The sequence below is a fragment of the Python bivittatus genome, unplaced genomic scaffold (genome assembly GCF_059951505.1).
Source record: "Python bivittatus isolate LINGU-HERP-01145 unplaced genomic scaffold, Pbiv_v1 ctg000310_np1212, whole genome shotgun sequence".
NCBI lineage: Eukaryota > Metazoa > Chordata > Lepidosauria > Squamata > Pythonidae > Python > Python bivittatus.
Genome location: NW_028277054.1, coordinates 9,504,930 through 9,793,287, shown reverse-complemented (window position 1 = coordinate 9,793,287; position 288,358 = coordinate 9,504,930). Strand labels below are relative to the sequence as shown.

The window sequence follows — 288,358 nt, the reverse complement described above, 5'->3', positions numbered from 1 at the left end:
TTGATCAAGTGGTCCGCATCTTGACTTTTTTGAGCCATCCCTTCCCCCATGGACATCTCTATTCCAGATGCAAAACAGTTCCCCTCCCTTCCATTGCTGTAGACCTACATTTCTCAGCCTTGGCAGCTGAGCCAAGCATGGCTGGCTGGGAATTCTGGGAGTTGAAGTCCACACATCTACAAGTTGCCAAGGCTGAGAAACACTGCTGTAGACAATACTGGAATAAATAGATTTGGTCTACGGCAGCTCCTAAATAAGGAGCAAGTGTAACGTACAAGAATGCTTTCAAAGTCTCAGCCCTTCCCCACTTATATCTAGCCATATTTGCAGGTATGGAAAGTTGGCTCACCAGCAAAGGAGTAGGAGAGAAATCCTTGCCCAGGGCTGTCAGTGATATTGGCATCCCTTGCCATTTCAAAAACATTATTCAAGCTATCAAGTGTATTAACAGTCTCCTATTTATCTTTTCAATAATGCTGTGAGGTGGGAAAAGTTGACTGATAATAATTTTCCTCGGGCTATAAAGTTGGGGAGGAACTCTTTCCAATCTATGCCAGTTTTGCATGTATTGCGTCATAAATCTGTGCTGTCTCAACCTGTGCCTTAGGAAAAAAAAACTGCATAAAAATTTTCACTTCCTCTAAGTATGTGGATTTTTATACCCTGCATGTCAACCAAGGACCACTTCACAATATTCAGAGCAGCAAACCACCTAAAGCCACATGTTCATCTAGGAGGCATGCATTCAATCCCTTCACTTAGAAAATCAAACTCTCCAACGTCTCCTGCAGAACATTTTGGGAAACAGAAATGAAGTTGCCGCTGGTGCATTTTTCTTTAAGGCAAATGCAGAGGTTGGGAACAATTGCAGAGGAGAATCAAGCAGTGGCTACTTCACTTTTCCCACTCACTGTTTCACCATCTAGGACAGTGTTTTTCGAACCTGGCAACTTTAAGATGGATGGACTTCAACTCCCAGAACTCCCCAGCTAGCATGGGGAATTCTGGGAGTTGAGGTCCACCCATCTTACAGTTGCCGAGGCTGAAAAACACTGATCTAGGAGCTGAAAGTGAATGTAAATGATAGAAACACCAGCCTAAGGGAAGAGCCATTTTCTTGCAGGAGAAGGGAGGCATTGAAAGGACTATGCTTGTTTCTCTCTTATAAAATACTCCCTATAAAATTTCCCCTTGACTCCCATTCATGACCCCTCAGATGGCATAAATTTCTAACACTGCACCTATGGTGTAGCATTGGAAATACTGGACCTTCCACCAAAGAGACCCAGCTTTAAATCCCCATCTGATCATGGAATTCACTAGGTGACTTTGGAGTTAGTCGCTCTTTCTCAGCCCAATTTACCATTCAAGATAATTGTTACGGGGATAACATTTTGCACTGTGTGTGGATGAAACTGTTTGGATTTTTAACAGCATCCCGGGAAAGAAGCTGTGAGTGTGTTTTTTTGTGCACTGTAGAGAGTCTCTTGCGCTGATGTGCTTCTCAGCTGAGGTGTAAAAAAAAAAATCATTTTTCGTGGCTTTGAAATGATATATGCTCCCTTCTTTGACTCTCTTTATTCCCTAGCAAGGCTGCTCTCAAGGGTGACATATTTTCCTTTTGCCTTCCTGCTCCCCTTATGCTAAAGAGCCAATCAGGGGAGGCTGGGTTATCCAAGATTGGATATTGATTAATCAGGGGAAATGTCTAAGCAAATATTAATTACAAAATGCAAGATTTCCATCAAGGAAAGTGCAATTAACAGACGTCTATAGGTATCAGTAATTATTCCCAAATATCTTGGAAAGATCAAAACATGACATGTAAGCAAAGAGGCAGAGTTGATAAGTTGCAGATTTGCGAACAACCTGCCATCCCCATATGACTTGGCTTCGTTGCTGAGGTTTGCTCTTTTGAACAAGAAGCTTTCTATTTGTGTTTATGTTCATACAACCTGCACAACCAGGCCAGGTTAAAACTAGCAGATTCATTGACACCCAAGTTTAATACTAACCTTGGTTTGGTTGTTTGCCTATGTGAATCAAACCTAATTGGTTAGTTTATGGTTCAGTATAAATCAAGAAAGTTAATTGATAATCAAACATGCGTGAATACTGCCATTGAGTGTATGTGTGAGAGAGACAGAAACTATACAGTTCACATCTTCCAAACCAGCATACATCTACTTGCTTGAATCTGCCCTTAGCAGAATTGCATTCTGTAATTTGCAGCTCGTGGTCTGTATTCTCATAATACAAGGCCAAACTAGACTAGGCTAAAACCTGGTTAAGTAATAGGGGGTTTAATATGTTGCAGTAAATCCAGCCTTTGTGTTAACCTGTCTTCCATATAAGGGCATCACTTTACACCATATTCTGGTTTAACTGTTTCAGGGTGACACATTTTCTGAACACAGCAACTACGTTATAGTTAAGCCTGTTGCCCAAACGCTGCCTCAAACTATGCATGAAAATAAGAAAAGAGAGCCCTGGAAAGAGTGTGCATCCACATTCAACTTCACAACAACCCTACGAGTTTGGTTCTCGACGGGGTGTGAGCGTGTCTCCTCCTAGTTTGAGTCCAGTGCGCTGACAGCAGATATTCTGTGCAATTTTGAAGACACTTGTAAAGCTGCCTCTGAACAGCTCTGACCCCCATGTATCACGCAGGCTTATTCACCCAGGGAAGGCAAAGCATTATTCCATTCCAAGTGCTTCTAAGGAAGTGACTTAGCAATTATTAGTAAATTATAATTCATTCAGATCTATTTCCAAGTGGATGCGTTTCCATCTGTTACTGTTGCAGTATCAGCATCCATTTTCCTCCCCTGTTTCTGCCTCATATAACTTTATTTAAAAAAAAAAAAACATGCACGCATGCGTGGCACACACACACACTTTCTGGCAGTCTTGAATCAAACTTTGGTGGCAAGGAAAAAAAAAACCCTTGCATATGTAGTGTTTTTGCATACACAATTACTTTCCAATGAAATCTTGAATCTCAACTCCATTATTACACACCAGAGTTGAATAATCTGAGGACCCACCTCCATACAAAAAGTGTGGGATTTCCCCCCCCCCCCAAAAGCTGAAGTTCTCCAAAAATTTTAATGTGGCCAAAGAGGGGAATCATTAAATGCATAACGAGAGAGTAATATTCTAATACTGTGGCATGGCAGCTAAGGCTCTGAATTAGAAGCCCACCACAGCCATGAACTCCTACGGAGCCTTAGGCAAGCCACTCTCTCTCAGTGTCAGCTAGGAATTTTTTAAAAATGTCACTCAATTTGCATGCAGTAAGAACTTTATGAACCTCACACTTCCAAATCAACCTAGAATCCCTTCTGGGTTGCTGCTTGGAAGATTCCCCCACCTGCCTTTTTCACAAGGCTTTGCCTTATGGGACAGGCATGGTAGAAACATTGACTCATATAATGGTCTATTGCTTATTTTATAGGAATTGGGGGGCTCTGCTGATTTATGGCATCCTCCAGGGAATGCCGACAGGGAGCCTGGCTAGTATCTGTATTATCTATTAGCTGATCTCTTTGCCGATATTACCTGTAGTGCTGCTAAATTTTGTGGCTTGGTATGTATCATTCGCTGTTCTCTGGGCTGCGAAATTTGTCTCCTGAGCTTTATTATATACTCTTGTATTGTACTTTAGCTCCATTTTGGTTGTAAGCTGCTTGTTGTCTGTAATAAAAATTATCTAACTAGAATACAATTATCCTTTAGCTGTGACACTTTGCAGAATTTTGCAACAGAGTTCTTCAAACAAGCAAACAAACAAAAAAAATTGGGCAAAAATGTGTGTACCGGGAAAGAATGGTGGAAATGTTTAAGGCAGTGTTACATTTAGAAAAACTACTTGGAAAAAAGGCACATTGAAGGTAAAACTGCATACAAAATCACCCAAATTAGTGTACCCAGGAGATCATAGAAATGTTCATGTAGAAAACAAAGCAAAACAAACTGAAGCAAGAACAGAACAGGTTTAAGATGGGGAAAATAACATCAGCTTGACAGGCTTATTGATATTTAGACTTGTGTGGTTGGAAGACCAGAGACCAGAATCAAACAACACATTTAACCAGATTTCTTGAAACATGGGCTGGGTTAAAGTCACAAATAATCTATCCAGGATTACACTAACTAAATTTAGGAAGTGGTATGAATCCATATGGTAGAGCTTTAATGGATCTGATTTAAACATGACCTGTGACCATAATCCATGAGAACTGATAGCTTTGTGGGACATCCAATAAAGTGGAATCAAAGCTGGTAAAGGAGCTATCAGGACCATGGAGAGTGTCTGTAGGAAAGCTGGCTGAAGCGTCCTCCCTTGAAGAGAGCTGTTGTCACCTCAAAGGGGTGGAATCAACAGCAATCTTAGGGAGGTCAACAGAACCTGAACTTATCCTGTTGCCTTCACCCATGCTGAGTAATGAGTGACGTTCTTAAAAGGCCTTATTCATATTTCTGCAGTCTCATGGCTTGAAGATCAAGAAAAACTGCACAGAAGTTAAATTGCTTTTGCATTACAGGTAGTCCTTGACTTACAACCACAGTAGGACCAGAAAATTCATCACTGAGCAGGGCAGTTGTTAAGTGAGGCATCACATGACTGCACCCAATTTTATAACATTTTTTGTGGTGTTCATTAAGCAAATCACATGGCTCCCCATTGATTTTGCTTGTTGGAAGTCCGCTGGGAAGGTTGCAAATGGTGATCACGGGACCCCAGGATGCTGTGACTGTTGTAAGTACATGCCAGTTGCCAAGCACCCAAATTTTGATCATTTGACTGCGAGGATGCTGCAATTGTCATAAGTGCGAGGACTGGTCATAAGTCACTTTTTTCAGCACCATCATAACTTCGAAAGGTTGTTAAATGAATGGTTGTAAGTCAAAAACTACCTGTATTGTTGAACAAGTTATAACATGTATGATTCTAACTTCTCTCAAAATGAAATGCAAAGCAACAGAAGCAAAGGCAGTCCCGTGTTCATGGACCTGCTTATTACGAAGTGGATTCTCATATAAAACACCTGCTCCAACCCTCTTCCCTGGACTGAAAAAACAACCAGCTGATATAAGAGAATGACAAACAACCATCTTTAAGCAACATGAAACAGATTGGAGAATTCCTGGAGCTCTGGATTCAGTCTTCTTAGCAGATTGGGAAGTTTTTGCAGCCCTTTGGAGGTGAATATCATCTAGGCTGAAAGTGGCTTACAAAACTTTGGTTTGAGGTTCCAACAATGCCATTTCTTAGGAAAGATTTGTCTGGCCAGTTACACATGGTTTACTGCTTTCAAACAAAGGATAGTCAAGAGGCAGGTTTTGTATACTTGTGTGGAGTAATACAGAATCCAAATCAAAAAGGATTTCTTTACATTTCACAGTTCTCTAAGTTTGGGGTACATTTCTCAGCTCAAAGAAGGGTGTTTAATATGTGAATTTAAGGATGATGCCTTTAGAATGGCATATTATATTTTCTGCAACACCACCCAGCTAAGCCATTGGATAGGTTGAAAGTCCTTTTCTGCCTACTTGTGGGTAGAGAAATTAGTGAGAGTATTCCACAGACTTTCTCCAGAAAGGACAAAATTTTCTAAGAGTTTCTCCCTGGGGATACATTCTATTTGGGACGTCAGTAATATAACATTTAGGGCAGTCTACGGCTTCAAAGGAACCTCTGCGTTCGACAAAGCTGCAATCAAAGGACCATTTTGAAACAAAGTGTCAAATCAAAGTGTTCCCTTAGATCAAAGTAGCCGTGCCCCTTCAATTCAGACAATAGTAAGGGCTTTTGTGTAGGAGCAAGAAGGCTAAATTGAATTGGCTTGCTTCAAACTGCAATTAGAGGCATCAAACCAGAAGGACTTGTTTATCCAATGCAAACCACCACATTGAATCACTTTAAGGCTTCGACTTGAGCAGCCAGTCCATACACCCTTTACAAACATTAAGGTTCAGAGTGATGTGTGATGAATTTGGCTTTTGTTTTGTATGTGAATATATTTGAAAGGGAAAAGCTGTATATATACAGTGTATCTATTTGTATATGTATGTATAGTATTTATTTGAAAGGGAAATATATTTGAAAAGGAAAAACAGCAGCAGTTCCAAATTCATTCTCATTTTGGGTTCTGCATCCCTGAGTCTAGAAGCCTTTTGGATATTTGGTGGTGGAGTGTTGGCTGCTACCAAAAAATATTAAATTGTGCAGAATAGTTGGTGAAATGGTGGAGAATATTTAGAAAAATGGGTGAGACTGAGAATAGTTGGGGGGGGAGTCTGTCATGTGGCCTTCCTTTTCCAGGAGCAAGGGAAACAAAATAAAGGGGCGGGGGGGAGAATGTAAAAAAAATTCGAACAAACAAGAAAAGGTCTTGCTGGAAGTGTCGATTTAGCTTTTGGAAGTATTCCTGTTTCCAAGTAGGGCATCCAGTGATATTTCCTGCCTATGGTGCCTGCTTTTCATGGTGCAAAAAGAGAACGAGCAAGCGAGAGGTCTGTCCTACTCTTCACCTTGCCTATATAAACCATCTGTCTGTCTGTCTCGTGTTTTGCCATCTGCGTAGTCTGGATTTTCTCTCTTGCTCTCTTAATGGAGGAACAGGATGCATTGTATAGATCTATCTGTATGGGGCTCCCCTCCCACCCTCTGAATGTTCTGTGGGCTGTACTCTATGGGCTTCATTAACATGCAAATTAGCACAAGCTGACTGGCTCGTTTAGCTGCAACTTCTTTCAGACAGTCACGCAACAATGGAAATGCTAATCGGGTTCTAGAAATGGATGGGGCTTCACTATCTTTGAACAGAAGTGCAGACAAGGCAGGGTTTGGAGTGCTGAAATCTCACTTCAACCTTGGGGCTGGAGGGTAAGGACTTCTCCCTCGCTAGTGCCTGCATCTAAATAAGGCTCCAGAGTGTGAAAAGTGGTGGTGATCTACCCAGCAGTCAACCTTCCTAAGGTTGCATGAAAGATCTGGGAGATCATGATGCTAGTTTCGGAGAGTATTTCTCTAGTTCTCTGTTCTTTCTATCTGTTTTCTAGGATCCCTAAATGACATCTCAATGAGCCACATTCATCTCCAAACAGCTTTTATGATTTTATTTAAAAATTTACTTCACATACTTTAAGGGCTGGATGGACTCCCCTCTTTTTAAAATCACTCCAAATTGTCTCAATTGAATAAATTAAACTAAATGAAATGAAATTAAATCTCATGAGATTGTCAAATCCGATGTGATCTTACATGATATTTTGGCATTCTCACCCAAAACCTTGCAACGTCACCTGAAAGAATGCTGAAATCTTACATACGACAAGTTCTTGCAAGATCTGGGCCGTGTAAAAAAATAATAATAATATTAATACAAATAATAGCAATAATGCAATTAATATTGTATTTCATTTTAAAGGTGGCATCATGAGAGTGAGTGTGTGGGTCAGTATAGGAGAAGAATACGCATCCAATTTATCTATCCCTTTCCATTCTTCTCAAGAGTTGCTAGTGTCTCTCATTCCTTATACTACACAGTTATTTTTCTGGCCCTTTATCTCTCCCCTTTTTTCAGCATCCTTTGCTGCTTATCTAATTGAACTCCTCTTCTGCTGCTTCCTACTCTTCTTTCTCTCTCTTTCTTACCATCTACCCTGAATCCCTGAAACTAGCTATTATCCTTCAATCCTACAGATTCAATCACCAATCCAGTTAGCTTCTGTCTATGAAATGTATAGAACTTATTGAACATTTTGAATACAGGACTTGGGCCAATCCTGGTTGTATTGTTATCTCATGAAAGTTCTCTTCAGCTTGAGTTTCAAGTTACCATCTTCTAGAGGCAGTCACATTTAAAAGGACCATCCTTTTAACTTTGGGTTGGGATTGGAATTGCCATGGGAGAACTTGCACAATTTGCAGCTCTTTCACCTCTTGTCACAATAATTCAAGCACATGCCTCCTTATAAAACATCAAATGTAATCAAAGACCACCCACCTAGATGAAGGCAACTTGCCTCTCAAATACCCCTTCCTTATTCCTTTTCATCTAGATGATTAAATTAAATATGGTACTATTTGGGGCATCAGCTGTTCCTGGGCCACCTTTTCTTCCCCCCCCCCCCCCCATGTTCTCCTTTTAGTATATATCTTGATGCTCATTGACAGGCATGAAATTCCATCATTCACTATTAAATTTTTCACAAGCATTTTTTTTAAATATCTAAATCACATCCTTTCACCAAATAAAGGAAGTAGGAGCAATCAAAAGCAATGGCATCGTATGTGAAAATCAAATTCCTTCTTCTTTACATCCTTCCTTCTGAAAAACTGCTTCCTTCTATTTTTCCCACAACAACCCTATAGGTAGGCTGGACTGAGAGACTATGATGGGCCCAAAGCCACTTAGTGGGTTTCCATGGCTGAAGGTAGTCTTGAACCTGGGTCTCCCAAGTCCTAGTCCAACATCTTAACCTCTACATCATCCAGGCATTCTGTTGTTCTCTCTTTTAACCCAACTTTTCCATCTCAGAAGAGGAGAAAGCCACATGATTCCTTTTCAGCATTTGCGCCACTTAAATTTGACACTGTGTGAGATAGGGAGATTGCACTTTGGATAGTACAAAAACAGGACTTGGGAGTAACATGCAGCTTTACAACTACATATCTACTCTACCGATTTGTTCATCTTCTACCCCATTTTTTAAAACATAGGATTTTAGTAAAACATTTGAATATACCCTGTAGTCTTTACAGTGTTAGGTTTTGTTTAGTTTTGTTTTTAAGACTGTAGAGATGAAGTAGGCCAGCTGAGAGCATTGTATTATAGGAACTGTTGACGTTGGTATTACTGGCATCATATATTGTATTTTAATGAATTTTTATCTCTGCTGTAAACCGCCCAGAGTCGTTTCAATGAGATGGGCGGTGACAAATTTGATAGATAGATAGATAGATAGATAGATAGATAGATAGATAGATAGATAGATAGATGTCATCCCCATAAGAAGATTGTTGCTCCTAAGGTGGTTTAAAAATTGTTCAGATTATAAATAGATAGATAAATAAATAAACACACACACAATGGTGCTTTTCTTTCCTTTGAGGCAGGATGGCATTAAAAATCCAATTAATAACAAAACATGATAATGGGCTTCATTATCCCAGACTTTGCTTTGATGGCTTTCAACGTTACATGAATTTTTGAAGGGGAGAAGTTATACATCAACAGCTCTTGCTTACTGGAGCTTGGCAGAACCTCCTTTTTTACAACCCAGTGTGGAAGGAGCCCAAGGAAAAGAAACCTGACTCTATGCATATGTGGTTAGAACATATGTTCCTCCCAGCTGGTCCGTTCCTTTCCTTTCCAATTCTATCCCTTCTCATTCCCAGTCCCTTTCAGGGTGCACAAAGAGGTGGGGCTCTGATTGTGGGGTTAAGGTTGGATCTTGACTTTTATGACTCTACCCCCCCCTTTGTTATCATTTCAACATTCATTTCTGTTTGTCACTGGTTCTTATGGGGACAACACAAGATGAACACATTCTGCACTGTTTCAGGATGAAGGACCCACATCTGGCCTTTGAAGGGACTGTTGGAGGACTTGATTGAAAAAGTAGAGGAGGCCAAAACAAAAATTGGATACAGTTGATTTTCATCTCACAGAAATTCAGTTGAATTAATCATATGTAGTATGATTGCTCTCTGTGTATTAATCTGCCTCATCTGTACTGAAAAGTACAATGGTGTGTGTGTGTACATGTGTGTGTGCATGTGTTTGTGTGACGTAGGGATTGTATCAGATTCTAAGTTCTATTTATTTCCCTCCACTTTGCCACAAGATGGTTTCCTGGGTCCAGGCACCCTATCATTTAGGTTTGTACACTCTGGTTTATGTATCAGTACTTTACATGAAACTAACCTTTGTGGTTTATTCCAAAGCCATGGCTAAAGAAACTATGGCTTAGCATGATATGTAAATATAGTCACTGTCCTTTGAGGCTTACAGTTCTGGAGTTTTCCATCAAACTTAAGCTAGTTCCAGGTGTCTGTATCATCTGGCCGCCTTTTTCATTTTTCATTAACTAGTAAAGCTCCAGGTCACACCTCTCTGGAGTGAACCTCAACTCCTCCTAGTACCTCCACAGACATAATAATCACATTGCTTTCTTGCCAACAGTAGGGAAGAATTTTGTCCATATTTGCTACGGAATTATCGTTTTCTACCTTCCCAATCTAGTCTACAACCCTGGCATTTCCCTGGTGAGAAGATAGGAGACCTCCTATCCAAGGACTAATCAGATCCAACAGGTGAAGCTAGCTAGGTGCTGTCAGCCACTGTGTCCACCCATTAGCTCATGCCACCACAATCCTATGCCACTGGCTTTGCTGGAAGTTGACATGCAAAATATTTGCCTAGGGCCACGTTGCCTCCTGGCAACCAAGGCATAAGATCAGGCTGAGAACTACATACACTTAACCACTTTTGCCCATATTATTTGCAAGAACAAAATAGACACCAAATTACAGTTGGGGAGGTAGAACTGCAGTCATTCGGTGCTAACACGTTTTCTTTTAAAATTGCAGCCTTCAAACTAAGTGGAAATTGGAGTCATTCTTTAGAAAATATCAATTCCTGCAAAGCATTAGAGCTGAAAAATGTAGAGAATTGGGAAAGGGGATGTTTTGTTTTGATTTTTGTTTTGCTTTTTGTTTTTTGTTTTTTTTAAGCAAACCCTCTCTCCCCAAAAACTACCCCATACATCTGATTTCTGGCTCATGTCCTAGCATTATATTCTATTTTTATTTTGGAATGTTATTGTATTGGCTTTCTTTACTGCTGGATACCTTTAGTGGTATATAAGCAAGTACCTACTGGTGCACCACTATAAATTTTTAAATGAATAAAATGTTTTTAAAAGACTCTTCTGGATGCCAGCACAGCATACTTTCCCCCTTTAAAGAACTAAATGTTCTTTAGCACATTTATATTCATTTGTTCTCTCCAAGAAACTCAAGCTACCATCCATGGATCTCTACCTTAATATAATTTTATAATTCTCAACAACACTCTTATGTGTGAATCAGACCATTACAGCTTTCTCAACAAGCTATGGTTAAAGCCAGGGATTAGCACAATTTGTGAAATTAGTTGGATTCACACATTGTACTCAGCTAAAAAGTAGCTTGCTTAATTTTAACTTGAGTAAACCCTATCACTTTAGTTCAAAAGTCATGGCTTATGGCTTAGTACACTGCATAAACTCATCCCAATCTGGTTTGCTCAATAAACCATGGCTAAGCAAACCATAGCTCGTGCAATGATTAACCCAGCCTAAATCAGATTGGTCCATCTAGCTTTAATATGATCTGCTAAGCCATAATGTTGTTTGTCCGCAGTGTGGTATTCAACTGTGACTCTTTCAGGCTTCAAACACAAGTCTTTCCCAGCTATGTCAGACAACCAACGCAGGATCTTTTGCTTGCAAAGGAAAAACTCTGTACCAGTGCCCATATGTGGGCATCTCACCAACATATTATGGTTACATTTGTAGAAGACACTTCACCAGCTCAACTGAAGACTTAGTGACTACATGCACACATGCTAAACCTGTTTACTTTAAGCCTTAGTGGTGGTGGTGGTGGTAATGAATGGTTTTCTGTTTGTTTTGTGACTTCCTATGGGAGCCCAGCCTGCTTAGTTAATCTATAATTCAATGTACTGCGTGAAGCCCAAAAAACATGTTCCTCTAGTAACTAAGTTAAGCACCTCATGAAAACCCTGTCAGTGCCTTCCTTCTGGATTCTGCCACCAGGATGGTCAAGTCCTCCTTCACTCCATTTCTAGACTTGCCAGAACTATCCTGTTCTCTCTCCTCTTTGGATTCCTGGAGCTCTGTCCTCCTCCAGGTTGTTTTTAGTTTCATACCAAGCCATAATTATAAGAGCACAGGACCAATAAAACTAGAGTCCTGGAGTAGAATACTGGGGGCAAAATCTAGCCTAGAGATATCCCTGAAGTGAGAGAGGAGAGAGGCCAAATGGGTGCTTTTAAAGCTCCCTGCCACTTGTGGCTGGCATTTCCTGTAAGTCCAGGGCCAGCTGGAGAGAAGCAGCTGCTGATGTCAGCCCAGCATCTCTCCCAGGCGAAGTTAATGGCTTCTCTGCTGTGAAGGTCACCTCATTAAGAGAAGCAAGATTTCAGTCACCCACTCCAGGGGTACAAGGTGACACCCTCCCAGTGAAACCTGACCTTTTCAGCCTGCAAGGGAGATGGGCAGCAGCCCACGTAAACCTCACCGCCACCCAAACAGCACTTTGTTTCTTAGACACTTAACATCTCCCGAGCAGCAGTTTTGAACTTTTCATTCTTGCCACTTGTCAGCTCCTGAAGGCTGGAAGAGGGAGGAAAATAGAGGGGAAAAAGCTGTCCTAGTTGGCTATTTATTGGTATTCAATTTTTGAAGATTCTTTTTTTCCCCCAGAAGGAACTCAACTTCAGAGATGTTTTTCACTGATATAAACAACATGGTCCATCTCTGTCTTATTGGGAAGACTCTTCCATGAGCATCTCACTGAGGAGCCAATGACTGGAAGCACACATGGAAAGTAAGCAATGGTTTGTTTTTACCAAACTGGTACACCCCTCCAACTGAGCTAAGTGCTTGGTCTCTGCCTGAAAGGCACAAAGGAAGGAGCAGAAGGCCTCCTACTTTGCCTTGATCAACACTACAGGGAGAGGCAAAATCATAAGTCAGTTGAAGGCAACATTGGCTACCTGGTTGCATTGTGGGGTGAGGGAAAAAGTGACGCATGCATTTGTGCCCCTACTCACAAGCTCATATGCCACCATCAGCTACAGCTTTCTTGGTGGTGGGGAGGGAGGAGGAGGCTCCTGGTGATCCTGTTTCTTCTGCCAATCAACTACTCAGGAGGGAGAAATCAGGCATTCCTACTGCTAATGGATGTCACTGCATGTGGCCTGGGGAGTGGGGTTTCCCTACCGATGTACAGAGGGAAAACGAACATCTTCTAGACTCCAGGACTCCCTTTTGAGGGTCCCTTTTCTTTAAGATTGTTATGGACCAGGCAGCCCTTCAAATAAAGCAGTGGTTTTCCAAGTGTGGTCTGGGGACTCCTGAGGTTCCCTGAGACCCTTTCAGGGGGTCCACAAAGTCAAAAAAATCTTTTAAAATTTCTTAGTTTTCATTTCTAGTACAGTAAATATTGGTAGATATAACCCACATAAACCAATGCTCTTTGGAGTCTTCAGTCGTTTTTAAGAATATAAAGGGGTCCTGTTACCAAAATGTTTGAGAACTGCTGAAATAAAGAAAGCCTTCCTATAGAGGAGAATTCTAGGCAAAATCTAAGACCCTGCAAGAATTATTGGATCCTGGGTGGGAAAAGGAGATCCATGGGCAGGGCAGGTCCTGCTCCTTCTCTTTCTTCTTCAGTGAAGGCAAGGCTGAGTCTCGCACTGGCATTTATTATGTACTCCAGTCAACTGTGCTGATTTCCCAAAGATTATGCTTGCAACAGGCTTCTGCTGCTGCTGCTGCTGCTGCTGCTGCTGCTGCTGCTGCTGCTGCTGCTGTGCTGCTGGTTATTCTACAGCTGGAGAATTAATCCTCTGCGAGTGCAAGGAGTCTACCTAATTGCTCCCTTCCTGTGCTTAGCGTCTGATTTTAATGGCTGCTTGTGCACCGAGGGCAGTGGCAATTGGACTGCTGAGCCTCTCACACTTGCCTTCCTTCTTGCAAATGAGAAAAAGCTCACAGTGAGCACTACTATGCCAGGGAACGGATTTCTGCTGTAGCACCTGGTCTATAGGCTCATCCACCTGCAGAGATGAACACAGCATCTCTCATCTTGGTTTCAGACCAAGTGGAAAAGGAGGCAGAAAGAGAGGGGAAAAGGAGAGAGCCGAGCAAGAAAGAACATCTATGGCAGACGCTGGTGCGCATGCCTTCTTAACAGACAAGCTTAGATGGCACTGGCATTTGCTTCCAAGAAATGCCACCAAATCTCCTGGGTGTTAATGGCTGCAGCTTCAGCTGCCCTCGGATCAAATTGTGAGTGTTCTTAGCTAGCACCAGGGCAAGGGTTCAGGCCTCTCCTGGCCTCCAAATTGTCAATCCCTACAGCATTTTCTGGTCATTGCTGAATGGCATTTCCTGGCCTCTAGTTTTAATGTACTGTACAATTATTAAGCATTCCACTGGTCTTGTTTCGTAGTCCCCTGCACAATTGGGGTCTTCATATAGGAAAATGGCTTCATGGTTAGTTTATAAATAGAAGAGAAGGAAGTTGACCCTTTCAGCCATGGTTTTCAGAAAACAGGTGCTCTGGCTAAAATGGCTTTGTGGATGATCTTCTTTGCCATATTTCAACCATCCTATGGTAGAAGGCAGGTCCTGCATGCAGCTCCATGCCTGGCATGTTTACTTTGAAAGAGGAGATTAGTGGATTGTAGGAAAATCCTCTGCTTGAAACTCTGCAAAGATGTGCTAGTCAGAGTCAACTAAGGTAGTAACATTGGGGTCCTCCTAATGTTGGAATTTTTTATGCTCACAATCCCTTACCAATGGCCTTGCAGGTCAAAGCTATTAGGATTTAGTGTCCGAAACCTCTGGACATCACTGGGATGTCTAATCATGAAGTTGAATGGAGAAAGAAGTCAACCTAGTAAATAAAGCATCTTCCTATCATCCTACAGCCCTTCCATTTTGTTTCAGCCAATTTGCTGCATCGTGTCCCTTGCAGGCTATTAACTTAATGCTTCAGTGCTTTCGTACCTTGGCCTTAACCCAACAAGCATCACACCATGGGTGAGTGCTGTGAAAGCAAAAAAGGGGAGGAAAGTCCCCATACCCAGCAGAGAAACATCTCCACCAACAATTTACAGATTGAAAAATGAGACATATCTCTGTTCCTACATCAAGTATCACAGTCAGGGATCTGTTCCTCATTGTCGTGCATCCTGAAGATACCTTACAGGACGCTGTGTGCATTCACTCTGACTGTTGTTCTCCAACTCCTGACTTACATTTACTGTTAAGCTAACTCTACAGCAATTGGGATCAGTATCTTACTTTTCATAGTAGCAAACCAGATGCCTCCCAGGGGATCAAAAAGATCCTGAAGACAATGGTCTTCTCTTGCTATTGTCCCCCAACCAATTAATATTTTGTTAGTAGTCTCCTGGCTCTGAACACAAAACTCCATAGATTTTATATGCACAGACACACACACCACCCAACCACATATGCACCAGATCAGCTACAGACCTAGTAGCTTTATTTGTATAACATGGTAAGTGTAACCTTAATTGGGCTTTCTGTGCTTAGTGTACTGGGTAAACTTATGCTTTTTGTTAGTTTATATTTCAGGGTATTATGCAGATCCAGAAAGCTGGTTAATTTAGTAATCTGTGGTATAAACACAGCTCCATCATCTTTACAATTGGATTCCCACACTGTGGTAAGCTACAAAAAATGTACGACCTGTTGTCTGAACTTTGGTGCAGGAACTGGATAGCTTCAAGCCAAAGAGAGGGAAACACAACTGTTAGATTTCATGCAGCCCTATTTCTGGGTCTCTGGTCCCATCTCCTGAACTTCTTTGCTCTGCCATCTTCCTTGGAGCTGACACAAATTTCATTTAATGCTGCCTTAGCAGGAAATGATTGTCTACACCCAGCTCTCATAATTAAAATGGAGCAATGAGTGCTAATGGGTATTTATTTGACTGTTACCTTGTCATGTATTTATTGATGCAAATAAATTCAGAATCATTAAATGCTTTACCCAGCCCAACAGTTCACAGTCTCTGCGGGAATCTCAGCTCCTGCCACTATGGTGGCCATGGCATTGAAACAACAGAGTGATTTCATCTTTGCTCTCTGAAGCTCCACTTCTCCCAGCACCATTTTTCTGCTTGAGGAAAAAGTCCCCCCATGGTGTGCCCTGAAATACTTCCTGCAAATCCCAGGTTCTGTTTATCTAAAATGCATGAACTAAGAACAACCTTCCCCCAATCTAGGGTTCTTCAGATATGCCTGGAGGATCAAATTCTAGAACCTTTAGCCAGCCACCTGATCAGGAGAACACCAGGTTGAAAAAGGCTGATCTATGAAGTACCTTTAGTTATACCTGGCAGGCTTTATGATTTATATCAAGCAAGAATATTGACATGTCGGATTTCTGTTTATTGGCTTTACTGAGCAAGCTCAATAATTATGAAATACTGATGAAAAATGGGGATAAAGTGGATGGAGTGGAATATTATGGAAAAGGGCACAGCTATTTGGCTAAACCCCTGAACTTAAACACTATCCCCTTAATTGCAGCCATTTAGTAATGTTCACTTCAAATTTATGCCAGATCTCTTTTATTTGATTTTACAAGCACTATGGGGAAATGTAAGAATTAATGCTCAAATAATTATACACACTTATTTTTAGGTTTACATTTATGTCTAATGACTCATATGGAGTAAGAATAATTCTTAAGGACTGAAGCTGGGATGAGATAAGAATAGCAAACTCTTCAGTAGGACAACTTTGCTTCGTACTTGGAGGCACCTTAAGAAGACACATTATAAATGGTTTTTATTCTAGATCTCCAGCAACCAGGTCTCTTGGAGTGGAAGTTCACTATAGTTAAAAACAAAGTCTACAAAAGAAAGTATCCTCATTTTCTCAAGTTATCAATGAGATCTCCATCACTGTCAATCAGTTGGTTGCAGATGATTATCCTTCTTCAAGGAGTTATTTCAAGATTCTCCTCCAACTGACCTGCATTCCAGAGATGTCTCTACTTTTTTCTGACTTAGATGGGAGACAAGAAAATTCTGTTGATTTGCTTTATGCCCATTCCTCCAGTGACCGAAAAAAATTATGTGCCACATCAACCACAATTAATTGTGTTGTAGGGACAGAAGAGTTCTTAATATACAGTCTTCAGGAAGGACCACTCTCCTAATGGAAGCACCGTCAACTGTGTTGGTTAGCAATTTACTCTTTCAACTAATCCACAATACTCCCAGATATAGCATAACTCTATAAGCAGCAAAGTAGGCCTCTTTCTTTCAGGGGAGGGGAGAAGTGGAAAAGGAACACCTCAGAAACCTTTTTAAAAAATCCCACACTGAAATTGTGGCTTGCCTTTATAGCCTAGACCCATTCTTCTATTAGTACTTCTGGCACTTGATTTTCTGATGTGCAAAGCTCACTTATCACTCCTTGACTGTGATGGTCTTCCACTTCTACAATTCCTCACCTTACAGGGAGTATCACAAGAAACTGGGGCTGGTAAAAACATACAATGTGACAATCTCCTCCATTGCTGAGTCCCATGCTAGGGTAGAATCATAGAAAGTGATGGAATTGCCTCCTTTACTTTTTCAGCAAGCTCTTGAATCCAGCAGGAGGTATCCTGGTCTAAGAGATCCCGAAATGTCCTTCACCATCATACTTTTGGATTTCACTTTTAATACCATGAACCCCAAAGCAGTCAGAAAACGAAACTCAGACCTCCTTAAAGGATGTTGTGGGGAGCAGGAATGTAGAACTCTTTCATTCTCCTTATTGTGAAATTCAAATCCCACAATCTTCAGCATGCAACATTTCTTGGGTAGCTAATGGCAAAAGATTTTTTTTTTTTATGCAAGGCACCAATTTGTGAATTGCAAGCAGCAAAAAAATAAAAAAATAAAAAATAAAAAAATCAACAAACCCACACTGGGGCAAGAGAAGCACTAAGATTTTCATAACAGTTGAAAAGCCTGGAAGAACAGAAGCATAATCCTGCATCAATTTACTTTAGAATAAACTCTAGTGAATACTCTAAGACTGAGAAAACATGCAAACAATTGCACAATAAAGGGATATTTGCTTGATTCTGCATAGTGTATGACCCAGGTGATACTCGGTGGCAAAGGGTTCCAAAGACAGGGATACCACACGTAAAAACTTTGAAGATTGCCTTATATACATTCAATTCACTGCTCCAACTAGCTGAAGAAATGTCTACATTATGGGTTGACAAAGGGAGAATTGTGGGGTAGTAGACCATGAGCAACAATTTACACCATGTCTGTAGATTACCTCCCAAATAATTTTGTTATTAACATTTAAACATGGCCAAGCTCTTGCAAGTTTGCCACATCTCATGAAATGATGGTGTCACCCTGGACTTCTCATGCATTCTCAGCTGAAATCTTACGGAGATCTCATTGAGATGCTGACTTTACATTGCCTACAAAATATTCCAACCTAAATTATACACTACCTGAAAAGAGCTTTCTGGGGTTTGGACAGACAGATGTTTCCCCACTGCACTGCAACCTTTCTCTCTTCTTGATCAATATTACTCATCATACTTCAAAAGAGAGAGCCTCAGAAAATTATCTCAGACTAGTAGAAGAGATCCAGTGGCCTGTGGTGCCAAGCACCCAGTGTGTATCAAGGGCATTGAGATGCCACATTTCTTTGCCCATTGCAAAAATGCTAAGCATTGCCCCCCCCAAAAAATCTTGGCTGGTTTGTGTGACAATGATTACCCAGCGCCTCCAGGCATGAAATGCAATTAACCTCCTCAGCACAAGAATAACCAGTAGTGTTAACATCAGTTACCTCCTAACAACAGCTAGGCCCTTTCCAAATCTGAAAAGGAAGACAGAAAAACAGAAAAAGACTTAAGAGCGAGCAGCAAAGCTCTAGAGCCCCAAGCTCTGACAGCATCAAAGCTTTTTGCCCATTGCTAATAGGTAAGTGGTTATTTTTTGATCCTGAACCACATGAGAAATTGATGCTGTGGCATACTCACATTTAAAAATAGCAGGGAAGATGTTTTATTGGAACACTTGGGCTAAACAAGGGATTAACACTTTAAATCAGTTGATTTCTAATGTTGTTTTAAAGCTTTTGACAGGTTGTGTGTTGAGCAAGACTTCCATACAGGTAGTCCTTGACTTACGACCAGAATAGGGACTGGAAAATTAGTTGTTAAGTGGTGTAGTCATTAAGTGAGGCATCATGTGACTGCATCTGATTTTACGACCTTTTTCACCACAGTCATTAAGCAAATCACTGTGGTATTTAAGCGAGGCATCACATGACTACGACTTGCAACCTTCCCTGCCAGCTTTCCCATTGACTTTGTTTGTCGGAAGCTGTCTGGAAAGGTCACAAATAATGATCACGTGACCACAGGATGCTGCAACCATTGTAAATGTGCTATGGTTGCCAAGTGCCCAAATCACAATCACATGGCCACAAGGACTTTGCGACTGTCGTAAGTGCAAGGATCAGTTATAAGTCACTTTTTTCAGTGCTGTCATAGCTTTGAATGGTCACTAAGCGAATGGTATAAGTTGAGGGCTACCTGTATAATATTCATTTGACTATATATACAATAGAAACATGCATTAATTAAACAGTATGGCACAGATGCTCTAGCAGCCTCCAACATACATCCAGTTTTAGGATTTTACATGCAGTTTGAAGAGATGCAGCACTTGAATGGAAACCAACAATTCAATTTTATAAAGAATTTAAAGGTCAAATGAAAGTTAGTTATAAATCTGAATTGTGGTATGAGGAATTGGAATGTCCAATTTTGGAGAATCAATGGATCCAGGTGTTAAGAAAAATGAACCATACTAATGATTTAAAAATAAAATTAATTTTTCAGAAAATGTCATTTTGTGTTTATTGGACCTCTCAAAAATGTTTAAAAAGGGATGGTTAGTTTTACACTGGCATTTTAAGAACTCTGAAGGTTCTTTAACTCATATAATTTGGCCTTGTCCAGTTATAGCCTTGTTTTGGTTTCAGATCACTACATAAGTCAATACAATTCTGGGAAGAAATATTATAGTGAAGGACATTAATGTGATATTGAACTATATTTCCTAAAACATGGAATTTGTCATTTCATCAACATCTTTGGCTCTGGTGAGCCACAGCCATGGCAAAGAGGATCATTTTATATAACTAGAAAAAAACTTACTCTCCTGATTTTAAGGAATGGAGCAGGGATGTGAGTTTGCTATCTACTTTTAAAATGTGTCTCTGTTTTAAAAATGAGATAACGATGCATGTGTAGATTTAACAAGTCCAAGGATTAACCTTATATTGTTGTTGTAGTTTTGATATGCACCTTTTTTCCTGTTAATTTTTTTTTCTTTTGCCACCTTAGCTTATTTTATCATGGAGAAAAACCTATCTATGGGGTCACTAAGAGTCAACAACAAATTCATCAATCAAATGAATTACAATGAAATGTAATCAATCAAAACTTTATTTTAATTGCTATAATACGTATGGGTTTTCTTTCTTCCCTTTATAATCCCTGGTTTTCCCTTCTGTTGGTGTTGTCATTTGTCTTTTGTAAAACATTAAAAACTAAGCTTCTTGCCCTGCTATGCAGTATGGGTCACACTCCGCTCTTTGTTTGGGGAGAAATAGCTCCTGAAACTTTTTCAATACCAATCTTGGCATTAAATAAATGGGCAGCGGAGCAGGGAATAGTGTTATCCTTTATCACAGAGAACTGTTGCATTCCCAAGCTTCCATTGCCTGTCCTCACTATTGCTTTAAATGAAATTTCAGGCTGTAAGTTTATCCAAACTCATTTGGCTTATAAGGTTTACCTTCTCAGAGTTACAAAACGGGCACCTCCTGCATAGCTTTTGAAGGCTCAGATCTTGCAACAGAATCTGGAATGAGGGATAATGCAAAAAGAAGGGGAATTGTTCATAAAAATTATCACCTAACCTTTGGGTTTCAGGATTTGCTATGAATAACACAAAACATTCACTCACTTAGAATGAAGAAAATGCTGGCTGATAAAGCAGTGCTCTCACTCTGCATTGGCTTGATGGTGTTGGCTGTTTACCAGTGTTTCTCAGCCTTGGCAACTTTAAGATGTGTGGATTTCATCTCCCAGAATTCCCATGCCAGCCAAGTCCACACAACTTACAGCTGCCAAGGTTGAGAAACACTGCTATATACTGTCAAAACATGAACCTGCTTTTTAATATAATTCCTGATTGGTTAGAATGTTTTAGTGTGTTGGAAGGAGGGGGCAGAATGATATGTGGGCCAACTGACAATGAATAGCCAGGGAATAAAGTTAGACATAAGGAGCACTTTATCTAATTAAGAGCATGCCTTTTCCCCACATCAAAATTGGGTAGACATACTGTGTAGCTTTCACTAGCTTTCTTTCCTGGCTGAAAGCAACTTTTCACAAAGACTTTCCCTTCAATATTTCACGCCAAGCCCTCTTTGTGAGGCACTACGGCGTCTCCGCTTCTCCCCAGCAGAACAGCTGCATCCTTTCTTTCCAGAAGTGGGTTTCTGAGGAAGCGCAGAAGCCCATTCTCAGCTAAGCAGAGCACCAGTTCTCATTACGTGAAGCACCTCAACACAGAGAAGTTTCAAATCAAGTTGTACATTAGGTGAAGCCCTCAAGACACTGCCTGTGTGCCACGAAAAGCAGACCCAACCTTCATCACACACAACCCGAAGTGCTAAGTTTGAGGGGGGGGGTGTCTTTCTGCTGCCTTCCAATAGGCTGTAGACTCCCTCCCACAACCAAGAATTTTGGCTGGGGTTAAAAATCAGTTTGTCACTTTCTAATGTACAAACAAAATGCCTGTCCTGGTTGCCCTCCCACGAAGCTGGCTGGGCCCAGCCAGGCTCTAGTCAATGAACAGATTGCAACCTTTTCAAGGAACAAACTTTGGTGACCTGACCGTCCTTTGCTTCGGCCCCAGCACGTCCACTTTTCAAAAGCCCCCCAGGGGCCATGCCAGCCCTGGTGTAGCTGACAAGCATGTCAAAGTCACGTTTTCCATGCAGAAGGGTTAATTGCTAACATCTCATTGCTTGGGCTTTGCAGGTGGCTTCACACCGCTTGAAAGAGTTTGACCGTGTCTATGGTTGCCAGGCCTGCCGAGACAACAATCAATCATAAATAGTTCAGGAAAGAAACTTGGCAGGAAGGAAGCAAGGCAGACCCAGCTGACCTCTCTCAGGTCACAATCTCACTGCTCCTTGTCAGAGGCGGACAGGTGAGCTTTCATCCTGCTTGAGCCACCGCAGGTGAGAGCACAGTCAGACATGTCCCATTATCCCAATCGCCACGGGAACTGTCCCATGGAAATACGGTGGTTATTCTGCTTCAGTGGACAAGGTTATAATCATGTCATCTGCCTACAATTAGCTGAGTTGGAGGCACACAAATGACATTTCTCAGCCCCACTTCAATATTTTTGTTCTATAGGAAGGTGAAGAGGGACATTACTAAACACATGAATCTTCTTTGCCTAATGACTTCAGGATTCAGAGGTTCCTTTAACTATCCTTCTAAAGCTTAATTCATAAACACATGAATCTTCTTTGCCTAATGACCATAGGATTCAGAGCTTCTTTTAACTATCCTTTTAAAGCTTAATTCAAGTGGGAAGTTTGATATAGCCCAGAAAGTAGAATGCCAGCGCATGAAAGTTTAATCAAGAAGGAGGCTCCAAACACTGAGTGGTTGGGTTTACAGAACACACTGAACCTCACTTTAGCTTAGCATCCTATGCAAAGCCAGGCCCCATGGTTACATTTCAATGAATCCAGAAAACTGGCTTAATAGAGCAAACTCTGGTTTAATTAAGCATGGGTAAGCATGTCACACAGCAAAAGAATAACTGCTCGAATCAAAATCAGAACTCAGGCATTTTGCAGCGTAGAGCAGGTCTTTCAGATTAAGGATTGTAGCTTCTTGGCTGATTTAGTTTGTAGGTTATTTTGTCCAACAGATATAGAAGGCATACATAGTTCCCCCAATATTTTACAACAACTCAGTTTTAGTTGACTCACTGGCCAAGTCCACATTTTACCTTAAGCCAGTGTTTCTCAGCCTTGGCAAATTTAAGATGTGTGGACTTCAACTCCCAGAATCCCCCAGCCAGCAAGGCTGGCTGGGGAATTCTGGGAGTTGAAGTCCACACATCTTAAAGTTACCAAGATTGAGAAACACTGCCCAAAGCTGTAATGTTGTTTATTTGTTTTCAGTTAATGATCCCAGCCATAAAGTGTGTGAAATCATGGCCGGTGACTTAGCACTATACGTGAGCTATCGTACATGCAATAAACCTGGATTGCAACACACTGTGGCTTAGCATGAGATACGAAACCAAATGTTTCAGAGCCAAACAGAGATCTGAAATTAGGACCTCCCCCCTCCCCCGCATGGCCTCAGATGCCAATTGCTATAGCATATAGTGTTACCCCAAATTGTTTTTAAAAATAATCAGAGCTAATTATAGTAATAGAATATAGAATAATGATCGCTCGTCCCATTTTCACCAAGCATGGTGAAGTCCTCCTCTTGTTTTCCAAGGAGCCCAGGTTTAGCTACAAACTCTGCTCACTCAGCCACCAAACGCTGCTGTTGGAGGATGTCAGAAGGGCTCGTCACAAGCCATCAGTGACTTAAGCCATCAGGAACAGCAGCTCTCCAAGACAGGTGAGCTCCCTCTGCCCTGTCCTGCTTCCTGAGCCCACGCTGTCTTTCTCAGCCCAGTTTCTCAAACAAGGAGGAGGAGGAGGAGGAGGAGCAGAAAAAGTGCTGTAGAATCTAGGATTTATCGTGAGTCGTCCTGCTGACTCACGGCTGGTGGGTGTCGTGCAATCCCACGGAGCTGCCGGATGTTGAGACGTGTCGTGAGCAAGCAGGAGAAACTCTGTCAGCTGCTCACAGAATGATGCAAACTTCTCTGCTGGCATCCTTGGGCACTGTGCCAGGGAAATAAACAGGAACCACGCCATCACAAGACAGCCAAAGTGCACTTGAGAGGAGAACTTCAGAGGACGGTGGCAGCTTTTAAGTGCAAAGGTAATGCATTTTTAGACACTGTGAATTTTAAGAAGGGTCGGTTACAAAAGGGTAGCAAAAGGAGGGCACAAGTCCCGAGGTAGGGTCTAGATCCAAGAGAAGTTTGCAGTTCCATGTCTTTTTCTCTACCCCACCTTCAGACCTTGCACTAGACAAAAAACAAACCACGGCACCATGTCTAGATCAGCCTTCCTCATCGTGGAGACTGGCAGGTAAGTTGAGACTTCCACTCCAAAGTTCCCCATAAAGGTGCTTATCGAATGTTCTCAACAACTTAAACGTGTCCACTGGCTTCCAAAGGTTGGGGATCCTTGCACTGAGCTGGGTTGAACACCTCATCAAGAGATTCTTTTATGATCCTTCAAGGATCATAAATCCTTCCAGGAATCTATAGAGATTTTAAGATGGTATCCAGCAATAGGGAATATTGCAAATATACTGGGTAATAAAAATATCCAGTGTTTTTGGATTGGATCAAGATCCACCAAGGAGTCAGTCATGTTCCTTTGAAAGGCAGTAGGAGAAAGCAATGTAGAAATAAACAGAACAACACCAGTTGGGACAAGTGTTCTTACTTTGTGATAGCAAAGCAAGCATGAAGGTAACGCCTCTAAAAAAAACCCCAACAGAATGAAAGGGAATGATAAAACTGGCTTAAAAAATGAGAAGTGGATGTTTTGGAGTAGTGCTGAGCAGAAAAACCCTTTTGCATTCTCCTCCCCATCAATCCTCATTCAATTTGAATTTGCTTTAAACATTCTTTCAAAGGAGATAGGGGATTGGTGTTCTTGCACTTGTTTGTCTACAAAGGGGCAAGGGATGCATCAATTATCATTCTGATGGTCCACAGCCTCCCTGGCTTCCCCAGAGAAGATAAATCTCCATCTGAACTTGTTGAGAAAATTCAAGTTAGGAAAATTGATTGAACACTCTCCCTAAAAATACTCAGAAATTCATTTCAGCTGTATAATAATACTCCTAAAAATCTATGACTTAGGTCATTATGAAAGAATAACATTACATGAGAAAACTCATGAGAAAAAGAAGATATGTAAGAGGGGAATTTGAATTGCATGGCTGATAAGAAAGAGATATCTTAAGGTAAGATATGCAACCTGGTGCCTTCCAGATGTTTTTAGCCTCTTTGGTCCCACTGATTAAGGCTGATTGAAGTGTAATCCAAACATCTGGAGGGTACCAAGTGGTTTTCCTCTCCAACACCATCTCTTTTCAGTGCTGAAACTCAACCAAGGTAGACAAATCAGTCTATTTCCCGGCCAGACCACTTTGATTTGCATTTATTCATAAAGCTGTTCCATCCTATGTGCACATTAATTGCAGGTAATAAAACCTGAATGGAAAATTGCCTTTAGATATTATTTTCAATGTTTTTGAGCAGCACTCCTTTTTTAAAAAAAGTATATTTTTAAATGTATTTGGATGCATAACTTGGAATTGGCCAAAACCTCCACCACCAGAATTTGGGAAAGAGTGACCTCCAGAACAGTCATCCAGGTGGGGCAAATTGCTTCCTATTGAAAAGCACTATGATCAGACTTCCCAGGCATCCTGATGCTCAAACACAAAGGCTTCTGGATCCCCAATCAGCCATGTTGCATTCAGAGAGCGAGAGATTGCTTTAACCTCCCTGCTTAACGTAGAGTTAAGTAACAGAAGAACTTCACTTAATAGTTGTTAAAGGAAGAGATACACAGCGGCTCCCCAAGGCAGTCAAAATAACGGCTTCTGTTCCCCAAACTGGGTTAACTCTAATGCATTTTTAATAAAGCCAGGGAGGATATTTTGCACAGCCTCCATTTATGGGTCTGAGGACCTGCTGGTGATGTGTTAATAGCTCTGGAGGAAGCGTAAAGGGATGGGGGGAAAGGACTCAACGGCTGTTGCAGAGGGATTACGGAGCAAAGGAGAAAGGAGCGTTTTGCAAAGCAACGGCCCTTTCTTTGGAAAGAGCTACACCGAGCTCCTTTGATAAGAGAGAAAAGGAAGCAGAGCCAAGAAAATCCTGGGAAAAGAAAACAGAAGGAGAGAAAAAGTAAAGGCAGACAGACTAGTGCAGGTGCCAGTAAAAAGGGGGAACCCACAGGCCCCAGTATGCCTCCAGGCTAGTGTTGCTCAACCCTGGCAGCTTGAAGAGGTGTGGACTTCAACTCCCAGAATCCCCCAGCCAGCAAGGCTGGCTGGGGAATTCTGGGAGTTGAAGTCCACACCTCTTCAAGCTGCCAAGGTTGAGCAACACTGCTCCAGACACTGCCCATGATGCCTTCTCCCACTTTAAGGTTCTTTCAGTTAAAAAAATCAAGCAAACAGAAAGCCAGCACTCTGCTACCTCCCGGGGTCATGCTTGATCTCTGATAGCCACACAGACACATCTATGGAGTTAATTTTCACAGCAGCCATATGGAAGTCTGGAGAGTCAACAGGACTAGAGGTCAAAAAAGTCAAGATGGTAGCACAGCCATGCAGCTGAAGCCCTGAGGCACGTAAAAAAAGGGGGCAGGGCTTTAAGCACATGGTGGTGGATGCCATCTTGCCTTTTTTGACCCCCATGCCTGACAGAAGTAGTTTGCCCCTGCTTTCTTCCAAGATGTTGGGGTTTTTTTTCAATTTCCCAGTCTAGTCTTCAGTTTTGGGGATCGTTTCCCCGCAGCTTCCCATCCATGTCCCTCCAGATCTGGCCTTGCTTGGGTTTTTTGGCATCAACCAGGATTGGCGGCAGGCTGTCACCTAGCACTGTATGTGTGACGGGTTGTGAAAATGACCTTGGGAGACAGGAGGAAACGCATCAGCCTAGACAACAGCCTGATTAAAGAAATCTGAGCCCAAGGGAGGGATGGGTGTAGAGAAAACATCTCAGAAGGGACCCTCCCTCGTTCTCTAGAAAGTAAAGGCAAGGGAGGGAGAAGGTGCTTTCAGGCTTGCAAGATGCTGTTACTTCTGTTTATTGTCACCTTACAATAAAGGTAGTATTAGTACTCATGGTGTTGGTTTCCTGGTCTGGACTACCTCGAAGGGTTGGCAGGATCCAGCAGTGTGCCCCTTTTTTCCAATAAATGCATGGGTTTGCAGAATGCTTTGAGGCGCTGTTGAAATAGGGAGCCAAAGGAATATGTTGTGACTGGCCAGGCTTAACCTGGCTGATGTTCTGGGAATAGCCAAGTCTCCCACGGCTGCCATTTTGTGAGGATGCCAATGACACCCTCTCAGGACTCTCAGACTGCCCTTGGTGGAAAAGGGGGCCTCTCCCTGACCAAGCAGAAGGCACCTTGTTCTGTTCAGTCCCCCACCCCATCCTGTGCTCACCATTGGTTGGGCCCACTCATATAGGTTTGTTTATAGACGCTTGCTTTTATTTCAGTCGTAGACCAGCATCGAAAAAAATCACTTATCATTCCAGAATAAAAGTAGGAGGAGTAAAATATCATGTTAACCATATAAAGTAAAAAAAACATTAGCATGGAATTACAAAATATATCAAGTGTTATTTGTTTATTAGCTTTGTGCAATTTGAAGAACCTTCTATTTTCCCTAGGAGAAGACAACTTCGTGAGTTGGGTTGGGTTGGGTTGAGAGGGAGGGACTGGCCCAAAGTCGCCCAGCCAGCATCTGGGTCTACGAGAGGACTAGAGCTCACAGTCTCTTGGTCTCTAGTCCAGCATTTCCAGCATGGCACCAAACTGGCTGTTCTCCAGGTGTTCTGCATTTAGGCCTCATGTCAGCTCCCCAAGGAGCCCGGAGCATCCCGTCCCGTCCCATCCCGTCCCGCTGCTTGTCCCTTGGCTGGAACCCCAAGAGAAGCTTTTGATGCAGCGTGCCGTGGGCCTTAGTAGAATGGCTTAATAAGGCTCTTTTTCTCTCCAACTAAATTGTGCCCTTGTAACAATAAAATGAAATTGGGGGGGGGGGAGAATTGGGCTGTAGCTGCAGCAGCCAGCCTCAGATGCTCCTCTGGGCCTTGGGGCTTTTGCACTCTCCCGTCGCAGGCGCCGAGCAGTGGCGGAGGGGCCAAGGGGGGGTCCAAGGCAATTGCTCTCTGACTGCGGCTGGAGGAGCAATTCCGGCAATCACGGCTCGCTTTGAGGGAGGGAGCAGAGGAAAAAGCTCTCTTGGCTGGGAGTCGAGCCGGCCTTCGGACGTGGCTTTTAAAGGCAGCTCTGCTCTTTCCCACATTTTTTAAACATCCTGTCTCCTTCCATCAGGGATGCTCAAGCGGGGCTAGCGGAATGAATGGTATCACCCAGGAGCATCATGGGAAATCTCAGTGGCAGATTTATTTATTTGTTTGTTTGTTTGTTTGTCAAATTTATATCAGATGGACTTGCACTGCTTGTATCCCTCCTCAGGCGGAGGGCTCCTGCTAACTTTGCCCAAGTTCTTAGACCTTAAAACAGCCCAGTCCCTTTCCATCAAATCCCTCTTCAGGAAAATGTCTGTGGTCTGCAGTAGTGTTTCTCAACCTTGGCAGCCTGAAGATGTGTGGATTTCAGCTCCCGGAATTCCCCAGCCAGCATGCATGTGTCTTTTCTCCCCTCCCTCATTTTAAATGGCCAGTGTGTACATGAGCACTGATCAAATGCTTCTAGAAAAGCAATCGTGCTTTGATTTTACATGGAGATGCATCAAGATTCTTTGCATGTCATGTTTCTCTGGAACATTCACATTCATCAGGCAAACACCATACAAAACTGGACGTGGTGCAATCATACATACCTTTCAATTAGGATTGCTTTTTTATTTATTTATTTTTTTTAAGATTTTTTTTTATCCCGCCTTTATTATTTGTATCAATAACTCAAGGTGGCGAACATACTAATACTCCTTCCTCCTCCTATTTTCCCCACAACAACAACCCTGTGAGGTGAGTTGGGCTGGGAGAGAGCGACTGGCCCAAAGTCCTCCAGCCGGCTTCCATGCCTAAGGCGGGACTGGAACTCACCGTCTCCCGCTTTCTAGCCTGGGGCCTTCACCACTCGACCACCCAGAGCTTACTGTCAATCCAATTATATGCTGGTTCTGTGGGAAGGGAGAAAAGGGGTAAATGGGCTATAATGTGAGCAAATCCCATCTCCACAATAACAGTTTTTTAAATGAAATTGACTACATCAATTTGCATTTGGGCACAATCAACTCATGGAATAATCAAGACATTGGAAAGAAATGCAACCCACCCATCCTTAACACAGAAATTGTCTATTGTAGACCAGGAATGGTGCTTTTTTTGCATGTCTCTAATTAGTTTTGGCAAGCAATTAATGTCTTCCCTTGGGAAAGCTCTAGTTCTGGGGGATTGAATGGGAATGTGGGAAGCCAAGGAGGCTGCACCCGCCCTGAAAGGTGGTTGTACGTTGAAAGACAGGCCGGTCATACACAGACATTGCCTTGGAAACAGAACTGAGGGCAAGAACATCATTCTCCACTCTTAAGCATTTCTTCAAAATTCTCCGCTCCTTTGAATGAAATTTCAGGAGCAAACTCTCTTTCATCCAAGTAAATAAAAACTGTTTGCAAGGGGAAAAAAAGGGGTGGGGTGGGGGGGAATCAGCCGGATACTATATTAGCTAAATAGATTATTTCTAAGTACACAGAGGGCTCCAGCATCTGCCTGTCACTTGTAATCTTTTTACGGAACATGATTTATTTTATTTTTTTTAATTACATGCCCCCCAATCCCTTAACAGCTCTGGGAAGCTTTCAGTATGATGCACAATAATTGGGCACATTCAACTCTCACTGACTTCACTCTTCAGGAGCCAAAATATCTCTGAATTTACTCCCGCCATTGACTAAGCCGTTGTTTCCTTGCTGCTAAAAATCTGTGCCCAGCAACTGATCTGTACAATTAGAGAATGACTAAACGAACCACTCTAGGGGCGTTTGGAGCCAGCCACAAGAAGTCACGTAACTGGACAGCCGTTCTCATTCATTATAGAAGAGCATTATTATTTGAATACGAGGATTCATTCCATACTTTGGGCTCAAACTCAGTCAAGGCCTGTCCTGCTGCAGCTGAGAGAAAGAAAATCTTGACAGAAGATTGACTGCTCTGTAGAATAAATTGCTCCAGGTAAATATTCAGCTGCCACATGGTCTCTGGACTACTGCAGCTATCGATCAGGGGCCAATAAAGAAACGAAATTGTGGTAATTTCCCTGTTTTGTTCATTTCCCAACTTCACAGGGAGAGGACTGCATCTCAGAAGATACCTTGGGATGGAGAGAGATCCTGAAAGAATCCCAGGAGGATCTCAGAACAGGAATTTGGTGCCATCTTATGCTTGTCTACTCTGAAGGACATTCTACTGAACTCAGTTCAACCAATACCAGTGTCTCTTCCCCACCATCCATGGTCTGTTTTGTTCAGTGTTTAAAATATCTGAACATTTTCAAAGAGGGTTAACTACAAACTTGTCAAACCACCATATTACCAAGGCACCATTTTGGTGCTCAGTTTATTAAAACAGCAGAAATAATTGGCGCAGCTAACCAACATAGATGTTGTCAAATGATCACACAGGCTTAGAGCTAATCCAGGAGCATCTCAAATTTAGTGTATAAAGCAGCCCTAAGTCAGTTTCAGATAATGTAGGAGTCAGCGATGTATGGAAGGTCATAAGGAGTTCCCAGCTGTGCTACAACAGACTGAAAGACGTTAGAAAGAGACCAGTTCCCTCCATACCACTTTTACTCCCCAAAGCTATGGTTGTCCTCACCATTATCAACCTCAACATCTTGCTAGCACTCCTCTCATCTATGTTCTACTTCATGTTATGAACATTTGTCTGGTCACATTAAAACTAACAAACTTGAGTGGTTGAGCTGCAGAGCTGTCAGGTTACCATTCCCGATGAAGGACTTGCTGGGAAGTGGGGGTGAGGTAGGAGCTCCCTCCAATAATGTTATAGACATTATCCTCCCCAAAATCCAAGGATTTGCATCATTTCAAAGTGTTGCAAAAGAAAATCCTGGCTTCACTGTGGTTTCAACTACATGACAGCTGAGCTGGAGATAAATCAGCCCAACTAGCCAAGACTGTCCTAGGATCAGAGAGACTTGGAGCTGCTTTCAGACTGGCACAAAATTGTCATATGGGGTTGGTAACAGAGGCAGAGGCAAATTGCCTTAAACATTCTGAGAACAAAGGCAGAGTTTTCCCTGGGAGGATTTTAAAACCTTCCCCCTCCAGTATGGGGAAGGCAGTTATGTCTTGCAAAGAGGGAGTTTGCCAGAAATGGACTGAGAGAAGGAAATCGTCTTCCACCCAGCTAGGGCTCTTTCCCAGCTTTTCCAAATATTTCAGGAGAAGAGACATACCATGCCTAGAGGGCAGTGGAGCAATTTTGATTTTAAAAAGAGGGAGAGAGAGAGAGATGACTTGGGAGAAGTGAGCTTTAACAACTCCTGATCCAGTCTCTGGGCATTCATTAATGTTTCATGGTGCTTTCAATTATTGCCTCCTCTGCCACTGCCGTCATCTGTCTCTTCAAATCGACAGTATAATAACCACTCAAGCAGAAATCCACTCTTCTGTCTGCCTGTCCCCTCCCCAACCTATCACCACTCTCCCCAAGATCCCTGCCAGCAACTCTCAGGGGCTCATCCACCACCCAGCCCTGCCCTTACCTGGCCCAGGAGGAGGGGAAAGGAGAAAAGCTGGTGGGGTACCAGCCATCTGCTGCAGGAGAAGGCGGGAGATTTTACTCCTCCACCTTCCAGCTTTACTTCAACCCTCTTCCCTTCCATGCTCCAAAATCTGTACATACCGCTCACTTTGACAACTTGCAGCCTAGAGGCATCAGATGCTGGGATGAAATGGGACCCCCTCCCAGGCTCCTTTTTGAGCAGATACACAGGCTACCAATTTATGTCCATAAAATACTATTCTGCCATGGAATCACTGAGCGAGGAGGAGGGGTGACTTAGACCACCAAGTCTACTCCTTTGCTCAGAGCAGAAATCCCCTGACAGATGGATCTCCAGTGTCTGCCTGAACACCTCCAGCAATGAAGAACCTACGACCTACTCCAGTAATTAGTTCTGCTGTCACGCTACTCTTCCATTGGAAGCTTTTCCTAACATTCACACAAAATCTGCCTCAACTTCACTCTACGTTTTAATATCCTGCACCTCGGATGATGCAGGATAAGCCCTGGTTTTCTTTTCTGTGCCACTGATTCATATATTTTAGATGTGTTTGTATCATTGTGAAATGGAGGGACCCTATTCATACATGAAATATAGATGGAAGATCTGTTCCTAGACAATGTGATAGAACAACTCCTGTACATCCAAAGCTTCTTCCTCCAAAAATGGAGTCTGTGCATATGGAACCACAAACAACTTGCTTCATCCCAGAATGTACAGTACTCAGTGCATTTGCCCCACAACCTGCCTTTCACTCACCTGTTCCCAGAGAGTAGTCAGGAGCATTCAATGAAGCCAGAAAAAGAAACAGACATAATTATTTTCACATCTAAGCACTCAATAGAAAGACTTCTCAGAAAAATCAACATTTATCCCATCTCCAGCCCTATGTATCAAGCGTTAGATAAACCTAGGATAACTTTCTGGTAGCCAAGTTCTCCAGAAGACTGAGAACCATATAATTGGTGAGACTATATCACATTTGTGGTCAGAGTCAGTTTGGGGCCCAGTTTGAAGATTTCTCAGTTAGCTTTTTGTATGATTTGGGGTCTACATTTATAATTTTCAACCTTTTCTCATCTCACAGTTGTAGAAAACAATTCCTTCAGTTACAAACAATCATAATCAAGATGGCCATAGTGGGCTGTCAAAAGAAGCCTTGAGGACTAGAGGTTGCCTACCTCCTTGTCCCCCATCCACTAAAGAATGAAAATGGAAACATTAACCAGGAAAACAAGAGAGCCAGACTTCCACCCATTTGGATAAGTTTCCAAAATAGCTACTGTCCTTTGTTTTAATGTCCTTTAATTTTTTACACTGTATAATGCATGTTTGAATCTGGAAAATCTGATTCAAGTAGCTGATCATATTTAGATTTCCAGATCCATTAGGAAAATCAGTTCAGCTCAGTTTGTACCTCTGAGCTGAATAGCCAGATCAAGTCAATTTGACTCAGACTTCTACATCATCTTTTTTTTGTGCACACACCAAAGTTGTCCAAATCAATTTGGAGGCCTCCAGTTCAGTTCAAGTTAACAATTTGAAGCAATTTTCCAGTTTAGTTCAGAAACCCCATTGAGTTCAGAGATTCAGCTGAATCACTTTCAGATCAAATCTTTGACTTGATTCATACACTCCTACTACAGAACATTAGGCAATGTTGTGGCAACATGTTGGCTGAGTCCTCAGTTCCCCTCTCCATTCAGAGTGGCAGGATCTCCGTTTGTTCCTGACTACCCAGGCCTTTTCCTTTGCTTTTTTCTCCTTCTAAATGTTCCATTTTTGATACATTCCAGCTTTGAGAAAAAGGGCCCACAGCAATAATGGTGGACAGCCATCTTTCAAAAAGGAAAAGAAAGAAGAAAGAGGCTAAGAAAATAATTCTCAGTGCTTCAGTGAGAATAAATGTCTTGCTTTCAGAAAGGGGTTATATGTCTCATGACACCATCTCAGATACATGTTTCCAGATGTCTCTACTTGGTAAAGCTCTTCTGCGCATCTTTCTCCTTTTCCAGTCGTGCATTCCAGTATGCCTGTGGGAGCATTCCTTTCCTCTCTTCCCACCCCAGACTGGAATGGTGTGGTTTAGGAAGACTGCTTGCATCCACACGATACCCTCAACGTGCTGTGTGAATCAGCCAATGCGGCCAATATATGGTTGGGTTCTCAGACAAATAGGTTCGTTCAGCAAACCCATTCCCTGTGCTGTTTGAAGGCATCTATGTAAACTCCTTCAGTTGTTGTGGAGTTAACCTATTAAGTTTCGTTCCAATGGCTGGAGCAATGTTTACAGAAGGTCACAAATATTGAATAAATTATATAGTTTTTAAAACTGAATCCTCACTCAAACATAGGTCTGTATTAAATTGCCCTGATATTTCAGGTGGGGAAACTGAGGCAGAGAAGGAGACACACAGATTTTCTGGAAACTATCTAAGTGATCTTACAGCAGAGGTAACTTTTGAATCTGCCAATTTCCTAATCCAGAACTTAAGAGAGTGTTCATTCTGTCTAGATGTCCCAAAAGCAGCATCACCATGGAGTAAGCACAGTTAGGGATAAGGTAGAAAGAAGCTAGGATGCTCGTACTCATAATGTCCTCCATCCTAACATTGCTCTAATTTAAAACAGAAGTATAACAAATCTCATTCTAATGGAGAAAAATGTAACTAGATAATCAGTATGTCTTCTGATAGTTGAGGGATAACTTCAGTTCTTTGTTCTCACTTCACCTGGTTTTTTCTCTCTGTGCAGGACTCAGATTAGACAGGTCTTCAAACAGGGACCTTCCTATATAAAGAAGATCCCACGGTCACCCTACTGGAAATCTGTCCACTCAGCTGATGCCTGTAGAAAAGCCTAGCCATCCGAGTAAGCTAATAGTACTCATGCAAGCTAATTAAGCACAGGAGATGGAACTGTAGATGTGGTTATTGACCTGATGCATAGATCTGATGGTCACTTTGCCAGAAACTCATTAAGTAGATTTAGGCCACCCTAGGTCTAGTAGCAAGAAATCGGTGAAGACTTTCAATGCGGTCTATCCATTCTTAAACCAGCTGTTAAGAGAAAGAGAAGGAAGGGGACATCCGATGGGGCCGCAGTATCTGCCCTGCAATATTCCAGGCACCTACTAGATGGCAGCGAAATTTATTTGTTTGTTTGTTTGTTTGTTTATTTATTCTCTCACTTGCATCTATTTGCTGCCGTCGAGTGGTCATACAGAATTTTACATCCAGGCCTGGTAGCTGTAGCATATCAAAGACAGAGAGAAAAAAGGGGTTGTCCCAAAAGAGCAAAAAGGATGCTAGCGACATGAAGACTGCCCCCTCCGCTTTGAATTCGCACCCCACCCGGTGCCCGCCTTAGCCTGACTGCCTCTGCTTCAGCCGTTCATCTGCAACACTACAGGGCTGCGGGGAACATTTCAAGAAGTGTTTTGAACACTCAGAAATGCTTTATCTCTATGCTAAGCCTTGAGCCTGCATCCAAATATGTTGCCGTTCGAGCATGTTTTGCCAAAAGAATAAAGGGGAGGGGGGAGAGAAGCTGAACCCTGCATATGGAGATGAATATATGAGATTGGCTCCCCACGAGCAGGGATCCAACATGGGCAGACTTTTCCGGCAGTTACCAGATGGTTGCATGAGTTGGCCCTCAGTCATCCATGGGTAGATTCCAGTTTTCCATTGGCACGGGCGGGTTTCGTTCCTCTGCTTCCCTCACCCCTCCACCAACAACATTTTCTTTTTCATAAATCCTCTGGGCTCATGTCAGATAGCTGAGAGCCTTGCACAAGTTCTGCCCAGAAGCTCCCAAGCCTAGAGTAAATGGTTGTCATGTTGATCTGGACAAGGGTGAAAACGAAATCTCTGGGAGGGTGGAGATGTATCAGAGAACCTAGATTGGCAGCCAAGCCCTTGCTTTGCAGGAAGAAAGTCCTGGTTCAAACGCTGCGTGACGTTTCCAGTTTAAAAGATCAGGGAGCCATTCGAAATAAGGCTGAGTGGCCTAGAGAGGCTGTGGGCAGCCCTCCCCCCCCCCCCGACCCCTTCAAGTGCAGAATTTGGAGGGTATAATAGAAGACGGGCAGCATGGCTCCCCATCCTTTTCAGGCAGGAGACCCTCAGCAACCCTTCTGCAAGTGAACAAACAGACTAAAAACAGAGGGCCCCTCCAAAGCAAACCCCTTCCCCAGGCGTGTGGTGCTGTGTTCCCTGTTTTTCATACTGACCTCGCCTCCTGCCCCCTCCACTGTAGCTCTCGATGACCTCCCTCACATGTAGAATGCAGCCTGCCACCCAGCTGGTACTATATGAATCCCACAGCATCAGCAGTACATCAGTGGTGGGTAGATGGGCAGATATGAAAGTAAAAGGCAGCTGACCGCAGACACGGCAGGACAATTTTCATGCATAACTGTTTTCAAACACAAGGACCTTCCTATTCCTGTACAGAGATGGGTTTCATCACTGCCTGATGGCTCGAATAGCATAGGAGGAGAATCAGCTCTGAGAGGTCAGATTGTGGAACACTCTTCACCTGGCATAGTGACCTGGAACAAGCCATGATGGTGTCCCATGCATCATGACATCACCATGTAGCTTATGTGAATTATGTAACTTGGGTTAGTGATGTCACAGACATGGCTCACATTCCTTCATTTGTGTTATCTGATGTCATCACAATGCACATGATGTCACTTGTCTCCCTTGACAGTGCCGTAGGTGGCCCTGAAGTCACTTAAAGTCTTGCAGCTGCATTTATGCATCAAGCTAAGCTATGTTAATTTTAACAGTAATTTGTTTCTCTGGGGCTTGACATATTGTGCAAACACAACCCTTTGGTTAGTTTGTGGCACAAGGCACTGTGCAAATCCATTCAGTAGCCAAGTTAGGCAAGTGGTCCCAATCCAGCACCTCCAAAAACCATCTAGCCATGTCAGTGTAACTAACTTCTTCAGGCCAATCATATATATAATTGAACACATCACCAGATTAGGACAGAACGGTGCTGTTACACCAGCTGTCACTGGGAGATTAAGAGTTAAATAATGGAAAATGCATATGAATATATTAATTTGACTTTGCATTCCATCCAGTTCCCTATGTCATTTTTCTTCTGCCAAGATGACTTTGATTACACACTGCCAAATATTTTGGGTTGCACTTTGCCATTGTGTCAGTCTGACAAATTCCTACATGTCAGCATTCCCAACTTGGTACATTCCATATGTGCTAGGACTGCAATTCTAAGAAGTCTCAGCCAGGTTCAACATACCCAGACCATCTCAGGCCTGGGACAATTGCTATAAAAAAGAACTAGTCTCTAAACAGAGTAATAGGAGAGGCCATCTCAATCCCCCCCACCAGAATTCCACATCATGGCACACTCAGATTGCCACACAGTGTTTTGGGTTTTTTTTTTTACAGAAATGCTTCTTCTTGCTGTTCCACACACCATTTTTGTTTTACAAAAGAAAAAACCTTGGATCAAGTCTTGGACAACAGCTTAGAAGATTGTTTTACTCTCGTGGAAAGACGCTAGTGCTCCTGTTTCAAAATCTTGGATGATCTACACTAGCTACATATGAATTAGTCTTCTACCAACACTGGGGAATTTGATCCATATTATTCCACATGGTCAAGGCTTAGTTTGTTGTTGAAGACTTCTCTCATATACTCATATGTATTCATCTATTGTTTTTAATTTCTTTTAATTTCTCATTTTTTTATTTTCTGGTTTGCTTATTTTATTTTCTTTACTGTTATTGATTATTGGACTTGGTGATTGTTTTCTTTTTATCTTATTATTGATTACAAAGCAATAAAAATAATTTTTAAAAGACTAGGCATTAAGGGAAAAGGCATTCAATGAAAAGATTTTAGGATTAGGGTTCATTTCATCCCCTTTCCCTTGAAAGACTAAATAAATCTTTCAGAGGTGGCTTTGCCATAACACCGTGAAGTGTAAACATGAACAAAATGGGCTATATAATTTTGCACCGAATTCATCTAGACACCTAGGAGAGTGACATTTTTTTCTGACTGCCATGTTACATGGTGATTAACATATATCTTTTAAAAATTGAAATGATCTAATATATCAGTGCAGAAATGGAAAATTTGAGCAACAGATCATCAATCTTTTAACTTGGACTTTGGGGATATTCCCAGGTCATCCTGTCCCAGCACAGGCCATATTCCAAATTATTAATTATTTTTTTCTAATTTGTTCTCTGAAAAAACTTGATAGAAGGGATTTTTGTAAAACCTGCAATAGAAGAATGCTAGAAAGGAAATGCTTGTTCTTGCACATCAAACCAAAAGTCATTCCTTTATTCCTCCATTTTTAGTTTTGGTTGCAACCACAGTGTCTCATTCGCTAAACAGAGCATTGATACATTATCATGGTGACTAGGTTACTGTTAGAGACATAAATACCTAAAATGGGTTTTCTTCACTTTTAGTCATTAAATTGTTCAAGATTTAAATTAAATTTAAAGATTAAAATTGTTATTAAATTGTTCAGTTTTTCTCATCTATTGGAATTGTCAAATAATGCTGTTTTACATAGTAGTCAATAAATGATAGTTATCAGAGAAGCTGAAAATTATTCTTTGGTGTGCTATTTAAAAGATATCATGTCCCCTGTAGATTTAAAGCTTTCATTAATATTATAAATAGCTGCAAAAACACTTATAGCAAACACTGGAAAACAGATGCAAAAGATTTTAATGGAGATAAAGGTGGAAGAGGAAGAATTAATTTTACAGCAAATTAAACTGAAAGATGGACAGTCGGAAGGACAGATGGACAGATGGACGGAGGGACAGACGGATGGAGGGACAGACAGATGGATGGACGGACAGATGGACAGACGGACGGACAGATGGACAGGCGGACGGACAGACGGACGGACTGGACGGAGGGACGGACGGATGGACGGAGGGACAGACGGACAGACGGACAGACAGATGGATGGACGGATGGCCAGATGGCCGGACGGACGGATAGACGGATGGATGGACAGACGGATGGATGGATGGATAGATGAACTTATGCACGTACGGACCTACGTACTATGCATAGCAGTATAGGTATAGGGACGGACATACCAATGGACATAGTATAGCCATAGAAGGAGACATCATTACATACTGACATTGATATTACGACTACTATTTTCTGATTCCATTCTTCAGAAGTCTCCTTCAGTATTTTTATTGTTATAATGGTTTGCATCATTCTACAGGCCTGTATATCTTTCTTTTACTTAAAATCTTTAGTCCAGGTTTTGAAATCATGAAATTGCTTAACTTTGTTATGTCTTGTAAAAATCAAATCAGGATCTATCTCCCATGAGAAACTTTTTGTTCTTTATAATTAATTCCAAAATCTTATTGTAAACATTTCAATATTCAAATTTTATGTGGACCCTTAGTCCAGTCTTAAATTTCTAAGATCAAAACCTAATTTAGCTTTTTGCTGTTTATGTGCCAAAGGTCTCTAATACCCTAGAAGTAGTTAATGAGCAATTTCGGAAAGTGATTAGAAAGTGAGGTTTGCAGACTCAGTGTCCTTTAAAAGTCTTTGCTGTGGTTGCAAGCAAGATGGCTAATCCCATTGTCTCCCAGCACTCAAGCCCCTGTCCGCTCCTTATCCGGAGAGGTTGCAAGGAACTGTGGTCATCAGCTCCACTTTCACAGAGCCATACCTCCCCCAGAAGTCCGATCCTTGTGTTCCTTCATGGTCACATGAGATGGTTCACTTGAGCATCCTTGGTTCCTCTTCTGCGAAGTGATTGGATGGACCCTGACATATGTAGCTTATGACCCTCTGCTGCCTTCAGACTGGCAATGCATCTCTGGCAGCAGAGGAAAGGAATGAGCATCCCGAGGGTTGCTGGTTGATAAAAAGCCTTTTACCACGGTAGACCTTTTGTGCAAGATGCTTATTAGGTTCCAAACGCATCCAAGGCCCCCATATAGTTAACCATAGAGCAGTGTTTCTCAATCTTAACAGCTTTAACGTGTGTGGACTTCAATTCTGGGAGCTGAAGTCCATACATCTTAAAAGTTGCCAAGGCTGAGGAACATAGCCATAGGGCTATGCAGTCCTTCAGATTTGGAGAGGAAAAAAGGATGTTTCACATACTTTGAAGCATGCCTTTTCTGCAGTGCAGCTGCACGGTTCTGGGAAAAGAGGCAGTTGCTTTAAAGAGCTGCCAATAATTGATATGTAAGCAGCCCCCATGTTCTCTGAAGCACTTTTCCCCTTCAAATCCAAATCACAGCACAACTTAGTTTACTACTTCTGAATAAAAAAGACTTCTTCCTGGATGCAGCTTGATTCCCACTGTTTTCCCAGACTGAAGTTCCTGCTCAATGCATCTCTTAAAAGATGGGGGGAGACCATCCTCCTCATGCAAGACTGGGCACTTTTGTTCTCTACAGACATATACCCAGGGACTGGAAAAGAAGTTCCCCTCTCTCTCCCTCCCCCAGCCAGACTCTTTACATCCACTAATCCTTAGAAATGCTAAGATATTTAAATGTGGTATTTTCAAGTCTAATCAACGTAATAAAGCTGCTTGGCTGCCTGGTCCAATTTCACTCGCTCCCTCTGTCGGATTGGTGGGGATTGTATCCAAAGGGAGGGTGCAATTAAACTAATGTCAGGGATCACTCAGAAGGCCGGCCCACCATTCAGATAGGACTTAAGCAGACCCCTCCAAGAGCAAAGGTGGGGGTCCAGTTGACTCCCAGAAGAAAAACTGGCCATTCCGTATGGAATGGCTATTGGTTCTCCTCCATAATGAAAAAGAACAAGCCTTCCAAAATGAAAACAGTGGAAAATCAAACCCACCCTTGAGAACTATAGGCCAGGGCACCACTTTTATCCCCCTTGATTGTCATGAACTGAAATGGGATAAACGTTGGGTGTGTCTACACGTGTGCAAAAAAAAAAAAATGCTCATTATGCTCACCGAGTTTCACTGGGGAAAAATGGAGTTCAGAATTCCAGAAGATATCATTGGGGAGGGGGTAAAGAAATGGCAGTGGGGAGCCACCCGCTCTTGGATCCCCCAGTCCCTCTCTTGCACACCAATACACTTCGTTGATGGTCTTCACACTGCCCAGTGAACCTGGTTACCATGCTGGCTGGGGAATTCTGGGAGCTGAAGTCCACACATCTTAAAGTTGATGAGGTTGAGAAACACTGGCTTAGGAGATGGGTTTGCTACTGAGAAATCTTTTAATCATGTGTACCAGTCCCATTCCTCCTTTTCTGCACCCCTAGAACTTTTCAACTTCGTACCAGGAAGTAATAGGGCAATTTTCCATATATGTTGTCAAACTCAGCAGCAAAATTTGTATGCTAAACTTCCAATATGCTAATAGTGCATCTATTTTTTTAAAAGTCCAATAAAATGGAGAGAGATGGCTTGAGATTTCTGCCTCTGCCTCCTCCTGTTAAATTATCACTTCCCTCCCAAGGCCTTGCAACCTTTGACCACTTGGGAAAAAATAATTTTCAAAAAGGACAATCCCATTGCAAAAAGGTTATCCCTCCTTGGTATGCAGGATGACATATTAATGCCATTGCCATTTGGATGGAGAAGTCCCCGATGGTTAACATTTCAGCTTTCCTCTCTTGTCTGCCTCTTACTCCTGAAATGAATATTGAAAAACTTCACACCTGTTTTATAGAGGTCCTTTCTAAACTACTTTCTGCCTCTCTGCCAAACATCTGGGCTAATATCCCAAGAGAGTTGGAGAATTGTGTTAATAAGATTTCAGCTGGTCATGCCCGCATATTAATTAGTTTATTGTTAACTCAGAAAACTTCAAAAAGGAAATCAAGTTCACCCAGAGGACATCTTTCCTGACTATGAAAAGCAGCTTTATCTACAGCGGTTTGGCCAGGTCTTGGTTTGCCAACTTGGGTTTCCATTGGTGCAATGCCAAGTCCTATACAAAGTATTTGGCTCTCAAACATGGATGAAGCCACCTATTCACCCCACCTTGCATTTCCAGGTTTGTCAAACTACCCCTCCAATTATCCTAGGCCATGCTGGCTGTGAGCAATGGGCTTTCTAAGCTCCAGAGCTCAGGGAGGCACCAGATTGAAAAGCAAGGCAAGACAAGATGGCCATCCTCAAATCTTAAATGATGGATTAAAGTCCATAAGAACCAAAAACTAAACCATGATGGTTAGTTTTAATTTCAGAGTAGAAATCTGTTGTCCAAAACTTAATTTTCTGTACTGGTGTTTTCACTCCAAACTTGTTGCCCAACATCAAAACTCAGATTAAGAAAGGGAAACCGAAAAGGATCTATTTGATGTCAGGGACATGGCTTGATGGAGAGGAAGCTCAATTTCCTCTCAACCCAACATTCTCAGATGCCCTCCAGTAATCTACCCTCTGCCCAGGAGTATTCAGCTTCACTGAGATTTAATCCACCCATTTCATTTCTTAGGATGTGAGAAGCACACTCCCCCCCCCCAAAAAAAAATCAGCAGCATTATCTAAAGATGATCTAGGGGCTGCAAAAACGGGCGTAAGGGTCTGCATACAGTCTGCCCACCCAAACCTTAAAGGGAGAACTGGACTCCCCACACACACACACAAAAGATCTGTCCAACTTGCAGCAGACCCAAGACAAACTTCATATTGATTTACAACAATGAGAGAGGAAGACAAAAACCTTCATCCAGGCCCTGGGAGATGTCCTGGGAAGCAGTCCAAGGATTCCAGCAGAAGCCTTTGACATCATCTGCTACCAGATCCTTTCCAGCCAAAGTTTATATTTTTAGAGCACGTTAGGAATATTTTGATATATTAAGTAACTGGAGATGCCAGAATTTGGACCCTGGACTGTTGCGTGCTTCGTGTGTGCTCAGCCACTGAGCTCTGGGTTTTTTTTCCTGCCTTGAGTTCCAGCACCAAAGGAAATGATGAATAAAGAACTGAGCACCTCTCTGGGTGAGCTGCTCTTGGCAGGAGCTGCCTCAGTTCTAGGCGCTCTGATCCAAAGCCGATTATTCAGAGCATCCCCCGGTTTCAAACTCTACCCCTACTTTGCTGAACCCCTTCCCCTCTGGGCCTGCAGGATGACGTGAGTTGGAGCCGAGAAGCAATGGTGGTTATGAAAGCAATGAAGGGAAGCCAACCCGTTTTGGGCCAGCAGGAGAAACAGCTGCCGCACGTGGGAAGGGAAAGGAAGGAGGGGGTGGGTGGGAAAGGGAATAAACAATTTTTAATAGATCGAGGGGGAGGGGGGACCACAATTCAGGCCGCTATATTAATTCAAAGAGACAGGAAGTATCTGTGTGGGAGATTTCCAAGCAGGAGCCAAAAGGAGAACAACAAATTGATCTGGTTTCCCAGGCTATGTCCACGTTTGAGGTCCAATAAAGTTGCCATGTGTGGCCATTGAAGGCTAAGCCCTGAACGTTCAACCACGAGGATGGCCTTCTTTCTTGTTCACAGCCTGCATCCAAAAGGTCATCAGGATAAATGTATAAATGCACATATCAATCTGTACGCTTCACTCTAAATATATTCCCAAATGTTTCCTTGATTGGCATGCATGCTTCAGCACGCTTTCTCTCCCTTTCTCCTTCTTCCACTTTCAGCTAGCAAAAACAGGTGAGGTTTAAACTGTCTGGCTTTCACTGAAAGCCGCATTGCCATCGGCAAACTATAGCAAAGGTGGAACAACATCCACAAAGGAGTTTTCAACAGCCCAGATAGAACTTGGGGACGCAAACTACTGTTTTCATTCCCCAGTTGCCCCCAGAATGGTGCAGGGTCAAAGCAGGAAAAGCAGAAGATTAAAACAGTGATGGCTCTTTCTCCATTATGTTGTATTATTGCAGAAACTGTTTGGGGAACAACATTCCCTCCACTTTGTTGGCTGTTTAGTATTCTCCTAACTATCTTGTATAGGAGTTGGGAGAGACAATCTGGACAAATCTGGAGACCCACCACTGCTCAAAGGAGAGATGGACCTAGGAGACGGTCAATGCCAAGGGCTCCCTTAATCCTAATTTGACATATGAGCAAATCAAGAAGCAGCACCAGCTGATGAGAGTCTATGTTTTTAAGCCAAATGTTTTTCTCCAGCATCTTCTCCCCAGGCTTGAATAAACGTTGGTGGGCTTTCTTCCCCCACCCCTGCCACCACCAACTTTTCTTTGATTATATCTGTCGGTACACTGCACCAAAGCAATGCTGGATTTGGGAGGGGAATAAAGGAAAATGTTCCACAATCAATACCCAATCTGATTCTACCTTGTCTTGGTGAGCCCCTTTTGAATCCGTACTCCAGAGAATGGGGCAAAGAACACAATGCTAGGAATGTATTCTGCACTAAGAATGCTGGGGTTATCAACATATAGCAGCAGTAAATAAAGATGCAGCAGAGCTGTCTTTGAATTTGATCTACAGATGATAGCTTTTTTTCCCTTGCCTGTGCATTTGAGTTCTCCCCCACCCCTGCATCTCCTTCTCCATTATGCTGCATTATTACAAAAATTGTTTGGGGAGCAACATCCCCTCCCTTTTGTTGCCTGTTTAGTATTCTCCTAACTGCCTCATATAGAAGTTGGGAGAGACCGTCGGGACCAATTTGGAGACCCAGTGAAGATCCGATCATTGATGGGGACAAGGTCTGTGAGTGCTACCTCCCTCCCACCCAACCCCAATAAAAAATCCCATTCATAGATTTAAAAAGGACTGTAATGGTGACATTATTCTCCTTCCAAGGATCACTGAGCCTCAAGCCCCCACCCGGTTTCTCGTTCCTGGAGTCTTCACATGGAATGCTGCATTTATTGACTGCACCAGCCCTGTCATTGCCAATTCATTTATTACACCTATATGATTTCCCAACAGCCAAATCTGAAAATGGTGCTGGTCCTTCATCCGTAACAGGGGAAAATAATAATTATCCTACAATGTCTAAGCCACCTTACCAGCTGTTGAATGTGAATGAGCAGGTTGTTCACTGCACAGGAGGCAAGCGTTCCTGTACATGCATGCACTCACAAGGCGAGATGCAACTGCTCCCCTCCTGATTAAAACCCACGGGTGCTACACCCAGCTGAAGGGCCCAGCTTACAGCTAAGACTCTTTCAACAAAGCAGTCCAGTTGCAAGGAGGGAAGGGCAACCAAGCAGGCCCTGCAATAAAATAATCTAAGGGAGAGAATTGTACTAATAGAAGAGAATATCTGTAGCTCAGGGTTGAACTGTGGAGTCCTTGAGGTTCTCTGAGCTTGGTTGTTTTCTTGCACATGTTTCATTACCAAGAAGAAAAAACAGGAGTCATCTACAACATACAGTGTCTGTAACAACCACTATATAGGACAGACAGGCAGAAGGCTAGCAGAGCGCATCCATGAACACCAACTAGCAGTCAGAAGACCCAGTGAAAACTCCTTAATCTCCCAACACATTGACAGACTCAACCATAGTTTCAACTGGGAAATTGTCAGTGTCTTAGACCAAGCTAAATCCAAAAATGAGAGGGACTTCCTGGAAGCTTGGTATTCACACAAGGCAGCCATCAACAGGCACATAGAGACAAACAACATCTACACACTATTCAAAAGAGACAGTAATCTTGCATGCAAAGGTAGGAAAATTCCCATTGACTGTAACCAGTATTAACAGCTGTCTCTAAGCAAGTGCGTTCAGATTATTAAGAGAATGCCCACCCTGCCAATATCCTGCCTATGGTATCTAACTGCTTGTGGTTCTTGCATTGGGGTGGGGGGGGGAAAGCAGAGCTACAGCTGAGTGAAAACACAGAAAAAACACTCTCAAACCCCAAGCTGTGGCTGACAAAGCTTGGGTTCAAAGATTCACTCTCTCATAATGCTTGCAGGCTCATTAGCACTCTGGCTAGCCTACCTCCCAGAGCTGTTCCACCTAGAGGTATAGAAGATCCCAGATCTGCTTTAAATCCTTTGAAAGAAAGTCAGGGTAAAAATACAAGTGGGGGGAACAAATAAAAGCTGATGCCTATTTTTCTTTTTCTTTTCCCCCTGGGCTTTGACAAATGCCCAACCTAGTGATGGGGGGGATCTTGAGGGAAGAAAACAGGTTGGGGAGAGAGGAAAGGACCTGCATACATTCTTGTAAGTAAGATGGAGAATCTTCATAGCCACGACACCACACCTTCAAGTTGGAGGTTTTTACACCTCCTTCAGAGGCAGGGATATTTTGCTCTAGGACAGAAGATCTTCAATAAAAACCATTGTCCCTCAGCATCTTGATGTCCAGATTGCTTCTGCCTCATACATTCACTACTCTTCTAGCATAGAAGCACACAAACATACAGCATTTAAAATAATTAACGTTTCAGATCAAGTGGGTGTAGTTCCAAAGTACCCCCCCCCCCCCAAATGAACTTGGAAAAAATATCAGAGGTGGGGAAGGCAAACCTTATGGACAAAGTACAGAAGGCAACTTGGCTCCTAATGACTTGCATCTATGCAGTTTTCTTGGCAGCATTATTCCCAGGATTTATTTTTATTTTTTACTTCCCTGGCTGGCCAACAGCTCTGGCATTTTCAGGTAGTCCCCATCCAAGGAATAACTAGGATCAACTTTGGTTAATTATCAAGACCAGCAAAGGTTGGGTAAGTACGTCCATGCATTGAACCCCACTTTTCACACACCTTTGATGCTATGCCCAAATCCCATTTTGAAATTCCCCAAAAGTTTCCTTCCACCCCCAAACAAAGGAATTTGTTTTGTAATTCTCATTTTTGATACGGTCAGCATTTTAAGCTACCTTTATCATTACATGTTTTACACAGTATACTTACTGAAGTATGGAAAGTTGCAGACTTCAGAAGAGATTATAGGGCAATGAAAGACAGGACAAGAAAGGCTTGTACACAGCCCTCAGCATGACGAAAAAATTAAACTTTGCACCTCACCTATTAGGGTTTCATAGCTTTTTTTTTTCCCCCTCCCTTAAAAAATTGAGAGCAGGATCTTTCTAATCAAACTGAGAAAAGCTAATACTAGTTAGGACTGGAACCACAGTGATTCCAGTTAACGTCAATGTTTTGTTGGGAGGATAACATTTTAGGCTGGGCTAATATATGTGTCACCTTGAGCTCCTAAAGAGAAAAAAAAACGAAGGAATGAAAGTATTTTTAAAAAAACATCTCTTTTTTTCCTTGGCACAAGCATGAACAAGCTTCATTAAAAAAGCATTGCACAATAAAATTATGCATGGAATCGAACAAATGGAGAGAGAGCTTGGGGTTATCTGATGAAATTGCTCAGCAGGGGATCAGGGTGGACAAAGAAACAACTTCTTTATAAAATGCTTAATTAAGTGATGGAATTGGCTGACAGAGATGTGTTGATGGCTACCAGTTTAGGGGGTTTTAAAGGGGAGGGATTAGAGCAGCCTACAGAAAAGAGGTCTGCTGAAGACTATCAGACATGACGGAAAGTGGAAACACAATGATGGGGGGGGCAGGGGGATGGAAAGGGAGATTTTATCTTGCTTTCTCAGAACCCTAGAATCTGGAGTCATCTAATGAAGCTGAACAATGATTTTTTTTTTTTTTAATCCTTCATACAATATATCAAATATAGAATCTGCTGCTCTGAGATGGTGTGATGGCCACCAGCTTGAATGACTTGTACAGGGAATTGATGAATTAACAGAGAATGCAACTTTTGGTGGCCAGCAGTCATGACAGCTATGTATTACCTCCAGAATGAGAGGCAGCATGCTTCCAAAGACCAAATGTTAAGGAGACTGTACAGGATTGGGTTACTACACTCATGTTAGTTTGTGGGTTTCACTCCTTGGTTGGCGCAGGCAGGGACAGCTTAAGAAATCTAAGTGTTTGACACAGGAAGAGGATTCACCATTCCCACTAGAACTCTTCCATAATACTTTCCCCAACAATGGCACCACCATCACTCCCATGCTCTCTCCAGCTGTCCTATCAACACTGTTCAGAGGGCGACTTCAGAGAGACACATTGCCACAACCTCCTCTCAATGTGCCACTTTAAGGACCCTCTCAGAACAAAGCCTATTTGATTGGCTGGTGAGACATCAAGATGCCACAGAGCTTAGACACAACAAAGAAGTCAGCCTGAACAGATAAGGAGGACAATGAATGGTGACTTGCCCCCAGTTTGTCTCCTATTCCAGTCGACCAGCATTAGACTGCTTCAATCTGCTTAATGATAAGGTTGCTTCAGTTGGTCGCTCCATTCCACTTCAGCTATTCTTCAGCTCTAATAGAAACTCACCAACTTGCTTAGATGCAGCACCACAGTCAAAGGGCCTTAAGTGCTGGACTGAGAAATTCTTACTGCCTTGATACGAAATGAGAAATCCTGCCTTACCTCCTGCATCTAGAACTCAAGTCTGTTGCTCCCTCTCTCCATGCATCTTTGCAAAGAAGCCCATCTGCCTCCCACATGCTCACATGGATTGGTTTGGCTCCCACCTTTTCTTCATACTGTTGTTAATACTTATATGTTACAGTATATTATATTATATTATATTATATTATATTATATTATATTATATTATATTATGTGTGTGTGTAAAATCTGCTTTCTTTCCCAAAGAACAGAGCAAATGTAGTATATCCTCTTCTCCCCGAAATATATGTGTGTGTGTATATGTGTGTGTGTGTGTGAGAGAGAGAGAGAGAGAGAGAGAGAGAGAGAGAATAGGATGTGTGAATGGCAGCCTTATTCAAGGTGTGCCACAGCAATCGAATCTGAGGTGCTGCCTTAACTCCAAAAATCAAGCCCCTTCACCGCACACCTTGAAATAGTTTCCAAGTGGATCTGCTGTGTTAGAAAAGGACCTCTGCCTATATGCCAAGGAGCCTTTTAGAGTTCAGCTCAGAATGGCCTGGTCACTCATCTAGGCTCTGAAGGCAAAAGGCCGTTTGCATCTCTAGTGTTGCTCACCCTCCATTGTAGAAAAGCCCCACTTGCATGCTCTGCACCACCTTAATAGACACCTGCGTTTCTAGCAACTACTCCAGAAAGTCACACTCAAGAAGCAAGTCACATTTTTAAAAAATTCCGAAGTTTGGGTTAAGCTTCTCTCCTCCCCCCTCCCCGCCCCCTCCCCACTCTCCATTTGCTTGCAAGGAGTTAACGCTCTGATCTGTTGCGTGCTTTGTGATGAGGCGAGACTTGACACGCTGCGCCAGAATAATGAAATGCAATACACATTAATAGGACCTCCCACTGCTTGATCGCTTCTGCTCCACTAGCCCCATTGAAGATTTCACTTTTCTTTTAACAGTCACAATAACAGAATGTGACATTAAGCCTTTTACATGTGGCAATTTATTTTAAAATATTGGGGCACTCAAAACAGGATCCAGAATGTTAAATAAGATATGCATGAGATGGAAATCAGAGCAACACGGCTTGGAGGAGACAGGCCTCAGACGGAGGAAAAGCAGCCACGCTTTTATTCTTAATTGCTGTTTAAGGCACAAAGACAAAGCTGAGCGGCGAGAGGGGAAAGGAAGAAGAGGAAAATATTCTCCGCTTCTGTTGGATGCGGAATTGCTGTGAGTTACCTAAGAGGGGAGGAAACTCAGTCATGCCCAGAAGCTGCAGGCACGGAAAGTTGCATCCTGTGCAGGGAGCTGGTAGGACAGAGCCATTCAGGCAAGCGGGTGACTCTGGAGCACCACATAAGATGCCCTGGGGCAACTTGGAATAGGTTGCAAAAGACAGACACACAACAAATTGCATCACCCAAACTGAATGCCACTATGGCTGATGGGAGGGACTATCAACTTGAAGGCTCAGCTCCAGCATTTTCCCTACCCAGGACATGCAACTGGGTTGGATTTGAATTGCATGCTGACATTCGTTTCAACTTTAAGCAGAAGGAATTCGGTCTTCCTGGAACCATTTCTCTCTGCAGGCTTTAGGAGAGATGAGCAATCAAACTCTAGGTGTAGGCAGATCTGCAACATGCAACCTTTGGAGGATCCATTAGAACATCTGTGTGATTGCCATACAGGTCCAAGTTCTTAGATGTTCCTCTTCCTAGAAGAAATGTTGCTGGTCTAGAAACCAGGAGATGGGGAGTTCCAGGCCTGCCTTAGGCATAAAAGCTGCTCGGGGACTTTGGACCAGTCCCTCTCTCTCAGCCCTACCCACCTGAGAGATTTGTTGTGGTGGGGAAAATAGAAGGAGTATTACGTATGTTCACCACCTTCAGTTAAATAAATAAAAAGATAAATAAATGGTGGGATTAAAAAAAATCTAATAATAATCATCATAATAAATAGAATGGCAAGTTTGGGGAGAAGGTATCCAGGGTCTTGTCCAGCAGAAAGGGGAGGAGTTCTTGCCCCATAATGCAGAAGGGTTGGTTTGTCAAATCTGGAACTAAGGCAAATTACCATCTAGAAAGGAGAATCCTCCAAATAATATTAAGTCCTGAATTGAGGAAAAAAAAAGGTGGACAATCTTTTTATGGTCAGGGGATACTCTAAAATACTTTATTTTATTTTTTTTCAGCCCCAGGAGCCCCAAGGGATGTGGCGGAGACATGGCAACCCTGCCTAAGTGAAGAAGTGAACAATCTTGGCTCTCTTTTTTCCATGTCTGAGGTACAAAAGTCAGCTATTTTGCCACTGAATTTCATGAGTATGATCTGGAAACAATCTAAGGACCGAGAATTAGGGCTGGAAGAATCACATGTAGCCAAAGGCCATCTTCTCCTGCTTTACAGTCACCTAATTCCATCATTGGCTACTATTACCTTGCATTTTCCATTGCAAAGGGAAAAAAAATGGGGTTTTGAGCAGCTAAATGATTAACAATAAGGCAAGTTAAGTGGTTCCTCTTCCCTAACCCCTATCAACTGTCTCCACAGCCTGAAGCTCCCCGCTACAGAAAGAGTAACAACTACAGAACTGCATGTCATCCAGGGTGAACATGACTCCTGATGGCTACATGGACACATCTGGATCGTTTTCAGGGCAGCCAAACAATTCATTGTCTTCTTCCAGGAGGTTTTCACACAGACACACACATCCCAATTTACCTGGCAGATCTACAGCTGTATGATTTTCTGGCGGTCCATCATCTATCCATCGAAGAACTAATCAAGTCCAACCCAGCTTCCTTTTTAAAGATCAGCCAAGGTGGGGAAGGTGCTTCCACCTGCAGAAGTCTGCAAATCAGCCTTGATGCAATTTGAATTCTGATTCAATGCCCACTTTTGCATGGGTTAGAAAATTGATCCAATCCAATTTAGACCTTTGCACCAATTTGAAAAACGGAATAATTTTTACTCAAATGTTTTTGAACATGTGAAAATTGTGTATGTATCAGTGTAAAAGCTGGTCAAATCTCTGAATACAGTCCAGATCAATTCAGAGGCATCCAATTTGGCATGGCATATCAAGTGAATCAATCAACTCACCTTCAAACTGAATCTCTGAATCAAGTATCTTCACACGCCAGTATGTCATTTGGCCCCACATAACAAGTCTTTGCTACCCAATCAGCCAATGCTTTCTCCCCAGTATGACTCAACGTGTGGAAAAATGTGCAAAATTCCCACGCCTGCCCCCCCACCTTTACAAGCACATACAGATCATCCAAATGATTTATTGACTAAGATTTCTGTCACTGAGCAGCAGGTCTAATAATAAGATACCTAGAGGCAGATGGATGCTCCTGTTTCAGAACACTAAGTTATGGAATCAGATGATCAAAGAGCACAACACTGCTTGACAAATTCGTTCCTCTGATTTACCTTCTGCCTTTCTACACGGAATACTTGAAGTGGCTAACAACAAATGTAAATGTAGCCCAACATTTTTTAAAATCATAATTTAAAAACTAATACTAACATCAAATATTTTTTAAAGGCAAAAGAAATAGTTCTTGGCCTCCATTACACACCCATTTTATTCATCACCCACTGTGGCCTTGATCAAAAGCTACAAACTAGTGGTTTTCGACAACCGGGGAAGGGGTTGGAAATTGTTTGTCCAAACTCACTGATAAAATCAGAACTGAGCCCGGCTTGGTGTAGCAGATAAATTAGCCAGGTGAAAAGTTGTAATGTTACGGGGGAAATACAAATACTACCATTTTCTCTCCATATACTACGGTATATCTTAGTAGCCTTTTTTCTTAAGCTAACCCCCCCCCCCCCAGAAGTGTGCCCAGGAGAAGGATTCCAACCCCCATCATCCAAAAATGGTCAGAAGCCATAGTTTAACAGCTCCAAGAGTATGAATAGGAGACACCATCTACTTCCAATCTGTTTCCATTTTTCATATGTCCCATCATAAACCCATGTGATCCTATTTCCTTGTATGTCTTTAATCTTTAATAAATGTACAAAATGCCCTTTTTTGTATGCAAGCTAAGAAATTAACTGCACTGGAAAATTTAGAGACATGCATAATCCAAAGGATCTGCCCATATATTCAACTAGAGAAATATGAATTAAGACACATTGAAAGATGTGGCTCAAATGAATGCTTGTCCTGCCATTCAGCTGGCGAACCACCAGTTCCTCCACCCTTGTTTCTGCTTCTAGCATTGCCCCAGATTTTCAGTTACAGTTTGGGAAAATCCTGCAGCAAAGGAGTAAGGGAGGAAAAGGGGATTCCTGTAGGATTCAAAGGAGTTGGGGCTGAAGGTGCCGATGGCAAGATAGAGTCATCCAGGTGCTGAGCATGGATCAGAGCAGTCTTGGAAAGAAACAATCACTTCCCCGATGCTCTCTCTTGCTGATGACGGGCTGCTATACCTGCCTGGATCAGTAGAAGGAATTCTAGCGGTCAGAATATGATTCCCTAAATGAAAGTGGGTCAGGTGAATAACAGCATGGAGAATCCAATGCCACTTCTGAATGTGTAGCATTTACCTGGCAGTGAAATGCCTCAACGTGATGATCTGATGAGAGCTTTCTAGCAAAAGACTATGCAATGGCTTATGGCGATCATAGGTCGGTCCCTTGGGCAAATTTCTAATACAGGTCTCTTTTCCCATGGGAAATGCACTTATCTTCCCAATTAGCAGCATGGGACTTACACAATTCTTATTGTTTCACTTTCCCAAAGTGCAGAATATCCCACACTGAAATCCCCTGTGTGCATGCACTCTCTCTGCACGCTGGTTGTGCTTTTTGGACCATTTCCATATGCCTGAATGATTCTGGAAGTCCTGTCACTGCAGCTACGGTCTGTTGGTCAAATATCTAATTCAGGAAATGCATAATATCTACCTGTCATGCTGTAATGGCTCAAAAGAAAGAGTCAGGTTTGGAATATGAGCAGGATAAAAATCAAACACAGTGTTGGTCTGGGCCTTCCAGGACCATCAGTGTCTCAGGAAACCAAACAAAGAATTCTTCAAAGATCCTGGTACAAGCCTGTCCAAAGGAGCTCTAGAATCCTTCAAGTCTCCAAAAGGAACCAGACCTACCATAGTAATTGAAAATTGGTGTGTCCTGCTTTATGTACAGTGATATATCATCTCAAATTTGGGCTGCCTGAAGGAGCTTGCTGGGTAGGCGATAGCTTAGGATCAAAGAAACCAAGAATTTGAGTGATGTGGCATACAAGTCAAGACTCAGGAATCAGATACAAACACAGGGCAAAAGGAATCCTGTAATGAGCAAGAAGAACCGTGGAATAGTTTCAGATGCTGTCCCAACAACCAGTAAGTTTGATCTGGAAAGTTTTATAGTCTGGAATTCAAAGCCTTACCTATGGTTCAGCTGTAATTAAACTCTTCCCCAATCTGGGCACTCTCTAGATAAAATTTCAACCTCAACCTCAGAATTCCCACAAATTCCCTTGCTGGTTGGAAAAATTTGAGCACTGAAGTCCACATATCTGGTGGATACTTATGTTGGTGAAAGCTGACCCACAGTGTTTCTGAGTGCCTTACTCAAAGGATAACTCTTACTTTTGAATAACTTTTTCATTCCCAAGGGGATTTTAATTTCTTTGATAAGCATTATCACACATTTCTTAGGGCTGAGATTGGGCTTGGATCTTTCCTTGACTCCAGACAGGGGATCCTAGAAGACTTTTCCAGAGCATCTCCTGAAGATCAGCCTAGCAGAATACCCTTCTGGGAGACTGGAGTCTTATTGGTTAACCTAGAACCAGTTTTCAGGAACCCCTGGCTCAGACAGTTCCTACTCTTCTTCAGAAGAGAAATTACCCACGGAGGTATGTATGGAGAAAGATTCAGAAGTGTCCCTTCAATGCCATCACTCCTCTGAGCTGTCCTCGAGATGCAGAGTGTGGAGATTGTGCCAAGAGTGAGAAAGGAAGAGGCGTATCTAGACACAAAAAATTAGCAGATGAGAGAAATTGTTACTGACTTACCAAAGAAACTTACCAATGAAATCTGTCATGCAAATAGCCTGGGAAAAAGAAAACCAAAAGCTTCAAAGGGTCCCCATTTTAATGAACTCACAAAGGAGAGCTAGAAGATCCCTATCTCAGTTCTCCAGATTCTGTACTCTAAACCCCAATTAAATTCATGAAAGAAAACCTGAGTGAATCTTGGTTCCTGGATCATGCTCTGCAGTTAAGGGAAATCTTGAAGCAGATGTAGCAACATAGTGCCCTCCTAGTGTTTTGGAGTTCAATCTGGCAGCGTGGGCAATGTAATGAAATCACAGCCAAACAAGGAAACAGTGCCCAGAGAGGCTTAATCAAAAGGATCCGTTCTTTGAAACAAACATGGTGGCCAAATATGCCAGCATCCCCAAGGCTTAAGCGCATGTGCTCTAACTGAATGGGCTGGACTGAGCACTAACAAGTGAAGACAGAGAAGCTAATAAGCATGGAGAGACAACTGTATCCAACTAAAGCTGACAAAGGTAGGAAAAATGGCAAAGCATGATTCTAGAGCTGTCAGCTTTCACAAGAAAAGGGTCAGTGTGTTGACAGTGATGTAGATCTACTGGCTTTCAAAGACCATGCACCAGCTGTTCTGAGCGAGCTGTCCAGGAACGTCGGACCCAAAGAGGCATTGGCTACTCGGCCGTCTAAAATGGCTTTGATATTCCCACTAAGTTGTGTTGTTGCTAATGTTCAGCACTTGGTTAGGGTAATCTATGGCTCATTGTGCCTGTGATAACTCTAATGCACATTGTAGCTTGCAAAGTGAGAAGGGGAACCATTCCTTTGGGGCAGAACCACCAGATTTCATAATCTCACTATATTGCTACCTAAGTTTTGCCTTTAACCACACAACATGATTTGATAAGGAAAACAAGCATGTTAATTTATTTGAAACTAGCTGGATAGAGGATCCAGGTCACAGAAGTGAGCAATCAAATAATATTCTACTTCATCAAGATATACATGCATGGTTTGACGAAGGATGCATTTAAAAGAGCCTTGATTTAATCTATACCAAACACTCATTAGATAATTAGAGGTAGTAGATCAGATATGTAAATCATAGTTTATTTTGTACATGTTGAGCAAAGCCAGACAATTGAGGTTTATTCCATAAGCCACTACAAGCCATGGTTAGCACAATGTATGCGCCTAGCCATATTGATTAAATGACCAACAGAGAAACTCTATTCACATCCATTGCAGCCCAACACATCAGGCTGAAGAAGACTAAGAAAGATATTAACTTGCCTCTTATATACAGTATTTGCCTTTCATATACAGTATTGAATTATTTCTCCTCAATGAAAACTCTCCCTGCACCAATCTCCTAGGGAGGGCGCCTAAGTTAGCCACATACACACATACTGGCCAAACACAATCATGCAATCATGCATGTGCAAACCACAGATCTTGAATGTGTCAGGGCCCCAAGGAGCGATTTCCAGACATACAATGCAGTAGCTGTGCTGAAAGCTATGACAGTTGGGATTGGGTTCAAGCTTGCAAGAAATTGCATCCATATACTGTATATGTCTGGAGAAAATATGGTTGTAAATGTAATAAACAATGTTTTAAAGCAGTTTTTTAAAAAGAGTCTGGAAGACTCAAGCATTTCAGAGTGACATCACTCCTCTCTATTACAGCTGCAAATTTACGAAATACTGCTTGGGAATTAGCTCTATTGAATGCAATAAACTAAGTGTACAGAGGACTATGATGCTAAAAGAAACAGTTTTGAATTCAAAGCAGAATTCAGAATACTGGATGCCCGGTGCCATCACATCACTGATATTCCTTTTCAGCTGTAGATAATGGGGGTGGAGTTTTGTGGGGAAAAAAAAAGGCTTAAAGGCCAAAAGAGCTCACGAGACTGCCGTCATTGTGTGTATTGAAAGAATAGCTAATCTACTTGTGAAGCTTACACGTTTTGCAACCCTGGAATTCCCTCGGGAAGAAACCCACAGAAATTTGCTCTGGAAAAGGTCAAGCTGAAGGCCAGATTTTCCAGCCAACTAAACACCTAATGCTTCAGACCACGTCATCTATGGGATGTTTCCTCCCCAATCCACCTGGTTACTAACCTGGAGGAGAAAAATGGGAGGCAGTGTTTTGGAAAACTGATCCTGCACATAATGCTGCCATAGGCTGATTCGGATCACTGATAAAACTATTTTATATCCTGACCTCAGCAGCTCTCCAACTGGGTGAGTTCCCTGGCCCTGTCCAGAGTATGGATGGAGACTGATGTCCGTGTTGTTTCCCATCTCTGCAAATCCCTCAATATCAGCTTCTCATTTCTGCATTTCTGCCCATTTCAGTTTCTGCCATTTCGACAATAGTTTGAGGATTTGTAAAAAGTGTCATATGGAACAGACTGCCACATGAAATGGTGAGGTTGGAGGTCTTCAACCAGAACTTGGATGGTCTCCTGTTGGAGATACTACAATGGCTCTTGTGTTGAGCAGGGAGTTGCTCTACAAGACTTCCAGAACTTTGACTCCTTTCCAACTGTGTGATTCTATTATCTTTGTCCACAACTCACGTTTGGTGGTATTTGGCTTACTGGGCACCTTTTTATAGATGGTTTTGAAATATGCATTTCTTTTTGAATTTTGCAAAGGGTAATTATTTATGATCTGAAAATGTAAAATTAGACATGGTTGCAGGAAGATATAAACAAATGAATTTATCCCTCACATCCAACCTGGAAATGCTTGGAATTAAACATTCATGCAAAGTGTATATTCTATCACTACTTTCTGAATGCTCCAATATACTCCGAAAGTGTAACCAACTGGTTTAAAATGCTTATTCTGAGTGAAAAAATATGTTTAGAACAGTGTTTCTCAACCTTAGCAACTTTAAGATGTGTGGACTTCAACTCCCAGAATTCCCCAGCCAGCAAGCTGGGAGTTGTAGTCCACACATCTTAAAGTTGCTAAGGTTGAGAAACACTGGTTTAGAAATATGTTTTTGGAGAAAAATAAATCTACAATGCAAATCATGTCTACCCATAGGTTTATCACCTTCCTGAGGTTCTCTTCCAGGTCAATGTCTGTGAGTTTGCAGCTTTATGTGCCATGTTATACCCATTTATGTGGGCGGAAGTTCCCTTAGATGGGACCTCTTTGGAAGAGATGTGGATGACACTACTAGGAGCTTATTTAAGTGGAAAGAAATCATTTACAAAAAAGGGAGATTGACTAGAGAGAGATTATTATTTGTTCCTCCTAACGACCTCGCACATTTTCACATAAGCACTGCCAACCCAAGCAGCATTTGGGATTCTTCATAAAAGTGCTGCTAATGGTAGGCAGTAGAAACAGGGGGCTGGGGGTGTGCAAAACCAGCAGCCAATTCTTCACTTCTTACAAAGCAGGCTTGATATAGGCTGCAGCTCTGCGATTCTCCCCCAGCGCTTCTACAATTAAAGTGCGCGTTCTCCCCCCCAATGACTATTCTGCAGCAGTGAGACACGAGTGTAGCCAGGTCAATAAATGTAAGTTTCTTCCAACAACTTTCAGGCTCCAATTGTCAGCGTGTTAAGAAGGAAGGATTTCTGGCTCTCTCCTTGGGACTTTCCTTTCAGTCAACCTTGCATTGGACCAGGCTGGAGGGTTTTCTGTTATAGACCATTCCCTTTCAAAGCCTAGAATATATACCTTACTTTAGAAAAGGCAGCTTTGCTGTGCAGATGGGTAATCTTTAAACTAGTTATTTTCTTTTATCCTTTCCACCAATCATTATAAAAGTGCAAATAGCTCAATAAATTCAAATGCAGTCAATGGTCACAAATTGGACTAGTATATCAAGTGATTTGGGGTATGGGTTTAGAAAGAGACATGGTTTCCTGGAAGATGCTGAGTCGATGATGTGAAATCATAGTTTCTTTTTTGATTGCTCTTCCTCAATGTTTCTCAACCTTGACAACTTTACGATGTGTGGACTTCAACTCCCAGAATTCCCCAGCCAGCCATGCTGGCTGGGGAATTCTGGGAGTTGAAGTCCACACATCGTAAAGTTGTCAAGGTTGAGAAACACAGCTCTACCTCATAGGCTTGTTTGAAAGTTAACTTTGGGGGAGTGGCCAATTGCTCCCTTGAGTTCCTTAGCAGAAAAGTAAGATAAAATAATGCCGTGCCAAGACCTTCCTTGTAGTTTCTGATAAGTCCCTGGTAAAAGAAGCTTCTGGTTTTCTACCTTATTTTCTGGATAGTTGAGAATTCCTTCTCAATTTCTCTTGGAGATGTTTCTGAGCTCAGATTTTTCTTAGAGGTGATGGAGAGTCATGTCACTGAAAACAACACCAGCAGTACATCTTTGTATCATTCAACTACTGTCTCACATTTCTCAACCTGAAAAATGCATTTGAGAGAAATTCCTGCACAGTGTCTTCCCTCAGGATTTAACACAATCATGAGAGGCCAGGGGGACCACAGACCATTGGGAATATTCTTCTCTTATGAACATTTCTAAAGCAAATTCCCTTCATGAAATGGAAAGAAAATTAGTAGGAGAAAATACAGGATAAAAATTCTGTAAGGTACTAAAATTAATAATCCATTATTGGCTCCGTTCACAGAACACATTTTAACCTGTGATGCAATTCACCTATTTTCTGCAGTCTACATATTTTGTTGAACTGTAAACTAAGAAAGTGACCTGGGTTTACAGAACACACTCAACACCCTCACCCAAAAAAGATAAAACTAGCTAAGCTTAATATCTTGGGAATGCAACTGCTAAGTTTGTAACTGATGAAATGTATTGTTTTTACTTTTAGAGCGCCCCTGAGAAAGGAATATATTTCCAAAATAAGTTGGGGTTCAATAAAATTGTTTTCACAGCCCCTTGGAATTTCCCCCTCCTCTATTCTTCCTAGCTTTATAAGTGACTTGCTTAAACAAGTTGTGAAGACAAAGCTATTTAAAGGGGTCGGCAGTATTAGACCAATCATATGGTTAGCACAAAGTGTCTTCAGCTGTCAGGACTGGCATCGAAGTAGCACCATGCAAGGGATCTGGCCAGGGTTCCTGGTGGGCTGGATCTCAGAATTCAGAACTGGAAGGATATAATTTGTTCAGAAGAAACAGACCCCCCCAAAAGGGAAAATGAATCACATTCTATGTAAGGGATGACTACACCTGTATGGAAATTCATGACACCAAGGATGAAAACCCTGCTTAAAGTATCTGGGTGAATATTAAGAGAAAAAGAAACAATAATGAGGCTTTTGTGGGTAATTACTACAAGCCAGCCAAGCAAGGAGCAGATATAGATGAAATCTTCAGCAACCACACAGCCAAGATATTGGCAGCCCTTCAAGGTAGACCAGACTAGGAAACCAAAGTCATGCACGCTAATACTACTTTTATCATAAGATTACAGTAACAAAATCTTGCAGTTCTGAATGCACTTCTCCCCTCCCTCCATTTATCTTTGTGACAACTAGGGAAGGTCTTGTATGAGACCTTTTCTCAGAATACAGTCCTGGCGCCGACTCAGATTTCTTTTATCTGGCCTTTGGTCTTGGTTGTGGCTCTTCCTCCTGTTCCTCAAGGTTATTCCTTCTGTCCATTACAGATATCCAGGAAACACCCCACTGTGGTAAGGGGGGATTTCAACTACGCTGACATCAACTGGGAATCCAATTCTGCAGCAAGCGTGAGACCCAACAGATTCTTGAGGAGCCTTGCAGACAACTTCATTGTCCAGAAAATGGAGAAGGAAACTAGAAGATGAATTATATGGACTTAATGTTTACTAACAGGGAAGAAGTGGTTCATCTTGCTATAGTGCTGCACTGTCAGCAATGTTTCTCAACCTCGGCAACTTTAAAATGTGTGGACTTCAACTCCCAGAATTCCCCAGCCAGCCATGCTGGCTGGGGAATTCTGGGAGTTGAAGTCTACACATCTTAAAGTTGCCGAGGTTGAGAAACACTGCTCTAGGGAAACCCACAGGAGCCAATAAGAAAGGAGGTTCTCACCAATGGATGCTTCCCTGGACCCCAATATTCTGTGCATCTGCATGAACTGGTCCAAAACCTTCAGACTGGGGGGCCCAGCCCTCAGGTGGGAAGAGGGGCAGCTGGATATTCCCTCCCCCAGCTGCAGAAGGCCGGTAGGAACACTGCCACTTTTCTGCTTCCTCGCCTTGGCGGCACACGCAATCCACAATTTTTAATTTGCCAAGAAAGCCTTCTTTCCCCGTTTTACAGGGACAGAAGGGGGACTTTTATGTGCAATCTGTATAGCTCTCCAGAAAGCACTTACATTTATGATGTTCATGAAATTTATAGCCAGTTGGCAGCGCGACGCGCTCTCCGCTCCTCTCCTGCCGCTGTCCCTGGCAATGTGGCCGGCTGGTAATAAGGAAGCCTCACATTCAAGTGGCATAAAAGGCATTTTCGACAAGTTAGCCTCCTGCCCAATCTTATAAACTCTAACAAGTCTATAACAAGCAGGCAAGATTTCTTTATAGCCAGGAAGAGAGAGGAGGAAGGAAGGGGGTGGGGGGAGGAGAGAGCCAGAGAAAGGAAAGAAAAGGGGGGGGGGGATCCTTTTCAGAGATGGCTTTTGCAACAAAGCCCACACCTTCCTTCTAATTAAGGTTAAATAGCTCCATGTTTTCTGGCCAATTTCATTCTTTCTCCCCTCATTCCCCTCTTAACAAGGCAGCCTTTAAAAAGGCATCGCTAATTGGTGTCTGGTTCACACGTACTATGCACGCTTTGATAGTCAGTTAGCTTGCCTTCCCCCATCAATCAAATTTCCCCTGAAAAGCCAGGCTAATAGGCACCATGTGTCCTTCTGCAGGGCATGGGGAAGCTCAGAGCCCCCTCCCCAGCCCTTCCCAGCCCCACATGTGCCTCCCAGCTGCAGATGGTCCTCCTCCCCCCAACCAGCCCAGACCTCTGGGGAAGTGTTGGTAAGGTTGTTTCCCTTGTGACCTCACCCCGATACAAATGCACTCACCGGGTGGCAGTTTAGCCAAGAATGGGAAATCATTACGAATGTTGGCGGCTCTTGGGGGGGGGGGGATAAATGGGGATTGAGGCAAACCAGAGTCCACACGTTATTGTGGAGGTGCAGGCATAATACAAAACATGCAGGATTCAACTGCTGTTGATAGCAGAGCAAGGAAATCTAGTGCAGAAATGCACAATGAACAGAAATTATAGAGATAAGACTGAGCCCATGGTGGACCTCCTGTTCTCTGTCTGATGGGTTTCTAACCAGCATCCATTGAAATCAATGGGGATTGGTCAATAAATAGGTGTGGCTGTTCCTGGGCCAGGGTTTGCTGAACTGTAGTTTGCTGAGCAAAACACAGCTAGCTGGCTTCGTGTTATATGGAACCCATAAACTGTCTTATATGCCACAATGACTGAGTAAACATTGCTGGCTAAACCAAAATCCAACAAAAAACATTTTCATGTAGCACAACGTATGACCTGAAGCTGGAGAGAAAGAAAGGATAAGATATAGGAATCAATGCTGAAACAAATATCATAGAGAAATACAGTTTGTCTTTGTACTCATGATAATCAACTTGCTGTTCATGGGACATCAGGTTGCCCTGGGATGGGAAAGCAGAAAAGGATCCCACCATAACTTCTTCCATCGGCTATGAATTTAGAGTTGGGGGGAGGCTTTCTCTTTAGGAAGTCCATCCAATCCAATTCATGGGCCAAGAAATAGTCATCTGTTAAGGCAGCATTGCTCTCGGGCAGTAGAAGGAAGGTGGGACAATCTGGTTCAGTTTGTCTTCCATTACAAAAATCATCTATGGTGGTTAAGTGCCAGCAAAGGAAGATCAGTCCAGCCTGAATTGTATTTCAGTGCCATCTTCTCACTTGACATTTTGTTCTGAGGAACTGATCTCCTCCTCTCCCTGTTCTTTCACCTGTCTTTATGCTTCTTACCTTTGTGGTTTGTAACCCTCATGGCCTCATGGGAGCCTGTCTTTCCCAAAGATGGAAGCTGCCCTGTGAGCACAGCAGCAAATGGAGGGACACGTTCAGAAACCAGCAAGTCTATCTTCACTGTGTTTCTTGTGCAAAAGGAAGAGCAGCAGTTCTGTGACAGAGCACACTCTTGGCATATGAAATGCCTCATATTCAATTCCAGATAGATCTGGAAAAGATGGGAACCCAGAAGAGCTTCTGCCAGTTAGTGTGGACCACGCTGCAATGTTTCTCAAACTTAGCATTTTCCAGATGTGCCAGCTTCAACTCCCAGAATTCTAAGCTGTGCCATGCTGGCTGGGGAATTCTGGGAGATAAAGTCAGCACATCTGGAAGTTGCCAGGTTGGGAAACATGGGCAGTTGAGAGCTCAGAAGAGCAATATGAACAATCTGAAGAAGGATCACAGCTCAGACACTTCTACCAGTGAGCTAGGAATGGCTTTTCTCTGAAGCCTCACCAAGCCAGCAAAGAATGGCAATGGCCTTAGAAGTAGATTGGATCTCAGCCATATTTCCCTCCCAACCCTATGATTCTAATCCCCACAGTGCTTCTACCTTCACCTTGCTATAGTGGTGCACTCCAGGGAAACACACAGAGGAAAACCCTTAGGTTTCAGCTGCCTTGCCTGATTAAAGTTCATGAAACTCGGAAAGTTCACAATTACTTTGTAAATCTTCAGTTGAACTTAAACATTGTTGCCTACATGTTAAATGACAACTAACTAACTAACTAACTAACTATATACACTAGCCCCTGAACTATGGGTGATACCTCAAAGCATTGGAACAACCCTGGGCCCCTTCAAAAGATGCCTTGAATTTAATTTTTAATGTGACAAAAAAGAACAATCATGGTATCAGTGATATTGGAGACATTTTAGTTATATTTATATTGCAATTACGTTAAACCAAATTTGGGCTCTTGCCTTGCCTTCCTCACTTTGAGTCCACCCACTTGTTCATAAGGTGATCCCAGGCCTCACTCCAGGGCCAGGCACAACTCTCAGCTTAAAAACAGCTCCCTCACACCGATCTAGACACAACCGAACTGGATTAATCAGTAATTAATCCAATATATAATATGATATAGTATAACATATAGTCTTTTGAGAGACTACCTTAATCCTTCCATTGAAGCATTTTACTGAGGAGATTTCATTGCCTTGTTTATGATTTAATTGTTTTTTAAATGACCGTTTTATTTAACTTGGTTTTTCAACTTTACTGGCAGACACCCGAAGCACCATTTTTGGCAGAAAGATAGGTATAAACCCAATCAATCAATAATACGGTTGTGTCACCCACTTGCCTGCTTCAACGTCTCTAACTACCACTGCTTTTGGACAAGGGGGGAAATCCTGCTTTCTTTACTTCTGTGGCTGCTGAAATGTGACACAACGGCTTCCTTCAGGAGCTTGCTAAGAGAGCTGCAAAGGCCATGTTTTGGTGGCTCTAAACAATGGCTAAACGGCACACCTGCATGGGGAAAAGTTCCTTTAAATGACACGCCTGGTGTGGGCATCCAGCAGTTAACAGGTGTGAATTAGTAGCTGCAAGCCTGCTTTTCCCCTCCAGGATACAGCCCTTTGTTTGGTTCCTGCTGCTTCCTTTGCTTGTTCCTGGCTGCTTGACAAATCAATCTTCCTTTTGCTGGAAAAAAGTGAAAACATCCTTGGAGTCTCCCAACTCCAGCACAACATTGCCTGTTTTTAGCACAGGAGGAGGAGGAGGAAGAGGAATATTGTCACTCCAAGAGCTACTCATGCATCTCCATGGATGCTTGCAATCATGGAACTTGAGCCACGCTAGATTGTCTGACTTATGGCTAAAACAATGGAACGAATGATGGACATTCATGGGCCATGAGAGATCTGCCTCTCCCCCAATTTCCTAGTCCATGTTGCTCCCTCTTACCCCATGTTCTTCTTCCCCACTAGCTGCAGTGTTGGCTCTTCTCCTGTGACTTCCATTTGTCTGTTTACCCCAGAGTTTCTCAACCTCGGCAAGTTTAAAATGTGTGGACTTCAACTCCCAGAATTCCCCAACCAGCCAAGCTGGCTGGGGAATTCTGGGAGTTGAAGTCCACACATCTTAAACTTGCCAAGATTGAGAAACGCTGGTCTACCCTATAGATACCACTGTTCAGGCCTCCTCCAGAGTGGCCAGTATGGCAGTGGCTGCTCTGGAGCTCCATACTTCTTAGGACCAATGAAACAGTTGCTCCAAGAAACAGACCAAGAGGACCAAGGAGAGAAGCTCATTCATTCACCATGCCGCCTCTCAAAATAGCTGCAGACATGGGATTCAGGTGCCTCTGTCCAGGTTCAAGTCAGCAGTCAGTAGGTGTGATTCAGAAGTGACATGCTTTCCTTGTCATCAAAGAACAGCACCTTTAAATACCTTTATTGTTTTAAAGTTGATTTATAGAAGTTGTATTCTAGCCTGAAAAATATACGTAGTTTCAGCATTGATAGTAGTTTGAATTGCTTTTCCATACCCACTTTCTCTCATTTACCCACACACTAGCCAACTTACTGAGATGTTGCATGTTATATTCATTAATTTCACACCAAGAGGATTTAGATTACTAGAGGCTGGATCCCTCCCCAACAAGCTTACAATTTAATATAATAACTGGACCAGCCTTTCTGGTGTTGAAATGCTGTCCAGCAGAGTCATGGCTGGGACCTGAGGAAATTAGTCCATTCCTCTGGAGGCTGGAGGCATCAGGATTTTTCTCCTGTCAGTTTCAGCATCTAAAATTCTGACATGGAATACTTATTTACCAGCACTTATTAAGATTGTTGGAAAAGTCAGTTTCTGAAACAGGAATGTGCAAAATCCCAGAGAGGAATCACAACAGGAAATCAATTTCGCTCCATCAGACAAATAGAGGTTCAGAGGAAATCCCAGTGCCTCCTCTTGGGATTCTAGATCACCTTTGTTTGCTCTTTCATAGAAATCCGGATATTTCTGGGCATGACATGCGGTAGCTCATACAAATTCACTTCCAATTGCTTGTCACCATAGACACAAGAACAGTGGGAGAAAATATGTGCTTCACTGTGGACAAGGGTGAATTTGGACAGTGTCACACTCCTCGGGCCTGACTCAAGAAGCTAAATTCTCTCCTTCTCTATGCACCATCAAGTCCCACGGGGCCACAGAAGAGCTAAAGGACCTGCCAGTTTTGCTTCTCGCGTGCACATTGTCCCTTCTGCTAAATGCTGAGAATTACTCCCTTGGTCAGCTCCCTTTTCTGCCTTCCTCTCATTCTGATGAGAAGCTTTCTGAAATGTTACATGATTGACTGAGCAATGGAAGGATGCACAAAGAAGACTTGATGCCAATTTATGACAGGTTGCAAGCACCCCTCAGTACACATTAGCTTACCAAGTTGTTCCCAATACGGCACATCTTCTTCGTTAGCAAACATTGCTCCCTCTATTCCCACATCTCCTGCTGTCTCGTGACGGTAGTCAGTCTAGTGCTCCCACTGTACAGTGAAAGCAAGAGGCCGTGCGTTATACCAGGCAGAATTTTGAAGCACCAAATTATAAGGAATTGCCTTTGAAGATGACATTCATTATAAAGGCCCTAAGCTTTGTTCAGGGCTTTCATCTATCTCTATTCATTACAGAGAGGAGGCAGGGAGTCAGACTTCATCATTCACTCATTCTCTGCCAGTAACAACCTTCCTCGGTCTCACATATCTCCTTCCACCCCCAGACATCCAAACCTCTATCAACTTCTTTAAGCCTATAGTCATCTTCTCTAGAGGAAGTAGAGTTGGCCAAGCTACAAATGGTGATATCTTCATTGGCTTTGGCTGGCTTTAGATCAACCACCCTCAACTGTAGACAGACCTCCTGAGTCACAGGCCACATTAATACAATACAGCTGATCCAGTTCACTGCTCCCCCAGTCAACATATTCTCCATGTACTGCCAGTGTATACTTGCTAGTGATTCAGTCAATTGGGGAGAGACAATCTAAGTCCTCCCAGCTGCCACATCCCTATTCCCTGAGAGCCCTTAGACCAGTGTTTCTCAACCTTGACAACTTTAAGATGGGTGGACGACAACTCCCAGAATTCCTCAGCCAGCATCTGGAGGGAACCAGGTGAGGGAAGCTTGCTTGAAAGTACTGAGTCAATATTGTGCTAAAAGTAGTCCTTGCTTAACGATCACAATAGGGACTGGAAAATTCATTGTTAAGCAGGGCAGTCATTAAGTGAGTCACACCTGATTTTATGACATTTTGTGGTGGTCGTTAAGCAAATCACAGCAGTTGTTAAGTGAATCACATAGTCCCCCATTGATTTTGCTTGCCAGAAGCTGGCTGGGAAAATTGCAAATGGAGATCACATGACCCTGGAATGTTGCAACCATCGTAAGTGCAAGCTAGTTGCAAGCGCCTGGATCAAAATCACATGACTGCAGGAGTGCTGCAATGGTACAAGGACTGGTCGTCACTTTGAATGGTCGCTAAACAAATGGTCATTAAGCGAGGACTACCTGTATTGCTCTAATAAAGGAGAATTTCAGCCAGCGAGACCAACCTGGAGTGGGCCAAGGCCCCGCTTCCTACAATGATCTATTTCACAAGAGAGCCTCTGCCTTGGCTCAGGTGACCACGATAAGGGACTTATAATCACTGACTGTAAGTCACAGCACTGGAAGCCATTGGAATTTCTAAGCCAAAACTTCCAGACAAAGGCCGACAGTGGCAGGGAGCCTGCTTTACACACAAATGACACCCTAATGACAACATCTGTTACCTCCAGTTCAAGAGTCCATGCAGGTCATTGGAGCGATGTTTTCCATAAGATCTGAAATCATAGCTGGGGGAGCCAACTTTTCAGCAGCTGAGGGCAGGGGCAGGAAAAGAGATTTTTACCTTAAAACAAAAATAGCTTTGAGAGGGAGGCATTAATTTTGTTAGGCAATTTTGTCTACCCAGTTTAATATTCTAGTTTCCTTGTTTCTGTTTATATGATCAAGCCCCATACAGCTGGGCAAAATCAAGCAAGCAGGAACTACACAGATTTCAGCAAGGTACCTTGAGGCTACCATCTTACATATCTCACAGTGCCTCAAAATATTGTTAATTCAGATGGATTTAAGTCCCACAGCTTGGTTAGAGAAGAGATCAGGACAAGTTGCTCAGGCCTCCGCAAGTATTCCAAACCATGGGAGGCTTGATACAAACTTAGCTGGATACAGGTAGATATTCACAAGGTCCCAGGTGCAACCTGTACCCCTACATCTTGCTGGAGCCAGATGGAGCCCACAGCCCTCATGTGTACCAGCATCTGCCTCAGGTTTGAAGGCAAGGCAGCCACTGATCATCTGGTGGATTCAGTATACTTACTCCCTTCACTCTTTGTAGGGCAATAGCTGCACCAGCAAAGGCCTTGATGTCTGGGTGCTCACACATAATTCCGCCACTTCCTTGTGTCCCAATTCCATCATTCTGGAACTGTCTCTGCCGCCAGGGAGAAACCAGCCAGAAAGGAACAGGAGAACAGTGGTGCTTTCTTCTGCCTCCGAGCAAGTCAGCTTTCAAGTTAGTTCCAGGACTCACTCACATGCAGCCAGGCCACTTCTCGCCATGTGCTGTCTCTGGGAGGCCATGCTGCTCATAAATAAATGGGGGGGGGGAGGGAGAGTTCTTAATCTTCATTCAAAAGCTCACGGTATCACAATGCTGCCTCACAAAAGCCATCTTATTAGCCCCAAGTGCAAAATGCTGCCTTTTCTTGCAGAAGCTCATTAATTGCAGGTCACCATTCAACAAGAAAGATGAGGTACTTGAGTTCTTCAGGCCCTCATTAGCCACAGAGCTGAACAGTATGTGTGAAATTAACAGTCACCTGAGTACCTCTATAATTTCATAATTATTAGGCCTAATGGGTTAGTCTCTGCCAAATAGCTTTAACTCTTGCCTGGCTGGTTTGGAAAGTTGTATTTGCTTATGAGGGGAGCCCTGTTGAACAGAATTTTATTCCTTCTTGCTTTTTAAATTTAATTTTATTCATTTATTTTTGCTAGAAAACTCTATAATTGTGCAAGCCTTCCACTGGTACCATATACTGCTTATAATTTTAACATATGTTGAGTTTTTAATTATTTATACCCCAAGTGCCAAAGAAACAGATACCCTTCCATCCTGGGGAACGTGGGTGAAAGAGCTTTCTGCAAAGGGAATTTAATTGGCTTGAAAATGTGTTTGCACTCTGCATGTGTGCATACATTTATATTTGTGTGCATTTGGGCATGGGTGAGTGTGTGCACAAATTGTGCCTTTGATTTATCTAGGGGCTGATTACATTACATTATTCCGGATGCCCTAGTTTTTATCTTGGCTTATCTAAAACTCAAGCACTAAATTAATCAGGGTGGTTTTGACTTTTTGACAGCAATAGATCTTAAAACCAGCCTCAGTTTGGATTGTACATGAAAATAAGTTCAAAATAAATTGCAGAGTAGGTTACTATCAGTGAGAAACCAGCTAGGATAGTGACTCCACAGATAAGATACAGGCAACTTAAGGCTTCAAGTAACCCCAAACCTCTTTCTTGCAGCAATTAGGGCCCTGTCTTATGACAACTGCTAGCTTCCCAACCTTTTTGGGGTAGTGACATGGCACATAACATCAACAGCTGCTTCATAAAAAAAATTTCTTCCAAAGAAGATCCTCAGCTCACCTTAATAAGATTTATGGAGATGAAAGGGATAGGGTTTCAAGAATCTCAGCAACTGAGCTATTTCCAATTTACAGCTAATTTACCCCTCCAAGATGTTCAGTGGAGACTCTGTGAAAAGAACGGTCTCCTTGCCAATTCAAAGGAAAGCCATTAGGAAGAAACCAAGAAGTCTGTGGGCCAGTGGTTACAAAACCATCTCCTGAATCCTTGTCTGTGAATGGATCATTGCACAGAAGAACTGAAACATAAGCCTTAAAATAAGCATAGTATAGTGGAAAAGCCTGGCACTGCCTCCCACCCTATACTCTCAGCCATTTTGCATAATCACTCACCCATATGAGCATTGCTATCCCCAACAGTTGTCCTTCTCCACTTTAGCCTCCAGCTCTAAAACTGGTCTCACACATTCTGCAACCCCAGGACCCTATCTAGCCCTCAATCTAATTTGACCTTGCCCTACACAAGAGATCAATGTAGACCTCAGATAAGGCTTATCGATTCATCTAGGCAGCTTGCTGTTGTGGGGGAGAGAAAAGGAACATGATTTGATGGATGCATCAGAGCAGAATGGATACCCCAGCCTTTTTTGTTTGGTCTGGCTCACTTCTTCCTTCATCCCCATGCCTGCTATGTTGTCCCCAACAGGTTTATCCCCACAGGGAAGGCAGCCCTCTTTAAAAAGGGGGGGAAATGGTCCAATCCTGCCTTAGGGCATTTGCATAAAATAAACAGCCATCACTCTTAACCATCTTAGACCAGCTTTAAGCCTTGGTTACCAGACTGATACAGATTCAAGAGACTATCACGTAAACAGCCAGCTGCAAAAGGCCCTGTTGTCAGTGAAGAGCTCTGCCTCTTCATTGGTTCAGCAGAAGGCTGCGAAAAAGGGAATCGGAAAATCTCCACCATAATGTACATGGGGATATATCGGTTGTCGGCTGAAAATAGTTCAGCTGCTGGAAGTCCTGTAAACCCCTCCTGTCCACCTCAATACATTTTATGAACTCTGGGAACACCATGCTCAGAAAAGAGTGACTTTCAGTTTAGGCAATTAAAGCTGGCAAGACAGCAGCCGTAACAATCTAGATCAGTGTTGTCCAAACTTGGCCACTTTAAGATGAGTGGACTTCAACTCCCAGAATTCCCCAGCCAGCCATGCTGGCTGGGGAATTCTGGGAGTTGAAGTCCACTCATCTTAAAGTGGCCAAGTTTGGCAACATTGATCTAGAGCCCTCCGGGTCTGTTGAAACTCCAAGTCAGAAGTCCCACTGGCAGGCCAGCTGGGAATCTGAGGAATGACAGTCCCAATGTTCCAAGCTGTCTGAGAGCTAAGCTCCCATCAGTATAATTATTCAGGTGTGTCAGCCCTTCAAGGTAGGTCAGGTCAGGTCAGGTCAGGAAACAGTCTCCACCAGGACTACTGTAACTCGACCTTATTGTTGCAGGATATAATAACAGACTCTTGAAAGCCTGAAAGAGATTCTCTCTCTTCCCTCTTGCACCAAGAGAATCAAGGCAGGGCAGTCCTGAGTTTCTTCCTCAGTTCCTCCACCCTTTGGGGGATTTACCTACCAGCCATTGAACACCTTGAAGGTCATCTTTTTACTCCTCTACAAGGAGGATCACAAATATATTCACTATTTGCTGGAAATTTTAAGGCCTGGAAGAAGAGCTTTCTGACTCTTTCTCCTGTGAAGCCCTGGCCACCTCAACCCAACACTGTCAGGTTGAATAGCAAGTTTGAATGAGAGTTCCATCTGAGTTTTCTCAAACACAAACAAGGACCCTCCTCTTGTGTGAACAGAGACTGAAAAATGGGATGAGGGTAAACGGGGATGGTTCCTTTGCCCTTCCAGAATTCACATGCTTGGGGAACTACCCAAAAAGGTACATTTCTTGAGCACCCATAAGACAATCCATAATGGATTTCCATACTGATAATTATATGCACAATATTAACCCAAAATTAGATAATTGCTGTCTGGTAGTTATTTATGCAAAAGTTAAGTATCAGTACATTCAGCAGGCCTGCTCACATCTTTCCTCAGGGTTGCAACCTAACAATCTCAAAAAAAGAAAGGAGAAACCATGAAATTTTAAAGAGTAACAATGCACAGAGAGCCAGTTTGGTGTAGTAGTTAAAGGCATCAGGCTAGAAAGTGGGAGACCATGAGTTCTAGTCCCATCTTGGGCACAAAGTCAGCTGGGTGACTTTGGGCCAGTCACTCTCTCTCAGCCCTAGGGAGCAGGCAATGGCAAACTATTTCCAAAATCTTACCAAGAAACCTCCAGACTTGTCTGGGCAGTTGCCAGGAGTCAACACTGACTTGAAGGCACTAAATAAATAAGTAAATAGCGCACAGGCCATCTGATTCCCAATTCCAAGATCTGAAAAAAAATGTTTGCAGGGGGATTCAGATTCATTGTATAAGCCAAAGGCTACCACATGACATTCAGAACAGAAAAGGGAGTGAAGAATCAGGCAATGTAGCCTGATCTGCAATGCTTTGAACACAACTTTTAAGTAAAGAGAACCAGAAGGAAAAAGGCAGAAATGTTAAACCCAAAAGAATCTGCACGGGCCAGAACGTTCCTATCAATAAAGCACCTTCCAAGGATTAAGAGCTAATTTAGCTTGTGACATACATCCAAGGATCGTGGTCTACAAACCAGAATTCACAGCTGTAATGTAAATGCACCTATTTAACCATGATCTGAAACTGCATATGAACCCAGCCCAAACTGGAGTATCTCCTGCCAACAGGGCACTGTTCAAAGAACACTGCAGAAAAAGTTCAAATGGGCATCCATTCTAAAAGGATGGGCTAAAGCAGACATGAGGTCTTCCAAGAACCCCATTCAGATGGTTCACAGTATGGAAGTAGGACTGCCCCAAGCATCAGGACTTGGCCCTCAAATTTATTATTTTTTTTCCTGACAACAGAGATAGAAGCCATTTTGATGGCTAAGCTAATTATAATGACAAGGAAAACATGGCTCCAAGCCCATGGATTCACAATGATTAGGTTCACGCATGTTAAACCCTTGGCCAGTTTAAGAAAACTGTTATATTGTCATTACACATGACACTTCAGGACCTAAATGATATGATGGCTTAATGTGATGCCCTAATTCAGGCAAGATTCCAGGAGAGTGGCTGGGTTTTCCCCCACAGCAAGCTGAGTCACAAACTGACATTTGAGCCTTGTCTCATGTGCCACAATTTCCTCCACCCATTTACCTGCTTCAAAAAAGGAGGAAGTAACCCATAATCCTCAAGCCACATGCAGATTTCTGCCTAGCTTCAAAAACCACAGTAAGTCATCCTCTCAAATCTCGGGAACAGCTGCCTAGGCCTTCCCACCTGTCTGTTACACAAGAAAAGGAGTGGTCACAAGAGTGTGTGTGCATGTGAAAAACCTGCCAAGGTAACTTCAAGCTGACTCAAGACTGTACGCAATTCCACACTGAGGCTAGGAAGAGTGTGACTTCTATCCTGAAATGTTTCCCAATTGCCTCCAACACATTTAGTAGTTAACTATCCTGAATACTAGTGGGAGTGAAGCATCAGGGATGCTCAAGATGTAGAAGTAGGGAGGGGCACCCTAAAAGCATCATTCAGGGCTAAGCACCTGCATGGTCACCCCTAAAAGTATGAAAGCAATTAATAAACATCCTAGCAAGTACATAAAGTAGGGCATGTATGCATTCAATTATCAAATGCATCATATGAAAAAATAGTAGATTATGGCAGTTAGACTTCCATTTTGTTGTCACACACAAGTAGATAAGTTTGGTACCATGTTTTATCATTTGCTCCTTGACAAGCCTTGTGAAGCTGGCAAGTTTAGGAAACTAGGACCCCTTGGATTTCTAGAAAGATCTTTATCGCTAGTAGGGGTGTGTAATAGAATCTTGAAAGCCTGTCAAAGCAATTCTCCTGCACAATTTATGCCTAGTATAAATCAGGTAGAGTTATTCTGAGTCTCTTTTTCACACTTCCCCCCTTTCTCCCCTGGATTCAAATACCTCTTCTCTTCTGTAATGGCCCTATTTCCTCCCTGAACTGTCCTGCTGCCCCTTCTGTGTTCCATCACACTTCCCCCCTTTTGCAAATGCCAATGGGGAGTGGTGTTATTAAGGTACAACAATTGGTGGATATCCTGTTGGTGAAGGAAAAATCCACCAATCACTTTCCTGGATGTGAAGGGAGGCAGAGCTAAAAGAAGAAGTGAGTTTTGACAGATAGCTAGGTTTAGCTATCTATCAGAAACTGATTTGTGTGATGAATGGGAACTTCCCAATCCTGCTGTACTGGGAAGTTCCTACCCACTGTGTGAATCACCTTCACTTCCATAGGACAACTGGGAGACAGTTGGCTCTGACACTGCAGATGATCCACAGGGTGGATAGGAACTGATAGGCAGGTTGTCTGAAAGGACACTTTTGCTATGATCAGCTTGCATGTCCCAGCTTGACCAGCCCAAAGTAGACAATAGTGGGTAGATGTTAGCCCCTGCTACATTGTCAATAGTGACTACTGAAGTGTTACACCTTGTATGTATGGCAAAGCTTGTGCCAACACAAGATGGGGAACACCACTTTCATTCTACAGCTCCAGTTAGGTGACCTCATGCCTCATCTATGCACTAGAATGAGAGACAGGCTGTCTCCTGAGGTTGTGACCTTAAACAATAGGTAGTGAGGAATCCTCAAGGCAAAGTTAGGGAGAACTGTGGATCTGCCCAAAGAAAGGGATCAAACGAAGGAAATTAAGAGAGCAAAAGCGTTCTCTCTTGATTCATTTTCTGATTTAATCTCTAATCTCTCTCCAGAGGGAGGTCCTCCAGAAACTTGGTGGTATGTGTAGGTAAATGAGAGATATTATAAGCACATTATAGAACCGTAATTATTATTGACCAAAGTGGAGGGCATCTGCCATTCTCTCCTCTTGGACCAAGGGCCATACTTGATCTTAGGGTAGTGAGATGGGAATAAAGAGATGAGCAAAACTAGAACAAAAACCCTGATTTAACTTTAAATTGAATTAGTGTTGCATTCACTGAATTAAATACACTGTGTGATTATTCTGTATGTATTTAATAATTTTCCACTTCAGCTACCTTCAATTCTAATTTGCTGGCCAATGTTTTGTCACCTCCAATCCTTTCAAGGCCCCTGGCAGTCCTGAAGCTTCAACTGAATTCCCCTCCAGTAATCCAGGATTTGTAGTCCCTAAAACTGGTTGAGCAAGCCATAGTGGCCTGGTTCACACATGGCAATAAATCATGTTTAACCAACCATAATGGCTGGGTTCCTACACAACGTACTAAACCACCACCAAATACTCCATTTCCGGGTTTATTCCAATTGTGAACTCAAACCATGTGAAATTCCACCACAAGATTGAATTCACAATTGGATGAAGACATATGTCAAATGATGGTAATGTATTTTCTGCACATCGTTGTTTTGGGTTTTTTTCCCCCAGTTTTTTTTTCCCCCAGCATGGAAGAGACCAAGATGAGCAGAAAGTATCCTCTCACCCCACTTAGGGGCCCGTGAAACAGCTCTGTGAGTGATAATTCACCTTACCTCTCCTTGCCACATCTGTCAACTTCTGCTAATTAACTGAGCTTGCGATCACCTTCCATGCTGATATGAAGGACAGCATAAACCCCTCCCCATACAAAATAAAATCAGAAGCAGGGGAAGAAGGGGAAAGAGAGAGAGAGAAAGAAAGAGGTGAAGGGATTCTACAATTATAAATGATGTCAGGCAGACTTCAGTACCATATAATGCATTATAAGCACTTAAAAAGCTAACCATTCTGTCTTCTTTCTTTGGCATAAATAATGGCCTTTTTATGAATAAATCATTCAACAAGGTTGCTATTCTCTGAAAATAGCAGGAATTTGGAGTATAATGTCTCCAATTGTTTTGTGTGTGTGTGTGCGCGCGTGTGTGTATGTGTGTGTTTACCAGGACAGCAGAAAACTCAAACCAACCACTTCGTTGCATCTGATACACCTGTGTCACTTGAAACCACAAGTGGTCCACCAAGGAGGTGAAGTTGGGGAATGCAAGGGGGGGTGCACTCCCATCTGGCAAAGCTTTGATTGCACCACAATTCCAAATGAGGCATAATGCACTCTCAGGAATGGAAAAGGATTGTTTGGGATTTTCCCCCTTTGCTCTGCAAATAAAGCAAAGCTTCATAAATCAAGGTGCAACTATCAACAAAGGTAGAATGCTGTGGTTGCACTGATGGTATTCAACTTTTAGTGATGGCCCTTCAGGTCAATGGGTTTTGAAGCCAACAGGCACCAGGGACTATGCCACAAGGACATTGCAAAGCAGCTGCGTCTTAGGGATGTGGCCAGGGATGAGGTAAGTTGCATCAGACCCCAAAGGCCACAGCATCAAAGGCTGTATGGCACATCCTAAATGATGCTCATGGAGTCAAGGAAGAGGCATGCCTTGGGAGCAATGAACAGATCAGTTTAACCTGCATGCTTAACCCCAGAGACTATTTTTCATGTTCAAATCATTCCTTCCTTCCAGGGTTACCGATACAGGTTAACCTTCAAAATCCCAGGTCTGAAATTTAGCAAAGGAGAAAACAAGTTGGGAAGAATGAGTCATGTGCTCTCTCACACACAATAGTCAGTTCATAGAGCTTCTAAGCAGTAATGTGGTTTACCTGACCTTGGTTTATTGTACTGTGTGCATTGCAGTATTTAGATATGTAAACCAGTGTTTACAGCTTAACATGTGTGAACTCAAACAGTCATGGTTCATTCAATATATCTTGATTAAACCAACCATGATTTAGCGTACCTGTGCAGATCTAGGCAGACCGAAGACACAAGGGAGGTAAGCCAAAAAAGAACATGAAGGGAGGGAGAAAGTGACTTGGGGGTTTTCTGGAGAATGATTCAATGAAGCATTTCATTTGTTTCCTCAGGTTTTGTGGCTCCTAAAGATGTGCTATTTTTATCACGGTTTGCCATCTGGAATTGGAATTTCAACTGCTGCAAAGAGGAAAAGACAAAGAGCAGGAGATCACTGGCAAACTAATTTTAGGGAGAAATTGCAGGGGGCGGGGTGTTGAATAATGATGTTAAAACATGATTGTTTGTGTAGGTGAGGGTTGGAGAAACCCAAGTAATTATCTACAGGCTATGATTGCCCAGGTCAGGTTATTGATACACCGGCCCCACTTTTCTAAAGTCCTGGAAGCCCTCAAGCAGAATTGAAAGACAACCCTTTTCGCTGTTGCACATGGATTATCTTCAGTTTAGTGTATTTTATCTGTTTATCTTTTAGGCTGTACCTTTTTTATATTTCCAAATGAAGACAAATTTGTTATTTTAACATACCACGAGTTTGGGACAGAACTGAACAGCAGTGGGAAAAATGCATATGAAAATGTCCAGCCCTTTTGGCTGAGGGTTGCATGTCCCTCTTCCCAACCCGGTGCAGATTCGCGCATTCCATGAAGCCACATTTTGCTTAATCTGAGTAAGTCACAATGGTTGGATTTACGTAACCTATTCAGCAAAGCCAAAGGAGGTGCCCTGCGCCTTAATGCGAGGGTGGCCAACCCCCAGCCCATGTGTTACATACAGTTCTCCCCAGCTCCCCCAAGCATTTCACAATTTGGCAGCAAAATGCCTCAATTTCGGTGGTGCTGTTTAGGGCTGTTTGGAAGGAAGTTGGGGAATGCTAAGTATGGGAATAATTATAGTTTACTTCTCACCCACCCTCAAACAAACAAACAAATGAGTGCAAAACCAGGCTTTAAAAATGGCTTGCACGCTTTCTGGCATCATCACATCAGCAAATGATCTCCTTTGGCTCCCCAAAAGGTCTGGAAGTTTACATTTTATTTTATTTTATTATTTTATTGTCTGTTTGACTCACAAATGACTCTGAGCAGTTTGTAACTAGGAACCAAAATAAATATTTAAGAATATATTTTAAAAACATACACATTATATGAATCCCACCTTTCAGAAACTACCCATCCCTGCTTAATAGAATGAATGGATCCTATCTTCTTGGAAGCTCTTAGTTGGAGAATCCTCTATTTATGTATGTATGTATGTATGTATGTATGTATGTATGTATGGATCTATGTATGTATCTATGTATGTATCTATGTATGGATCTATGTATGTATCTATGTATGTATGTATCCATTTACTGTATTTACTTAATACTGGGATAGGAGGACCAAGGACAGAGTTGTTCCTAAAGACGAAGGAATTCCTCCTGGTTGGAGGAAGGTTTTGATGGCTGAAGCGATGGACTGATAGAAGTCATACTCTGCTTTTCCAAGAAAAAGGAGAGCATGCAGGACAATTTTTAAAAAAAGATAAAACAGAGAGAGAACAAACTAATTGAGAAACATAATCAGAAACATAGAGAAAATGTCCCTGAATAAAAGAGGTTGCCTCCCCATTCAGAGGGCAGCCTACAATCACCAAGAGCAGGTAATTGGTCCAACCCTTATCCAACAGCTATCTCTGGATATACAACTCATACAATGTGAGAAATGGAGCTCTCTGACATAAACTTAAGTGGGATTTTCCAGGCATATATTTGGGGGCTTAGTTTTCTTTGGAGGAAAAGGTAATGGAGGTAGCGATGTTTTAACAGTCTTGTCCTTTACAAATGCACTAAATGAAACAGGTTGCATGGGGGAGAAAAGCATGCACATTGGCTGTCCCAGACCCTCAGCAATATTAGACCCACCCACACCGTCTGCCAACGAACTAAATCCAAAATCTGCTGCTATTGATATTGTGATAACTACAATGTGAAATCCTCTGAAATCAATGGCACTTAAATCAATCATGATTTCAGGTGCTAAATATGACTAACACTTTCACACATGGGGCTAAGCCATTGCTTGGACAATTATGATTTACTGAATATACCACCATCAGCCGGGTTCAAAATAGGTTGTTCCAAAAACAAGCAAGCCACATTTTGGCAAGATACAAGTTGACCTCAAATCTGCGTTTAGCCTATTACCTTGCTCTAACATATACAGTGACCCTATGCTGGGGGTCAACATTGCTAGAGAAGCTCAGAAAAGTGTCTCTTGCCATTGGCCAACAAGCAAGCTCACTGCAGAGGTGAGAGTCAAAGAACAGCTGCTTGATTCATGACAGACTCATTTAAATCCATCAGAAGAACCCTTGTGTGGAACTGGACAAGATCAAGCAAGACCTATGGAGATTTTCAGTAAGGGACATTTTACGCTAGCTTAGAGGTAAATCCAGAATCTTGGAATTGTGAGAGGAATTTCCCAGCCTTATTTATAGTAAGTTAATTAAGGTGGAGTTTCTTTGAATGGTTTGAAATGATTCTTCCCAGTTTTCTTGCCATGTGGGCTAAGCTGCCATTTATGCGATAAGATGCCTTGTAGAGGAAATAGGGAATGGCCTTGAAGGACAGAAGGAAGAGCTGCTACCAAGGCACTGGGCAGATGAGAAGGGTTTGAGCCTGGGCCAAGAAACTAATTTGAGAAAACATCTTATACAAGCCCCTCCATATTTCACACAAAGATAAGGTGAGGAAGGGGGGAGCACATTCAGACATGCAAGATTCTGTTACTATAGCCGATACAATAAAAGTAGTCCTGACCTATGTAGTATTGGTTTCTTAGTCTAGTCTACCTTATTGGGCTGAGAAGACTTCCCCTTTTTATCTCTTGAATATGCATATCTCCTCTCCGTTCAATTTCTTTCCCAGCATTCCTCCAATCTCTCACACTTTGTTCGCTTTAACTGGACCCTTAAAAAAAAGAAAGTACAACCCTATGAGTCCAAATTTCAGATACATAATGCACCACTGTATTCTTATGGGAAAACCTAAAGAGAAACTTCCCATCATTCAGAGAAAAAGTGCAACTAGCTGAGTGCTGAGCAGTTTTGTGTGTGTGATCTCTCTTTTTGCTTTCAATAAATGTCTCATGCTAAATTTCGGCAGTCAGGTCCTGGGAGCCCCAAAAGAGAAAATGTTCAATCGCATGCATTTCTTGACCAGGAGGGAAGCCGAGTTCTTCAAGTGTCAGATCAGAACAAAAGAGATCTGGATTCAAATGTTGAATAGGTTTCATGGGAATTTTCTGGGTGTCCGTTCCTCTCCAAAACAAGGAATAGCCACAATGCCAAAATGTTCTTCATACAATTTTGTTCACACAAAGCATTTCAATCAAGCTGGCTACAAAACTAGCAGCTGCATTTAAACAACATGTTTGGTTAGTTTTAACATTGGTTAGTTTGATTTGTTGTTGGTCTGTACATTTAGATTGTTTAGTTAATGATTAGCATGTTATGTGAACCCAGCCTGACCAATTAATGTATGTTCAATGCACTGTGCAGAATCAGTAACTGAGTTAATTTCAGTGTTGTGTGAATATAGTCAGAAAGACGTTAGTTTACATAATTTAGTGGGAGGTAGTGCCCATTTAGTCACCTAACCCACTGGGTGAATTTTCAAATCAGCTACTATATCCTACCTCATCAGGTTATTGCAAAAAGAAGATGGAAGAGAAATCATGCAAGAGAGTCAACAGTGCATGCTACTCTCAGCTCACTGGGAAAAAATATATATATAATTTGGCTCCCCCTACCTTTTTCTGGATATGAGCCTAGCCAATTGCAAGAAGTGATGGACTCCAGTCAACTCTTTGAGTGTCAGGCAACTGCTTCCAGAAACATCAGTCATAGGGTGGAGAGATGGACCACAACATTTGCAGCAGCCCTGGAAGTAAATGTGTTAAGAAACTGTTCGCCAAATTGTGGGTGGAGGAGGCTGGCTTTCAGGGCATGTTCCAAGTAACTCAGAGGACCTTAAGGGGCATGTTTCTGTCATAAAATATTCCATTTGCAGGAATCTTGGATGCCTTTGAAAGAGTTTCTCCTCAATGTTATTAATTAAAGCAAAAGAATGTCCATATGGAAAGAGAAACAGTCAAGTTATATTTTTGCTAAATACGCAGCACCATATGGTAACATACAGAAAATTGGCCACATTGGCGGCTTTGGCTATATTGGACCATATGGTGTATTGTGCTTCATAATTTCTTTGTGTGTGTGTGTGGGTTTTGTTTTTTTTTTCCTCCCAAAGAGGACATTGTCTTATGGGGTTGAAAGTGAACAGCTAAGGCAACAAGGTCCATCCTGCTCTTTGAAGCCAGAATGGGCATAGGTCCATCTCTGTATTTCCAAAGGATCCACAGCCCAGGATAGAAAGTGCCAAGCACATGGACAGTTTTCTTCAATGCCATCAAAATGTGGGATGACCAGGAAGGGTAGGGCAAGTAGACATAGTGCTCTGTTTCCATAACAGAAGTCAACTCTCCTGGGAAAGAGGATGAAAAGCAGATGCAAAGCATGATGTGTTGCATACTTTGGAAATTTTGATACTTTACATTCAAAATGGAATGTGAGCCTCTCTCCCAATGGTCCATCAGCTGCTTCCAGAACTGCTTTCGCTGGTCCATTAACTCACCCTTGTGGGAGTCTCCAGAACATTTATCTGGTGGGCACACTGGGAATGGTGAGAGCATGTTATAGGCACTCTCATGAAACACAGCCCAAATACAGTCCCGTGAAATGCGTAACTCTGTTTGATCTAAAAAGAAAATAACATGGACTTTTATCAGAGACGCAAACAATTCATCAGTTAACCCCAAATTAGAATGGTGGAAAACACCAGCAAGTTTACTTTACTAGGGTAAAAGACTTTGACATGCTTTCCTTTATACATATTCCATGATGGTAAATGAATAAATGCATTTTAATGTCCAGGGTTACCCCCTCCATACACCCACACATCTTTTTCATTAATAGTATGGGGGAGAAAGAGTGCCTAAGGCAATTGAGCTTCAGGCAGTCTAGTTTTCTAAAATCAGGACACTGCATAAAAGATTTGGTAGATGTAGAACTCTCTGAGCATACCCCATTGGAAGAAACAGACCATACTAGCTGTATTCAAAACACAGGACCAAGGCACTGCAAAGGGTTTTGAGTACATATCACAATAGACCAGTGTTTCCTCAACCTTGGGAACTTGAAGATGTGTGGACTTCAACCACTTCGCCCCGGTCATCTCAGCCCGCCCCACTCGGTCCAGCAGAAGGGGCAGATTGCAGATCCCACCCGTCAAGGAATTTCGATTGGTGGGGTCTAGGCAGAGAGCCTTTTCTGCTGTAGCGCCCGCCCTATGGAACATCTTGCCACCTGAGGTGCGGTGTGCCCCCTCCCTCATGGCCTTCAGGAAAGAGATCAAATACTGGCTCTGCCAGAAGGCTTCGGGGCCAGAGGGGGGCCCGCACCTATGGAGATGGCTGGTGGGGTGAGGGGTTGTCACCCCCCAGCATCTTACAGGTTTTTTAGGGCCAAATTACAGGAGGTTTTTAGGCCATTTTTATATATGTTTTTAACTATTTATAGATTATGTCTATGGCTGGAGAGTCCTGTGTTTTTTATTATTATTGTGAGTCACCCATTGGGGGAGATGGGCGGCATACAAATGTGAAAAATACATAAATAAATAAATAAATAAACTCCCAGAATTTCCCAGCCAGCATAGCCGGCTGGGGGATTCTGGGAGTTGAAGTCCACACATCTTCAAGTTCTCAAGGTTGAGAAGCACCGCAATAGACCGCTCATCCAAAGTCAACTGAATTTGCCAAATGCTGATCTTAGTAGTCCACTTCTCTAACACAGCAGTCTCTTATCTACTGAAAACAGCTTCAGTGGCTATGGAAGAACAGCAGCTCAGCTTAGGAAAAATAAGCATGCAAAATACACCACAGTCCTTCACACACACACACACACAAGTTCACAGCTGTCATGTTGTTGATGGAAGCATAGTGGATGGTTCTAGATCCAATTATAGGCCTAATTATATATAAATATTTGTTGGGCTTTGTTATTTTTGTGACTTTTTATTTTTGTTTTTACTCTTTAACTGTGAGTAGCTGAATGTGTAGATTACATACGTACTTTTGCCTGTATTCTCTCTTGCCTTTTTTTTTTAATCTGTAAGCTGATCATTAGCTTTGGCTTTCCTGCATTCATTTGCCTATAAATAGAACTTTATCTGGTCTATTTTTGTTTCCCTCTTTTTCATTGCTATTCCGCTGTGGAATTCTTCAGGTAGAGATACCCAAATTCACAATCAACCATTTGCCTGTAGTTCAGCTTTCCCTTCCTTTCCTTTCCTTTCCTTTCCTTTCCTTTCCTTTCCTTTCCTTTCCTTTCCTTTCCTTTCCTTTCCTTTCCTTTCCTTTCCTTTCCTTTCCTCTCCTCTCCTCTCCTCTCCTCTCCTCTCCTCTCCTCCTCCCCTCCCCTCCCCTCCCCTCCCCCCTCTTTCTTCTTCTTCTTCTTCTTCTTCTTCTTCTTCTTCTTCTTCTTCTTCTTCTTCTTCTTCTTCTTCTTCTTCTTCTTCTTCTTCGTGGGAAAGGAAGAAAAAGCCAGAAGCCCTCTCCTGACTCTTGATGATTTCTTCAGTCAAGGCTGTTTGAGTAGTTGCCAGGTACTTAGCTTGAAATGAGGCTTGCTTTACTCAGTTGACTAAAAGTTTGCAGCTGGAGTATCACACGCTGTAACATTTGAAAAGCAGAAAGGTCCTCTGTGATTGTGTTTCTTCTTTAGGGAGTTCCGTGGTGCAGAATGCTCTGGCGGAGGAGCCGTGCTTGGCTCGCCCTTCTTCTCTTCCCAAGGACGGTTTCAGCAGTACAGCAGATGGCAACACCTGAGCGCTGATCGTGAAAAGCGAAGCAGGGTCAGAAGTTCTTGGACTGGGGACCACCAGGAAACTCTAGAGCTATAAGCTAGACTAGGAAATCAATTCTTAAACATTCCTGCAAGAAAGCAAAGACAGATAACCCTTTGCCAGATGGATATGTTCATTTAGACAATAGGAGTCAAGTTCAGTTCCAGGGAATCAATGATGATGATGATGATGATTTCTTCCAATTTGTTGAGGACTCTTTTTGCAAGGGACAGAGCTTTCTAAGTTGTGCCCCCATATGCCAGGCTAAAATATTCCTCTTGTTCCAGACATACTTATGCTTAGGTTGAATTTTAAGTGCCTGCATTATCCTGGGCAGTGCCTTTCAGGTTTTTTCATAGCATATTCTGTGCTATTTATTTAGGTATTTTACTCTTTTTATTGCATTAGCATTACTAATGTTTTAAATCACCTTGCAATCTACCCAAGAACTCCAAGTTTTGGGTGAATTAAAATATACCAAATAAAACTAAGGGCTAAGAGTATATAGGGTTTTTAAAAATTCTTTTTTAGCATTACAAACTTCATTCAATTGTTTATTTGTTAAGATCATACTGAATTGGTTATTGGCAAGGAGAAGGAGAAGGAGAAGGAGAAGGAGAAGGAGAAGGAGAAGGAGAAGGAGAAGGAGAAGGAGAAGGAGAAGGAGAAGGAGAAGGAGAAGGAGAAGGAGGAGAAACAGCAGCAGCAGCAGGAGGAGGAAGAGGAGGAGGAGGAGAAAGAGAAACAGCAGCAGCAGCAGCAGCAGGAGGAAGAGGAGAAGGAGCAGCAGCAGCAGCAGCAGGAGGAGCAGGAGGAGGAGAAGGAGAAGAAGGAGAAGAAGGAGAAGGAGGAGTTAGATAAAATGTCCAAATCTTTCTTCTTTCTTCCTACATCATTCCCTTCCAAACATTTTGCCCCATTGTCCTGAAATATTCTCTGTTCAGCCTGCATGCAGTGGCTTCTTATTGCCTCAGCAAAAATCCTTGCACTATGGAGGTGCTACTCCCCTTTCTGAGCACTGCAGTAATGCAGTTTGCCTTTTTGAGACACTTCATTTCACTTTGGGGACTTCCTTTGACACTTCTAGGAACCAGAAGAGCCTTCCACACTAATGGAAGAGTTGGAGGAGGTGCCCAAAGTGATGCAACGCTCTTTAGAAACCGGAGAAGCCACCCTGCTTCACTAGCGGCTTTGATGCTAGGGAAGCTTCAATTCAGAGCCAAGCACCGTTGCTGACGCTGTTGCACCACTCCCTGCCATTTTTTGCTGCAACATCCTCATCTCCTTGCATGAGCCCTGAGCAACATTAGGGCTGTCCCAACTACTGAGCTGACCAGTTTTCCAGACTGACACAACACACGGCCCATCAGGTGGGCCGTGTTCCCATCTTATACTACAACAGTACACAAAAATCTGAAGTCTGCTTTTTTACCTTATCTGGTTAAGCATATTAATGAGAACTTGAATGGTGATGAAGGACTAGAAGTAATTTTAGGCCACTCATGCTCTGTCTCTGCCTAAAAGCCACCACGATGCGGTGGTGAAGGTGCTGGATTAGGAATGGGGAGACCCACGTTCTAGGCCCACTTCAGCCACAGAAAGTCTCTGGGGGATTCTGGGCTTGTCCCTCCCTCTCAGCCCAAGAGCCAGGTGGGGTAATGGGAAAGGTGCTGGTCTGGGAGTGGGGAGAACCGGGTTCTAGTCCCCACTCAGCCATGGAAGCTCCTTGGATGACTTTGGGCCAGTCACTCATTCAGTCCAACCTACCTCACAGGGCTGCTCCTGTGTGGATAAAACGGGAGGAGGGAGCAAGCGTACACTGCTTGAGTTCCTGTACAAAAGTCACGATATAAATCTAAATAAATACTGTGTGAAAATTGTCTGGACCTAGTAAGACCAGATGGCTCCCAGGCTACCAATGAAATTGACACCGCTCCAGTGTTCAGCTGCAGGAAAGAGAAAAAATGTGTGTGTGTGTGTGTGTGTGTGTGTCAGGAGATGGTTAAATACATTGTATTGCTGGAGAATATTGGCAACAAGAGAACATTCACCAACATCCAATAGTTCGTGGGTTTTGAGGCCCCTGCATCCCATATAACATAACACGCTCCTTCCTGTCATATTTAAAACAAATTTTATTCATGAAAATATGCTGTACAATGCACTATACACAGTTCTTTACATTGCCACATACACAAAAACTAGAATAGCACAATCAAGAAGGTTACATTGCGTACAATATATGTGTGGTGAGAGATAACAGCCTGTTGAAAACCCCCTAAGCCCACCCCCGCCCCGGCATCTGTACAGTTATAAATACGAGGAGGAGAAAGACACACTTTTCTTTTAATTTTACTGGAAAAAAATTGGTTGGGCCAACCTTCTTGGCAAAATTTCTGGACATTGGGACGCCCCCTCCAACGTGGGTCTGCTCTTTGAACTCGATTTCACAGACCCCAGTGCTTCCTGTTCCCTGAAACAGCCTAGTATTAGGTGCTTCGATTCCTCCTCTGCCCTCCAAGGCTGATGCAGGATCGAGGGCTAGGCTGAGATGGCCAGGCTGGTGTGCTGTGACTGCACTTGGTCCAGAGGTCTAACATGGGCAACCCATGAACCACATGCCTCATTTGTGGTTGAGTCTTGCAAAGTCACCAATGCCAAACTTTTGTGGCAAGATGATGGGGATTGAAAGCCTCAGGTTTCTTTACAAATAGGCCATGTTCACAGAACACCTGTAACCTAGAGGTTGAATAAATCCATTTTCTGGTTTGTACAATACATTGAACCATAAACTAACCAAATGGCCTGAGTTCACACAACACACTAAGCCACAAAAATACTAACCAAGGTTAACACTAGTCAAGCTTAGCAAGTTGTGCATTTGCAGCCACTGACTGCCTTGATCTGGTTAAGCCTGTTGGGTGAACATAGCCATAACATCTCAAAATAGGTGTGTTGGCCTTTGGGAGACTTAATGTGCCTCCTGTATTTTGATTGAGCAGGGGACTTAGAACCTCCCAACTTCCAGAAAAAGTAGGCTAAATGTTTTGGCCCCAATCTTTCTAGCAATGTTACCGCCAGTCTCCTGTGACCTTGAAACATGACGCCTACAGATCTTGATGTAATAAACCAAGGGCAACTTTGCCCAAGAAGAGTCAGCCACACAGTCTAAACAGAAGTGACACAGAGATCTATGGGATGCAATTACTATGTTTTCACTTGGTTTGTTTAACTATGGTTTATTGAATAAACCACTATTGGCTGGGTTTGCCCAATAAACTAAGCCAAAACATCATTCACTTTACAGCTTAGCACATTGTCTACAACCAACCTGAGCTGCAAGACAATAGTGTGGCTGCTCTTGACCTCTCATAGAAGATACTGTGGTGATTCGATTCTTTTCAACATCTAGACATTATTCGCCATGAAGTACCTCTTTTGGTTTGGAGGATCTGCCCTGGTTTCATGCGATCTGTTATGCTGGCTTCTGTAAGAGAAAGAAATGCAGCACATGTTTTGGGCACCCTTTTCATTTCTTGTTATGTGCTGTCTTGGCTTTGTGTACAGGTTGAGTGGTTAAAGAACCTGTCATATTCGCCAGGGAGGGATGTCCGCAGGGTATGGTCAAAGAGCCAAGATGGCAGCCGCGATGATGTGATCCAAGCCCCACCCATTTCTGATGAGCAGCAGCAAACTGAAGCTTTGACCACTTTACACGGGACACACATAAAAACCTAGCGAGCTTCAATCATACCCTTGTGGCTGCCATCTTGACTTTATTTTTACCATACCTTGCAGACAATCCTACTCCCGGGCAGTTTTCAGGAAGGTGTGCAAAGCAGGGAACAGGAGGCCCTGTGAATATCAGTACCAAGCAACTGCCTCCAGTTGAGATTACAGAATCATTCCTTCAACAGTAGAAATATTGGCTTTTTTTTAGAGAAAATGTTTATCTATAAGCATCAGGTTGCTGACATGAGTCTAAGTCTGTCTAGTGAGAAAAATCGTAATTCTTCCATTTGAGAACAATTTTCTACTGACCCTCCAAACATGTGAATTAAATTGGATCCTGAAAAAAAAATAGTCAGAAAAGAAACCATCCTAAATACAGGCATGACAAATGAATACTTTATTGGGGGAAAAACCATCCTAATTTTGCACTCAAAAAGCAACAATTCAACTTGATTAGAAACAGAGACAATATTCCACTTCCTTGGCATGGTCGCTGCCTTGCTGTTTCATGCCACACGAGCAAGGCACATCAGCAGGGGTGTGCACAGGGTAGGGTCCAAAAAGCCAAGGATGTGGCCATGACAGTATGATCGAAGCTTCCACATGCACATAAAAAATCATGGCCACCATCGTGACATTTTGGACCATACCTTGTGGACACCCTGCACTTCAGAGACAGTGGCCCACCAGTGCACCTCACTGCCATCACTAGAGGTTAATTTGCTCAACACTGTTTCACTGAACCTGTCAAAAGCACGCAGGTAAGACTTGGTTTAGAAATGTCTATGGAAGCCTTTCCCCACTTACTTTCTTCCCTTTGTATTGGACATCAAGCTTCATCATCCCTCACGGCTATGCTGGCTAAGGGATTTTGGAGGCTATAAATCCAAACCCATATGGAGGGCACCAGCTTGGAGAAGACTAGGTCAAAGTCATTAGGTTAGTGACTTTGAGAAATAGGCACTCCCCAAATCTTAGGCGACATGTAAAAACCAAGTAAAGTTAATAATAATAAAGATGATCAAAGCTGCATCTGTTAGCCAGCTTGACTGTTGATACTCAATTTGGCCCTAGAGGATGATTGACCACAAAAGGATCGAGAAGAAAATTAATCATCACATCCATTCCTAAGGCAACAACTGATCCTCACCTCCCTGAAACAGTGCCAGGCAAAAATGATCTTTCATAAATTTCCATCAAACTTGTGGGCAGAGAAGGACCAGGGAAAGAAAAAAATTGTGATGACAGTACTACCATTCCTGAAAACACTTTATGGGAAATGTTTCTACCCTTAAATTGAATGGAAGTACAGAAAGCCAGAGGACTACAGACAGCTGGAGAAAGGATTGGTCAACAAAATACATGTTCTTCATATACACACACTCCTTGGCCACCTTCTAACTAAATAAGTGCAAGAATGCTACCTATGAGAATTGCACCTAAATTCTCTTCTCCCCTGAATTATTTTCTAAGATAAATTATCTCTTATTAAATTGAAGGAGACCTGGTAAAGAGAAAATTGCACCCTGCCCAGCCCTTTCTCAACATTCAAGACCCTCTCTTGCCAAGGCATCCACAAGGGGTGTCAAAAAAGTCAAGATGGCAGCCATAATCACCATCTTGCTTTTTTTAACACGCACTCCTCCCCCAGATTCCCCTGCTCCCTTAGCACTGCATTGCACTTCCAGAAAAACCAGTAAACATCACACCTGGCAAATATGATGCCATTGCACACCTGAAGGACCCCCATTGATACATCACCTGGACTGAGCAAGGGGATCACTTTCTGGAGGTGGAAATTCTGTGTGGATGGTACCCAAACAACCCAAATGAATTGTGCTCTGTTTGCCTGTACAAAAGAGCTGAGGGAGGAAACATCACTGGAATGGGAGGCCTTCTGACTCTTGTTCTATTCCTTCCATCTGTGTTCACCCTGCAGGACATTAATATGTCATCCTGTAATCGTCTGCTTAGTACCAAATCTCACTGGATTTAATTTAAAAGTGGCTGCACATTTTCTAGTATAAATGGTGATAGATTCTTCACTCTCTCTTCCTCTCCTCGGATTCAAAAAGTTCTAGAAATGGGCACTGAGTTTACAATTTCATTTTTCATTACATACATTTGGGGAAAATGAGGCTGAACATATAAAATGAACTCATGAGCTGGACCAAACAATTGCTACAGTAGTAGTAGCAGAATGCAGTAGTATAGTGGTAATCACAAAAACAGTTGAAAGCAAGCAGAAAGAGAGAGAGAGAATTCTATGGAATCAAAATATAGTAAATTCAGTGTAATAATCTGTAAAAAACCCATCTGGGGGAAAAAATTAAAGCCTGTCACTAATATAGACCCAGAGCAAAGAGTAATATGGGCCATTCAGAGTCCTAGTCTGCTAATTTCCTGGGCAAAAGTGAGTTATCCAATATGTAAGTCAAGATTTTCTTAATATGGTTTACTGAATAAACTACAATTGACTGACTTCATACAACACACTAAATCATAAACCCTGGTTTACAAATCACACTGGCTCAATTCATACAACACACTAAACCACAAGCAAGTAAATCATATTTTGTCTTAGCGTGTTGTGTGAACTCTACCCATGACAAACTCAGCTGATTACGAGCAATCTATGCCTCCCTACTGCAGATGGCCTTTGGACACCAGGCTCAGGTAAGAATCACAGTGTGGCTGGTAGAAACACCAGAAACAGCAGTGCAAAAATGAAGGAGGGAAGCCAGAGACTATTCCACATTGTTTCCCTTCATTGCTCATAAATGGTGACCATGCCTTATACATAATGTTGGGACCTGGAGTCTTTCCAACCACTCCTTCTGTGCATCTATTTTACATCTCTATCATCTTGATTTAGCACTGAATACCATTCTGTTTCATACTGAATGAACACACAAGCTATCAATTTTCAGAATTCTAAGCAACAGCCATGCTGGCTGGGCAATCTGGACCTTGGAGGCACCCAACGGGGTAAAGAAGGCTGACCGAGCATTAACTTGCCTTACTGAAATAAAAGCCCAGGGGCGAGATGGGAAAATGTGGAGGGTGGGGATGGGGAAAGAGATCTCCCTCCTTTGAGGCACATGATGAGGCTCTTCCCCTCCTGTCAGACTTCCAACTGGTAGGAGTGTAGTGTTGTTTTTTTAAAAACAAAAAATTCTCATGGGAGTCTTTGAATCAGGATATAAAGAGTTTGCCTTAAAAAAAATCCATAAATATACCACACCATACTATTTTATGTATCTACTGCTAGTTTGCACTTAACAAATATCAAGGCAGATCATTTGTTTCAATGTTGGTGTGGTCAGAACTTAAGAAGAACCCTGCTGGTTCCAAACAAAGGGCCACAGATTGGAAGACCCATTTCAAGCAGGGTTGAACTGGATGCTGCCCAGAAGGCATACATAAAAACATCCTTCCTTGTTCTTGGATCAGCTACCCAGAAGCATCATGTTTTGGAATAATTCCATTTAGCCACCAGAGATGAATCCATAAAAAGATGTCCCACTTTCCTTCAACCATGCTAACCATCTTTTAAAGTCATCTCAGCCAGTGGCTGTCACCATCTCTTGTGGCAACAAACTCCAGTCCTTAATTATCTGCCATGTGAACAAGTGCTTCCTTTGGTTTGCCCTAAAACCACAGTCAAATCAATTCCATCAACAAAAAACCCTTATTGATCCCACTCCTGAAACAAATGGAATCATTCAAAGTGCATCCGTAATATTGGCTGGGTCACAGTACCCCAGACATTTTTGGAGTGGTTCTCAAAAAAGTTGAAAAGGTAAAGAAATATGAAGGATGGCATTATCCTGTTTTCAGTTCTACTCTCCTATGGTTTTAACAATGTTTTGTCCCCACTTTTTCACTTGGCTTCTGCCCGCAAAACTAGAGGTATTAAAAGCCTGTTGGAAAAACAGAATTCCCATGGTGTCACAATTGTGGGACCATCAAGTGAAAGTCAAGAGCCAAAGAGCCTGGGGAGATCACTAAATTCAGCACCAGACTATATTACACTTTTAATTCAGATAAAGTACCTGCCTCTTCTATTACTACTATTGGCTGGCTCTCTGTCCTTCTGTCTTGTCTGTTCTTGTAGTTCCACCAAGGAAGGAGGGATTGTGAGGAAGGATAATTGAAGAAAGGGATATTATCATCCTACAGATTGAAAGGATTGGGAATTTAAAAAGCCACAGAATCCAGCACTACCACGAGGATGTCATAATTCTACTGATCCCTTTTCATCTGTGGACAGGCAAGCCAGAGACAAGAATCAGCCTCAGGTGGGCTCTACCAATTTTGCATGAGTTTTCCTACATGAAAACAGGGACAACCAGTCCTTCTGCTGTAGAAACATTTCCAGTGATCATTTCCAATGCTTCCAGCTTGCACTGAAGTGCTAAACCTTTAAAATAAGCCTGTATATTGGGTTGTTTTGAAGACCTGCCTGGATCTGGGGTTTAAAATGGACCCTGCAGTTATACTAATTCTAACCAACTTGTTCTCATTTCAGAATCAGAGGCCTGATATGTGTGCACTTGAGAGCATGAACGTACATGAGAAAGAGACACAATGAACATTCTGCTGAAAGACTCTGTGAAGTGTGTTACCCTTCCTGTAGAGACTTTACACTTGACATTACAAAACTTTTCCCTATTATTGAAAGGTGAGCATTTCAAGAAACCAAATATCCATGTTTGGTCTCAGTGTAGCAAACAACACTCATGAATGAGCAGACAGAAACCGAGGGAAGGCTGACACCAAGGTGACCTGAGACAGGTCCCAGATATTTAGTCTTTTCTCACATTGACCCTGACATTGATCCATCACCTGTCATGCCATGTCTGGGTAGAACTCTAGTTTTCTCTCATCACCTTGTGGGTTTGGTTCTCCTAAACTGGTGCTCCTATTCTAATAAAGCCAATCCTTTCTTTTCAGGGTTTTTTTTTCCTTTCAGCCCATTCAACTGCAGACCTTCAGATTTCTTTGCATGGAAAGAAAGAAGTTACCCATTTCCTCCTTATTCCAGATTGCCAGGAATAATCAATTTCTAGAACCAAAATCAGTTATTTGGGGGTTTTATATTGGCTTCCTGTTATGTTCAGCCCTATGAGTTTCATTTCTGAAGGTGCAAACTCTGAAAATAAGTTCCACCTTCCTGCTTAACCTGCCCATCCTACCAGTAGCCATATCTACCATAATGCCAAATGCCATTTTTTAAGTGCAAAATGCACATATTTGTGTGCTGGAGCATAGTATCAGGGCACATTCCCCTACTTGTGGCCACGTGCACGCGCATTTCATACTGTGAACTATGTGTTCCTGTTGCAAACCCAGATGGCATGAAAATGCACATAAAAAATAGCCAACATTGAGTTGGATTAGATTGAGTTCAGTTCTTGTTACACCCCACGTCTACTGGGCAATGCAAAGTTCACAGAGTAAGTGGCTAGATCCATAGCAATCAAACACATTTTTTCTTTCTGCACCAGCCATGCCACAAATACCTTAGATCTATTTTTCCTACCTGTTGAGCAAATCCTCAGTGATTCAGTTAAAATGATGGAGATATAATGGAGCTATCATATGATAAACCTAGGTTTCACATGGGAAGTTCTTCCCTGTCGCTCTTGGTGGCTGCATAAAACAGGGGACATAGATGGGCAAGGAATGGGTGAGAGGACGAAATCAAATCAGAGTTTAGATGTGGGGAGAATAGTTAGGAAAGCAGCCAGTGAAAAACTTCTAACTTTTCATGGAAGCCATCTAGGTTAGTGTGAATGCCTGGCAATAGCTCTAAACTGTTCTTCAGGTCACAGATCATCTGTTCCCTCTTTCTGTGCAATAGTGCAAATGCCCAGGGAGGGAGGGAGGGGAGGGAGGATATGGGGGGGGAAGCGACTTTGCAATGCCATGGCTAACTTGTGCCTATTGCACACATCAAAGACAGATCCGACTTACTGCACAATACACCTGGCACAAGGCGGGAAGCCGCCGGTACCTGTCAAAACATTTTACCCTACATTGTGTGTGTGTGTGTGTGTGTGTATGTGTATGTTTGTAGTGTTGTTGTCAAGTTTCAACAGATGGCTCTAGCCTGGCTGAAGAAATGAAGGCAAAGAAAAGAAGAATAGCAGGGCTGAATGGTGGAGGAAAGAGTTCTGTTTTCCCAATACCCTCTTCACCCCACTGACTGCTGGGTTTGAGCAACCTGAATGGGCCTCATCCAGGTACCCAGCTTTGATTGGTGGGTTGTGGGGCACTGGGCAAAGGGGCCACATTGAGACCATTTTGTGGCGGAAGAGCCGAGTCAAAGTTGAAGTCCATCTCGTCACTGTCCATGAAGTCATTGAGGATGATGGACTCCACATCACATTCCAAGCTCCCATTGAACATGTCCAAGTCTAGATCTGCTGGGAATCTGTCCTGACTCAAACCAGGGGTATGCATGGCTTCTGGGTATGGTCCCTGCAAGGAATCTAGCAAGCTCATGTGCGCCCCCTGGTTGTTGATGTAGGAATGGAGATGCCCGTGGTGGGGCATGTTCACCATGCTGCAAGTGTCACTGGGCAGGCTCATAAGGCTGATCGGAGAGGGTAAGGCACTGTTGTTAAGAGGAGGGTGGTGGCCAGCTGGTGATGGGTGGTATAACGTGTTGCTCTTCATGAGAGAGGACGAGTGGGGAGGGTAGGGGACCAAACCTATCTCTCCGCCTCCACCCCCACCGCTACACACCAGGGCATTTTGTCTGTGGCTGCGAGGCAGGCCCATGCTGTTGGCTGGCGGCAGATGTGGCTCACCCTCCTTGTGCGCGTAGGAAATGGAGGAGAGCAGGTCCTGCAACGAGGCGTTGCGGTAGGAATTCATGGGAACAAAGGTGGCCTGCTTGTTCTCTTGGATCGTCTGCATGGGCAAACGGCGCATGATGCTCATGGCAGGCTGGCTATAAATAGTCCCAGAGTAGGTATTACCACCTCCTCCCCCTCCCCCACCTCCTGCACCCACTGAGGAGCACTTGGAGCTGAAGCCAAAGTTGGAGGTCCTGGGCCGGAGTCCTCCAGCAGAAAGTGGCTGGGCGGGGTTCATGCTGTAGTTGTCCTGCAGGTCATCCAGGAGGCTCTCTCCCAGGCTCTCGTTCAGGTTGATGGTGCCAGTGAGATCAGTCAGCCTGGGCATCTCCACTGAACAGCGGGCGTTCAGGGAGGGGGACAGGGTGCTAGAAGGGCTGGGGTACATCAGTGGGGAGGATGGGGTCCCATCATCCTCCTCCAGCTCATCTGGCTCATGGTTGGCCATGATGGGGGAGAGGCGACCACTCAGCGTGCTGGCCGAGGAGTTGGCCCGTGTCCGGAAGTCAGCCCAAGCATCATATTCCTCACTTGCATGGGAGGTGGGACTCTCTGACCATTTGGCCTGCTGGCTAGCCGGGCTTTCCTCTCCTCGTTCCTGAGCAGTCTGGATCTGCTTTTTCCGACTGGCTTTGCCCTTGATCCGCAGGAACTTGCTGTTGTTGTCCATGGAGACGGCTCGCCGACGGGGTGTCTTCCCAGTTTTGCCACCTTCGGGGTTCAGCATCCACCAGGAGCTCTTGCCAGTGCCTTCATTTTGCACACGGATGAAGCGGGTGTGCAGGGACAGGTTGTGCCGAATTGAATTCTGCAGGCAAAACAAAACCAAGAGAGGAAAAATCCATCACTGCAGGCCAGGAGCAGTCCCGCATCTTCCATTTGGCACCCCTTCTGCTTTCTACTGTCCCCCAAAACCACCCGTCACCTGGCTTTACAGCTGACATTCCCCAAGCTTTTCCAGCTCTGCTTGGGGTTCCCTTAAAGCAGGAGTGCCCCTCTTTTCTCAAGTCAAGAGACACATCTGGGATTTTAACGGCACACTCCCAAAATGGGGAGCACCAGGACAAAGACCGGGAAGGGCCACGACAAAAAACTAAATCAGATATAAAGTCAATTAGCGCTTCATTAAAAGAATTAAATTTCAGTTAACATGATTATAGTAAAGTCTCCTTGAAGTCCAGCTCAACTCCTGGGACTTCACGGAGATGTCCTTGTCGGATTCTTGGAAACAGTGTGAACGTGATTTGTCATGATCTTTTCCTGCAACATCATTACACCACACGCATGCAGTAATTTTTCACTTCTACTGCACTGAAAAGTAGAGTTGAGCAACAACTTGTGGAAGGTCTCCAGGGGTCATGCCAAGGTTCCTGGGAGGCACAAGCAACCCTGGGCCTTCAATTTTTGCAGCCAACTGAAACAAAGATGCAGTGCATCTCAGTGTAGCAAGGAAGACAACCAGCAAGTGACCTAAAGCATTGGCTGCACCAGACATGTACTAACTTCCTTTATTCAACTCTACTCGCTTAAAAACATAGAAGACTTAGCATCTTTCCTCTGTTCTACCTCTACCCCCCTCCTCAGGGAAACAGCTGACTTTTTGTTTCACCTCAAACATCATGTTCCAACACTCGGGCACCCTGCACTCTGGGCAATTTCCAAGTGCCCCATTCAGTGGGTCTGTCATGGAGAGTCCTTATGGGGTCTCCCATTCTTGTGTTGTCCAAAGGGCTTTGCAGCTGCCATTGCAGCTCCTGTGTTAGTGTTCTCTACTGTTGGGTGCCTCCCCCCCGCCATCCTTCCCAAAAAAGTACTGTGCCAATGAGGAAGAAGGTATTTTCAGCCCCCAGCTTTGCTTTTAATTCTAATACAGGGAGGGCAGAGAGATAGAAGGAGAGATTGTGTGAACAGGGAAGTTGATCTCTGATAGGTACAGAATGTTGGAAGAATCTTGCCTGTGACCTGTGGATTATTTCTCCACTTCCCTCCCAAGGAATTTTCCCATGGAATTCTCGCTGTGGTTCTGCACACCTGATTAACTCAACAGTCAATGGCAAGGGTGAACGCATCACCGAGGGCAGAGCCTGCAGGTGATCAGCCAAAATGGGATGGGGGTTTGGCTCGGCTCTGCTGCTGAGGACCCAGCTACTTGCCAGGAAGGCAGGAACCAGTCCTAAAAGGCCAGAATGGCTGGGAAAATGGGAGCATGCCATCTAGTGTGGGGGAGGAAAGTTACTGACGGAGTGGAGTGGAGAAAACTGGCTAAGGTCACTGTCCTCCCACCCACCCCCTAACTCCGCAAACCATCTGGAACCATCACTAACAGCAAACTCAGGGTTGGGGGAGTGGGCTGCTGCTGGGATTAAGATCCCAAAGAGGCTGCTAAAAACCCTTTCAGATAGTGACAAAGCCCATCCTCCCCACAAGACCTTTAGAAACTCTTTCTGGCTCAAGGGTAGATGCTTCAATGGGACAGAACTGCTCTGTAGATGGGACAACTCGAGTGGCAGATTGCACCACTTCAAGGGTCAGCTCCTGAGCTGACAAGCGTTTCCCCTGGGCATTCAAGCAAAGTGTAAGGAAAATGCAGGGATGGTCCACAGCAGGCCCATTCTAGAACATGATTTTGCCACAAATGTCTCTAATGACTGAAGTGGTGGGATCTGTGACTACTTCAGAACTGGCCAAGTAATGACCATCTCATTCCAGTGTATGGCTGTGTTCTCACAATAACCAGCTTGGTTACAGTACAATAGCCAGCTCAGTTACAAGCTGCATTCATCCATCATACTGTACTAAGTTTCAGCTGATTTTGAGCATTTGGGAAGCTAATGACCAGGCCATGGAGGGATGACCTTTTTCAGACCTGTCCCCAGGGTCAAAAATATGGAGGGATCCCAGTTCTGTTTCTCAACCTAAACCGCCATGCCAGGTTGATTGGAAAATAAAATTAAATTGCCATCACTTGCCCTGCTGAGCTTCTTTTAGAAAGGGTGGAATATAAATGGGAATGGAAATTTCTCAAGTGTCTTTATGATGTATCTATCACTACCTTCACACCACAGTTTCCTCCATCTTGTAATGGGAATATTTAGCGAGAAATAAAGGGATCAGAAATTCCTCTACATATTTTGCATAAACATATTCATGTTCTCCAAAACTACAGCAGCCCTTGAGTGCTAAAATAACGGGGACTATCAGATCTGAGATGCAAAATCCTGGATGACCACAAAAATCTATTTGCTGCCACCTAGCAGCAAACGTTTGCAGCCCCAGATCCAATAGCCTTAAACCTACAGCCTGGTTGGTCATATCCTGTCTTCTGAGATTAAAGCGAGTATCCCTCCTCTCTTTCCACTTTCATATCCTTAAGGATCACGTATAATGCTTTTAAAATATGAAAAGTTGGATTGTCTAGCATGATAAACTGAGCACATGCTTATGCAACTATGGACTATACACAGAAGTCAAGGTTCTTACAAATATTTTTCTATGCTTCTTTTTCCCCCCCTCTCTCCACTGAGCTCCATGCTTGATGCAGAATTTTGTGGAACTCCAAAGCTGACAAGTATCAGCTGTTCAACTGTGAAGAGAAAGAATCTGAGTGCTTTTTGTTGTTGTTGTTGTGGCTGACGTCTGAAAGTGGGTGAAGCAGGCTGCCAGGTTGAAGGCTGAATGTAGTGACAAGCAATTGCACACCCACCCAGGGGGATGGGCTGGAAGGAGGCACAGGGGTCGAAAAATCGCCTGGTGAGAGCTGGTGAGGCGTCTGCAGAGTTGCATCCATGCCTTTGTCCAGAGGCATACTAATGAGCAGGCAAGAAAGTTACAGAGGCCCATAGATCATATTATGGAACGGCTTACTTCTCTGCACTTCATTTATTTGGAGACTGCTTGCAGGCTGGCACTCTGCCAGCAGCCACCAAATCCAAGTCTACAGAAATCAATCTCTCGCTGACTGATTAAGCCGTGTTTAGAACTAATTGCTCCTTCGTGTGTGGGGAGAATAAATTATGGGCTTTCATCTCGGCATCTTTAAAATGCAATAGCAGGTAGGGCCTGGCTGTTAACTCTTTCCATCCCGCAGTTCAGGAAAGGAGGTTCGCCAGCACAGAAACCCTTGACAAAACGAAGGGAAAGGACCGGGAGGCTGGGGAGCAGCATCTGTCGTGAGTGCCTTCCCCTTTCACCCCCCCACCAGCAGCAGGGGGCAAGAAAGGCCTTTTGGAGTACCCCGAAAGCACCGGTCTCTTATATAAACACCAGTTTTACTTCACTGCTCTTCCCAGGGACAGCAGTCCTTCTGGAGATCTAGAAAATGTACGGCACGTAGCGAGGAAGCTTAATGAATCACTTCCCCCAATAATGTTCACTCTTACTGGAGGCAGGATTTCAGGGTTTTAGGCAGAGACCTTTTACGTTCTTTTTTTCGCAGAGAGGCCGGAGTCTGAACTCAGGCACTAAGCTAGCGTTCCTGCCTCATAAATTTGCCACCCTGATGCGTCCTCCAAACCTTTCAGTTTCAGACAGCAGCCCTGGCTAACTTTTCCTGGTTGGATTCTCTTCCTGGCTCCAATTCCATGTGTGCTTTGAAACTCTAGCTCAGTTTAAGCCCTGCTTCCCCCAGGGCATCTGGGAATTCGGTGGAATTCTGCAGTCCCCACACATCTGGAGGGCACCAGGTTGGAAAAAGCTGTTCCCCAACAAGACACAGAAGAGCAAAGCAGTTTCAAAGGCAACCAGAAAGCAGGGCAAACAATTTGCAAATCGAGGTAGGCTGCCTATCTTATTTTATAGGACAGTCCTTTTTTTGACCGTATCGCCTTTGAAAAGGACTAGGAGGGACATGGTTGAGGGAAGTAGAAAAATGGGAAGACAGCAGGTAAGGTGGATAGGCTGGATCAAAGAAATTACAGGCTGTCCTTGGAAGAGCAACTAGATATTATTACAGACAGGTTCAGAGGGTCAGCATTGATTCATGCGGGAGTTGCGCACGGCTTAGTCACCTGTCTGCACAGATACCCTGCTCCCAATCTTCCTCTTCCCATTCAGGTATAAATATAAGTATTTCTTATTCTATTGCAACAGTGGTGGCAAATTTCTACCTGCATCTCTATATTTAAATGTATTTTGGCAGATTTGATGCAACCCCCTGTTCTAGCTAAGCAGCTGCCTTAAACCAGACTGCGAAAATTGAAATGTTACTTTGGAAATGTTAAGGGATACGTTCAGAGATAAAACCCTGGAAATTTAAAATTGACTAATTGCAAGAGAAGAAAATGAAGCGTCAAGTTATGATAGGCTTAGGTGTATGTATTTTTGTTGTTCTTCTGCACATTCCCCAATGGGTAACCATTGTGGGTTTATTCTGTTCCAGAAAACAACTATGCATAAATATACAAAAAGGATTCTTGTGGCATTTTCAAAACTAATTGTTTTATTGTGGCGCAAGATTACTGCTTATGCCAAAATCTAATATTGTTAAGAAAAATGGGAATGCTGAAGTAGGGAACAAATGAACTGAGATTTATAACAGCCTCCTATTCCAGTATCAGCTTGGTCATTCTAGGTCAGTGTTTTTCAAGCTTGGCAACTTTAAGATGTGTGGACTTCAACTCCCAGAATTGAAGGCTGGCTGGGGAATTCTGGGAGTTGGAGTCCACACATCTTAAAGTTGCCAAAATTGAAAAACACTGTTCTCGATAATCAGAGACTGCATGCAGGTGAATGAGAAGATAGTCAGAGGAAGGACTGCACCAGAGAGGTCTGCAGGGAAGACAAGGGGCAGCTTTTCCCTTTTGGATGCATGTCATGACATCACACACACAAAAGGGGCAGAGCTTGCATTGCCACAGCGCAATGCTTCTTTCATCATTTGGACTAAAGCCCCCGACCCTGCAGATATCTCTTGACCATCCCAACCTTAAAACCAACCGGATGTCAGAAGAGAGAATATTTCCCTTGCCTAGCAGAGAAGTGCAGTGGACCATCCCTACAATCTAATAAAATAAACAAATAAGCCAGCATTTGACAATGCTGGCTTATTTGCAACCCGATTTACTCCTCCTCTCCACAACATTTTTCTAGGTGGTGCAAGCAAAAGAACTTGCCCTGCTCGATATCCTTAACTAAGGGCTTACTAAAACAAAGCTTCAGAAAGTGTCCAAAGGACTGGCTTGAGCCAAACAGTAGAAGTCTGGTGGCAGCTGGCTACTTCCCATTGAGGAGTGCCACAGCTCCGTGTGACTGGCTCTGGTGACTTCCATGAAAGGCCCTTGATTGTGAAAATGGTTGGTTCGGCTCGCTTTTTTCCCTGCGAAGAGGAGAAAGCAGCAGCGATACCTTCATTTTATGCATGAGGGAAACTGCCAGAGGCAGTTAGTTGCAAAGAGACATTCCCCCTCCCCACTGGCCCTCCATGGCCTCTTCAGAAAGAAATGCAAGACACCAAGAACTACACAAAAGCATGATGGAGGTGACAGTGCATCACAGGCAGTCGACAGAAGAGCTGTACGGGGACTCCACATTTCTGTCGAACCTGACAACACGCCAGCTGCTCTGAAGAGAGCCAAGGGAAGGGCTGGAAGAAGATTCAACATTACTTTCTGAGACTTGCTTGATGAACTGGGCCTTTCCACTCAAGCTTAAGACTGTATGACTTGGTAGCCCGAGACTTTGGCAACACAGCTCCTCTGAGATGCATAAGGAGAGTAGTCAGGATGGAGCGCCACCCAAGCTCTCTCGGCCTGGCTGTTAAGGCAATCACCAGCTGCAAAGACAAGCAGCAAATACAGGCTGCATTTTTTTTCCCTATAGGTTGCAACGCCACTTTGCAAAGTGAAGGTTCCTCCAGCCCTTTGGACATGTGCCTCAATTTAGCTCCACTGTGCTCTTGCACTCTGGTCTGGAGGAAATGTTCAGACGAGGGAGAAGATATCCAGACTTGAACTTCATGGCAGTGGTCATCCTCCTACGAGGCCTGAACGTTCTTGCCAGTTTGTTCCAAAAAACCTAACAGATTTTATTCCAGTCTTGCAAGAGCTCACTGGTTACCATTTCGTTATTTCAAAGTCTTGGTGATAGCTATAGGCCTGTGATAATTTAGGGATCACTGCATTGTATACGTGCTTGTCCACCCTTCACGCTTTGATGGTGGAATTCCTTTCTTTATGTAACAAAGCAGTGATTAGTGGGGGAGAGAAGAAAGGCCTTTCTCTGTAGTTGCATCTAAACTGTGGGATTCCCTGCCTTGGAAGACCAAGATGACAATATCTCTGTTAGCTTTCACCAACCAATTGTGACCTTTCTGTTCGGGAAGTCACCTGCTTGAGATTTCACTTCCAATTCTGTTACCCATTATATCTGCCTGGGTTTACTATATAATCCTTCTTCTTTATATTTTACTCATTTTTAAATGGTATCAGGATATATTGGATGATTAATTATAAGCACTAAAAAGGCTGAGAAACACACACACACACACACACCTTTTAGGATGGCAATGTGCATTCTGCACATTGTGCAATACGGTGCAATATTGCAATACTGCACTTCCTTCAAAATGAGAAATTCTGCATTTGTGGAACTTCACCCCCCTCCCCCCTTGCCATGATTGGAATACCTGCCCTGAAGTCCTGTCCAAAATCAAAAGTTTGGTAAATTGGTTGTGGGCTCATGCTGCCATGACTTTCTACGCTTCTCCCTCCTCCCTACCCCCTTTACCTTCCCTGGGGAAGGAGGGGAATACTATCAAGACTTCTCCCATTGGAAAAGTTTGACTGCAAATCCAGGAAGCCCAGGAGGAAAATTTGCTTGGCACATCCATTGTGTGCAACCAAGCAAGGGTCTTCAGACTAAGAACTGCTGCATGGCCAACCTTTTCCACAATTTTCACAATTCCTCTCCTGGAATTGAGAGTCATGTCCCAATTGCCGGCAGAAAAAATATCCTTCATGAGTTGGAAACTGTTTTGAGGACTACATTCTCCCCAACCAACCTGCTCAATTGTTAAGTTTCCAAAGAAGCCCACCCTGGGATTCCCCCTTCCTGAAAAAGATTATCACAAAGTCGGTGGCTTTCTTCCCTTATGTTGGGCTTCCATCCATTCCGCCCTAGGTAGGAGTGGAATATTTTCTCCAAAGCAATTAATCCAACACTGATTTGGATAGCTTTTACAGGTCAAGTTAAAATATTTTTAATGCCACAGGCAATTTAAGATGTTCTATTTTAAAAACTGATTTGTTGAGATGTTTTTCTGCTTTGCTATTTTATTAGATTTGGACTTGCTATTAGTATTTTAACATTTTCTTCTTTATGTTGGCCAGGAATAGGTTGCTGTGAGGTATACACATGAATTGAGGTATACACATGCCTTTATTATAAATCAATCAATCAATCAATCAATCAATCAATCAAATCAATCTCAGCAGATGTGTTCACATAACAAACTTAACTTGATTACTGAATTAACTATTCTGTAAGTTTATAGTACCTTAATATGTAAATTCAATAAACAGGGTGGATATGCACAACATACTAAGCCATAATAAAGCAAACCAAATTTAAAAGTAATCAACTTTAGCATGTTGTGTGAATGCAATGGCATGCTGGCTGGGGAATTCTGGGAGTTGAAGTCCACACGTCTTCAATTTGTTGAGGTTGACAAACACTGGGCTAGAGTTTTCACTGCCTTGGCTAAGCATGGTGTGAATACAACTTTTCTATTTGTGGGAAGCATTTCACCGCTCCCCTTTCTCACAAGTAGAGTTTCATTTTTTGACCAAAAAAGGGGGGTTATGACTCGGGCTGGGCTGAAGTCCTTTCACTCGCCACTTGTCATGAGTCATGATTGAATGGAAAGCCTCTGGTTTTGCCATTTAGGCAAAAAAAAAAAAAAATGAAATTATGGTTGCCAGTGTTTAGATGTCAAGTTCTTAAATCATGATTTACAACAGCGCAGGAGTGGCAATTAAGATGAGCTAAAATAGGCCACATGGCCTCCACAAAGGGCTGTGTAGGCATTGGTGGTTGAGCCAGAAGAGTGAGAGCAGAGGTGGGAGTGACGAGGACAGCGAGCTTAATTAATGGGATTGGAAGAAGCCAATTTGCACCTGGCATGGCATCTACTGTGCCAAGAGATCAGATACTCTGGCCCTTAAGGGTGGCGCTGGAGATGCTCCCACCCTGGGGAGCGCAGCGACTTTGCCTCCTCCATGCCACAGCACAATTATTTTTATTTGTGAATCTGGATGGCAGGCTCTGGCTTGGGAGTCTTCCTCTGACTCAGAGAAAGCGAGAAAAAGAGAGGGGTGTTCTCCGCCTAAGCACACCCACGCAGCATTCCCCTGGCCGTGCGTCTGCTGTCAGCTGAACCACACAGAGAAACATGGGAACAAACAATTAGCCTCTTCCATCGTGTTTGCTATAGCCATGCAGAGAAAAAAAAATCCTCTAAGATTTTAAACTCGGTGAGACGAAGAGGTTTTTAATTCTCTGGAAACTGTGTCGACCTTTTGTCTGGACACAATGCCACGGACAGTGCTTAGCCCACAGAGGAGGGTTACTTCCGAGAATATACGTACAAAGGAAAAATGCAGCTGGAGGGACCCTGGCAGGATACAGTTTCAGGGGCACCCTGGCAGGGGATGTACCGGATACCTTTGAATTGAAATGACACAGAATACTTTTTATTATTATTCTTTTAAAAATCAGCCCAAGTTTTCAGATTGATCTTCTGAAAAATGACGCTGAAAGGATACTTAATTTTTAAAAATTAAACACAAAGGATGATATCATTTCCTTTTTGAGGGACAGTGTATTATTAACGTAATAATACATAAATGATGCAATTTCTAGACTTCCTCTTATGCTTGCTGTTGCTATGTTTATTATTCACAATAAATGCTACACGCATTGGGGATGCAAGTATCATCTTTCAAAGCATGTTCCCCTAAGAGAGGTGTCCTTCTTCTCCCCACCCCTCAATACTAAAACTACAGAATTTGGTCACTGACAAAATGTGATGTATCTGCACATGGCTTTTGGATTGGAGGGACTGGAGGCTGGGGGTGATGAGTTGTAGTTAAAAATATATGGAGGTGGGGGAAGGCTGAGTCTGTAGGTTGAAGACTAATGTGAAAGCAATCACCAACCTTTTGAGGTAGGCCAGATCAGGAAACTGACTATCCGGGAAGATCAGAACTATAATTTATTGAGACAGGCTTAATAACAGAATCTTGCATGTCTGATTATGCTGCTCCTTCCCTCTCTTTTATACCCTGCTAAATCAAGAAGGAGCCATCCTGAGTCTCTTCTTGATGCTAGTTTATCCTTTCCCAGGATTCCTGGGACATTGCTGTCCTCTTTGATTTAGTAATGGTTTCTGAATATTTGCTTCAAGGCCCTCTCCCTGGCTCTCTACAGCAGTGTTTCTCAACCTTGGCAAGTTTAAGATGTGTGGACTTCAACTTCCAGAATTCCCCAGCCAGCAAGGCTGATAGCATTGGCAGGGACTCGATTCCATCTCAGAACCACCACTCTTTTTTTTTTAAAAAAAAAAATAGAATTGTTCTACTTCTTCATTTTTACTCTTTCTTCGCAACACTTTGGAAGTGAAATCCTCTTCCGCAGGGACACTCAAATATAACCATGCTCGACTAACCAATTAAAAGGACAACAGGAAACATCTCTTTGCAACCACAGACCTAGCCAAAGGTTTATGGCTCTTGCTGCCCCCATTTTGGAAAAGAGAATATATTGCTACAAAAGGGCCAGGCACCTCCCTGTTTGATCCTAAAGCAGACATTTCTAATCATTTAAGATTTATTATTTAAGTCCACTGGAAGGATTAAGGAAAAAAAAAAACAGCTTTAGTACCTGATGGTAGTTTATCATGCTGTACTGGTATGCTGGGGTTTTTTTAACGCTATACTGAATTTTATTGATCTATTGTGTTTTTGTTGTACTATTATTGCCTTTAATTGAATTGTGCAACGCCTAGAGAATTTATTTTATGAGGCGTTTAATAAATGTAATAAACAAAGAAATACATAAATTTCATCACATTTTTTTAAAAAAGAAACTGCTCCAATTTGGAGGAAACAGGGATTTTATTATCACTGCAGATAGCAGGTGAGTGAAGAGTCCAAGGGCTGAAGTTCTCTTAGCCTTGTGCCAAGATCCAGATCAATATTGCATATCCCCATGGCTTTAATTTTTGGGTAAAGCTGGTTGTATGAATGCTAACTGAATAGCTTGTCTTCAAGTTGGCCCTAAGTGACTACTTCATCACCCACTGCATCAGGGTGAGATGTTGCCTTAGTGAGGGCTAGATGCAAATAAAATATAAAATGCAAATTAAATACAGAGGACGCAAATAAAATACAGAGTGCAAATAAAATACAGGGAGCAAGGTCTCCACAGTAGAGCTTTGAAGCAGACACCCAAGAATCTCAGCCGAATGAGCAAAAGAGCCTCAGGAAAACAAAGTGATGCACTCAGCCATCTAAATAGAGGGCTCATATAAATCCAAACTCTAAAATTATATATGTAGACCAACCACTGAATATAAATGCTGAGCATCTGCAAAAGCTGGTTTAGCAACCAAGGTAATGACAGACACCAACCTGCTCCAAACAGACTTTCAGAGTTCCTTTATTTAGCTCCATGACATCTGCCATGACAGGTCTCCAGGGATTCAGACAAGTGGCTTTTCAATTTGAGATCATTTTAGGTGTTGATACTGGGAATATTATATGTGCACGGCCAAGCCATGATTTCCCCAGTACTTGATCCAATGAGTTGGAATGAGTGTTGGGGAGGAAAAGGGGAATTGAAGGAGAACAAGAAACATTGCTAACTAATTCCAAAGAGCATAACTGGTAGTTTTGAATATCTGGATAGGTGAAGAAGTAGACTTTGTTTAGCTGTGACATCTCTTTGGGAACATGGTGCCACTTACAGGACCCAAGTTAATGATGCATTACATTGATCTGGGCACAACTTGCATTTTAAGAGTCACTTTTTATGTGAGATGGGCAGCTATATAAATACAATAAATAAATAAATAAAATTTGAGATTCTCTGCTAAATCTGCGGGCAGGAAAAGCGGGTGAACGTCTTGTCCAAATTTCTCCAGAAGAGAAACTCTCCAACAATGTTTCGAGGGCAGGATTCCCCCTCCAGTCACAGTAGCATCAGTCCTGGAAAACCTCAAGGAAGGAGCTGTTCCCCCACAACCTGCCCCGCAATGCCTTCCCTTGGGATTGAATGGCGGTGTAAGAAGCCAGGGACGCTGCCAACCAGTGGAGAGGGGACCGTGTAATGAATGTCATGGCATCCATTCATATCCCTCGACTAACCTTTAACGAAGTGTAAAAAGCCACAGTCAGCTCATGAGAAATTTACTAGCATTCTTTTCTCCACGGAAAGGTATTTTGAACGTAAATGTTCTGTTATCAGTCGAATGAGAACTGTTAGGGGGAAAATGTAGAACACTCTCTGCCCAGCATTAGCTATATAAACAGGTTCACCTTGAATGGTATTTGGCTGCGTTCTTCAGTATAACTCAGAGTCCCACAGAGGAGAAGTTGGGAGCAGAGGTGGATGGAAATGTATACGAGTACAGGTGAGGGGAGCACAGAAGAGGGAAGGAGCCAGGGTGCCCTTGTGTGCAAACAAGCCCTCTGCCAGGAAAGGAGGAGCCCACAGGGAGAGAGAAAGGCAGCTGCCACCAACTCAGATCAGCCTCCAGAGAGCGGTTCTGCCAAGCCAGCATGCCCCATGTGTGAGAAGTAAGCTGAGAGACAGCTGTTCTCAGGCCAGACTTGGTAGCTCTGTAAACACTCAACCAGCACTCAGCTTCAAGGCCAACAGGCACCATGCAAAGGGCTGGTTAATTCGTGGGAAAGTCACGAGGAAAAAACAATGGATTTGAACACAGCGGATATTAGAAGACTTTGCACATTCACCCTGGCCATGGCCAATGCAACGCTTTCTTGCTTTCCTTCTAACTCAGCTGGGTCTGTGAGACTGCAGTCTACTCCTAGCCTAGAAACTGAGTTCAGCTGTGTAAAGTGATTTACTGCTGAGTCCTGGACGGGGAAGCCCGGTATCTGGAACAAGCAGCCACCGTGCTGCCAAGAGTGATGCGCTGCTCCGTCAGATGTTGCGATCCTTTAATCTCAATGCAAAAGACACAGAGAGAGAGACAGAGAGAGAGACTCGCACAAAGCCAAAATGCAGCCTCTGCTGAACGAATGTCCCCGGAGCAGAGGTGTGGAATTAGCTAGAGAAATCCTGGATCATGAACACATTCCAAAGGGGGTCCATCAGGCAGGCAAAGGCCTCTGACAGTACCACCCCCCCCAACTGCCGTAAGCCAAGGAAGACCATCTGTTATCTGGGCTTGCAGCCATCAGAGTCCCCTTGCCAGTCGGGTAGGCACAGGCTGAAGGGAGTAATCACTCCAGACGTGCAGGAGGTTGTTGTGCCGATGGGCACCGGGGAGCGATGCGCCAGGGTGACTGCTGGTGCCTCCCTCCCCCCATTCCCTCCCTCTCCAAGAGCTTTCCTCCAAGGTGGCTGACTGTCAAGGGAAAACAGCCAGTGTGAAATCAGTCTGATTAGCAATTAGTCCCATTGTAAAAGGATTAAGGGGAGGACAGGCGAAGGCATTGTTCTGATGAGTGACTTGACTATCAATTTGCATCTGGAACAAGCTGCCCTTGATGCTAGTTCTCCTGGTGTCCTTTTTGGCCAAGTGGGTCCACAGTGGCAGGCACTGATGGGCAGTCGCCCCAACCTCACAGCAAGTTCTGCAGGCATGATAAGGGCAAGACAGAAGCCGTCCAGCATGCTGACCGCATAAAAGCATTAGCACCCAGCCGGTATGTGAGAGGTGGTGTGCTGCCCCACCCGCTCCCCCACCTTTGGATTCCAAGCAGGGTTGCAGCAGGACAGGGTGTGCAAATTAGGAGTGGTAAGTTGAGAACCTCAGAGAGAACCTTTCACTCAGCTGTTCCCATTCTGAGACTGCAATGCTCTCCTTGGGAGCTCTCAGGGGTGCCGGAATAGCACCAAAGACTGGATCAGATGTGCTCAATCCACAATGGGGCCACGTAGAACTAGTGCTTGTGGATATCTTCCTTCCTTCCTTCCTTCCTTCCTTCCTTCCTTCCTTCCTTCCTTCCTTCCTTCCTTCCTTCCTTCCTTCCTTCCTTCCTTCCTTCCTTCCTCCCTTCTCTTTCTTTCCTTCTTTCCTTTTTTCTTTCTTTCTCAGCCATCCATCTTATGCAACATAACCCTGGGCAGCTTGCACACAAATCTCTCTTGGGTATCTACCATACCCCTCTCCCATTTTTGCTGGTTTGTTTTCAATTAAAAAAAAACCAAAACAACTATGTCACTATGTGTGAATGTTCTTCTGAACATCCTCAGCTTGCCTTCTGTGAAATGGTATTTTGTGCTTTGGGAGCAAACAGGTCAGTTTTGTATGTGGAGTCTGGTCCCATATCTGCCCATGTTCTTTGTCTCTGAGTCTTTGCTTTCTATGCAAACACAACTTTAGAAAACATTGTGTTCCACAATCATCTATTTTGGAACTCAGGTCCAACATCATGTTTTGAATTTCGTTCCTTGGACAAGCTCTTTCTCATTTCCTTCCCATTTCTCGGAAATATATCTTTCCAGTTGGGTAGAACCACCCAAAGGCTCCACTTTGTGAGAATATCGATTACACTTTCAAAATCCAGAGGTTTCCAGGCCTGAAAAGGGCAAAGTTGCACATCCTGGTCAGTTCTTGCCATCTACTGGTCAGGGAGGAACAACAGTGCAAAATGTTGGAAGAGGTTTCGGTCCAACTTAGTACTAAGACATTTTGTGTAGGTAGGCCTACGCTCCAAGCTCGCGCTTCTATGCATGGGTATAATGGTCAAGAGGAGAAAACCCAACCCTTTCTCTTTAAGGAAGGGCTTTTGCCACTCAAGACAAAAGATGAATGAATGGGCTTCTCTTTGTTCTCCCTCTCTAGTGGCATGATGAGACTTGTCTAACAGTGGAGTCCTTGGTGTTTCTGAGCTTGGTTGTTTGCTTGCAGATGTTTCATTGCCCAGCTGATGTTACCTGGTTTGGGTAATGAAACATCTCCAAGCAACAAACCAAGCTCAGGGAGTACCAAGGACTCCACTGTTCAACCCTAAGCTGCAGATATGCTCTTCTATTGGAACTTGTCTAACAGACACTACAAGTTTGTCTCTTACCACACTTCTAAGCAAGTGAGTGGACAGTCCCACCACAGTCCCCTTGCTAACAGGCTTCCACTCAAAACAAGAGTTTTGGTGGCTTTTCTGCTTGTCTGTTTTCTCTTTAAAAAAAACAAAACAAAACTGATTAATAAATAAAATAAAGACCTGAAAGACCAGGTTAGGGACAGATAGTCATGGAGAAAATCTATCTACGTGGTTACTAGGAATAGACAGTGACTTAATGGCACATAATCAATCATATAACGTAAAAAGTAAAAAAATAGAAGTTATAGGTGGAACAAAGTTATAGGCATGTAAAAACAAATCCATACTAGAATTATTGATTTGGGATGACATCTTGGAATTCATGAACTTGGTGAATTCACCAAATTCATATATATTGAAATATCTCCAATAAATTAAGAAAGAATTTTGATGGTGAATCAAGTTACTACTTCTACCCAGCCGGGCATGCTGGTTTAATTTGATCCTATGCTGGCTTAATTTGAAGCAAGAATATTCTGGATATATTAAGCAAAATACAGAGGTACTTGTTAGACCATACCAAATTTAAATAGTGAAAGACCCAATCTGCTCTGTTTAATAATATTGTCTGCAAAGAGGATAAATTATTTTCTTCAACAACATAAACTGCAGCAACTCATCACAGCCTTGCTCTTCTGCCATACAACTATTAAAGAATCCCCAGTCAAAGACTGCATGTCCACAACACACTAACCTTAAATCCAGGTTACAAGAATAAAATAACTAGGCACACACATTTTAGAATTCCACCTACCCACCCAAAGCCATATTTTGGCTAATTGCAATGGCCTGATTTATACATTGTACTAACCACTGAGTTTCCTACCACACACTGCAATTGCAAACAATCTAACTTCATTTTATTTTAGCTTTCTGTATTGTGTGAACCCTGCCAAAGGATTTGACACTCACATTAAGAAGAAACTAAAGAGACATTTAAGATTAATATGCCAACCACTATTAAAAATTTATAATTAAGTTTATGGGGCATGATTGCAATTGAAGGACCAACTCTACTGAAGGCCGAGACGCTTTCTTCTAATAGAATAAGTTTGCCCTGAACATTAACAGGAATAATTTAGTCAATTGAAATGCAACCTTTAGCTTTAACTACAAATCTAAACATCTTGTAAAGAAGTTAAACAGTTAGTATGAAGTAGGAACTCCATCAAAGAAAAGGGCAGAAATACTGGAATCTCTGCTTCACATATTTATTTAATTTTTATCTATCCATCTATCTCCCTCCCTCCCTCTTACCTTCTTCTACAGGAGCTCAGGGTAGCATTCGTAACACTTCCTCCTCCCATGAACAACCCAGGCCTAAAGCCTTCAAGGAGCTTGGTGAAGGGCAACAAGAATTTGAGTTTCTGCACTGCCTGTCCAATACCATAACCACTATAGCATATTATACCACCACATACCATTTTTCTTTCTAAATTCCAATTTCCTCCATCTGTTATGACCTGGAGAACTTAAAAGCCCACAGCAAGGAAAATCTAATAGGGGTGTTGAGATTGTCATTCTGGAGGGAAAAAACCCACACAGTTCTTTGCACTCACACCTAGCCCAATTGTAGTTTATATATATTTGTATAGTTAATTCATATGAAGGTTCAGTTTACATGCATTTGAACGGAATCCCATTTAATTCTTTGTCAGCCTTGGTTCCATTTCTTTCCTTCCCCTCTACCATTTCCGCTATTCTGAACTTTAAACTGTAATCTCCTTGAGGCAAGGACCTTTCTCATTTCTGTTACTGTGAAAAGTACCATGTATGTAATCAGAGGGGCTCTACAAATGGCCGTACTGCTAGGAAATTAATTGTGCTGTCCTGCGGATTATGTTTTTATGTTTTTAATCGTTTTTATTGTTTGTAATGATTTTTGTTTTTAGGCTTTTTGTTATTTTTTTGTATTGGTTTTGTGTTTTTAAAGCTGTCGGGTGTTTTTAAACCACCCAGAGTCATATATGTGAGATGAGTAGTTATATAAATTTACCAAATAAATGAAATAAAATAAAAACAAGTAACACAAATGCAGTTCACACTATTCCCCATTCAAAATAACTACAACTGTATCCAGCATATAATCTGGATGAGGCAGAGCTTTTGCGGCCAGAAAGAGGATGTTATTCCTGGACAACTTTCGGCCACAAACCACTTTCTTTACTACAAATGGCATGTGGCTTGAGAATGACCATCTGCCTAGCTTCACAGGGTCTTTTAGTGAAAAAGAAGAGGTCCTGCTGTTTCAAAGCTCATGTTTCTGTATTTCCCCCCCAAAGGCCCGACTGAACATGCATAAACAGACATGCACCTTCCATATTTCAATGCATGGCGCCTCTGCCTGGGCCACTGAAGCACCCACAGTTCAGTGCAGCCTACTCAGAGGTTGTCCCCTCCCAACTGGTCAGAGGTAGAAGAAAGTTTCAAGGAGGGAAAAGACAAGGGAAGAAGTGGTTGACCAAGGACTCTTGCTCAGCTTTGCATCTAGCCTTTGTGAGTACCACCCTTCATGAAGCTTCACTGTCGATCCTCACTGTATAAATATATAAATAAAACAAATAAGATGATCCAAATCAACCTAAGTTGCCCTTTCTATAATTGAGCAACATTCTAGGGGGTGGAGAAGGTCACACTACATCAGTGTTTCTCAACTTTGGCCACTTTAAACTGTGTGGACTTCAGCTCCCAGAATTCCCTGGCTGGAACATTTTTAAAAGGGACAATACAATAAATAAGAGCAAAAATTGATCAACCATATGAGACCCTGGCTGTATTCACAAAATGGGTTTAACCAACTTGGGTAAAAGCGTAGCTAATGCATTCACAAACCTTCAAAGCCTGGTTAATATTGTAATGGTTAGGTTTTTATTTGTGGCTTAGTATGCTTTGCAAATCCAGCCTGTTATGATTCTTCTACCAGTCAGGTTAACCATGCTGTTCTAATGCAGCCGCAATGCAAATGCCATCAGGGCTAATAGCCTACAGAAGCCCACAAGTAAGATCAGCAACAACATGTTGCATTGTGGAATACTTTTTGCTCCAGATTGCAGGTACTCTGTTCCTTTCTCCCCCCACCCTCCTCAAAAAAAGCCTTCCATTTCTCCATGTCTGCACCTTCTAATATTTGATGGCCAATGAGCACTCTCAGCTCTCATCCGACAGCATGGTTTTCAGAATGATTTTTCCCCTACAATTTTTCGGGTGATGTTTGCTAAAAATCAGGAAGAGTCCAGTAGCAGCTTTTCAGACTAACACATTTTATTAAAAGGCATAATCTTTCATGAGCTCCGTGTATGCGATGGTGAGCTGTAGCTCACAAAACCTTAGGCCTTTTAATAAAAGTTATTAGCCTGAAAAAATGCTACCATACTCCTCCTGTTTTTCAGATGGAGGTATTTTTGCAAAACTCAGCAGTATTCTCCACCAATGTCTCTCTTTTATGTGGCTGTTGCCATTTTGCTATTAAAGCAATGGCATTCCTATCCGAATCCTGGAAATAAAGGGAATGAAGATATCTGCACTACATATCCAGCTGAAAAACAATATAATTGTCAGGAAAATATAATGCCTTGCTATATAAATCTGTAGTGTAGAACCATTTGGAACACTGAAGAGTTCTATTTATTCCCTCCTCCAAGCAAAGATTGTGGCGTTGGGAAAAGATACAGAAAAAAGATCTCCTAGACCAGTGTTCCTCAACCTTGGCCGTTTTAAGCTGTGTGGACTTCAACTCCCAGAATTCCCCAGCCAGCATGTTAATTCGGTCTAATATAGCCATGCTGGCTGGGGAATTCTGGGAGTTGAAGTCCACAGCTTAAAGCGGCCAAGGTTGAGGAACACTGTCCTAGACAATCAAGTTGATTGGAGTCTTTTTCCCACTATAAGAATAGAGGGTAAGACAAAAGCACTGGGGATTTTTCAAATCGAGGAGGAAGACAGCAAAATGAGAAGGGTGAAGACTAGAGCAGTTGTGTTGGAACTACATAGTCGTATTGTTTAGATTCACACAACCAATTAGACTAGACTAGAATGAGTTTGTGGTTCAGCACCCTATGCAAACCCAACTATTGGCTTAGACCATCACATTCAGCTGGTTCAGCAGAGCATATTCTTTGACAAAGTAACTGTGTTTTGTTAGTAGCGCTTCTCCTGAGCCCACCATCCATCCACACTCAGCAAGAGGGACAGGAGCAGCCAGAGGTCCTCCAAAGATAATTGCCAGGTTCAGGTATGGTAGGAAAGTAACACCCTCGGTAATTTACAAAAAATCAGAAGCTACAGCCTTACGCCTTTTAATAAGATTGGTTAGTCACAGAAGGTGCTACAAAACTCCTTACTGATTTTTTGCCACCATAGACTAACATGGCTTTTACAGTGTACTACTAATCAGCTCCTATAGTGATTTTACATTCATATTAGACCAATGTTTCTCAACCTTGGCAGCTTTAAGATATGTGGACTTCAGCTCCCAGAATTCCCCAGCCAGCATGCTGGCTGGGGAATTCTGGGAGCTGAAGTCCACACATCTTAAAGTTGCCAAGGTTGAGAAACACTATATTAGACCGAATTAACATAGCTGCAGTTTTTTAAATCTCTGCAACCATTAGATTGTTTCCTTGTTTTCCTTCCTTGTGTTTTAACATGTATTTTTATAGTATTATTATTATTATTATTATTATTATTATTATTCACCCCCAGAGTTGCCATTGTACAGGCAAATGATATATTTTAGAAATAAGTAAATAAAATTAATAGCATAAGTAAGGGAAAGAGCCATATCTTTCCTGCTGGGGAATTGCATGGTAAGCCTTGGGCTGCTGAGATGCTGCATCCTGCAACTGAGAGGGGCCCAGTGGTCAGGTAATGCCTCTGGACCACCTCCCTGAGGCATTTTATTACAGCAGGCACTTCTCTTCGGGTTCAGCCTCTGAGAAAGGGAGAGAGTCAGCAGCCAGAGACCCCGAAATAGCCACACCCCACTTGCCCATAGGACCAGCTGGCTGCAGAAAATACTGATTATTACACGCACTTATGCCCACACAGCCGAAAAGGGAAAGAGTAAAAAGGTCAGGCAGATACGAGAAACGGAGCCATCTCTACCCTTTTTGCTAGAGAGGCGGCCTCTGCCGATTTCCTGCTTCTTTCATGCAGGAGAAGTCATGCTGACTAGACAGTTCCCCTATCCCAGCACACACACACACACACACACACACACACTGCACGAGTCTGGCGGCTGCACACACCAAGCTTGCCTCTCTCCAGCACACCACGTGCTTGTCCTGAAATGAACTGGTGAGAAGCAGCTGTTGGTCTAGACCGAGGGGCCTCCAGGCTGGAATTGCCTGCTTCGCTCCCTGCCAGCCAGGACAGGGCAAGTGAACTCTCAAGGATTTTCTGCTAGGAGGAAACAAACAGCATGGAAAAATGTTCGGGGCTGCCAAGATGGGCTTGACTAAGGGCCTGTGGATGCCACAGCCCGAGCCTGGGCTACGTGATCTGACAAGGCTGCAGAATCATGCGTGCTGCCCCACCTGGTTTTCTAAGAAGCCCTGTCCTATTCATGCATGCACAAACACACACACACACACAATCTTTAAGCTATAGGTAGTCCTCCTTTAGTGACCACAATTGAAACCAGCAGCTTGGTGGTTAAGCAAAGCGGTCGCTAAGTGAAACCACGCCTGTGCTTATGATCTTACTTTCCTTTGCTTTTCAGACCACAAAGGTCATAAATGCAAGGACTGGTCACAAAGTTACTCTTTCATCACTGTTATCACTGCAAGCGGTCGCTAAAAGAGGCAGTAGTTGTGAAACGAGGACTACCTGTATTTTTTGCACAGAGGAGGGCAGCCTTTTCTTCCTGGTGATGGTTCTGCTGTCACTTCTCAGCATATAAAATTGTTCTGCTGTTGTTCTATTATTTGGTTTTCCACTGTCACTATGAAGGGTTATCATCAGCAAAGCATTCTATGATATTAAATGGAATAAATAAAGTATTTGCCTGCTTGGCTTCTCAGTGGTCTGTTGGAAGCTTCAGCTCAAACCATGATTGGGCATCTTGTACATAAATCCTATGCTCCCATGTTCTCACCCCTCAGATTGATTTCCTCCTGATTTAGTGCTAATCAATCCAGAAGTAGCCACTATGACTGTCCAATTAAAGCTGTACCCCTTCTTCCCTGGGATGAATGTAAAAAGGGGTAGGCTTTGATCACAAGGCTGTGGCTGAAATCTTGATTTTCCTATTTCCCCCACCCCAGTCCCTTCAGATCCCCCTGGATTCATCCCTTGACAGTAATGCGTGGGGCCATCTCCATGCTTTAACCATTCCTAGGCAAAACCGTAATCTCCCTCTTTTGGGGATATTCTGGGCAGGAAGGCCACTTAAACATCACCATTACATGCCTCATGTCCCTGTTCACATAATCTATTTGATCAGACTAGATAAAGTCTTAGCAGCTGCTTTCATACAACCTACCAAGTTTGAAGCTGGAAAATTTTGGACTCAGATGTATACTTTGATACAGAGGATTTTAAAGATTAATATTCAACTGAAGCCAGAACTTTTCCTTTTGGGACTGGTGGATAAACAGAAAAAAAATGGGAGATTATTTCAATATATGATTAGTGCAGCAAGACTGCTGTATGCACAGAGATGGAAAGATTCAACATTAACCACTATGGAGGAATGGTTGGTGAAGTTGATAGATGTCGCTAGGATGGATAAATTGACTTCTTTGATTAGAGAGAAGACATTATCTACATTTGTTGGTGACTGGAAGCCTCTTATGGAATTTTTGCGTGAAAATGAACTTGTAATTCATGGTTTTGATGATTGGATAGGATAGATTATGGAAAGAAGAGTCATATTATGTAATTTTAGAGAGAGTGGTTAAAATATATTTGTACCCATAACTGCTGTGAAGAATATTGGAAGCCACTTCTTTGTATCTGTTTTCTTTCTTTTCTGTTTTTCTTCAACTTTTTTTCTTTTCTTATATTCTTTGCTCTTTTTTTGATTTCTTTTTCTTTCTCTTCTCTACTTTATATTAGTTTTTATATTCTTGTCTAAAAGTTTCAATAAAAATTATATATATAAATATAAGTAAAACAATCTACTAAGTTTGAGTACTTTCACTCTTAGGATTGCTTTGGTTTGTTGGATATTCAGCATGTTGTGCAGACCAAACCCACTTGGTGAGTTTATGGTTCAGTGGATTGTGTCAACCCAGAACATGAGTTCATTCAGTAACCAGGTTAAAGAGTTCCTTTGAAGGCAGTCTCCCACTGCCACTGCATTTGGTACTTTGCATCACTGCCTATATTATAAGTGTGTGGTTGATAAGATGGCTACTTAGACATCCCTATCACACACACACACAGGCACGGACAAAAGGGGGTGCTTGCTTGTATACAATATGCAAACGTGAAAATAATTGGTTATTCACTGGCTATTTGTGGGACTAATTCTCCCTTAGAATATCTGCTCATCCCACTAGATCAAATAGGATGGGCGTGCTTCAGGTCCCCTCCCCTGAAATTTTGCCATGCCTTTTCCATGGCTGCTCCTACCTTGTAGAACACCCTCCCACCAGCAATTCGACAGGCCCTTCTAGCCTTTCAGAAGGCCATCAAGACCTGGCCTTTTATTGAGGCACTGGGATAGGATTGTATAGGGAGATGGTATGGAAGGAGGGTAGCTGAGCCTGCTGTGGGGCACCCCAAGGGGACAATTAAGGTGCAGGGGTTTTGTTTTACTGTTTTATGATTGTTTTGTTTATTGGTTTTATTGCTGTTGTGAGCTGCCCAGAGTTGCTTAAGATGGGCAGCCATATAAATCTTATAAATAAATAAATAAATACTAAAAGCTATATAGAAAGACAAAGTGCATTTGAGTTGAAGAAAGCACAGTTCGCAGACCAACTAGAATCCAAAGTTTGCAATGGGGAATAAGGCTTAATCACTTAATCAAGGCTTAAACACTTGTGCAATAACAAATTTGGAAGGACTTTCAACAGAGAACCACAATGAACCAAGATGGCAGCATGAACTGCAAACTAACCAGCTGGAGGAAAACACACACACTCATGCTTTTGTCACGCATGGAAAATGACACATGAACTCACTCAGCTACCAAGCGAAAAGAACTGCTGAGGTTTTGTATGTTCTCTTGTCAGGCCAATTGCTACCTTTGTATATAAACAAAGAGATTATTACAAAGAAAGAAAGGAACGACTATGGAAAAATGGGTATTGCCAAAGCCAACCATGATATCAGCCAGTCTGTTGCTGCTTCCCAGATAGAGTTGGACTCCTTATATAGAGATCTGTACTGGGTTTTCCTGCAAGGACACTAGGCCTCCTTCCCAGCCGGCAAGCTAACATTCAGAATTCATGCACATCAGTGGGAAACTTTGTAGTGCATCTGGGACACCTGTTTTGGTCAGATGAGCATGCTGGAAAAAGAGCCTTTTGCCTGCTAGAAAGGCATCAGATGGAGCTCATTTTATTTATAATTCAGAAAACGACTGCAGAAGGCAAAGGTCACACAGATGACAGGGAGCGCCATCTCTGCCAGCACCTGTCCTGATAGCAGGCCACTTGCTTAACAAGTCAGTTCCTGGGAACAGTCTTAATGCGGGTGATGCTGGCTAACCAGAGCAAATGGTGACAGGCTGCTAATGAGATTTGAGGTTGCACAAGCCAGTGGAGCCCTCAATGGTGGGCTAATCATGGGTGTTGCTTCAAAGTTAATTGCCATTTGTTTATTTTGCACACACGCAGGCACAAACATACATGCCTTATGGAAAATGTTGGAAATAAGAGCCAGGGACACACAAATCCAGACCAGCTTGGATAGCCATTCAGGATGAGGACACTTAAAAGCCCACTTATCACAAGAGAAGGTAAGAGCAGGCATGGATAAAGGGGGACTCACCTCTAGCTCAAATGGCTTAAATCTGGAGTAGCAGAATGGATCCTCCCCTATGCAGCAAGTACTGTAAACATTGTGACTGTGTTCACATACAACTAAATCAGCCTTCCCTAATTCAGCACAACTCAATGCCCAGTTGTTAGATTGAGATTATGGGAATTGTCATCCAACCCAATGGAGGGCCCCTGGTTGGAGCCTGCTGTCTGCACACTTTCTACATTTGACGTCATCACAATGGCAGTGTACAACTCAACTCCCTAGAAGCAATTTTAAATCTGCCTTCTCTCAACCAGCAAGTCCATTTTTTCTCCCTCTAAATTCTGTACTTAAATCTACCGTATAGCCTTCGGAATGCTGATAAGTGACTGTTGTCATTTGCAATTCATGACTCTGCAATTAGCGTCTTGTGACTTGCCAATTTTGAAGTCAGGTGCAAACAGTTTGTTGCCTTGAATGCACCAATCAGTGGATTTTGAGCTCTGACAGTCTTAACTAAATGGGGCTAGGTATTGAGCAAGGTTGCAGCTAGCAAAAATTAACATGATTTTTGTATCAATTCTGAACACCACTTAGAATCTTAGCCAAGAACCCACACAACTCAAAAGCAACATCACATCCACATTCTCTTGTTTGAATGTTAGGCCAGGAACCTCTATAATGTTAAATCTTTGTATATAGGTATGCCAGGATGTCAATTCAGTGCCTACTAATATCCGTTCCATTGTATTAAAAAGCATATAGCTGTACAGTATTAGGTATTAGAATCCTCTCAGCTAAATCAAAAGTATATAAACTCCACCCCATCTATCAACAAGAATTGTTGCGCTGATTAAGAAATTAGGAAGAAGTGATAGACTAGCTTTGGACAACACGACAGATGAGGCTCAGATAGGCTGGATAGTTTTGTGGTATAGTATATCTCAGGAACTCAGCCATTTACTTAGCAGGTTATGTAGAGCACTGCATCATTTCCAGCCATAAATTGGATTATTTGGCCACCGCATGTTGTGTGCATAAGCATTATATTTGGTTAACCCAGCTTTAGTGTGCTTGTGAACCGGCTATTGAATGCAAACCACTTCTAATAAAAGATGAAAGAACTACCTCACTGAAGTGGGTGCCCATCAGGGTGTGCAAAGGGGGGCCCCTCTGCCTTAGCACCTCAATTTGTGCAACAGGAGGTTACTGAAGTGAGGCTGTGTGACAGTGGCCTTCCTTTGCAGAAAGATTTTTCTACACGTACGCTGAGGGTGAGCAAAAGCCACTGGCCAATCAAGGTGAAATGGTTAAGCCACTTCACTCTTCCGTTTGAGGGTGGGGGGAGTAATGATACACTTTTGCTTTCACTTGAAGCTTCATCAAAGTCAGATACTTCTCTAAAGCTTCACACCCCCATGATTACCCATTTAGTTTACTATTCTATCTGCAAGAGGAGGAATCCTCCCAATTTCCCAGCTTCCCCTAGACCGGGACTCCCCAAACTCTTCAGCTAACTACATGAAGTTTCAGATTGTTCATTGACCTCCAAACATTTATTATACAAAAACAATTTCATATAATGGCTGGCTGGGGAATTCTGGAGTTGAAGTCCACCCATGTTAAAGTGGTCACAGTTGAGAAACCCTGCCATAGGAGCTGAGGTCCAGCCTGGCAAAGGCTGCGTTACCTCTGGGCCTCCCTCCTTGTGCTGCCCCACAGTTGTCCCTCTCTGTGGCAGAGAGAAGTCAGAGAGAGAAAAAGAAACAGAGTAGAGTGGCAGCATTTAAGCTATTCAATCCTGAGCTGATAAATCTGTCCTTTCATCCTTAATTAATTCTCTAACTCCCCAGAAATGCTGCTCTTGCTGTGATAATCTTTGCTCACAGCAGCACAGCCTGGGCCCAACGTGCCTGCGTAATCCATTACAGGAAAAGCTTTAGACAAGAAGAAGGGGCAGGCACAGGTGCCTCCCGAATCCTGGCACCACCCCTCCCCTTCCCACTGGTGCTCCAGCGCCGCATTCATGGTGTCACCTGCTCAGTAAGACAGCAAACAGGGTAGAGCAATTTCTTGTGGACAAACATTTTCTGTGAAGAGGAGGTTTATGTCAAGGAACGTAAGTGATTCCCTGGGAGATTTCCCCCCCTCCCCAAATAACATGTATTTTTAATCTTTCTTTCCTTCTTTTTTCCTTTTACTTTCTTGCACTGGTTCCCCGGGTTCCCCACTTCTCTCGGCACCCAGCAGCGGCCCCTGCATATTTTTAAAAACTCATACTGTAGGAGCCAGCAGGCTCATGTCACAGTTCAGCAGCCAATCAGATGAAAGTACAAAATGACTTCATCATGCCAAGTCAGAGCAAGATAACGTTGCCTGCCTTCCCTCCGAATGAGATAACAGGCTTGCTTTATTTCATAGCCCTAATCCAAATGATTATTGACAAGGTGTGCTGGGGCACATTCCACAGGGAATTAATCTCTGCCCATAAGCGACCCTCTATCAGAACTCAGCCTTAATCCATAGAAAGCCAAGAGTGGTCTTCCCTCACTCGGAATACGATAACACAGGCTTTCCAAATTCATGCTGATGGAGGGATAGGTTTCACATACGGCATATTTTTTCATGTTATACCCAGAGTAATACACAGCCACATTTCAGTTCAACCCCTAAGCAGTAGAAAGAGGACGCATACAGAAAGCCTGAAGAAAGACAGGGCCGTTCATATATGGCTTTAGTCCTGCCCATTGCCAGTACGTGTCCACCAAAAGGAATGAAGGAAGGTGACCCTTGAAAAGAGATTCCCCACTGGCTGGTTGGTTCGGGCTTAGTGTGATGTGTGAACCTGTCAGCCTTACTAGGTAGACCAGACAGGAAACCCGACCAGATGAGCTAATTCTACTTTATTATAAAGCTACATTGACAAAATCTTGCAAGTCTGAAAGTGCAACTCTCTCCCGCTCTTCTTTATAGCCTGAGAACTTGGGGAGGGTCCCTTCTGAGCCTTTTGCCCCACCCACTATCCAGCTGCATGCTAGGCTGTCTCTTAACTGACCGTTCCCTGGGCAGTGTCTCTGGGCCCAGACTCCCAAGGCCTTTCCCACATGCCAGTATAGAACCCTGGCCCTGGGCAGGTCTTTTATGGCTTAGCTTTGGGTGTGAGCTGGGCCACTATGGTTTGTTCCACAGATGAGGCTTGTAACAAGCCACGGCTTAGTGTGATGTTCGCAGCCAGAGAGCCAAGTAGTAACCAGCCATGCAACGGCACTTCTTTCACCCATAGGCGCAAAGTGCATACCTAAGCACAAAGATGCCAAAATGATGAAATTAGTGTCCTGACATCAAAATGCAAGCTCTGCCCTTTCCAGCTTACACCGGGACATTGCACACAAGCATGCAAGGGGCAGAGTTTGCATCACAACATTATGAAGTTTATTTTGTCTGTTGTGCCTTCCCTCATCCCCTTCTGCAGATACCATGCTTCCACTTGCTGATGCACTTGCTGTTTGTAAAGGAACCCTACTAGCTACACAGGGGCTTTAAGCCTGCTTCCACCCAGTGTACCCCAAGACCCCTGAAGCATTTTCTCTGCAGTTGATCCGTGGAACCAAAGGGAAATAGGCTCCCATTCTGCCTGATCCTAGAAGCAGCCTACAGCTTGATCATCAAACTCAACCTTCAAGGGCACAAGAGGGTGCTCATTCACTGCATTCTCCATGGCCCACAGTCTGGCATCTCCTTGCGAGAAAGCCAGTGTGGATCGGTGGGAGCTCATCTGGAACTCTTCCTCTGCTTGTCATGGACACTGGCCTGCTGTGTGCTTCCCCCCCCCCCTTCCCCTTTCCACAGCCCTGTCATTCGGGAACTTGGCTCACATCTCATTAGTGTGCTTAATGAGCAGGCGACTGCTAGTGCATGGCAGGAAACCTTTGCCTAGCAGAAGCTAAACTCATCTAGTTTGGATTAAGGGAAAAGAGAGCTGATCATCAATGCATTGCTCAGCTTCTCTCTATCCTACCCAGGGGAGTAAGCCAGACAAGACAGATCACCTGAGTTATATGAACCTATGAAATTGTTTTCCATCATGGCCATGCTGTCTGTCTGTCTGTCTGTCTTGCACAGCAACGTCTGGCAGCTGCTTCCCACTGAGACTTAGCACCACTGCCCGTGGGCTCCATGTGAATCGGGAAGAGGAAACAGAAACAAAGAAATAGGCTTGGTGCTTCTATGAAGGGAGCACGCAGGGTCATCTAGTCTGGTGTTCCTCAACCTTGGCAGCTTTAAGAATTCCCCAGCCAGCAGTTGGGAGTTGAAGTCCAGCCATCTTAAACCCACCAAGGTTGAGAAACACTGACCTAGTTCAGCTCTTTGCTCAGTGCAGGATAGAATGCAACAGGGCATCCCAACCAACGGCCATCCAGCCTCTATTTAAATACATCCATGTAGCTCATTTTGGTCCCTTCACTCAGCCCCACTCTCTGATTGCCAGGGCCAACAGACCTTCCTCCCTTAGTTTGAGGGCATGCTGTGATCTCTAAGTGAAGATTACCCTCTCTTAATTCATTATTTCTCAGGCTCAGCACTGGGGCGGGCTGTTTCCCAATCAGTCCAACTTCCTCTCTCCTGACCACAAACCACAAAAGCTATTTTCAAACCAACAGGAGAAGCGACTGACGCAAAGTCAACCACATCAGCCACCCACCCCTGCTCCACCCTTTCCCATTCGCTGGGCGACACTTGGAAGTCTAGTGTGCCACAAGGGAATAAAAAAGCAAAGTAACAACTGCAGGGTGTTGCTTGATACAAGTGCTCAAGTTCATGAAATCAGCTTTATGCTCTACTGAAATGCAGAATGTCATGAACATTTTGGAGCCGCAGGAACCTTTGCTGGAAGATGGAGGGGTTATGCCAATGTTGCCACAAAACTTTCTTTCCTCTCCCATGATAGTAACCCTTGAGATGAACCAGAAAAAGTCACTGCAAAATGATTCAAGCAGGCTCAATAAAGCACCAGTTCAACCAAATTAACTTAGTTGGTGGGCTTGCATAATATTCTGAACTATACATTTATCCAATAGCCTGGGTTCACATGGCACACTACCAAGGTCAGTGTTAACCAAGCTTAGCATATTATGCAAATGCAGCATGAAGACTCGCCTGGCTAAGGGGTGTTGTCTAAACAAAGCCATTACGTATGGAACTCATTGATGGAGTGATTAACTGATTAGGGTGTCATCAAGTCAATGCCGACTCTTAGCACCCCAAAGCTGTGCCTGTTCAGAAGTGGAAGGCACCGCTCATGATCAAACCTTGGTCATGTTCAGCTGGACTACTCCAATGTGATCTACATAGAGATGCCCTTGAAATGCATTTGGAAATTGCAGGCTTGTTCAGAATGTGACAGATTGTGCAACTGTGAGTGCGTCACAGTAAACCCACATACTGTAATATCACTGCTACAAGAGCTGCACTAGCTTCCTGTAGACTTCTGGGTGCAACTCAAGATGTTGGTTGTCACCTTTAAAACCCTGCATGGCGCAGGGGCAGGTTACTTGTGGGACTCTGTTCCTACCACCAAAGCCAGAAAGATGGGCACGCTTCGGGTCCCTTCCATGAAACAATGCCATCCAGTGGGACACAGGAAGCGTGCCTTCTCTGTCATGGCACCTGCCCTACGGAACAGCCTCCCCCCTGAGATTCGGCTAGCTTTCCAGAAGGCCATGTAGACCTGGCTCTTCCCTCAGGCACTGGGGCTGGGAAATGTTGTTGGAGCAAACCTTGTATGGATGTTTTGTTTTGTATGATCAAGTAACTGTGAGATGCCTCAATAATTTGGTATTGTTTAATGGAAATTTTTAATACTGTGTTTTTACCTGTAATTTTTGTTAGCCACCTAGGATTAAGTTGGATAGCCATGTAAATTTGCTAAATAAATAAATGAGGACCAATTATTAACTCTCCTGCAGGAAGATGCCAGGAAAGCTTCATGCTTCACACAAAGAAACAGAAGAAGCTCTATTCCTGGTAACTACTCCCAAGAAAAACGGAAAACAACGGTGTGAAAATAACTTCAGCTATGAGGCAGCATATGTTTTGATTACACCACACCATCCAAATGTAGGCCTAGATGCCACCCTACAAACATAGTAATCTGGATTGTGCAGTACACTAAGCCATATTTTATTTAACCATTCTTTGTAAAATACACCACAATTGACTACACTGCATGTTATGCCAAGCCACAGATAGTGCTTGATACCCCCAAAGATTGAGTTTACACACTCCAACAGACCGCACTATGTCTTAAAGCAATGTGTAAATCTAGCCAGTAAAAGGTGAAGCACCCAGGGGATGATAGTTTTGACACAGAGCATGGATGCAAACAAGTTGCTGGGAGGACTTTGCATAGTCCTGAAAGCTGCACAACAGCTGGGAAAGCATATACACATCTGGGGGAGACAGAAAAAGAGGGGGGTCTATGGCAAGCAAGGCAATGTGAAAGAGAGAAGAGGATTGCATCAAAGACATTGGTTGCCTTTGAATTAATTAAGCAGTTAAGCCCAGCGCAGGCCAGCTTGCTCAAGTCTCTGTGAGGAGGACCTGACATAGCTTAACCATACCAGCATGCTGCCTTGACACAGAAACCTCCAGCTATCATTTCAGGCTTGAGCTCATGTCTCTGCTCAGCTCATCTGCTCTAGCTCATCCTCCCTCCTCCAGGGTGAGGAAAAATTGCTGGAAACCACCAAACACGTGGACAGCACCATCAGGGCTGGTCCTGCAAGTATGTCCCAGGGGATCCACCAGTGTGGGCTGCACACTCTATCCATCCCTGGCACATTACATTCTGGTCCTCCCCGTTAGAGGCACATCCAGCCTTCCAGGGCTGGGATCTTCTTGCAACCCCAGGTTAACTGTTGATTAGCAACTGCTGCCACTGCCATCTCCGCTGGCAATCCTGCCTCTGATGAGCTGCTCTTCAGACGGGCAGGCAATTGACTGGCGGCTGATTAGATGCTTGAGCACAGCCTTCTCGGAGCTATTTTTAACCATGCTGCCGGCGGGGCTCTCCCAGTCAAGATGCAGAATGCAGCTTGGAAAGGCGGGGAGGGGATCCAGGAAACAGTGGCTGAAAGCTCCATTGGGAGATGGGATGAACCCTGGGGGCAAGTCCTTTGCAGGTTACTGTTTCTCCCATTACTGGCTGGACCAAGTGAAGACAGAAGATTTCTGTAACAGCGGTTATGCTGTTCAAACTGGAGTTTAGTTAGGTGCTTTAGGAACATAAGAAGTCCTTATACCAAGAACAAATATATACAAAGGTGTTATATCACAGCAGTGTGATAGCTGCCTCATTCATGGAATATATGACATGTGCTCCAACCTGCCTTTCTGACTGCATCTCCTGCCCTCCCCCATGCTATTTTTTATGTTTATATTATGGTTCTTCTGAACAACCATAGCTTCTATGGGCTACCCAGAATAAACTATTGACACTGTGAAAGTAACTAAAGGATTATGATATTAGATTGGGATCCATGATATGATCAAGTTATGAGAGTCATTAATGAATGTCAAAGAGCCAAGGAGACAATAAAAGGAAGGGGGTATTCATAATTTCTGCTCCCCCCAAGATTCGGTAAGTCAGAAAGAACTTGCTTGGTAAAAGAAAGCAACAATTCCTCCATGCTCAGCTGCCTGAACCTGCAAGTTACTTTTTGAAAGCTATCAATGCTATTGTGAATTATGCATATTCAGTGGGAAATCTCTCATCCTGCAAAGATGGGAATGATAATAATATTGGCCTACATTCTTAGACAATTGGGATCAAATGATGTTATTAAGATTAAAAAAAATAGGTATTTGTGAAGAATTTGGCTTTCCTACTTAACTTCTAGCAATGTACCTCTTGTTGGGTTGTCCAAAGTTCTTTATTGCCCTGCCAATGGAAGCCAATGACATATAATTGAGGCAAGGATGACTGTGGGGCAGGGTGGTGGTGGAAATAGGGTATAAAAATATCAAGATGGTGGCTGCAACTGCACAGTTAAAGTCCTGCCTCTTTTTTATGTGTATCATGACAACATTTAAAAAGAGCAGAGCTTTGACAGTGCATTTGTGAAGCAAGAAAACACCAAAATCTGAAACATCAATCAATGTAGGTTCCAGTTTGTTTTCTAGAGGGGAAAATCTGGAAGCATGGTGGCATTTTTTATAACAGTTGCATGCTTATTACTGTAGTTGTTATTCCCTGGAGACAGAATAGATGATGAATGTAAATAACATTCTGTCTATTTCTGACATTCCCACTGTGAGCGCCGTCGCTTGTTATGTATCCCAAATGGCACCACCCCCATGCAAGAGAGAAGTATCAGTAGGTACTGGGGGAACCCCAAGGTTTTAGAAAAGGAAAACCTATCCCTAGAAGGATGGGAAAATCCCACAAAACAGCCTAAAAGTATATGTGCAGGTTTAGTGGCTATGAAATGCGGATTGCCAGAGGGAAGAGGGGAATGCAATAGAATACCAATGAAGTAGGCATGGCTGGCTAGCTGCAACTTCCTGTAGAAATATACTACACGTGTAATATATTACTCCCTTGTGAAACAAGATTTTGATAGGAATGTCAGTCAGTAACAAGCTTGTCCAGATGGGCTCATAAAGGAAGAGAAGCAGTCTTTCAGATTTAAGACCTCTAAGACTTCATAAATTGACCCCAAGTCAATATGCTGTGCCCAAAAGCAACCAGCCACCACTGCAGATCTTTTAAACAGGCATTGGAAGAATCCAAAATTTAAGAATTAATTATCTCCCCCAATTTGCATCAACTGGCACTTCCAGATACTTTTCAAGCACAGCCAAGAAAACACATTGCAGTAGTCAAGTTGCAAAAGATCCAAGACCCAATCTTCCTTCAGCCCCAAGTATATACCCGTTTTCCTTGCACAGGTGTGAACCAGGAAGGAAACTGCAGCACTGACATATCAGGCTGTTAGAAAGTTGCAGAATGCCTGGTGGGGAACACTATGAAGATAGGGTGGGGGAAAGGGTAGAAGGTGTTAGGAAGATGAGGTGCTGAAAGTGAACCAGTTGTTGCCTAATTTCGATAACACCCCTGAACTTGTTCTCCCAATCCTCTGATAGATGCTAGTTCCTGTTCACCCCACTCTCCTCCATTGGAGCCAAGATGTTAATGGGCCCTGGGGACCTCAATTGTGGAGCCTGGATTGTTTTAATTGGCACACATGTTCTGCTTGCCTCTGTCTTCTCCCTGGGTAGCCCGAGCAGAGGGAGTCACAAAAAATCCTGTTGACAGTCGCCATGACAAGGACAAAGGTCTCCCAAAGCACTGTGGTGAAGGAGTTAACAGCAGCACCCATGCAGTGGGGAGGGAGAAGAGGAAGGCAGGCCAGGTGGTTCCCTGGGGACACGGCATTAGCACCATGACAACAGATCTCAGCACTCCTAGCCTCACAGGTAGATGAGGGCTAGCAGGCTTGTAACCAGGAACAGAACTACAACTGGGGACTATGGCCCATAATCAGCCCAAATTTAACAGCATGCCCGAAAGGAACAACAGCACAAGAATCCTATGGACTCCACATTGATTTTCAGGCTACCTTTTGTCCCTAATCGTCAAGCTGCTACACACATGATTTTAATTTTCCATCCCCCATTATACCCCTGGGTTCATATGATGCACTAAACCACAAACTAGCCAACCTTGTTTCACCTTCCACAAATTTTGGACTGAAATTATCACACAGCCTTACCCTGCATAGCCCTCATAGCTCAGGGAGAAGGCATAAGCTTTGTCTACAAAGGACCCATGTTACAGTCCTTGGCCTTTCCTGTAGTAGGAGTGAGAAAATTTCAAGGGATCTTTAATGCTAGCTTAGAAGTAAATCCAGAATCTTGAAAATAGTGAAAGGAATTTCCCAGCCTTATCTATATTAAGTTCATTAAGGTGGAGTCTCTTTGAATGATTTGAAACACATCTTCCCAGGTTTCTCTCCACCTGGGCTAAATTGCCATTTAAGCTGTCAATTGACTTGCCTGCTATTTCTTGATTATGTCTGCTGTCTCTATCAATTCCTTTACCAGCCTGCCCACAATCCTTACACACAGTTGGCCTTTGGCCTTATTCACACAACACAGATAACCAGGTTAGTTAAAGACTAGGCAGCTGCAGTTGCACATTTTAAGCCTGGTAAGTATTTAACAATGGTCTTCCTTCCTTCCTTCTTGTGGCTAAACTTGATATTCCAGTGCAGTTCATTTGATGAGTTTATGCGGCAATACACTCTGCTGTACTTCTGAATTACTGAAATAAATAACCTATTTAAGTGTAACCAAGTTAAGTGAGTTGCATATATGTAGCCTTTGAGTTCCCTTCTGGGAGCAGAGGAAAGGCATATCCTAACATATGGGTCAGGACAAAGTAGGTGGGCTCAGGACAAAATATAAATATCATTCCATAAAAAATTAATTACAATTACTGCCTAGGCACCAAATAATTTCTCTCCTATCTAGTTAAAAATGTCTAGTGTTTTCAGACAGGACTCTAGGCTAAAGTCAACAAAACTCCCCAGAAGGCAGGGGCCAACAACCTTTTATTTTTAATCTGAGGGTCACAGCCAAAGTCTGGGAGGCCCATGTAGACAAGAGACTCAGTTGTGCATTCCCACAGGCAACCCAAAATTAGACAGAACGAGTTTCTGCTTTATTGTACAGCTGTTTTCTGTATGTCAAAGGAAGATTTATTTGTTTGTTTGACTTAACACTTGCCAATCAAGACAGACTCTCGGCAGTTTACGTATATCCATGAAAATACAACAGAACATCCGTGGTATAAATATAAAAGTAGCAAGCAATAAAACAAACACAATTGCACATCGATCAATCAGTCACCAATGGCGTAAATTCATATTCCCAAATACCCTCTGAAATCATTGTGGTTTTTTTCCCCCAATCCATGTTCTCCAGATCTATTGGGTCATGCAACCTGGTTCCATATAACTCAAGAGCAACAGGTTGGCAAAGTTGTCTGCTCCAGAGACCCTCTAAAGAATTTGTACACTAAACACACAATTCATTCAAAGTTCCATCAGTTCCATCAGGTATTTGTAGCTGCTAGTACAGTGAGAAGATCAGCTCCGTTCTGGTTCCCTTTATGTTTTCTTTTTTGGCTTTTTAGAAAAATATCTAACTGCCTCTTAATATAGGTACATTTTTATTTATTTATTTTACTGCTGAGTCCTTTAGCTGTTGCAAAACATTTCACAACTCTCATCATCTTGGACATTGTCCCACCCTTCCTCCCCCACATTTATCAGGACTTTTTTTTTAATCTTTTAAATCTGAGTTCTTTACGCCCACCTGCTCTCCAGCTTTCTTGACTTTGTTATCTTCTGTTCCACAAACACCCGCCTATTTTACCATCCCACAGAGTTATCTTTTCAACAACCCTCCCCTCTTTTTTTTACTTTTAGTTTTGCAAACCCTAGCACAGTGAGTAGTGTCTGGGAAAGGCAGATGTCTAACTATGTGCAAATTTAGCACAGTTAAAAAAAGACCACAGCAAAAATGCTCAGAAGAGACCTATAAACAGGAGGACTATAGGAATTAAATGTGCACTGAAAACAGGACACAAGTGAAGACTAAGAGTTTTAATTTAGTAGCAAGTCTAATGCTTAACAACAGAAGATTGCATATCCTATCCCTGGCAGTTAAGTTAAAAGCATCAGTTGGCAATCAGAGGATTTCTCTAAAGACCTTGGATATTGGTTGTCCATCAGAACAGGCAACTTCGGGCTAGAAAAACATCTAGTTCGGGTTCATACATTACAATAAACTATAATGTGACTTGTTCAGCTTTAGGTTGGTGTCATGGGTGAACCTAGCCACTGTAATTTATAAGCCATGAACCTAATCAGCCCAGTCTATTTTTGCTTATTCAGTAAACCACAATACTAAAACTAGTCTGTGTTCACCCATCCTGAAAGCCTTGTTTTATTGGATTTTGGCTTAGTACATTGTGCAAACCAATCATTGTGGTTTGCATGCTTTGCTATATGACTTAGCACAATATGTGAATTCATTGAACAAGCCATGGTTAAAAACAACCATGGCCTAGCATAATGCATGAACCCCATGGAATATGGATGATCTCTATGTTTTAACAATATGTTGTTAATAGACAACAAACCATGTAGACATGGAACTGGCTTTAAGTACCAAGATCAATTATTTTGCTTATAGTTTATTGACTTTAAAACTGTATCCTAAACTTCCATCCAAAATAGGAGCTTCAGCCTATATCAGTATATGGCCAAAACTGACTTTTCCGCTTCTGTCCCAAATGAAATGATAGCATATCCAAGAACAGATACCATGATAGCTTGTATCAAGGCAAACATAATCCAGCATCCCCACACACAGCCCTGAAAAAGAGGCTGGTGCCTGCAAAAACACACACACACACACACACACACACACCTGCAGTTCCAAGAGGGTAGCAGAAAACATTCTGCAAGCCCCTTTCGTTGTGGTGGTGGTTGCTCTTGAGTCAAATATGCTAGAAGGGCGATCATTTTAATTTAAGAAAAAAATACTAACCCTGGCTTGCCGATCTTTGAAGAGGAGAAAAACTACTGATTGAAATCTTCTCGCTTTACTATCACATCAAAAATACAATCCCTTTTTAACAGATCAAAATTATCTTCAGCGTGTGACATGGCGGGGAAACATGTCATGGTTTTATGTTTATGGTTATTTGCTGGCATGTACCCCCTGGCTCCCTGTCCAGGGTGGCCTTGTGTCCTACTGTAAGGTATACAATCCTCCACTGCCAGGCTGTCAGAAGACAGTCCTCTGTTTAATAGACAGCGATTGTTTCCAAAAGTGGATCTATATATTCCATAATAATAATAATAATAAAAAATCTTCAGTGTAAGATATTAGTATTAAGATGTTTGTATTAAGCACACTGCAATTTCCATTTGCTTCAAAATGCCAGTAAATTGGAAATTAAGTGCTTAATAAGCATGCAACTTAAGCTCTAAAGACTTTGCTGAGCTTCACATGCTATTATAGATTTAGAAGTGACACTCCCTCTAGCCATGGTTTGCATTGGTATTTCAGGTCAAGCTTGGGCTGGGTGGGATGTGTCCAGACAGAGTTTGAAGATTTGCAGCTATCTCAATCGCTTCATCAAGCCTGTTGAAATTATACCCGGTACATACAGAGGGAAAATTAGGCCAGGCAGATTCTTTAAATGGGGATTGTGAAACTGATGTGAAACTGACTATAAGGATTAAGAACAGATTGGCTGATAAAGGCTGCCTGTGCCAAACAGGGAAAATCAAACTGGGCAGTTTTTAACAGGGTGTAACTGATCAGAAATTGATTACAATTGAGATAAAGTTTGCTGATGAAGCCTGCAAAATTTTTTGGACAGCTCAGAGTTCAGGCAGAGGGAGGTGAGATGAGATGAGATGAAGCAGAAGTTCCCCACCAAAAGGAAGACAGACTTCTCCCAAACCACTAAAAACTCCAACCTGACAATTGCCGAAACTGAATTTTTGTAACTCATATTCAACAACAGCACAGTCTGCATCTCAGTGTTCTTTCTCAGTTGTGCAGGCATTAAGGATCAGATGATCTTCCAAAGTACTGCACTGAAAGCAACAAATATTACCTAATAAATTGCAAAAAACTCCAAAAAAACCAAAATGGTCCAACCTCCCTTGGATGTTTACTGAAAGTATAAATGACTCAAAGCATAAACAAACAACTGTTTTTGCTTCCTAAATCAGTTCCAGTGAAAAGTCCTGGACTCTTAGTCCCAAGATACATTTTTAAAATGCCATATTCTGGGAAAATGTTACACGATTTTCACTAGGTCAGGTACACTTCTGGAAGAGAGCCAGGCACTGGCATCTATGGGGGAGAGGGCATGACATGTGCAGCCTAGCATTATCATGTTCATGATGTGACTTACATACTTGCATCAGACAACATGACTCATATATGTAATGCTTCAATTTGTGCAATGACATGATAGAGCATGTGTTGTCAGTCTGACATCAGAGTCTGGTTATAAATGCCTATGAACCCAGGGTTTTATGTGAATTAAGTTTCTTCTTTCTACAACTTCTACAGTTTCTAAAGTTTATCTAACAGACATTTGAACGAGTAAAAATGAATAGAAACTGTACAGTTCATGGTTCATACTGGATAACATCATTGGGTCTTGCTAATACAAATTAGGATCTCCAAAGTGAATGCACATTTCTGTCTTTCAGCTTGTTTCTTGGACCCAGCTCTGTTCACAACTCATTTAATCAGATTTAAAGATCTACAGTCAGGACCAGAAATATTGGAACAAGGATAACTGTTTTGGCATTTGGCCTCTGCACACCACCACACTGAAGTTGAAAGGAAACACACCCAGATGGGAGCGAAGTCAGGACTTTCAGCTGTAATTCAAGGGGTTTGACAAAAGTGGGGCACTAACCATTCAGGAAGTACAGCCAGCGGCATACACACACACCCATCGTTGGTGGCTCATAAGTAATGGAACAAACCAACATTATGACAAACATAAGGATCGCCTTTAATAACTGGATGAAAATCCTTTGCAGTCAATGACTGCCTGAAGTCTGGAACCCATGGACCTGACCAAATGCTGAGTTCCCTCCCTCGAGATGCTTTATCAGGCCTTTACTGCCTTCAGTCTTGTCTTCAGTAAGTGAAAAGCATGCTCTATTGGGTTGAGATCAGGTGACTGACTTGGCCATTGAAGAACATCCCACTTCTTTGCCTTGAGAAACTTTTGCGTAGCTTTTGCTGTATGTTTTGGGTCATTATCCATCTGCAATATGAAGCGGCGTCCTATCTGTTTAGCAGCATTTGGCTGAATCTGAGCAGAAAGTATAGCCCTATACACTTCAGAATTCATCCTGCTGCTTTTATCAGCAGTCAGGTCATCAACCTGACCCAGTTCCATTGGCAGCCATACATGCTCATGCCATAACACTGCCTCCACCATGTTTGACAGATGATGTGGTATGCTTTGGATCATGAGCTGTTCCTTTCCTTCTCCATACTTTTCTCTTCCCATCATTCTGGTGCAAGTTAATCTTGGTTTCATCAGTCCAAAGAATCTTATTCCAGAACTGGGCAGGCTTTGTTAGGTGTTTGCTGGCAAAGTCTAATCGGGCCTTTCTGTTCTTGAGTGTTACCAGTGGTTTGCACCTTGTTGTGAAGCCTCTATATTTACATTCATAAGCCGTCTCTTGACTGTAGATGTTGAGGAGGTAGGCATGTCATTGTCAAGAGCGTTCTTGACCTGGCTAGATGTTTGAAAGGGTTCCTCCACCATGAGCAGAATTCTGCGGTCATCCACTTTAGTTGTCTTCCATGGTCTTCCAGGCCTTTTGCTGTTGCTGAGCTTGCCAGTTAATTCCTTCTTTTTCAGGATGTTCCAAACTGTTGTATTGGCCACTCTATCTCTGCTATCTCTCTGATGGGTTTATTTTGTTTTCTCAGCCTAATGATGGCCTCCTTCACTTGCGTGGACACCTTTTTGGACCTCATGTTGAGAGTTCCAGTGAACAGCTACCAAATGCAAATGTAACACTCAGAACCACCTCCAGGCCTTTTATCTGCTTGATTGGTCATGGGGTATCCAGGAAACAGGCCACACCTAGCCACGCAGCTGCTTGTCAGCCATTTGTTCCATTACTTATGAGCCACCAACGATGGGGGTATATGCATGCCACTGGCTGTACTACCTGAATGGTTAGTGCCCCACTTTTGTCAAACCCCTTGAAGTACAGCTGAAAGTCCTGACTTCACTCCCATCTGGGTGTGTTTCCTTTCAACTTCAATGTGGTGGTGTGCAGAGGCCAAATGCCAAAACAGTTATCCTTGTTCCAATATTTCTGATCTTGACTGTAGCAGCTGCATTTACACAACATGCTAAATTCAAGTAGTTTTACTGTTAGATAGGGCCTGGATATTTTGTGTGGGAAACTTAACATGTTGTACAGTCTCAGCCCATTTGAGTTTATGGTTCAAAATATTACACAAATCCAGAAAAAGAATTAACACAGTAACTGTCAACTCTTTGAGGTAGGCCAGGTCAGGAAACAGACACCACAGGAAATACTAGAACTCTACTTTATGGATAGAGGCTATTAACAACAGTATTTTGAAAGCCTAGCAGAGTTTCTCTTTTCCTTCCTCTGATACCAAAGGCAATCAAAGTGGGGCAATCTCGATTTTCTTTCTCACTCCCTCCTGTCTTTCCCAGCTAAGCTGATGTTTTTGTAACAGCTGTCACATACTTTCTTCAAAGCTATCCCTGCACTTCTCTACAATAACCAGGTTAAATGTGTGGCGTTAACACAGCCACTGGGTATCTGGCCACTTTACTGTATACTGTCCCTCTATCCCAGTTAAATTAAATTTGTAACCTGGGGGATTGTATTAAGTTCTATGACACTCAGATTAAAATTTGCCACTGTAAGCAAAAAAATATCGATATTGAGACGAAATTGAAAGAATGATTTGCCAGCGGTGGTCATCAGGAAATAAAGAATAAATGTAATAATCATAAAAAAACAACTGTGAGAATAAAGCATGACCAAACGTCTAAAAACAGAATCTAAAGAAGAAAAATAGCACTGGTCTTCACTCTAGCTCTCAGGTTTCTCCAAATGGTCTTTAAATATCTTTAGCCACTTTCTGAACGTCAAGCAGAAAACTTGAGTAAATATAGCTTCCAAGGTACAGAGCTGTAGTGGCAGAGATGGGACCACAACTGAGAACATCCAGGTTCTTGCTGCTTAAAACCACACCAAGGACAGATACGCAATAAACTCAGCCTTATATGGAAATATGGGTGCCCAGAGGGTCCGACTAGTTTCGTCCAAATGATTAAAGCAGCATCATGCTGTTGTGCAACACGCTCCTGACTCTTTGGGACATGTGTGAGACAAAAGGGGTGGAGTTTGCATCTCAATAGCTGCTTTTGTCAGACTGACTTGTTTGATTCCCCCCCACCCCCCGGCAAACACTGTCTGGCATTTTCATGGTATGCATGAGAGCATAAGAGGCAGAAGCATTTGTACACATGCCTCTTACGCTCATGCAAAGAATAACAGAGGCGGTGAATCTGTACTTCTCCAGGTGTTGATGAACTACAAGTCCCAGGGTCCCTCACTACTGGCCATACCAAGCACTTGCTGAAGCTGATATTCAGCAAAACTGGGGGAGAAGGGGCACAGTTTCTCAGTTCAGGACTTCAAAAATTGAAAGCCTTGTTTGAAGTTGAACCCAGAAAAGAAAGGAAAGAAAATGAACAATGACTTAGCTCGACACAAGAGGTTTTTTATTAGTTCGGTCCTTTGGATTCTTCCTGCCTCTAGGCATCTACAGTTGGACTGCTCGTTAAAGATAGACCCATGTGGAGTGAATTATAGGAATCTTAAAAATGTATTGTATCATCAATCCTTTCTCCTAGGCCAGAGAATACATGTGCAAAATTCTGCATCTCTTGGGAATGCATACTGTGTCTCTTCTTTTTCCATACTTGTTGGTGTTTGTGTGTGTGCATGCTGGATTTCTGTTGTTGTTGTTACCTGCTTTTGTAAGCCACTTGGATTCTCTCAGCTAACAATATAGAGAAGAGGTACATTTTGAAGGCTTCTTTTTGGCAGACGTTTGTTTCTCCCTGTATGTTTTGAAGGCAACCTTGCTGGAACAAGTTTAAATCCAGGTGAGGCCTTGATAACAGGACCACTTGGGAACCCCATTTATGCTGCCCAGCGCTCAGTGGATCAAAGATAGGAATTAGAACAGCAGTGCAATTAAGTACTTATAGGTGAGCTCTGCACAGCCCCGAAAACCAGGCGGCACCCTCATTCCAGGATAGCAATTACCACTGGTGCTAGATGATCACTTGCGAGCTGATGCCGTGCGGCTATATTTCCCCCAAAGGAGCCGACAAAGCCATGGGCTTTCTAATAGGCAGAGTTCTAATTACCCCCCTGCGCTGGTCACCAGAAGCCGAGCAGAACATCTCGCTGAGCTAACCTGTAATTTTTGCATGAAATTACAGTATTCTCTCCCCTGGGTTCAATTGCCTCCACCAAGAGTTCTTACAGCATCCCCATCATTAAGGCACAACCAAGCTCACTTTTCTCACAAGGGAACCCAGGCGCTCCTCCAGCACACGCCCTTTCCCAAACTGCTTGTGGGCCATGACAAGTCAGCACAGGTTGAAGAGAAGAGGAAGAGTTACGTTGCCTGGGTTGCAGAGGAAATTGGCAACAATCCCACCCTCCACCCCCCGATGCAAAACTCCTCTTTGGTATGAGAAGCAGTTGTGACAAATGGGGGCATTAAGTCAGGTCCCACGTAACGGAGGGCCTCTCACAAGAAGATCCAGTAGATGCTAAACTGCTGCTTATTTAGCACGGACAGTTCTTCTGATTCCTTTTTCTTTGTCTCTTTTTCCCAACATCTGTCACTAGAGAGGTTTGCCTGCCACCCATGCGGTAATCTTAGTGGCATCAAGGGGAAAACAAGAGCACCCTCATTGTTCCAATCTTCCAGCCTGCTAAGAACTTCTGGCTCTGATATTTACAGTAGGACATTTGGTTTCAATTTGGACCGTGCTTTTCTTTTTAAAATTATGTTCCTTTCACCTGTGTGCTTTTTTAATTATTATTTATTAGCTTTATAACCTGACTTTTGTCCAGGAGCACAGGGGGAGGAGGTTTCCTTTTAAATCATCCCAACAAAAACCCTGTGAGGTAGGTTGGGCCGAGTGAGAGTGACTGGGGATTTTCTGTGGCTGAGCATGGACTAGAACCTGGGTTCCCTGCTCCTCATCCAACACCTTAGCCACTACACCACGGTAGCTCTTTGGATTTTAGACATTACCATTAATTACTCAGAGAACTCCATACAGAGTTTATTTCTCCATAAAGAAATAAAAATCCACGGGAAAACCACTGTCCGTCTTCAGTCCTGGTGTGGGGAAGAAGAAGGTGAATTTTAGAAGTCTGTGAGCACAGAGGTTCTTTGTTATGTCCTTTTACCCCAAGACTAAAAATCGAGTGATCCAAATATACAGTACAGTTCCATTAAGGTGATCAGTTAAGCGCAGCCAGATTAAATTTTCTAAGTTTTTTTTTTTAATTGAAACTTTGGGGTGGGCTTCAAAGACAGGGCATAAATCTATTACTAATAAAGGGGGGGGGGAGGAACATTGTTATGGTCAGTTTGCTAACACGCCTGATCCATAAATCAGTGCACAGCAGTCTGTTACAGAGTAGATTTAATGCAGTGTTCAACAAGCAGAGAAAAGAGCCTTGAGATTTGTTTAATGGGAAGGGAGGAGGGAAAAGTGGTTTAAGTCGGCCTGCAACGTTTAATCCATTAATTGGTTAGGACACAATATGGCAGCCTGATGACTACTTCTGCCTCCCCCCACACGCACACTTTTTTTCTGTGACTCCCAGAGCTCCCTAAGTTTGCATCTTCAGAATTTGACAGCAAACTGCAAAATCACAACTGTAGCTGTATATGGGAATGACCTTGGGAGACAGGAGGAAGAGCCACAGACCAACCCACATGTAAAAGATGTCTCAGCCCACAGAAGGAGAGGAGGTGAGGGAAGCATTTCAGAAGGGACCTCCCTCCCGTGTTTTCCGGAGAGTAAAAGGAAAGGAAGGGAGAAATACTTTCAGTCTTGTAAGATTCTGGTAATGTAACCTTACAATAAGATAGAGTTAGTACTCGTGGATGTGTTTCTTGTCTGGACTACCTCGAAGGGCTAACAACAGCACAGTTCTCTCCCTAAAAAAAAAAAAAAAGGAGTAAAGTATGTGTTCATCTTCAATACCTCAACAGTTATTTTAGGTTTTAGAGACACTGAAAAAGGGGGAACTGAACAGTGCAGCAGGGCCCCCTTAAAGAGATTCCTACCATGCACCTATAGCCTGGCTGAATATAGATCTATAGGAGCCCCCAGCCTTAGAAAAGTTACTTGCACATACAATTCAGTATGCAACTAACAATTGATTTGTAAAATGCCTCCCCAATTAAACAAGGCAAAAAATTATTTTTGTACAAAGATTATGGGCATCCTTATCAGAAATAGAAAAAAGTGAGCATGACCTTTAAAGACCATCACTCACTTTTTAAAATTTTCCACTTAGGAACGAAAGTCTTTTTTTTAATAATGCCTCCCCTGATCCACAAGTCCAGTTTCTGTAAAGGAAAGTATATCTCTTATTTCAGGGATATTGTGTTAATCCATGTAAATGTATGCAAATTTAATCAAGAGATTAATCCAGCTTTCCCCAGCTGGTGACCTTCAGATGTGTTGTCAGAATTCCTAGCCAGCTGGGAGCTGACACTTGAAACTTCAGGACCATAATGACGGGACTAGCATTTGGAGGACCACAATCCCTGGCTAGGTGGGTCACCAACTGAGCAAAGGCCAAATACAGAGCAAGAAAGAATAAAATAAAAGCTATGAGCCCAGATAAGTACGCTTCTAGCAAAGTCTCTCCATGGTCATTTCCCCAGTTTGCTACAGCGTTTGTGCATTAAATTGGAAGTAGAGGAAATAGAAAAGATGGATCCATTTCAAACATTTGTGTTTGGTCTATTGCCAAATCTAGTGACAGAAGAGTGTTCCAGCTAACCTACCTTATACTAATGGCCCAGCAAAACCAGAATATAGATTGCTTCATTTTCTCTTTGTTGGCTGAACCCAGCCTACATCTGCCTGTCATTCCCCAGAGTTTAGAGTAGTTGGCAATTTGAGATTCCTGCGTAGAGCAGGGGGTGGAGTCAAATCTTCTAAAAGACTCCTTCCAATTCTATCATTCTACAGACTGAAACTGGGACCTTCCACCCATCTTCAATGATTAAACTATATCCCTCCTCCCAAACAGCAGTCCCGTAATGTGCAAAACTGCTGATGCAGCCCCCAAATCCAAAATTTAGCACTGAATTGTTTTTTTTTTCTTTTCTTTTCTTTTTTACCATGGCAAAAGGAGGAAACAATCATGTCCATGGAGACAATGATGGAAATCTAATTAATGTAGTGTAATCCTAGTTTAACAATTAAATCAAATTTAATTGTTCTGGTTCTGCCAATTATTTGGCCCTGGGCTCACTCGAAGGACATACAGCCCTTGGCTGTAAAATGTGTACATGCATACAACTGAGGTGCAAAATAAAAGCAAGTGCATAATCTATGAAGTAAGAAATCTAAATGTGATTCCACAGCCTGCAGCAAAGTTAGTGCCAAGTTTGCCCTGGACAGAGTATTCTCCACACCAGTGTTTCTCAACCTTGGCAACTTTAAAAGGTGTGGACTTCAACTCCCAGAATTCCCCAGCCAGCATGCATGGCTGTGGAATTCTGGGAGTTCAAGTCCACACCTCTTAAAGTCGCCAAGGTTGAGAAACACTGCTCTAAACACTTACAGTCTGGAAAGGAAAACTTCCTAAAAACTATTTCCAATGCTTTTACCACTTCAGCCCATCTGTGTGGCATAATCAGGTAATTATATAATACAGAAGGAAAAAAACCTCCGATTGGGCCTGCATGGCTTTTTGCTTCAAGAATCTTGTTCCACAGAGTTATCACGTTGGCTCTGAACAAAGCCTCATTATATATTCTCACACAGAAAAACAATATCAGTAGACAAGGCAAATACAAAACGCCGTATTTTTTCCTTCTCACTAGGACCAATCCATTCATTAATTTTAAGGTTTTCAGAAATTCAAAGTGCAATTTTGGGGAAATCATTGGTTTTCCATATTGAGGAATTGTTTTAAGTTTCTTTGGAACGTCGAGAAATTAATATTTGAAGAAGACAGGCAAGTTTACTGGTATAATCAACAATAGCCCAACTGACAAAAACTGAAAACTGTAAGAAAAAATGCAGGGAAGAGGAAAAGGAGATACTTTATTTCACAGAATGACTATATGAACATATATTTAAATGGGGATTTTTGGGGTTTATAGCAACAGCATTGCCAATTTCCAGTAAACTGTAGGAAAAACAGTTTGGAAAGTCCCAGTTGGCTTTTCCCTTTTGGAATTCAAACCATTTGGATGGGCAAAAGCGCTATCTTTAACAAGCTGAGAATCTGAAACATGTGCTATTGTTCAAAAGCTGAGAAATTTAAACATAAGGGTAGAAGAAAAGACCAGGCTTCAGAAACTTGTTCCAAAAATCGCTGAAGAAACATCAACACACAGGACATGTGTGGTCGGAATAATCAGCTTGTACCGTGGAGATGGATTTGATCCGGCTCAATACATTTACCAATCTCATTTTAAGACATCTGTGGGCCTCAAAAATGTTTTAAGATGATTTATTTATATCTCAATTTTAGTCACCGCCCATCTCACTCAAAGAGCCACTCTGGGCAGTTTACAATAAGACCACAATAAATACAGATTAAAATACAATAAAAACAATGTACATAAACATTGCCAACTGATCAGGGTAAGAAAGGAAGTATGGGGTAGCCTACTCTTAGAAACGCGATAATAGACATCTCACAACGAAATTTCTTTATCTAAGAGCTCGTTTCTGATACGTAGCACGGAGCTCTTTAAAGCGTTCAGGCTGACTCCACTATCCGGTTTGTAAGAGACAACCTTTCCTTGGCCCCCCAAACGATAAACAGAGAACAAGGGTTGGGCTTAACTCTTGCCTCTGAAGAGGTTTTCATCTCCACTCCTTCTTCCTCAGAGCACGCTGTAGGCAGAAACAGAAATGCCAGAGTCCCACAGAGAAAACTATTCATTCACAAAGAGAGATTCAGAGCCATTCCCTGTGGGAGCTCCAGCAGAATTCCAGTCAAAAGGCGCTTGGACAGGAACAGGGGAGCGGCCGGACCCTGGACACCAGCATGAACCAAATCTCTTTGAGGAAGAGCCAGCTTTTTTATTTTCCCACCCCATGGTCTATCGTCCAGCTGGTCTTCTTCCAATCCTGCACAAAAAAACCAGGCGTTCGGCCACGCAGGAGGTCATGAATACCTCCTAAGGCCTGAGCGGATGCTCATCATGCATCCCCCCTCCCTCTCCCTTCTGTACAGGGCAAGACCACAATGGCACGGATGCTGCAGTGGACAGTGTAGTATATTAGGCCACGTGTTAAGGTGCTGGGCTAGGGGACCCAGGTTCAAAGCCACCTTCAGCCGTGGAAGCTCACAGGGTGCCTCTAGGATCATTTGCCTCTCTCAACCCAACCTGCCTCACAGGGTGAGTGTGCAGAGAAGTTGTGTTGTGTATGTACACTGCCTTTTGCTCCTGTATACGTAATACAGCACACAAGCACACGCTTCAGGAACATCTGTCAGACTTTCTGCATTCCTTCAGTTAGGGCAAGAAGTTGGACGAGGCAAGTCTTTGTACAATCCAATCTCTCGATGTTTCAGAATGGGAAAGGAAGTTGGCAAAATAGCATTTCTTTCACCAAGATTTCAACTGTTAATGATTTCAACCCACACATTTTAATTTTGGTTTTGACTTTAATTCCATCTATTTTATGTTTTATTTTATACTTTGTATTTTTTTTTTTAAATGGTTGTAAATTGCTTTGAGGGTCAGTATAATCAGAAAAGTAGGATATAAATTCAACCAATAAACAAAAAGGGGAATTAGGGCTTCTTTTTCTTAAAGCTACACGGTGTTTTGTTCGGCAGATATTTCATTTTCAGTCCTGTTTAAAGACTCAGAAGGTGTGACGGTAGCCAGGACCTGAAATTACCTATGATCTGGGACAACAGACTGTGTAGGCAGATAAATAGGTCACTTGGTCACAGGTTTTCCACACCAGGTCAAGAAATTTTGAGCATCTATTAACATTACAGTAATTATTTCTCAACATGCATCTACCTGTATTTATATAAGTTAGCTTACCTAATTATCCCTTTTGTCCTACTTTTCAGCCAATGTTTACGCTCTCTTATGAGGGTGCATCATCTAAGGTCACAAGGTTGCACAAGGCTCCCACAAGTTGTGGGCAGGTCTTGGAAACCTCCAGAAGTCATTACTAAACTATCATTTTTAAGAGACAGAAAGGGAAACCAATCAAATGCTGGAGAGGAGAGTAATTCTATTAACCATATTTAATTTTAATTAAATTAATTTATACTGGACACATTCAATTTTAATCAGATTAATTTACTCTGGACTTATACTTAATTTTAATCACTTAATTTTAAATGAAATTAAATCAATTTTTCTTCTTGTCCCGCCCCACCTGCTTTTTTTTTTGGAATGCAGGCTTTAGGAGGGCAACATGGTCCTTGGCCTGGAAAAAGTATGCACCGCTTTTTATTTTATTTTATTTATCTAAATTTGTAATAGCCGCCCAAGTCCAATGGGCTGTTTTTAAACAGCCAGCCTCAAGAGTCTCACACAGGCCAGTTCCTACATCTCCTCCCCCCACCTCCCCCACCACCCGCAATCCCAGATGATACTCAACCGCAGACCATCAAATATGTTAGGGGTTGATTGGGGGGAAGGAGGGGGCTCCTGTACATATCTTATGGTACTTCCCTTCAATGTTTGAAGGATTACCATCTTTGAAATCAAGTACGTTGATTTCATAAAAGCGTCCTTACAATTACCATTCTTAACAAGATTAAAATGGCATCCCCAGATAGTTCATCTGTCTTCTTCTAAAGCTGACTTGATCACAGATTATTCTGAAGGGGTGGGATCTTGGACAGTCACAAATCAATCTCACGTGCACGCTTTTAGGCACTATAGTAAATTTTCCTATATGGGAGGGAGAAGAAGCTAACAGTCATAGCTTTGTTCACACAACACATTTAACTAGGTCAAGCCTAGTAGATTCAATCAACATGTTAATATTGGTTAGTTTTATGCTTGATTAGCTGTGTCCATGTGTATGTGTATGCATGGTTCAAGGGTATTGTGTGAACTAAGACCATTACTTGAGTTTATGGTTCAAAATATATTGCAAACTCAGAAAATGGTTTAATTTAGTAAACATGTTAAATGTATTTTGTGAACATCGATCTTAATGCCATACGGGCCAGGCAAATCAACAAATTTACAAGGTAAGATGAATAGTTCAAATGATTTCTTCCAGTTTTTTAATCAGATAGTTAAAAGCAGATATAATTCCACGTGACATGCATCTCACCCCTAGACGATTATCTGACTTTATTTCTCTATCTGCATGAATCTAAACAGGCAGACACAGTGTCATTTACAAACTGTAGAAAGGGCACCAACAGATAATACTTTTGGAGTTTGGAGGTATCAATAAAAAAAAAACTTTGTATGATATAAATGTAACTAATATATGGTGAGATAGATAGATAGATAGATAGATAGATAGATAGATAGATAGATAGATAGATAGATAGATAATGATTTCATAGCATTTGTCCAGTTATTTAGTAGGATTTGGAATTGATGGACATAGGGGACAGAGAAACCTGTTATGCCTTGCTTCCAGTTTATTTCCATGATTTTTTTGGTAAGCAACAGCTGGTCAGCAACAGACTGACTGGTGCTTCCTTGAAAAACCCCAACTACCATCTTCTAATCTATTACAATCATACAATCATAGTTTTGGCATTGTAGCTTCTTTTGCTTTTTTCTGTTTAGTCCCCCCCACACACACACAAAATGTTACAGTTCTGACTTTCACAGTGACCAAGTTTTTTGCCAACTACGCACTGGAGATATGTGGTGGTGAGGAGAGAAGGTTGGGACAGTTGTACAATTGTCCACTTAAAGCAGCCTTCTCCCAACTTAGTGCCTCCAGAGGTGATGCACTACAACTCCTACAATCTCCAGTCAGCCTGTTCAGTGTCCAGAAATAGAGCTAACTAGATAGACTAACTTTTCCTGACCTGGAACCTTTTGGATATATTAGGACTGCATTTCCTAGAATTCCTGGTCAGCATGGGTTAAGGTTAGGGTGGTCAGGGAGATGCTGAAAAATGATGCACTCAAATAAATGAAGCTATGTACATTGTTGTCACTGCCATCCAAAGAAATGGGATTTGTCTGAAGAAGGCAGAAGTAATGGCCAGGAGGAGACAAGAAACTACATTTTATGAGGCCAGACAGAGGGATCTGGTTATCTTTAGCCATAAGACTGAAGTAGATATGATAGCAGTTTTTAAATCCAGAAGGGGAGTCCCATAGAAGATCAAAATCTGTTCTTCATTTCCCCAGAATGCAGAACATGGATTAATGGCTTTACAGGACATCAGATTCCAGCTGAATATTAGCCAAAACATTCCTATCTATAACAGCAATTTCACTCTAGAACTAGTTATCCAGGAAAATTGTGAGCTCTCTTTCACTGGATGTGTTCCAGTGGAGGCTAGACAGTCATTGCTTTGAGAAGCTTTGATTCTGATTCCTGAACTGAGAAGGGGGTTGGACACAAGGTCTAAAATAGCCCTTTCTAAAGTTCTGGGACTGTCCAGTATGACTTTCACCCATGATCTTTGTTGCAAGCCAAGATACTTTTGTGGGGAGATAAGATAACGATTGAGCTATAAACTGGAGGTGAGGCCAAGTCTCTCTGGAGATATGGATGTGCCACCCCTAGCGAGATAAGATCTGATCTAAATCCCTCAATGCCCAATCTTCATTTCACTTTATCTGCCAAAGCAGCAGGCACTTTGCGGCCAGTGGGATACAAGACAATATGTATGCATGGATGTAGCACAAAGACTCAGAGCTCTGCTTGGTTTAGATGCTGGCTTTTGGGATGTGTTTGTAACGGCTGCATCTATGCAGGGAAGGGAGTGAAACTTAAAACAGGCAAGGAAAAAAGGAGAGAAAGCAGAAAACATGCAGCCAACATGTCACCAAGTGTGGGAAGGGGAAGAATACCAGTTTTGGTATAGCTGGGCAAGTCCATTTCCAACCATCCTCACCCTTCCCCAGTGGATGGGTGTGCCTGGCTGGCAATTAACCACATGGCTGCTGGCAAGGGTGCTACTGCTGCCCTCACCATGTAGCTTCTGTGCCCAGATGCTCACACCACTCCCATCTCCTGTGCAAGACCACAGCCAAACATGTCCTGCTAAGGGGACCTGGGGCTGGATACTGAACAATCCAGAAACAAATACGTCAGTATGACATTGTAATCAGCAATTAGGGAGAAAACTCCCTGAACACTTTTTCCTTATAAATAAAATAGCATCTTCTAACCACAGACATATATTCATATTGAGAATGTAAGGGAGAGTTAGCATAACCCCACCAGTCTTAACCATCAGTATCTATCCCTAACAAAGGAGGAGTGTGTGGTATGGGTGTGGATGAGTGCACACACACCCCAAGCAGTAAATGACAGCTTGTCTCCTTTTCTAGGATGCTGTAAGTGGCAGCATCTAGATGACCTTAGCTGATCACCAAAAGCTAAGCAAGGCAGGAGGACACAGTCAATATTTGATGGGAGTCCACCTTGAAATCTCAGAGCTTTAGGCTAGAACTGGGAAGTTGATAAAACACCCTTGAAGGAAACAATGGCAAACATCCAGATATGTCCATGGAATCAGCAGGACCTGAGCAAAACTCAAAGGAGTCTTTGCCTTTTACCTCCTCTTCTGCCCCATAAGCTGTTGTCCCTTTAAGGATACTGTGTTTCCCCAGCCTAGATTATTGGGGCAGATCCACCAGCAAATGCTCACAGCATAAAAGAGGCTGAGGTTTGCTGAGTCATGACACATGGCGTCCCCTAGAGCCCACTATATCCAAAATGCAGAACCACACAAAGTCATTGTTAAAACTTCTGTCAGCAGTCATTCCTTCAAACTTTTTTTCTCCTCAATTCCCCCCCCCCAAATTGCTCTATTTCACTGGATAGCCCCATCAAGTTCAATATGCATATATATATATTACACATATACACTACTTTGCATATACACATAAACAACCCTATAGTTCGTTTTTCAGGGAAGCTGTTTTTGTCCACTTTTTCTTATACCACCAAGCATGTACACTCCAGAAAAACACAATGGGCAGGTTTGTACAAGTCACTAAAGCTATACTGCAGTTCGTTTCGTTTTAGCACAGCATGTGTGAACCCTAACTCTGTGGCTTGTAAACTACATTTTATGACCTCACAAAGTGAGTGAAGCCTGCACACCATGGTTTATTCAGTAAACCATGGTTAAACAAGCATGGGTTAGCTTGGTGTGTGGACCAAGTTATAAGTACATGCATGTATGATCTCACCTTCCTTACTAGCCTGCTAGGTAAGTGGGCAGTTTAGGATAAAGTGAACCAGGCACGAACACAGTACAGTGTATTAGCAGATTACTGATGGGTGTGTGTGATGGGTACCTCTCATTTTGGAAGGCTCCCCTGCTTTAAGACTGTCACACAAACAGAAAATTAGCAGAAGGATAACCTGGCGGTCTGGGAAATTTACATGCTGACTTAAAGCCACAATTTAAACGGAGAACCAGGCGGACATCAGTGGAGTGGGGAGAGCATGAAATTAGGAACCCCAGAGAAGCTTGATCATGGTGCTGGGCTTGGACTATTGTAGGTGGCTTTCTAAAGCCCAGCTCTGACCCAAGCAATGTGTTCCTGCACACGCGCAGCCAGAAGGGGCTTGGCTCTGCCGGTTCTCAGCATACAAGCCAACGAGGTCTGCCACTTCCTTGGCTGAGAGGGAATCTGGGAGATTTGCTCACACACATCCCTCCTGGCTTTTCCTGGGAAACCGAGGCACAAGCAAGTAGTCTAATGCACTGTGAGTCACAGGCACAGCCCACAGCCTGGCAAAAATCCTGGTACATTCCTCCCGAGAGAGAGAGAGATGGAAAGAAGGTTTTATTTCCTGCCACCCTGCACACATCATCCAAGCTCACCCTTGAAAAGCTAACAAGAAAGGAAAGCAAAGTGGCCTGAGGATAAAAGGGAGGGACAGAAATTGAGGAAGTCTGGAAGATTCGCAAAAATAAGGGAGCCAAGTCACTCACTGATAAAAGGGAAAGCACAGAGACAGAAAAAGATTAGAATCATACGCTATCATATTGGCAGATTGGGTCTGAACTGAACTGGTTTTGTACTCCCACACCCAGCACCAAGTGCTTTTCATCATGTTATGGAGATCAACATCTCAGCAGAAGAGCACATTATGCATGCAAACACTGCCAGGTATATCCCTGGCAATTCCAGATGACTTTATGATATTCTGGACCTGAATCCTTCCAGATGTTTGGGGCTACAACTGCTATCATCCCTGAACCTTGCACTGCCATTTGGGGCTGACAGAATTTTATAGATCAAAAGATTTAGAGGGAACCATGTTGGAGAAGACCAGCACAGATAACACAAAGTCCAATGGACCAGAATGTTGACTTGCCAAGATTCAGTCAGAGGAGCTTGATGATGAGAGCCAGTTTGGGGTAGTGGTTATGGCATCAGGCTACAAATCCAGAGAGCGTGAGTTCTAGCCCCACCTTAGTCACAAAGCCAGCTGGGTGACCTTGGGCCAGTCCCTCTCTCTCAGCCCTAGGAAGAAGAAGGCAATGGCAAACCACTTCTGAAAAACCTTGCCAAGAAAACTGCAGGGACACGTCCAGGCAGTCGCCAGGAGTCAACATTGACTTGAAGGCACCAAAGAGGGAAGAAAAAAAAAACCCTCAGTGACAGAGCTTACCAGGCAAAATGTCTCGGATTCATTACTCCCTAAGGGTTGCTGACAATGCCTATAGAGAAGGGATGAAGCCCATAAGATGTTAGTGTTCCAGCAGCCATAGCCAGCACAACTAATGGTGAGGGTTGTTGGGAGTTGTAGTTCAATACCAGTTTCTCACTCCTACTATAGGTAGTTCAGAGAAAAAAGACTGTTGGGGCCAATTCAGTACATGGCGGGTTTTTGTTCCTCCAATAAAGTAATATTTATTGCACGATCATGGAGAGTCAGTCATTTGTGATCCATCTGGGTTGATGATGGGTGGTTGGTATCTTATTTGTATATTTCCCCAAACTGTTAATATTTCTGTATGTGGTTGTATATTTTATGTTTTTAACTTTATATGCTGCCTTGAGTCTTTCTGATTTTGTTTCTATATAAATCTATTATTATTATTATTATTATTATCATCATCATCATCATCATCATCAACACCACCATCATCATCCAATGAAAGCTTTGGATTTCCTCCAAGTTTCATTCTGTCTGTCACTTTAGAATTGCTTTTCTACACAAGGAGAGTGCAGGGGAAAAAAAGACGAACCGCAGTCTAAAAGCAAGTGTAACCATTTGCAAGACTACAACCCACAAACATACAAAACATGACCAAAAAAATTGAATGCATCCCTTATTCCATTTCTCAATCCTTAAAAATCCAGTACAATTGAAAATAATGGGCCAGATGTGGCAGAATCATGTCTGGGCTAAACTATTTCAAGCTGTAGAAAGGAAATCCCATTTTTTAAAGTCCCCATTTCCGCTAAAAAGGGTTTTTAAAAAACCCTATGAAACTAGAAAGGCAGCCTATAGGGAACACTGTTTTATGATTTTAGTTGAGGGAGCATTCCCTGATATCATTACCCCCTTGTGATTTGGAGTTCTCCTTTCCATCCAACTACCACAGGATTTTACTGCCTTCTTTCCTGCATGTCTAGACGAAGCCTAAATCCACACCCAAATAATGTTTAAACATCTGATTACCATGCCCATCACCACCACCCACATCCCCTTATATCCTCTACACTGTGTCTGCATTCGTTCCATGTAGCCCAAGGATGCATAGAAGGTTGGGATGGTCTAGACAAGCAGAAAGGAGTCTGGAGCATGGCCAATGGCCTGTGAGTTGAGATTCAGGAAAGTCCCTCAATGCAGGGCAAAGAATGGATGAGCCATCAGACATTCCCCAAGGCTGCACTTTCAATCTAGTCTCTATCTCCAGCCAGGCAGCTGTGCAAGGCTAGAACAACTAACTACAGCTGTCCAAGCAATGAATTTTCCTGAGCTTGATCACAGGCTGGATTGCAGTCTTGACCTCATCGTTAAGTGACTTGCCCAACGGTAAGGAATGTTTCTCACACACGCGCGCGCACACATAGCCCACTGGCTTCACTAAGAAAGATTCTTCTGAGCTCTGGAAGGGAGGGGGAGCTTAATTAAGAAGTAGGAAGAGTGATTCAGAGGAAGACACAGCTAAGCCCTTTGAAAAGACCTACAAATCTACTTATCCAACAGAGTAGGTATAAATGCAACTTGGTCCGCAGGGTACTTCTCTTATGGCCTACTGAAAATCCAAGCCAAAGGAGGGAGAAAGGGGGATTCTGCCAAGACTAAAGTTATTATATCTCCACCTCCTTTTTTGAGGACACACAACTCAATAAGACACAACCAAGCCTCTTCAAGTGGTAAGTTTACAGCTAGGCACACACTGCAGGGCTTAATAGGGCCGAAAACTTAGGATAGATTAATGCAAATGTTATATCTATCAATGTACAACTGCCTCACTCCCAGAACACATGGTGCTAGTTCCACAGCATAGTTTCAAAGCTATTTGCCAAGTTATTCTTTTTTTCTCCTCAATGCCTTGTCCTGTAAAAGGTCTTTTTGGGTCATTGTAGGTTAAGTGGATTGTTGGCTATGATATATTTCAAAGCTGTGTTTTGTCAGTTTTTGTTGTGGAATATTAACAAGGGGAAGGTGCATTGTAAAACTGATTACAGGATGATGACATGGACTAGATTGCATTCTCTGAAAAAACTGCATTGTGAAGGCTACTGGAGAATGAGGGAAGCGTCAAGAGGAAAATGGGAAAGGGACATTTTCAGTCTCTCTTCCCCCAAGGAATTGTTGGATAGGAAATAATTTAATTAAAAGAAAAAGAACTATACTGAACATGGAAGAATGTACAAAAAGACAGTTCAACCTCTTCATACAAAAAATGAGACTAAAAGCCACCAAAAACTGAGCTTATAATTGCAAGACTCTAATGCATTACCTGGTCTTAAATGTTGCTACCAGAACCTTTCTAATTTTTGGCTACCATAGATTAACCCAGCTCCCCTTCTACTAGTCTGCCTTTAAATCCAACATTCTATCTTAAACTGGTGACCGTCACAACTCTTGGATTACCACTCCCATCATCTACAAACATCTCAGACTTGGGCACAATGGCTGAATGCAAAGAAGTTGTAATCCCACCATCTGGAGGACACTTCATATGAGAAGGATACTTTGACCACTACATGCCACACTACTTCTCTCAACTAATTATTTCCATTATCAGGAAGGAACCAAACAGGTGGGTCTCTCTTGAAGAAAGTGGAAGGGGTTAGCCTTGCCCAACCTGATATTTTCCAGATAGGTTGGGGCTGAAAGCACCAGAATTCTCTGCTAACATGGCCAAGCTACCTTAGGTCTTCCAGCATCAAGAGGATAGAATCAACCTCCCAAAGGATTATGGGATGCTTTCTTGTATTGCCATGGGAGCCTGCTGCTGAGCCTTGGGAACACCCTGTTGCACTGTGGGTGGGAGAAAACACAGGTTGGGTCTTAAACAGGAGAACAGTAAATTCCATCTGTACAAGTCAATCACATAACAGCAAAGCTTTGGATGAAGCAAAATCATGCATCTGACAGAAGGGGCTGCCAAACTCAGCATCTCCCCACCCCCACCTGTCAGGATTTAGCTTCCGGATTCTGTGTTACCCAGGAAACGGCTGATGACATTGCAACCACCTTAGAGCCAAGCAGGGAAATTCTCTGCTTTAGGTGTTAGGGATGCCTTCTACTGTTGCCAGGGAAACGCAGAACCCTGAGATTGGGTCCTGGCAGGTTAGGGAAGAGCTGATGTTCAAGGCAACGCCTTTCTTTGCTTTTAACCTTGCATGAGCCATGTTCTTCTGGGGGAAAGGAGGGCAGCAACTCTTCCTTGTATGGACAGTCCAGGTTGAGGTACTGTCATCCTTTTCCACTGGTTTATAACTGGCCCCTTCTTTATCACATGGATTGCTTATCCTTCACACGGTGGTACCTGGAAAATGCAGTTAACTCCAAGTTTGAATCTCTCCACGTAAATAGGACACGCACGTAATTCCATTGAAATGGAAGAGCAAAGGAGAAAAAAAGACATCTTTTCTTTTCCCAGACCTTGACATCACACAACACTTCTGCCTGTCTAGAGTAGCTTGTCATTTTCCAATGCAAGCTATTATTGACAGTCAAGGTTCAGCTGTAAAGGCAATGAAAAGAATCCAGTAATTGCTCAAGTGAATGTAAGATTGACCTCTGGCTATGTGTGCCTTTGCAATCCACATCTCTGAGGCGATCCCACTAGTCTCTCCAGAACGCCTTACGGAATCAAAAGCAAACCCAGAATAAGCCCTCCCCGCCTGGCTCCAGAATACAGTTTGAACTATTATACAAAAGTTTCTGTTAAAGACAAACTGCAGCAGGGAAACCAGATTGGTGTTCAGAATAAGGGCTGAAGCAAACAATGCATCACCAGTCTCGTACAATGTGTGGCCTCCCCAGGATAAGCACAAAAAAATATCTGAAAGGATTTCTCAATATTCATTTTGCACAGTCTTTTGTGCACTAGCCTCTTTGAGAGTTGGCCTTGGACACATTAGGTTGGCTTGGGAGCCCGCTGATGCTTTGCGGGAGGAGCACAGGGATATCCCTCACTTTAAAGCAGGCGATTGTCTGCTTCTCAACAGCAGGAAAACGTGTAACATGTGCTAATCCTCTTGGTCTCTCCTTCTTCTTTTTAGTAATGTTTTAAATTAAAACATTTACATAAAACAAAATGTTTTATGTGTTTATATATTTTATGTTTTAATGTTTGTTGTGAATCGCCCAGAGTTCCCCCATTGGGGGTAGATGGGCGGTTGAAAAATTTAATAAATAAATAAATAAATAAATAAATAAATAAATAAATAATCAATCAAAATCATCCTCTGGTGATTATTGACAAAGGAGCCAAGTGTATAGGGATTACAACTCCCAGAATTCCCAGCCAGCAGAACTAAAATGCATGTCACACCTACTCATATCTAAGATAACAGGTTAGAGAAGGTTGCATTAAGCCATCTTCCCTATTTTGTTCTTTAAAAATCGATTTAGTTGCTTCTGCATCTATTGCATATGACTCTGTACGATTAAAAATAAATTACATTTTTGTAAAAAACACTTCTCAAGTCCCTTGGCATGTTACACTTCATAGTATTAATAGCAATCCCTTACCTGCAACTGTTTTAGACCTATTAACTTCACTCCCACAGCAGAAAGGATTATCATGAATAATGTGTGTGGATCCTTATGCATACCGAATCTATTGCTGAACTTTAACTGACACACCTCAAAAATCAAACCTGGATATTCCCAGCAGAAAATGACTTTTCCAAGTCATTTTGAGGGATGAAATCCCTCAGCATACTAACTAAAGCAGTGTTTCTCAACCTCAGAAACTTGAAGACATGTGGACCTCAACTCCCAGAATTCCCCAGCCAGCCATGCTGGCTGGGGAATTCTGGGAGTTGAAGTCCACATGTCTTCAAGTTGCCGAGGTTGAGAAACACTGAACTAAAGTTAGCTACACCCCAGTAAGGGGCTGCATTCTGGCAAGTCACCATTGGCTCCTTCCTTGATTTGCTTTAGAAGAGCAGTAAAAGCTTTTCTGATGGGCTATGTCTGACCAGTAATGGTTGGCTTCTACATGTAGACATTGGAACTGGGTAGCTACCATGTTGGACATTTCCATTCCTGGGTGCAATAAAAAAAAAAAAAAAGAGCTCAATATATGGGCAGGAGGATGGCAACCTGACAGATGGGCACTTCAAATGAACCACTGTGGGTAGTGGAAGGTCCAGTTGAGTAATGTCACATAAACAAATCCTTGATAACAAGAACAATTTGGATTCAAACACGTGCAAGCGACATCAGGATAGCATATGACAGTGTTTGTCAACCTTGGCAACTTTAAGATGTGTAGACTTCAACTCCCAGGATTCCCCAGCCAGCCATGGTCCCCATGCTGGCTGGGGAATTCTAGGAGTTGAAGTCCACACATCTTAAAGTTGTCAAGGTTGACAAACACTAGCTTATGATATTCTAAGAACAGTTGGCAAAATGTATTATGGGACCAGATTCTGGTTGAAGCTGATGCTGCAGCCATCATTACAGCTGTAATCCCATGGAGGAAAAATGTCAGACTGACATGAAACGTGACCAACTCCCAGATGATCAGAGCCACAAGGGCTCCAAAACTTTACCTGTAATGGCAAAAATTACATCATCTGGAGTCCTTTTTTGTCACTGGCTGTCTGTGTAGCCTTTAAAAAATGGGTTGTTTTTCTACTGTCCAAAGCATTTGCTCTGTTCATACATGCCCACACTTACACTCAGTTAGTTAACCATTCCTTGCACTCCCAGCTCCAGAAATGATGAGGTCCTGAGGAGGTACCTTCAAAGTGCATACCTATCCCAGAAGGACAGAAAATACAAATGGAGAATCCACTTAAGCTTCATTTGATCATCTTGGTTAGACTGTGCAAATAGAAAATTGTCATCCTCTGCCAAACCTGGGTTTCTAGAGCATGCCTGGGCCTTGCCACTTTTAGGAGCTGGCCTTAGCTTTATGCACTGTATGTTTCCCTCATGAGGGTAGCAAATCACATAATTTTACAACTGAAGCTTCCTTGGAGAACATCTAGTTCAATGCAATGCAAGATCTCCCAGGAAGAATGCAACTAAAGGCTCCATGATAGCTCGCAAAACATATGGGCTGTTTACAGAACATATTCCACTTGGTTACTGACCAAACAGTTTTTGGAATGTAGGTTATACACTGAATCATAAACCAAGCAAATAGCCTGGATTCACATAACTTCCTAAGCCAGAAGCAAATCAACCAGGGCTAAAACCAACCAAGTTTAACATAATATGTGAATGTCACCACTAGATTTGTAACTAACAGACTAAGCATGATATGCAGACAAAACCATATCCAGACATTTGTGCTAACTATGAAGTACAAAACAGTAGAAGCTACATTCACATAAACTGGAAGCCATGATTAGTTGATTAGTACCTTGTTTAGGTTTTGTTTTGTTCTCTTTTTTCTTTTTGGGGGGCTTTAGCATTTTGGGTAAACTTGGGCCATCTGATTATTTCAATACATTCTGTAAATCCAAGAAACAGCTTCATTCAATTATCAGGTTAACTATGTTTTGTGAACACAGCCTGAGAATTACTATTTCCAACACTTACTATCACTTGAAAAGGAATGCATTATTACTGAATGGGGGAAAGGCTCAAACATTAAGATTTTCATCTGTTCATACCAGACAATGAGGCAGCTGAGTGCTTTTGGTTAAACCAAAGGCAAGAACTGAAATTAAATTTAGCTTCAGTTTGATAAAATCTAAAATGTGCCTATTTCTTTAATAACATTTTGGCTGCAACCTTATGGAATGTGGAAGGGTGTTTCAGGGCCCAGAGGTTACTTAAACTGCCTCCTTCCCATCTGCAGAGAGAAACCAGGGCCTAAAATCATCCTATCTTAATAATAATGGAGCGTTCAGATTCCACACAAAGTCCTTCTGAAGATAAGGGGAATGTGGAGGCATTTGGGGTAGAGCTATCAGATTTGGGCTGCAAAAATCCAGACAACCACTAGATGGCTACAGAAAGTACTGCTTTTCTGCCATCTAACGCTTGACCAGATTTGTGCAGCTCAGCTCTGGCTGCTCTAATTTGGGGGGCAGTGTCAGAAGTGAATTGCAGAATCCAGTAGCCCCCCATTCACTCATTATGGAACAAGGAAGAGACATTCCATAGTTGGTGTGAATTTTCTGCCACTAAGACAGCAACATTGGGAGGGAAGGAAGGAAGGATGAATCAGGGTGGGGAATAAAAAGTTACACCTTCCCTCCTTCTGCTTTGATCAATACAAACTCTCCCCTGCCCTAAAATGCCTGCCCTGCCCATCAGAAGTTAAAGAGCTTTAATCTGAACCCTTACAACCACACACTAAATTTGTGCATGTAATAAAGGTGACAACAATCATTGCCCCAAAGCAACTTGGAGTCTTAATTTCTTCAGGCCCAGGGCAGAGCACTGAAACGTCAAAGATTTCTAGCCTAATAGCATGTATTGCAAAAGACAAAGGAACGCTGATGTCTCAAGGAAAATAATTACCAGGCAAATAAGAAGTGCTAGCATAGAGGAAATCCTGTAATGCAGAAAAAGAGAATTTGTGGTCCTGCAGATGTTGTTGGACTACAACTCTCACCAGTCCTGGCCGCTAGCTAGCTGGGGCTGCTAGGTATTGGAACCAGCATGCAGATGGGCTCAAGTTCCCTACCCTTGTTGTATATCCAGTAGCATGTTTAAAGGGGGGGGGGGGGAGACAGCTGAGGAAATTTTAAATCTGAGAACTCCCTTAAGAATATCCCCTCTACCCTTAGTTATAGGTAAAACCTTTGCCTGGAGTGCATTTGGTCTTAACCACAGGAATCCGAGTTTGTTTGCTCCTTGTTCCAAAACCCACATAAAATCAAAGTATTTTTGCTGAAGACCCAACAAAGATTTTTAAAAAGCCAACCTGTTGGAAAACATCTCCTTTGGATGAAGAACTAGCAAAGTGGAGAAAGAAGACCTGCAAGACAGCTGAATTGCAGAGTGGTGGCGCCGATCCCATTTTGCCTACTGTATTCCCACCAGCAGCAATAGCCCCAAGAGTTCCCTGAGATTTCCAGCAGAGAGTTTTTCCAAGACTATGAATTTTTTTCCACTGGAGGTGCCAGATACTGAACCCAGAGGTGTTTGCTTAGCCATAGAGCAAAGATCCTTTTTCAGTCTGCTCATGCGCCTTCTTGTTTCAAATTCTGTTTGTGGATTTTATTTTATTTTATTTTTTGTGGTTTGGAATTGTTTAACAGTGTTTTTGTCTTTTGAAATACTGCTTACTGCCTGAAAAGCCATTGTCTGAGAGTTGGAACGGAGATATTTTAATAAACAAGAAGGGGGAAACAAGGAGAGAAGAGATAGTAAAGCAGATACAGTCTTCAACTTCAAAGCTTTCAACAGGCTGATGAAAACTACTTGTTTTACGTAGTATGAAATTGTCCCACTGTTCAGATCTATAAGGCAAAGCTTACAGATTTCCACTTTCCATGCTGGAAACAGGCTTTTCTTTTCACATAGGAAATGGGGTTCTCTTGCGTCATTCCAAAACTGTGATACCTACTTCTTTCAGGGACGAAATGGTCTCTGTGATTTCTGTGTTTTAAGAGTTATCAAGAATGTGTTTAAAACAATGTTGATCTTGGCAACAGTACAGAACGAGTTTGTCGTTGTCTCCTTGCAGGGCATTTTTGACTCCTCAGTCGAGTCCATAAGACTTAAATTTCCCGCTCATCCAATAATTGATCAAGTCTGACTCAACTTATCTTTGTCAAGATCAATCTAAATGAGTTCAGTGCTGCTGCTTGTTATGACAAAACTCATTCTGAACTCAGTTCCTGGTGACTTCTTGGACACATCCATATATTTTCATGGTAACAATACAGAGCGGTTCCTGGTGGTCTCCCACTCAAGAACTAACCATGTTAGACTCTGCTTCGCTTTTGGAGATAAGCCAAGGTCAGCTACATGCTGCCACCTAGCTGGGGCTTAAAATTTCACCAATTTGCTTTTAATGTGTTCCAGTGATTTATTTTAAATGGATGTTTCTGCCTTTGGTTCTGACATTTTTTTAATTAGCCAATTATCATTTAATTTTTCTCACTGCTGTGCACTAACTTGGTACTTTCCAGAAAGTTTCCCACCACCCACTCACACAAAATATTCCACACTGAAAGTAAATAAATGAGGTCACTCCCCTTTCTTACTCTCTTTAACTAGCAATTTAAAAAAAGGGGGGGGGAATTGTTTTTCTGTGCATTTGTCTCCCCCATCTCAAACACCTCCAAACAGAGGATTGCTAGAGAGCGGTGCAAGACTCATCAGATCTATCCAGCCAACATCTGCAAGTCACATTGAGTTTGGGGTAACCTTGTTAGTGAAAGTCAATCCTTCCCCAGTGATGAATTGTGCTGTGGTGCAAAATGCAACGTAATTCTGTCCCATGGGGGGGGGGGGATACAGCTGCTTCCTGCATTTAGGAATACATCTGATCTAATCCAGCCACACAGCTAAAAATGCGCTACCAGTCTGAGCTTTAGTGACCTCTGATTTTTATTTTTCCTTAAAAAAAAAAACCCACACACACACACTTTAACGATAAGCCTGGAAGATAATGCTTGATCACAAGCCACGTTCCAGATAAGATACTCTCGCTCAGAAAGCGGCACACGCAGGCCGACCACAACGTCCCCAGATGACCAGGCAGGGCATCAGGCACGCTGCTGGCCATCTGACCTACTGGGGCCGCTGCTTCTCCAACAGTTTTGTACCGACAAAAACTGTCCAACGCCTCCTGCCTCAGGGAGGCCTAGCCGGCTTGAATGAGGCTCATTATGCACACAATTAGGCATGGCGAAGGAGCACAGCCCCCTCCAAACACAGGCATGCGCGCATGCACGCGCGCGCACACACACACACACCCTGGGGCTGAGAAGCCTCTCCCAGCCGGGGTCAGCGACGGTCTGCCAAGGAGACTGCTTCCTCCCAGCGCGGCTGTGGAATGTTCCAAACAGCAGCTCGGCCCAGGCCAGGACACCCTGTGCTCGCTTCGTCCAGCATGCTGCACCCGCCTCGCCTGGCCTGGCCTGGCCCCCTCCCCTGCAGGGTGAGCCGCCAAAGCTGTCCCTCAGAAGACAGGAAACTGCGTCAGCCTGGGACAGGCCATCACCACTTTGAACTCCGGCTAGGTCTTCAGGCAGAAAAAGCTTGTCTTTGTCCTCAGCAACCCAGGAAGTTATTATAGATGGCCTGGGTTGACATAGCATACTAAGCCATGGTTTGCTTAACCATGATTTATTGAATAAACCACGCACAGCCGGGTCCCACAGCATGTTAAGCCATAACCTCTAGTTTAAGAGGAATTGGCTGGTGCACCTGATGTGTGAAACCAGGGAGGACCTGCTTTCACTGACTCAGGGGCTGTATTGGGCTTTGCGTGGCCCGTCAAGGGCCAAGCTCCCAAAATGGAGGGCCAGAGCCCACTTTGGAAAGGGGCTTCAGGAAAGTGATGGGTGCCTTAAAGCATCCACCAGATCTTACCTGGGGACACATCTAGGGCCTTCTGTAATGGTATGTGGGAGACAGGGCCTGAAGACGCTGCCAAGGGAACAATCAGATAAGAGACAGCCTAGCCCACAGCTGGATAGTGGACAGGGCAAGAGGCTCAGAAGAGATCTTCCCTAGTTTTTTGGGCTGTAAAGGAGACAGGAGGGGAGGAGAGAGATGTACTTTCAGGCTTGCAAGGTTCTGTTAATGTAGCTTTACAATAAAGTAGAATTAGCTCATCTGGTCGGGTTTCCTGTCTGGTCTACCTAGTAAGGCTGACACCTTCCAAAACCAACCTAGAGGTTCTCCAACTATCACTTTCTTCTAGTAGGACTGAAAGTTCACATGGTCTTAGTTCACAGACTATACTAAGCCCTGGTTTGTTTTAACCAGAGTTTGCTAAACAACCTATACTGCCTGGATTCACCCACATTCCCATCAGTTCCCTCCCATTTTCCCACATTTTTTCAAGATTTCTTTCATGTGCCAAAGTTTGAATCTGACTAGAATTTGATTAGAGTCATTGCAATGAGATAGGCAACTATATCAATTGTTTAAATAAATATTTTCAGAACTGAGTTCCAAAGAGAAAAAAATGCTTCTGTGCACACACAGAGTGCATTTCCCTGAATGCCGCTTAACAAGCCATAGGCACAAATTCCTCCCACAGAGAAAGTAAACCAAAGTTCAGAGAATGTACTTGGCAGCAAGACCTCAATCCAGACACCTATTTTTCAGAAATTACACTCTGCTCCTTGAAGAACAACTGCCCATCTTAACTCTGAAGAACAAACAAGGAAATGAAGATTCATGGTCATCGCTTGAGATTCATGCTCATTTCTAGTGCTCAGAGTGACCCAAATATCTGCAATTCGTCACTCACTGCTCACCAGGTAAGGAAAGGTAATTGGACTGGGAACTAAGACATTCTTTGGTTGAAAATTGGAAACCTAGATTCCGACCAAATTCGTATCAAATGCTTACAAAAACAATTTAGAGCAGAGATACAGTGGTTGGGTTCCACAACATGGACAAACAAAGCATGGCTGTGGTTCATATATCATGCTATGCTCAAATAGGTAAGCCATGTGATGGCTTCATGTGAGGGTCTGGTTCTCACAACAGGTACACAAGGTACAGATAAAGTCTCTCTCGCTGTCCTTTCCTGACTTTTTTTTTTGTCTTCATCTTTTCAGCCTTGCTTACAATCCTGGGATTTCCTAGTGCAGCGTTTCTCGAACGTTTTTCTCTCAAGACCCTTTCACACTTTTAAAAATTATGGAGGACCCCCAAAGAGCTTTTGTTTGTATGGGTTATATTTATCAGTATTTACTGCATTAAAAATTAAAATTGATGCATTTGCTGCCACTACCACTTCACACGATTATTTGATGGGATTTTAATATTGTATTATTTTTCAACATAAACTGACAAATAATTTTGATTTTGCAGACCTCTAAAAGGGTCTGAGGGGTTCTCAGAGTACACTTTGAGAAACAGTGTCCTAGTGGTCTCCCCTCAGAGTGCTAATCAAGTTCAACCCTGTTTACCTTTTTTTCACGATCAGTCATGGGCACTTAGGTGTATTGACTGACATATGATCCAACCTCATTTTAGCCTGGCCTATGGGTTGTGTGAATGCATCCAGAGGGCGAGATTAAGCATTGCCTCTACATGAGCACAAACATTTGCTTGTTTGCAGATGTCCTTCCTGGTATTGGTACCAAAAAGGAGCCCTGGATGTTTGTTCATGACTTGTATAAGAAGAAAAAGAAAAAGGCTTCAAAATTATAGGACTGGAGGAGAACAGCAGACACCATTAGCCCTCCCTAATCCGATGTGTTTCAGATGTGCGTGGACTCCAGCTGCCAGAATTCCTACGGGGTGGGGATTGTGTGACACACATGGGTGCAGCCAGGATCTTCTCATTTTTCTTGCACTTGGGGTGGAGAGAAGAGTTTTGGGAAACTTTTCTCTTTTATTTTTTAATGATTTGAAGCCCAATTTGAGCCGTATGGAATGCCTGTTTTGTACATTTCTCACTTCAAAACTGCAAAGAAGCATGCTGCTAATTTTCAGCCTCCATGGACAGAAGGGACTCTAAGTTTTACACTTCAAGGTCTGCATGCCTCCCCCTTCGCACTATAATTTGTGTGTACCAACATAAACACACACACACTTCTGATAAAGTGAGCTGCAGCTCAGAAAGCTTGTGCCTTTTAATAAAACTTGTCAGTTGGAAAAGGTGCTACCAGACTCCTGATTTTTGACACACCTGTACACACACACACATATGTACTAATTGTGATCTCAAGGACATCCTTCCTTTGGCAATCCAAGCTGTTTCCATGCTGCAGCAACACAGCTCAGCAGCCCAGAACTGGTTATTTCTTTTTTATACAAAGAATGACCCCCCCCCCATTTTTTTCCGCTTGTTTGTTCTGGGCCGGGAAATAATGAATAGCTTTCATTTCTTTCCCAATCCAGCACTCCAGAGGTGCATTCCAAGCCAGGCATTTGGGCGCATCAAGAGTTAAGGCCCCAAGGCATCCATTCTTTGTCACAAAGCCCACTCCCCCCGCTTCACTGTGCTGCTTTCCAGCAGGGGAGGGAGAGGTCCTTCCCTCCATCGTCTAGCGGCTAAACCCCTGTCGCCAAGGGGGCATTAGCACCATTACTGCAGTCTGTTCCCCAGAGGAGAGTGAGTGGATCAAAGGGTTTTAGCTGCAGACGGCTGCTAGACAGATCTGGAGTGTCTTCAAGGTAGTAGCCACTTGAGGTTACAAATGTACTTTTGGCCTGCAGCTCTCTCAAATCAAAATTTTGCAGGGGCTTTATTCCTGTTAACCCCTCACAGGCAGCCCACAGAGGTCCTGGGCGAAAGCAGGAAGGGAAGTGGAGCTGCTCCTACAGAATCAAGTGGCAGCTGTGCTCCTCTCCTATCAGGTGTATCTTATTATTATTGTGGTGCTGGTGGTTGGTTATATAGTCAGCCAGATGGTTAGACTGGATTTGGCATTTTTATCCACCTATCAAGTCCTTCCCGAGGACCTGGGATAGGCAGATGTTGTCGTCTGATGGTGTTATAGGTATTGTGTTTGATGGTGTTTATTATTATTATCATCCTCATCCAACATGCTAGTATTCATGTCATTGTTATTCATATAAATAATGATAATGCCACTGTCGAACATTTCATAGATGAAAATAATGAAAACTGAAAAATCGAGCATTACCATGCCAGTGCCCACTGACACACACACACGCAGAGTCCCACCTAGGCATGGCTGAAGGCCTTCTCTCTCTGCTGTATGCTATGCTTATTTATTCCTGAATTGGTTTTTCAAAGCAGGTGTGCAAGTCAATGCAACGTAACACTTCCTTTTATGTAAACATGTAAAATAAAGAATAAGTAATGTTGCCATCTATTTCCCTTGTCCAAGGGAACCCTAAACTAACCATGAACAAAGTAGTTTGTATACACACACACCCAAATCAAGGTTAATATTAACCAAGGTTTAGAATGCTACACAAATCATGTTGCCAGATTTTTAACTAGCCTAACTAAGCACACTGTGGGAATACAGCCACTGACTTAAATACCTCTTCAGGAGTTCATCATTTCTTTTTCAGCCCCATCTGGAGATGCAAAGAATTAAATTTGGGAATCCCCACACTGCTAGGTCTCTTCCATTGATCTACAGGCAGTGTGGGGCTCGGAAGGGTAATAAGAAAGCACCCTTACACTAAGTTAGGCTTTTGGGCCTTCTAAAGCAATACCTGTACAGACTAGCAGCCAAGATGTTCTCCTCTTAGGAAGAAGGATAACATCAATGATTTAATTAGAAGCCTAAAGCAGCAATCCTATGCAAACTTCACCAAGGAGTAAATCCTCTTGAACTCAGAGGGATTTGTTCCTCACTAAACAAGCTTAGCATCATTCAGCAGGGGAATCATAAATGTCTTACTTGTAGTTCCTCCCCCCCCCCCCCCTTCTCTGATTCAAATGCAATTGTGGAATTTAAACCCCAGCCACAGACAGTGTGCAAAAGCCTTTTTTGTTCAGGATGCAGGATTCATACATTTCTCTCAAAATGATGGCAATAATGCTGACCTTCTGTGGACTCTCCTAGGAACCAGAATGGGATCTGAAAAGCAGCCAAAGGGTCAACAAGTGCTGCTCTCTGTATTAACCAGGCTTTTATGCAAATAGATGTGTTCACAGAATCCTAATTTTCTAGGTACAGAAACTGGGTTGCAGTGGCCCCCAAACCTTCTTGCATAACTTAGGATAGACACAACAAAGGGATTCTCCTAAGCAGCAGGCAACAGTCTTCACCACTACCTCTCCGAGTTGACAAATGCATCTTGGCCCGTTGCTGGGCCTCAATCACCCTCCTGTCTGGGAGACCTGGCAGGCTCAGACGGTGCTTTTGCAGACAGAAGAACCAGCATGAAGAGAAGGACATTTGACTATCGTAATGGTGCCATCAATTATTCAGGCTGGCAGGCGCTGCCCTCCTCCTGCAAACAGCATCTGAATCTCAATCCTTCCACTAGTGCTTGGTTAGGGGCCATTAACTTACTCAGAAAGAAGCTTGCAGGGTGTATAGCAGCATTTTGGGCTGGCATCTTTTCCACTGCAGGACCAAATTCCAAAACAACAGGAGACCTCACTGTCAACAGGGATTGTAGGAGGGAGGATCAGAATGATGACTATGGGGCAGCATACCTGCCATTGCCCTCTACCTCCTAGTTGCATGTGCCCCAACTACAGGTAGTTCTCGTTTAGTGACCACAGTTGGGACCAGCAACTTGGTCATTAACCAAAGTGGTCACTAAGTAAAATCGCGACTATGCTTGTGATCTTACTTCAGCTTTCTTTGCTTTATAGACCTGCGAAAGTCGTAAATGCAAAGATTGGTCGCAATTACTTTTTCATCTCCATCGTAACTGCAAACAGTCACTAAATGAGGGAGTTGCTAAATAAGGACTACCTGTACCAGACTCACAGCTGAAACCACTGCCTTTAATAAATCTCTTAAGATGCCTTTTTTTAAAAAAAGGCTCCTATATCTGAATATGTTACATTAGGACATTTAGGAAATCTGGCTTCCTTCTGGGGATATTTAGACCTCAAATCTCCCAAAAGGGGTGGATGTGGGAGAAGGAATGTGTGTGGAAGATATTCATACATACAAGCATTCTGATACTGCACACAGACTGCCATTTCTCATGTTGCCAAGGCTTGTTTTGAACTGTTTTCCACCAGTTGCGGGGCAATTGTGTTTCTCTAACATGTCTGTGGGAAAACTTTTCTTCTTATTATTGAATGCCATATTTCCATAGGAGTAATCTATCAGAAGCCACAAAGGAGCAATGACTGGGGCAGAATTCAAGGGTAGGTGGCCCCAAACCAAAAGCTTTTTGCTGCTTTATTTCCTCTCTTCTCACCCTCTTCCCAATGGCCTGATCGAAAAGTCAAAGGTCTCTTGTGGAGGACTGAGTATTAAATGTCACAGGAAACTTAGCTAAATGTAACTTGCAGGCCTTGGACTTCCAAGTTACCTAAATACCTAAAGGTTACCTTTATTTTAACCTAAAATACAAACAATTTCTTGGTTCTTAAAATATCCCAGGAAATTACACTGTACCCCAAGGTAGGTATTTAAAAATGTATCTTTGGAACTGCAGCAGGGATGTTAAAAACATGGTCCTGTTTAAAACGTGAAGGCTTACAGGGGATGCCACAGAGTCTATAAATGTGATAGGTTACAGGGGATGCTCTGGAAACAGTAGCATGTAGCCTCACATTCATCACCTAGAGCTGTATGCAGCTTCAAGCAAAGTCTTTGGGATATTTCCTGTTGACCCCCTGCACCCCACTCTGGAGCAGAAGTCCAGCACCCCACTCCGTAGAATGAATAAGTGGGCTCTTAAATACCTGTCTTAACACTTTACGCTCCCCATTTCACATATTCAACTTTTTTCCATTTAGGAAATTGGATGAATGTATGGCAGATCTGCATCCAAAGTCAGATCCTGTCCCACACTTTCCAGAACTGATGGCCTCATTTGTGCATCCTTTTAAATTACTGAGATTATCCACTAAACTCCTTTTAGCCCATGCAACAACTTTTTCACCAAGTCTCCTGTTTTGTTTTATTTTATTTATACCCCAGAGAGGTTAAGCAACTGGATCAAATCCCAGAGGGAAGTTCAGGTTCAAATCCTGTTTTGAAAATGGAACCTGTCAAATTAATCACTGTGTTCTGAATTACACCTAAATGATACTGAGTTTATAGTTTGAGCTGTCTGATGCAGAATGTCTATTATGCAACAGAGAGGGCAGGGTAGGTGCGGCTGCTGTGTAGATATCTGCAACTGGGCAATCTAGCTTGTCCAACAACCAAGGCCTCTGTTCGTGCCATGCCACCTTTTCCAATCCAGAGAACTGGCAGGAGAAGCCACTGCAAACAGCTGCCAGAATTGTCTTACAAAAGCCAAGACTGCCCAAAGCCATGCAGGTGGGCGAGTGCCAAGTCTGCTACTAAATCAGGGTAGGACTCTCTTGCTCACTGGTATTTCCCGGTCAGGAATCTGCACATGCAAGCACGAGCAACAACCCCCTGTTCAAAATTAACCCACGGCCTTCTCCGTCGGCCTCCAGCCCGACAGAATTCTGAAGCTCTAACAGCTGGTTGAAAGCTTGGCTTACAGCTTCCCCTGCAAACATTTGCTCTCTTGCTTCCTTTTTTAAGGGAAAAAGAGCAGGACAGCAGCTGAGCCAAGAATGATGTCGAGTAGTAAATCCTATTGCTGGGATTCCAGAGCTGCCTGGCTGGCTGTGAAGAGGGTGGTGGGAAAAGCAGCCACATGGCTGCTCCCCGCCTGCCAGAGGTGCTTTGAGGACAAGTGGTTGAGCAGAGAGGCCATCAAATGGAGCTTGCAAGCTTTCGTGCCTGACTTGCTCTCCCAGACAAGCGTGAGAGCTGCAAAACCAGTTGCTCCTCAGGAGGAGCTTTCAAGCAAAAGAGGTGTGTGGGAGAAGAGACTGGAACTCTCCCCAGTGCTCAGGACTGCCCCCCCCCCTTTATCTCTCACATCAGCTGAGTCAGGGAGGTAAAAGAATAAAGGGCCACAGAAGCCACTGGTGGGATCATGTAACGCTGCTTTATCCCAAGTCACCCTACTGGCCTATCTAGCTCAGCTTCCCACAATCTGGGGTTGTCTAGCAATGTTGGTTGTAAGTCCCATCTTCCCCAGCTGCCAAGCCATTTGGGCATGCTGGCTGAGGATGGTGAAAACTGTAATCCAATGTGTTTGCAGAGGTCTGATTGGGGCAGGTGATGTACCAAGAAAGCCCAATCAAGATAGACTGTGGTTTGCAGAAAGGAGAAATGTTAACATCTCTTCTCTTGCTGCTATTATCACTGGAAGGTACAACTGCTATGCAAGACTGCGGCCTTTCAGATGTTGGTGACCGACAACTCTCAGGAGCAGGTGGGTGGTTGTGGGCAACTGTCCCACACATGAAAAAGGAACTCTCCAAAATATTGTTATTTTATTTTATTTTTTTTATTTATTTATTTATTTATTTATTTATTTATTTATTTATTATTATTATTAAATTTATATGCTGCCCACCTCCCCCAGAAGGCGACTCTGGGTGGCTTATATAAATATATAAATATGATTCATACTTTGAAATCATCTAAAAAATCATTACTTTTGATTTTAGGCATTAAGACAAATCAGTTAAGGAATAATCTTGGAGGTTATTTTGGGGCTTGGGGTTTCCCCCAATGTGCTAATGACCTTCAATCAGAGAGGAAAAAGGAAAACAAATTACACTATTATAATAAGAAGGTAGGAGCATTAAATGATGATTCTGCCTCTGGACCTCTCATTGTCATTAAAAGCCTTGCTCTCATCCATGTGCTAGTGGGTGACAATAACCCTTCCTCCTAGGGTCAACTCACAACCTTCAGAGGAGGGGAAGACAAATCACTGGGACTGTGATATTGATTTACAGAAACATAGACCCACCCTGTCCTGATTCCCTCCCTTCTCTCCCTGGCTGTTACTTAAAAAGAAAAATACATTAAATCCAACTATGCATGCCCCAAGAGCAGTTTGGCTCTCAGACATTGTGACATCTATGAAAGGGCTCTGACTCAAAAAGCCACTGCTTCTGTTTCCCACCAGGTCAGGCACTGCTATATCCAGACCAGTCCTTTCTGCAACGGCCAAGCCTCCCCAAAAGCCTCCCCTTGACTTTAAGGTTTGAAAGTCAACAGGGTAACTTCCCTAAAATACTCCAGAACAGCCTTCACCAGAGGCTGTTCGTCATCTCTAGTCTCTTCCAGTATACAAAGAAGGCAATGTCCTTTATTCCAGGCCATCCCAACCTTATTATCTGCTGGCTGAAAGATAATACAAGGTTTGGAATGAAAGGACACTGTATCGTTATAGTTCCCGTCCCTTTTGCTGGGCTACCAAGGCCGATACCTACACTTCCTGCACAGCCCTGGCCTCAGGATCTTTCCTTCCTGGGGGGCGGGGGGAAGCACATTTCCTTTTCTTCTTCTCAAGGCAATCCTTCTTAGATTTTGTCTTGAACCCAAGTTGGACTAAAGACCATCTCCAACCTCAGTCAACCCTCACCCTGACTGAACTCGCCGCCCCCCTCCCTTCTTCGCCCGAGGTGCAATTTGCAATCACACCTCCTTTGTGCTGGGTGTCAGCAAGCTTGACAGCTGCCACCATATTGCATGTGCCATGTGTGCTGATTAATAATCAGAAGATGTGATGGTTAAACAATGAACTCAAGCCTTGCTACAGAGAAGAAGCAGTGGGTGTAATGTTGGCCTGCAGAAGGTGGCCCACCCTGACCCCCCACTTCATGTTTCCCTCCTCGCTTTTGGCTTATGCAGCCATACAGGTTGGTGGAGGAGGGAGAAAGCGAAGGGAGAGGGAAATAATGTAATTTCTCAGTAGCCCACTGGGCAACTGGAATTTTCTTCTGCAGCATCTCACATTTCTTGCCATTACCAAGGCTACCTCTTAGCTGACCAAAACTCCTGAATTCTAATTTACTAATAAATCATAGGTTACATGTGCCTCAGAGCAGGGTTCCTCAACCTTGGCAACTTTAAGACGGGTGGACTTCAACTCCCAGAATTCTGGGTGGCTGACTGGGGAATTCTGGGAGATGAAGTCCACCTGTCTTAAAGTTGCCAAGGTTGAGGAACCCTGCCTCAGAGGACAAGTACAGTTGTGGGGGATACACCTTAGATCCACAGAGGACACCAAATTTGCTTTTAGAAGTTGAGGACGATGATCTATCAGCAACGAACAAAATGTGGGGAGATTATAAAGTGCCTTAAAAACATTAAAAACAAAAAAACGAGGAAAAATTCCACCACAAACAAGACACCACCAAAAATAGTGCAGAAAAAAATATGGCATATATAGAAAAGTCATCTTCTCAGTACCGTGGCAGCAGTGAAAATCAAAAGACACACTGTGACTTGCATTCGATTTTTCTTCGCACACAAGAGAGCTAGACTGCTTTAAGATGGCATTTTAAAAAAGCCTTTGTGTAATAAATCTCGTGGCCATTTAATTGGGAACACCTTTACAAACAATTAATTAATCATGCTGGGGATTGAATCTGGCACGTTCTAAATGCAGTGCCAGGTGCCCCACTGTTGCAAGACCTTACTGTCATCTGAAAAGTAGCTGGCTGGGAGAAGCAACAGGGCTTTTTCATTTGCAACACCGAGGCAGTGGAATTCTCTGCCAAGGAATAGCCTATTGCTGTTTTTTTTTTTCTTTTTCCTAATGGTGTATTCAAATATTGCTAGGCTTCTCTTGAGCATTTGATTTGTCTTAATTTCTCTCCTCCCCACCTCTGTGATTTTATGATAGACTAGAAAGCCTTTTTTTCCCCAGAAAATCAGGAGGAGGCTGGTAGCACCTTTTCCTACTAACCAATTTTATTAAAAGGCATAAGCTTTCACGAGCTGCAGCAACTCAAGAAAACATATGTCTTTTAATAAAATTTGTTAATCGGAAAAGGTGCTACCAGACTCCTCCTGATTCTTGCCATCATAGATTAATATGGCTGTCCTCCTATAACGTCTCTTTTTGCAGCTTGCAGTTCTGTCCAAAGAATGCTTAATGAATCAGTTTGCCTATTCTTAAACTGATGTCTGTTCAGTCAGTTCATGACACAAAACTGCTCCTAATCTTCTGGTACTTGACCATGCTAAATTACTGCCTCTATTAATTGCTTATTTGTATACTTTGGGAAATGCCAGGTTAGAATGTTGTTTTAAGACGCCAAATGTATGGTTCCTCTGAATTTTGTCCCTCCCCCAAGATCTCTAAAAACAAGATCTCAAAAGAGATTTCAAAGAGCTCCTAATGCACCCATCAGCAGATTTATATGCAAGGACAGCAAGATGTCCTACTGTGCATATTGTACACATACTACCATTTTATACTCTGGCGAAGCTCATTTTGAACTGCTGAAACAACTCTGTTTCCCTCCTGAACTGCAGCAGTTCACCACCCTTCTTGGTATTAATATGAGAACCAAGTTATAACAGAAGAAATAAATACAGTACAGTTCAGAGCAGATGGAGCAGAGCCTTCAGAAACAGGTAGCTGTGGATTATGACAACTACTCTTGATTGGAGAATCAGGGTTGCTACAGCTTTACTTCTCCTAGCGTCTGTAACATGTGGAAGTATCGTAGCATGGAGGACTTTATTCAGGGTTCTAGCCACCTGCACATGCTGGAGAGTCCCCATGTGAATGGGGGGGAAGAGGACTTGGTCTCTCTCAGAGCCCCCCTCCCTGAAGAAAGTCTTTTGTGTACTTCTGAAAGCTTTTGCATTTTTCTCTGTCTGCTGAATCTCTCCTCCTTGTATATGGGTGACGCAGTTAGAGGAACACACAGATCCACTGTCAGGGAATGAATTTGCTATTAATATAGAATGAGGAGAGAAAGCAACCAATGGCTGGGGGTCATGCTGAGCATTACTGAATGCAGTAGGTAAAGCAATGTTACATGGTAGGGGTATTTTTGGTTTTCTTCTTGGGCTTCCATGGAGTTTGGGAGGAGTCCCTTGCATTCTTTTTCAAACTATGTTCAGCTTGCTTTAGAGCCGTGTTTCTCAACCTTGGCAACTTGAAGACGTGTGGACTTCAACTCCCAGAAATCCCCAGCCAGCCATGGGAATTCTGGGAGTTGAAGTCCACATGACTTCAAGTGGCCAAGGTTGAGAAATGCTGCTTTAGAGAGTACTCTGGAGCTTTTGAGTTGTCAGTTTTTAATTATTGCACTTGGAGGAGTTCAGCGGCCACAAAAAAGAGACTCAGGGCTCATATGCAGCCCTGGGGCCGTAAGTTCCCCAAGCTTAGTATGCAGTATTTGTGTCTGTGTGCACGTGTGATTGTGCACATGCATGCAATTCCACTGAATGAGCACAAAAACATTGTGATGGAAAATACAAGCCTTAAAAGTCATTGGAATCAGGCACAAAAAGAGGATCACCTCTCAGGGGATATCCACCTCTTCTTCCCAGCAGCTCAGCTATATCAGGCTGCAGATGGGAAGGGGGCTCCGCCACAACACAACTGAGCAGCTGGGCCTGAATTAGAAGAGATGGGCAGAAAAGCTTCAGCAGGCACCCAGAATGATTTTAACGTATCTCCAGGCAAGTCACAATCACCAAATGTAGCTTTTGTGCTCTCAGACTCAACGAGAGTAGAGGACACTGCAAAAAGATCAAGAGGACAGAGACCCGGACAGAGATTTATCTCTTTCTCATCATTCACACACTCCATCTCTTTCTATTCTGGGATACCTGTCCTAAGAAAATAACAACCTTGGATTTTAAAATGATGCCTTCTGAGACATTTTACATGGGAGCTACAACTGCCCTACAGTATACAGACTCAGACTCAAGTTCAATGTCAAGGAACAACAGATAATTTCAAAGAGCTGTATTGATGATGCTGGAAATATACCCAGAATTCATAGCCACTCTGGCAATAAAGTTACAACACACCCAAAGAACCTATGTTAACTTGTGGGCACTTCAAGATAGCCTGGGGAGGAGTTACCAACAGAAATAAGAGAATTAGAAGGCACTTTATGGAGCTGCTCATGATTGTATTTGGAACCTTTACTCTTAACTATAAACAGGGTTTCCAATCATCTAAAGACTTCCAGTGTTCAAACAGCACAATTAGAACTAGTACAGGTTAGTTTGAAGTTGTGGTTAAGGCCACCTTTGGCAAGACTGTTTGAAACTAGTCCAGTGCATGCTCTCCCCCCGCCCCCCCCCCACCACCATAGTACAGTCCCCTAGTCAGGCCTAACACCTGAATAAGAATATGACCTCATTGCTTTCTGGAAGGTTAAGCTCCCATCTGTGCTTTCCATCTCCCATCTCTTTCCAAGATATGTAAACCAGACCAGTCCTATCATGTAACAGAATAAAGAATATTTCAGGGGGCATCATGAGAGGAAGAGGACAAGAAACGAAGATAGGATGCTACAGAACTTCTTAACATTCTAGCCTTGGTGAGGAAGAAGGTGCTCCCTGGTCCCAGTGTGAGTCAATAAGTACTACATGTGGGTTAATCCTGGAAAGGCTGAAACAGAAATGAATTCATGCCTCTCTCATAGAGATGATACCTTCCTCTAGAACAGGAGATAGGGAAAGGCTTTCCAAATGTTGCTGAATTACAGTTCCCCAAAGCCGTAGCCAATGGTGAAGAGGGGGAAATTGTGGGAGAATCATAGCTTCTCCAGTCGTGTCTTATTGACCCAGCTGATCTAGGACTCTAAACCAAAGCATCTAACAGACACCTTGGAAATCATATACATTCCCTCCCCCCACCCTCTCTCTCACATAAACACACACACACACAGACTCAGGGAATTCACAGCACAATGTGTCTGTTTCATACCAGCTCTACAACCTTCCTTGCATGTGCTTTCTAGTACGTGTGTTCCCAAGCCTTTGGGTGCATTTCTTTCTTTCCTTTAAGAAAACAAAACAAGCCCTGAGAGCGCATAAGCCTCATTTCCGTCTTGGCAGGAGCTGGACTCAGAGAGTCCTCCATGCACCAGAGTGCAGGCAGAGAGGCTGCCAAAGAGCAACCCGGCAGCATGCCTGTAACAGCAAGCAGACCGCCAGCCCTAGCCAAGCTATCTGGGGCATTGTGGCGTGCAAGCGGATGCTAGTTGCTGGCAGTGCAGGAACGAGGTTGTGGGAAGGCCAGCAGACTGGAGGAATCCAGATAGAGGGGAGAGGAAGATGGATCACAAACTGTCACCTGGGAAATCCCTCCCTCCCCGCCCCCCACAAGTCCTTCATCCAAGATTCCACAACCTGGTCCTCCTTCCCCCGCTGCTCTGGAAAGCTCAAGGTCTTTCAGCTCTGCTCAAAGTGGGCAGATTAGGAGAAAAAATGACCAAAGACGCCCCAGAACTGTACTCAGGTCAGATTATTGCCACAGCTTCTTAGGGAGACTGAGGAGAAGCTGGGAACAACTGCAGCAGGGCTCTGGCCCTGGAGACCAGCAGCAGGTGCCAGCCTTGTTCCACTCCAACCTTCCTCAGCGGAGGAGGCAGATGTTGCTCTGAAGGAGGGAGGCAGGTGCAGAGAGCTCTCCAAAGCCCCTGACTCCCCAACCAGACAGAGCTGTTGCTCACAAACATGGGGCTTCAGAGAGGTCTGGGTGGACAGCAAGGGTTATTTCTTTGTTTTGGTTTATTTTTTAACTTGCTCTGCCAAAACATAAATTTTTAAAAAATTAGCATAGTATTATCAACCTGACCAAAGGGTAAGGGACAGGGGAGCTAATTCTTGGCTAGTTCCAATGCCATTTGCACAGATTTCTCCAACCTGTATGCCTCCACCTATATGAATGTCTACTCCCAGAACTCTCAGCACTGGACAGTTTGATTAGGGAGTTCTGGGAATTGAAATCCAAACATTTGGATTGTACCCAGATTTGGGAAGGAAGGCTACATTAAGCTAATCTTGATCTGGAGAAAACACCAGGCCAAGCAGCAGTCTTGATAAAGGACTGACCAATTTGCTGCTAAGAGCCAAAAGCAAGGACGCATCTCTGTCCTTCAGTATAAGCTGTGTCCACAAGTTACAGCTTACCCTTTGGCAACTGACCTCTGGATCCATAGAACAGACTGAGCTATGAACTAACTGCAAAGGAGGGCACAGCGCTCTACCCCAAGCAGGATTGGCTAGTTCACTGTTCTGTGTGCTGTGCGAACACAATCTTATAGGAGTCAACTGGAGTAGCCAATGAGTCTGGTTTTGATGCTGGCAATGGCACAATATCTCCTAAATTCAACTGAAGAAAGGATGCTAATTTAGGGAGACACAAGACAGGCCCCATGGCATGCAAAGCTCAGTCAGCTTCTCTACTCCTTGGCATCTGTCATCTGAGCCTTTTGCCTCTTTCTGACTAATAGTAAGGCTACTCTTGGGCAAATATTATATGCTAACATCTGCCCCCTGAGTTGTCATCAGAAGGTAAGACACTGGCAACCCCAGGCTGCCAGTTTTTCCTAGCTTGACGGATAAAGTAACATGGGGAGCAAGAGGGATATCTATATTTTGGGAGTCAGACGTGTTGTTAAGGCACAAGAGCAGAACTAATGAAAATGTTGCCAACTACAAAGGAAGTGACTGTTCAAGGGGTTATTTCTTTAGCCCAAATCAGTTCACAGTGTGCATATCTGCCAAACTGGCACTTATCCATCACTTTACTGTAAGGCTTAAATCTCTCACCTGCGCTCAGAAACAATAGTCAAAAGAGGCATTGTGTACTAAGCAGAATAACTTTCTCCTTTAGCTCCTTTTGCTACTATCAAGAAATATTACCTATCGCTACTGTTCAAGGTAGAAGTGAGGAGGAAGTGGGATAGACAGATTCAAATTAGATAGGACAGTTTTATAAGAAACTGGATGCTTCTAGGTCCACCTGAAAAAGATGAGTAGCATAGCACTCCACCTGAATGTTACCTCTTACATAAAGGTGCAGGGTTTGAAGTCAGAGTCTTTGAATCATGTGATTTTAAATTCAAATTCTTAAAAAAAAAAAAAAAAACAGAATTCCAAGAGTAGGAGACCAGAAGGAAAGCCAGGAGAGACCACTCAACCTGCAGGTTTATTGCCTATTTTCCCCTAATAATGAGACAAAACAGTTTGAAATCTTAAATCTTGAGGCACTTCCAAACTAACATCTTCTGGCACTGTATTAACTTCTCAGATTTGCTCCAGATCAGAAGTTATTATATTTCTCCTGACAATTCTCTTCCTTGTGACTCAACCACCATGCTCACCTAGGATGAATTCCACAATCTTTTAATGTATCCACCAACTGCAATTGTCTCGAGACAGATGGCACCTGAATGGTAGTTCTTTTCCACAACTTTCATGGCAGATATGCTAAACAGCTTGTTTAAGAGCAAGAAGTTTGCTCTTAAAAAGCTCTCTTTCCTGGGCTTAACCTGTATATTTGAAAATAAACAAATGTACTTTAAAACATTAATAGAACTTCAGTAACCTCCTTCCAAAACTGATTAAGTAGCATCTGTAGAACCTCTTGATACTAAAAAGAAAAATGTGAGGGAGAAAGAGTATTTGCACATGCGCTCTCATGCCCTCTCACTATACACACACACGTGTGTGTGTTCATATTCCTGTCTTTGGCTCTGAAAAGGGATTAAATTCAGTAAACAAAATCAAGAAACAGTGTAATACAGAAAAAGCAAGATCAACATGATGTCAACAGTAAAAAACACATTGTTAAGCCGGGCATCATACAATTAGAATGCTTTGTTATACAAAATCATTCTTCCTTGTTACTTGAAAACATTACAGAATTAGCTTTTGGGCAGACATCCTTGGCAAGGATCTATTATAGCCTTGACCAAAAAAGCTCCACGTATATATATCTGTGTTTAGGTTTTCTAATCTTGTGTAGAAAAATTAATAAGCATAAGAAAAGACTCTGACTTGTGTTCATATCCATTCCAGCAATAAAAGCAGAAATCCTGCTTGACTCAGATACCGACCATCTGAGCTTCTAGACTACAGACTCAAAGCTGGAAGTCCTGCAGAATCACAGCAAGGACCAATCCAGACATTCCTCAACAGACCGAGCACATGCAATGCAGAACCACTAATCAACACAGTCTCCTCTAACTGGAATTTAAAGCATTGTTTTCTCCCCCATCTTCCTGTCACAGTGGCAGGCTTGCTCTAAAGCAGGGCTTGGAAATCTGCATCCACAGAAGCACAAGCAGCCCTCTGCCTAATTCCACAGTGAGTAATTAATTCAGATCTCTGGGAAAAGCTATCTATCCTTTCCCTGGCAACTTGCTGGGTGAGAGAGAGAGAGAGAGAGAGAGAAGAGAAGAGAAGAGAGCCTCAGAAAATGAATGAAAGTGAGAGAGGAGGTGGAGAAACAGAGAGAGAGAAAAAGAGGGCATGGGAAAATGGAATAGTGCCTCCCACCAAATTACTACCTTTAAGGCTGCCTACACCAATAGATCCAGAATTCTCCAGCCAAAATGGTTATTGCCAAGAATTCTGGGAATTGATATCTGGACAGCACCAAGGTTAGGAAAGGATCCCCAAAGAAATGTGAGCCTCAGTTGATTAAAGGTTGTTCATCCCATCCTAATAAAGAGTATCCTCTGAGATCCAGTGGCTAGACAGGGTAGCTCCATTTCCTACAAAAGTGTAGTAGTTGTTGTTAGCTTCACTATTTCTGTATGCAGCCACAGGGGGAAGACTCTATAAAGCAGCTTCCCTCAATCTGGAGTCCTTTACATGTCTTGGACTGCAATTCTTAGAACTTCCAGCCAGCATGATCAATAGTGATTGGCTAACGGACGTTAGTAGTATAGTACATTTATTCACAACCATAGGTTTTAGCAAAATTCATATAAAACTACAGATAGTCCTCGTTTAGCCACCACAATTGGGACCGGCAACTTGATCGTTAAGCAAAGCAGTTGTTAAGTTAAACCACGGCTGTGCTTATGATCTGACTTCAGCTTTCCTTTGCTTTTCAGACCTGCAAAAGTTGTAAATGCGAGGATTGGTCATACAGTTAGTTTTTCATCACTATTATAACTGCAAACAGTTGCTAAGCAAGGCAGTCGCTAAACAAGGACTACCTGGAACAAGAATCCATATCAATCCAATTTAATCCCCCTAAAATTAACATCACTATCTGTCAACATCTGCATTCATAATGGAAGTTGCTCGAACACCTTTGGAGAAAGCTGTGTCGCAGAAGGCTGCAATTCATGTGGCAGTAAACAGTCAGAGCCTACCAGCTAGCATTCTGCAAAGGAATCAGGTATGGAGGTTAGGTGATATATGCAAAAAGGGACAGATGTTTTAACACGACCTGGATATTGGCCCTCAATGAATCAGAAAGAGCTGCACATATACCTAATATAAAGGTTAAAACAAAAGAATTATGCATCCCAGTGATTTTACATTCATTACTAGCTCAATGTCCCACAAGAAATTTAACCAGTGGGACCTGCAATTAATACCTGTAATATAATAGACCTGATTATAATAACTGGGATAATTACATTACAGCCAAGGAGGATGTGAAAAGAGGGCCTTGCAAAACAAGTCCTTTGTCTTTGCTTTTTCACTCTGTCTCTGCCTCGCAGGTAATCACTAGCAACACCAGGCAAACCCTCTTTTAATGGACTCTTAATAATGCTGTAATTTCCTTTTGCAGTGAAAGTTTTCCAAACAGTCAAAGAATCAAAACAAAGCAATGATTGCTTCTATTAGCATTAAATTCCACTTTGAGAGCGAGAATAAATCAAACAGGAGATTCAATTCAGGGCAGAACTATAAAAAAAACCAATAATGATTTTTTAATATTAATAAGAAAAACATATTATTATGCACTCTTAAGCATTTAAACTTCTAATCCAATCAGTACAAAGTGCAGAGATAAATCAAAGCAGCAGAACAGAGAGTCGCTTCCAGGACAGAAGAAATAAAACAGCAACCAACATCTCTGGGACTCGAGCAGGTTTGACAGTTTCAAAGGGAGGTGTGTGGGCGGGAAGAGGGGAGAAAGAATTTATGAGGCTGTCATTTTCCTAACAAGCTTGTTAATCCTTTGTTTCTCTGTCCAAGGAAAAGAGAATAGGGCAACAGCCCAAAGAATCTTGAATTAACCATAGCCATGACGTTTCTGGCTCACTAGCGCCCTTTTTTTTAAAAGTGATATGGGGTAGATAACCTGTTCCTTGCATCATTTAGCAGGTGAAGTTTGCCACTATTCTTTGATAGACAATAGTCTAAACCCAATTTCACAGGTTCAAAAAGCTGACTGAAAGTGATTACGTATGCAATACATAAACAAGTTGGCACATTGAGTAGTTTCTACATTGTTCCGCAACCTGGTGTCTTCCAATGGTGTTAGATTACAACCCCTCTACTCCCCGATTGTTGACCACACTGGCTAAGAACTTGGGAAACTGCAGTTTCAACTTCCCTGAATAGCATCAGGTTGGAAAAGGCTATATTAAACCTGAACAAACTGCAGTGGAAACTGGATGGAAAGCCTCACTTAAGGCCATTTCTCCACCAGATACTTGTAGCGTCTTTTAGCATCATCCATCACTGTACCAATATAACAATAATGAGGGCAGCTGTTACATCATCTCAGTGATAGCAGGTGGCATCAGAAGATGCTACACAGGTAGTCCTGACTTACAACCACAACTGGCACTGGAACCTCTGTTGCTAAGCAATGCGGTCATTAAGTGAGTTGCACTCGATTTTACAATCTTTTTTTGCCACAGTCATTAAGCGAATCACTGCGGTCATTAAGCAAATCCAACTTCCCCCATTGATTTTGCTTGTCGGAAGCCCTCTGGGAAGGTCACAAATGGCAATCATGTAACCTCAGGATGCTGCAATCTTCGTAAATACATGCTGGTTGCCAAGCGCCCAAATTTTAATCATGTGTCTGTGGGGATGCTGCGACAATTGTAAATGCAAGGACCAGTTGTAAGTCACTTTTTTCCAGTGCCATTGTAACTTCGAATGGTCATTAAACAAATGGTCATAAGTCAAGGACTATCCATAAAGTGGGTAGTGGGGAAATGACCTAAATAATGAAGCTTGCTGGATTACCATGGTTAGCCACTGGACCCTGTGAGCTTGAAGGAACCCAAATACACATATTGCATGCAGAAAATACTTGAAATGAAAGCTCCAATGAAAAGGATCAGATAGCAAATAGCTTCATATGCAATAGAATATTTATTGTATATTATTCTTGTAGGGCAACTTGGAAGCCTCCCAATACACACATCTGAACAATAAGCTACTTATAAACTATAAACTCAAGATCTCTGCCCAAGACCCTGGCTAATCAAGGCACAGTACAGGAATAAATGGAAAAACAGTTTAATCTGCTAAAAGGCCACTTCCAACAGTAGGCATTTAACCTAACTCAACTTGCAGAGTTGTGAGGATAAAATGCGGGGGAGGGGGGAATAGATTGCTCTGGGCTCTAGCAAGAAGAGGAAATAAAAGTGAAGTCATAAATACAAACTTTTAAAGCAACTGCACATTAGAAGAGTGACATGTGACCCTTATAATGAAAAATGCATTTTCTCTGTTATGAATTAATCTGCTCTATACTGAACCCATTAAGGCTACGAGACTGCATGTTTCCTCACTGTGTAATTCCAGTGGGTTGGATTACAGTTCCCCAAATTCTTAGCCAATCAGAAACTATGTGGAATAGAAATTCTGAAAGCTATGGTCCTGTAATGGTATGTGGGAATGACCTTCGGAGACAGGGCAACGAGACGCAACCAAGGGAACAGTCAGATAAAAGACAGCTTAGCCCGCAGCAGGAATATGAGCAGGGCAAGAGGCTCAGAAGAGACCCTCCCTAGTTTTGGGGCTGTAAAGGGGATGGGGAAGAGAAGTACTTTCAGACTTACAAGTTTCTCTTAATGTAACCTTACAATAAAGTAGAATTTGCTCATCTGGTCATGTTTCCTGTCTGGTCTACCTCGTAAGGCTGACATCAATCTTGCAAGTCTGAAAATACTTCTCTCCCCCTTGTCCCCTTTACAGCCCAAAAACTAGGAAGGGTCCCTTCTGAGCCTCTTGCCCTGCCCACATTCCTGCTGCTGGCTAAGCTGCCTTTTATCTGACTGTTCCCTTGGTTGCATCTCGTTGCCCTGTCTCCCAAGGTCATTCCCACATACCAAATCAGGTCCTAACCTATCTGCCCATCACCAGACCTTGAAAGTAAATATGTTCTAACTGAGCTAGTATTATATCTGACATCTTTTCTAGCCTTAGCTTCCAGTATTCTTTAACTGGAGATGCCAAAGACTGGATCTGGAAGCCACCATCTAGGTTTCATTATTGGGCTATGCCCCAGGCACTGGAATTTGACCTTTAAAAAGTATCTATGGATGACAATGGCCACTGTTACCAAGTGAGCAGTGAAGTCCCAAGAGAAGATACTGCTGCTTTAAAGAGTTGCAGACAAATGTGCATTCAAGCTCAGGCCACTGTTTGTCATGATTCAGTCTTACAACATGCCACAAAGAGAAAACAAGAGTTAGAAATATGCTGAGTGCCAATAACTCAAGCAGATAGTCTTCTGTATGGATTCCATATTAAGCCACAAAAACAGAATGTGCATATAGGTCACATATTATTAAATAGTTATGCATTTGTTAAATTATTCTTCTTGCTTTTTGTCATGTTGTTTTGTTTTTACCTAGAAAAAATACCGTTTTACCAGATGGGACACCTTAACAAAATGTAATTCTTTTAATATTTCCATGGTGGTGGTGATGGTGGTGGTAGTTTATCAAAGTTAAATGCTAAAAACCTGAGGAATTTAAATAGTTAAATACTAGAACATTCATCATAATTATTGAATTGTCTGGATGTATGCTGTAAAATGATTAAAAAGAATTTCCCCAGCTGTCCCATAAATTCCACACTACCTGTACAACTGTTACAATAACTTGTTACAAAATTGAAGCCAACTGCAGCTTCCATGACATGGTTTTCAGTGCACATAGATGGAAAAACATATGTTTTCTTCCCATTCTAGTGTAAGCCCACTCCAGGCCTCCTTTCGCCATATTACACAGTTGTTGTTTAGTCGTTAAATCATGTCCGACTCTTCGTGACCCCATGAACCATATTGCGCCAGGCCTTCCTGTCCTTCACTGCCTCCCTGAGTTTGCTCAGTTTCATGCTCATTGCTTCAGTGATGCTATCTAACCATCTCATCCTCTGCCGTCCTCTTCTCCTTTTGCCTTCAATCTTTCCCAGCATCAGGGTCTTCTCCAAAGAGATCTCTCTTCGCATTAGGTGACCAAAGTATCTGAGCTTGAGCTTCATTATCGATCCTTCCAATGAGCAATCAGGGTTGATTTCCTTTAAGATTGACTGGTTTGACCTCCTAGCAGTCCAGGGGACTCTCAAGTCTTCTCCAGCACCACAGTTCAAAGGCATCAATTCTTTGGCACTCAGCCTTCTTTATGGTCCAGTTCTCACAGCCATACATTACTACTGGAAAAACCATAGCTTTGACTATGCGGATCTTTGTCGGCAAGGTGACGTCTCTGCTTTTTAATATGCTATCTAGGCTTGCCATAGCTTTCCTCCCAAGGAGCAAGCATCTTTTAATTTCATGGCTGCAGTCTCCATCTGCGGTGATCTTGGAGCCCAAATAAATGAAGTCTGTTACTGCTTCCATTTCTACCCCTTCTATTTGCCAGGAATTGATGGGTCCAGATGCCATGATCTTAGTTTTTTTAATGTTGAGTTTCAAGCCAGCTTTTGCACTCTCCTCTTTCACCCTCATCAAGACGCTCTTTAGTTCTTCTTCACTTTCTGCCATTAGGGTGGTATCGTCTGCATATCTGAGGTTGTTGATGATTCTCCCTGCAATCTTAATTCCGGCTTGTGATTCTTCCATCCTGGCATTTCTCATGATGTACTCTGCATATAGGTTAAATAAGCAGGGTGACAGTATTCAGCCTTGTCGTACACCTTTCCCTATTTTGAACCAATCGGTTGTTCCATGACCGGTTCTAACTGTTGCTTCTTGGCCCGCATACAGATTTCTCAGGAGACAGGTAAGGTGGTCTGGTACTCCCATCTCTTTAAGAATTTGCCACAGTTTGTTGTGATCCACACAATCAAAGGCTTTTGCATAGTCAATGAAGCAGAAGTAGATATTTTTCTGAAACTCTCGTGCTTTCTCCATGATCCAGCGAATGTTGGCAATTTGATCTCTAGTTCCTCTGCCTCTTCGAAACCCAGCTTGTACATCTGGTAGTTCTCGGTTCACGTACTGCTGAAGCCTAGCTTGTAGGATTTTGAGCATAACCTTGCTAGCATGTGAAATGAGTGCAATTGTGCAATAGTTTGAGCATTCTTTGGCATTGCCTTTCTTTGGAATTGGAACATAAACTGAACTTTTCCAATCCCGTGGCCACTGTTGCGTTTTCCAAACTTGCTGGCATATTGAGTGCAGCACTTTAACACCTTCGTCTTTTAGTATTTTAAATAACTCAGCTGGAATACTGTCATCTCCACTAGCTTTGTTGTTAGCAATGCTTCCTAAGGCCCACTTGACTTCACTCTCTAGGATGTCTGGCTCAAGGTCAGTGATCACACCAGTGTGGACATCAGGGACATTAAGATCTTTCTTGTATAGTTCTTCTGTGTATTCTTGCCACCTCTTCTTAATCTCTTCTGCTTCTGTTAGGTCCCTGCCTTTTTTGTCCTTTATCATGCCCATCTTTGCACTAAACGTTCCTTTCATGTCTCCAATTTTCTTGTAGAGATCTCTAGTCTTCCCCATTCTATTGTTTTCCTCGATTTCTTTGCATTGTTCATTTAAGAAGGCCTTCTTATCTCTCCTTGCTATTCTCTGGAAATCTGCATTCAGTTGCTTATATCTTTCCCTTTCACCCTTGCTTTTCACATTCCTTCTTTCCACAGCTATTTGTAAAGCCTCATCAGACAGCCATATTGCTTTCTTGCATTTCTTTTTCTTTGGGATGGTTTTAGTTGCTGCCTCCTGTACAATGTTACGGACCTCCGTCCATAGTTCTTCAGGCACTCTGTCTACCAAATCTAATCCTCTAAATCTATTCATCACCTTCACTGTGTACTCACAAGGAATATGATCTAAGTCATACCTGAGTGGTCTAGTAGTTTTCCCTACATTCTTCAATTTAAGCCTAAATTTTGCAGTAAGAAGCTCATGATCTGAGCCACAGTCAGCTCCTGGTCTTGTTTTTGCTGTCTGTATAGAGCTTCTCCATCTTTGGCTGCAAAGTATATAATCAATCTGGTTTCGGTATTGACCATCTGGTGATGTCCATGTGTAGAGTCGTCTCTTGTGTTGTTGGAAAAGAGTGTTTGCTATGACTAGCTTGTTCTCTTGACAGAACTCTATTAGCCTTTGCCTGCTTCATTTTGTACTCCAAGGCCAAACTTGCCTGTTATTCCGATTACTTCTTGACTTCCTACTTTAGCATTCCAATCCCCTATGATGAAAAGGACATCTGTTTTTGGTGCTAGTTCTAGAAGGTGTTGTAGGTCTTCATAGAACCGGTCAACTTCAGCTTCTTCAGCATCAGTGGTTGGGGCATAGACTTGGATGACTGTGATATTGAATGGTTTGCCTTGGATACGCACTGAGATCATTCTGTTGTTTTTGAGGTTGTACCCTATTACTGCCTTTCCCACTCTCTTATTGACTATGAGTGCAACTCCATTTCTTCTAAGGGTTTCTTGCCCACAGTAGTAGATATAATGGTCACCCGAATTAAATTCACCCATTCCCGTCCATTTCAGTTCGCTGATTCCCAAGATGTCGATGTTCAATCTTGTCATCTCATGTTTGACCACATCCAGCTTGCCTTGGTTCATAGATCTTACATTCCAGGTACCTATACAATATTGTTCTTTACAGCATCGGACCTTCTTTTCGCTTCCAGATACATCCACAGCTGAACGTCCTTTCGGCTTTGGCCCAGCCGCTTCACTCTTTCTGGAGCTACTTGGAATTGCCCTCCGCTCTTCCCCAGTAGCATATTGGACACCTTCCGACCTGAGGGGCTCATCTTCTGGCGTCATATCTTTTAGCCTTTTAACATTGTCCATGGGGTTTTCTTGGCAAGGATACTGGAGTGGTTTGCCAGTTTCTTCTCCAGTAGACCACATTTTGTCAGAACTCTCTGTCATGACCTGTCTGTCTTGGGTGGCCCTGCACGGTATAGCTCATGGCTTCACTGAGTTACGCAAGCCCCTTCGCCACAACAAGGCAGTGATCCATGAAGGGATATTACACAGTAGGGTTGTACAATGCTTCAACTTCAGTTTGGAAAAGGTGCTTTGTAGGGCTATGTAGCACTTTTTAAAAAAACTTAAGAAAAGTCACCTTGGACCATGCAGGAGCTTGAATGCACATTTGTCTGCAACTCTTTAAAGCAGCAGTATCTTCTCTTGGGACTTCACTGCTCATCTCTGCAGCTGCTTTATTATCCCAGGAAAAGATTTGGCTCCTTTGAAGAGTAGCAGATAGGCATTATGTTTCTACCTTTCCTTTCTAAAATATTGTTCTAGATTCCTTATCAAACTATTACACTACCCTAGTCCTTTGGAACATGCAGAATACAAGTGCACCACCAGTTTGTGACTCATAAAAGTAACTGCATCTTTATTTAGCATTATGCAGTTGCCCAAGAAAGCTATGTAAATCTAGAAACAGACACAGCTATTTAATGAATTACATGCAGAATGTCGTGCTTGCACTCCTGCACATTCTGAAGCATTTATTTCAAACTAATTCATAAGCATTGCAAAGAAATAAAAAATATCCAAATTATATGATTTTTAAACATTGATTAAAAAAAAAACTAAAAAAATGCATTAGCATAATGGTTTCAGAGCATCACAGGGCTACTTGAAATTTGCAGGAGTAACTCAGCAAACTACTTTTTCTCCAAACTACCTGTTTATATTGATCTTTCCCATATTATGCTATCACACTGGGCAAGAGCCACTGGAAGAAGGCCTGTGACAATATGGTCATTGATTGTCAGATTAAATTTATATGAAATTACCATATAGGACAGGATTAAACTCTGCACTAAATTAAGTTCCCTACCCAAGCAACTGAATCTTGTTGCACCAAATTTCAGCAAAAGCCAACCTTTTTCCAAACTAATGTCCTCTCCAGTTGTTTTGGAATGCTTCCAATTTCATGAAATTAAGCAAAAATGTATCTGAAACTGACATGAAATTGTAATATAATTAAGAAATAATGTTCTTAGTATAGGACAAAGGATGATATGCAATCACGGCAATTTAACACAAGCCATAATCCAGAAACAGTTTTTTCAAGTAACTAATTACTACAAACTGTAAGTCCAAAACTTATGCATGATTCTGAAATTATACTCTCTCCTCAAATAATCAGAGTAATAATGGGCTGTAATTTTCATTGCTGAAATGCTCGTTTTAGATTCATAGATTTGAAAAGCCTTACTCATTTCATCCCATTATGCTCTATTGCCAAACTTGCCAAGTAACTAGATTACTGAGCCATTCTTTGGAGGCAGAGACCAAAAGCTTCCTGTCAAGCTGCAATGTACCAAATGCTTTCTGGGTGCTTCCACACTAATAATCATCTTCATAATATCTCCTTCCAGCTCGTTTCCTCCTGGATTCCAAATACATTTCCAACAAATAATGGACCACAATTCACCAATGACTCATGTTTGTCAATCTGACAGATTGACAAATTAATTGATCCCCTGAGCCAAGCTCATGATCATCAAGACCACATAGGTAGCAGAGAATCCTACTAGAGAACCAGGATGACTCACCGTGGTATTAAGTGGCTTTATTTATTTCAAAATCATGAAGCATGATTTCATCAACAGGAGCCAATGTAAAATGGTGGTTTCAAAATAATATTTCATTCTGTGCTTTCAAATTTCACATGAATGGTGCTTTTTAAAAGAAAAAACAAAACTTTTTGCTTACATTCTCTCTATGGCCAAGTCTTTGGGAAGCACACAAGAGAACATGAGGCAAATAGCATTCTCTGATTCAAGTTCCCAGCAACTGGTATTTAGAGGTATATATTATCTCTGGTTTAGAAATATTACATAGCCATTATGACTTGTAGCCACAGGTAACCCAATTCTCCATTAATCTGTCCTCCAAACTGATGGCCATCACACCTTCTGACAGAAAATTCCATAATTTAGCTAAGATGGAAAAAACCAAAAGTTTTAATTGTCTAAGGCATGTTACTCTGAGGATAATATGTCAAGGACTGCATGCCAATTCTTGTGCTAGAAGAAAGCCTGTAACAGGTAGGCAGGGTAACCTTATTTTCTTTCTCTTCTCTCTTTCTCCCACTCATTTTTAATCCCTGTTTCATTCCACCTTCTCTTTCTGTCCTCCTTCCTTTCCCATAAACTGAGGGGCATGCAAAATTGGTCCCATCATCAGTCTAATCACTTCTGGAGGAGATCAGCATTACTGTATATCAATAATTTCATGAAATTAGATTACAAATCAGATATTGCCTATTTTTCAATGCCACACAAACACCTACCCTGTAGAACAATATCTCCTGACAGATGGCCCCAACCTGTTGGATTTTTGTAAGGCATTAAAGACCTGGTTGTTCCCCACGGAACCCTATTGGCTGATGTGTTTGGTTCCAGTTCTTAAACTGGAAGTGGAATATTTTTAGACCCCACTCATCTGTTTATCTTGTTTGTTCTGGTGGCTATTTATACTGTTTCTGTTTCACTTTTCATCCTTTCATTCACTGCCTACAATCATTGTATTGTGGGATGGGTGGCTATATATATAAATAAATCATTGAACCAATAACCAACCAAATTGCCTGGGCTTACACATCAGGCTAAACCACCAAAAAAGGGAGAAACCAAACCAAACCAAGGTCTGTTGTGTGAATCTACTTAATCATCTCTCCTGTTCCTTAATTTTTTTTCAAAATTAAGAAAAAAAAATCAATTTCTAACTTCAGCTAATATCCAAAAATCATAAAAGAGAATATGTTATCCAACATTCAAAATACTTATTTGCACAACGGCCAGCTAGGAGTTAAGCAATGCATCCAATCATGGTCAAACGATTGCAAGATTACCACCAGATCCTTTGGAAGATGATGCATTCTATTACACATTCTTAAGATTTTTTTACAAGAAACAGTTACAATCAAGTTATGAACTTACTTAATTCAGAAGCTGTAGAGGTTATTTATAACTAGCAGCCTATAATAATGTGGGGGAGTGGGACTGATCAAATAATAACCCTCTATCCCAAAAATAGAGGAGGGTTATACTTGCAAAAACAAAAACAGAACCTCCCTAATTTTGTCTGTGAAATGTTGATCTCAATCTTGCTGTACATCATAACATACCTGTTCTTTTGGCATGTGTCCCTCAAACTGGCAAATTCTGGAGATGCATGGGATCAGCGCCCTGCTAATTATAAATCATCATTAAAAAATGCAAATTTGGAGTCCAGAAGAGGCCTTAATCTTGACTCATCCACTGTCAGCCACTAACAAGATTCTCAGATGAAAGGCATTTAAATAAATATGAGGTGCAGCAGAGGGGAAAAAATTATCAGAGAAGATGAGCAACTGATACTGCTATTGGAGTATGTGGAAGGCATCACTGTAAGATCCCATTATTGGCCAAGACAATAAATTAAAAATGGGGAACAATATAAAATAGCAATATCCTAGGAAAGTGCCTTTTACTAAATCAGACTGTTGCTCCATCTAGCTCAGTCCTGTCTTCACTGACTGGAAGGAGTATTCTAGAACCATCTCCCCTAGCCTGATGTGTTTTCTATTCCCCAACAATTCTGGCTTTTGGCAAACAATTATGGGAGCTGACATCCAGCATATCTAGAAGGCAGCAAGTTAGGGAATATTGCTGTAAAGCTTCAAACTGGTATCTTTCCTCAGCCCTACCCAGAGATGTCAGGAACCTATCTTTAGATCTTTGGCATGCAAAGAATGCGCTGTGCTACCATGTCATTTCTCAGTTCCATGGCCAGAACACACACACAGAACCTTCTTCTTCCATTTCTTCTCTGGGAACCACTGAGTACAAGTGGGCTCACACCCACATGCATGTCAACATTTGCTTTCTTACAAAAAGACAGGAGTTCCCAAGAGCAGGCCCTTCACCTTCCAGCTCCGCTCCCCAGTCAGAGATACAACTGGTATGCAAGAAAGAGGCTTGTGCACAGTGATACCTAGCAATGCCATAGTTACACCAAGATTATTATTATAAATAGTCTTAAATACAGTTGTACATACACAGCTCACAAGAAGGTAAAAATGGATTATAGTTGCAAATGTGTGCAGGCTCCTTTCCACTCATATGCACAGGGTGATGTATATACAGGGTGTAAACCTGAGGGCAAAGGCCACACACAGTTCCAAAAAGCTTTTGGTATGCCCCCTGCAACTATGATGGAAGAAGTAATCACACTAAAACCATATAATTAAATAAAATCAGGTAAGTTTAGTTCAGTCAAATTTAGTTTATGGTCCTGGCCCCACCTACAGTTTTGTCCAGACGCTATCTACCTTTTAAGTGTGCAAGTTTGTCCTCAAACTCTCAACATTTGTGCACTCTGGTACAGAGACTCAGTGCTTGAAGGCCCTGCACTTGGCAGTTGTTCAGGGGTATTCACACTAATTTTTATTTTATGGCTGAGTTCACACAATCCATTATCCCTTCAATCTGAGCTAACAAAACCCAATTACTGTATTCACATAAAATATCACACCTGTGAAGGCCAGATTCATACAACATTTTAAGACAATGATTGGGTTTCCCCAACATTCTGAACTATCAAGGGCCCAATCCCATTTTAACCTAACATAGCCAACTGTGCAAACCTAATCCCCGTATTACTTGGCATTGAGTGCTGAGGTGTGCAGTATAGTAGTAAGTCTGGATACTTGGTTCTAACATCTGAATACTCTGAATGGATTTTAAAGCTCTCTACGTCTTTCTTTGTTAAAATTAATAGAAAGGTAGAAAGGTAGCTGTACATGACTAAATTAAATGTGCCTTGGCCACATCCAAGCTTGCTCCCGGCCTGGAGAATTACACAAGAACAAGACATGGGTGTCCACAGAAGGGTCAAAATCTTTAAGATGGCAGACACTGTGTTGCAATCCAAGCCCCTCCCCTTTTGTACATGCATGTAACATCAGTGCACATCCCAAAGTATGGGGCTTCAATCACAATGTGGCACCTACCATCTTGTGGACTTTGAACATGCAGACACCACTGAATGAGGACAAAAGTAGATATGGTTTCTAAACTCTTCCTGGAAAATCTAGCATTCTTCTCCCCAGCTACCATGAGCTGGCAACTGTTCAAGAGGGTCCCTTTGCTGAGAGATCAGCTACTTTGGTCTCTTCCTAAACAATTGAACCGGCAATCTTCCATGATGCTATGGTTTTCACAGCAGCTGGTGCCCAAATTTGTTTTTCTCTTCCTTACCTTTTTCCCTTGCATTTTATGCCAGAAGTCTTAGGACAACAACTAGTTGGGTTCAAACATCATGTTAAGCCATAATATAGTATGTTTGGGTTTGTCTTAGCACAAGGTGTGGACTAGCCACAACAATTAAACTAGCTTAATAGCTTAACATTCTGTATACTCTCAGCTACCATGGCTTTTCAACAAACCTTCATTAAAATATGCTGACTTAGTATCATGTGTGAACCCACCCTATTTATCTATCTCGCCAAATAATCTACTCTGGGAAAAGCTCTCTGATATCTCAGTAGGTCTTCTATGTCACAAGTAACTTCTCCATTTAAGTATGAACACTGACCCTTGAACCTTCTTACTTAAGTCCCTGCCTTAAACCCGTATGAGTCTGCTTAGTGCTTCCAGCAGATCTTTCATTGTGAGTTATTCCACATCTGCTTTTAACCCCATTTATTATAATCCAAATAAGCTCCTTTGACTCACTATAATTGACTTGAAGTGCAGCTAATTAAGAGGTGAAGAAGAACTAAGGTGAACTGGTCAATCCTGGGATATTCACTCTTAATGGGCTGACCTTTTATTTCCCCCCACTGTACACATTCCAAATGATTCTGGATCAGGGAAAGGCATTGCTATTGTTTCTCTAGATGAAAAGTTTACACTGGTAAGCCCTGGCTTCTCTCACAGAACAGTTGAAATCACAGTCTTATTAGGAAGAAGTGGACTATCAGTGAATATTCGTTTATGCTAATAACAGTAAGCAGAAGCAGGAGGAGAATTTAGAGAAGTGATAGGCAACTCGGTCCTTTCCAAATATTTTGGTCCATAGCCACCAATAGCTCTGATCTTTGGTACTGTTGCTTGAGCTTCCAGATATTTAGTTCCTACCAGCTTTGATCATATCCATGCTAGTTGTGATTTACAGCTCCTATAAGTTCTGGCAATCAGGCACGCTAGCTAGGGCTAATGCAAGCGTTAGGGCAAAACAGCTGGCAGGAACCAAGATGCTTACTGTTGATGTAGACAAGAAGGGAAAGGCAGCAAGTACAAAAGCCAATATCCCCGGTATCTCCACTTTTATAACCTATTTATAATCTATCTAGATCACTTCATGCTCAACTATGCATGATGTGGTCTCCCTTAGTATATAGTATTGTGATACTTTATCACATCTACAAAAACTTTGTATCCTAATTAATAGTAAGCTGATGTTAGACCTCTTGTCTCCTTCACTGATACTTGCATACCAATGTGTTCGTACCCTCTCCTACTGCCACACTAGATTGTCCTTATACAGAATATTAAAATAATCAAGCATGGAAGGACCTCAATAGCTGCAGGACCTCAAAAATATTCTTCTAGTCCCTGAATGCCAAGATGGACCTCTCAGGTTCTTTTCCAATTCTCTGCCCACTTGTGGAGTGGATCTATGGTTGTTTTGAAAAATGGAGCTTTCCTTATTTTGGTCCTCACAATCTGAGACACTACAGGTAGTCCTCGTTCAGCAACCACAATTGGAACCAACAGCTCAGTCGTTAAGAGAAGTGGTTGCTAAGTGAAACTGTGACTGTCTTTACAATCTTACTTCAGCTTTCCTTTGCTTTACAGACCTGTGAAGGTCGTAAATGTGAGGATTGGTCGTAAAGTCACTTTTTCATCACTGTCGTAATTGCAAACAGTCACTAAATGAGGCAGTCACTAAACAACTCACATTACACTAGGTAATCTTTCCCTATCCCCACCCAATCCTTACCTAGGGCTACTGCTTTCCTAGTGTTTATACACCACTCAGAAAAGCTGCCAACAATGGAACAGTCACAAAATCAACCATAAATTACAAATGCCATATAATAAAAGGAAATCAGGTGCAGCAGATGAAAACAGAAGTACGGATTGGGCTCATATATTGCCCAAGCCATAATTTCCTTAACCATGGTTATTAAATAAACAGCCACAATTGTTGGATTCATACAAAGAATTGAGTTATAAACTATGGCTTATAAATCACAGTGGTTGGGCTAAGCCAAAACATGCCCCATTATGGATTTAGCATAACGTTTTAAAGAGATCATAGAAGACAAAATAATTGAAGTGCTCCAACCAAAACCTATATAAACAGAAAAATCCTCACCAACCACTACTATTCAAGCAGCAAAGAACCAAGGATTTCACATTTTAGGTTAGGAGAGGGGCAATATTCTGGGGATCAAGGACCATGCTTTTTTCAGAACTGTCAGATCAATGGGGCTACATCACACATGTGGGGGCAGAACTTTTTTTTTGTGGGGAGGGAGGTTTCCTTTGCTTTTTAATTGTGATTTATCTATTTCAGGGTTTATACCACAATTTTCATATATTTCCCACCTCAAAGAGGTGAGAAACTGCCAACACTTGAGTCAGGGAGGGCTCTAAGGGCCATATAGGCTGCCCTTGCCTTAAGTGCTGCCCTTTATCTTGCCCCAGTGAGCTGAACTTTCACCCCCACATTCAGGAGACAGAGAAGGACCTTTCCGATAAATCAGTGTATAGGCACACTGAGATGTAGTTGAAAAAGTATCCTGAGTTTACATCATTTTTGGTTCTGAAGGTCATCACCGACATTTTGAATTGGGCCCCATAACAAATTGACGACCAGCATAATTTGTGTAGGCCAGGTGCTGCATGATCCCACAACTAAGCACCCACCAATATACTTGCTAAACCAATGTAGTTTCTCAAACTCTTCAAAGATAGACCAGATAGACTACATTACAGTAATCCAGCCTAGATATAATTTAGCACACTAGCCTAATGGAAGCCATGATATCTTAAGCTGCAACAGCCCCTTCAAGTCCAAAGGTGGGCTGCAAACATTCCAAGCTGTACATATCGTTTCTCAAGGGGGTATCGATCCTGTTGAAAACCAGTTGAATACCTATCCCCACTCCCCCTTTCCTATCTAGGAGCACAACCATTTTGCCTGGATGAACACTCAGTCTATTAGCCCTCATCCATCCTCTTACCTCCCAAAGACACCAATTCAGAACATGCACACCTCATCAGTTCTCTCCTCGTTCATGCACATGACTAGACAACCGCAGCTGGTGGTCACCAGAGGATATCAAACTTTTTCTTCCCACAAAAAAATCTTGGCACAGGACCCATTCACAAGTAAATCCCAAGTGTGAACACTGTGTGCCCACTCGATGTGACCTTGTTATAGAGTGGAGGGGATATAAACTGCCACTTTTTCCACAAGGCAGAATGTCTAATAAGCTTTAAAAAGATGGCTGCCTCTGCCTTTCCCATCACTCTTTTTTCCCCCTTGGAAGAAGGTGGTAATCCGAGCCACTCCAGGGGTCTAAGGAGCAAAGGAGAAATATTTTGTCGAGCTGTGGGTAACAGAAAGGCTGAAGGAAACTCAGGGCAGCTTTTGAAGAACTCTGGCGTCTCAGGGAGCGTCCAGAGCAGGGGGAGACAGAGACAGGGAAGCTGAGCAGACACCTTTGATTTGTTACAAAAAGAGAAAGAGAGCGAGCAAGCACTAGAGAAGGTTCTTAGAAGCTGCGTGCCACCTGGATGGATGCCAGAACTCCAAAGCAGACATGCCAAGCTGTAATTGCAGACAGACAGCTTTAGAAAGATGAGGCATTTATTTTTTACTTGTTTTAAGGTAATGAACTGATCTCCAGACTTCAGGTTCAGAAGTTCACTGCCCTGCCCCCTCCCCTCCTCGTCTCTCCTTGCCCACCATCTCTCAAGGCTTGCATCTTTCCCACTGGGCTGACCTCCCTGAATTCAGTCAAATTAGACGAAAGCAGAGAAGGAGTGTCCTTTCTTGTTCTGCTGAGGCTGGATGGAGGTGAAGAAAGACTCCAGGGGCCATTTGCCCATTCATTCCCCCTGCTTGCCAGGTCGGGTGGTGATAGGCCCTCCTTTACAAATAGTCTTCATTTCAAGGGCTATTAGAGGGCCTTGCAACTATGTTTATTTCTGAATTTATATCTTGCCTTTCTGTGTAATCCAACACTCAGGCAACAATAATAAAAAAAACAGAAAGGGCACAATTAAAATCAACATTAAAATCAGTCTTTAAAATAATGAACAACTAGAAGCTTAGAGGTGTCCTCACCATATTCTTAAACACTGGGAGAGTGGGAGCCCAGTCTACCTCCACACAAGAGAAGGTCCTTTCCTGCAATAGACAATCTTTTAGCAGGGGAGGCATCTTCAGAAGGGTCTTTCCTGATATAAGTAGCTGACCAGATTGCAATCTCAGAGATAGTCAAGTCATAAACCATTTAGGATTTAAAACATCAAACATGAACACCTTAGATTTTGCCTTGCAGGCAATTGATGACCAGGACAGACCTTTCATAGATGTGTCCTATGATCCCTGTCCTTTGCCCCAGTCAACAGCTGGAAGAGACTACAATGCCATTTCCTTCCATTAGTCACTTCTGAGCTCCAGAACTTGGGGATCACATTAATCCAAAGAGCTCATCAAACAGTAGTAGTGTTTGGTTGTGTATATCCAAGAATGTTCAGGTTAAGCAAAAGTAGGCACTAATGTATACTAGAATGGTTCCCTTGGGATGCCCTTTTTCAACTTTTTTGAATTAAATGGGAAGCTGGCATGCCTCCAAACATAATAATAAATAAGCGGTAGGTAGCTGCAACCTAGTGTTTTGTGTAGAAGGTACACTTACCTGTCCAGAAAAAAAAAGGAAAGTTTAGTTTATGGTCGTAGAGAATATCCTGACAGCTAGAAAGAGAGTAAGTAGGTTGCCTTTAGGTTAAGGTGTGCTTTTGGACTGGCCATACCCACCATGTTGCCACTTTGTCATCTGAAAAGGCCCATCACCCACAGCAGTGATTTTGTGCAGACACCACAACATGTTCTGAAAATTCCATCCATACCTCTTTGGCCCAAAGCATTCCTATCCCCGAGATAACAGGAATTCTGTGGCTCCACCACCAAAACAGATTATCTATCAAGGAGAACAACTGATATGTATATGACTTCAAGTTATTCAAATGGCAGTTAGTTCATCCATGCTTTAATAACTTGATTTTAAGAAATTACTACTATGAACATCTTTCCAGGTTCTCTTTTTCATTGGTCCCTCAAGTACCAAAATTAAATGCTGGATATCTAAAATATGTACATGTCTCAAAACCCTTGTGGGGGGTGTAGTTTCTGCTCTCTGCAGATGAATCCTTTGATTTGCTCTGCTGGTATGTGAGTGCAAGTCAAGGTCTTGCTCGGGTTACGAAAGTAGCATTGTGTGCATTATGCGAGGTGTGAAGAGAAAGCTCAAACACCTCCCCTTCAAAAAAACAAAATAGAGGGTTCAGAGTATTTTCAGATTTCAGTTAACCCCCCAAAGAAAGCAAAATCATGTCTCTACCCTACTCTATCATTGTGCTTATATGCATCTTGGAAAGGCATCTTGCACGCTGCTTCTATGCAAGGAGACCTCAGTGGTTTGGTTAGACACAGCAGATAATGAAATCTGAAATTAACGTCCCAGGAAATTTCCTCACTGCTACCTCTTATTTTAATCCCCAACCTGGCAGGGTCCTATGGGTACAACCAGAAGCTCGTTAGCCACCCCAGAGATTCCTCCAGACTTTTTCCCCTATTGTATAATAGAGGGTTTTGAACAGCAGCCAGCCTGTCTCCAGCAAGTCCCTTTACCCACTTCCTCAACCCACCTCTGCTGCTTTCCCTGCTCATCACAAAGGCAGCCAGGTAAACAGATTGAAGCATTCATGCCCTTGGGCATCAACTAACAGCTCTCCAGACAGAGTTCAGCTGGTCTCTTCCAAGCAGTCTTCAATTCCTTCCAAGTAGGCAAGTTATGTGGCTCAGTCAGAATTTCTTGAATAGCGAGACATATATATTCCTGTGCCGAGTTTGCTTCACAGAATGCTATAGAATCAGCCATGCAGAACTGGAGAGAGACCATTCGGGTCTACAGCATGTCATTTTCTGGATTACAGGATATAAACTTTAAAATAAAATGTGCTCCTCCCAGATTGCACAGTCCCTTCCAGTCACTGATTCTCAACGTACGTAGATTTATGACTGAGCCATTTTGGTACAATGATAACAGCTTTAAATTCCATCAGCGAACTCATCTCTATAATTCCTTTTAAAACCTGAGCTTCTTGTGATCTTGGCTACAGCCAGCCTTGCATATAACATTAAGTCATGTTTTATATTACCCATGGCTTGATCCATTTTCCATGACATGTCTTGCAGATGATGAGCAAACTGTGGGATTTTCCCATTTTTATAGTCTGCATCCCCACAGTCACCTCCTCCTCAGTCCCACTTAGACTCGATACCCTAATTATTATTGCAGAACATTGTATTACTGTGGCATCACCAATTCTGAATTACTAGGGCAAAAAGCTCATCAAAGTCAAAGCAGAAATCGGTCAATGTTGCTTTTGCATTCATTTTATTTATTTACTTTTCTTTTACATTCTTAATTGTTATTCTAAATGTCCATAATCAAATCATAAACTTGCATTCCTGAACCCACGTATTAAGGGGCAAGCTCCACTGATCATATAGATCATTCACCCTTTCAAATGTATGCCATGTTCGTGTTGTTTACCAGATTTGACATCTTGTTATTGTTATACACTGTTTTTGATTGTACATTATATTTCTTCGTTGTTTTTATACTATGAACCACCCAGAGCTGGGCAGCAACTGTTGAATATAATTAATTAATTCATAATAAATATTCATATAATACATAATCCGGCCATTAAAACAACCCATTTTCTGGGTTCACACTATCCACTGAACAATAAACTAAACAAACAGCCTGGATTCAAATAATCCACTAAGTGACAGAAGTCCTAACCAAGGTTAAAACTAAGTTTAGCATATTTTCTGAATACAAATGCTAATTTTGAAACTGACTGGCAAAGTGTGTTGTGTGGGCACAGCCACAGGGTTTTGCTGTGGTTTTTGTTTTTCATTTTTAAAAGCTTGGGACTGCCAATTCAAAACTAAATCAGAATTACCAGCCAAAGAAGAAAGGTAAGAAAAGGAGATGTGGGGAAAAAAGTATAAAAGACTAGAAGTGAGAACTGAAAAAGCCCTATGCCTTATGCCATGTGCCAAAGATCACACCCTTCTGCTTCAATATAATTAACCCAGATTGCTCCATAAGCATTATTATCTGCTTCATCCATAAGCATTCACTCGCTAATGATATGCAAATCTTTGGGGATGCTGTGCTCCTTGCATTCATGCATTATCGTAAATGTTCACTAGATATAGGCATTGCCAGTGCTGCACTTCTCCTTCCCATGGAGTTGGCTAGCACTCCTCCAAACTGGCCTGTGGGACAGCATCAAAAACAGGCAGCCAGCTTCCCACCCAGCACTCATTCTCCTTTCACTAAATGGAACGATAACAAGATTTCATAGCAGCTAACGAAGGAAGGTGGGAAGATAAGTCTGTCATATCCTAGGAAGTAGGATATGGCAGACATACCACCAACAGGGCACTGTCAGCCTTGCAGTTCCAGAGGAAATCCTGCACCGTTATCTCTGCATTTCCTCTGGCGCACCACCTGAGGCAAGGTTCTAGTCCTCACCCCAGTTCCCTCTCAAGATTAGTTGTTGCGATACCAATCTTAGATGTGGAAGGGACCAGAGATCATCTTGAGATATTCATGAGATATGCAAATACAGAAACATGGATAAACTGTTTCTTCCTCTATTCAGAGTTTTTCATTACCATCCAAAGCTGATTTCAATCATGCAACCTGATGCATCTGGAGGAACACCAGGATGGTGAAGACTGAACTATGCTGCATTTTCTATGTTTATGTACATAGTGTTCTACTTACTGGTGGTAATATGAGTCAGTCAGTCTCAAGTTACTCCTACTGATTTATTTATTATTTAAAATAATCTTCAGGTCATCCCCATTAGTACAAAAGGCAAGGCGTACATTCAAGTAATTAATAATAAACAAATAGGATTGACAAAAGGAGCCAGGATTTCTAAGCTTTATTTTTACCAACAGCTTGGCCCATAGCCATTTCTTGTTCCCTTTTTCTTAGTGCCCTGTAAGGCATCCACAGATCTCCAAACATATAAATCAGAGCTACACAAGCAGTAGGGCCCAGGATGCCCAGGTGGTCAACAAGAGCGCTGGTTATTTCCTCCAAACTGTAAATTTTAATGGGACAGAAAAGGAAAAAGAGTGAGAATGAAATAAAATTGAATGGCATTTTTTTTCTTGCCCCATCCATTGTTTTCTGGAGGGGAGACCCCAGTATACCAATCAAAACCCCAAAATGGCCCCTTCCACACACACACACACAGAAATTGCACACTTGATTCTAGTATTCCCTCCAGGCTCTGGGGACTCCAACGTAACAGAACTGACCTTTTAACTGGTAGTGCTGAGAAGTGAACCTGGAACTCAGCAGGAACTCTGAGACTGAGCTACAGCATGCTGCTACTGAAATAGCAAATCTGAACAAGGACGGAGCAAAACTCCATTCTGAAGCTTCTTCTCTGATTGAACAAACTTTATAGGCCTAAAAAGCTAAGTTAGGATATATGGAAAAAACAATTTCAGCTTTCTCAGTCATACTGGGTGTGGCATGTCTTCCCGTCCCATCAGTGGTGTATAAACACAAGGAACAAAGTGGAAAGCAAAGTGACCCTTCATTGGGGCACAGAGATGGATTGCCTCCCTCACTTGCAAGAGCCCTGCAGCCCTTCCATTAGTGGAGAAGAGGCCATTGACAGTCATGACAGACTGACCCAATATAGAGTTTTTCCTGATGCACTGATTTAAGAAACAGACAGTCATCTTGCAAAGGAGGGAGCTTAGAAGTCCCACTCTTCTGTATCGGATTCACAAATTGCAGCAGTTGTGGGGTTGGTCATGGTATGGAGTTTATGGAACAGATGATCAACTTGAGTAGAAGACTTATACAGGACAGCATGATGCAATGGGAAAGTGTGGAAGGCAGCTGCCATAGCAATCTGGAAAATACCATGTATGACAGAATGGGGCACTAGTGGTGAAAGAGAATCAAGTGGGAGTTAGTGAGTGGCACAGCTAGGAAACAAAAAGAGTTGGGGATTTGGGGTGAGGGAGAGCAGAACACACTGCCGGCTGCCTTTTCTTCCTTCTTCCATGCTCTCAGAAACATACAGAGTTCTAGGAATCTGGGTTTGCCACCACCCAGAGGATCTGAAAGATAGTTCCCTGGTGCCTAGGGAGCACCTAGCAAACAAATCCTTCAAACCTTGGCAGGGGAGGTGCCCAAACCCAGCTGAGCTCTAATCCCTGAATGCTGGCCTTTCCCATTCATCCCCCACCCTCGGCCTTCTTTTCCAACCAGCGTGACCCCCTCCTAGCCATGCCTCAGCTGTTTTTCTCCTCCAGCGGGTGAAAGCAATCTTTGTACCTCTCTCTCTCTCGGTTTCCTTTGCTGCCAAGGCAGCCCATAATAATGAACAGATTGCTGTCCAAAACGAGCTTGAGCAGGACACAAGCAAAGCTGCTCTGAGGGTCCTTCCATAACCTCAGCTGCCTTTCACCTCCAACCGGTTTGCTGACACCTTCTGCAGGAGAAAGACGCAGAGACAAAGCAGATGGTTAGCGAAAAGGGATGGGAAGCTGGGAGGAAGCTGGGAACACACAGGCGGCTACAGATCAAAGGGGAGATTGTGCTGGACTAAAAAGCCCAGTGAGTGCTCTAGTGGGGTGGGGGGGAGGGGAGTTGCAATCTGATTTGGGGATCGTAGCTATAAACAAGAGATGCAAAGAAACGAAGTCGAAGCCTGGGAAAGAGACCAAGGAATCTCTCCAGCGTCCTTTCTGCAGAGTGGGTGAGGCAAACATTTTCAGGCCCATTTCTTTTAGCCATTTTTGGTATTGGGGGAGGATTAAGGGCAAAGTGTGTGCTTTAAGTCTTACAGGAGCTAAAGGCACTTTTGTCTTCCCTTAAAACCCCCAATTCCTCAAGGTAGTCTGGTCCCAAGTTGCCAACTTGATGCCAAGTTCTACCCTGCTGCTGTAAACCCTGGATTCCCGATCTTCCATCACTGGATGTGCCCCCACACACCTCCTTTGCTGCCCAACAAATTCCATGCCCCACCCAATGCAATTTTATAGATTACATAATTAAAATAATCAGGGAAACTAGCATGTTGCAAAGCAAAGCACCAGCCTCAGGCATAATCATTATTTTCAGAAATACTTTGAAGTCTTGTATATACCCTGGAGGCATTCTTAGAAAATAAAAACGATAGGGAGCTGCAGCACAGATTTTGGAGGGAAGCATATCTACCTTCCCAGAAAAACAAAAGAAGAAAAAGGTACCCTGAAGTGGAAATAAACATACCTGAAAAGATGGGGAGAGCAGGTTTGCCCAATTTACCTCCTGTTATAAAGGGATGTCTAGTGATTGGCCATACCCAGAGCGGCAGCCATTTTGTGAAGGGGCTCACAACACATTCTCCAAATGGTTGTGGCTCCAGGCTGTAAGGTACACAGCCTATTACCTTACCAACCCATCAAGGTAAGCCAGGTCAGGAAACAAACTTCACAAAATCTACTGGAATTCCACTTCATTGTTAACAGGGTATAATCTTAAAAGCCTGACAGTTTTTCTCCCCCAACTGCCCATCCCTCCCTTATATCAAAGAGAATAAAGACAGGACAATCTTGAGTTTCTTTCTCACCTTCTCCTCTTTCTCAGGGCTGAGCTGATGTTTACATAATCACACTTGCATTCCTGTTTCAAGGTTATCTCCATACTCCTCTACAGCCACACTCAAATCTTTGAAGGGCCACACGCAGCTATAGGACAGCAGCAGATGGTGCAGACCATAGGAAATACTGCGTACAAATGTGACAAGCTAATAAATCAATAAACATTCCTGAAACATTCTATTCTTCTTCCAGAACTAACCAGATCAGTCATCCAGGAATGGCTTACCTCTTTCCAAAAGGGCACCTTTGAAACAGGAAAGAGTTCATGCAGCCTAACCTAATCAAAATGGTGTCATGGACAGACAAGATGGCAGCATGAGCAAGACAGGGAGAACACCAAGATTTGCAGAAGCATAAACAGCTTTTTAAGAAAGTGATAACCAGATATGTATGAGAGAACTGTTGGAGGATGATGGAAGGAAAACAGGGAATGAAATAGTAGCTAGAAACCTAAATAGGAGCATCCCCCAATACAAAAGACACATAAGACACAGGGAAGATGGTCAAGAACTATTTTCCATGGACCCAGAAACTAGAATCAGAAATAACAGGTATAACTTATAGCTGCCTAGATTTTGTTTAAATCACTTGTAGAAGATGACTTTAATATCCACAACATGTGGAAACAGTACTGGCTAGAAAATTGCCCCCCACAATGTCGAAGTTTGCTCTGCATCTCAGAGAAACCATCTGGATTTGATCAGCCCCATGCAATATGGACAACATTGAACAGAATTCGCACAGGCCATGGTAGATGTGCAGATGCCCTTTATAAGTGGGGCAAAATAAGATCACCAAATTGTGATTGTGGGGCTGAAAAACAAACTATCCAACATACAGTGACAGAGTGCTAAAACAGAGCCTATAATGGAGATTTCGTTGATTTCCTGGCTGTGACAAATGAAGTAAAAAATTATATTTGTAATCTAGACATATGTTTATAATTTTATATTTTATATTTTATATTTTATATTTTATATTTTATATTTTATATTTTATATTTTATATTTTATATTTTATATTTTATCTCGTGTGTTTTTATTCTACTGAATTGCGATGTGAATGTGCCATACGATAAAATAAAGAAATAAAAAAATTGTTTAGATGTAAGAACAACCTCCCGATATTAAGCTCTGAACTATGGTGGAACAGACTACCTATGGGAGTTGTGGGTTCTCCATCTCAGGAGGTTTTGAAGAAAAGACTGGACAGCTTTCTCCCATGGATGATTCATTTAGTTTTCCTGCCTCCTGCAGAGGGTTGGACTAGATGATCCTTGTGATCCCTTCCAACTACACAATTCTATGATTCTGTGCACATTTTGTTGCAGGCCCCACTCATTCTCCTTACTGCTGATGCACAAACTGTGAGTGCTTTTACTGTGCAAGGGCTTTTCAGTAGTGGATCTATGGAAGCTTGCCAGGAATACTGGAAATACTAAAAGAAGATGATCCTCCATAAGGGATGCTGTAGTTGCACCCGGCATTGCTGATTCTATACTGAGGAAAGCACTGGGAAGGACGAACTCTCAGGTCTGGAAGATACGGGTGGGTTCACCCAACATATTTAGCTGGGCCAAAATGGAATTGGGGAGAGTGTAATTCACCAAGGTGTAGGACCCTGGCCGTCGTCTTTAGAACACTGTGCAAAGCAGCCATCACGTCAAACATAATCTAGTTTGTGTATCTGGAATGAGCTTGTTAGGTGGGCAAAGCAGTTTTGGTTTCTTAACCAGCATTAGTGTTTTATTGTGTTTTATGAACCTAATCTACGATTCCATGCTATTTCAACTTTGTAATCCCACTTTTCTGGTAACAGTATTAGAGGCTGGGGAAACAGCCTGTCATTCAAGCAAAAAAAAATAGTTGCACTGGGTCAGGGGATATCTCTCTGCTTTCATCTGTTCACATTTCTCACTGGATCCTATCTGAGCAATCAGTGCAAGACAAACACCAGGAAATCATGATTCCATCAGAACTCCCACTAAATGGAAGCAACCAGATTTTGGGGGAGAGTTGTAATAGGGGGAGGATCAGAGTTAGCATGTCATTTGAAAGTGCTTCTAGTCCACAGCATCTTAATTGTAGTTTATATTTGAGTTATTTTTTTATATAGGAAAAAAAAAAACTAAGAGCAGAGCAAGCTGTTCATTTGCAGCCTGTCCCTGGGGTTTAATAAAGCTGTACTCACTGCTGTAGTATCATTTTTATGCTATCATAAAGCTCATCCATTTAGCAGGTTTGTGTTACTTCAGCAGTTAGCACTGCATGGAAAGCAATTCTGGAAAGGTGAAAAGAGAGAGAGGAAGGAAGGAAGGAAGGAAGGAAGGAAGGAAGGAAGGAAGGAAGGAAGGAAGGAAGGAAGGAAGGAAGGAAGGAAGGAAGGAAGGAAGGAAGGAAGGAGGATGTTGAGAATGCTTAAACAAAACATATAGCAGAAGTACAGGAGAAACATGAAACATGCTTTGATCAAACCTCCTTTCTAAAATCCTCTTTCAGAGAAGTATCCCAAATGCAGAAAAGATGGATCACTTCAGTTATAACACACCGGAAATGGTCATACACACACTGAATCAGGTCAGGTAAAGATGCATTGGCGTAGCAAGCTTAGCCAGGCTAGGGTTAAGCTTAACTTTTTGTGGCTTCTGTCAACCTAGCCCGCTCTCATGTTAACTACTCCTTTGTATGGGTTTGGTGCAAACCCAGAAATCAGTTTAGCTCCTAAACCAGGTTAAGTTTGTTATGTGAATGTAGCCAATAAAAGAAGAAAAGGAACAGATGTACTGAGGGGTCCTCCCTATTCCGTAGTCTAAATTTTAGGGCCACATTTGCCTGACATGCCCAATATATAACCTGGTTTATGAATTAACCCGTTTTCTGGATCAGTACAATACACTGAAACATATGTTGGCCAAATGGGCAAGCAGAGATAGGCAATCTGGGTTGTTATTTTTAATTACAAATCCCACAGATACTTGAAATTCTCCATGATGGTTGGGGTGATAGGAGCTGTGGTTCAACATATCAGAAGCACACCAGATTGCCTATCACTGAGAGTTAAATTCACACAACATGCTAAACCAGAAAGGGGGGAAAAAACTTGAGGGTTAAAACTTAACCAGACCTAGCCTGTAACCAGTAGGTCTTTAACTGATTTGTTAAGCAGTTCTGCAAATGAATCCAATATAAGACGACTTGCTGGGACAGAGCCCAGAACCCCCTGCTCAATCATGTGACAGCCTGCCAATTTCTTCCAAGCCACGGTGTCCTAGACATCACACTAATCAGTACACATCTCCTCCCCCTTCCCATGCAGAAGAATTGAAGAATAACCTCAGCGGCTACAAGATGGCCAAGCTGCAACACCAGAACACTAACTAACAAATGGACTTTTCCTTCTCCTAACGCTGAATATTAGAGCCTGAAATTGCATAATCCTGGCCATAATCCTCTCCAGGGGCTTGCTCAGGAGCAAGAGAAAGGATGGGAGGAGGGTACTGAGAAAGCTATGGTTTACTTGCAGGCTTCAACTGTGGGCAAGCCCTGCCTGATCAGCTGGGTACTCCTCCACTTCAAGCCCTGATGCCACTTCGCTAGTTCCAAGACGTGCCACAAAAGGGCAGCCTTACGATGTAGGAGAAAAAAGGGAGGGAAGGTTTGGCAATTAAGGTTTTGGCACTGTCAGACCTGCCTCAAGCAGGCTTCCACTAGCTGATAGCTTTATTGTTATATTTTAGATGTCAAAGTGGCACAAACAGTGCTTTAAAATGCATCCGAGCCGCTGCTTCTTTGACAGAGGGTGTTGGTTTTCCCATTAACAAGTAGAAAGCAGGAGCTGGAGCAGAAAACTCCAAGCGCTTTGGAATTGATAAAATAACAACTCCCTAATTAAACAGAACTGTCAGTCAAGAGGCTTTCCATGCAGCATCTGACAACGGGAAATATCCCCCTTACCCCCCATCTCCACCCGTGTGCAGTGTCGCAGCTCCAAAACTCAAAATGGAAGGGGAGTCCTCTGCACAAACTCCCAAGATCGAGTCCCTAACTATAGGACAAACGTCTTGCACCCAAAGACACACTGACCAAAGCTGGTGTGATCTGCATTTCAGCAGGTTTGGGAAGAGATCAAGAAGCCCTGTTCGGGGTTACAAGCTATCATACAGGTTACAAGACCCACTACTTTTAGGACTACCCCCAGCAATATCAGGAAGATTATACTGGAGAAAAAGATCTGCAGGACACAACTTCCTTCAAACTTTCCAGGTCTTTGTTTTCGGAACATTAAAAATAAATGATCCTGTCTCTTGGGGTCTGAGTTCATCCTGGTTTTATTTTAGCCCCATTGTTCTTCAGAGGTGATATTAGGGCTCAGCAGGACCTAGCAGGCCTTTTAGTTCAGAAGGTTTCAAAACTAAATGCCACTTGTTTAAAACAACCACAAAAGTTAGCAGATGTTCAGTCTTGACCCAACCTGCCATCCTCTTTTCCCTAAAAGCTTTTTACTTTAGGGAACTGAAGTTGATGGTGCTTATTCTGCAGAGCACCCATATTCTTTTAAAAGTTGAAGAGTGAAAACATATGTGTAGGTTCCACTATCTGTTAAAGGCCAGGAGATAAGGGGAGAGACTGGTTGTGCCCACACAACATGCTTAACTAGCACAGTTACAAACCTAATGGCTGTTTCTACATAACACGCTAAGCTGGGTTAAGTTTTAAAGTCAGTAACTTTTTGCCTAGCTCTGTCTAAACACCCCCTCCCCATCCCACTTAAATAATTCGTTCAAAAGCAGAAGCCTGCTCCCTGAGGAATAATAGATCTACGTTAACAGCATGGGGTGGGAGGGAGGGATGCGATGATGCAAGTTAAATGGTGCACAGGAGCTGAAGTTCTCAATTGGCTTTAGGGAAGAGGATTGAGGGGACAACTGGGAGCTTTAAATCTTACCTTGTAATCCCACCTTTCAAAACAGTGGCTGGTAAGATGGGGGAAGCTGTTTCTATAACACAGGAAAATGCTTTGGAATTCTCGGTGAATCAGGAAGAGAGTTTGATGGCTGACAATTCATTAGGGACCAGAGGAGATGAATTATGTAAGGTAACTACAAAAAAGTTCCCATTATCAAGCATGCCCCCTCCTCATACACACACAAAGGAAATTTTAAAACTGTGATGCTTCTGAACCTCAGACATACAGCCTGGGTTTGCATAACTTGTTAGACTAGGCTAAAGTAGGGCTCATTAGTTGATGGTTTAATACGTTATGGGAACCCAGCCATTGTCTTAGCATATTATATAACCTAAGTCATCGCAGTAAGGCATAATATGGTTTATTTGTTTGGGTGTAGCATATAATGTGAATGCATCAATTTTGTTTGGTTTTGACCTGGTTTAGGGTTTAGCATATTGTGCAAGATTCTTGCATAAAATGTCCCAGAATTCAGAGTTATGAATAGGGAGGGGAAGTTTTAATTGTAGAAAGTAGTTCTGAGAAGCAAAGGAAGAAGCAAAAATGAGGGGTAAGAATAAAAAATTACAGACTGGGCAATACAACAGAGGGTCTGGATCACAAGCATGAGAAAATACTTTGGGCCTTTACGTTAAAATGAAATCCAAGCAAGTAATGTTTCTGCAAAATTACAAGGAAGAACTCAAACTAGAGCTGATCACCAATAAGGAAAATTCAGCAGCCATGCTTCATTGTCAGAGACCATCCCAGAATAAATAGGCCTAACATTAAACTCTGGAAAGAAGCTGCAAGCCTGGGCAAGGAATACCAAGCATCCAACATCACAGATTTGCAGGGCAGTAATCAACAATGCAGCTTCTCCCACTTTCAGTATCAGAACTAGTTAACTTGCAAAATCTGAAGGGCGGTACCTTTCCACTGTTCCCAAAAGGATCATTTCTCTTTCTTGGCAACAATTCAGAACACAGTGATACCCATGTTCTCTTAAACAAAGCCATCTGAAACTCTTCAGATAATTTGGTGATAAGATCCACCTTATTGCTATGTTGGGGGTTGCAAAGGAATTTTCTTCTTTGTCACATTTAAAGCCAACTCTTAATTTTCATGGAGCCAAAAGAGAAAGCTACTGAGTTCCTTTGCCCCTGCCATGGGACACTTAATCAGTCTATAACCTTTCTTCTCACTTCCCAGCATGAGCAAGTACAAAGCATGTGAGACACCACCATGAACTACCAGGGCATATCTGCCCCTTCCAACTAGGACAGGTGGAAGAAGGATGCCATAAGATGATCAGTGACAATGTGTGCATACCCTGGCACCTTTTTTTTGGGGGGGGGGTTCAACAGCATTTTCTTCCAGCCCTGCCTGGAGATCCTGTAGATTTACCCTGTGACTCTTAGCATGGAAAGAGTGGACTCTAAGATAACACAAGCAGCTATGAAACAGCCTCTCACCAATCATTCACCATTCCAGCTGGGGCATTTCAAAAGCCTTTATCTAAAATGCCTTTGGTTGGGGAAAAGCTACTTTTTAATGCACCAATTTTTTTTTTAAAGGTATGAAATAGAACTAGAAAAAATAGTGTTCATTAGAATATACTTTGGATTTTTCTTCAGATGAATGCTTCCCTCTATTTATTTTTATTGTATTTATTTATTTATTTCATCATTTTTATGGCTACCTATTCACACCGGTGACTCTGGGTAACTAACACAGGATTAAAACAAAAACAAAAAACCCCCACAATAAACAGTAAATGAACAGCAAAAAAATAATTTAAATATAAATCACGCTCAAGGCCTACAGCATAGCTTCAACAAACACAAAAGACATATAAAACAGTCTCACCTAATATTCTGACCCCATGCCAGAATTTGTTTAGCTGGAACCTAGTCACCTCTATTATACCATGCTCTCTTTTTATATAGATAATGTACAATATCATGTAGATAGACAAAACTCCGTCCAGTTCAGAACCCCGAATATAAACGTTTTCCAATATTTTTCATCTGCAATTCATTCAATTCTTCATGAGACCTGATCTTATGCACCACAGAGTTGCCAGTGTTGCAATACTCTCAAGAAAGGGGTTCAGGGGAGAGAAGAAAGCAACTGCTTAACTTCTGAACTTCTTAAGAGCACCAGTGCCAAGTCTCATAAGAACATGTACAGGCAGGCCCAGATTGGAAGGATGAAATACATTCTGGCAGAACCCCTTTGATTTACCCCATGCAGATGAGCAAAAGACTTCAGCTTGGACTAGCACATACACTGGCAAAAGTTTTAATGTCCACAGTTTCCTTGTCAGAATCCCAGGAAAAATGATAGATAGATGGTCACCCTTCTGCAGGAATATTTCCTCACTATACAAAGTGCATTAGAGCTTTTCCAAAACAAAAACATGGAAACTGGACAACTTGCAGACCTCTATGATAAGAGCTCTGAAACTCTGAAAGCTACCTTGAAGTTCTTCCACATGCCATACTCCCCACTGGCAGAGTACTGCAAGTTAAAAATGCTACTACCATCCCTGCTAATTTCTACTGACATGTTACATCGATACACTGCTGGATTCTTTTTATTATTTTTATGCTTTGAACAAAAAGAAAGCTTCAGCTTCTTCAAGAAAGAGATGGTCCTGATTTGCTTCATGTGGGTCCTCATGAAGCATATATCTTTTCTTGGGGGGGGGGAGAAATTGTGGTTATTAATTGCCAAGAAACTCAGAACAAGCCATGGCAAAGGTCTGTGCTTTGCCATGGATTCCCAGAGCAATAAATATATACTGTACTGTATACCTAAAGTTTCATTTGTCAACTTTATATTGTATTGTGTATACAAGGCAAGACTGTTGCAGATTTTAACTGGGCAAGCTTTTCTACCCAAGGGTACAACAACCATAATCCATAGGACCTGCTGATACAGAATAACCAGTTAAAACACACTTCTAAACAAAACCCACTGAAATGAAAGGAACCTGCCTATTAGCCATACGTGGTCAGAGTCAGCATATGATAGGAAGTCCAGAGTGGAACAAGCACCTCAGTTTGTGCCCTACTTGTAGGGTTTGCAGATATAATATATATCACTGGGCACTGGGAAACATGATTCTGGACTAGCAGATGGTTGAGTAAGACTGATCCTAGCCTATCCCAGTTGTATTCCTCAAGGATGCTGGGAATACAATTCCCAGTATTCCCAGGTAGTTCAGTAATGCTGGTTGGGAATTCTGGGAGTGCCAGTCCCAACAAATCTGGAGGGCACCAGAGTGGGAAAGGCTGGGCTGGATGGAAAATGTAATCTGCCAAATATAAAGTGCACATTCCTATAACGAGCTCAACCCTTGGTCTAACCTTTCGATTCACTGCTTCAAGAATATTTCTGCATCCAAAGACACCAATAAAAAACTGTTCCTTCAGCAATTCCCATGAATTGTGGTCCAGCACAGCACATTTGGATAATACCAGAGCAGACACTTCCTGAAGAAACAGTTGTTACTGAGTAGCTGAAGAGTAAAAAGAAGTTAAAGAAAATGGAAAACCTCTGTTGCCAACACTGTTCACCTTTTGCTCCCCTTCCATAATTGATCACCAGTGTGGTAAGGTGTGAATGTGGAAAGGCAGTCTCGTTTCATAAATACCTTTTCTTGCAAAGGAGAAGGTTAGAGTTTGTTGTCTTCACTGTAACAGTAGACTCTTCCCACCCAAACACAGACACACATTTTTCTTGTAAGCTGAGGGAATGCAACACAACTATACACTAAATCACAATAAGAGAAGAATCGATTACTACTGACAGAAATATTTAACAAACCAAAGGCAATAGCCTGGAGTTCAGCCAGCAGAGCTAAATTGAGAGGGGTGTGTATCTTAACTCTGTCTGGGTAAGACCAACAGATAAGAGAGAGAGAGATAAAGAAAATACAAGTCACTCTCTTGTCTTCTCTCCCCTATCATTTATTTCCAGATTTATAAGTGTTCCCTATGGCCAGTACACATGTGGGGGAGAATCTCTTTCAAGCCTTCCATCAAGGGTATATCACAGCAACAACTTTTCAGATAATTCCGTTTCTATCCATGACCTGACCTTAGAAAGAAACTGAAGCAAAAAAAGAAAGCATATCAAATCCCATTTTGATTCAGGAAAAAGATGCCCACATACAAAGTTTGCAGCGAGCACATGAGGACTGTTTCATTACATTTCCAGTTTTTGACCTGATGGAATCCATATCTCAAGTGGGATTAGTAACATTTGTCCTGCTGGCTCAATCTGGGGGGAAGAGGGAGGCAAAGTAACTGGTAGAAGGAATCACATTTCAAGTTTTCCTTGGGATAATGATAGAGGCTCCAGCAATCCAGGCTGCATTCCAGAAGAAAAAGGATCTCCACACATTGTCCCCACTCCCCACCCTACCCACCTACCCATTGCCCAAATTGGAAAGCAAAAAGCTGGAAAGCAACCCCCCTGCCATGTCCTTTCTCCAAGTGGCATTTCAATCAAGCAGAGCAGAAGAAAGCTTCAAAAAGTACTTCTGGCTCCCTCAGCCTACCAGACAGACAGGTGCCACTTAACTGCAACATGAGAGGGGGGGGAATCATTTTTCCCCCTACCTCCTGGCTGCCGGGCACCGAAGAAGCAGAAGGAAATATGGGAGATTGGCCAAGTAGCTGAATAAGTGCCCAGGCTACTGATAAATGACCTCTCTCTTCCCCGGGGGGGGGGGGGGGGAGATAGATAGATAGATAGATAGATAGATAGATAGATAGATAGATAGATAGATAGATAGAATCACTCACATCCTCTTCACCACTGCCAACAATACTTTCTTCTCCTCTGGCATCAGTGAGAAGAAAAAGTGCTCTCCAACATGGCTTTAATAAGGCTACATGAGTAACTTTCCTTCCAGGGTCAAAGGCAATATAGGAATGTCTCATTAATCAGGTTCTGAACCCACAGAGATCTTGGGGGGGGGGGGGCTCTTGCCCCATCCATGCAATAAAGCCAAAGGCCCTGCTTTATGATGACCAAATAACATATGCTTTCAAGGACTGCTACAGAATCTCTCAGAAGGATTCAGTGTTGGCCATCCCTGCCATTACCTTAATACTCCAGACACTAACTCCTGCTGAAACCTCTTCTTTCAAGTAAGGATGGAAAAAGGGAGAGGGGGGCACCACCATTTTAACAACCCTTAATTAACCTCCCCTTGCAGCCCCGGGAAGGCTAAAACCAGTGGTCAGCCCCTTCTCCTGGGCATCTAAATCAAAGGAGATATGCTGGAGACCCCCTCTACCCACGGAGGATGAGAGTAGTAAAACTTCCCCAGCGTCTCTTGGAAACTAGGTATCTGTTCGGCGGGAGTAGGAAGCGGGAGGGGAGGGCGCAGGGCGGGGAGGATGCCCAGGTACCTTCCAGCCAGCGGAGCTGTTGCTGTCGCCTTTATCCTTAAAATAGGGCACGTATCTGACCATCCAGTCGTAGATCTGGGAGAGGGTGAGCCGTTTCTCCGGGGAACTCTCGATCGCCTTGGTGATGAGATCCGCGTAAGACAGGTTGCCCCAGGCGTTCCGCCGCGAAGTCTTCGCTTTGCGGAGCTGTCCAACGTCCGCGCTCAAGGAAGGCAGCGCAGGGGTCGCTTTGCCACGCTCCGTCGCCACGCCGGCGTTCTCGGCGCCTTCGGTGCCGCCGGCCAAGGGGTGCTTAGAGCCGCCGCCGCTGCCGCCGCCGCCGCCGCCTCCCGCACCGCCGGTTCCATCGTCTTCTTCTCCCGGGAAGTCGGGGTGAGGCAGCGGCCAGGTGCAAGAGCGAGGCCGACTCTGAGGTTCAAAATCCGGGTCGATGTCAACCTGATGCGCCTGCAGCTTCTCATCCATGTTCCTCCCCCTCCCCCCCCCGCAGCCGCCTTTTCCCCCCCACCCCTTTCTCTCTTTTTTTCTGCTTTATATCCCGGGGAAGGGAAGAGACGGTCTCCTTTGTAAATTTCCAGCCGAAGGTTTCCACCTCCCCGCCCAAAGCGTAGACTGGCAGCTCCGGAGCAGACGGCGCGTTAGGAAGCGACGCTCCGCGGCAGCAGCATCGCACCAAAGTGGGTCGGGGAGGAAGAGGGAGAGAAAGAGCGCGAGGGAGGCGGGATTGGAGACGTTGCCTCGCCGGGTTTGGGGAGGAAGGTGCGTCGGGGGAGCGGTGGGAAGGGAGGAGGGAAGCGAGAGCGGCAGAGAGCCCGGAGCCCACAGCGCAGCCCGGCCGGTTCTAGGAGGCTCCACTAGAAGGGCAAAGAACGGCCAAAGGCGGCGGCTTTCTCCATGGAGCCCGGCGAAAGAGAAAGGAGGGGAACGCCCGTTCGAGCAACAGATGAACAGCTGGAGCGCGCTGGGCGCAGGAGAAGCGGCGTGCTTTCGAGGGAGAGGGTTGCCTTCAGCTTTGCGGGGCGACCCCAGGCTCGAGGCCAAGGCAGTTCGCTTGCTTCGAAGAGGAAACGTTTCCAAGCCGAGGGGGGGAAAAACAGAATAATTTTAAAATATGCAAAAAATTCTGGCGTAGCGGAAGAATCCGGCGCTAAGGGGTCCAGAGACGGGGATGGAGGTGCGGAGTGAGCGCCACCATGATCGCTCCGTCCTTTCCTCGACGACGGAGGAGACTCGCACCGGGAGAAGGCAGGCACCGGCTGGACTGGGCAGCCTGTTGGCCAGGCAGGCAGAGCGCGCTCTGACGATTAGCACCTGCTGCTGCTAGCAGGCTCGGGGCGGCAGCCAGCCCTGGTCGCCGTCGCTGTCATCTTCCTGGCCAACCCGCCGTCTTCCTCCTCCTTCTTCTTCTTCTCCTCCCGCTGCTGCTGTGCTCGTGCCGCCCCGAGCGGGCGCCGCCTCTCTCTGGGGACCCGACGGGATGGCAACATGCTGAGGAGGAGGAGGAGGAGGCGGCGGCGGCGGCGGCAGAGGAGGAGAAAGCGGCGGAAACGGCGGCGGGAGCGACCGCCACTCTCCCTTCCCTGCTTCGGTGCCCTCTCGTCACCCAGCCCCGAGAGCGTACAGTGCCTGCGACCGACACCAGCGCGCGCGGGAAGGGCAGCCAACGAGACCGCCAGGCGAGCCGGCTGCACTTCGGGGAGAGGAGGGGAGGGGGGAGGGAGGAGGGAAGGGCCGGCCCGGCTGGCTAGGGGGGAAAGGCGGGGCCTCGCCCAGCACCTTACACGAGGGCGAGGAGGAGGAGGAGCAGCGCGCCCGCCCACCCGCCTGCTTTGGCGGCGCTTCTCCGGCTGCTGGCCGGCCGCGCGAAAGTCGCACGGGCTCCTCGCCCGGCTGCTCCGTCCCTGACCCGGGAGCCCGCCAAGGCACGTGACCACAACACGCCGGGTATTTCCCAGCCGAGTTCCCCGGGAGGCGAGGGGGAAAGGACGTGAGAAGCAGCCGCCTCCGGACAGCGCTCGGGCCAAGGCGGCTTGGCCTCGCCCGGGCACCCTGCCTCGACGTCCCGCCCGTCAGGCTGCAGTCACCAAACGGGCCGGACGATGCGCTTTGCTTTTCCCAGGCTTGGTGGGGGGGCGCCTTGCAGGCACATGGGACTACACCTCCCATGTGCCTGCACGGCATCACCCAGGGTGAGAAAGGGGGTCTCTTCCCACACTCAGGCGCCACCCTGGAGACACGACCGGCCTTTCAGCCCCTTCCCTGCAGTCTCCAGTGTGCATTAACCCCTTGGGGGATTCTCTGGGACACGCTTCTCCCAACATGCTGGGCAGAGACACCGCGCGATGAGCTGCTTGAAAGGAGGCCCAGCTGCTCTCTTGACTCCGCCCACGCACCGGGTTCTCCCCCTTCGCCGCCCCCCCACTGGCTTCCCGGGTTTCTCCCTCGTTTGCTCCAAATCGTTACACTGACCTGACCCTGAGCCGCCTCCTGATTGGAAGGAGCGCGGCACATGACCCAGACCTCCGCGCTCTCCTATTGGCTCGATCCCAGCCGGCATTCTGAAAAAAAAACAGAAAGGAGGCAGGGTAGACGCATTTGGCGGACGAAGGGAACCTCCCCTCTGTGAGGTCTGCGCTTCTTGAGTTACCCGCGGGTAACCCAGGGCAACGAATCTCACCAGCCGGACCGCCGTGAGCTAAGCCACGCCCCCAGCTTCAACCATTCACGCTGAGGCAACCAGCGCTCCGCCCCCTCCGCTGCCTGACTCACTTGCAAGCTAAAAGACGGAGGGGCGTTGGCCACGCCCATTTCTCCAAGCTGCTCCTTTTGAGTGTTTCCCCACCGGCGCTCGCTTTGACCCAGATCGAGGATGCCTCCTTACGCGGTTGGCATTTACCGAGAATTAAGTCCTGCGGTCGATCCTTCCAATGAGCTCATTGGAAGGATCGATGATGAAGCTCAGGCTCAGATATTTTGGTCACCTAATGCGAAGAGAGATCTCTTTGGAGAAGACCCTGATGCTGGGAAAGATTGAAGGCAAAAGGAGAAGAGGACGGCAGAGGATGAGATGGTTAGATAGCATCACTGAAGCAATGAGCATGAAACTGAGCAAACTCAGGGAGGCAGTGAAGGACAGGAAGGCCTGGCGCAATATGGTTCATGGGGTCACGAAGAGTCGGACACGACTTAACGACTAAACAACAACAACAAGTCCTGCGGATTTCGGCGGGACTTTCAAGTGCTCCAGAAGCTGGCATTCCGGGCTACAGCTTTCTCCCTTAACATTGACGGGGACAGTTCCATCCATTATTGGAGAAAAGCATTATTTTCTCGGAAACTCTTACTGATGCCTCGGCTTCAGGCGTTGCAATGGACATCTGAAAAACATAGTTGCACGAACAAGGTCATTTCTCCAGTGGGTGGAAATGCTCGCACCAGCAAGGACTAGTGCTGATTCTGCCCGTTTGCAGCAGGCACTTGGCTCAAGCAGGGTATATCCACCCAATGCCCTGGAATGGCATAACATGCCGAACTATACGCAGACTGCAAGGGCTGGATTGGGGCCTCAATCGCACCAGTCTAAAGCTTGGCATAAAGCTCCCTCCCTAATGCGCTTTGCCTTCTTCTGTTCTAACTTCAGCTATGGCAAAAGGACAAATTCATAGATTTTTATCTCAACCGAAGCACCTCTGAGTTTTAGCCAGTGGACCTTCGTTTTGATTCCCATTTTTGTTGCTATTATAATGCTCAGATTTGGCCATTGTCTCCACCTGTAACATAACCGTGTGTGGTCTTCCCCTCACCCCCATTCTTTCTCTTCTTAAAGCATTTCTCAAATAAATATAGCAATAGTTAATACATTGTGTCTATTTTATGTTTGCCTTCTCTGAATCATTTTTGCCAAGGTTCCCAGAAGACTCCTATACATTTCTTAAATTACAAACGAGAACACTTAAATCAGTAATCTAAAAAATATATCACAAAAATCCACAATCACACACACACATATATATAATTAGGATTTTTCAATGTAATAAAAATATACCAAACAAAAAACAAGATAGAAAATAAGAAATGGAGAAAAAAGAAGAAAAAAACATTCAATTATGCCTTTTGCCATTCTTTCTATCAAGTAATTATCTTCTTAAGCTTTTCCCCAACCTCTTCATTCTTTTTAATCCCCAAATCGTCACTTCGGTTTTTTCTTCTTTCAATAAAAAGTCCCTATAAAGTTTCAAGTCTTTCAAAAAAAGTCTTTATCATTTTTTCTCTGACCAAACTGGTCACCACAGTCGCACATTTGAAAACAAGTTGGGATACCTATTGCAAAATCCAACAATGCCACAAAGGGAAAGTGAAGTTTGCATCTGACAATCAAATTCCAGTATACTTGAGCTAAAGGGCAACAACATCCCAATAAACACTTCTTCATCCCCAAAACAAAGAGTGACCCAAAGGGATCACTCAAGTTTAATGTCATCCCTTTGGTTTTGACCTACTGCTAGTGGCAAACCCAGTAAAAAATATTTGTTAGCAATCAAGAGATTAGCATCAGAAATCTTGCTGCCTTTGGAACTGTAAAATCCCACATTAGCAGACTGTGGAAGAAGACATTGCAAAATGAGCAAATATATGTTTTACAGGTAAGAGGTCCACAGTTAAGTTCTTGGCAACTCCAGTTCAAAGGATGAGATTGAAAGTAACACCAAAGACCTCAATTTGAGGAATCTGGGGAGATGCTCCCCAGTAAGAAAAGACAGTACTGAGATTGGTGGATCAGTGATTCAGCCTGATACAAGACAGCTTCTTACATTTTTCTCCCTCACATGCAAAAAGATGTCAAGTTATAAAAGATTATAAATTGGAGGTTATAATCAAGTTATAGTAGCATTGCATCAGGGGTGTTGGCTCCCACTTCACTTCAGACAGCCAGTGCTAATCTAGAAAGCTCTTCACAGCTTGGGGATCACAATATCTGAAGGAATGTCCCTTACTGGATATATTTGTCTGAGCCCAGAGGAAATAATGGGAGGAACTGCTCCTGAGATGCAGCAAGCAGCTCCTGGGAGTCAGCATTTTTAGTAGTAGTCACCCCTCCCCTCAATCTCTGGAATGCATTCCCCAAAGAGGCATGCCTGGGGCCTCCTTTGTCATCGTTTTGGCACCAGGCAAAGACCGTTGAGTTCTCCCAGGCTTTTTAATTTTATCATAATTGTAGTTTTCTGCACTTCTGCTGCAATGTGGTATTCTAAACTAATAAACTTTAATCTCTGCCATTTTAGTCTTCCCTGCTTTCAGCAACCATTCTGTTCGCTTTGTTATTTTTCATTTTATTGTATCTTAAGAATAAAGGGATGGATGGTTAAATAAGTAAGATGTTGTCAGCCCAGCACTCATGCCAGCTCATCTGTCTTGACTTTGCAGCTGATATACTTTTGTGGAGAACAGTAAGATCTGTAAAGTAAGAAAATATGGAAGCCAGTTGCTAACTGTCTTCTTTGCATCCCTGGGGCTACTGTTATGTTCCAGTGCTAACACGGTAATAGTCCGGGCCAAGAATCTCAACGGCAAGTGTGCATGAGGGCAGATTTCCCTGCCCACATACCTCCACCCCTGATTTTCTTATGGTTGGACATAGCTCTTGTGGGAGTCAAGGCTGTCTTTGCATGAAGATTCGCGGCAGCCACTGTCTCCCCCAAGAACTGGCTGGGTGTCAATTATCTTTGGCTGCCCAAGAGCTGGTCCTTCCTCAGCACAGCCAACAGGACAAGTGTTGTCAGGTGTGAATGGTATATTATTTGTGTATGTCATCCCAGCTGTTCACAGCAACCTAACTCCAGCTCCTTTGTGCAGTGCTAAGCAGGTTGGGCTGAGGACACAGAGGGCGTGCCAGCTCTTTTGAATACAGAGCACCTGGGCTGGAAGCTAGCCAAGTTGCCTTGTGAACTGAACTCCTCTTCAGCCCAGAAGAAGCCATACTTACTACCTACAGTCTGAATACAGCAAGTATTCAAGGAAAAGTTCAAACTGCATCCAACCGATACCATTTTGAGCCGCCTTGATTTTGAGTGGCAGCTGCATTGGGATGTGGAATAAAAAGAACTGAGCAGATTTAGATAACCAAGCCCAGCTGGAGAGTTGCAAGATCCAGACAGTTCCTAAAATCAGAGATCAAGAGTCTTAATGTGGGAACTCTGGAGACAGAATTCTCCAATGAACTTTCACACCAGCAGCTCCTTGCTCTCATGGGACAGGAATGAACATACCAAAACAGGTTTCTTGTATGTTAGATGGCCTGTAACAGTGTTCAACCAAATACTTTATAACACCCACGTAGACCTCAGCATCAAAGACACAAGAGTCTTTGTGGTACTTGCATGAGTGGGGGTGGGGGTAAACCTTCCTTTGCTCACCTACTCCCTTCCTTGTAACCCTTACACATAAATGCCTGCACAGAATTGTTTTGATTCGGATCTTTTAAGAAGTCTCTAGTTGGCTTCCAACTGTTCCTGGTTTGTTTTTAGTTCTCATTCCTAAGTAGCTGAAATGCAGTTAAGGTTAGCAGCAGGGTAGAAGAAATGGTGCTTAGAGATATTGGAAAGAGATCCTACTAGAATAGATGAAAATATTCCTGTAGGATCTTTTTAAAAAAATTTTATAGAGATATTATGATGAGAATGTTCCTATAGGATCTGTTTTTTAAAATTTTTATAGAGATATTATGATCTAATGCTCTTGCTGCCCCCACTAACCATTCTACTCTGCTCCATTGTGGATTATTTCTCATGAGGTAAGACATTTTGCTGGAATTTCTGAGAAGGTGCCCTAGAAGAGCTATTTTTCAGTAAACCTTGGGGCTTACAGCTTTGAACTCCTGCAGAAGTAGTTCTGAAAATAATTTCAGTTACTAGCAAGAGATAGTGGCCACCAGAAAAAGAGAAAATGTATCAACCCAAAAAAGAGGACCCAAATGGTAAAGCATTCAGATATGCTAATATTTATACAGTTGTATGCAAATTTGGATATAATTGTAGCAACTATTAGCTTTCATCTAATTAATAACCTCAACCTAGCATAATAAACAATTCCCATGTGAACTTCTCTGTCTCGATCAATATGTTATCTCTGTCATCAAAATTTACCTCCCGGGTAATTTCCAAGCCCTCTGTTCTGACTTGATGGTTCTGTCTTTAATCTAGATTTGGATGGACAGCCTTGGTCTGTCAAACAGACTGTCAAACTTGGTCAAACAGACTGTCGGGTCCTACAGGAAAAGAAGGAGTACAGAATCTTCCCACTCAGATTGCCAGGAACCGCGTCCTTTCTAGAATACTCCAAATTATTCCACCCCGCCCTTTCCATTTAGGCCATTTAGAGCCAACTGTCATGGCTTTTTACTAGTATTTTGCCAAAATTTGTTATCAGTCTCCAAAAGTTTTCTTATCCTGTAGAAGACGCTTCTATTTGTTTACTTCATTCTCTGGAGATTTGAAGACTTCTTTTGGTAGTAGAAGATACTGGAGTACTGGCAGTATTAAGTTTGTTTTGGTCTGTCCACTATACGTAGCTACATTGGTTGCCCCCAGTTCCTACTATGAACTTTCCCCCAAGAAATAGTTCCTTGTTGATATCTTCCTATGAGGGGTTATTTGAAAGGTGGGAGGCAGCTGGGGAGAATCTAGAATCTATTACATACAGACTATTACAGACTATTTCACTAAAATATTCTTTTCTAAGGAAAAAAAAATTGTCATCAAATTAAAAGACAATGACTGAAAAAAAATACAGATGTTTCCTGCAAAACACTATTTTTCACACAAACCTTCTCCCAACTGGGAGCCTCTAAATATGTGGGCCTCATGTCCCAGAATTTCTTAGCCAGTACAGCTAGTGCTGAGATTTCTGGATGTTGAAGTCCATACATCTCAAGGGGACCCAAGTTAGAAAAGGCATCTTATATTTGATAATAATGATTACTGCTGAATTCTGCCTCTTCACTCTCTGGCCACATTTTCCAACATTGTCCCTCTGTTCTCCAGACTCACACTTTCCCTGTATTTGGCTGGATGGCCCAGCACACTCTCTCCTGTAACTGAGCTGGTCACTCCCCAATGATCTCACCACAAGGCTATGCAACTGGAATTAAGTCAGACACCTGCCATCCAAGCCAAGGGTATAATTAGTAATCTTCCTCTGAAAGCTTGGGAGAGGAGATGGCACCCAGTGTAGTAGGAGGAGCTGGCATATGCACAGTAAGCATGTCAGCATCTGTTCTCTTCATTAAAATTGCAAGTTCTCAAATGTCTGGTTAGGGGGTAAGAATGGGGTAGATGAATGTTTCCCTTAATATAAATATTATGCCAGAGGCAATCCTGTTTCCTAATAATGGAAGAGGCCATGCCCAGTTGGAAGGCAGCATCTTGCTGACTTTGGCCAACTCCCCAAAGGTAAGCAGGATCAGATATGATTAGCACTTAGATGGGAGATCATGAGAAATCCCACTGCTATGGGCTACACTGGAAATTTGGAAGAAAAAATCCCAGAAGGCAATGACAAACTTCTTTTGTACTGTTGTCAAAGTCCCTTACATGAACACATCCAGCAGACAACACAACTTAAAGGAGATTTTATCTTCTTAAAAGGCAAGAGGTTCCAATCATTAGCTGATATATCCCCCTGAACATGCTCTATCTGGCCTCACTTTTGGCTTATTAGAGCAGGCTTCCCCAACCTAATACTCTAATCCATAATTCTCAAAAATCAATATTCAGTCCTAAAACATCTGTAGGGCAGCAGGTTGGGGACAACTGAGGTAACCTATCTCAAGAACAATGGACCAATGATCTGACTCCATTTTAAATTATTTCTACGTTCAAAGTCTAGTTTGAAGTATTTTCATAGAATCATAGCCTCAGAAGGGATCTTAGAAGATTTCTAGTCCAACCCTCTGCCCTGGGCAGGAATCCTCAGAGAATTGTCTGTCCAACCTTTGTTTGAAAACCTGTAGTGATGCAGCCCCCACTATTCTACGAGGCAGGCTGTTCTACTCCTTTAGCTCTCACAATCAAGAAATTCCTCATTTCAAGCTTCCACTCATTGGCTCTTGTCTTACTTTCCATCACTATAAAGAATAAATCTACACCGTCTTCCCTGTTACAGCCTTTCAAAGTTTGGAAGACTGTTATCATGTCTCTCCTTAGCCTTCTCTTCTTTAAGCTAAACACAAACAATTCTTTTTACTATTCTTCCTAGAATTTAGCCTCCAAGCCTCTCAGCACTTTTGTTGCTCTTCTTTGCACTCTTTCTAGCTCCTCAGCATCCTTCTTGTATTGTGGTTACCAAAACTGGATACAGTAGTCCATATGCAGTCTAACTGGTGCAGCACAGAGTGAAACTCTAATTTCCCATGCTCTTGACATTATACCCTTTGTTGATGAAGCTTATGATTGCATTGGCTTTTTTGGCAGCTGCAGCACACTGTGGGTTCATGTTTAATCTGTGGTCTAGCACAACACCCAGATATTTCTCACAAGTAATACTGCTGAGCCAGGTACCACTTATTTGGTACCTGTGCATCTGATTTTTCTAAGTGCAGAACCCTCCATTTCCTAGTTCTGAACAGCATTTTGTTAGATAGGGGCCAATGTTCAAGTCTATAAAGATCCTTTTGAACCTTAAGCCTGCCTTCTGAGACATCAGCAATACTCTCCCTCCTCTCCCCCCCCCCCCCGCTTTGTGTCATCTGCAAGTTTGATGAGCATGCCTTCTATCCCTTTGTCTAAGTCAATTTTTTCAAACTTGGCAACTTTAATATGTGTGGACTTTAACTCCCAGAACTGCATGAACAAACATCAACCTCATCCAGATAGAAATATGCCATCTCAAAACTGGGAGCTGTATCCAAATAGTGAATATGGGCAAGTATCGCCTCATTCTGGGAACTGAAGTCCACACATCTTAAAGTTGCCAAGATTGAAAAGCACAGGTCTGAGTCATTTATAAAAATGTTGAAGAGCACAGGACTCAGGACAGAACCCTGAGGCATCCCCCTGCAGTCTTTTCATGCAGACATAGATCCATTACAGTTGTATACAGTTGTTATTATTACATCATACTTATATGGCCACTCACCTTGTACAGTTGTACAGTTGTTCTACCAGATGTGAATCCATATGGTAGTGGGACCCTTCATCCCACATTTTTCCTTTCTATCAAGAAGGAGGCTATATTCAACTTTATCAAATGCCTTGCTGAGATTTTAGGGACTGTATATCACGTCCACAGCATTGCCTTAGTCTACTGATCTGGTCACTTTGGCAGAAAAAAGCCTTTGTCTGGCATGACCTATTTTTTATAAACCTGGGCTCACTTCTGGTAATTACCATGTTCCTTTCTAAATGCTTGTAAATCCAGCACTGGATGATCTTTTCTAGAATTCTCCCAGATACTGGTGCCAAGCTGATTGGTCTGTCATTTCCTGGGTCCTTTCTGAAATACTAGCTCTTCTCCAACCTTGTGGTACTCCCTATACTCCAGGAATTTTCAAAGATTACAGATAGCAGTTCTGAAATCACATCTGCCAGTTCCTTTAGCACCCTGGGATGTAACCCATCCAGCCCCAGCAACTTGAATGTCTTCAAAACAGCTAGGTGTTCTCTCACCATTTCCTTGCCTATATTGACTAGCATTTCTCTTCTGCCACCCAAGGTGCGCTTTCTGACTGGTTGCACAACTTTGTTCTTTTTGCAAAAAGATAGACACAAAATAGGAATTAAGTAGATCATCCTTCTCCTCATTGTTCCTCAGCATCATTTTGCCATTTTCTCCAACCTGTGGGCTGACCATTTCCTTGACTTTTCTCTTGTTCCACACATACCCGAAGAACTCTGTTTTGTTATTTTTGGCATTCATCTACAGGTCCCAGTTTATTCTGAACTTTAGCTTTCCTGACTTCATCCTTACAGATTTAGGCTACCCCTGATATTCTGTTTTAATATATGCCCCTCTGTCATTTTTTAAACTTGTCCTTTTCTCAGGTTTATCAGAGAGTTCTTTGTGCAGCTACACCAGTTTCATCAGCTCTTTCTTTTTTTTTTTTTTTTCATTTCAGAATTTCTCAAACCTCCTGAACTGTTTTTTCCTTCAGGGATCCCATGCATAGGATCTATTCTACTTTCCCCTTAGCTGACTAAAGTCAGCTCTCTTGAAATCTAGAACAGTAACCTGAATACCTTCAGTTCTTCCTCCCTGCAATATGGTGAATTCTAGGATCACATGGTCATTTTCTCCCAGGGTTCCTACAACTTTCACTTTCTCAACTGTTTGTTCACTGTTAGTAAGTATTAAGTCCATATAACTTAATATGATCCCCTAGTTCCCTCCTATACCTTTTGGACTGTGAAGTCGTCTGCAAGGCATGTCAAGAACCTGTTAGATCTTCCATTTGCTACAGAGAGATTCCCAGCTGATGTTGGGGTAGTTCAAATCCCGCATTACCACAATGGTGTGTTTCTTAGACACTTTGGCCATCTGTGAAAATTTCATCTATAGATTCTGCTTGGTTGGATGGTCTGTAGTATACACACACAATAGTGTGATTATTGTTTCTTGTTTTACAACTGGGTAAATATTAAAGGAATATTTCCATACAGGTATAATCATTCTTAATGCAATCCCCATCTCCTTTTGTTGGGTCTGTTTCATTTGAACAAATAATATCCTTCCAGCACTATATTCCAATTATGAGTGTATTCCATCTCACCAGGTTTCAGTAATACCAACAGTGTCCTATTTGCCTCCCGCCATTCTGTTCCAGTACTAGGGCTTCACATTTTCCTCTGAGTGTTGGCATACAGGCATCTGAACCCTTTAGTATTGCTTTCTTAGGCTTCCTTGCCACATCTCTTGGTGTATTCCTAAGCACCCCTTCCTTCTTACCACTTCCTTCCCTGTTGTAAGGTTTACTGCCTTTGGGCTTATGGTTTGAGTGTGATTCTGGGTATTGGTCTCCTCCCTTTCTAGATTTAAAATAAACCAGATGACCTGTGCAAGAAGTCTTCCAAACATATTCTTCTCAGTTTTGTGAGGTGCAGTCCATCTCTTTCTAGAAGCCCTTCCTGTAGAAAGTGTAGAGTATGGTCCAGGAATCCAAACTTTTCTCATTGACACTATCCCTTGAGCCAGTGGTTCACCTGCAAAATCTTCTGTTCCTTCTTTGGGCCATAAGTTTCAGTTGGAAATATGGACAAAAACAGCATCTGTACTCCAAACTCTTTTACCTTTCTGCTAGTTCCTCATTAGGCTCTTTTTGGCAGTGTCTTTTGTTCCAACATGAAACAAAAGAATGGAATAATGATCAGTAAGTTTGATTAATCAGGTCAGCTTCTCATTATATTCCATATCTTCAAATCTGGGAGACAATACACTTCTACTGATATCATGTCTGGTCTGCAGATTGCTGATTCCATTTGTCACAGCAGTGACATAGCTTTTTCTCTTTAGAACAGCCATTAGATTCCTCACCTCCATGGAAGTCCAAGCTTCTTTGTTTGCTGTTATTGGAATGCTGAACAAAAACCCCTCTCTAGAAGTCTGTGAGTCAACCTCCAGCAAGATGACATTAAACTGATTGCACAGCTCCAGCAACAGGGACTACCTCTTTGTCCTCTGAGTTACAGATGCTACCAGCCCTCCTTCACTCTTTGTAGTTCTTTTGCAGACATCTGTCTTGTCCAAATATTCCTAATCTTCTCTAAGGAACCTGAGGGTGCTCAGACATATGCCTTCAAACTTTTACAGTTGGTGCAGCAACATAACTTGCAGATTACAATAGCAGTATATAATACTCCCTTTCCTGGATTCTCTTAGAAAAAAAAATTAATGTCCAATATGTTAAAAAAAATACTTTATCTACTGTCTTGAGCTGATGAGGTGAAGTCTAACTACTGTAAAGCTCATGGTGACCTTCTGTTCATTTCCCAGAATACTCTGGGAGTATGCAAATTATCACAATGCCTATGGAAGATGCTTGCCTGTACAAATTGGCTAAGCAAAGCAAAACATGAGTGGTGATGTGTCCCAATTAAGCAACAGAGAGATTGATATGCCTGGTTGGCAGGCTAAACCACTTTCTTGGGAGGAACCCCATTAAAGTAATCATCTTTATTGAGAGAATCATATTAAGTGGATGCTGTAGGCTGCATAATGGTTTTGCACAGGTGGCAATGTCAGGCATTGGCAAGAGAGTCTGTATGCCTGGAAGAAGCAGAGAAAAAGACCTGAGCTTTTGTCAGAATTCGGCATCAGGATTAGGTAGTTCTTGCACCCAGGTTCCTGGAAAGGGCCATTGAAATCCAAAAATGCTGCAACTTTCTCATAGCTGGCATGGATGCCTGCTTGCCTGATCTCTCCTCTTGAATCTCAGGACAAGCAAGTTTATGGTGGCAGGCAAACCATGATTCAATGAACTGTCTTAGTGGTCTAATGGGCTCCTCCTTTCTTTAGATGTCATTGTATATTATTTCACCTAGACTTTCAGAAAGCCAGCCTGTTGCACTTAGCAGCCCTCTTGTTCATTCTGCCAAGGGGCATCTGCCAAAAATCCTGCCCTGAAGATGCTTCATTGCTCAACCAGGAAGAACAGTAAGGGAAGTAGGGTTAGGCAAATATTTAATAATAAGATGCTTTTGAACTGATTTCCAGTTCAAATGTATGCTAAAAAATAATTTGTCTACTTTGAGCTGATGAAATGAAGTCCAACTACTGTAAAGCTCATGGTGAACTTCTGTTCATTTCCCAGAATACTCTGGGAGTATGCAAATTATCACAATGCCTATTGAAGATACTGAATTTGTTCTATTTTCCAAACCAAACTGTTCTGATTTGACGCCCATATCCAATTGGGTTGCACTGAATTATTTGTCTAATTGTAATTTTCTTATTTTCATTCCCTTAAAGAAAAACAGTAAAGGGGCAAAAATCAAAACAGTCTTGGCCACAGCAATACTGAATGTAGGGTCAGATAAATTGTAGTAGCCCATAAGGTTATATCCATGGCACACAGTGTATGTTTGTGGGACATCTCTCAGGGACAATTATCATGACCCCATAACATGCCTGTCATTGAAACTGGATTGAAGATGCATGCACATTTCTTATCTAAAAGGCTGCATCTAATAGAATCAAGAGATACTGATCTGTTGTTCTGTGTATCTATAGGAAAAGTTTATAGCCTAGCTAAGCACAACTGGACATAAAACCTAGTTTAATGTTAGAGGGAAAACACAGAACGATTCCGGTCTTTGAATACAGGAAGAATGTGCAGCACTTCCTCTAAGTCAGTCAAACAGCAGGAATGCTTGGAGAAAGAATCAGAAACATTTCTGTCTGGAGACAGGATCTGTCACTGCCTCAGATCCTGGGAAATTGCATTCTTCTAAAGCATGGCACACACCCTTTCTCCCCAGAATTCCACTCTGGGTGGGTGTTAGAGTCAGAAACCTCATTTTTTTCCCCCACACAAACCATTAAACCAGTGATGCTAATCACCTCTTTTGATATATCATGTCGGAGCACATACTTTGGGAAGGCTCGCACTTTTGAAACATGCAGCTTAGAGAACTGGTTGCCACTTCTCAGTAGAAAAATTGTAGAAATATAGTGTAAAAGCGAAAGGAACCTCATAGTAATGTCAGCCTTCCTAGCCTGGCTAGCAATTCTAGGATAGTTACAGAATCAACACATTTGAAAGGTCCTAGGTTGGGGAAAATAGTAAGCTACTATTGTGGTTTATTTAAAATTAGATGGCTTACTACAACTAAACTTTATCTCCTTTGAGATGGAAAGCTAGACCGAGTAATTGTTCTGAGGTAATGTTTGCAGCAGTTCAACAGCATATAGATCACATTTTATAATAAAATGCAGCAGAGATTCCAGGTGGTGCTGTAAGAAGCAGATTTCCCCAGATTGATGTTTTTGCAGAGATCATAAAAACATAGAACTGGAAGAGGCATCAGAAGTCATCCAGTCCAACCCTCTGCTCATGCTGCACTTCACAGTGATCCTGGCTGAGGATAATGGCAGTTGTGCTCAATTGCACCTGGAGACCAGCAAATAGAAGAAGGATGGGATAAATTGTTGAGAGCAGGATAGCAACGATTTCCAAATTTTTTGGCAGAAAAGTATTCCCCACAATTGGGAGGGGAGGGGCTGAGAGCTTAAGAGAATATAAATAAAGCCGATTATATTTTATTTATATTTACTGTAATGTCCTTTTGTGAGCTCTTGAAGTGGTAGAACAAATAAAATACGAATTAAAAAAAACAAATAGTTGCAGACTTCTGGGGAGGTATGGTGAACTGAAGGCAGCTCTGCAAAAGCAGAACCGATGACTGCGGCAAAGACCAAAGAACCGGTGGGTAGACTAGTTCCTTGGGACCTCTCTGGATAAGGAGAGGATGAGAGCTCACCCACATGTGCTCTGGACAGCTGCTCCTCACGAGGAGATGATAGGACAGCAATTTTCCCCAGGAGACAACAGGATTAGCCATCTTGTTCACAACCATAGCAGAGACTTTTAAAGGACACTAGGTTTGCAAACCTCATTTTCTAATCACTTCCGAAATTTTTCATTTACTACTTCTAAGCTATTAGAGACCTTCAGACCAACAAGTTTGAAAATGCCGGGTGAATCTGCCTTCAACCCTGAGTGAAAGAAAATTTTAATCATAAACCTTAGAATTTAAAGAATCTGAAATAAACAGCAAGAAGCTAAATAAGACTTTTATCTTAGAAAGTTATGGACTAAGGGCCCACATAAAATTGGAATATTGAAACTTTTGTAATAAGATTTTGAGGAGTTAATTATAGAGAACAAATAGCTTCTTGTGGGAAATAGATTCTATTTTGGTTTTTACAAACCACAACAAAGATAAGCAATTTCATGATTTCAAAAACTGGACACTAGAGGTGACTAAAGTTTTTAGATAGAGGAAAGATTTACAAGCCTGTAAAATGTTGCAAAATGTTAGAACAGTGAAAATATCGAAGGAGACTTTTGAAGAATGGAATCAGTACATAGTAGCCACGATATCAGCAATGTCAGTAATGATGTCTGGTTCTATGGATAGACTATGTCCAAAAGATGTTATTGAAGAAATGACAGATGTGGAACAAATTTTATCTAACAGAGATAGTATCAAAAGTGGATTTACAACTAACAGGTCAAGAGAATGACTTAGAAAAGGATGTTTCACTGGATCTACAAAAGAAGCTGACTGAGGTTTCAAAATTCAAAAGAGAAATACAAATAATAAACCAAGGGAGTGACCAGGACAATTTTTTCCTACTGGATTTACAAAAGAGGCCTTGAAGAACTCTGTGTGATGGAACAAAGAAGAAATGAAGAGAAATCAAATCCTACTACAATATTTGAATGAACTAAACATTAAGACTGTTAGAAGTAAAAGGAAGGAATATAAAGTTGGTTTATTTGATCAAGGTGAAAATAAGATATGTTGTTACTTCTGGCAACTCTTTATGGACTTTCTGCTGACCCAGGACTGAAAATATGATGTTTTATGGATTTGTTTATAGATAAGAGATGGAATATGGAATGAAGAGATAAATGTTTGTAACCTTAGAGGGGGTGAAGAGTCACTAAATTTGTTTATACGTTGTAATGAAAGTTGAAAGTCACTTCTTTATATATTTCTTTTTCTTTATTGTTTTCTTACTTTTCTTTTTTCTTTTTTCTTGCATTTTTTACTTCTTTTTCCTATTCTTTTCCTTTTGTTAAGTTTAGTTTGTATTAGATTTTACTATTATAATAAAAACTCTTAATAATATATATTAAAATATAATAATATATATATATTAAAAAAGAAAAAACAAATAGTTGCTTACAAGTCTACAAAATAGGCCAGTAGTGATTCTCTTATCACAGAAGCAGGAAAAACCACTGAAATCAGGGATGAGCCTTAATTTCCACTTTATATATATATGTAGACTTTTAATCGTGAACTACCCTAAGCCATGGTAGTCATTGTCAGTCTGCTAGATTTATAGGATCCCACCTTAAATCTACAGCTACAGATAAACTGTAGATCCTATTTTCTCAGACAAAGCATACTAAGAAGCTTATCTGATACCTCAGATGGGCATTTTATGCATCTAAAAAACACCTTTTTTCCCCCTGCCACTGTCATTTTCTTCCTACAAGTTTCTATCGCCATGGTAAACTTTCATCACTGGAAATGAATTAGCCACAGAAGCACATTCAGATAACAGCACAATCTCCTTTGATCAAATCACAGAAATGGGAAATAAGGCCAGCATCAAAGGCATAGAAGGAAATGTATCCATTTTTGCTTCATGATATATTTTGATAATCAGGAAGACACAAAATCAGTCTCTCCTCACTTAATAGCCAACCTCTCTGGGTTACATATTTAGAACGAGACAGGGAGTTGAAACAAAAACCTCACACTTTGCACACAGCTCTTCTAAGAAGAGGCTTCCAGGCATGTTAGACTAGAGTTTCCATTGTCCTTCACCTATATGACAGTGTTGGCCAGGGAGGATGGAATTTACCATCCTGGCTTAGAGTTAGAGAAGAAAGAAGAACAAAAAGAAACAAACCAAAAGGAGCATACCAGGGAGAAGGTTGACTTGGGGAAGCTGGCTTTGCATGCCGTTGGGAAGCACATATGCAACTCCCTCCCCCACAAAAAATATGACCATTTCTCCACTTAGTGACCTAAGGCATTGTCTAGGTCAGTGTTTCTTGGCAACTCTAAGATGTGTGGACTTCAGCTCCCAGAATTGATCCTGGCTGGGGAATTCTGGGAGTTGAAGTCCACACATCTTAAAGTTGCCAAGATTGAGAAACACTGGTCTAAGTTTTCCCAGCCTTCACTGAGATACCAAGTCTCCTCATTACTATTATATTGGCACAGCAATGGTTGGATGACTGTGGAAGATATTGTGGCCATTTACCCACTTAATGACTACTAGTATCTTCATAGCATCACCCAGCCATTGTTAAAATGATAAAATGGCCATCCTCATTACTGTTATTTTGGCCATATGATAATTTATTTTTTAATTTATTTTATTAAATTTTATACCACCCAGTTCCCAGTGATATCCCAGTTGGATGACACTAGAAGACATTTTAAGACACTAATGAGATAATGACCAAAGTCAACAGTGGGGATCCTACTTAAGGTGTATACTCATACAGAGTTATGTATATTTATGTTTAGTTCTCCACATCGCAATAAATTCTCTGAAGCAAGACATTAAACCTGGAACACTCTAGATGTTGCTTAAGCTACAGTGTCCAGCATTCCTCCCCATCAGCCTTTGAGCCAAACCCTGTCTTCTCTAGAATTATGCATAGATAGCATTCTCTACACCTGCAATAGTTGTGAGCAAATAAATGGGGGGGGGGAGCATATCACTTAATTTCTCCAGAAAAATATATTCTCCAGCTATTTCTCAGCCAGGACATGGGGGAGAGTCACTAGTAAATGATGATGATGTTGAACATAGAGTAAAAAGCAAAAGCACAAACTGTGCTGTTTTTGCTCAGAACACCACCCAAAGTGATGTTCTAGAAACTAGATTTCTGGTAGTTGGGTCAAATATCACAATCAAAATGCAGTTACCTGAGTGAATTCAACAACACAGCAAGATGCACATTAAGGAAAGCCAACAGATCATAATTCATCAGTACCACAAACTATCCAGAAGACTTTTTTTTTTAAGCACCCTACCCTCAAACTTTTTTCCAGCAAGCATAAGCTGAAAGGTTTTATAGACTAAATGCTCAGAGCCATATCCAGCCTCAGCTGCGGTTGATTTACACTAGGGGTTCCCAAACTGGGGTGGGAGTATGAAAAAATTCCAAGGGGAGGGAAGAATGAGAAACTTTTAGAAAATTTATCAGTGTAAAAAAAAAAAAAGACAGCAATTTTCAAATTAAGATCTAATTGATTGAGAAGATCAGTGAGATGGGGCAAGGCTGATGGAAAGGAGGAAGGAAAAGTACTACAAAATCACTAGGTATGTGGTAGGAAGATCAGTGCATGTGAAGTGGACATTTGGGGCTGGATAAGGAGATTGGCAGCAGATTAGATGGAGGGAGGCCCAATGAGTACTTTTATGCATGTGCAAAATGGTAGAGTGTTGCAATGACATTTAGGTAGGATGTTTAGGTAGGGAAGCCTGATTCTAAAAATCTGAAAGGAGTCATGATATTAAACAGATCTTCACTCTTTCTGAATATTCTACTCATAAACAAAGCTTTACTCTCAATTACTTCTTTCAGTTCTAAGACAACCTCTGCTTTTAAACTTGGGCTCCTATGTTAAGTAGCTGCCTAAGCTTGTAACGGTAATGGCATGTTTCAAGGTCTGAAATGTAGCCTGGTTCTTTTTTTCTGCACTAGACAAAAGACATTCATTTTCCAACAGTTCTTTCACAGCATCTTCAGAACACTATTTGGTAATGCTTCTTTGGGAAAAACAGAATTTTCCTTGGTTAGTTTTAAAACACCTGCAAGCATATGGATTCACACAATGGGCTAGGCAAGGCTAAAGTGGAGTTGGGTTGTTTATGGTTCAGCATGATGTATGAGAATGGACCTGCTGTCTTAGCATGTTGTATAAACCAGGCCATTTCATCAAGCCATCAACCAGTTTGTTTGTTTAGGCACTGCATGTTATTTGAATGCAACAATGGTGTTTATGAAAACAGTTTTAGGCTTTAGCATACTGTATGGAACCAGACAAAAAGAGGATTTCCACTGTGCTCCAGAATAGGATCAGTAAGGACAGAGCATCACAACTGCCAAAATGGTCACTTTTTGCACTGCCACAATGCAGGCCATGGTGTGTGCATGGAAAGGAATGGTAAATGACAACGGAGAGCAATGAGAATCTGGCTTGCAAAACTCCAGTTTACCATTAGATGGTAGCAAAGTCAGAGTTCCCTGTATCTCTTCACTGTGATTTAGTGGTGCTTCCATTCAGCTCATATATGGTAGCCCTAAATGACAACTGGTTCTCTTTTTATAACTTTTAATTACGTATTTATGATTTTAATTTGATGTAAACCACCCAGAGTCCCCCATTGTGGGGAGATGGGCGGGGACAAGTCCACTAAATAAATAAATAAATAAATAAATAAATAAATAAATAAATGAACAAACTGTCTTTAAACAATTGATAGGCGATGCGTGAAAGCACCCTTCTTTTTCTACAGAGATTATGGGAAAGAAAAAAGTCTCAGGAGAAAAATAGTTTGTCTGAAATCTGGCCTGTCTCCTCACCCTTAATTGGCATGAGGAGTTCTCCAACCATTAAGATACATGCCTTTTCCAATTTTACTTCAACATGCTGAAGATTAAACTTGGGCCTTTCTTTGCCCAATCTAATTATGCTTCCCCACTGAGATACATTCGCTGCCTGGAGTTATTACTGGCAACTTCAGTAGTGAAATCCAGGCCAGGCATCTAAGCCATTTTGGCTTGAGGTTTCAGCACAGTGAATAACCCATCTCACAAAAAGCAAGGAATTGCCATCAAAAGATTGCAAGGCATTTGGTACACAGCTTCTGCTTTCTCCATAAGAGGGTGCATAGACGGCTCCATGTTTTGAAACGGCACAAGTAGTCCTTATAATCAGCACACAACAGAACTTTCCTCAATCTGCTCTCTTCCAAATGTGTAAGGACTCTGACTCCCAGAATGAGAGTTGTAGTTGCAGCACATCTGGAGGGGCCCACGTTGGGGAATACTGTTCTACCACGTGCGTCTGATCACTGAGAAATTAGCATGTGAGTGTGTAAATTGATAGTATCATTTCAGGTGCATAAATATTCTGCCACCCACTGCCTCTCAGAGTCATAGGCAGGACCAGGACAATGAGAAGGATACAAAACTGAAGCCAATACGATTGTTGTTAACATGCTAGCAAATTGGGGGTGGGGGGAAGGAGAGAATTTTTTTGCAAGAAATAAAAATGGCAATAAAAATTTTTTTTGGGGGGGGGGAAGAAATAACTCCATGAATCCTATCCCTAAAAAACTCTGGGGGAATTTTTCCACCATGCACACGCACATGCGCACACACACGCACACACGCGCGCACACACACACATAGTTTCTCTGCCCACGTATCTAACAGAGAATTCCAAGAGGTCGTTTGCTCACACAGCTGTCTTTTAGATTTGTGGCATTACTTGTCCATAGTTGCTGTATAATACATCCTTTGCAAAAATTTTGGATGCTGATAAGCTTGCCTTCTGTGCAGGAGAACTGGTTCTGCTTTGCCTCCGCCCTCTTAATCCTATTTTCCCAACATTTCCAAATCTTTTCTTGTACTTCACATTTAGGTTGGAAAGGGGAAGGAAGGAAGGAAGGAAGGAAGGAAGGAAGGAAGGAAGGAAGGAAGGAAGGAAGGAAGGAAGGAAGGAAGGAAGGAAGGAAGGAAGGAAGGAAGGAAGGAAGGAGTGAATCCTGGGATGTGCTGTAATGTTCTGTTCTATCCTGCTCCAATCCACTCTTATAGTTGGATCCTGCCCAGTGCTTCTCAGCAAGCTGGGGTGCATGGCTGGATTCCCAGTAGCACACACTGGATACGTTGTTTTGCTAGGGCCTTCCTTGGAGCAGGCTCAGGAATCAATTTTTTAAAAAAAAATACTCTGGACAGGCCATCTGTTTGAGCTCAGAGTCCAAGCTGAAATTTGCTGGATGGCTTTGAAGGTCAATGAGCAGAGAGTATCACACAGCTCACATATTTTTCACTAGATGAGAAGAGGGCAGAAGAAGAGGAAGAGGAGGAAGAAGCTGGCAGTACATGCAACTCCCATATGGCTATTTAGTGTGCACATTATATATGTTATGTATGCATATCTACCTACGCATGTAGTACATGACCTCTTCTGGGGGATGTACTCTGCATATTGTACATGACCTCTTCTGAGATTCATTCAAGATATACATAACACACTCCACAAGAAAGAGCATAGTGGGAACACTCTTCTTTTTATACATATAAGCAAAATTTGGCAGGCAAAGCCTTCCACGTAGGATAAATATGCCAGCATCTGAGCTTGATGGCCTCAGTCCAAAGATAGTTACAAAAACCAACAGGGCTGTGTGCATTTTTCCTTCCAAAAAGGAAGCAGCAAAGCGAGGGGACATCAATTGTAGACAAAATGCACTTTACCCATTCAAAATAATGGAAGTGATGCTTAGAGATTTTGAATGTTAGGAAAAACTTTCTAACAGTAAGAACACATTGACAGTGGAACCAATGACTGGGGAGGTGATGGGCTCCCCTTCACTGGATGTGTTCAAGAAGAGGATAGGGATCTATTAGATATGTTTTATTTTGGATTTCTGCACTGAATGGGGCACTGGACTCTGAGGCCTAATTCATCCCCTCCAGGCCTATGTTTCTCAGTGTGTTGCTGCTTTTGAGATTCACCCAGGACAACATAGCTCTCTGCCATTCACATACAAGGTGATTATTATCATGATCAAAATGTGAATGCTATCAAAGGAAAATAAATTAATAAACAATTTTTAAAAAATATTCCACAACCCTCATAATACCAGAGCACAAAATTGTTCAAAAAAATCAAAGCCAGTAGTAACAATAAAATATAAAACACTTAAAGAAGAACAAATGGTGATAGTGAAGGATCACATCCCAAATGTCCTATAGAAAAGTTCAACCTTCACTGGCTTCCATAGATCATATCCTACCCACATTTGGAACTGGGTTTGACTGGGATGAAGGAGAAAGTTTGCATCCCAGCCAATCTAAAGTTGAGAACTCTCACTTCTGGGCTGGGTCACTTTATAGGATAATTTTGTATGCTTTAGTTTAAGCCAACTTGATTACTTATGCTTATAATCATTAAAACATTGGTTGATGGTCTACATTCATCTCAAGCTTAACATCCTTATGGATGCAGCCACTGTGCATAAGGTCCCCAGGTGATCTTCCATGCAGGCATGGAGCCTAATCAAATTTGCTTAGGTTGAGCAAGGTTGACCTTTCATGGGCTTTTATTCAGACCATGCCATGTTTGTGTTTTCTCTATGTGAAAGAGTTTTAAATAGAAATATTGAGAGACTCAAAAGAATTTAAACACAATCTGTAGTAGTATAAAAGAAGCAGATTCTGCTTTACCTAGTGAGCCTCTGGATCCATGCTGTGACTGTGGGATGGGGCCTGAAAGGTTGCTATTACCAAGTAGAATTCAACTGAAAGGGTGTAAGGATTTTGGGACACAAGAAAAGGTGAGCCTGCTTCAGGGCATTGCACCATTGCATCCACAAGGGAAAGAGCAATTATTCACAGCAATGGCTTTTGGTTACAATGACTTATTTCCAGCTTCTCAGCATGACCCATTCATCAGATTTGGTCAAAACATTTGTGGCAGTGCTTGTGTAGACAGTAATTTGGATCCTTGCCCAGAATAGGGACGGAGGAGAAATTTACTTAGTGCAAATTTTTCTACAATCACATCCATTCAATCTTCCAAACATACATATGGCACACATTTTCAGAACTGTGTGATCCAATTCAGCATAGATTGTGGGCAAGTATACACAAAAACATGTGTTTTAGGGGAAAGTATGCACAGGAAATGTGAAATTCAGAGACATGACCAAGGAAATGCATAATGATTTTGGGGTGTTTCTTCACTTTTTGTCCAGTTCCTAAATGGATATGGAAATAGGCACAATGAATTTATCAACAAGAAAATGAAAAATGTAGAGAAACTGAAATTGATAGATTTGTCCATCTCTTTCTAGAATGACATCCCTTATCCTTCTGAGGCTGTATCCAATAAACATTGTGGCTCAGACTTCCTCCAAATCATGCACCTGGCACTTTTTCTTCTTTTGCTGCTACAGTACTCCTGACTGTGGGAACAAAGAAAAACTGTCATTTTATGTACAGGAAAGAGCATGCTATTCCCTTTCTGCTTGGTAGGAAGATTTTTCCTGGCCAGAAAATTGGCTAGTATGTACATGCGTGCGTACTAATTGAGAAGAAAGGTAGAAATTATACTGTTTAACAGATGTATTGTTTCCTTAACATATCCCTCCATTTTTCTTTTTAAAGATTTCTCCATTTTATTCTTTTTCAGAAGAAGGAAAAGTTTAAGATTCTGGGGGTGGGGGGTGGAGTTCATCATCTTCAGTAGCAATAGTACATCTTTTCTCTTTCCTAAAATGTGTGTGCCAGTATACACAATAGCAAGAGCATTGTATGGGCAATCTAACCATTCTTTCTCAATCCCCAAGGCACAGCACCACAATTATTTTATTTTTTATTTATTTATTTATATGTCACATTTATATAGCTGCCCATCTCATACAAAGTGACTCTGGGTGGCGTACAACAATTCAATAAAATAACAAATGGATAAAAACAATCATTATAAAAAGATAAAAAGTGATTATTAAAATGAAAACATTATCGAAATTTTAAAACATTTTAAATTTTAAAATATACAAACCCCGCAGAGAGAGCAGAATGTCAACCATAGTAGAGCCATCCAAGAATGTCTTGGGCTCCCAAAGACCCCCAGGCCTGATGACATAACCAGGTCTTGAGGGACTTCCTAGATGACAGCAGGGAAAGGGCGAACCTAACTTCAAGGGGGAGAATGTTCCACAAGGAGGGAGCCACGGCAGAGAAGGTTTGCCTCCTGGGACCCGCCAAATGCAAGTCCCTGGCCGAAGGAACACGTAGCATACCTTCCCTGCCAGATCTAATGAGCAGGCTGATGTAACTGGGGAGAGCAGTCCTCAGATAACCTGACCCCACACCATGAAGGGCCTTAAAGGTCAAAACCAGCACCTTGAATTGGATCCAGAAGCAAACTGGCAGCCAATGCAACTCACAAAGCAGAGGTGTGATATGTGCTCTTCTAGGAGCGCACATAACTGTCCATGCCACAGCATTCTGCATCAGAAGCTTCCAGATACTCTTCAAGGGCAGCCCCATCTACAGTGCATTACAATAGTCCAATCTGGAGATGACTAGGGCATGAGTGACTGTGAGTGGAGCCTCCCGATTCAGGAAAGGGCGCAATTGGTGCACAACATGAAGCTGTGCAAAGGCCCTCCTAGCCATGACTGCCACCTGCTCTTTGAGCAGGAATCGCAAGTACAGAGCTCCCAGATTGCACACCAGGGTCTGTCTGGGGTAGTGCCACCCCATTCAGCACCAAAGTTGATATAGTCCCAGAACTGCAGGACCCCAAACCCAAAGCCACTTAGTCTTGCCAGGGTTCAGTTGAAGCCTGTTGTTCCCCATCCAGACCCTCACAGCCTCCAGGCACCAGATAAGTGACCTCCGCACGGTCATTCATGCCCTGGTCACCTCCCAGTTGGATTACTGCAATGCACTCTACATGGGCTACCCTTGAAGAGTATCTGGAAGCTACAGCTGGCGCAGAATGCAGCGGCACAGACAATTCTGAATGCCCTTAGGGGGGTACATGTAACACCGCTGTTACGTGAGCTGCATTGGTTGCCGGTTTGCTTCTGGGTCCAATTCAAGGTGTTGGTTATCACCTTTAAAGCCCTTCATGGCACACGACCAGGTTATCTGAGGAGCCGTCTCGCCCCTGTTATATCAGCCCACCCCACTCAATCCGGCAGAAGGAGCATGTTGCAGACCCCACCGGTCAAGGAATTTCGACTGGTGGGATCTAGGAAGAGGGCCTTTTCTGTTGTGGCCCCCGCTCTGTGGAACAACCTACCTCCTGAGGTGCAGTGTGCCCCTACTCTCATGGCCTTCAGGAAAGGTGTGAAATCCTGGCTATGCCAGAAGGCCTGGGGGCCAGATGGGGACTCGCACCAGTGGAGGTGGCTTGTGGGGTAATTGATTTTGTCCCCCCCGTCATCTTGAATGTTTTTAGCATTTATGTGTAGGGTTTGTTTTTACAGTTGATTTTTAATGGATTAATTAATTTTAATTATTTATGGGGTATTTTAATTGTTTATGGGTTTTTTATTTTAATTGTGAGCCACCCAGAGTCACCCGTTGTGAGAGATGGGTGGCATACCAATTTAATAATAAATAAATAAAAATAAATAAATAAATAAGGTGTTCACAGCATCACTTAATTCTCCACGGCTAAAATTATGGAAAATATTTGGGGGAAAAAATACCACAAGGGGTATTTGGAGGGGGGGTAAGGGGGATGAGGAAAAGAAGATCTCAGAACATCTTGAAAACATACAATTTCAAATACTGCAATACAGGTGTAACTCCACAAGTCTGAAAGTTAAACCTGTGCTCTAGATATTCATGAAAGCAAACTAAAGATTTTAAATTCAGGAAACAGTATGACCCAGCTCTCTCATATCTAATGGTACATTCACACAACACATTTTACCCAATTACTGAATTAAACTATTGAACTATAAGCTATTCAAAAAAAGTGGCTTTGTACAACATGGTAGTAACACACATGCACGCACGCACATGCACACACACAAAATTATGAGAATCTCTTTTACATGCTTTCTACTGTCTTTGACCAAGCAACCATTTCCCCTCTCCCACCTTTTTCTCAAGGCGAGAACTAAATTCCTCTGCATCCTGCTTGTGGATGACCTATGGAGAGACTAGGATCAGAGGAATGCAACCCTCTTGGACATTTTTGATCTCAGTAGCTTTTAATGCCATTGACCATGGTACCCTTTTGAATTGCCCACACAGGATTGGAATTGGGGGGGGGGGGTTATTTTGCAAAGGTTCCTCTCCTTTCTAAGGGGACAATTCTGGTAAGGTGTTAGGAGTATTGGATCTCAAAGAAGAGCAATCTGCCTGGAGACCTCTACTTTGTGGCGTCCCTCAGAACTTTTCACTCTATCCACTCCTTTTTACATCTACATGAAACCTTTGGGGGAGGTCATTCATCAGCATGGGGGTGATGATATGCTGATGATAGCCAGTTATGCTTCTTGGCCCTGGGCCAAACAGTCAATGTGGTAGAAGTGCTGACTCAGTGCCTGGTGGAGGCTGTCAAGGTCTGGATAGGGAAGAACAGGCTCAGTCTAAATCCCTCCAAGACAGAACAGCTTTGGGCTTGTGGGCCAAACAATTCTAGGGAAATAGCATCTTTGATGCTGAACAAAATTATACTCCCCTGTTGTACAGAGTAAGGGGCTGACACCTGTTCAAAGATGGGTCACAATTTGGTAGTCCTTCTGGACCCACAATCTTATTCAATTAGCACATGACAACTGTGACAAGGACAGCTTTTGTTCTTACATCTGGTGCACCAAATACAATCATTACTGGATCAGGAGGCCCTGCCCAGTCACTCATGCCTTAGTCACTTCCCACTTGGATTACTGTAATGCGTTGTACAAGGAAATGCCCTTGGAAAGCATTCAGTAGCTACAAAATGTGGTAGCCCAAGCAGTGATAGGTATATGCTGATGTACCCTGGTGATCCCACTGCTTCAGAAAAGCATTGGTTGCTGGGTTGGCTTCCAGGTATGATTTAAGGTGCTAGGTTTTACTTTTAAGTGCCAATGGGGTAATTTATTTATTTATTTATGCAATTTCTGTAGTCACCCATCTCAGTCCAAGTGACTCTGAGGAACTGCCTTCTGTCATATTCATTTCCCCATCCAATCAGATCAAACAGGGTCAACTCCCTCCAGGTTGCACCTATACAAGAGTATCATCTGATCGGACCTCAAAAGTGGGCATTTTCAATTACCACCCCCGTACTTAGAATTACTTCCCCACGATGGTCTGGTCTGCTACTTTCCTTCTGGGTTTCCATCTAGTGCAGGGGAAGGTCATGTTGTGAGTGAAGGTTAGGATCTGGCGGGCACATAATTTCGACAACATCAAAATAATAAATGGAAAATATATAATTTTGTTTATAACATGAGTGGGTTTATTTTTGGGGGGGAGGTTGTTTTTATTTTAAGCTGATCTTGATTGTTAGATGTCCAGAGCCCTCAGAAATGGGCAACATATAAAGTAAGTAAATAAACAAGGACTTGAAGAAGAATGGTATTTCAGAGGGCAAGAGCAGCTGTGTTGTATAGTACATGCAGAGTCTTTCTTTTTGACACTGTGTGCATCCTATCAATCTGATAAAAGTCCTAGTGATAATCAAAACTTCACATTAAATGAAATGTAGGGCTAGATTTCTTTCCTTCATAATAGCAGGCAACAAAAGAATGGAGAAGTACAATTCTTTGCCCTGTGAGAAAAAGATCATGTGGGTCCACTCTATCCATTTGACTGGGACCAGGTCCATCTGGCTCCCATCCTGCCAGAAAAAGGAAAAAGAAACTGTGCTATACATGCAGAACCACCCAGCTTCAGTTCCCAGCATCACCAGGTTCTTGCCTCAAAGTCTGAAGCATTACCATCAAATGCTTAATGTAATGGATCAATCGTCTCCTGTGGCATCCAGGGATAAGATGGATGCATCTTCCAGTGGCTAACCTTGAAGGAACTAACTGCAAGTGTTTATTTATTTTAGATAAATTCTGTAAAATGTTTAAGGATTACACAATAAACCAGTAGTGTACAGTCTGAGTCATCAGGGCCCTGGAAAATTTGCATGAGTTTGTATGTGGCCCCCGAGACCTCCCAAAGTTATACTGTTTCATCTGAGAGAGAAAGAGAGAAGATGATCAAATATGTGACAGGAGAGTAATCATTTTCACTATATTTAATTTTAGTTACATTCACATGTAAATGAAATGAAATCACACTTCATTTTTCCCCTCATCCACTCATTACTGTTTTGAATGTGGCCCCCAGCACACCACACGAGGGCCAAGAAAAGTCCTCAGCCGGAAAAAGTTGTGCATGAGATAATTAAAACCAGGGAACATCATCTCAAATAAAGATAAAATGCACAAATAAAGGTGACTTCCTTTTGCTATGCTTAAAATCAGGTCATATTCAAATGCCTTTCTAATCTGCATATTTCACACTAACATCAGTGGCAGTAGGACAGATTAAAATGAAGGGTTGTAAGGAAACTTTTTACAAATATTCTGTTTGTGGGTTCTGCAAGAGACGTTTTTTTAAAAAATGGAAGGGGGGTGTTTTTGTGAGTTAATATGACAAGTATACACTGACATGAGTGAATTAATTACCTCCAAAGGAGCACAAGGTAGAAAGGAAAACTGCTGTTTGTAGCATCTGAATCAAAACTGAGTGCAAGCAGATAAAGGGAGAAGAGAAAAAAGTGCTTCGCATTATGGAAAATTACAGCTGCTCCTTTGAAACGATCAGTGCATCACTGTGTGTTCTCTTTTGAGTTCTGGATCTGGGCTCACAAGGAAGGCTTGAATTTGTCCAAGGATATTTTTAAAATATAGTCCTTGCCTTTGGAACGAAGTTAACAACTGAAGGATCTTGTAACCCAACATTCCTGAGGTTTGAGCCAAAGGACCTGCTGACCTCAGAGAAGAGGTCAACTCATAAAGTACATCCAGTTCCTGGAAAAAAATGTCCAAGAAGAAGGGGAGGGGAAAAAATGAAACAAACACAGAGCTTTCCAAAGGCCCCAAAGGAATGCAAAACTTGCCATTGCGGAAGCTTGTGTCACTTTGAAGGCTTATTAATGTGCAAAAGTGTCATTCCTAAGCAAGCAAGATACCTGATTATATCCAAGTGAAAGCCTGTTTCTTTCAACTCAGCTAACTTGATGATCTGAAAGCCAAGGTTGTAAATAATAAGTAAGCTTGGTGCAAAAAAGGAAGGAAGGAAGGAAGGAAGGAAGGAAGGAAGGAAGGAAGGAAGGAAGGAAGGAAGGAAGGAAGGAAGGAAGGAAGGAAGGAAGGAAGGAAGGAAGGTTGGATATGGAGAGAAAACCAGCTATAACTTTTTTCTTTCTTTTCTAATCCAAAGTGACTGAGATTCAGACTTCAACTGAAATTAGGCACTTGGGTTCTAATGCTTTTTGGTACTTGATAGACTATCCTCGCAATCTAGACTTTTTATTTTTAAGTCAAATGCTTTTGGAACTTTGCAGCTCAGCTGTTTCCATCTCTTTGGGCAGTATCACGTTAGCTTCATTCACCAGTTATGTCTTGTGCTCCAGTTGATAATCATTGCATCAATCCCAAGAACAGGTGGAAATGGATAATAGGTGTGGCAGTTACCTTCATCTCCTCCCCACACAAACCACTTAAAACAGAGAGATACAAAAGAGAGATGGCAAACTGGCCTGGATCTGACCTTAAATGCCCCTTGTCATCCAACTTGCAGTTTATTCTAATACAAATTTGCATCAGAGAGAGAGGAATGTTCAGTAGAAGCTATTTCCTTTGCTCATTAAAAATTCAAATAATTTAGGCAGCATCTTAAACTGAACTAAAAAAGTTGGTAGAAAAATGCAGCACATTTTGGGATTTTACTGAATTCTTTATCAAGCCAGATGAAGACTTCTACATCATTCAGAAGCTGCTGTCTTTTGGTAACCCTTTTTTTTTTCAGCCCAAGGTATTACAAGAATGAATCGTAGCAGAGCTTTTTTTTTTTTTTTTTTAAGGGCAAAACAGCAAGGATTGTGCAAGCCCTGACACACTGGCCTAGTTTACAACCCCACAGCTGAATGATATAACAGAACCTTTAGGAGGAGGAAGAATATTTTGCAAATAAATAATGATGGAATTCAGGAAGATACCTTATGACCAGATCAGTTGGGAACTGAATTTGAAACCATCTTCAGCAGGGTTAGAGAGAGTGATGAGAAGCAACCTTACCATTAGACCTTGCATTATTTAGATACTTTGTCACTGGTCATTTCTCCTATGATAGCTGTTTTGCAGACGGATAAGTTCCCTCCTTTGGCAGCTAATTTATTAGGCAAGCCTCAAGTTATTCACCAAATTCAGAGGGTGCCTCCTGGCCCCCCAAAATTACCCAGTAAGGGCATTGCCCTAATAAGGTCCCTTTTACAGTCAAGAAGTGACAGCCATTCAAATACACCAAAGGTGATAATTGTTAATCTAGGAAGAGGAGGTAGCTAAACGTGAACTAGGAAAAGGAAAAGTCAGCAAAGATCCCAAGAGTAAGTCATGCTTGTAAAGTTTAAGTGGATCTGGAGCTGATCTAATTGGGATGCATATTTCTGGAAGTGCTGGACAGCAAACAAAAGGAAATCCAAACAGACCCTAGGAAATAAGAACCAAGAGGAAAGATCAAGAAGAAACCATTTTAGAATTCAACAGCTTTCAAATACACCAAAAGAACAAACCACAGTATCCTATAAACCTTTGGTGTTAGATCTCACAAAGAAGTCAGTAGCCAAAAGAATGATACAGATAATGGAGAGTTTTAGGTAGGATTGGCAATTCTGCAAGACAGCTAATTGCTCTGAGCTTTGAGGAATGGATCTCTTCCTATAGAAAAACCATAATGATGTCTCTAGCATTGTTGTAGCCAAAAGAAAACAAATATAAGTACAGTTGTATTACCCATAGTACTTTTTAACACACAGGAATAGAGCTCCTAGAACAGTGTTTCTCAACCGTGTCAACTTTAAGCTGTGTGGACTTCATGTATAGGCTGGGGAGTTCTGGGAGTTGAAGTCCACACAGCTTCAAGCTGCCAAGGTTGGAAAACACTGCTCTAGCATAATGTTGATTCTGTTTCTGTCTTTTAGAGTTTTAGTTATTCTATCCAATTTTATATCATCTGCAAACTGATAAGCATTCCCTATTCTTTATACTTCTTCATCCCAATCATTACTAAAAATATTGAAGAGTACAAAGCTAAGGAACAAAGCTTGTGGCACTTAGATGAAGAACCACTGGTGAGCACACTTGACGTGTGGTTTTTAAGCCAGTAATGGCTCCATCTAACAGACATGCCACTGGACCATTCTTAACTAGCCCACAGGTCAGAATGTCATGGGGTATTCTGGCAACTTGCTGAAGTCAAGGTATATTATGTCCATAACAGCTCCCCAATTTAGTAAAGAAGTGACCTGGAAAAAAAAGTGAAATGACATTACTCTAACAAGACTTGCTCTTGATAAATCCATGCTGGCTTCTAGTAATCGCTGCATTGTAGAGCTGTGCAAAACTTCAAAGAGCTGCTTTGCTTTGACAATACTTCAAACAAAGCATCCTTTTGAAATCCCCCCCCCCCAATACCCTAGTTCTAACAGGAAAGCAGCTATGTTACTATACATGGCCCTACTTCTAAGGGTTCTTTTAGCAGCTGCAATAGGTAGAAGATTGAAACTGCCAGTTAAGGCTTCAAGATAACATGAAGTATCTCATCAAGACAAATCAGGTCTCCTCTTCACCTTGACAAACAGAATTGTATCACCTCCATAGTGCAAAGCAGCTCACTAAGATGAATCTAAGCTGGTTCACATAGAGCTACTACAGTTTTCAAGATGCTAAAGATTGATCATTTGTTTTCCCAGTTATCAGTGTCAGACTGACTGGTCTGTAGTTCCTAGGATCTTTATTTTACCCTTTTTTGAAGATAGGGATGTTTACCTTCCCCTAGTTATCTAGGAGTTCACCCATTTATCCAGGACTTCTCAAAGGAGAGATTTGACCACATCAAAGTATGCAGCCACAATGAGTCTGAAACTAAGTCCACTGGCTCAGTTGTATCTGAGCTTATAGTCTAATCTTCCCAATCTTTCAATTTTGCACCATGTTACTTAGAATTCTGGGAATTGTAATCTCAACCTAGAGGGCACCAGATTGCAGAACGTAGACATAAGGATCCACAGACAGTGGGTGCAGCTTCTTTCATCCAGGGATGAGATGTCCAGTCAGCCTATCAGCTAACACAGGGCAGCCTGTAGCCCCTATCACTGTATTTGATCACCCTGTTAATTTCACTTGGTTTTATCTTAAGAAAATCTCCACCCAGTCATTTGCATTAAAAGTGAGCATTCCAAAGAAGCAATCTCATTTGTCAGTCTGCACCAGATTTGCGCAAGCCATCACCCGTGCAGATTTTGCAAGTGACTTCTCACTCCTCACAGTTGTGTGTTACTTAGCAACCTAAACAGCAAATGGTTTTTTGTGTTTTGTTTAAGCTGGAATTTAAGAATAGTTGGGTTCACTTTTAACTCAATTGCCTTCAAGATATTCCAGGCCACATCACGGAAGTCTGAAAACAAGTATGGCTTCCAGAAGTTCACTGAAAAAGAGACATGAAGCAAAATTCATTTCATGGTGAAGCTGTGACCAGCTCCCCCCTCTCCCCCAAAACTCAAGCCAGCTTTCTTGATTTAGAATATGCAAGTTGGACCTGCAATAAAATGCTGCAGCATGGAACAAGACTGTTAATTGCACCAGTCAATCAGACTTGCCATCTCTTTGATTACTCTAGTCTATTCCCCCCTCTCTCAACTATCAATTGGTATCCCATGGCTAGTACCATCAAGAAGCCCTCTAATGTGCATGAACCCATTATATAGTCTAATATTTCATCTCTGTAGCTGCTAAAATATATTTGGAATGATAAGTATCAGATGATTTTGTTGCTGTTCTACAACAGTCCTTCCCATTCGTTTCCTTTCCATAAAGTTAACTAAACTAACCCGCACTCTTTTTGCTCTGAGATATGCCCAGGTAATAAGCCTTAAAAGGTAGAGACAGTATTTGGCAATAGACCTTCTTTTAAGTGGGGCAAGGGAACGTTCCCATCTAAAAAAGAGAATATTCTCAGAAGGGGGTTAACAGCAGTAGAGTGGAATGAGATGGGGACAATGGGGTAAAAAGGCAGCCCTTCTTCCTGGATTGCAGTTCCAGTTCATACAGGGTGAGTGTCATGGCTAATGTACTTTTAAAAAAAGACTGTCTGAAAAGAGTTGAAATATGGTACCTGTGTTCACACAACTTGCTTAACCAAGTCACATAAAGACCTAGCAGATATATCTGTACAACATGCTAACCTTAGTTAGTTTCAAGCTTCTTTAATATTTTTTGGAGCAGAGTGTATTGTATGGATCCAGATCAGTTAGTTTAGTTTTTGTCTCAGTATACGTATGATGTGAATTCAGTCTCCAGGTTACATATGTTGAGTGAAGGAGACAGGAGCCTGAGAGGAAGAGGAAAGAGAGCTAGACTGTTTCTGTAGCATATGTACAGTTTTATATGGCATATGAAAGCACCCACTCAGGTTCAGAGAAGTTGGTGAAAGTTATTGTGGCTTTGCTTTGTTGAGCAAAGAGGCATCTGTAAACCTTAAGCAGAAAAAACTATGCTTGCCTAAAGCGTGAATACTTTTATTCTTCATAAATAAATAAAGTGGCTGACTTGCACTGATCTCAGTGCTCTCATTATGCTAAAGAATATGAAACAACCACAGTAAAACACATTGGGGTAGCCTTATCCAGCCTGGTGCTCTCCCAAAAATATGGGATTTCTGCTCCCATCATCCCCACCAGCTGGGGCAAATTGCCCTGACAACACATCAGGAAAGCACCAGGTTGGAAAGGCTCCACTACGACTGTGTGTGTTTGGTTTGGTTAACACATGCATCTTAACTGGGCATTTAAAAGGCTTATGCTAGGAATAGGCAACTTCAGGCCCTTTGTAACCAGTATGCCCCTGGACACTTCCATCTCCATCTGTGTAGGGTTCAGCTGGAGCCTATTTTATTAGTTCAGCATCCAGTGGAAGTTCAAACTGAAGAGCTGTCTTTTAACTGACTACTATTGCAATTCTAGAGGATCTTGCTGGACTCTTTCAGACCCGGATATGGGCAATAAAGTTGGTAGGCAATGGGAGACCACTGTTTTGCTTTACAGTGATCCCAGTTACCCCCTTCCAAAAGGCAGGGATGTACACCATTTTGTCAATATTTAGAGGAGGAGGAGGTTTGGGAAAGATAACTGGGAAACTGGTGGGGAAGATTACTTCCACATAGTGGGAGGACGAAGGAGTACAACTAAACAGATTGGGAATGATGAGGGAAGGTCCTTGAGAAGCAATGGGAAAAGGCCATATGGTGTACTATCACCCACTTTGTGATGATATCAGTGTCTTTCCAAATTCCAAACATATTCACCATCCTCCAAAGCTTTATGATAAACAATATGCATACACAAATACCCAGAACTAAACATTGGCAACTTCAGAACATTGAGTGGTGCATCTAGAATGCTTTGATGAAGCATCTGATTTTTTGTTAAGTTCTGCCTGGTTTATTTTATTGTTTAGTTTTTCATTTTTTGGCTGAATGCAGTCTTGAAGGGTTGTCCTAACAGTGGTATAGAAACAGAAATGACAATGGCATAGGCAAAACAGTAACAATAGCAACAGAAGTTTGGACATTAATGACATCTATGCCATCTTCCTCAAAGCCAGTTTCAGTATTGTTACTTCCAGTTATCTAATCAGCCATAATTTCCATCAGCCACCGATAAGGCACCCACTTTACATGCAGACAGTCGAGTGTTCAACAACCTGATCAAATAACCTCAATAGTCCAACAGATGAATTGGACTATGGCTCCTCAAACTTACAGCCAACACTGAAAGGTATAGTCCAAAAGATCTTGATGGTACCAGGCTGGAGAAGACCGGTGTACATCATGTCTCAGGTGTTGTTCTACATTTCAACTCCCCACCTGCTACCAATGTGGGAAATACCTGACCCAGTTTCATAACTCATTAACAAGTCAAGTTCCTTGGGAGAAGCCTGTTTGGGGATTCTGATCCTAACCCTGATTAATTTCAGAGGCTTACACAACTCTCTGCATTTCCTTATATACCTTATATACTTATATACCTTTCCTTTCCTTATATACCAAGCCATCCTTATATACCAAGCCATTTCCTTATATTCAGCCATCCTTTCCAACTCTTACAAAATCTGATATAAGTAGACATTGATAACAATAAATGCCTGGTCATATTTGCACTGGCAGTTGAAAGCTGGCATGCCTCAGGGAGGATGAGTTACATGGTGTTATAGGATTATTATTCATTAACACCCATGGGTCCCAAAGGCAATGGACTTACCCTCATTCAGCCCTTTTAATCCCACTCAGCATTTGTGTAAGGGAGGAAGAAGCTGCTAGCATTTTGGCAGCAGTCAGATCTGATCCTTGCTCCATCTGGCAGAGGCAGGCAACTTTCACCATGATGGAGAAGGCTAAACAGAGATAGAGAAGCTATTTGCCTGGGGAAAAGGTGGTGAGGGCCCTTCATCAGTGGCCAAGGAAAGAGATCCTGATGGAAGCCACTCAAGCAGGATATCCATGCAACTGCTCTCATATTCCACACCAATCATTACAGAATGACACACTGTCTGTTAGTGGAAGTAAATATAGCCATCATGATAGCTTCCATCTCATGAATTTATCTACAGTAAGCCAGTGAAGGAAACCTGATGGCATGTTGACCATTTGGATTTCAACTTCCACCAGCTCCAGCCAGGATGGAAAACGCTGGGTTGCCTACTCCTGTCTATGTTCACATAATACGCTTAGCCCTAACAGTTCCAAACTGAATGGCAAGAGGTGGTTCGTATTCCATATCTTCTAGACAGGCTTTCTTTGGCATCAGGATGGTCTGCAAAGCCTTCAATTTGACCCACAGAGCTTCTTCATTTTTACTGAATTGTAACCAAACAATCAAGTACATAGTGAGTAGAATTATATGAAAGATTTTCATTCGAATTCATTTTAAAACATTTTAATTTGTGTCATGGCCTCACACACTTTTTGTGCTGATCCCATCCCCTTTTTCAGAATGCACGCCCACTTTCCCAGCATACTGCTTCAAGTCAAATACAGACTTTTTATCCAGTGCATCCTTTTTTGCATTAAAATCAATAGTATTAAAAACTAGTACTTACACTGGATTTTTTTCTCCCCCCCTACTTTCTGTTCTTCATTCTTTTCTCTGTCTGTAGAATTATGAACTTGACCTAAAGATATAATTTAAAAACATACAGATTAAGAGTCACCCTAATGATGTTATCAAGCCACTTTAAAAAAAATCCTGCAGAATGATATATGTCCCAGATCTCTTCCATGCCATGACTTCTGACCTCTTACTTGCATTTCCTAGCCATTTTGACCAAAAAAAAAAAAAAGGTAAAACAAGAGGGAAACCCACTGGGATAGGTGCTCCTGCACTTAAAGCAGTAGTTGCATGGGCTAAGGGCGGCTGTCACTTTAACAAGTAGCATAGGGCCAAAACACCCTGTCATTATGCTGCAACTATGTGCTACAGATGTCCCAGAGAATTCACCAGCTGCCAGCATTCCTGGGTGTGAGCTCCAGCAGTTTCTTGGGTGACTTTAATGAGGGTGTTGCTCAGGATAGATTATCAAGGGCTGAGCATTTACATCACATCATCCATTCCACCCCCAAAGTCCCCCAAACCCTTTAAAAATTATATGAATAGGGTGAGTCTGTCAGCTCAGAAAAACGATTCCTTTGAAAAAAGGAAGATGACTTGATATGAACCAAGATGGGTGGGCAAGGATGCTGTATCCTAGAAACAGGGTCACCAAATTTTATTTGGGTGAGTTGGAATTTGGTCAACTCCTCCATTTAAAAAATGTGATTTGTTTCATTGTTATCTTCCTTGTTTTTAGATGGAGAGGACATTTACAGTTAGTAGGAGCACTTGAATTTATAACTAAACTGCTAACTGTTGCATTTAGGATGCTATTAAATTGCTTAACTTTTTAAAATCAACTAATCTACTAATTAAATGTTGCAACCTTAGTTGCAATGTCCTTCTGTGATGTAAAGCTCGTAATATCTTTTTTCTCTTTAGCCAGGGATATCACTATAAAATATAAAGTATTTTCCTTCCAACATGCTTTTTTATTAGACCTATTTTGTGAGAAGCCTTCTTTTTTACCTAAATGTCTATGATGCAGGATTTTTGTGATCTCTCCTTAATATAACTAGCCTAATTGATGCTTCCTCAATGTACACATTTTTGGAAGCAGCTTTCAAGCAGAAATTTGACAAATGATAGTGAGCTCCGCTCAGTGCTGTCATTGATGCTGGATCAGAGCCTGCTTTGATGGATCAGGGAAATCCATTCCAATAAGGATCTCTAGTGAACTTCTTTTCTATCCTAGATTAAAAGCATCCATGCTTTTGCCTGGATCACATCAAGTGCATGAAGAAATGGGAGGGAGAGGAGCAAATTATATCTCCTCAAGCAATTATGCTATGGCTAGGTCAAAGTAATTCTACTTCTAAAGTTATGTAAATACCAGTACCCCAAAGTCACATGCAATTGCAATGGCATTTATGGTCTAGAACTCCATTCAAAAAGATTCAGACCCAGACTTTTAAGAGCTAACTACTCTCTGCTTGGTTGGAAGGACCCATCAGCCCTGTGTTCTTCTATATTTGATTTGTTTGGATCTCATGCGCTTTCCATCCCACTTGTGTAGGAATCTGCAAACTTGGATAAACTTTTATCCCCTAAAAACAGTCAAATGAATACTTATCCATCCCTAAATGCCTGCATGGAGTTATTGAAACATTTTTTTTCCTATAAAGCCCAGTTTGCCTTCTCTTTGGGTTGTCATCTGCTAGTCAGTGAGAGTTATTCATTCATTCATTCAAACAGCTTTTAGCCTGCTAGGTAGATTTTATCTGAAGATTGTACTTTCATTGGCTGCACCTGTATTTCTTATGCCTTGTTTGATGTTGCTGTTCTATGGCAGCATTGTGATTTTAATCATTGTGAACCATCTTGAGATATATATGCATAGTACAAGAAGTATGTGTGGGGGTAGGTGTGTTAAGAGAGGAACACCATAGCTAGGATGAAATTTGCCACATATGATTGGTGGAAAATAATAATAAAAATGTTTTCTGTGTTAATCAGAGGTACATTTGTTAGTACATATTAAAAGGTTTTTATTTAATTATAATGAAGTACTGCTCTAAATCAAGGGTGGGCAATAATTTTTGGCTAGGGGTCTACAACTCCCTCTCCCCAAAAGCTGATGAGCTCCAGGAAGTCTCCTGCTGACGTGGTCTCATAATCATAAGAGGCAAAACCAAAACTTTTCATCTTTTCTAGACTGATTTTGGAGCATTAGGGGGTTTTACTACTGGGAACAGGGAAAAAACCTAAAATTAAAAAAATTCTGCCACCAGAATTTGGTGATTTTATCAGAGGTGCCTTCATGTCTCATAAGCCACAGATTGCCCCATTTGCTGTAAATGTTGTAACTCTTCTAATAGTTTAGACCAGTGATGGCGAACCGTTTGGGCTCGGCATGTCAAAAATTCACCCCCCTGAACAAAAGAGAAACAATTCTTTACATACTCTTTTTTTAAAAAAAATACAGTCCATGTGTAGTGCTATGTATTATATAAAGAAACATCAAATAATTACAGAAATGAAATACAAGTAAAACCAACTCAGTTTCTTTGGTAACTCAAACAAGGGGAATAGTTGTTGTCGGGTGTTGGTGAATGCTGGTGTGTCACCCAAAACGTTGTGGCGTGTCACTTTTGATACACGTCATAGGTTCACCATCACTGGTTTAGACATTTGTAATTTGTCTGTATTAAACCATACTTCTACCACCTAGTCAAGTGGAATTACAATTTGTTGCAGTACATCTTGCTCAGAAACAAGGTTTCGGAAAGTGAGAACTGCAGTGCAGTGATATTCAAGGATGAACCTTCTAAAGTAACTTCATCTACAACAGCCATAATGTATTAAACCAAAGATGTTGCCCATCTATCAGGACTCCAGAAGCATGCCTTCTCTGTCATGATGCCTGTCTACTGGAATGAGGTTCTCCTTTAGATTTGTGTGGCTCCCACCCTGATGGCTTCCAGCGGGCCTTAAATCCTGGCTCTTCTCCTAGGCTCTGGACTAGGGTAGTTGGAGCCCCTTGCTGGGTATATGATATGTTTTGTTATTGCTGATCGGATTCATCTTGTTTAATGTTTAATATTCTATTTTCTGGTTGTATAACTGTCATTTTGTTTTTATGCTGTGAGCTGCCCAGAGTTTATTCGGAGTTGGATAAAATAAATAAATATCTCAGTATGAGTGGGGAGGCTTCTTGTTTCCAGTTAGATTTAAGCCCCATTGATTTCCTGTGTTACAAAAGAACTGAGCTGAATTGCATCTTCCAGTTCAGTGCAAACTATCTCTGGACCAAATGAGGGGGACCAGAGGAACTCCAAGGAACAGCATCTGCTGTGCATGCCAGTTCAGGTTCCATTCTTGGCCTCTCTACTTCAATGACTCAGCTGTGTAGGAGAAAATCAGTGCCTGGGGCCACATCCAATCCTCCATCTAATTTCAAAACTTCTATGCAAATTTCAGATCAGTCCTGTGGTAAGAGTCATCTGCCCCTTACCAGCAGCCTTCAACTTAGAAGAGAGAGAAGTAGGTTTCAGAAAAAGAAAGGAAGAATGCCCTCCCCCATTTTTGGCCCAGGCACTGACTTCTTGCCTCAGCCCACCCAGCACACAGTTCCCAGTAAATTCCCATAGGAATGTGACTTTCAACAAGATGTTGCCCAACTGCTCGAAAGAACCACAGTTAGCCAGGGTAAATCCCTTGTCTCTTCTCTTGTCACCTAAATCCTAAGGTAATCAGGATGTTAAAAGGTACTTGGCTACATTCCATCATACAGCCTTTGTCACCCTGCCTGCCCCTGAGGATAGAAGGCGAACCCAGCCTCCCTGTGACACACCTAGCCTTTAATCATAAAGCCAGGCAACTAATGACAGATTGTCACAATGTCACAGCGGGCAGAGTTAGGATGCAATATGTTCTCTTACCAAGGCTGTTAGATTAGAATCAGGGCTGGCTCAACAAGTATGCTAAAGGCACCAGCCAAACTGGGGCATCAGCGAGGTACCTGTGTGATTTCACTGGGGGCATTTGCTGCTTCCTGCTCTAAAAATAAGAGAAGACTATTTTAGCTACACGTTAAAGCTGTGCATCCAATTCAGAACTGGTGAAGGGTTTTCATCGGCTGCACTTTGTGCCGGGCTCTGCAAAGGTTCCACGGGGTGCTTCACTTTGACAGTGCTTTGAGGGAAGTACTCCTTCAAAGCTCCTTTGGGAAGGAAGGCAGTTTTCCTTTTCTAAAAAGAGAAATGAAGTCACTTTATGTTACTTTTGCAGGGCTCCTCTGGCATTTCAAGAGAGGGGACAGAGTGTAGGATCTTGGAAAAGGACAGAGCTCACTCATTCCCTGGCTGGCATCCTGTATATCAGTGTTCCTCAACCTTGGCAGCTTTCAGATGGGTGGACTTCAACTCCCAGAATTCCCCAGCCAGCCTTGCTGGCTGGGGAATTCTGGGAGTTGAAGTCCACCCATCTGAAAGCTGCCAAGGTTGAGGAACGCTGCTGTATATAAGCATACCACACAACAAGAGTGTCTGATGGGTCCCACTCATCCACCAAATTTTACACCTTTCTGCATTTTGTGACACTCTCCTCATCAGTCTAAACTCATTCTGGAAAAAGCGCTCATTTAAACAGATATGTAAATATTAGAGAGCCTTTGGGGGAAAATCTGTAGATTAATCCAAAAATAGAATGGAACAGAATTATGAACAAATGCTCCATCAGTTGTGGGCATCTGAATGTCTCCTCCTTTCGTGTATTACTCTGTCCCTTCTCCCTTGCTGTCCCTTATTCCTGAAACGATTTTCTTTCAAAGCTTTTCTTGCAGCAATTTTTTCTTTAATGCTAGATGGCACTGCTTAATCAACAGGTCCCAAAGCAAGCTGATTCTGTTGGAATGCATGGGGTGGGCCATCACAAGCAGTTCCTCAAATAGCAGGCCCCATGCCATGTAGGGCTTTATAAGTAATCACCAGTATTTTTGAACTGTTCCTAGAATCCAGCTGGCAACCAGTGCAGCTCATATAGCTGGGATGTTACATGAGGATAGTGAAACTTTCCCCCTCATTGCTCATGCTGCTGCTTTCTGGATCAGCTGTAGCTTCAAAGGCAGCCCCATGCAAAGCATGTTGCAATAGACTACTTATAAGGGAATTAAGGCATGAGCAACCATGAGGAGGGCCTCTTAATCCAGTAATGGGTGCAACTGGTACACGTTGAACCTGTGCAAAGACTTCTCTGGATACAACTGCCACCTGCTCCTCAAGCAAGAGCTGAGGATCCAGGAAGATTCCCAGATGGTGCACCAGTCCCAACTGGAGTAGTATAACCCCATTCAGGACCAAAGGTGGAAGATCCCTAGAACCAAGGGAACCAAGCATCCACAGCCATTTGGTCTTGTTAGGACTTCACTCTTCTGGAGTTTGTTTACTTGAACTCTTCAATCTTCATTCTCTGAAATTAAGTATAAGGACCTTGAAACTAAATTAAACATACAGTATATTGTTAAGGTAGCCTGCACTTCTTCAGATGAGCTGAGTTGGAAGGACTAAAATTCATAGCATCTAGGCAGTATAGCCTATGGGAGGAATTCAGACACTTGTTGTACCTCACCTTGAGTGTTTTTACAAACAAAACAGCTGGGCATATATTGAAAAATAAATACAATAAAATAATTGTAATCCAAATGATATAAGGAGGGGACCAAGTTGAGGAGATTGCTACAAAATAATAGCAAATTATTCTGGAAATATGAATCCTTACCTAGACCGAAATATACTGTCCAGATACAGGAGAGTTGTTAACAGATTTTAGTAATCCATCATTTCTAGCAGTATGAAACTATTTCTAGAAAAAAATTTAAAAAGGGGAAGAAAGGCAAAAACAATCCAATGGGGACTAAGTATCCCCAGTGGGCATCAGAATGCTGACCTTTGAGGGTAGAAGAGGAAGAATGGAATGCCAGATCTTTGAAAAGGGCATGATTAACTGAACAGTTGTTTGCAACAGTTTTACCTTATTTATCTTTATTTCTTCTCTCCCCTGCTTTCTTTTGTAGGCTTCATGGGGCAAGGAACACTTTTCTTCTTTGTTACAGTATATAGCATTAACAACACCTTGTGCAATAAAATTATTATTCCTGTAATTATTTCCATTCTCTCAGCAGATCCCTGGAAGTTCCTATCCCCTTGTGCCTCATGCTGACAAGAAGAGTGCCTTTGATGCCAAGCCCAGCACATAAAGTAAGATCACAGAAACTTTTTTATTGCTTCTAGAAATAGTGCAAGCCATGAATCACTAGGAAGACACACACCATGCTCAGAAGATTTATGTTTTTTTTAAAAAAAAAATCTGTGGGTACTTCAGTCACAGTACTAAAATGATCATTAAGGCTTCAGTGGCTTCCTCCTGAAAAATGCAGAGCGCTCCATGTAGAGAACAATCTATGTGTAGCAGAATGACCTATTTTCTTTATATCACGTAATGGCTGTCATAAGCATGAAAACTATAACTTATTTTCAAGGTGTGTCTAAAGCAAGCCAACTGTAACATAATATGCAGTTGCCAACTCCCTTTCAAAGCAGACACAAAGAATAGTTTCTGGATGCACACAACAAAGTATCTTATGCTTCCAAGTTTTAAAGCAAGTTTTCCCAGAAGTATGTCTACCATGTTCAAGGAGGCTACATGCAGGGAACATATGCTTGGGTTCAAACATCCTTTCCCTGTTAATCACTTCATTTTCAACAAGTTGATCGGCCTTCTTCAATTTGGCACCTGACAGGTGCACTGAGATAACAACTCCCATAATTCTGGGAACTGTTCATACTTGCTGGGAATTCTGGGAATTGTCAATCCAACACATGTGGAGGATGCCAGGTTGAGGAAGAATGAATTAGATTTTAGAACCAAGAAAATGTATAAACTTTTGTTGAAATTTGAAACAGAGGAAGCACAGGTTAAAGAATGTATGATAAAGTGAGCTAAGAATTTTGGTTATAATCTATAGATGAATCAATGGGAAAACATGTGGTTAAAAGGGTTGAAATTTACATGGTGTTATGATCTCAAAGTGTAATGGAATGTGAGAATAACCTTGGAAGACAGGGTTGGGTGGAGAAGAGATGCTGCCTAGGGAATGATCAGACAAAAGGGGGAGGAGCCTGCAACTGAGTAACGGGCAGAGAAAGAAACTTAGAAAGGATCCACCTTAACTTTCAGGTGGTAGAAAAGAGACGGTGGGAGATTTGTACTGTCGGACTTGCAAGATTCTGTTATTGTAGCCTTACAATAAAGTAGAATTAGTTCATCTTGTCGTGTTTCCTATCTGGCATATTTGGGAGGCTGACATCAATCTTACAAGTCTGAAAGGACAAATCTTCCTCCACCTCTTTTCTACCACCTGAAAGTTAAGGTGGATCTTTTCTAAGTTTCTGTCTCTACCCGTTACTCAGTTGCGGGCTCCTGCCCCTTTTGCCTGATTGTTTCCTAGGCAGCATCTCTCTCCCACCACCATCTTCCAAGGTCATTCTCACATTCCATTACACAAAGAGAATTTTTATAAAATGATGTATCGTTGATATGTGATGCCAGAGAAAGTATCTAGAATGTATAAAGGCACTTCAAATGTATGTTGGAAATGTGAACAACATTAAAGGGCATTTTTTCATGCTTGGTGCACATGTAAAAAAGCTTTAAAAAAATTGGATTCAAATATATACTTTGATACAGAGGATTTTAAATATTAATATTCAGTTAAAGCCAGAACGTTTCCTTTTAGGACTGATGGATAAACAGAAAAAAGCCATGGAAGATTATTTCAGTATATGATTACTGCGTCGAGATTATTATATGTACAGAGATGGAAAGATTCGACACTATCCACTATGGAGGAATGGTTGCTGAAATTGACAGATCTTGCTAAGATGTATAAAGTAACTTCTTTTATTAGAGAAAAGACACTATCTACATTTATTGGTGACTGGAAACCTCTTATGGACTTTTTACATAAAAATGAAAAAAAAGGAACTTTTGATTTATGGTTTGATGATTAGACAGGATAGATTATAGAAAGAAGAGTATTATGATGTAACTTTAGAGAGAGAGGTAAAAATATAATTGTACTTATAACTGCTGTGAAGAATATCGGAAGCCGCTCCTTTATCTTTCTTTTCTATTTTTTTAAACTTTTTTTCTTTCCTTGCACTTTTTGCTTTCTCTTTGCTTTCTTTCTGTTTCTCTTTTCTTCTTAATATTAGTTTGAATTAGTTTTTATCTTCTTTTTTAACAGTATACACACACACACACACACACACACACACATATATATATCTTAAATATATATAAGAACCAAGAAATACCAAAGGTAGCTGGTGACATAACAAAATGACCAGAAATACATTTTTTAAAAAAATTGTAACAATAAATTCACCAAATAAAGAATCAGTACAATCAAAGCAGAATTAAATAAATATATAAATAAGGAGAGTGTAGTCCTTCCTTTATGGCTCAGATCTGGGCAGCAAAAATCTGGATGACCATCATAGAGCAGCAGAGTTCTCATTCCTGTCCCCTAACAACTGTCCAGATATTTGTGGGCCAGATTTTTACAGCCCTGGTGTAACTGTTTAATTTGTCATAAAGAAGGTGGCCCAAGTTTCAAACAGCAGCTTACAAAATGTGAGGTTTTTACAGTAAAGAATGAAACAGAGCTGAATTTTGCTATGGATGCAAAACCAACCATTTTACATATAGATTTTTTAAAGTAATATTTCTGGGCTGAAAGATGCCCTAGAGTGGAAAATTAGTTTATTATTTCTATTGCATAACTGCAAGAACTATTGAAAAGCTTTAGACACAACTGCAAGAGTGGGCAACTAATGATCCTATAGTGACCTGTGGCCTTGCCCAACTTTTCTTTTTTGTTTTGGAGCTCTGGAGCTCATTTGTAGCTTCAGCAATTCTATTATCAGAAACTAGAGCCACATTTTTATATAAATATGAAAATACCTCTCATACATAGCCTTTTCCGCAATCCCAGAAAAAGCTTCAGAAAATCCCAGTCCCGCCCATGTATGTGTAATGGCCCAATTCACTTTGCAACTCTACCTCTATCCTTCATTCCCCAAAAAGGATTTTATGTGCAGTATCAGTGGTGGGATGGAACAAGGCCTACACCTCCTGGCCCACTCATTCTTTTATGATCTGTGTGCGGAACCCATCTGGACATCCTTAACATGATAGTGCAAAGGAAATCCATCTGGATTCTCCCACCAATAGCACTGGGATTGCTGCACTAAAAAAGGATTTTTAGATTGTCCCAGATAACTCCTCTTTTCTATAATTTATCGTGCCATGTTTTTTTTTCTTTTCTAATTGAACCTGCCCTCTCCCCAAAAACCTCCCAAGCCCAGTAAGTTCCTAATTCTTACTATACAACCAATCAATCATTATAATTATCCCCCAGCCTGAGCTGACTTCCAGTCTCACCTAAGCACAGACCACAGGCTTCAAGTATACCTATCACCTCTACTTTGTGTCTCTCTCCAGCGTATGTAACTTGCTGATTATTGTTCTGCATGCACACTGGAGACTGAGGCAGTCTGAGCACTTAAGAACTCAGCCATCCATGCAGGCTTACCCATCCCTCATTGCAAAAGCAGAGGAATTGGGCAGAACATCATCTATGGTCTATAGTTCAAACAGAGACAGGCCACACCTCTGTTTCAGAGCCTACGCCTTGCATCAAAAGGTTTTATGTTCCTCTTCAGGTTGGGGAGCAAAAGGGTTCTATTTTGCAGACTATATTAGGCCAGGTAGACCAGCATTTTAACTCACTGGCTGAGTTCACATACTGCAGTAAGTTTGCTTTAAGCATGGTTTGTTGACTAGTAATAGTAAACCATAAACAACAGTTTACAAACTTCAATGGCTTGGTGGTATATATAAATCAGTTCCATTCTATCACTTTAAAAAAAACCTCCCTGCTTTGCTCTTTAAGCAGCTTCTAAAATAATAGATCTAGAAAGTAGATTGTTCTTCTTTCCTTTTTCTCTCTTTCTCTCTTTCTTTTTCCATGCTACTTCCTTTGTACTGGGTACCATGTTTTTGTTAATAACTGGAAATGTTCCAAGTAAGGGGTAGGCAGCATTTTTCAGGCTAAAGACCACTCAAAAAAAGAAAGAATTGGCTGAAATGTTGGGACCAAATAGCATAGGATAGAGATAGGATCAAAGTGTGGATGAGGCCATGACCTCTCCACAGAAAAACCCCAGAAGCATCTCATGCTTTTTCAATACTTTTCCATTGTTTTTTAAATTTAAATTTAAAACTCTACCAACACACACACACACACAAACATTCTCACAGCTATTATATTAAGCTTCTGCTGTTTTGTACTTCAAATTTTTGGGCTTTAGAATAATATTTTTACTGCTGTTGTGAGCTGCCTAGAACATCATGGGGATATTCAGGATGTAAATGACTTAAATAAAATAATAAAATAAGGATGCTGGTGCTGACATTGCTGCTGTGGCATATTCCTGTGAACTACAGGCCCATTTGTGAGTGGAGGATGAAGAAAAGGGCTATCTTCCCAATGATCTTAGTTGCTGGCTTGATCTTAGAGAAAAAAGTCCTTTTAATCAGCCTTTCCCAATCCGATGTATTCCAGTTCTGCTGAATTACAGCTCCCATAATCTTTAACCTGCTGATTAGAAATGATGGGAGCTATACAACAGTCCATACAGAAGATATGAGTTCAAAGCATGCTGCCTTAGGGTTCTATCCTCTGTGGATCAGTATCATTAAGAAAGCAAACTGATGGTTAAACAATATAGAAGAACATGTTTTTCTGTATGGTATTTTAATCATTTTAATCTTTAAAAAGTCTGGCTTTTGTTTTTACTCATTTTGATCAGAAACTGTCCCTTAGCTAATAAAATAACCTACAAGTTTTGATCACGTACAACAGGTATTATTTAGACTGACACCTTCTATATGAACTTTCTGTTTGGGCTTTTAAAGTTCTAAATAGTTTGATAGCTCTGCATCTCAGAAAATACTTTCCTGATTAAGAGCTTCTATGAAATTTAGGATAAAAATATGCAGTTGTCTTGAATAAATGAGAGTTGATTTGAAGATGATCTATTGGATATTATTTTCATTGACTAATATGGTAGCATTCAATAATACTTACTGTTCCCACTGCCACTGTTTTTTTCTTCCTAGAATGCTCAAGCATTATTCCATTTTGGGGCATTCTGGAGGAGAAACACTGGCAGACATTTTTTGTCTTTAGTGGCCACTATTTCTCCATCTACGCCAGAATACAACAAAGCAATGCAAACAAGGACCAAAAAAAAAAAAAAAAGCAAATAAAATATAAATGAATGAGAAAACCAATGATAGTCTGATTATTAAAAACAAATGGAATTTTTAACATCAACTGGAATGCCCTCTTGCAATATACATTTGCTCTCTTATTGTAAATGAGTTTAAAAATGTCCTTTCATCTGATTATACATTGAGATTCTGCTGGTTTTTATTTGTTGTACTTCCCAGATCTTTATTTGCCGTTTTACTGGGTTTTTTATGTGCTTTGAAATTGCTAAATTTCTACAGTCTAAAATTTCTATAATGAACATATAGGCGAAATGCAATAAGAGGGAAGACCGTAGCTTAACCCCAGAGCCTTTGCTTTATATGCCAAAACTGTTAGGTAGGTCATACTGAATAGATGGACTCATCACATCATCTGGACTGTCTGATGTTCCTGTAACAAACATATATGAAGTTACTGTGAAATGGGTGTGTCATGGCAAAAGTGACATTGTAGCACAAGATGAAAGTTAGATGGTTGTTAACTGCAACCATAAGGATATTTATGCACATTTATATAAGCAAGCAGCTGTTCTTTACATCATTCTGTTTTACAGTGCTAATGTAAGATCAGGGTCAGAGTTTGTCACCCAGCAAGTTGCAAGCTATTAGTCTCTGATCTGCTTGAAATTATTTTTGATAACTATTTGTAAGTCTGTCTGTCTGTCTGTCTTTCTATCTATCTCAGACCATTTGAATGTAGTTATCACCAATCTGCCAGACCAACCTGCAAAATCCATCCATCCATCCATCCATCCATCCATCCATCCATCCATCCATCCATATCTTTACATGAACTTCAGCAGCAAATGGCTTTTGCCTTCCTTCACTTGCCACGCTTTGGATTTTAGCTCCCTACAGGCCTTGCTAACTAGGGAGTTGTAGCCCTGTACATCTAGAGAGCACAGAGTTGAGGCAGGTTGGTCTGATTGATAAACTACATTCAAATGGTCTGAGATAAATTCACGTAAAGGGATGGATGGATGGATGGATGGATGGATGGATGGATGGATGGATTTTGCAATAAAGAGATGTTCCACTTTTATGTATTTTTCCTTTTTTTCTGTAATAAAAATAATAATAATAATAATAATAATAATAAATAAATAAAAATTAAAGAGATGTTCCAGAAGAAGCTGGTTTAATTCATACTGTATACTATGGTGTTACTCCTCGATTTAGTTTCCATTACAGTGAAGCATGCTGCACGCCTAGGATCCATACGGCTTTTGAAAATGCTTATTCTTGGATGTAGTTTTTGACTAGTAGGACTGTAGCTGTTGATTCTTAAGGAGGATTCTTGCTCTGTTTTTTTCTTCTCAGCAAACTTTTTGATTTGTCAAATGCATATCTGCAGGCATTGCCCAAACTTTGGGAAGTCAAGGCAAAAGTAGATGGAGATAGAATAGAGAAAGAGTCGAAGGCAGAACAAACACTGCTCTTGATTTAGGGTAAGTTAAATTAATTAAAATTAAATGAATTAATTAAATCCTATCAATAGGTAGGTAGTTAATAATTTCCCTCTTCTGCAATATTAAAAATGGCAATTCAGTGATATCTTTGAAGGGGCTCCACTGGTGGCATCCAAGGGTTTTGGGGGTGTACATGGAACCGTGGGGTGATGCACCTCTGTTTCAACATTACTAAAATTACAGTCCCATGAGCATTCTACCTGGGAATTCTCCCTGTAGGTCATAGTGGGCCTTTCCTTTTAAGTTAATATCCCTAAGAGAGGATTATTAATGCAGAATCATCCTTGTGTTCTTTGCATTCCTTTTGGAAACCATATTTGTTCTTAATTGGAAAACTAAAGCAAAAGCTGATGGGCCCACTACTTTGAAAATATCAAGCTGTGCATTTGCTTTAGATACTTAAATACAACTCAGGGTTCAGATCACAGCTTCTCCATAGCAGCTAAATAAGTAACACATTCATAGTTTGTAAACTGTTTCTCACAGCTTGTTTATTTAGGGTTATAACTCAAGTCAGGCTCCTTATGGAAGCGTGACTCATTGTTTAATGTGTCAGCTTATTAGCAATACTTGTTTTTGCCTTATATTTCCTTTGCTACCAGTAATTGCTGAGCCCACTGTGAGCTTCAGTTTTTCAACAGCGGTATGCAAAAGGCAACAAGAGAAATCAGACCTTGCTGAAGCGATACTGGTAGAAATTAGCACAGTTCATAGACCTGCAGAGAAGTTGTGTAAACTATACAAGATGGAAATTGTTTAATTGATCTTTAATATATGATAATCCAATTATTTGTCACACTGAATATTACACATTCAAAAAGTCTGTCCTTGGGCCTATGCTAAAACTTGATTTAGACTGCATTTTAATAAAACTTGCTTCATGTATATACGAAAGTTGTACATCCAAATTCACACTTTTCTGCATTTTCCAAAGCCAGCGTGGGACTCCTCAAAAGTCTATATATGTCTAAGGTGTTTAAAGTTATTTTATTTGTGGTGAGGTAACAAAAACATCCCATTCTATGGCTGTTTTTCTTCATTTGTATGCTACCTTATCCCTCCCAAAAGTTGATGTTCTTCTTCCCTCCTACCAATAAAAATATCCCCTCTATTAATATGTAAATAAAAAAAGGTAGCATATATTAAGGGAAAGTATACAAAAAAAGGCACCAATTTGCAAAAGACAAATCCAAACAAATTAGGAGTAATATGCACAATAATATCTAAGGAGGCAGAGCAAACTTGGTGAAACAGGAAATTGCACAAAACCAAAAATAAATAAATAAATAAACAAAATAAATAAATAATAAATAAATAAAATGGCAGCCATCAGGCTAGGCTAAAGAAATGAGTTACAAACAGTAACAATATAGGCAACAGAATGACTGAAAAAAAATATGAATATGAGATACAAAAGAAAGATGACTATAAGACCACACAACCAAATGACGATATTGTAGGGGAGATGGGCGGGAGAGAAATCCAATAAATAAATAAATAAAATAAAGATATACATACACATAGCAACATTAACATGGGTTTGTGCAATAGGAATTATTAGTATCATGGAACAGAAGACTATTCATATGCACAGCATGGTATTTCATGCTGCAAGAAGTATGAGATGCTAATTTCTCTGCCAGTTTATCTCCAAACTCGCCACGGAAAACTGAAAAGAAATAAAACTTCCATTTGCTCCATTCAGCAATGCAGAATTGCATTGCCCCTTGCCAAGGAGCAGTTTGGAAACAAAGGAGATTAAAAATAAATAAATACAAGTCATAAAGTGCATTTGACAGTGTCCTTTTAAATTATCCCTTTTTTCCCTGCAAACATACAATAAATTGCATGCACCAGCCATAAAAAGCACCTGAAAAGCTCTTGGAAAGATTTATGGGCATCTAATTCCTATTCTCAATAAAGTGAACACGCAGCTTGCAAGATAATTTTTCAACAGCAATATTTCATATTCCTGAACTCCCTTCAGTCATACCATCCCAGGTAATACAGGATTGCCAGCCCATCTGAATTACACCTACTTAGAAAGAACAAGCCCACCTCATTTATGAAACTATCCAGAATCCCAACCCTTCCATCAGCTTTCCAGATACAATACAATCAATGTGGTCAAATGCCAATGGAATATCCCTGTGACCTTCCAAGGAGGAAAAAAAGAATCTCAGTTATGTTCAGTTGATTAACAAATACTATCTGAGAGACTATCATATATCAGTTGAGAGAAATGAGAGCTCTCTAGTACTAACATAATGATTTGATAGCAAGAATACAGTAAGGGAAGAACTGGATCATCATGTCCTTAGACTTTGTAGCAAGGAATAGAAAGAACACCAACACAGAAACTCTGGGCAAGAGGGCACTTTCTGGATCTCTGAGACATATTCTAGTTTCCCCAAAACAAAAGACTCTCACAAAATGACAAAATCTCACTATATTTTGATGATCTTGCACAATGAGATCTAACACAATAGTACTGAAACTTTCCAAGAAGTTGCCTGATGTTACCAAAATCTCCTTAGATTTCAGCTGTTTGAGATGATGCTTAGGTAATTACAGAAGAACATGCAAGGACAGTACAGAACATTGCTAATCTCTGTATTATGATGAAGAGACCTAATAGGACACTGAAGAGAGAATCCATGATCAGTAAATGGCTGTGTTATTACAACACACTAGGCTGAGCTAATAAGGGATGGATTAGTTGTGGTTTAACATGTTGTGGGGTCCCATCCATTGTTTAAAATGTTCTGAGAACTAGGCCACTATATCAGTCTATAATATGGTTTATTTGTTTGGGCAGAGCAAGTTGTATGAATAGAGGAACTGTGTTTTATTTATCTGGATTTAGGATTAAGTTTGTTGTGTGAAGCCAACTGATATGAAAATTTGCAAAAATCAAATACAAAAGCCTGATAGATTTAATTAACCAGAAATCCCCCATTCTATGGCTCTGGGCCAGGTTTTTCTCTTTATCTGTATTTTACCTTATCCTCAAAGAAGTTGGGCATTGTAGAGAATCTCTTTCCCTCCCTCCTCCACAAAGCCATGGATGGGGTAAAAGAATATGACTACGGTAGTCCAAAGTTACATAATAATTTCCATAGTTGAGTAGAGATGCTAACCTTGTGTTGGAAAATTCCGGTTTAGTCTGCACCCACCACACTCCCAGTCAGTCCTATATTCAGTTTAGAGCAAGCACACATGCCACTCTGTTCAGCCAGCGAAAAATATATTTATTAAACATCAAAAAACATAAAATACAGTTAGCTGGCAAAATGGAATTAAAAGCAGATAACAGCAGAAGAGAGACATGAACAACAGGAAAGCATTTATTTGTGTGTGTGTGTGTGTGCGCGCGTGTGTGTGTGTGTTTGCCTTCAAGTCAGTTTTGACTCCTGGTGACTACATGGGCAAGTCCATGCAATTTACATTATATCTATACACCAAAAAGACAAAAATACAGAATTTTCCAGAAACAATACTGTGGGTAATTAGCATGGACACTCCTAAAGGGAGTGCCCTTTGGTTATTCCAACTTTATCCCTTTTATGTACATAGCAGTAGCATTATAGAGATAGAAAGTAGGAGATCAGGTGATCCTTTCTGTATTCTTTAAAAAAAGGTTTAAAAAATGGTAGACCGGGATTTTGTGTCCAACACCTTGATCTTAGCCAAAAGATTGCAAAGCGAGAGTTGAACTGGAATTTGAGCCCAGGATTCTCCCATGTGGGCTAACACTCCAATGTTCAGTCCTGTAATATTAAGGGAAAATGTTGAAGATAGATCTGGTGGAAAGAATCTTCCTTCTTAACTGTCACAGGGATTAGCCAATCAATAGGTTACACAGGTTAGAGGAAAGTGGCTTTATGACTGTCACATAGCCCAACCCAGCATTCTAACTAGATGGCTTTTGTTAGAACCCAAAAGAACCAGCTGGCTTTGAATTCCATGCATTTTGGAAGTTTTAATGATGGTCCCCAGAAATGATAAATGCAGATTATTCTGCAGATCACCACTTAAACTGTTCACTGGAACTCAAGTGGGGGATGGAAGAACATACATCATGGGTTATGGGTTAATGTTATATGATTCAAACAGTCACAGAATCCGGTCCAGAAAAAGGTGTCTGTCCTAGGCAATCTACCCTTCCTGGAGGAAAAAAAGGGAGGAGAGAAGAAGCTGACAGAGAGAAAAATATCCCAGTCACTACAATAGTCCCAAATACTCTTTTTCCCCCAATGGACAGCTGATTAAAATTAGAGCAGCAGTCCACACTTTTAATCTACATTTAACGAACACGTTGATTAATCCTACTATTTCAGTGATAGGTGCATTCAGCCTTAATTAACATGAAAGGAGGAATGGTGTCTGGGTACATTTTCTAGAGATTACATTAATTCAAGCATGCAAATTTCATGGTGCTTGATCTCTCTGGGCGGCAAAGTTTTCCCCAGGCACTTTTTAAGGACTTGCACCTAAATCTATATGCCACTTTTTTGCGGGGGGAAAGCTTTAGCCAGTAAAACTCACATTTGTTTCATATAAAAATCATACACATTTTTGTGTGACTTCTTGGAACAATGCAACTCTTGCTCATCATTAATGTTGCTACATACACTATAGAAAATGATACTGGGAGAGTTTTGGAGCTATTCGTTTTGCCTTGCCTGCAGCAATAAAGAATTGCACCCACTATTAACTCACTTCCTTTTTTAAACAGTGCTTGGGATGTCCACTTGGCCCTGCAGCCATCACTGTTCTTTTGCTGCACCAGCACATTTATCTGCTTTCGCACTGTATCTATCAGTTTCTGATACATAACCAATTTTAATCTTACCCTAGAACAATTCCCCCCTCAAATCCAGCCAGCTGTGGTTCCAAATACAAAGCAGAAACTGCCAACTTTTAGTGGCCAGAGACTACTGTATACATGCAGTATTATTCAGGGATGGGGGGTGGACAACACTGAATAAGGAAATTATGCCAAGCAGTCACAGATCGAAGCAGGATTTCACGTATTTTCCCAGGTTTAGGGGAGCACTGGGAAAGTTTGTTTAGTTTTTTAAACGATACTGTATGAAACTGACTTCAGAGTTTGCGCTACTATAGGGATGTGTTTACACAACCAGCTTAATCCATTATAAATGAACTATTGGCCACATTTGTACAATATACTAAGCTTAGGATTAACCTTTGATATGTCTTGTAGTATGGTGTGAACTAGTTGGATAGTTTATGATTTGATATATTGTGCAAACCCAGAAAATTAGTTAATTTGTAAATGGGTTAGGCATTTTGTGGGAACACAGCCAGAGTTTCAAGTCTCAAAACGTTAGGAAACTGTATTGTTGGTTTTTAGCAATTACAGATGGATGGGGGTCCAGGGAAATCCCCCCCCCCACCTGACACACAGACAAGAATCAATGGTTGAATGCTACCCTGATGGTTGAATGCTACCCTGAGATCTCCAGTTCCTCATGCTTGCTGTAAGACCTGATGACTATGATAAACTTGGATTAAATAGTGTGAGATTAAAGAACATAAAGAATCATGGACTCCAAAAATAAGGGTGCTTGGGGAGACAAAAAAATAAACTATTGAAGGGCTGAAATACACATATGCAGAAAATACTAATATTGACCTTAAACTTACTGAGCGAAAAAGAGTGGGAGGGTTGCTTTTCTTCCTTCTCTGAAGCAAAGATTGAATGGGACCTCTAGTAACAGGCTGTATGGTGGGCTTCTTTCTACTTCTGAGTACTAATTTAAATGCAACACACATTGACATAGATCTTCGAGGGGCGGTGCTGAATCTAGTTCAATTTCGCCTGTGATTATACATTTCCATGCAATTTATTTCTTTCTTTAAAATCCCCTTCCTTTCTTTTCTAAACTCTACGCATTATGTATTATGTTTGTAGTTATTATCTTGTTAATGTAGATTATGCTATAGTGTTTGAAATGTGTTGAAACCAATACTTGTGCTTTTGTTTCTTTGTTTTCACTTTTAATAAAGAGGTTTTTTAAAAAAATTAAAATGAATAAAGTGCAGCCTTTAGCTAGGATTGTTTGTTTTCTTTCATTCTGTTCTAGTTCTTATTATATTTTATATTTTCATTGGCTACCAAATCAAATTAAAAGCTGAAAATTCTGCACACCAATATAGTGTAGTAAGAATCTGGGAAAAGGCTAATTCCTTGGGACCCCTGATATTTGGTGATTCAAGAAGCCAGACCCATGCACATCAGCTTGAAAGTAATATCCACTGAAATCAATGGGGCTGTCTTCTCTGTAAACATGCATAAAAATCCATTCTTCTCCCAGATGCTGATTGGGGTGGGTGGTACACACCCCAAACTTTAAAAAAAAAATCAAGATAAAATCCTCTTGAGCTGAAGATTCTGATGCATGCCACAAGCAGATTATATCTGTCTAAGTGCTGCAGAAGAGATTGGATTGATAGTTCATGCGCTATTACATTCCTTATACAGTGGTACCTCTAGTTACGAACGCCCCTCCTTACGAATTTTTCAAGATACGACCAGCTCCGGCCCCAAAAATTTACCTCGACATGCAAACGCCGCCTCTACTTACGAATCGGATCCGCGGCCATTTTCCCTGCTGCCACGCGGTCGCGGCTTCCTGTGGGCGAGATCACGGTAGCAAGGAGACATTCAGTGAGGCTTGTGGTGTGTTTTGTGGCGTTTGGAAGGTTTTTGTGGCGTTTGGAAGGTTTTTGAGGTTTAAAAATAAAATGCATATGTTTCAGAACTGTTTAGCCATATTTACATTGAACCTTATGGGGAAATTTCCCTCGTGGTGCGACCAAATTCGGAGGGCGGAACAGATTAACCGTATTTACATTGAACCTTATGGGAAACTTTACCTCGACCTGAGACCAACTCGAGTTGCAACCAGAGTCATGGAATGGATTAAGTTCGTAACTAGAGGTACCACTATATTATACAGATCTAGGAAAATATCATACCTCTCTTAGCTAAGACTTCAGGAAGGGCCACAAAATTATTACTGTACTGTATTAAGATATATTGTATCCCACTTTTAAAAAAAATTTGGTCAGCTCAAGGCAGTAAACATATCTAATGCTCCTGCCTTATATTTTCCCCACAACAACAACCCTGTGGGGTGGGGTGGTCTGAGGTAGAATAACCAGCCCCAAGTCACCCAGGGGCTTTCATGCCTAAGGGAGGCCTAATACTCACCGTCTCCTGGTTTCTAGGCCAGCACCTTCACCACTACACCAAACTGGCTCTTGAATCTTATTAGGAGATCAGTGCCCAGAAAGAATGGCAAAAGTGGTGAAATTTTGTGAAGAAGCATACTCAAAACATAAAGTAATGGTATAATAGGAGTGGTTTCTTTTCTGTTGTTGTTTTTTAATTCTTGTCAAAAATCATAATAAATTCCATTCTCAAAACCAAGCACATTTGGAAGATATCTTTTTTTTAAAAAAAACCAGATTAAAAAAACAGCACATGATCTCTTCATTAAGTTAAAGGCTCACTCTCTTCTCAACCAGACTGTTGGGCATGAAAATATCCTCACATCACTGGCTCAATAGCAGGCAACAAGAAAAGTGAAGCAGGCTGTGAAAATGAATCTCCCGAATCTGCCTGTGTGTGGTCCTTATTTATTGCTGCCAACACTTCTCCAGCCAATGGATCTTCTATTCTTTTTGCCTGAAGCAAACTTTTCTGGATATAGCAGGGCTGAGGTGGCTTATAATAGAACCAACCACCCCAGTGCCCACCATATGTTTTGAAACTGAGCACCTTTAGTCTCACTGACACGGTCCATGGCAATAACTATGGGAGTTGCAGTCCAAAGCATCACACTGTCCCTCTTGTGCACAAAGCCTCAGTGATATGGAATGAATAAATGAATAAATTAGGGGTTGATGGCAAAAGCAAAAGGAACAATGAGAAGATTATGAAGTTTCCTGGCTCAGAATCATAGAAGGAATCTTGGGTGTTGTCTAGTCCAATCCTCTAGTGCGGGAACCACTACAGTATCTTTGACATTGAGCAATCCAGCCTCTGTCAGAAGACTCTAGTACAGAAGAACTCACTGCTTCTTGTAGCAATCAGGAAGTTCCTCCTGATGACCAGACTGACTGGGATTCCTTAAGTTGGCTTCATTTCCAGCCAGATGGGAGACACAGTTTAAGACTGCCATGTGGAATGGCCCTAAATTGTAATGTGGCTTGGGGGCCCTTGGCTTGGCATGTTGTATAAACCCAGTTACTGACCTTTATAAACCATGGGGCCTGTCTCAATGCATGGAGTGAACCTAACCATTATGAATTTTTCAACAAAATTTGGCTTAGTATGGCTTAATGCATCATGTGAACCCACTGATAAATATAACAAAGAGAATAAAAGGGACAGGCAGCAACTAAATTGGAGATAATTCCTAACACTTTACCAGCTTTTGGGCCATAATCATTTCTTTAGAGACCCCATTTCTACCTCCCCTATTTGGAGTCTTACAGGTGTCTTGAGGCACCACATTCAGAATTCTCCAGCTTTAGTCATGCTGGCTATGAATCCTGGGAACTGCAGTTCCAAAACATCTGGAGAGAGCCAGGTTGGAGAAGTCTGTTCTATCTGATGCAACTTGAAAATTAAATACATGCACAAACAGGAGATTATGCTTTTTCTTATGCTTTAAAAGTGACTTCTGTTGAAATTGTGAAAAGCATAAAAGTTTGCCAAGCCAGATTTTTTTTCAGTCTCTTATCTTTTCTGAACCCCACCCCTCACTAGTTAGCATCTTTGAACATGGGGAATTTCACCATACCTTGTACAGACATTAGCATTATTCCACTGAGAGAAAATCCCACTATGGACACTGGTAGTAATCCTTTCAAAGCATCTGAGGAGATTTAGCAGTGTATTTCCACTGTGTGTTTAGTGGTTAAAGTATTGGACTAAGATTGGAGAAATCTGGTTCAAATGCCCATTTAGCCATCAAACCTGAGATCAATCACCAATTGTCAGCCACATCTGCCTCACAGAGTTATTATGAGGATCAAATGTGGAAATTGACGTGTGCTTGAGCTTCCTGTTTCTAGTCTCCAGTCTACTGAGGAATGCAAGTACTTATTCACCTCTACTGAGCAATCAGAATTAACTGCAGCACTGCAACAATTTGGGGGTTGTTCATGCAGTTTGCACCTGAGGAATTACTATCCTTGGCCTGTAAACTAGAAGAGCCTGGCTGCTCCTTCTTTAGCATTCTCCTTCTATGGCAGGAGATTTGCAAAGGCTCCTAGGGATAAGTAATCTTTTGATGAGCAGGAGCCACACTTTACATTTTGGGGTCGTGGGAGTGAACGGAGGCATATTACATATCCCTAGGCAAGGCCCATTTCAAGTTTTTCCATTTGGTTCTCCTTGGTATTTTCCCCATTATCTTTTTAATTATGCAAACCCTATTTTAGGGTGAACTCTATTGTTTGTGTGCCTTTTTGATCTCAAAAAGGGTGGAAAACATGAACAGTTGTGGCTGAACGGGGATCTGTGGGCTGCAGAAAAACATTTGAGGGCAACAAAGCCCTCAAAGCCCTACAGCTTTCAGGATGCCCATCCCTATGCTACCCACCATTCTCAAACTCTTTCTTTCCTATCCCTTCAAGGAATGTCCCCCATCCCTCTACAGAGAAATGTTTAGACAGACCTGGTTGCCCAAGCAATGTGCCCTGTCCTGAGCTTCCAGATGGCACAAGTGAGCAATCAAACTCCCCAGTGCATAAATACACCAATCCTCCATCTCTGAGCCAAATGCCACGCCATGGGTAACCTCCCTCCAATAATTATTTCAGCACACACTTTGGGTCTTAAGTACATGGTAAGTAACAGATCAGCGTGAGATGTCTCCTTATGGCTCAGCTGGGAATCATCGTTATCAATGAGTCCTGCTTTCCCAGCCAATGGTGATTTACTCTGATCTGCTCTATTGGTTTTATTGAGTGAAGGTAGTGATACCTGAAGAGAGACACAGAGAGAAAAATCTGACTTGCCCAAGCGCACAGAGACACCACCAAGTTTTTGCTCAGTGTGTGTGCATCTGGCCGCATTCCCACTCCCTTTTTTTTCCTTTCCTTTTCTTTTTTTTAAATTGTACCAGAATTATTTGTCATGTTTTATGCACCCATCTGCTTGCTGTAGTCTCTCAATAAATCAGGTTCTCCTGCTTGCGTGCGCACTGCGCTCCCGCACACGTGTCTCCTTTCCATGTAGATTACTTATGATGAGAGTCTAATTAGACCCAGGGAAGCCTGCCTACTGAGCAAGCCTGGGGAGAACTTAATTAAAGTCAATGGAGAAAATTATAGGTGAACGAAAAATTAGGGCAGCAAAAAGAAGATGGGGGGGGGAAGAGAGCAATAGACGAGTAATGGCGTGAAAGAAAAAAGGGGAGAAACAGAGGGAAAGCAAGCTAACTAGGGAAATTTTGCTTGAAACTCACTTGCTAGGGGCAAAAGAAGCATAGGCCATATTCCACCAGAAAGTTTTCTATGGAAGCCTTCACTCCAGCAGACTTTTTCCCAGTGGTGCAGCTAGAGAATTTTATTCCACTTCCCACAAACTGGTGCCTTACAAGTATGACGATGAAGCTCTTCCCAGAATCAGAATCAGAATGATTTCTGAGTCCAGCTTCAGTGCATCTGGAGGGTATCAAATTCAGGAAGATTCTTTTTGACTTTACGATCTCATGTTTGAATATGTGTGGCACTAGGAGGAAGTTCTAGATAGCCATATGTGTGGCTTGTTTTAATGACAGTTTCTTTATCCCTAATCAGACAGAGCAAATAAGAAAATGTTTGCCAACTTTTAACTTAGTATTTAACTAAATAATATTGCTATTAGTACTACTCTGGGCATTTGCAGCTTCATGTTTTACATTCACTGAACCCAACAAAGAGAGGCTACAGACCCACTGAATCTGATATTCTCTCATCCCCCAGGCACATCTAAGATGGAGAAAATTTTACAGCATCCCTGGAGTTAATGCTAAAATATTTCCTACCCGTTGAAATGAAGAAAAGATGTCTTGCTTCTGATCTGCCAGCCAAGTTGCGCTGGCAGGTAGTTGTGTCAGAGATTGTGGGGTCAGAACTCTTTGAGTTAAATGGTAGGACTGCTGTGCTCAGGAACATGTAATGCACAGGCTGCCATTTCACATGCTGGAGATGCTGAGGAATAAGTGCCACTGACTATTGTCAGGCAATCATGCTTTTTTAATATAGGTTTATCAATCAACAGAGGACAGGCTAGTGTACTCTTCAAAGTCAAAATACAACAGCTGGGGTAAAGCTTTGTTAACAGAGTGGTCAGTTAACCTTATGAGAGAATATAAGACATAAAAAACTTGAGGAATTTGATCATTGAAAATTCTCGTATAAACTGACTTTATCCACACCTACCAAGAGACTGGAATATAATTATCTGTGAACCTTCATGCTTTCTATATATTGCAATGCAGTAAACTCTCTACCTGTCTCTTTCAAAAATGATCAAAATAATAAATGCATACTGTATTTTAAGAAACAAATGAACTCAGATATATGCGTGTTTCTGTGGACAGAGGTAAATACCCAGAAAATACTATATGTTTAATCATTGTTTAGATGCAAAGTTTGAATTCCGATTTTACATAGATTAAAAAATACATGGAAATTAACTTAGAGGTGAAAGGGAAGAGGCCCAGAATTTGTTTAATCATGCCTTTTTTATGTATTCTATTTATGAAATGCTGGAAAGTATAAGACAGTCCCACTGAAAGGATCTGGAGCTATAAAACGCAAGATCTCAGAGATACCAAAGCTGGGCATTTGCAAGGGGCCCCAAAGCACCTGGAAAGCCAAACACTGATCCTGTAATTTGCAGTTTGGGCAGCTTCTACAGAGTACTGTATTCAAGAAGATGCAGTGCAGACTGTAAAGCAGAAGTGAGTAACCTTTGGATTGAGGGTATATTCTGACTTTGGAGAATATGTGGTAGGGTGTGATGACTAGCCTAATTCACAAAATGGCAACAGAGTATACAGGACATTCACAGACAGCCCATTTATTAAAAGGAGAATCCTCTCTTGCCATCCCAGGGTGTCCTCTGTGGGGCCCAAAGTTCACAAATTGCAAATAAATATAGAGCCTGAGGCTGGAGCTTAGCTTTGCAATTGGCAGCATATTTAATTTTTTTTTAAGTAAAACATTTTTTAAAAAGGGAGGGTTGCATATCCTTCCACTGGGATTAAGTGACCTCACATAGGATATCATATCCCCACCCCAACATACTATTGCTAGCAGTCTACAAAAAAAATACAGAAAACATCCCAGTGGAAGAAAGCTGGAGGCCAGTTTTAAAGCCGCCTTTGTTCTTTAAAAACTGAGCCTCAGCATTAGACAATAGGCAGTGTATAAATTTGCACGTCGTTGAATGAATGCCAATTTATTTTTCTTGTCTTTTCTTTCTCTCCTGGCAAGGTTCCTGTGCCTTAAGCACTTGGATAAGAAATCTGGCAGGTGAAACTTTCCCATCTCCACAGAGGAAAGCCTGTGAGCTGTTGCATCTGCCTGCCACGCAGTTGTTAAAAGCACAAGGGCCTTGCCATAGATATGCAATGAAACCAAAAAGGGAATGACTTTATTTTGTTGTCTTGTTCTCAATGGAGGAATCCTCAAAGTCAGCCTGAATTTCTTTTCTAATGTCAGTTCTCTTCAATGCGTTCCATCCTAGTTTGTCTCTCTATGCTCAGTGCCTGATTAATTAAGAAAGGAAAAAAGGAGGGAGAAAGTGTGTGTGTGAGAGAGAGTGTCTGTGTCTATGTCTTTGCACACACATATAGCAACGTCCTTTCAAGCATGCATAATTATACTCTGCTTTGTACATCCATTGATGAGGATCAGGTGATGACAGTTATTCTAGATCAATTAACCAGGAGAAAAGGCACAGGATCTTGTATTACCTGTAGTATAAATTGAACAAGTGGGACTCAATCAATCGCTGTTCTCCTATATCCATTAGACAGTGATTTATGTTTGGCTTCACATGGTGTTTCCTTAATAATGGCTCCTCTGTAAATTATGCTTCCTTTAACTCCCGTGTCATTGATCAGGAAATGCCACTACCAATTCTAACATAGGGTAGAAAAATGTACGTACAAAACTCAGTGGCTCATTGGAGGTTTTTTATTATGTCTCCAAGCATAACCAACTTTGAGAGATTTTGAATGGAATCTATGTTCTTTCTGAAAAAAAGGTCATGGGACTGAATACCCATTTTGTATCTATCTCTATGGAGCACCTGATCATTGAGTAGCAAGAGTGAAATCAGAATTAAATTTGTCTGATGGAAAAAGGTAGAATTTGGTGTAAGTGGTGGATGGTATAGTGATTAAGATGTTACACTAAACTAGAGAAATAATCCAGGTTCAAATTCACCTCAAACACCAAAGCTCACTAGGTAATTTTGTGCCAGACACTCTCTCTTAGCCAATATACCTCACAGGGTCATTATGAGAATAAGAGTATAGGAAGAAGTGCTACAGATGCCATTTTGAGTTCCTGAAGAAAATGCAAAATAAGAATCTAACAAATACAGCAATTCATTAATATCACAAATGTCTGGAAGATGAGGAATTGGAATGGTGCTCTGTGGTTTGCATTCCTAATCACACATCTTCTGCTGAACTGTAATCTATATACTACTAAAACTCTCGTGTCTGTTGGTCTTTTTGTAACCTTCAGTTGGGTGAAACAGTGCATCACAGGGCAACAATTTTTCAATCAAGGTACCTCAAATGGGCTAACTTAAAGAATGCATCCAAAATCCAGGATCCATTACTCCTGTGGGATTGAAATTTGGCAAAATTGTGGCAGCTTCAGCACCACTATGCCTTCTGACTACACTTCCCAGAACCCCATAGGTTGTGTGGCACAAGGGAAGATGGGACAGGCATATCCCTGTCCTCTTTTCCATCTCCCTTTGGCCCCTGCCCCCAATCAGCTGGCAGTAAGGCCTGACGGGCAAGCAACAATTGGCTGCTTTGGAACCAAGGGTGAAATCTGAAAACTCTTAATGGTGGTGGGAGGTAAGGGAAGGATGTGGGAGCAACTCGGATGCCTGCTGGTGAGGTAGAGCTGGCTGAGGGATGCCGGCACTTGACAGGTGAGCTCTCTTCCTCCCTGGAGGGAGGGGGCTCTTGAGGACATGTTTTCCTCACAGTCCATGGCTCCCTTTGTTCCCCCCCCCCCAGCAAAGGGGCAGGCAATTCTGTGGGTCAGCCGAGGAGGAGTGATTTCTGACACTCCCTGCCAGCTTCTTGCACACAAAGTCAATGGGGAAGCCAGCAAGAAGTCAGAAGTCACTCCCACTCCCACTACTTTTTTGCTTGCCCATGGTCATTCTGTTTCTCTATTTAAGTAAGGAAATATCTCTGAAAGGATGACCCAACAGGTCACAGGTTGTCTAGTACCTTCCTATAGTTATTAATTGGGTGCACTGTGGTGTAGCTATCTTACATTACACCATTAACTTAATCTTAGCTGTCTTACTATCTGTTGCCAGATGCTCCAGTTAGAACCTCCTGATGCCCCACTACAGGGATGTGCAATCTTTTCTGAGATAAAGTCACTTTTTGGTTTTTCAATGGTGACTATACTCCAATACATGGACAAGACTAAGACAAATGGGGTAATACCAGGACAAAAATTAAACTTAGCATCATTGAATTTTCATTTAAATTAAAATGAAAATTAATTAAATAAATAATTAACTAAGCAGAGTTAATATGATTCTTCTTCCATGTATTCAAGTATTTTCCTCTCACATCAGATTTTAATTTAAAATTCAGCAGCAGTAACTTTTGAAAGGATTGTGAAGCCCATACTCAAATCTTTTGGAGCAGGCAATGTGGCACTATAGCTGCAGATTGTGCCCTCCTGCTATAAACTTTTGCATGCAGAGTAAAGTCTGTTCCATCAATTCACCCATAGGGAGAAGTGATCAATGGCTGTTGGTTGTGATGGCTATATATTATCACCAGGATTAGAGGCATTTTGTCTCAAAATATCAATTATTGGAGAATAGTAGCAGGAAGGATCTGTTGCTCTTGTGCCTGGCTTGTGGGCATCCCAATGACATCTGGAAACAGGACTGTGCTTAACTGGTTTTTACTCTGATCCATCATAGCTCTTCACAGCTGGGGTCAGGCAACATGTTAAATTCTAAACTTGGGCTAACAAAACACAATTGCTGTCAGAGTTCCCTCCTTATAGCCTAGACTGGAAGCAGCTAATCCAAGCAACAAGACTCTTAAAAACTCTGATTAGTAACATCTGTCTATTAGACAGATTACTGCACAAGAATGACAAGTACCCTACTTTCAAATGACATACTTATACATAGGCAATCTATGGTGATAGAACTCATATTTGCTGTACAGGTAGTCCTCATTTAGTGACCACAATTGAGACTGACAACTCAGACGCTAAGTGAAGAGGTCACTAAGTGAAACCACAACTGTGCTTATGATCTTACTTCAACTTTCCTTTGCTTTACAGATCTGCAAAGGTCATAAATGTGAGGACTTGTCACAAAGTTATTTTTTCATCACCATCATAACTGTGAAGGGTCACTAAACAAGTCAGTCACTAAACAAGGACTACCTGTATTCACATAACTTGTCTTATTCAAACAAGCAATGATCACACATGCTAAGAGCATGGTTGAATTTCTTACAATATGCCAAAAGCCAAACTATCCAATCCTATTTCAGCCTAGCCTAGCATGCTTGCTAACCTTGTCCATGTGTTCTTACATTTAGAATAAAACTCCCAGACAGACATGAATCAGTCAAAAGGTCAAGCCACCATTGTCACTACGTTTGTGCACTTCCAGTTCCCAACAAGTGCACTTTTCACACTTTTGTGCTTTCCAATAATGTAGTTTACCATCTCCTAGTGCTACCCTGCTGTTGGCCTTCTGATTCAGCTTTTTCATTTTTAGAAATGCTACCAGGCAAACTGCAGGGTGATGTCTGTGCTTCTGGCAGGGCTACTTCTAGCTGGCCTCAGGGAGAGGTTTTTAGACAAGAAAAATGACAAAGCCCAAAATAAAACGGGTCAAGAAAATCCAAGTGCATCAACCTGACAGCCAGCCTCCAACTGGTAGAACAATGCTGTAATGGAAGCAAAGCAATAGCCACAGTCCCTTTGATTTATTGGCAGGACCAGTAGGTGTTGCATTAGGTTAAGTATTAACAGATCTCATGAGTCTCATTAGCTGTTCCTTTTTCACTCTCAAACCCAGGAGTTGCTGCTCCAAAATCTATAGTCTTGGCAGCCACTTGGCTGACTTCCAGATCCTCATCCTGCTGTCCTTATGTTTAACCCCCGTAAGTTTCGGCCTTCTGCCCAAATGCAATTCAGGTTCCACTTTGCGGACCTGCATGCATAATCTGTTTTATTTGCACACAAGAAAGAGGTGTTATATTGATGCCATTTGTATGGCTATTGACAAACAGCAGCCAGTGGGCTGTTTTTACAAAAGGAGTGAAAGTAAACTTGGGGTCAGTTAGCAAGGTGGTAATCGTTTCTTCATTGTGTAAGGGCAAGAGTACTGCATGTGTGTCTCTCCAATAATGAATTCTGTGATGGGAAAATAGTATTAAATGCTTTGCTCATCTTCCTATCCTGACCCGCACTTTCATAACCTCCAGATATTACTATTACTAAAGTTATATATCAGTGTTTCTCAACCAGTGACATGTGTACTACTGGTGGCATTTAGAAACAATCTAGATGGGACCCAAGTCAAGTTCTTAAAACTACAAAGCTAGCTGTATTTCCTATTGCATGTGACCCCTCAGCTTTTTCAGATCTGGGAGGAGCCACTAGACCAAACCTCTCATTTTCAATCTCCATCTGCTTTGTCTCTTTGGAAGATGCTGTCAGAGGGACTTATGCGCTTGTATGCTGAAGACTTTTGAGATGTTATTATTTAGTGTAATGTTTATTAACATACACATTCCTTTACAGAAAAAACAGGCTTTTTTGTTTCTATTAAGATGGGATCTAGCTTATTTGCTAGAATGATTGGTAAGAAGTAAGATAGGGAAGGTTGAAAAGTATTTATTTCAAGATGCTACTGCTCTTAATACCACCTCAGAAATTTCAGTAACAAAAAACAGATCAGCGTGTGACCATGTTTTGTTCTTTACTGCACTGACCCTGCCTACCTACTTTGTTCTGATCGCACAACTTACCAGAATCTGGCCCATGACATGAATTTTGAGGCCAAGTGCTGGTTCTCATTTTCAAAGACCTTCAGTGCATAGTCCAATATGTCTCAGAATACTGTGTGAGCATTGTCTGCCATGTGGACTTTGATCATCTTAAATCATGCCCTGGTTGATCTGCAGGCAAAGTAAAAACTGTTGTGATCTCCTAGATCAGCCTCCCCAACCTAATGCTTTCTACTTGCCTTGGATCTACAATTCCCAGTTGCCCAAGCTGGCTGGGAAGTCTAGGAGTTGCAATCCCAACATATCTGGTTGGAGAACAGGGCTTTTCTGGAAAATATTTGTTATCTCATGTGGTGGCATACTCCCCCTTCTTTCTAAACGTGCAATTAAAATGAGTCCTCCCAGTATACTTAGTCAGTTCCTTTTGTTGTCATATTAAAAACTGCACTTTGAAGGCAACTTTTGGAAGGACATATTGGGCAGCTTATAAGGTTTTCATAGATGGCATGAGAATTTATTCCTGAGATGAAAATAGGGATATTGCAAACATGTGCCTATTTTCAGCTTGAAATGCTGCAGCGTCTGCTGTTTGGTTTATCCTCCCTTCTCCCACCCACTTTTCTTCCCTTTAAAAACTAATAAAAAGACAGGAAAGGTCTAAAATTTGGCTATTACTGAATGTTTCCCTTGGTATATTGGCAAGCTACCCACTATCCCTTTTTTTCTCTTAAGTTGTATGATGATGATAAATACGAAACAGAGGAGTGTTCTCAGCAAAGCCTTCTGCAGTTACATTTTTCACATTTCCAGAAGAGGCTGTTTTTTTCAGTCAGTCCTTGACATCAGCCTTCTACAGACAGGTGTCTTACAAGTGTATTTGTTCCCAGTCATCACACAACTCCACCAAAAGAAACAGCACAACAATCCAGGTATGCCACTATGCACCATAATAAGGTTAGCAGAGAGTGTCTGAATGAACAGAATGAGTCCAGTGAATTAAGAACTTGGAAACTGGATTTGCTTTTTAGAAGTGATACAAGTTCATTGGATTCAAGGAGATAGAAAACAACAGGCTTAATGCAGAACAAAAGCAGAATACACAGACTATCTACAGAGAACAATATCCAAGAACAGAACTTGCTAGGTTTACAGACAAGAAGCTACACACAAACTCACAGACTTCCTAGGTAACATGCAAACAGGACTTCTAATTATATTTGCAATCCAAATGACCCTGCCATTCACCTAATTTGTACTTTGATGCTGAAAATGTGTTTGCTTGTTTTCCAAACAGTAGTATGTACCATGATATTCTTCTGCCTCTCAAATTCACCTGCCTAAGCTAGTAAATATAAATAAATACATTATCCTCTTGGAGTCCATTATCAGCATTCAGGAGTGCCCCAATGTCCTAGCAAGGTGCAAAGGCAACTGAACTTGCCTTGGCCATCCTGACAACGACAGGTATCAATTTTAATTTCTCCTAAGGCTGTAGCGACACAGACTCACACATACAGTCACATCAGTCCAAGGCACCACGTCAAATTGAAATGGCTGCCCCAGTGGGGTCATGGCCAGGGCCCCACTAAGAACACTTCACTGAAGGCCTGCATGGTTGGCCATCCCTACATGCAGCTGTAGGCAAGTGTCCATGCTGGTGTCCTTAACATACACACCAATCCATTATGACTCACCGAGGAAGCCTGCTGTGTACAAAAGAGGGCATTCTGTGACATTCGTCTCCTCATTTTCCAACGAGTTACACAATCTCCCGCACGCTGCATGGCAGGCTGGCTGAACAGCGGCGCTTGTTGTTTCTTTCCAAGGCGTGCATTTGTTTTCATTAGCCCAAGCAATTCATTAGATGGCCTTTCTAACATTCAAATCAGAATGAAGAATATTCAGAAAGTAATTATACTTTTCAAAGTTTGGCTGTATGGGAAAATTGTATGCAAATCACGGTCTAAATTAGGGCGGCATATCTTTAAGCAGGCTGAGAAGTTGCCCGGCCTGCGTCAGCATCATTGATATGTAATCAACTGAGATGTATGATCCAGCTCCTTACTTAGGCAAATTTTAATGGCAATATTCAAGTAGGTAATTGGTATTTATCACAATGGCTGATGTGAAGAAGCTATAATCTTGTTACGAGTGGAACTGGACTGTCATAAATCAACTCACTACAAGGTTACTGTGAGGCATCAGCATGTTTTGCTTTCCAGATGCTTTTAATCACCTTTTTAAACCTTCACCTGATTTTTTTTTAATACAGGCAAATAACCTTCAGCTTTTTGAGTCTCCTTCTCTGAGTGTCTGTAAGGGAGGCTCAGTTAGATTGACAAACTAGTCATTTTACTTTCTCTGAAATCCATTTGCAAGACTTTCTCCTTCCTTCCTTCCTTCCTTCCTTCCTTCCTTCCTTCCTTCCTTCCTTCCTTCCTTCCTTCCTTCCTTCCTTCCTTCCTTCCATTTCTTATCCATTTCTTATCCATTCTGTACCACAGAACACCAGGAAGAAATACTCTAAACTTTTGGCAAGTTAATTTATGTTAGCCTTCAACAAAATTTCCCCACAAGGGCTTATGGTAGTCTAAAAATGTTAAATGGCCTCACAGGGCCATGGCTGTGATGGGGAAAATTGGAGGAAGGAGTCTTCTGTGGGATAAAAATCTGGCAAACAAAGAAAGGATTTGAATGCTGAGAACTCTCTTCAGGTGAACGGGTTTTACTGGTATCATTTACACAAGCAATGGCTCTCTTAGCCTGCACATCTGAAGCAGAGAGGCTGAGAAAGCCAAAGTTATGGATAAGCCCTTTCTCACACTAGCCTTCAGAATCAGAACGATCTACAAGGGCACTGAAGCCATTGGCTTCTCTGCTGACTTTCTTCTGCAACGGGATTCAAAAGGGGAAAGTAGCCCCTGAAACCAAATGCTGGAGATAGGAAGGGGAGGGGCCTAAAAGACACTAAGGCCCAGTGAGGACAGCCATCAGGCGTTCTCGGCTTTGATTGACAGGCAGCCCTCCACCAATCAGAAAGCCCATCCCAGATAAGAAGAGAGCAGAGGGAGATTTTGGCGGGAAATAAGACCTTGAGAAAGAAAGAAAGAAAGAAAGAAAGAAAGAAAGAAAGAAAGAAAGAAAGAAAGAAAGAAAGAAAGAGAGAGAGAGAGAGAGAGAGAAAGAAAGAAAGAAAGAAAGAAAGAAAGAAAGAAAGAAAGAAAGAAAGAAAGAAAGAAAGAAAGAAAGAAAGAAAGAAAGGACTGTTCACCCTTTGATTGTTAGCTGTGGGGAGGCATCTTTTCAGTTTATACATAGGATTTATTTTCTCAAGACGTACATTAAGATCCTTACAGCGTGCTCAGTCCCAGAGAGGAGGCTGTTTTGAAATCAGTTCTTTGCAGAATGATCTCTGGTGGGTTCCCTCCTCTATCAACTGGGTAGCAAGAATGCCAGCAGGCAGCAGGGCTGCGCAACAGAACTGAGCTGCCTGTTAGGCTTCCCACAATGCCTTGCAACACTGCTATATCAAAGGCATTGTGGGAAATGAATGGGGCACTCAGCATGCTCCAAGCTCTGGAGAATATATGAATATATATTAGTAACGAGTTACCCAAAACAAACATCAGCAGTAAACTCTACTGGGGTGTTTAGCTCTAGGAGCTGCCAAAGGCAGCCAGATGCAGAGGCTGGTTCTGCCTAGTCTCTTATTCTTCCCGGGATCCAGCTCAAATACCCAGTGGACTGACTTTTACTTTACACGCCAGCATGGATGGTTAATTTTCTTCTGCTGTGCCACAGCCTGGGAGTAAAGAAAAACATACTGGATCCTACCTTATTGCGGAGCTTCCCCTAACAGGCATTTTTAATCCAAGCTAGGAAGCATTCCCCTAAAGCCTGAGGCTGGATATTGGGTTGTAGGCAGCTACGTTTGTTTCACAGGCTTTGATCTCCTCTTATCCCTCTGACAAAGACCTTGGCCTCCGTACTTGTGCTGAAAGTTGTAGAGCACCCCCCAGTGTCTTGCAATGGAAGGGATCCAGTTTTGCTCCAAGGCATCTGCAAATAATTTTAGGACCCGAGCATATCTGATATTTCCACTGGGGAAAGGAAGGAAGAAAGAAGAGAGGGAATTAGAGGGGAAAAGAAAGAAGCCGGATCTCTATTCTTTTATGGAGGACTTGGCTTAGCACGGGTCTTCTAGAAACATGGTTGTTCTGAGAACAGGAGCCTGGGCTGTGTCAAGGCTGGAGGTGGTGAAAAGGAGTGATTCTATCAAAAGTGTATGAAATGCGTACAGTAATTCAAGAGATCTGCAAAGTGGCTCCTGCTTCAACCTGCCCACCCCCTTGCCAGCTCTACTTCACTGATGCTATTTGAGCACATTTTCTTGGGAGAAAATATCATTAGAGTCAGTTTATTTCTTGTTAAGTAGAAGTATAATTCTCTGATTTCTCACGATCATCCCACTCCAAAATAATGCAGGCTTTAAGGAAAGGATTAGCAATTCAAGGCCTCTCAGGGACTCAGAAGGCCCCCAAATCTATTTTTTGTGGTCCCAGAAAACAGTCAGTGTGGTGTACTGGTAAAGATGTTGGACTACGACCACAGAGATTCAGGTTCTAGTCCAACCTCAATTGTGGAAGCTCACTAGGTGGGCTAGTCATTCTTTCAACCTAATCTACCACAAAGGGTTGTTGTAGAAAAAAAATAAGAGGAGGGAGCACAGTGTGCACCAATTTAATCTCCTGAATGAAAGCCAGGATTGATATACTTCTAATAAATAAATACTATAGTTGCCAGAACATAGTAGAATATTTTGTGCTATTTTGAGACGGGAAACTCTCCAAAACTATAATGTTTTGTAATGAGAGCACATGCAACATAGGTTTAAAAAGGAAGGAATCTTCTAAAACCCAGGGAAAGGACCAGATTTGGCCTTAGTCATGTTTATGACATGGTCTTACCTATTTTGCATCATTGCCCCACCAACAGTAGACCTTCCCCACAAAAGAACAATATTACAGTGTGCCTTCTGGCCACCCAATGATTGTTCTCTATTTTAAATCTCTCAGTCTACTTTCAAATAAAGTATCTTTATTTGTGTGGGCTAGTCATTATATTTTACCATTGTGCAAACAGCCAATGGATCTATACAACTGAAATGGTTTCACAGTTGTCAGCATGCCCCTCGGCCCTAATAAATTGGATATCTAGGGATGGCCCAAGAGCCCTCCTTCGAATTGGGAGGTGGATCTGCCAGGCAAGGTGGGAAGAGGATACATTCTTCCTTATCCAGACTTTTTTATGACAACACCACCACTACTCATCTGACCTGCCAGCCATCTGTTCACCCTATAGGCATCATCCTGAGGGGCCTTCAACATGATGTAAACATTGTATAGGACTGTGGTAGCTGCCTATAGGGTATCACAGTAGCCATCTCAAAATGTGTTGCTCTAAGGACCCTTCAGAATGAGTGACGCCTTAGATGTGGAGAAGAAATAGATCTCGGCGGATCAGAAAGAAAGTCTTGGCCCATTTTATCATCCACCTCCATTCACTGCCCAAAGCAACTGCTTCAGCGCAACAATTGCAATCCATCTTGCTCCTGATTGTCGTCTTCTCTTTTCTTCTACCTTTCCCAGTATCATAGACTTCTCAAGAGATCTAGATCTTTGTGTAATGGTCCAAAATATGATAATTTGAGCCTGATCATTTGTGTCTTGATTTGTTCTATCATTTATTTGTTTGTTTTCTTGCTTATCTATGATATTCGCAGGAGTCTTCTTCAACACCAAACTTGAAAAACATCAATATGTTCTCTATCCTGCTTCTTCAAAGCCCAACTCAATTCCATAGAGTGGCACAGAGAACCATTACCTGCACAATTCTGATCTTTTTAGAAATAGACAGATCACGCCTTTCCAAGGCCTTCACTGCTATATTACTAAGTGCTAATCTGCAGAGTATTTCTTGACTGCTAGTTCCTTTATTAGTTGATCCTAAAAGGCAGAAGCTATCCACCATTTCAATATCTTCAGTGTCAGTTCTAAGGCTGGTTGCTATACCTATTGTCATTAGTTTCGTCTTCTTTACATTTAATCTTCATCCCATTTTTTTCACTGTGCTCCTTGACTTTCATTACGAGAGCTTGCAGATCATTTGCATTTTCAGTTATCAGAGTAGTGTCATCAGCATAGTGCAGATTATTGATGTTTCTTCCTCCAGTTTTAAAACCATGCTCATCTTCTTCCTGTCCAGCCTCCTTCAGTATATATACAGAATATAGGTTGAATGAATCAGGAAAGAATATGCAGCCTTGTCTCATTCTTTTGCCAGCCTAGTGCTAGTCTGTTTCACCATGTTCTGTTTGAACCTCAGAATAGAGCTGGGTATGCAAATGGTTTTTGAAATTCTTCAACCTATCTATGAAAGGGAGAAGAGAAAAATTCTCCTAGACTTTCTCAGCGGTGGTACTCACGGTAAGCATAGCAGTGGTTCTGCTGCTTTATTTTACTCATGTGCCCTGCCACCATTTGATAACTTTTTATCCTAGTTTTAATTATCTTACAAATGCTCCCTCCTTGGATGGTAATGGAATCTTCTTCACTGACTTCCAAGCATTATAAATCCGCCCTTTTGCTTTTAGGGACCCCCATGACCTTTGTGTCCTTTCCTTTTGTCTGAAAGTCCTGCCCAGAGAACACCAGTGGGTGGTGGAGAGATTTTTTGCTTTTTTACTTTCTTTTATTGATCTTGCTGGCACAGCAGGTGTTGGCAGATTGGCCACCATTCTCCATCCTCCACAAAGCCTTGAACAACACATCTTTCTGGGTCCCTGGAGTGATTAAGTAGAAGGTGGCTGATATGAAAATAATTCACTTTTGTAAACTGATGTTTCAAATGTCTCTTTAAAATCTACCTTTTTATGTTGGCCCCAGCCACTAAGCTCTCCCAAACAGGTCTATTTTCATGGAATGTTTTTACTGGTTTTACTCTATTTTATTCTGGGATTATTTTATTGTTATTGTAAATGCTTTTAGATTTCTTTTGAAAAGAACAAAGAAACAGGTAAATAACCACTTTAAGTAACTGATGAATTTGCTGGATCAAGTCCACCTCATCCAGGATGTTTTGTAAGAATCTCAGCCATGTTCCAGCAGAAATCAAACAGCAAGATGCTGTCTTCCTCCTGCCCATTCCTGCTTAATATAGTATTGCACCAATACTATATTTGGTGAAGACATTTTATCTTCTGACTGTAGGATAGCATTTGCCAGAATGCACTGGCTGGATTCATCCAGTATATTAAACTACCAAGAAACCCCCCACTATAATACCATCACATCCAACTCTTCATTAAAACTAACCAAATTTAGCATCTTGGGTAAGTGTAGCTACCGGGTTTGTAACTGACTGAGTTAACCATATTGTCTGAAAACAGCCAAGGAGGGGAGAGAAGACCTGCAATTTTCCTTCTCTGGATTTTTAGGGGAAATTTACTTGGGAATGCAAAAGCCAGAGAAAAGGATTAATCCAATGACAGTGCATCTCAGGCCATGTCACAATAGCATAGTTAAAAGGTTCAGTCTTGTGGGCCAAGTCATGCTGCCAGTTCTAAGCAACAGATCCAGTTGGCAGAAAATTGAAGTTTCCTTTCCTGCTTGTGTGCAGCTGGGAATATCTCAGGCAGAAAGTAGTCTGTTTCTCTCCCTCCCCCTCCCTCAATATTCCACTCACAGCATTAAGCTTTAATCCCATTAGAAGATTTGTAGCATATCCAGCCTTCAATAGATAGATAGCTGCAGAGCCTGACGAGTTTCTGCACAGATATCTGAAACTCACATGGTGCAAAGCTATTTGAACAATCATATTCTTCCTGGTCTCCATACCTTACTTCCCCCACCATCTCCTTTCCTGGAGTGATTCTCCCTTCCCCCATGCCCAATTCTGTTTAGTACCCAATTTTATAAAGTGCTCATACGTACTTGCTGTAATTGTCTGTTAACTTACTGTTAGACTCCAAGCTCTTCACTGAATGTCAGAGTCTGGCATGTAGAAACAAAATGGGAGAACAAATAAATATTGAGAAGATTGTCCTTCCTTCCTTCCTTCCTTCCTTCCTTCCTTCCTTCCTGAAATCATTAAAACAATTCTATGTAAAACCAACAAGTCTTAAACCAACAAATACAAAAAACAAAACACCATTCATTGTTTAAAAGAAAAGTAATAGAACAGGTGATCTGAAAGTCTGACCTTCTCCAAAATAAGAGAGGAAGGAAGATTAAAAGCTATGTTTGCCCCAAGTTTTAAATTGTAAACCTGTTGCTCCTGCCCTAAGGCTGGGAGACTACTACTCAAAGTTAACACAACAGTTCTGCCTGTTTTCAGCAGCACTATTTCCCAAATTGCCAGCTTTTAACTCTTCCAGTAGCCATTAACCACTCTGGAACGCCATACCCCCTGAGATTTGCATGGCCCCAACCCTGAAAGCATTTTGTAAGTCCTTGAAAACCTGGATGTTCCCCAGGGCATGGGGTCTGGAGGTTGGGGGAGCTTCCCAATGTGGTTCTGCATTTTTGTATGGTTTGAGATGGCCATTGAGGGCCATTATTTTATTATTAATTGTTGCTGGGGTTGGGTTGGGTTGGATTTTAACCCTATGTTTTCCACCCAGAGTCACAATTGCAAGATGGGTGGCCATATAAATTTATATAATAAATAAATAATAATAACAGCAGCTTGGTGGGAAAGGTATGCCTAGGATCTTTAAATTAATAATAATAAATACATCTTCTAAGAATGTTTGGAGGTCTATGTCAGAAGGTATTTATTTGCTTATTTATATGTGGCTTCAGTCATATCTGACTCTGAACAGCTTACATTCTCAATTTAGCAACAAGGTTAAAAAGATAAACACAGTGCAGGGTATGTTTGTTTCAGCATTCTGGTTTGCAGTATCCATTTTTATTTAATTAAAATGTTCTAAGCACAATAATAAAACTTGCAGAGCAGGGAGCTTGGCCCACCAGAAGAAACGTGTTGGCAGGCACATTGTCACCTCTGGGTGCTGCAGAAGGGACCAGAAGTTCATATGTTGTCCCAATTTATGACTTGTGGTGTTCTTTACATTATGAGATACCCAGAATTGTAAAAATGAATAGAGTGGGAAAGGAATTAAAATATTATAATGTGAATTCCAACATATTATCTATTCTAACACTGCCAATTGTTGCCAATTTGTATTTAGCTACTACACATAGCTGAAAACTTTCTTCCATCTGGTACACCCATTTATCCTATAGCACACTCTTCTCTACTTAAAAGCCAAGAGAGTCACATGAGAAAAATATATTTATCTTGAAGTAGGTTATCACTATTTCAAAATACACCTCAGCAGCTGCAGTAAACAAAATTCCAAGTTACTGTACCATGTGGGGCATTAACAGTCACATGCATGCATTCAGATACATGTGCAACACCCCCATAATACAGCCAAATCCCCACCCAGAGACTGAACTGCTGGAGGTCTTGAGGAGAAAGCTGAACTCTGAATAATGCTCACGTTCCATCACTTATTTGTAAGCTGCCCAGAGTTGTTGAGGAGCTGGACGGCCTTGAAATGTCAATAAATAAATAAATAGCTGTGCTCTGCTTTAATGTTCATGCACCACCATTTATGTTAGGAATGAATCCAGCTGTCAGCCCTTAGAGGTAGTCCAGACAAGAAGCACAAACCAAGAGTATTAACACTACCTTTATTGTAAGGTTACAGTAACAGAATCTTCAAGTCTGAAAGCACTTCTCCCCTTCCTCGCCTTTACTTTCCAGAGAACTAGGAAGGATCCCTTCTGAGACATTTTCCACACCCCCATTCCTTCTGTGGGCTGAGATATCTCTTGTCTGACCATTGCCCTGGCTGTGGCTCCTCCACCTCCTGTCTCCCAAGATTATTCTTACAGACCATTACACCAGCCCAGCAGCCTAGTTATGTCAACACATCCCAGCTGCCTACTGTGACCTCAGAGAGAATGGCCAACTGTCCACTAATGTGGAAATGCAGGAAAAACAACCCTAGCAGTTATAGCATGGGGGGCTGTCTAAATCCTACAACAACAGGTTTCTGCATAGGTGAGGGGCAGAGCGAACTGAGCAGCAGAAAGTGAGGCCAGCAGGACTCCTATGTTTGGAGACAGCTTCCCATGGGGCAGTGGGGGTGGCGTCCAGCCTTCAAGTTAGCCCCTGGTGCTTCTGAACAGGCATTCCCAGGGACCTCTGGTGGAGCCATGCTGCTCCCTTCCCATCTAAGCACCTGCCACTGAAGGCCAAGCAAGTGACACTCAATTTTTCTACAGAGCCTGAGTCTGGACATGTCTTCTCACAGGCCATGAAAGATGCTGGATTGCTGTCCTCCTTTGCTTCATACTTAGAAAAAAACAACAACAATTTTGTACAAATCAGACCAAGCCAGCTAAACCACACACCTGATTTAAACTCTGGAGCACTGCCATATGTATAGGTTCCAATGACAAAGCTGTTGTCACTGTCACTGTCTTGATTTTTGTCTGCAATAAGACATCTACCACAGCCTAGTCATGTCTAAGAATCTACTGCCAACTAAGTTCCAAAATAAGAAGGGGAGAATCTAGAGAGCCTCTATTTAGAATAGTGCTGGAATGAAGGGTGACAATTCAGATGCAGGGGGGGCTCTGCCCTTGACAGAAAATCCACCCACACCCTGAAAATTTCACTGCTAATGTTCAGGGTGAGGTTTGAATACTGAAGAACAAACTTAGCAACTCATTTTAACAAGCTGACATCCATAGCACAGGCAAAAAGGACAATTGAAGCTCTCAGTGTATAGCTGGTAGCTTTCAAACAAAATCCAGCCATCTGACATGAATTGCCAGGGCAGGAAAAAAAAGTTAATTAAGGACCAAGAACAGCCACCCCTAATGGCAAAGATCAGCTTCAACGGGCTATTCAGGTTGCACCTCCCATGTCTGGACACTGTGTGCCTGGACATGGTTGTAGAAAAATTGAAAATTAGAAATTGTGCAGGGAGGAGAAAAAGGCATTGCTTAAAGTCTGCCGAAGACCGGTAATTATTTTAAAGGAGCAATATTAAAGGCACCATTTCCCCAATCTGCCACCCAGCGCAATAGCAGCCTCCCCTTACAAAGCCCTGACTTTGCTGGCCACTCCCTTTTCCCAGCTATGGATCTACACTGCCATTAAGGCTCAAAACTCGGATTTCTTTCACGGATTGGTTTCCATTTTCACAAATGAGACTCAAATCATCTTAAACACTCATATTTCTCCTTACCTGAGTTCTGGAGGGAGGGGGGTTGTAGCTTATCTATTTACCTATCTGGGTATGTGCCATTTTTTTTTCTCCGTGAATTACGTCTGCAAAGCAGTAAAGTGTTATGTATTCGCAAGCCCCATAATCTTTAAAAGCACGGTGATGCATGCCTCCGATGAGAAAAGAGCTTCCATCCAGTATGTTAATAGACAGCATTAGGGCTGTAATGAAAAGCACTTGAGACAAGTAAGCCCCTATCAAAAGCTGAGTAATAGGGTAGCAAAGAATGATTCATAATAGACCTCCTCTATACAAAGATATTAAGACGTCTGCATTAGTTCAGGGTTTTTTCGCTCTAACAGCTGCCTCATTTCTCTGATTAAAATAGGAGTAGGAAAGTGTTCTTCTGTTACAACCCCTTTCCACCTAGTAGCTTCTGCCTGCACTCTTCCAAATGCACACATGCACAGAAGCAAACACAATAGCAATGAGGTAATGTGCTGTTGTGCCCTCATCAAGCCAACAGATCGCTACTGACACAGCGGCAGGTTCGCATGAAGAGATCACTATCACATGATAGTGATCCCTCTAACCGGCAGCACCTCCTGCATTTTGTTCTCTTTGAACCGCGGAGGATCCTTCCTGGCTCAAGACAGAATGCTGCCTGACAAAAGAGGCTACGTAGCCTGTGAAAGCTTATGCCATAATCCAGGGTTGGATGAACTTTTTGTAATGGGAGGAACCACGCCTTTTTTAAGGCCACAGAGAGGAGGTTTGCTAGCGAGTTACTCGTGATACCGGGGCGGAGCAGTGAGGGATTTTCTGTACTTTTGCTCATTTTTGCAGAGGTTGGGGATTTTAAAAAAGTAAATAAAATAGGGATTCTCAGCAAGTTAAGGCACCTATTTGATGTGCTATTTCTTTTTTTTAGAAAAAATGAAAAACCCATCCTGGAAGACAAAACCAAGTGGCCCGTGGATAGCTCGCTCCCATCATAAGCAATGTATTAGTTGTTACCATTCCACAACACTGGGTTGTCTTTGCTCCAGCAGATTAACAGAGATGCTGCCTTGGACACTCCTATTTGGAACACACATTAATCAACCCTTTGTTTTAAAGGCCGTAGTTTGTGGACATGCCATAAAGCAGGTATACAACCCCTGTGGCTTGTTACCATCCCTTTCATATCCCACCCTCTCCGCTCGCTTCTGAGCGCTACAGAGCGAGCTGGTCAGAAATTAGCCTATTTTCCATTTGAGAAGATGGGGGGGAGGGGGATTGAAGTGCAAAATGAAAACCTTATGACCTGCAGAGGCTTTCCTTCCCTTAAAAATATGCAACTCCCTTGCCCCAGATATCTAGTTTGGGTTCTGCTCCACCTTTTTCTGGAGCATAGCCCTCAAGAGGGCATGCAAAGTACAGAGCGGCCCTCGCACCCCCCACACTCTGCTCTAAAGCTACAAAGAGCTGTGAAGCAGAAGAAGATCTAAGAACAAAGTCTCCCACTAGGTAAGGTGAGGCAGCAGAGAAATAACTGCTGAGCCTTGACCCACCAGGGTTAAATCAGGATTGAGGTTCCATGTGAATAAGAGTTTAATGCCAAGCAGGTAGTGGAAGAGAGACATTTGTAATGTGAATGTGCCTTTTGGTCAAACACGGTCACAACATGCACAAGTCAGAACAGACATAACAGCAG

The 288,358-nt window shown here is 42.3% G+C and overlaps 1 protein-coding gene across 1 annotated transcript; it reads right to left on the bottom strand.

Moving 5' to 3' along the window:
* Positions 1-84,648: 84,648 nt before the first annotated feature.
* FOXO6 (forkhead box O6) lies at positions 84,649-208,841 on the bottom strand. Its single transcript, XM_088140048.1, has 2 exons — positions 208,350-208,841; positions 84,649-93,887 (listed from the first exon to the last, which is right to left on the bottom strand). Exons 1-2 carry the CDS (start codon positions 208,812-208,814, stop codon positions 92,454-92,456), a joined length of 1,899 nt encoding a protein of 632 aa, XP_087996174.1. The 5' UTR covers positions 208,815-208,841; the 3' UTR covers positions 84,649-92,453.
* Between the last annotated feature and the right edge of the window lie 79,517 nt (positions 208,842-288,358).

What these genes read in the sequence shown, in the direction of transcription:
- FOXO6 (XM_088140048.1), bottom strand. Translation starts at nt 208,814, where the DNA reads ATGGATGAGAAGCTGCAGGCGCATCAGGTTGACATCGACCCGGATTTT. An exon ending in ACAGCTCCGCTGGCTGGAAG is followed by an intron (nt 93,888 to 208,349) that starts GTACCTGGGCAT and finishes TTTTGCCTGCAG; the next exon opens with AATTCAATTCGGCACAACCT.